The sequence below is a fragment of the Rhinolophus sinicus genome, linkage group LG03 (genome assembly GCF_036562045.2).
Source record: "Rhinolophus sinicus isolate RSC01 linkage group LG03, ASM3656204v1, whole genome shotgun sequence".
In the NCBI taxonomy this organism is placed as follows: Eukaryota; Metazoa; Chordata; class Mammalia; order Chiroptera; family Rhinolophidae; genus Rhinolophus; species Rhinolophus sinicus.
Window position 1 is genome coordinate 108,469,654 of NC_133753.1, and position 288,358 is coordinate 108,758,011.

At 40.3% G+C, this 288,358-nt stretch overlaps 1 protein-coding gene, 1 long non-coding RNA gene and 3 pseudogenes across 14 annotated transcripts; 2 read left to right on the top strand and 3 right to left on the bottom strand.

Annotated features, from left to right (window-relative positions):
• Positions 1–241: 241 nt before the first annotated feature.
• Positions 242–175,926, bottom strand: LOC109438044 (protein-tyrosine sulfotransferase 1). 5 transcript variants are annotated; one of them, XR_012494945.1, is made up of 6 exons: positions 175,709–175,926; positions 142,993–143,938; positions 72,451–72,649; positions 7,065–7,115; positions 2,822–2,868; positions 242–780 (listed from the first exon to the last, which is right to left on the bottom strand). It is a non-coding gene; the product is annotated as a protein-tyrosine sulfotransferase 1 (long non-coding RNA). The 5 variants fall into 5 exon arrangements; XR_012494944.1 differs by lacking the exon at positions 175,709–175,926 and adding an exon at positions 170,745–170,996; XR_012494946.1 differs by lacking the exon at positions 175,709–175,926 and adding an exon at positions 170,856–170,992.
• LOC109438566 (zinc finger CCCH domain-containing protein 15) lies at positions 125,661–127,085 on the top strand (annotated as a pseudogene).
• On the top strand, positions 160,747–161,657 carry LOC109438567 (RNA transcription, translation and transport factor protein; annotated as a pseudogene).
• A 67,605-nt stretch (positions 175,927–243,531) lies between the features above and the next one.
• On the bottom strand, positions 243,532–278,671 carry CRCP (CGRP receptor component). 9 transcript variants are annotated; one of them, XM_019718515.2, is made up of 6 exons: positions 278,398–278,637; positions 269,492–269,528; positions 266,948–267,046; positions 263,870–263,964; positions 250,984–251,041; positions 243,532–245,548 (listed from the first exon to the last, which is right to left on the bottom strand). In XM_019718515.2, the coding sequence occupies exons 1-6, from the start codon at positions 278,403–278,405 to the stop codon at positions 245,399–245,401; spliced, it is 447 nt and encodes a 148-aa protein (XP_019574074.1). In that variant the 5' UTR covers positions 278,406–278,637; the 3' UTR covers positions 243,532–245,398. The 9 variants fall into 9 exon arrangements, with proteins under 9 accessions (XP_019574074.1, XP_074184591.1, XP_074184589.1 ...); XM_074328490.1 differs by having other exon boundaries at positions 266,844–267,046; positions 278,398–278,625; XM_074328488.1 differs by lacking the exon at positions 250,984–251,041 and having other exon boundaries at positions 243,532–245,567; positions 278,398–278,671.
• Positions 251,050–255,996, bottom strand: LOC141570459 (DAZ-associated protein 2-like; annotated as a pseudogene).
• Positions 278,672–288,358: the final 9,687 nt, after the last annotated feature.

The following is a 288,358-nucleotide window of genomic DNA, read 5'->3' on the forward strand; positions in this document are numbered from 1 at the left end:
CAGCGGGAATCAGTAACTTCTCTGTTCTAAATATAGTATATGTAAGCATGCAGTAGAACAGGATTCTGAAACAAGTGGATGGTGGCATGTCTCTCTGAAATAAATTACAGCAAAAACTTCACCAAGAAATGATGACTCATAGAGGACGACAGCCAACTGAAGAAACTGTGGTTCATCAGGTCGCCCTCCGAGGTATTACTGCTTCTCTGAAATCACAGTAATGAAAATGTGTAAGCTACCAGATGTTTCACATTTAAAGCTTTTATTTTGAAAAATAAAATACAAAACTCATTGAGTTGTAAATGTATACGGTAATTCCTCAACTTCCCAGAAACGATACAATGAATTATTTAAATAATTAAGATATTTAGTATTATCCACATCAATACATTTAAACAGGTACAAGTGTTCTACAAAACATTAGAACATGTACAGACAATCTATCCCAAGATGAAACTGCCAAATTTCGCTTAGAATCCCGTTTTTAAACCCTCCCCTTGGAAGTTTGGAATCTGGTAAGAAAAGATAAGGACCAGAGCAGTTTTAACAGAAAGCACACATCCCTGCTGGGCTCCTTATCTGGCTGTGCATGCGATTCGACTGGAGAGTGCAGGCCTCAGGAAACAGACCACTCAGGAAGGCCCAGACGTGTGCTGATATGCCACCCTCAGGGGAACGGGAGACAGGGCCTGGCAGAGGAACGGGAGACGGGGCCAGGGCACACACACTCCATGGATCTCAGTGGGGACAGCCAGTCTTGGAAACTTCCCTTCTGTCTTCCTAGGGCAAACAAGAGGAACGTGGTTACAAGTGTGGAGTCACAGTTCCTTCTGCCCCTGCTCCACACCACCTCCTTCCCAGCTGCGGTCCTGGCATATGCCAACTGGATGGGCAGGAGAATCGACAGTTACAAGAACAGCTGCCTCAGATGGAGTGTCTGAGAGATACACTCTCCCTCAGTCTGGGATGCTTTGAGATACCTGCCAGTAGCTTCATTGTGCAAAACACACCGAGGGCAGCCAAAGCGAGGGCTGCTCTCCTGCCACTGAAGCTACTGCAGGGGCACTGGTAGGCACATCCAGTGTCCAGGGGTACAACATGCTGACTCTTCCTTTGAAAAAGTGGACACTAAGGTTTTAAAGGAAGCTTTGGATAATAATATAGTGACTGCCGTTCAAATGTCAAAGGGATCCAAAAGACAAGACACACTAGTATCTGTCCTGAGATGCTCTGTTGTCTTCCTGGCTTCTCCTGGGTCCTTCTCTCACCGCATGTGGCACCTTCAGACCTTGATACACAAACGAGAATGAAATGCTGCCATGGGGCCAACTTAAAGGCTGGGGTCAACCTGACCAGGCCTTCTGTCTCATAAAACAAAGATTGTGCTTTCGGGGATCATTTCTATAGTTTGTTACTAGAGATGTTTCTTTGAATGTGTCTTGTAAAATGGCTGATCAATCAATGAATCCTTGTGTGTATATTTCAGGGAGGGAATTTACAAATTTTGAAAGTATTTTGCATAAACAAATTAACCAAGACCTGACCAGTGCTGTAACATGTGCATGCTCGTGGAGTGTAAGTCTGACACAGCATTTGCTCCTTAGCAAACGGCAGAGCAGTGTCCGTGTGCCTTTGCTCTCTACCATCCATTAACACACAGCAAGGCATAAAAATCTCCTATTCAAATGATTCCATCTCAGTTTTCTCATTGGTACAACAGGGATAACACCAACTACTTGTCAGAATGGTTTGAAACTTGAACAAACTCATTTATATATGTATATTGATATAATATATATACATTTGTCATGGATGTTATATATCATGTATATATTATATATATATAATGCTTGGTATTTTATGCTTGGTATGGAGTATGCACTCAATACATGGTTATTATATACTATAAAAATAAAACAGCAAGCAAAACTATAAGAAAAAATTCAAATTTTTAAAAATGTTTTAAGTTCCAAATGACCTAAGGCATCACCATATCATTCAGAGCCAAACAGAATCTAACAATGGGGAGAGAGTATAACTGAGCAGCCACATCAGGAGATTTGGGCTCAGAAGCCAGCTTTGCCCCTGCACTTGACGGTCACTCAGTTATAAAGGGGGCTAATCAGGCATGGCAGCCCTGCCCATACTGTACTGTTTCCCCGAAAATAAGACCTAGCCAGACAATCAGTTTTAATGCGTCTTTTGGAGCAAAATTTAATATAAGACCTGGTATTATTATATCACATTACATTACATTATAAGACCCGGTCTTATATTAACTTTTGCTCCAAAAGACACATTAGAGCTGATTGTCCAGCTAGGTCTTAGCTAAGCTAGTGCTTAGCTACAAGAGGTAATGTAGGTTACAAACATAAGCCATCATAATACACTGAAATCAGCAAAAGGCAGACTTGAAAAACAAACCAACTAATCCCCCAAAATACAAGTACAAAATTATCTGCATGTCCGGCACACAAAAGAAAGCACAGGATGGCAGAGGAAGCACTTGTGTTCTTCAGCCCGGGTTCTCCTACCTGTCATATGACCTTGACAAATAACCTACTCTGCAGGTCAGCTTCCACATCTGCAAACAGAGGGTTGGGGTTGTTCTCCACGTTTCTTTCAGCTAACATGTTTTATCATTTTGAAAATAACAAGTAACACTGTTAGAGTGCTAAAGCAGTTTGCTGAGTGCCATACAGAGCTGACTCCAGCCCAGGCAGACTGACTCCAGAGCTCTGCTCACACCCTGGCCACACTGCCCTTCTCGAGAGCTTAAGCAGGGAAACCCAAAAACCGAGCAATGTCCCCCAACCCTCACCTCATGTCTGGAAGAGGTTCCTGGCTCTGCTACTCCACTTGCTCAGTCTGTCAAAGGAAGCAAAAGATGTTTTAAAGTCCTTTTGGTCAGCATGAGAGGTAACTGCTCCTATCAAAATAATCAGGGGTAGCTTGCAGGCTCTGATTGTAGACTTTCTAATGAACTCAGTCTGCTACTGCTGTATAATAAAGAATCTGACTGGCCTTTCTCCCTGACTCCTGGTAAGGAGACTACCTCCTTGGAATTTCCTAGTTTACAGGAGTGTCTGTTATTCATGAGCCCCTTGGATAACACCTGAGTTTACGCTAAGAGACAAAGTGACTGAGCACCGGGGCTGTTCACCAGAAACACCAACCCTGTGATTAGAGGGCTGGGGTGCAGCCAGCCCAACTGCCGGGTGAGGGGTATTGACTTGGGATTGAGATCAACCACATGGCCAAAGACTCAATCACTCACGCCTATGTAATTAGACCCCAGTAAAAACTCTGGATGCCAAAGTTCAATGGAGCCTCCTGGCTGGTGAACACAGTGGTGTGCCAGGAGGGAGAAGTACCTGATTCTATGGAAAACAGGCACAGAAACTCTATGTGTAAGATCCGCCCAGACCTTGTCCTATGGTGTCTCTTCATTTGGCTAGTCCTGATTTGTATCTTTTATAAATATAAAACTGTAATTGTACTTACAGTGCTTCCCTGAGCCATTCTAGCTAAGTATCAAACCTGAAGGTTCTGTAGGCTTCAGTTTTCTCATGTATTAGAAGTTAAGCCAGTCTTTTATAGGCTCCTTTTCTACGTATGTGTGTGGGATGCATTAAGTAAAACTACCCGAATAAGGGGTTTGGGGTGCCTCTTACACCTTTTGCCCAATTTTTAAAAATCTTTTTCTTATTGATTTGTAGAAAGCATCTATATTCCACAGATAAATCATTGTTTCAATATTTTCTCCCACTTATGGCATACTTTTTTACATTCTTTATGATGCTTTCTAATAAACATTCTCAATTTTAATGCAGTCCATCTTATCCATTTTAAAATTAATGGTTAATGTTTTTAATGACTTGTTTAAGAAATCCTTTCCTCTTAAGGTCCCAAAGATATTCTCTTTTATTGTCTCCTAAAAACTTTATTATTTTGCCTTTCACATTTAGGTCTATAATCCACCTGACAATGATTTTGTGTATGCTATGAAGCAGGGGTGTTCCTTTAGTTTTAGTCTTAAATGCGCCTTGACTCCTTCAGAGTTATTATACAAACAGCCTTTGGATTTGACATTCCTTCAAGACTCTGCCTCTTGGATTATTCTCTGGCTCCAATTGCCACAGCATGTAAGTTAGTGACAGCCTGTTCATGAATCCACCCAGGTTTCTGGAACATCACGCCCAGTATAGGCTCAGGGCCTTGCAACCCCGAATCTGCAAAAGTTGATTCGTCTTTTGGCTAGATCAGGAGTTCCTTGAGAAAATTTTTATTGTTGTTAATTTTTAAATTTTTTCAATTATAGTTGACATACAATATTATATTAGTTTCAGGTGTACAACATTTATATAACTTACAAAGTGATCACCCTGATAAATCTAGTCCCCATCTGACACCATACACAGTTATTACAATATTATTGACTATGTTCCCTATACTGTACTTTACATCCCTATGACTATTTTGTAACTACCAATTTGCCTTTCTTAATCCCTTCACCTTTTTTACCCTGAACCTCAACCCACTTCCCATCTGGCAACCATCAATTTGTTCTCTGTATCTATGAGTTTGCTCTGCTTTGTTTGTTCATTTATCTTGTTTATTAGATTCCACATATAAGTGAAATCATGTGATATTTGTCTTTCTCTGTGTGACTTATTTCACTTAGCATAATATACTCTAGGTCCATCCATACTGCCACAAATAGCAATATTTCCTTCTTTTTTGTGGCCAAGTAATATTCCACTGTATGTGTGAGATATGTGTGTGTGTGTGTGTGTGTGTGTGTATTCGCATCTTTATCCAATCGTCTATTGAAAGATACTTAGGTTGCTTCCATATCTTGGCTATTGTAACTAGTGCAGCAGTGAACACAGGGGTGCATATGTCTTTTTGAATTCGAGTTTTGGATTTCTTCAGATAGATACCCAGGAGTGGAACTGCTGGGTCATAAAGTAGTTCTCTTTTTAATTTGTTGAGGAACCTCCATACTGTTTTCCATAGTGGCTACAAAAATTTGCAATCCTACTGACAGCGTACAAGGGTTCCCTTTTTTCTACACCCTCGCCAACACTTGTTGTTTGTTGATATATTGATGATAGCCATTCTGACAAGTGTGAGGGGATATCTCTTTGTGGGCTTTATTTGCATTTTTCTGATGGTTAGTGAGGTTGAGCACCTTTTTATATGTCTGTTGGCCATGTGTATGTCCTCTTTGGAGAAATGTCTATTCAGGTCCTCTCCCCATTTCTTAATTGGATTGTTTGTTTTTTTGTTGTTGAGTTGTATGAGTTCCTTATATAGTTTGGATATTACCCCCTATCAGATGTATTGTTGGCAAGTACTTTCCCTGAGAAGATCTTTTTTTCTTGACTCCTGAGGACTTGCTCCTGTTTCTCACCCAGAGCAGAAATTCAGTAAACATTTATTGAAAAATTGAAATGAATGTATGGATGGATTAAAATTAATGTATGCTAATATGAATATGCCTTGAAAGTAGTTTGAAATTCTCCAGTAATATGTACGTATGGCTGACTGTTATCAGACAAAGGTCTACGAAGACAGCCTTCAACTCCGGTGAGACACAGCTTTGGTGTCTCCAGTGAGAGGCCCGCCACTCACTGCAGGCTTGCTTCCGGCAACACAACTTCACATGGTCTGTTAGGTGATATGTTTCCCTCACAACCCACACCTGAAATATTTCTGAATACTGAGTTCAGTGCTGAGTCTTCATTTCCTATTAACAAGCTAATCACTGACAGCAGCAGCCTGGAGGCAATATGTACTATTACTATGCTAGAAAGGGAAGTCTTCTGCTGGGCTCAAGCAGTAGTTATCAATTTCCCCCCACTGCTATAAAAGAATGGCAGGTGAGGCTCAGGTGCAGGACACTCTGGGCTACTCTAAGCATATCAGCCACAATACGATCTGTTTCTCTTCAGCTCAATAAACAGTATTGGAACCTGAGTGAGAGCGTGACATTTAAAAAATAACTGTGGATGTTTTAAAATTTTTTTTAAAAAGTAAAAGTTAGAGGGGAAGGGGGTTGGGGAGCTGGGTGAAGAGGGAAAGGGATTAAAAAATACAAATTGGTAGTTACAAAATCGTCCAGAAGCAATGTGTGACACGGAGCATTGTCATGACGGAGGATAATTTATGGCACACTTTAAAACACACATTCTCTCAACTGTAGCTCACACCCAACTGACTGCACCGAACAAGTTGAAACTTGTCACACACTGTCACACACTGTTACAAAGGTTCAACGCCCTCCTTCCTGTATTGGATGGCTCTCAGCAGCAACATTCACCGTATTTTGTGATCATAACAGAAAAGCTCCATGTCACACATCGCTTCTGGCATGGCAATTTCTGTCAAATAAAAACATTAGGATGTGTCCTCATCCACCTTATTCACCGATCTGGCACCGTGTGACTTCTGGCTCTTCCCCAAAGTCAAAATGATTCAGGACATTGAGGCAGCCATGACAGTGCAACTAAAGAAACTCATGAAAAGGACTTCCAGAACTGCTTCAGAAAGTGGCAAGAACAATTGGATAAGTGTGCTCGAAACGAGGGGGGTTATTGTGAGGGGGGATTAATGGCAATGTGTCTTTTACTGTAATAATTTTAAAAATTTAAACATTCACCGTAGTTTTTGATCACACTTTGTTGTATAATGTATTCACAAGCCCTCTAGACTCCAAATGAAATAAGTTAAAAGGCCATGAATTTATATGTAATATAAACAAGGGTGGCTGTACATTTTTATTTCCAGGTAGATACCAGAGCCTGGAGCAGGTACACATGGCAGGCTCCTTTTATGTGGAGTACTGTGTAGCTTGGAAGATCCCTAGCAATCAGATTTTAGTTACTATAAAGCATTTCCCTAGTTTTAGAAGACACGGAGCCCTCTGAAATTAAGACCATGTTAAATTATTAAAACCAACAGTTACCTGAGGCCAGTCTACCACCGGTATATATTATCTGTATCACTTTAACGCAAGAGCTCATCTATTACACAGCCAGAGAAGGAAACAGATACAGTACCTGAGGTTTTTCTTTAAGAAATTCAGGTAGCTGAAATTCTCCTTTATAGACCTGGAAAAATAAAGCCAAGTGTGAGTTTAAGGAAACAGTGCTGCGGTCATCACTTCAGAATGCCTGCAGTCCCTGATGCGCATGCGCATGCGCTAGCTGCATTCTTGGGCGTTTCAGGATGGTAGGGAAGCCGGTTAGTTCAAGAGCAGCCAGAGCTGAAGGACTGAGTGAAAGCCCCATTCACTCTGATTCCACCTGCTCCGCACCTGCCTGTGTGCTTCCAAATGTGGGGCGGCTGGGAGAGGGATTAGAGTATGTGAAGGAGAAAAAACAGCATCCCAGCATACCAAGTGCCAATCATTTCAGCTGAGAGAAAGCAAACTCTTTCAAGCGTCTCTTTCCAGCAACCAACACAGAATTGCCACAATGTAGGAAGAGGCTCCCGACTTCCTTTTGAAATCTCCAACCTTAAAACCCTGGATTGAAACCAACTTTTCTCAATGTACCCAATAGTCCCATAATAATTTGAATATTAGATGATTCTTAAAATGAAAAATACTTTTAATGTCATAAAATATCATAATTAAAATTTTATTCTTTTCTATATATAAAATTATGTTTCTAATACCAGCAATTAGGAAATCATTTTTAACATACAATTTATAATAACATAAAAAGAAACCACCAAATACCTAGGAAAAAGTCTAATAAAAGATTTATAATACAGAAAACTATAAAACATTATTGAGAGAAATTGAAGACCAAGGAGACAGAGAGACATACTACTTTCAGGGATTGGAAGATTCGATATAGCAAATATGTCCATTCTCCTCAAAGGATTTCCAATCAAAATTCTAGTATGCTTGTTTTGGGAGGGAAAGGGGTATCTCAAGCTGATTTTAAAAGTTATACGGAAATGCATAGGCCAAAAAGAATCAAAGTAATCTTAAAAAGAACAAAGAGGCAGAGTGCTTATTCTACCACATATTAAGATATTATTATACAGTTATAATTAAGCAATATTATAAAGCTACATATCTCTATATACATATATACGGTGTTTCCCTGAAAATAAGACCTACCTGGACAATCAGCTCTAATGAGTCTTTTGGAGCAAAAATGAAAATAAGACCTACCTGGACAATCAGTTCTAATGAGTCTTTACATTAATATTTTAATATAAGATATTAATTTTTGCTCCTATTAATTTTTGCTCCAAAAGACTCATTAGAGCTGATTGTCCAAGTAGGTCTTATGTTCAGGGAAACCCGGTACCAGCCATTAAGAGAGTAAGGTTTTGGCATATGGATAGACAAAGATATTAAGGAAACAGAATGAAGAGTCCAGAAACAGACCCTTCAAACCAAGTACGGATGTTTGGTTTAAGACAAAGGTGGTGATTAAGGCAGTGCAATTAGAATGAATGAATGAATAATAAATGTGTTTTATGTATATATGACATACTATACAGCAATAAAAAATGAACTACCACTCTACCAACCACATAGATGAATCCCAGGACGCAATGGTAAGGGGGAAAGCCAGACCCCACAAAATAATATAATACACATATCCATTTAAAACTTCTAAAGCTCATAAATAGGCAAAACAACCCTATGATGTTAGAGATCAGGATACTGTTTACTCTGGGGAAGAGGGAGGTGATGGTGATGGGGATGCAGGAGCTTTCCGGTGTGCTGGTGATTCTGTTTTGATATGGGTACAGATTATGAAGGTGTGTTCATTTTATGACCATTTATTGAACTATGATTTGTGTACTTTGCTGTATGTATGTTATGTACCTCAATGACAAAATTGAATAAATTAAGCCAGTAGGAGCTTAATGCTAAAAAACTACACACACACACACACACACACACACACACACACACACACACTTTAAGTACAAAAATAAGTGAAGAAGGTCTCCACTGGCACAATCTGGTAACTGCTGGACTCGAGAAACTACAGTAAGAAACTATGGATTGTTATTGGGAAGGAGTCACTGGGTAGTCCCTCAGAACACAGTGACATCTTCTAAAGGTGAATCCTAAAGCTTATGAGCCTAAAGAATTTTTACTTGGTTACAAGACAACTGATCCACTTCTAAAAGCAGCAGCATTCGTTCTGAGATTCAGAGAATGACTTTTTTTTTTCCTGTCTCCTTCTCTGCAATTTCTAAAACCTAGTCTATTCTTGGGGTCTCTGCTACAATCCTAGGAAGCTTAAATAAAGCAGAGATATCAGACTTGTGGGTAAGGCATTTCTTCAGAGATGCATCACACTGGAAGCTGAAGTGGATGTGGGATGACAACACTGCAGCGGTTGAGAGTGTCTCAGAAGCGACTACCATCTTTCATACCCTCAAGTGGTGCCAGGTCACTGGGGGACTGGCTTAGCTGCTCTGTAAAGAATCTGCATGTAAGAATATTGTTTGCTGTACCCTAACACCACAGTCCAGAGATTATTCCAGCTTCCTTCCCCCCACCCAGCTCACTGAGATATAATTGACACATAACACTGTCTTACTGTCCTAGCTCTGCAAACCCTGCCAGCTGTGCATCATGTAACCCTGACTTCCACTGCATCTGTCTACTGTCTGTGGGGCAAGCAGACACGACATCTGGTACAGAGACTCAGCCACTAAGATGGTCTCGTCAACTCCCACGATCTCTTGAGGAAGGTATTATTATCTTTTTAGAGATAAAGCAACTGAGGCACAGAGAAATTAAGCAATTTGTCTAATGTAGTGAAATAGGAAGTCACTAAGTACCAGCATCAGACTTCCATTTTAAAAGGATTATCCTTTTATATCCCCAATATATTAAGTAAATACATAGATATTTAAAAAATACATAGATATTTAAAAAATAAATATAAAAGAGAAAAAAATAAAAGGATTACCCAAATTGCTCTGTAGACTGTAGTATGGAGGCTACCTCAGTAATCCACATAAGAAAGAATGACAAGGGGGTGGTAGTGGAGGTAGGTTTGTAGATTTTTTTTTTCTAATTATATCTAGATTTCCTAATAGACTAGATATGGGATATGACAGAGCAGAGGAAAGTCAAGGATGACTCCTAGATTTTTGGCTTAAGCAACTACCAACTGGAAATATCAAGTTGCCATCAAGTCATTGGGAAAGTTCTGTGTACAGCATTTTTCAGAAGACCAGTCATTCAGTTTTGGGTATATTAAGCCTGAGCTATCTCTTAGACAATAAATGAAAATGTTAAGTAGCCAGTTGGATATACAATTCTGGAGTTCATGGAGGACCTCTGGGCTGGGATACATAAATTTGAGAATCACGAACTTACAACTAGTATGTAAGGTCTTTATACCTGAGGAGATAACCCAGGAGCTCAGGGTAGATAGAAAAAAACAGAGGATTTAAGACTGAGATATGGGGGGGCGGCCAGATGGCTCAGCTGGTTAGAGCACAAGCTCTCAACAACAAGGTTGCCAGTTCAATTCCCACATGGGATGGTGGGCTGCGCCCCCTGCAACTAAAGATTGAAAATGGCGACTGGACTTGGAGCTGAGCTGCGCCCTCCACAATTAGATTGAAGGACAACGACTTGGAGCTGATGGGCCCTGGAGAAACATACTGTTCCCCAATATTCCCCAATAAAATACATATATATATATATATATATATATATATATATATATATATATATATAATAGAAAAGACTGAGATATGGGGACATTCTAACATTAAGAGGTCAGGAAGAAAAATCAGCAAAGATAACTAAGAAGCTATGAATGACACAGAAGAAAAAATTTTAAAAGTGGTATCCTAGAAGCCAAGTGAAGGAAACATATCAAGGAGGGAGTAATTGATTGTACTGAAAGAGGTAGGAGATAAAATAATAATTGACTATTGGATATAGTAATGTGGAGGTCACTGTGGCCTTGAGAAAAGCAAATTATGGAGAATGGTAGTTGTGAAATTCTGAATGGAGTTGATGTAAGATAGAATAAAGGGGGAGGAATTGGAGACAGAGAGTACAGAAAACTTGAGTTTTGATGTAAAGGGAAGCAAAGAAATGAAATGGCAGCGGCAGGGCAACTGGGATCAAAACTGTGTGTGTGTGTGTGTGTGTGTGTGTGTGTGTGTGCATGTGGCTGTGTGTGTATTAAGATAGAAAAACTAAGGTCATATTTGTTGATGGGAAAGATCCTGCTGGAGAGCAAAATTTGATGATACACAAGACATGGAGAGATGGGTTGGGCACACATGGGGAGGAAATACCTTCAGATAGAAGCATAGATGTTTACATCTATTATACAGACTTTGTATTATGATAGATGAGGATATCAGGTCTGAAACACACCCTCCTTCTAGTCTCTCAAAAATTACGTATTTTCCCATGTATAATGCACACTTTTTTGCCCAAATTTGTGAAGGAAAAATAAGGATGCACATTATACATGGATGGTACTAATTCTCTATCTATATAAATGTTTTAAATTCTTTAATTTCTGCTTATGAGTTAAAAGTGTAACTCTAGAAATCAATAACTATACCCATATGCAAAATAATACCTTGAAATACGATAATCACTTTTGTTGAACTTACGACGAACTCAAAATAATACCTTGAAACACGATAATCGGTTTTGTTGAACTTACAATGATCTTGCAGCGACAAAGAGTTCTTGGCCTTCCGTGATGCATAAATATCCTAAATTTGTTACCGGTACATAAAACTTCTTGTACCTTGTATCTGTTCTTGTTTTGTAATTATTTGTTACATAAAATTTCTTGTACCACAAGATGTTAAAAAAATAAACGCTAAAACTCCTTTATAATTAAAAAACAAGTACCTAAATGTAAACAAGTAAAAATTTGAATTAAAAAATTAAACATAAAGATTTTTTTCCCCTGAACGTTTGGGCCAAAGAGGTGGGTGCGCATTGTACATGGGAGCACATTATATCTGGCAGAATACAGTACATTTTTTTTTTTAATTGGGGAAGGGGAACAGGACTTTATTGGGGAACAGTGTGTACTTCTGGGACTTTTCCAAGTCAAGTTGTTGTCCTTTCAATCTTAGTTGTGGAGGGCACAGCTCAGCTCCAGGTCCAGCTGCTGTTGTTAGTTGCAGGGGGCGGAGCCCACCATCCCTTGCAAACCGGCAACCTTGTGGTTGAGAGCTGGGGCTCCAACCAACTGAGACATCTGACCCCTCAGGAGCTGAGCAGCAGCTCATTGACTTTATCCTAGTTGTGGAGGGTGCAGCTCGCTGGGCCATGTGGGAATCGAACAGGCAGCCCCGTTGCCCAGAGCCTGTGCTCTAATCAACCGAGCCACCCATTTGTCCCTAAGTACATAATTTTTGGTCAAAGGCACATTCTGTAAGTTTTCATTATTATAACAATATAAATATCACATATTTACTTTTTTATTTTTAAAAGATTTTCATTAAAATATAGCTTACAATATTATATTAGTTTCAGGTGTACACCATAGTTATTCAACATTTATACACCTAAAGAAGTGATCACCATGGTAAGTCCATGAACCATCTGACACCGTATCATGTGTTCACAATATTATTGACTATATTCTCTGTGCTGTACGTTACACCCCCATGACTTATTTGTTTTACACCTGGAAATTTGAATCTCTTATTCTCCTTCACCTTTCCTCCTCTTTTTAAATTTTTCAATTACAGTTGACATTCAATATTATTTTATATTAATTTCAGTGTACAGCATAGTAGACATCTATACAATCTAAAAAATGATCCCCCTGACTAGTCTAGCACCCACCGGGCACTATACATAGTTATTACCATATTTTTGACTATATTCCCTGTGCTTTACTTTACAGCCTCATGACTATTTTATAACTACCAGTTTGTACTTCTCAATCCCTTCACCTTTTTCACCCTGCCCCTCAAACTCCATACCAACTGCCAAACATCAAAATGTTTTCTGTATCTATGAGTTTGTTTCTGTTTTATTTTATTCTTTAGATTCTATATATAAGTGAAATCACATTGCATCTGTCTTTCTCTGACACTCCACTTAGTGCACAACACCCTCCAGGTCCATCCATGCTGCTGCAGATGACAAGAGCCCATTCCCATCCCTGGCCAAGCAATATTCCATTATATATATGTACCACATACTCTATCCATTCTTCCATCGACAGACACCCAGGCCTCCACATCTTAGCTATTATAAATAATGCTGCAATGAACATATGGATGCACACATCCCCTCGAAGTAGCATTTTTGGTTTCTTCAGATACACACCCAGAAGTGGGATGACTGGATCCTTCTTTGTCTCATGTTATAGCCTTTGTTTTAAAGCCTATTTGGTCGGGTATAAGTATTGCTACACCAGTTTTTCCCCCCATTTCTATGAGCATTTTCATGAAATATCTTTTTCCATCCCTTTACTTTCAGTCTGTGTGTGTCTTTTGATCTGAAGTGAGTCTCCTGTAGGCAAGATATGTAAGGGTCTTGTTTTCTTATCCATTCAGCCACCTTATCTTCTGATTGGAACATTAATCCATTTACATTGAAAGTAGTTGTTAATAGATATGTAGTTATTGCCATTTTATTATTCAAACTTTTGATCTTTTTCTTTCTTTTTTTTCCCCTTTTTAATGAAGTCCTTCTAACATTTCTCGCAATACTGGTTTGGTGGTAATGAACTCCATCAGCTTTTTCTTGTATGGGAAGATCTTTACCTGTCCTTCAATTCTAAATTATAGCCTTGCTGGATAATTTTGGTTGTAGGTTATTGCTTTTCATCACTTTCAATATTCTGTGACAATGCCTTCTGGCCTGCAGTTTCTATTGAGAAATCAGCTGACATCTTATGGGACCTCCCTTGTAGGTAGCTAAATGCTTTTCTCTTGCTGCTTTTAAGATTCTCTCTTTGTCTTTAACCTCTAGCATTTTAATTATGATGTGTCTTGGTGTGGGCCTCTTTGGGTTCATCTTGTTTGGACTCACTGCACTTCCTGGGCTTGTACGTCTATTTCCTTCTCCAGAGTAGAGAGGTTTTCCATCATTATTTCTTCAATTAGGTTTTAATTTCCTGTTCTCTCTCTTCTCCTTCTAGTACCCCTATGATGCCAATGTTGGTATGCTTGATGTTGTCCCAAATACCCCTTAAACTTTCCCCATTTTTTTGGATTCTTTTTTCTTTTTGCTGTTCTGATTGGATGTTTTCTGCTGCTTCATCTTCTAAATTGCTGATTCGATCCTCTGCTTCATCTAATCTACTGTTGATTTCCTCTAATGTAGTCTTCATTCCAGTTATTGTATTCTTTATTTCTGATTGGTTCTTCATGTTTTCTACCTCCAATGTTATGTTTCCCACCTCTTTCTTGAAGTTCTCCCTAAAATCACTGAGCATCCTTATAACCAGTGCTTTGAACTCTGCATCTGGTAGATTGCTTGTCTCCATTTTGTTTAGTTTTTTTTTTTTCCTTTCCCTGGAGATTTGTTCTGTTCATTCACTGGGGACATGTCCCTCCACTTTGGCTGCCTCGCTTTGTTTTTATGTATTAAGTAGTGCTGCTATGTCCCCGGGTCTTAGTAGAGTGGCCTTACGTAGTAGCTGTGCTGTAGGGCCCAGTGACACAATCTCCCAAGTCACCTATGCTGGGTACATCAGGTGTGTCCCTTGTGTGGATTGTGTATACCCTCCTGTTGTAGTTCAGCCTTGGTTGCTGTCTGCACTTCAATAGGAGGAATTGACCTTGTCTGATCGATTGTGAAGACTGGCTGTGACTATAATGTAGGAGCTATGTGTAGGGGCTGACCCTATGGAGCAGGATTTGCTCTAGCAGGGCTCTGTTGCCTGCCCAGTCTGTCCTTTGGGTGTGTTGTCCTCGGAGGCGACCTGTGGTGCTCTGGTCAGTGGCCCCACTGCAGGCCAAGTTCAGCTGCAGCCTATGCCCTGCCTGGGGCCACCTGACACGAGCCACAAACCAATCCCCTAATGGATGCTACCAATACTGGGCTTGGAGGTGCCTCAGGAAGCCAAGCCATAAACCAAGGCCAGCTGCCAGTAGTACTGGGCTTGGGACCATCATGCAAAGGCTAGATGCTGCTTGTTTGGATTTTGTGATCCTTTGAGAGATTTTAGGAAAGTCCGCAGCATGAGCCAAGATAGGCTGTTTGTATGGAAAACCCACTGGAATTGGCTTGGGGGTGCCCAAAAATTGGGTGGGGAGGGGTCTCAGGGAATTACCAGGGCAAGGTGAACAGTTTTAGCCAGGTTGATGGAGACTCAGATATGGTGACTACCTGAATCTGCATACCTGGAGGGGGGAGGGCTCAACAAAGTAACAGTGGCTTCTACGAGCACTTCTGTCTGGGAGAAAGCTGCCCCTCCAGCCCTTGTCATGGAGCCAGACAATTAAGTTTCTCCCTGTATGTCCCTGGTGCGTTTTGAACTGCTGCCCTGGTGCTGGAGCTCAGAGCAATGAGTCCGTCAGTGAGTAAGTTTGTGCATGGTCCTTTTAAGAGGAGCACCTGGGAATCAAGCCACCCTCTGTCTCACTCAGCCACAATGTCTTCTGGTTTTCACGGCCAGAAGTTATGAAGACTTCTCTCCCTGGCACTGGAACACTGGACTGGGAGAGGCTAGGATCCTTCACTCCTCCAGAGGAACCTCTGCAGCCAAGATATTCCTCCTGATTTTTAACAGTCACATGCAGATGTGAAACCAACCTGTTCCACTTCTCTGCCCCTCCTATCAGACTCAAGATGGCTTCTTCTGTATGTCCTTAGTTGTAGGACTTCTGTTCAGCTGGACTTCAGGTGATTTTCAATGATGGTTGTTCTGTAGTTTAGTTGTAATTTTGATGTGGTCATGAGAGGAGGCAAGCACAGCATTTACCTACTCTGCCACCTTGACGGGAAACTTCATATTTACCTTTTTTTTACACAACTTGGTTTTAAGGAATTTTTATTAATTTTTCAATTACAGTTGACATTCATTATTATTTTGTTAGTTTCAGGTGTGCAGGATAGTGGTTAGACATTTATATAATTTCCGAAGTGACCCCCCCGCCCCCCGCCATAAGTCTAGTACTTACCCGGCACCATACATAGTTATTACAATATTATGCTGTACTTGACATCCTCATGATTATCTTGTAACTACCAATCTGTACGTATTAATCCCTTCACCTTTTTCATCCCTTAACCCCAACCCCTCTTCCATCTGGCAACCATCAGTTTGTTCTCTGTGTCTATAAATTTGTTTCTGTTTTGTTTGTTCATTTATTTTGTTATTTAGATTCCACGTAAAGGTGAAATCATATGGTATTTGTCTTTCTCTGATTTATTTCACTTAGCATAATACCCTCTAAGTCCATCCATGATGTCACAAATGGTAAGATTTCATTCTTCTTTATGGCTGAGTAATATTCCATTGTGTATATGTACCACCTCTTCTTTATCCAATTGTGTATTGATGGGCACTTAGGTTGCTTCTGTATCTTGGCTATTGAAAATAATGCTGCAATGAATAGAGCGATGCATGTCTTTCTGAATTTGTGTTTTGGATTTCTTTGACTAAATGCCCAGAAGTGGAATTGTTGGTTCTATTTTTAATTTTTTGAGGAACCTCTGTCCTGTTTTCCTTAGTGGCTGCACCGATTTACAATTCAAGCAAGTGTATGAGGATTCCTTTTCTACACATCCTCACCAAAGCTTGTTGTTTGATTTATTGATGATAGCCATTCTGGAAGGTATGAGGTGATACCTTATTGTGATTTTAATTTGCATTTCTCTGATGATTCATGACATTGAGCATCTTTTCATATATCTATTAGCCATCTGTATGTCCTCTCTGGAGAATGTCTATTCCAGTCCTTTGCCAATTTTTAAATTGTATTGTTAGTTTTTTTGGTGTTAAGTCGAATGAGTTCTTTATAAATTTTGGATATTAACCCCTTATCTGATATATCATTGGCAAACATCTTTTCCCATTTGGTAGGTTGTCTTTTCATTTTGTTGATGGTCTCCTTTTGTGTGTGAAAACTTTTTAGTTTGATGTAGTCCCAGTTTTAAATTTATCCATTCACCTACTGAAGGACATCTTGGTTGCTTTTAAGTTTTGGTAATTATGAATACAGTTGCTGTAAACATTGTATTAGGTTCTGTGTCAACATAAGCTTTCAACTCCTTTGGGTAAATACCAAGGAGTGTGACTGCTGAATTGTTTTCTAAGAAACTGCCAAACTGTCGTCTAAGTGGCGGTACCATTTTGCCTTTCCACCAGTAATGCATGAGAGTCTGTGTTGCTCCACATTCTTACAATCGTTAAGATATTACCAGTGTTCTGGATTTGGTCACTATAATAGGTGTGTAGTGGTAGCTCACTGCTATTTTAATGTGCATTTTCCTAAGGACATATGATATTGAGCACCTTTTCATATGCTTAGTTGTCATTGGTATATTTTCTTTGGTAAGGTGTCTGTTCAGATCTTTAGCCCATTTTAAAATTGGGTTGTTTCTTAGTTTTGAGTTTTAAGAATTCTTTGTACATTTTGGATGCCATTCCTTTATCAGATATGTGTTTTGCAAAGATTTTCTCCTAGTCTGTGGCTTTTCTTTTCATTCTCTTAATAGTGTCTTTCGCTATGTCTGAAAGCTTCTCCAGTTTTTTTTTATTAGTGTTATCATGGTATATCTTTATTCATCCCTTTACTTTTAATCTATCTGTGTTCTTTATGTTAAAGTTGGTTCCTTTCCAGCATTTACAGGATTGCTAAACAGAGCAACACACTACTACTGGAAAAGAAGTTGTATGTTGTGCAGAGGAAAAGATAAGTAGGAGAGACAATGTAGTAATTCCCACAATCTTTAGCTTTACTGTTAATTTATTTGCAAGAGACTGGACCTGGGGGGCGGGGGGAGGACTATGGGAATTTTAAAACACTCCCCTCCAGGCTCTAATATTTTGTGATTTTGAAGGAAGTTTCTCAAAGCCTGAGCATCATGGGAGTTGCTTTTTTATTTCCATCTTTGCCCCTTAGGTCTGTGTCTAACAAGTTATAAAGGCTACTGCACTGCTCTTGATCCTCTCACAGAGCAAAATACTAAATAAGATCTAAGAGAAATACATATTTAACACTGTTTTATAGCTTTCACTTGTGGTAGTGACAGTATATGTCCAAGTGAGAGGCTTTAGCTGGCAATGGATTCCATTTTAAAAAAAATAACTCAAATAGAAAAATAAATTGTATTTGATGCTTTGCTTTGGGTTTATAGACTGAAATCAAGGTTCTGTGTTTTGGAGTCAGGTAAAATGAACTCCATTATAAGTACAGCCTTCAACTGTGGAATTACCAAGAATACAGAGCTAGAGAAGAAAGGAGAATTTGCCTAAGTTGCCTGTGACGTTTCAAAAATCCAAAAAAGAAGAGGTTCTAAATATTGGCTGAAGTAAGCAAGGCATCATTCATGTTATTGGTCCTTGGGCCACTTTCAGGATTCTTGTAAGATTAATTAGAAACTGACCCACTAAGCCCAATATCACTTCACCTGTTACCACAGCCTCACCTATGGTCCTATACTAAGAATTTGCAATTAAAATTTAAACATAAGTCTCAGAGGAACTAAAATGGATGTCATTAACATGACTTGCAGACTGCAGATCTAACCCTGTATGGGTCCCTTTTCCTTTACACATAATGATACCAACAGCAACCTTTAGCAAGTAGATACAGCAGACAGGAAGACAATGGGCAAGTACTGAAAACTGAAAAGTGACAAATGAAACAACTGAAGACACAAATTATAAAAGGCAGGCAGGAAGCCTTACGTACCTTAAGAAAAAAACCAACAGTTCTATATCCTATATAAAGAAAGACAGGTATTTTCTCTTTATAACACATACAATAATTAATTTTCTTTTGATGAAATAATATTTCAAATTATGATCAGTAATTTATTTAAGAATGTAAAGATGTATGTGATCAAATGCAGAAGGGATTCTATATCAAATTATTAAGGTTTGGTCCTTTATGAGACAAATCTATCCAGAAACTGGCTCTAGAATGACTGATTCCCCACAGAGATTCAAGCTTTTCTAAGTTATATGGGAAATTGTCTGAAATGTTCTGAGGCCAAGTTCTTCTGGAGAATATTAAACGTTTTCTAAAGGTATTCATGCTCTAAGTGTCTGTGGCCACTTTCTGAGACACATGTGCCTCGCTGTTTGTGGCAGGCACCCTCTGAGATTGGGCCTCATGACCCCCGCCTCTGGTATTCACAACCTTGTGCAATCCCCTTCCTTTCAGTGTGAGCTGAATCTAGTGACTTGCTTCTAACAACTGGAATGTGGCAAAAATGATGAGCTGTTCCTTCTGAGTTAGGTCCCAGAAATTCTGTATATTCTGTCATAGGTGCTCTCTACTTAGCCACTCTGCTGTGAACTACATTACAGAGAAGCCCACATGGCAAAGGACTATCTCCAGCCCATGACCAGCAAGGACCCAAGGCCCGCCAACAGTCACAGGAGTGAGTCTGGAAAGGAGTGAGTCTCCCAGTCGAGGCTTCAGATGACTTCAACCCTGGCAACAATTTGGCTGCAACCTGGAAGGCCTGGATCAGAGACTTCTAGATAAACTGCTCCTGGATCCTAAACCACAGAAATTGTGGGATAATGTCTATTATTTTAAGCTGCTAACTACCCTAAATTTCAGGGTAATTTGTTATGTTTCAGTAGGTAACTAATACAGGTTTTGGATTCACAAATGGGGTTCTACTCTAACAAATACTGACAAAGTGGCAGAAGTTTTGGAACTGGGCAGTAGGAGGTAGTTAGAAAGAATTTAAGAAAAGCAGTGGTTAAAGCCTAAATTGCCATGAAGTGACAGAGTTTAGACTTAGAGGAGGCTGCCTGTGAGGGTTTCAAGGAACCTTGGGACATGTGATTAGAAAGGGGAGCCAGTGGGCTACAGTTATGTAGTTAACAGAAGTTTTGCAGCCCTGTCCCTTGCAGTTAGGTGGAGAATAGAAATTGAACCAAATGAACTGGATGGTCCAGCTAAGGAGATTTTCAAGTCAAGTGCTGAGGGTGCCACTGGGTTTCTTCTCGATAATTATAGTAAAATGCAGGAGGAGAAAGCAGTTGAGGGAAGAACTGTTATTTAAGGGGGAAAAAAGCCTGGAGTTGATGGTTTTGAAATTGGGTTTGAGAATTCTTAGCCTTGACATCTTGAAGGCTAGCATCGTAGATGTCACGTCTCTCACTGATGCTGCTTTCAGTGTCACACAGCCTTCTCTGCTTTTAACCCTCCTGCCTTCCTCTTCTAAGGACCCTTGGGATTTCATTGGGCTATCAGATAATACCGGATCATCTCCTCATTTTAAATTCCTTAATCACATCTGCAAAGTCTCTTTTGCCATGTAAGGTAACATATTTACAGATTCCAGAGCTGAAATCTTTAGGGGGCCATTATTCAGTCTATCACATGTAAGCAATAAATAATCAGTGTATTATACTTAGAATTTTTACAGTTTATAAATAGGAACACATGGGTGAACAAAGTGCTATAGGAATGACACTTGCATAACCCTTACACACAAACTAAAAGCTGAACAGGTCTTTAAATTTGAAAACAATGGGTTATATTAGGAGAATGTTATTATTCTTAGAGATGTGTGATGAAGAAGCATAATATTTTACAACTTTGAAGTAATTCAACAGCAGCAGCAGCAAAAAAATGCGTATCTGTGTACTTGTACACAGAGAGATAGAGAGATAAAGAGATGAAGCAAATATGGCAAAATTTTAACAACTAATGAATTGTGTTAAAGGTATTTCAGATGTTCTTCAATTTTTTTCTCTAAGTATTAAGAAATTGGAAACAAATCAGGGAGATCAAAAAAAATTTCAACACGACAAATATATTAACCTTACAAAGCTCATTGGAGTAGATTGTAAGAACTATTTAATTTGTGAATGGGCTAAAACTGAGGATTAAACTCAGGGGTTGGCAACCTACTCTATAAAAGGCCAGAGAGTAAATATCTTAGGCTTTATGGGCTATGCAGTCACTTTCCCAACTACTCAACTCTGCCATTGTAGCACGAAAGCAGACACTATGTAAATAAATAAGCGTAGTATGTTCTAATAAAATATTTACCAAAATCAGTGGCAGTCCAGATTTGGCCTGCAGACTGTAAGTGCCAATCCTTAATTTAACTTAAAACATTCTTTCAAAAGAAGAGAATTTTAAACAATCTCCAGAAATTTGTACTAATGATCATACTATGTGTTATGCATTATATTAGGAATACACACACAGACACACACACACACACAGGGTGTAAAAAAATGTATACATATTTTAAGAAAGGAAAAAATCTGTATGAAAATTGTAATAATATATACCGATGACAAAAGATGAATACAAGTCACATTTGACCTCTGCAATTACAAGAAGTGCTCAAAGTGGTTACCATCAGCATAATTTTAATGTTTTTTTCCTTTCTTAAAATGTGTACACATTTTTTTGGCCCTCTGTATATATTCCAAAGGTTAAAAGATTAGTCTGACAAACCCTGGTTGTGAATTCAAATTTCACTGTAAACTCAAACCTAATTTATTCCTCCTCCTCCTTTCTGTAAACTCTATAATATAACCTTTCCTTCCTTCCCCTGACCCCTCCCTCCCTCCCTTCCTTCTTTCCTTCCTTCATTCCTTCTTCCTTCCATCCTCTTTCCAATTGTACTCAAGTACACAGAAATGGATTAATCATAATCCTTAGTTCACAACAAACTTTCATCATTGGTCCATGCTTGGCCTGCTGTTATTTACTTTGTAATGTAATTCATTATTTGTAATAATGTATTAATCACTCCCCCTTAAGAAATTGTGACTTGGGGCTGCCCGGTGGCTCAGGCGGTTAGAGCTCCATGCTCCTAACTCCGAAGGCTGCCGGTTCGATTCCCACATGGGTCAGCGGGCTCTCAACCACAAGGTTGCCAGGACTCAACTCCTCGAGTCCCGCAAGGGATGGTGGGCTCCGCCCTCTGAAACTAAGATTGAACACGGCACCTTGAGCTGAGCTGCCGCTGAGCTCAGGATGGCTCAGTTGGTTGGAGTGCGTCCTCTCAACCACAAGGTTGCGGGTTGGACTCCTGCAAGGGATGGTGGGCTGCGCACCCTGCAACTAGCAACGGCAACTGGACCTAGAGCTGAGCTGCGCCCTTCACAACTAAGATTGAAAGAACAACAACTTGAAGCTGAACAGAACCCTCCACAACTAAGATTGAAAGGACAACAACTTGACTTGGAAAAAAAAAAAAAAAGGCCTGGAAGTACACATTGTTCCCCAATAAAGTCCTGTTCCCCTTCCCCAATAAAATCTTAAAGAAAAAAGAAATTGTGACTTGATATTTTCACATGCAGAAAAAACACAATTCCAGCCAGATATGATAATACAGGAGGATATCTAGATTCTGAATTATACATCTTTAATCCCACTATGTTCTTGTGGCCCACTGGAGATTCATTATCTCTAAAGAACAAACATGAAACAGCTGATAACATACATGTATGTTTACATATTCTAATTTGTCTAAAATATTTTTGCAGCTTTGCAAATCTCAGACTGGGTTCCTGGTGAGTTCAATAGTCTTGTGCTGCCTAGAAACAACTGGATAAATGTTGTATTTCCTATATTAAGAAGAAAAAAATATTATTTGGCTCAGAAACATGATATTCTACTCCAACGATTTTTAAGGAAAAGAAGTGTTTCAGTGTGCTGACTCTGGGGTGGAGTTGGACAAGCTGGATTGGAATGAATTGAAACTGGGAATGTGCAGAGGCTGTGAACCAGAAACCGCTTCCCATTATAAAGCAGTACAGCAGCCCCCCCCCATCCGCGGTTTTGCTTTCTGAGGTTTCAGTCACCTGTGGTCAAATGCAGTCTGAAAATATTAAAGGAAATAAACAATTCACGTTTTAAACTGTGTGGTGTTCTGATTAAATCTCGTGCTTTTCCACTCCGTTCTGTCTGGGACGTCAATCATCCCTGTGTCCAGCATCTCCACACTGTATCCGCTCCACCCCTTAGTCACTCAGTAGCTGTCTCAGTTATCAGATCGACTGTCACAGTATCGTAGTTGCTTGTGGTTAAGTGACCCTTATTTTACTTAACAATGGCCCCAAAATGCAAGAGCAGTGATGCTGGCAATTCAGGTATGCCAAAGAGAAGCCGTAAAGTGCTTCTTTTAAGTGAAAAGGTGGAAGTTCTCTACTTAATAAGGAAAGAAAAAATTCCTGTGCCGAGGTTGCTAAGATGTACAGTAAGAACGAATCTTCTACACATGTAGAATTGTGAAGAAGGAAAAAGAAATTCATGCTAGTTTTGCTGTTGTACCTCAAAACGCAAAAATTATGGCCATAGTAAGTGCTTAGTTAAGATGGAAAAGGCATTAAATTTGTGGTGGAAGACACGAACAGAAAACGTGTCCTGACTGATGGTAACGTATTACGCCAGAAAACATTGAGCCTGTGTGAAGACTTCAGCAAGGGACCCCCTGAAATGAATGACACCAAGCCATTTACCAACCAGCCATAAATAAGGGATGGTTACAATAAGATATTTTGAGAGAAAAAGAGAACATATTCACATAACTTTTATTACAGTATATTATTAAAATTGTTCTATTTTATTATAGTTATTGTTAATCACTTGCTTTGTATAATTTATAAATTAAACTTTATCTTAGCTAATGTTATGTATAGGCAAAAACTCAGTATATATAGGGTTCAGTACTACTATCAGGGGTTTCACGCACCCCGTGGGAGTCTGGGAATATATTCCCTGTGGATAAGGGGGACGACTGTATAAATATAGCAAATTCAGCATTAAGACCAATTTCCTGGGGATAAAAGGTTCAGCCTGCCCAATGATTAAGAAATCATATCACTTGACTACAGGACAGTTATCAGGCAAGAATACTAAGAATACTAAGTCATTTCCATTCAAAGGTAATGGCACCAAACCCAGTTTTAAGGGACACTGAAAGATGGTGAATACATACAAGTATAGTCAACAATAATTTTATCAATTTTCTTATACTGGGGTGTTTTTTCCTCCTTTTCTCAAACTGGGGAAATTTTACTTATCCTTTAAACATGAGAATGCAGTAGTGCCATTTCTGTACCCACACGGCATCCTGAATACCCTACATTAACAGCAGTTATCACATTGAATTAGTTAATTGCAAATCTATCTTCACCATACTACTTCAGGGGAGGGACAGGATTAATCATCCTTACATCCTGGATGCAGGAACAAATGCACGGTTGTCTGAAATAAGAAATAAGTGAATGAGATCCTTCCATAATGGTCTCTATTTTCACAGAGGACGGACTGAGAATGGCTTCAGGCCAACTTACAGGAAGCACTGAAAACAGAGGGGCTGAGAAGTGACTCTACCAGGACTCCCCTGATTTGAATCTGCGGAACTTCCAGGGCTACACATGACCTAACTTTATAGAACGCATTGCCCCTCATTCTAGCATTCCTTTTTTTTTTTGGTGTGTGTGTGTGGGGGGAATATTGGGGAACAGTGTGTTTTTCCAGGGCACATCAGCTCTAAGTCAAGTCATCCTTCAAACTAGTTGTGGAGGGCGCAGCTCAGCTCCAAGTCCAGTCGCTATTTTCAATCTTTAGTTGCAGGGGGCCCAGTCAACCATCCCATGTGGGAACTGAACCGGCAACCTTGTTGTTAAGAGCTCGTGCTCTAACCAACTGAACCATCCAGCCGCCCCATCATTCTTTTTGATCTTACTCTTAGAAATAAAAGAATTCAAGAATTTTAAGTTCTTTTTGATAAAACCCTTATATAGCTTTTGCTTAATTGCATTTTGAAATATTCATGAAGGAACCAAGGGTGCCGGGGCGGGGGGAAAAACCCAACAAAACAAAAATGTAGAAAATCTAAGAAATTCTCCCTGATCCAAACAGTTGTGAGGCTTTAAGGAGAGAAAAGTACTCCTTTGTACATTTTCTGTGACCTCTAATCATGATCTTTTTTTTTTCTTGCCAGGATGACCATTCTAGAAAAATCACATTGCAGATACAACTGCTTTGCGTCATCTCTCTTTTCTTTTTCTTTAAAATAAAGTGAACCTGATGAGTAAAGGAAAGCTGGGCTAGGACAATCACATTCCCTGTAGAGAAGGTTTACGAAGAGAAAGGAAAATTAAGAAAAAGGAAGAATGTCACACCTTCACTGTTAAGATGTTCAGTTAAACTAGATTTAAGAGTACTATACAGGCTAGAAATCAGTATTGGGGTAGAAAGATAATGTTCAAGGTTCCCTTAAAAGCAGAAAGTCAAGTAAGTCTGGTGTAAACAGAAACTGGTAACTGCTGGGTTCAGGGAAAAGGAGACACGTGTGCGTGTGCAGCCATGTTTTCCCTACAAATCTCCACATAGTGCTGTTTGTACTCTTGGCTGCCCAGAATTTGAATATCCTTCCTACACTTGGGAGATGCCTCACCTCATGAATCTTGTCTCATATATATGGCAAGTGTTGTTTCCTACAGAAAAGCTGAAAATAACAAAACACTTGCACCTGCTTCACAGGAGACTGTGTAGTAACAGTAGTAGCAGTAGTAGTAGTAGTACTGTGTTTCCCTGAAAATCAGACCTAACTGGAAAAGAAGTCCTAGCATGATTTTTCAGGATGACATCCCCTGAATATCAGCCCTAATGCATCTTTTGGAGCAAAACTTAATATAAGACCCGGTCTTGTTTTCGGGGAAATACGGTAATAATAATAATAATAATAATATTTAAAATATTATTGCTTGTTTTTTTAAATTTGGGGCTATATGTATGGTCACATTTTTATCTAGTGCTGATTGCTTTTTGAATAGTCATTTTTGCAAAAGAGGAATTGTTTATAAGCCAAATATTTACAAGAGGCTCCTCCTGAGGAAGGGCCAGGGCTTCCTTCCAGGTTAGTAGGAATCTCTTTATGACACAGGCTGTATATGAGACCAGGGGTTTTTTCCCTTGACTTGTCCACAACTAACCGAGACCCACAGCGCAGGACTGCTCCCACTGCTGACTCTCCGTCAGCCTGCTTCATCATACACAGCACTGCACAAACATGGCGTATGATCTGTGTCTAGTTCCCACCTTCCCTGCTTCTTGATATTTCACGCCAAACCCTGTCTACGGGAGCAACTGGCACTTACCTGTGTGCTGTTCTTGTTACAGACAAGAGACTGCTGGTTTTACCCTCAGGTCTTACCAATTCTGTGGAAACCTGTGTTTTTGCCTAAAAGTGTCCACATTGGGTTTCCCACTCACCTTTGACCTTCACTGCATTTGTTGATCATTCCTCAATGTCTTCTTTCAACAAGTCCCCCTCATTATTGTTTGATCTTCACTGCATTTGTCCACTCCTCCTCAGGGTCTTTTTTGGGGCCATAGATTTCTCCAAGTGTCAAACAGAATTTATGTCTTTATCCCTTGTAATGGTTATTGTTTTTAGATGATTTCCAAGATGAGGGAAAAAAAACCCAGCCACCTTTAATCCAGCATTTAAAAACTGAAAACCACATATCTCCCCCACCCCAATTTTAAACAGACTTTAAAGTATAACACATAAAGGAAAATGTCAAATTATGGCTGAACAGCTCAATGAAACTTACACAATGAATGTAGACTGAGAAATAGAAAATGACCCAGCAGGCTCTCCTGTGGTCCCTTCTAGTCATCATGTATCTCTCTCCCCCAATAAGAGTAACTTTGAACTTTATAAAAATGGAATTATAGCCCATCCTCTGATAATCTCTATTTTACTTCTTGTTTCTATGAATCTGCCTAGTCTATGCATCCATGAGTCGAATCATACACTATTTCTCCTTTTGTGTCTGGCTTATGTCACTTAGCATAGTGTTTTCAATTTTCATCCAAGTTGTAGCATGGATCATAATTCCATTCCTTTTTAAGATTGAATAATATTCCATTTATGTACATATCACCTGTTTATCTATTCATCCATCAGTGGACACTTGGGTTGTTGCCACATCTTGGCTATTGTGAATAATGTTGCTGTGAACATGGATGTACAAATATCTGTGTGAATCCTTGCTTTCAATTCTTTGGAGTGGAATTCCTAGAAGTGGCATTGCTGGATCACGTGGTAATTCCATGTTTAACTTTTTGAGGAACTGTAACAAAGTGGCTGCATTATTTTATATTTCTACCATCAACATGAGGGTTCCAATTTCTCCACACCCTCACCAAGACACTTGTAATTTTCTGTTCTTCCCCTTTTTAAATAATAGCCATCCTAATGGTGTGATGTGGTATCTCACTGTAGATTTCATTTGCACCTCCCTAACTGACTAGTGATATTGAGCACTGTATTATCAATATTTAAAGTATTCTGTATATTATGATGTTTTGACATCCTAAAGGAAAAAACCTTTCTCACGGGAGAAAGACTGCCCCTCCAGGACAAGCCAATTCCTAGAGGTAGCAAACGGCCCAGTCCCGAGGATGTCTTTGATATAAAAACTAATCAATCCAGAACCATACCTCTCTCTGGCCCCGACACTCCAGGAGACAATACTCTTCTGCCTTAATTATCCCAGGGCCAAGTAGGTAGGGACTATGCTACAGCCCAAATCCCACTAAAATCATTTAAATTAGCCAATCTTAAACTCCTCACCCTGCCCTGCCTTACCTTCCTCTCAGAAAACCCAGGAAAGATCCTGACCTAAACCTTCCCCTCTTTCCTGTTTTATGCATCCTGACCACCCTGGTGGCTTTCTCACTTAGTCCTGCATGGCGTGTTATGCCTCCTTTCACTAGGATCTGTGAGTGTTAAAAACTGTTTTTCTGAGCCTCTCTTCTGACTCCTCTTGTGGCCACACGTGTGACCATCTCATAAAATAAAAAACAAGCATCTTTTCTTTTTTTAAATTAAATTTATTGGGGGTGACAATGGTTAGTAAAATTATATAGGTTTCAAGTGTCCATTTCTATAATACATCATCTATATAATGCATTACATATGTTCACCATCCAGAGTCAGCTCTCCTTCCATCACCATACATTTGACCCCCTTTACCATTTTGTACCACCCTTTCCCCCCTTCCCCTCTGGTAACCACTAAACTATTACCTGTGTCTATGAGATTCTGCTTCTTTGTTTGTCTTATTCCCTTGTTGCTTTAAGTTTTATATCCCACATATGAGTGAAATCATATGGTTCTCGACTTTTTCTATCTGATTTATTTCGCTTAGAATGATAATCTCAAGATCTATCCATATTGTTGCAAATGGCACTATTTCATCTTTTCTTATGGCAGAGTAGTATTCCACTGTGTATATATACCACAACTTCTTTATCCAATCATCTATCGAAGGACACTTGGTTGTTTCCATGTCTTGGCCACTGTGAATAATGCTGCAATGAACATAGGGGTACATAAATCTTTACGGATAAATGTTTTCAGATTTTTTGGGTAGATACCCAGGAGAGGGATTGCTGGCTGGGTCACATGGTAATTCTAGTCTTAATTTTTTGAGGAACCTCCACACTGCCTTCCATAGTGGCAGTACCAATTTACATTCCCACCAACAGTGTATGAGGGTTCTTCCTTCCCCACAGCCTCTCCAACACTTATTATTATTTGTCTTGTTGGTGATAGTCATTCTTTTAGGTTGGTGCAAAACTAATTGCAATTATTTTTTACCTTTTAAACCACAATTACTTTTGCACCAACCTAATAACAGGCATGAGGTGATATCTCATTGTGGTTTTCATTTCCATTTCCCTAATAGCTAGTGAAGTTGAACATTTTTTTCAAATATATGTTGGCTGTTTGTATGTCTTCTGGGGAGAAGTGTCTGTTCAGGTCCTCTGCCCATTTTTAAATTGGATTGCTTTTTTTGTTCTTGTTGAGTTATAGAGTTTTTAAATATATTTTGGATATTAGCCTCTTATTGGAGGCATTGTTTGCAAATATCTTCTCCCATTTGGTTGGTTGCCTCTTTATTTTGTGGATGGATTCTTTTGCTGTGCAGCTTTTTATTTTGACAGAGTCTCATTTATTTATTTATTTATTTATTTATTTATTTATTTATTTATTTATTAGATTTCTTTTTTTTAAATTGGGGAAGGGGAACAGGACTTTATTGGGGAACAGCGTGTACTTCCAGGCCTTTTTTTTTTTTTTTCCAAGTCAAGTTGTCCTTTCAGTCTTAGTTGTGGAGGGCGCAGCTCAGCTCCAGGTCCAGTTGCCGTTTTCTAATTGCAGGGGGCACAGCCCACCATCCCTTGCGGGAGTCCAATCGGCAACCCTGTAGTTGAGAGGACGCACTCCAACCAACTGAGCCATCCGGGAGCTCAGCGGCAGCTCAGCTCAAGGTGCCATGTTCAATTTTAGTTGCAGGGGGCGCTGCCCACCATCTCTTGCGGGAGTCAAGGAATTGAACTGGCAACCTTGTGGTTGAGAGCCCGCGCTCCAACCAACTGAGCCATCCAGGAGGCAGCTCAGCTCAAGGTGCCGTGTTCAATCTTAGTTGCAGGGGGCAGAGCCCACCATCCCTGCGGGACTCGAGGAGTTGAACCAGCAACCTTGTGGTTGAGAGCCCACTGGCCCATGTGGGAATCGAACCGGCAGCCTTCGGAGTTAGGAGCATGGAGCTCTAACCGCCTGAGCCACCGGGTCGGCCCCTCATTCATTTATTTTTGTTTTACTTCCTTTGCCTTTAAGGTCAAGTTCATAAAATCCTCTTGGAACCCAAGGCCCATAGGTTTAATATCTATGCTTTCTTCTATGAAGTTTATTGTTTCAGGTTTTATGTTTAAGTCTTTGATCCATTTTGAGTTAATTTTGGTACGTGGTGACAATTAGCAGTCTAGTTTTATTCTTTTGCCCATGGCTTTCCAATATTCCCAGCACCACTTATTGAAGAGGCTTTCTTTTCTCCATTGCATATTTTTGGATCCTTTGTCAAAAATTATCTGCCCATATTAATGTGGGTTTATTCTAGTCCATTGGTCTGTGTGTCTGTTTTTCTGCCAATACCATGCTAAAACAAACATCTTTTCATGTTCTTATTGGCCACTTCTGTATCTTCTTTGGAGAAATATCTATTCAAGGCCTTGTCCATTTTATGTTTACTTTCTGAGGAGCAGCCAGACTCCATTTTATGGTAATTCTAGTCTTAATTTTTTGGGGAACCTCCACACTGCCTTCCATAGTGGCAGTACCAATTTACATTCCCACCCACAATGCATGAGAGTTCTAATTTCTCCACATCCTTATCAACACATTCTATGTTTTCTTTTGTTTTTATTGTGATAAAATATACAGAACATAAAATTTCTCACTTTAACTATTTTTTGCACACGTTATTTTATTTATTACAATCTCTGCTATTTAACAATTAGGTGCTATCTCCCAACCCCCACCTCCAGTGTTTTCTTATTTATGAATATTTTTAGAAGACCCTGGTTCTACTTAAGTTTTCTGTTTTAGACAGACATCACACTGACATAGCATTAAAACACCTGCCTGGGGTAGGAAGAAAGCTCATTGCCTCTCCTAGGGCCACTGGGAATTGATATAAAAGTCATTCTGTGGACACATAGCAGTATCTGGAGCTATTCCTGCAGCAGTTTCAACAACAGAGCTCAGCAGAATAAAAAATAATCATGAAAAAACTAAATGATTATATTATTGAAAAAAAGCTTGCGAATAATATTATCAGGATTGAAGAGGAATCCTTAGAAATAGGACCAAGCCTCAGAGAACCATAAGTTATACAGAAATATACTTAATGGAAGAAAGCAAATGGCTCATGTGATAAAAAATGTCCTATGTGTTGCCTGTTTTGGTAATATAAAACAGTATCTAAGCAAAGAAACAGGGTCAGTCCAGTTAGCATTTCTGCTCACAGAGAGAGAATACCAGCCCCAAGATGTTTGTTTTTATGTCCCTGCAAGTGATCAAAACCAGAATTTTCTAGTGACTGGTATTCACTGGGATCCCCCACATGGGTAGTTCAATTGAAATGATGGGCCCATTGACTGCATCCAGTCAGCTGGGCATACACATACTTGGCCTAAAGCTCAGATTCTGTTGTGGTTTGAAAAGGTTCATTGGAATCCAGACTTATAAAGATTGTCAATTTATGGCATGCAGTGACTTTGTGACCAGCACAGTCCTCGCTCAGAGGCTGAAGCAGCTGACATAAGATTAGAGCTTGATGACATTCCCTCGGTCCCTCTGGGTGTGGCCCATATGGATTCTGACTTATAACAGAGCTCTGCACTTTCTTTTGGAATTTGGCTGAGTAGATAATGTCTATACTTATATGGAAAATTCCAGCAGTGACTGCAAAATAACTGCCCTAAGCTATTATAAAAACTGAATGCCCATGGGTGGGGTAAACCCTCTCTGATCTACTATGATGACGGTTATAAGGGTCTGAAGCACCAGGGCAGTGAAGGTGCTGATGCCCAACACCAGGACATATCATCCCACACTCAAATTAACTGCAATCTGAAACACTGCTATGGTTATAAGAAGCATGTAGCCGGACTTGACTATCAAACAGCCAGCACAGCATGCCCAGGTGTTGGTCATGTAGTGTATGAGAAAACAGAGAGCCTGCACTGACCACTGAGAAGACCGTCAAAGCCATCTCTCCCAGAAGACCCCGGTTGACTTTCACATAAGCCTCTGACTGCAAAGGCAGTCATGGCCCTTCTGTGCTGGTTAGGTTTTTATCTGTTCCAGATAAATACAGGATTAAGGAAGGGGTCAGAGGGTCTCATCATGAAGAAAAATCCAAATAAGCAGAGGATGACAGTGGGATAAAGCCACTAATGGCTCGGCGAAGTTTGGAAACAATCCATGGCAATAAGAGGGGGTTTCTGTTCTCTAAACCGCTCATGTTCCAGGATAACAAGCCATGACCTTCGGCCATTCCATTACATCCATTTTAACCATTTTTAAGTGTACAGTTCAGTGGCATTAATTACATTAACAATGTTGCGCAACCATCACCACTATTTCCAGAACATTTTTTATCATCCTTTACTGAAACTCTGTATCCATTAAACAATACCTTTTAATTCCCTCCTCACTCAGCCCAATAACTTCTGATCTACTTTCTGTCTCTATATATTTGACTATCCTAGGTACCGCATATAAGTAGAATCATACAATATTTGTCCTTTTGTATTACCTGACTATTTCACTTAACATTATGTCTTCAAGCTTCATCTACGTAGTAGCATGAATCAGAATTTCATTCCTTTTTAAGGAATTTCTTTCCACTGTATATATGTACTACATTTTGTTTATCCAGTCATCTGCTGATGGGTTGTTGTTTCCACCTTTTGGCTACTATGAGTAAAGCTGCCATAACCATTGATGTACAAATATCTGAGTCCCTGCTTTCATTTTTTGTGTGTACCCAGAAGTGGAATTGCTGGATCACATAGTAATTCTATGTTTAGTATTCTGAGGAAATACTATTTTCCATATATTTTTATGAAATACCATACCATTTTCTGTATATTTTTATTATAGGCATCCTAGTGGGTGTAAAACCTGATTGTAGTTTTGATTTATATCTCCCTAATAACTAATAATGTTAAACATCCTTTCATGTGCTTATTGGCTAGTTTTACATCTTCTTTAGAGAAATGTCCAAATTCTTTGTCCATTTTCAAACTGGGTGATATAAATTCTTATTATTGACTCATAGAACTCTTGATATATTCTGGATACTAGTCTCTTGTTACCATTCTGTGTGTTGTATTTTTCACTTTCTTGATGATATCATTTATAGCACAAAAGTTTTCAATTTCAATGCAGTCAGTTTTTTTGTTTTTCCTTTTGTTGCTTGTTTTTGGTGTCATATCTATAAAACCAGTGTCAAATCTAAGGCCACAAATATTTAAAACTCCTATTTTCTTCTAAGAATTTTATAGCTTTAGTTCTACATTTAAGTCATTTTTGAGTTAACTTCTTTGTTTGATATTAAAGAAGGGATCCAAATTCAATGTTTGGCATGTCGATATCAAGTTTTCCCAACACAATTTGTTGAAACAACTATTCTTTTCCCAGTGAATTGTCTTGGCACTCCTGTTGCAAAACAATTAACCATAAAAGTTAAGGCATATTTATGGACTCTCATCTCACCTAATATCTATTTAATAAGTTATCCTTCTGCTTAAATATACAAGACATGGTTCCCATTACCTCAAACTAAGAATTTCGTATCAGAAATGGGGGATTGTAATATAAAGTTAAGTAGGAGGAGGACCATCAGCGAGTAGTAAGGACCCCACAATTCCAAACTGGGAATGTGGGGATTCTTGTAGTAGTTTCAGTCCTTTCAGGTTAAATATCAAATATTGTATCTTGGGACACTGATCATGTACCTGTCTATAATATTAGGGAAAATTATAAGTTAAAGTCCAGGTGTTGGTGTTTGTTGACTAAATATTTTAGCCTTTAGTAAATCCCATCATCAAGAGATATTTGAAAGTAAATGCAGCTCTGTTAAGACTAAATCAAAATTGACTGATTTTGGAAATTTTCAGGATTGAAAAAGCCAAATTCTGTATAGCAAGCTAAAGTTCGTGTAAGCAGAGGCAGTGAGGTGGAGCACTTGATAAGAGATAAAAATGAGGGGGGAGGCCTAATCTAGGCCTTTCTAGGTACCTTCTGTTAAGAATTTCCCACTAAACAAAGAGAGAAGCCTGGGGACAAAGACTAAATTATTGGTTATGTCTTTTCAACCTGAGGCTATTTTTAAAAAACAGCCTCAGAGCCAAGGGAACGGACAGTATAGAAAACTACTGCTAAGAGATAGGACTTTCCATGATCATAGAGACAAGACAAGCGCTATTCCTATGGAGCATGGTGATGACTAGAAGCAGAGACTGGAAGTCAGTGCATCTCAATCTCGTCTCACTGGCTCTACTCCAACCACACTAAGCAACCTCTTTGTAATGCCTCAAACTAACCAGGTACACTTCTGCCTTAAAGACTTTACACAAGCTACTCCCTCCACTTTGCACAAGCTCATCAATAACCTAGATATGTGGATAGAAAGTCCCTTAACAGCTGATGTCTTTGCTCAGGTGTATCTTCTTTTAATAATGGATGTCCGGACTACCTTCTATGTAACTGTAACCTGTTCCCTCACTCCTCAATCCCCCTAACCCTGTTCCATTTCTCCCACAGTTTATCTTCTAACATAACATAATTTACTTAGTTGCTATAATTATTACCTATTTTCTGACTTACCACTCTAGAGTATAAGCTCCATGAAAGCAGGGGTTTTGTCAGTTTTGTTTCCCAATGTCTTCAAAAATTTCTGTTGATTCAATGAATGAAATGTGCTTACTAAGTTAAATTTCATTTTTGAGAAGAAAAAAATAATGGGAGAATGAAATCATATGGTAAATAGTACCAAGGATATTACAGCATATATATCAACTTTCTATTTCTATAAATGACAGACTTCCAAAAAAAGCTATTCCATATTGTAACCTAATATATGTATATATGTATATATATGCTGTAAACTCACTTAAATCACCCTCAAATTACAAGCACACGCTGCAATTGGCTAAGAGTTTAACAGAGGGCTGAGAAGTAGTTAAACTTCTTTCCATACCTATGCCATCCCTGACTTTGACAACTGCCAGCCCTGCCTTTTCAAGGAGCTGCCCAGGATAATTCGCAGAACCAGGGGATTAATCTGGCTCAAAAAGCCCAGGGAAGGCTGAAGAGGCCTGGAGAACCCTCTGCTAACCTTCTCATGAACTTTTCTCATTATATCTTCATTATAATACTAAAATCTCCTCCCAGAGGTGAAGATTGTCTGCCATTTCCAACATGTAATTTATTTATAGGCATTTTTTCTAACTATACATGTGCAGGAGAGTCCCCACCTGTACATGTAATGAGGAAGCTCACGTTGATGCTTATGCATGATTTCCCTGAATAAAGACAAATCCAATCCTTTGTTCAGTGATACTTGGCTTTGAGGAATTGACATCCCCTACCCTCAACCCTTATTCCTGTGTGTCCCTGAAATAAAGCATGTTCCTTCTCATAAAATCTCAGAGTGATCTCTTGGCTGGCAACTACCGAGTAACTGGACCCGGTTTGGTCTGGTAACAATATTATTTGACTACCTATTGGAAGCTTGGTACATTGTGAAGGGAGAATTTGGCATGTTATTCTTAAAATGCCCATATTGGGAGGATGGGTGGCTCAGTTGGTTAGAGCGCGAGCTTTGGGCAACAGGGCTGCGGGTTAGTTTCCCACATGGGCTAGTGAGCTGTACCCTCAGCAACTAGCATGAAGTCAATGAGCTGCCACCGAGCTCCCGGATGGCTCAGTTGGTTGGAGCATGTCTTCTCAACTACAAAGTTGCTGGTTCGACTCCCACAAAGGATGGTGGGCTGCGACCCCTGCAACTAACAACGGCAACTCCACCTGGCGCTGAACTGTGCCCTCCACAACTAAGATTGAAAGGACAACAACTTGACTTGGATGGAGCTGATGAGTCCTGGGAAAAACACACTACTGTTCCACAATTAAAACCAAAAAAAAAAGTCCTAAAAAAATAAAACAAAATGCCCATATTGACCAAAGATTAAACATAATAAACTCCCAAATGGAGAAAAACAAATGGTTGCTCATTAGTGGCAAATTCAACTTGTATTCCATTATACATACAGCCAATAAGAAAATAGCACTGCTTTACCATGTTTGAGGAGTTTACTGCTTTCCTTTCACTTGTTTGTTCAACCAGTATTTCTTGGTCATAAGTGATATGCTGTCCTGGGAATATGGAGTAAACAAGACAGGCCAACAAAGTCCTATGCTCATGGTATTTACATTCAAGTTCCTTGAAAACATCTGAAAGACAGTAGTAGATATTTGTTCTTTCCTCTGGCACATGGGAGGACCATGCTTCTTTATACTTGAAGTTAGACATAGACAGGGCCACTTGACAGCAGACATTGCTCTTACTAGAGAAATATAAGGAGAAATGATGCATGACATCTGTAAGAGGAAGCATTTATGACTTTGTGCATGATTTCCCATGCTTTCTCTCTCTTTCTCTGCCACATGTTGATTCAAGAGGTGCCATAAGATCTTATTCCACCACATTGTTTGATCACACTTCATATGCCTAACAGCAGCGTCAAAGCACATCAAGCAAAAACTGCAAAAAGAAAGAATGAATCCACTTTCGTAGTAGGAGGCCTGCCATCAGGCAGAAAATCAGTAAGAACACAGTTGAACTCAACAACATCATCAATTAACTGGATATAATTGACATCTAAAGACTAGTTTATCCAGCAACAGCAGAAAACACTTCTCAAGCTCATGTGTAACATTCACCAAGATAGACCATACTGTGGGCCATAAGACACACTGTAATAGTGGAATGAAATGGAACTAACAGAAAAGCCCTAACAAATGCAGTTTCTAAGTAGATCTTTACTTTTAAAAGCATACCAACTCAAGTGGAGTGAGGAAGGCAGCGGTATCAGGGCAGAGTTAGGAAGGTGTCCGTGTAAGAGTGTGAGCTGTTGGGATGTTACAACCCCAGCAGAGGGAGGTCTTTCAAGCAGGGGCAGAGGGAAATCTGGCACAAAGTGATGGATTCTGAGTAAGAGTGCCCATGTGAGGAAAGGAGTCAGAGCCTGGATGGGGTGACAAGTCACAATGGAGTGGCCCCACAAAGTATGCTAGAGCCAGACAAGGGTGAATAGAGCATTTTCAAAAGGAAGGAGGCAGCAGAGATGACAGATATATCACATATGGGTAGATTGACCAAAACAGTAATACATTAAAGATAGGAGGAGACAGGTTTTTCATTATCAGAGAAAGGCATTATTATTAAGGACACAAATATTAAAAGAAAGCTAGAAAGAACTCTGCGATGTTAGATTGGAATTGGAAGTATTGGTATAAATTTAGAATTTTCAATAGATAGATAGATAGATACATAGATAGATAGATAGATAGATAGATAGATAGATAGATAGATAGATAGAGAAATAAATACAGGCGTAAAATATATGTATATATGTGTATTTTCTAGCTCAGTCCATTGAGATAGTCCAGAATTAGCAACACCCCAATTGGAATGAGCACATCTAATGCCCTGATCTTGGCTTCATAATACCTTTCTCCATTCAAAAGAACCAGGGCTAAGACAAACTACAAGATGAGCCCAGAACTTCTTGTGATTCCAGAAAGTATAACAGAGTTCAAACACAGGAAGTTGTGTAAAGGACACAGAGGCCAGCTTGAAAAGCACTCACCAACCAGATTTGGGATAACTTGAGCATCATTACCAAAAATGATGCTAACTCTTTAAGAAAAATAAGACATTACGAGTTCATACTGATGTAAATGAATAAATTAAAAGTTTGTTGAAGAATAGGATATTTACATACGAGGTCAGACAATTAAGTACGTGAACTTGTTGCAACAATGTTGCTAACCTTTTTTGATATCAAAGGGATTATTCATTATGAATTTGTACTAACTGGACAAACAGCTAACCAAATTGACTATTTGGAAGTGCTGAAAAGGCTGCGTGAAAAAGTTAGATGAAAACGACTTGAACCGTTCACCAACAATTCATGGCTCTTGCATCACAACAATGCACCAGCTCACATGGCACTGTCTGTGAGGGAGTTTTTAGCCAGTAAACAAATAACTGTATTGGAACACCCTCCCTACTCACCTGATCTGGCCCCCAATGACTTCTTTCTTTACCCGAAGATAAAGGAAATATTGAAAGGAAGACATTTTGATGACATTCAGGACATCAAGGGTAATTCGACGACAGCTCTGATGGCTATTCCAGAAAAAGAGTTCCAAAACTGCTTTGAAGGGTGGACTAGGTGCTGGAATCGGTGCAGAGCTTCCCAAGGGGAGTCCTTCGAAGGTGACCATAGTGATATTCAGCAATGAGGTATGTAGCTCTTTTTCTAGGATGAGTGAACTTAATTGTCAGACCTCATAGTCTCAAAAGTACCTACTCACAAAATACTAAATTGCAAATGGAAAAAGAATAGCCATAGTGAATAAGTCTGGCAATCAAATAACCTTAAATAAATTATTAAAGTGGTTATCATTAGTATTGGAACAAATTAAAACTATGTGCCACCTGAAAGATGGAATGAGAAGAACGTAGCATCATTCCTGAGATATTCCTGCCAAAAATGAATAACGCAGCCCTAAGGAAGAAACATCAGACAAACCCAAACTGAGGGAATTTCTACAAAATAACCAGCCTATACTCTTTAAAAGTGTCAATATCATGAAAGTCAAGAGAAGACTAAGGAACTCTTCCAAAGTTAAAGAGACATGATTGCATGCAACACATGACTCTAAACCGGATACTTTACTACGAAGGTGATTCTGACCTGGATTCTTTTTAAAAAGTAAATGATATTAGGACAAGTGGCAAAACTTAAATGGCATCTGAAGATTTGACAGGAGTAAAACAAGGTCAATGTTAATATATCAGTTTTGATTACTGTATTGTGGTCTTATAAGAGAATGCCCTTGTTTATAGGAAATACACACTAAAGTATACAGGAGTGATGAGGGCACTGAGTCGGCAACCTACTCTTAAGTGGTTCAGAAAAACTAAAAAGCTCTCTGTATTGTCCTTGGAACTTTCCTTTTAGTTTGATATTATTTCAACATAAAAAAGAAATTGAAATAATTAAATCAACCACCATCCCCCTGCCCCCAACTAAATGCTCCCAAACTATCAAGAATGTACTTCTCTTTCAAGCAGTTTTTAGTTTCCTTTCCACTGAGAACAACCAGAAATGCAGGACAAATATATAGAAACAAACCAACAAAGAGTAAGCTGTCTGAAGCTCCTGGCGGCATACTAAGGTAATAAGAAATTGCAAAACAAAGACTGGGACAGAAGGGAAACCTCAAAAGGTAGGCCTGGCATTTAGGACTCCTTTAACTCTCAAGAAGAATACTCAATTTGAAGTTGGAGGGCTGACAAGAAGAGAAGCTGAGCAAAACTTTTGACAGATTTATAACTTAGAGTGACATCAATACCATGGTGGCACGAGGGGACTTCAAGCTCCCTCCCCTTGAAGTTACAACAAGTTGGACAGCTACAATTCAACAAAGGATTCCCTGCTCAACACACAAACATGTGTGAGAGATTCAGGAATCGAGACAGCTGAAGGTGGGTGTACCTGAGAAAATAGCAATGCAAGGGAGAGAAGGACAGAGCCGGAAGCCAAGGGCAGTATGGTGCTCACGGGGCTCCAGCAGATGCGGTAACAGTGAAAGGTCAGGGAGCAACCCCCCTGGGCAAACTGGAGGAGCAGAGACGCTAACTGGCCCTGGGTGGCCGGCACACATTGAGGCTGGGTCCAAGGTCAGGGGCAGAGCAGCTTGTAAGGGGTCACTGTTTTCCACAGCCTGCCAGGATCAGACAAAGGATTCCGCAGGTGCCGGAACCTGCCCACCCCATACCCTGGGGCTGGCAGCCAGTAAAAATCTCACTTAGCATATTGCAAAAGGGATAAGCAACTTTTCAGCATAAGTGGTCTGTACTCACTGTGGCTAAACCCACTGGAGACAACAAAGCCGGACATTGGAAACTGTTTCCCCTGCCCACCCCTCTGCCTTGGTAGAGGCAGCTGGGTCAATTCAGAAAAAGTGGCTCTAATGGCGGGTTAGGGCTACAGGAAACTGGCGTGAAGAACACACAGGACACCCAAAGCCTGCCACATCCACCGGAGTGGTGCTCTGAGACGGAGATGACCAGGTCGAAAGGGGATGCCCACCTCCTCGGGAAATATGGGGCACTTTCCACTGCCGAGGTGACACTGTCAGGGAAGCCCTAGCAGTGCAGGTCAGAGAAAATAAAAATTTGTGCTTCAGCACCACCTACTGGAAAACAAAAGAAAGACCTCTAAATATCAACTTGCTAAACACTGAAGTGTCAAATACTTAAAAAAAAAAAAGTTTTCATTCCCACAATTGCCCAGGCAGAGAAATAATCCATCAAGCACAATGACTATCCCAGGTAACAAAGGAATTCAAAAAGAACATTTTAAGTTTCTAGAAAATGAACATAAAAACATGGAAGATTGATTTAAATGACAGAGAATTCAAGATTACAGTTCTGAAAAAACTCAATGAGATACAAGAAAACTGAGAAAAGCAATTCAACAAACTCAGAAATAAAATCAACAAACAAAAGGAATACTTTACTAAAGCGATTGAAACAATACAAAAGAACCAAATAAAAATTCTGGAGCAGAAGAACTCAATAAATGATATGACAAATGAACTAGCAAGCTTAGGAAATAGAAGAGAACAGACAGAGGAAAGAAATAATGACATAGAAGACACAAATCTAGAAATGACTCAGGTGGAAGAAGAGAGACAATCAAGAGAAAAAAAAACTCTATGAAAATTCTCTGACTCCATTAGGAAGAGCAATATAAGAATAATGGGTATACCAGAAGGAGAAGAGAGGGAGAAGGGAACAGAGAAATACTTGACGAGAAATCCCCAAATATGGAAAGAATTGGATCCTCAAATCCAAGAAGGTAATAGAACACCTAATGATCTCAATTCAAAACAGCATTCTCCAAGGCACATTTTATTAAAACTGTCAGAAAGTAACAACAAAGAATTCTCCAGGCAGAAACACAAAAGAAGACAGTAACCTATAAAGGAAACCCCATTAAATTATCATTGAATTTTTTTTCAGTAGAAACCCTATGAACTCGGAGAGAGTGGAACCAAACATTAAAAATTATTAGGGGAAAGTGAAAGATAGCAGAATAAGTAAATGCTATGCCTGTCACCTCCTATGATCACATTAAGATTATAACTAAATTATAGAACATTGAGAATCTTCTGAAGACTAGCTGAACAAAACTGTATAGCTAAGGATATAAAGAAGGGGCCACATTGAGACTGGTAGGAGGGCAGAGATGCGAAACGGGCTGGCCCCAAACCCACAGATAGTGGCTGAGCACCAGAAGAAACACCTTGGTGGCAGAGGTTCCCTTTGAAGAGGGAGGGGTCCCAGCCCCACACCAGGCTCCCCAGCCCAAGGGTCCTGTGCCAGGAAGAGGAGTCCCCACAACATCTGGCAGTGAAAATCAGCAAGGACATTGTCTGCCCATCCTGGTAAGATAGAAGGTGGCTGGAAACACCTATGTCCTCTTAAAGGGCCTACACACAGACTCACTTGCAAACACTCATCTGGCCTCTGGTGGAGAGGTGGCAACTCAAGAAGCACCAGAGACATACAGGGAAAGACTGAGTTGTGTGGCTTCAGGACAGGTTCTAGAGGGACAGCAACCATCATCCCTGTGTGGAGCTTGCCTCACGTGTAGCCTACAGGCAGGTGCCATCTTCCCTGTGTTGAGCCCTCCTCCACAGGGCAAAGCCTGAGACCAAATTGGTCTGGTAAAATCTGTGTGCAACCCATCTTGGTGATTCCCTGGGACCCTGCTCTGCCTAATTTGGGTGGCATCGCTGGGGACACTGTCAGCACTGGGTAAGCCAGCCCAGCCCATGCATCTAAGGAGACTCAGCAGCTCAGCTTTACCAGCAGCCAACAGGTGGCAACAAGCCTAGGGGGCTCTGGGCCATTTGCTAAGCTATCCCAGGCCTAATACTGATGGCAGCCAGCCTCAGTTCACAGTGAGGCCAACCCCACATGCCTCCAGGTACAGCACTGGCAGGAGCGAACCACCGAGGCACATACCAGTATTTCCCCAAAAATAAGACCTAGCTGGACCATCAGCTCTAATGTGTCTTTTGGAGCAAAAATTAAGACCTGGTATTATATTATATCATTATATCATATCATATCGTATCATATCATATCATATTATATCATATCATAAGACCCAGTCTTGAATTAAAATAAGACTGGGTCTTACATTAGTTTTTGCTCCAAAAGACGCATTAGAGCTGATGGTCCGTGGTACAGCTAGGTCTTGTTTTTGGGGAAACATGGCAGGTAGCCACGGGCCGATAATAGGTAGGGCTGAAATTGCCCTGCACTGGAGCCCCGCCCAAGAGACACCAGAAACAATACACCCAGAGGCCAGCTTCAGACCAAACCACAGCAGTACCTGATTTGACCGACAAGCGGCACACCCAAAGGGAATTCTCAACAGGCACAAGAGTATGCAAAGGTGAAGCCTCCGCTGAGGGGATCAGCCCTGACAAAGCAGGTCATAGACTTAGGGCATTACCAATCCTCATAGCTAGTCAGCCTGGGAGTCAATCCTACCTACTGATACGCCAAAAGCAATCAAGGCTCAACTACAACAGAACACACACAACACACACAATGGACACTCCCAGAACACATGCACAGGTGTCCAGGGATACTGCACCATTAGACCAAACAGAACATCTACTACATAAGGCCACCCCAGCAAAAACTGAGAGACACACAGGAGATCTACCTAATAAACAGAAGCAAACGCAGAGCGACAGCCAGAATGAGGAAACAAAGAAACATGTCCCAAATGAAAGAACAGGAGAAACCTCCAGAAATGGAACTACCAGATACAGAGTTTAAAAGTCTGATGATAAGAATGATGAAGGAACTTAGTGAGAATTTCAACAAAGAGATAGTAAGCATAAAGAAGGATATAGAAATCATGAAAAATAACCAGTCAGAAATAAAGAATACAATAACTGAAGTGAAGAATACACTAGAAGGAATCACCAGCAGGTTAGCTGAAGCAGAGGATGGAATCAGCAATTTAGAAGACAAAGTGGTAGAATTCACCCAATCAGAACAACAAAAAGAAAAAAGAATAAAGAACAATGAAAATAGTTTAAGAGACCTGTGGGACAACATCAGTGCAACAACATTCACATCATAGGAATAACAAAAGAAGAGAAGAAGCAAAGGATTGAGAACATATTTGGAAAAACAAAGACTGAAAAATTCCCTAAACTAGTGAAGGAAAATGACATACAAACCCAAAAAGTGCCGAGTTCCAAACAAGATGAACCCAAACAGGCCTACAGCAAGGCACATCATAGTTAAAATGGCAAAGGTTAAGGACAAAGAGAAAATCCTAAAAAAAGTAAGAGAAAGACAACTAATTACTTACAAGGGAACTCCCATACACTATCAGCTGACTTTTCTACAGGAACTTTGCAGGCCAGAAGGGAGTGGCAGGAAATATTCAAAGTGATGAGAAACAAAGGCCTACAACCTAGATTGCTCTACCCAGCAAGAATATCATTCAAAATTGAAGGAGTGATAAAGAGATTCCCAGAAAAGAATAAACTAAAGAAATTCATTACCACCAAGGAAGTATTGCAGGAAATGTTAAAAGGGCTTCTTTGAGCAGAAAAACGGTGAAAACTAACTAATGAAGACCAAAAATACAAATAATAAAATGGCAATAACTATGTACCTGTCAATAATCACTTTAAATATAAATGGATTAAATGCTCCCATCAAAAAACATAGGGTAGCTGTGTGGATAAGAAAACAAGACCCTTGCATATGTTGTTTTTACAAGAGACACACCTCAGATTGAAAGACACACACAGACTGAAAGTAAAGGAATAGAATAAGGTATTTCATGCAAATGGAAACGAGAAAAAATCTGATGTAACAATACTTATATTGGACAAAATAGACTTTAAAACGAACACTATACTAAAAGACAAAGAAGGGCACTACATAATAATAAAGGGATCAATCCAACAAGAAGACATAACCCTAGTAAACATCTATGCACCCAACACAGGAGTACCTAAATATATAAAACAGATACTGACTGACATAAAGACAGAGATCAACAGTAGAATTATCATACTAAGGGATTTCGACACACTACTGATAACAAGGGACAGATTCTCCAGACAGAAAATCCACATGGAAACAGTGGCCTTAAAGGACACATTAGACCTGTTGGATTTAATTGATATTTTTAGAGCATTTCACCCCAAAACAGCAGAATATACAGTCTTCTCATGTGCACATGGAACATTTTCCAAGCTAGGCCACATGCTAGGTCACAAAATAAGTCTCAATAAATTTAAGAAGATTGAAATCATATCAAGCATCTTCTCTGACCACAGTGCTATGAAACTAGAAATCAAGTACAAGAAGAAAACCAGAAAACACACAAACACATGGAGGTTGTATAACATGTTACTAAATAATGAATGGGTCAACAATGAAATCAAGTAAGAAATCAAAAGATACCATGAGACAAATGAAAATGAAAACACAATGACCCCATATCTATGGGATGCCGTGAAGGCAGTCCTAAGAGCAATGTAGGCCTACCTAAAGAAACAAGAAAAATCTCAACTCAACAGTTTATCTTTGCACTTAAGGGAACTAGAAAAAGAACAGTAAAATAAGCCAAAAGGAGTATAAGGAAGGAAATAATAAAGATCATAGCAGAAATAAATGAAATAAAGACCACCCCCAAAAATACAAAAGATCAATGAAACCAAGGGCTGGTTCTTTGAAGATAAACAAAATTGTCAAACCTTTAGCCAGACTCATCAAGAAAAAGAGAGAGAAGACCCAAAAAAATAAAATTCAGAAATGAAAGAGGAAAGGTGACAACAGAACCACAGAAATACAAAAAATTTAAGAAAATAATACTAGCAACTATAGGACAACAAATTAGACAACCTGGAAGAAATGGATAAATTTCTGGAAGCATAAAATCTTCCAAGGCCGAATCAAGAGGAAACAGAAAATCTGAAAAGACTGAATACTACCAACGAAATTGAATCAGTAATCAGCAACCTCCCAACTAACGAAACAGACCAATTTGTATCCACTGGGACCAGATGACTTCACAGGTGAATTTTACCAAATATTCAAAAAAGAACTATCACCTATTCTCCTCGAACTATTCCAAAAAATTCAGCAGGAGGGAAGGTTCCCGAGCTTATTTTATGAAGTCACTATCACCCTGATCCAAAACCAGACAAAGATATTACAAACAAAGAAAATTAAAGGCTGATATCCGAGTGAACATAGATGAAGAAAACCTTGACAAAATATTAGCAAATCAAATTCAGCAATACACTGAAAAGTTCATACACCACAATCAAGTAGGATTCATTCCTGGTATACAAGGTTGGTTCATTATCCACAAATCAATTAATGTGATACAACACATTAACAGGACAAAAAATAAAAATCATATGGTCATATCAATAGATGCAGAAAAAGCATCTGACAAAATCCAGCATCCATTTATAATAAAAACTCTGAGCAAAGTGGGAACAGAGGGATCATGTCTCAACATAATAAAGGCAATATATGATAAGCCCACAGCTAACATCATACTCAATGGAGAAAAGCTAAAACCATTCCCCTTAAGATCAGGAACAGGGCCGGCCCGGTGGCTCAGGTGGTGGGAGTGCTGTGCTCCTAACACTGAGGTAACCGGTTTGATTCCCACATGGGCCAGTGAGCTGAGCCCTCTACAGCTAAGACTGTGACCAATAGCTCTCCCTGGAGCTGGGCTGACGTGAGCAGCTGAAGGTTGGTATGAGCTGCCATGGGCTGCTGAGTGCTGCCGTGGGCTGCTGTGTGCTGCCAGGAGTGGCCAGTGGCCATCATGCGTGGCCGGCAGCCAGCCTGAGCTGCTGTATGCTGCCGTGGGTTGCTGTGTGCTGCCATGGGCTACTGTGTGCTGCCAGAAGTGGCTGGTGGCCAGTGTGAGTGGTCAGCAGCCAGCGTGAGTGGCCAGCAGCCATTGTGAGGGGCTAGCAACTGGCGAGAGCTGCTGTGAACTGCTGTGAGCAGCTGACTGACAACTGGAGACCGACTGCCTCAGCTGGGGGAAGCGCAAGGCTCATAACACCAGCATGGGCCAGGGAGCTGTGTCCTACACAACTAGACTGAGAAACAACGGCTTGAACTGGAATGTGGGCAGGAAGGTGGAAGAAAGGGGGGAGAACTTCGAAGAAAACTTCTAATGTGGACAGATAATTTGAGCAGATTAAAGGTGATTTAAAAAAAAAAAGATCACAAACAAGACAAGGTTGCCCACTTTCACCACTTTTATTCAACATAGTTCTGGAACGTCTAGTAATCAGACAAGAAGAAGAAAGAATGGGCATTCAAATTGGAAAGGAGGAAGTAAAATTGCCATTATATGCAGATGACATGATACTATATATAAAGAATCGCAAAGACTCCATCAACACACTATTGAAAACTGATCAATGAATTTAGTAAATAGCAGTATACAAAATTAATATTCAGAAATCTATTGCATTTGTATACACCAATAACAAACTACCAGAAGGAGAAAGTAAGAAAGCAATCCCAATTACAAATGCTTCAAAAACAATAAAATACTTAGGAATAAATTTAACCAAGGAAGTAAAAAACCTGTACTCAGAAAATTATAAGACATTGAAGAGAGAAATTAAAGAAGACACAAATAAATGGAAACACATACCATACTCATGGATAGGAAGAAGTAATATAGTTTAAAATGTCCATACTACCTAAGGTAATATATACAGTCAATGCAATCCCTATCAAATTACCAATGACATTTTTCACAGGACTAGAACATATAATCCTAAAATTTATATGGAACCATAAAAAAACCCCGAATAGATACAGCAATCTTCAGCAATCTTCAGAAATAAGAACAAAGTGGGAGGTATCATGTTACACAACATCATATCATACTACAAGGCTACAGTAATCAAAACAGAATGGTATTGGCATGTAAACAGAAACATAGACCAATGGAACAGAATAGAGAGCCCAGAAACAAATCTGTGCCAATATGGTCATTTAATCTATGATAACAGAAGCAAGAATTTACATTGGGTAAAGACAATCTGTTTAATAAATGGTGCTGGGAAAATTGGACAGACACATACAAAAAAATGAAACAAGGCCACCTTCTTACTCCATATACAAGAATAAATTCAAAATGGATTGAAGACTTAAATGTAAGACCGAAACAACAAAACTCCTAGAAGAAAATATAGGAAGTAAACTCACAGACATCACCCTGAGTAATATCTTTACTGATATATCCCCTCAGACAAGAGAAGCAAAAGAAAACTAAACATCAAACTAAAAAGATTTTCACAGAAAAGGAAACCATCAACAAAACAAAAAGAATGGTAGAAGATATTTGTAAATCATACATCTGATAAGATGTTCATATCCAAAATCTGTAAACCTCATGCAAGTCAACACCAAAAAACCAACAAACCAATTAAAAAATGGGAAAAGGACATGAAGAGATGTCATAAAGATGCCCAATAGACATATGAAAAGATGCTCATCACTAACCATTAGAGAAATGCAAATAAAACCACAATAAGATATCACCTCACACCTGTCAGAATGGCCATCATCAATAAATCAACAAACAAGTGTTGGCAAGGATGTGGAGAAAGGGGGACCCTCATGCACTGTTGGTGGAATTGTACATTGGTGCAGCCATTAGGGAAAACGGTATAGAAGTTCCCCGAAAAATTAAAAACAAAACTACTTTGTGACCAAGCAATTCCACTCCTGGGTATTTATCCAAAGAAATCCAAAACACTAACTTGAAAAAAATATATGTACCCCTTTGTATATTGCAGACATCTTCACAATAGCCAAGATATGGAAACAACTGAAATGCCCATCAGTAGACGATTGGATAAAGAAATCTGATACATTTATACAATGCAGTATTACTCAGCCATGAAAAGAATGAAATCTTACCATTTGCAACAACATGGATGGACCTAGAGAATATTATGCGAAGTGAAATAAATCAGACTGAGAAAGACAAATACCATATGACCTCACTTATATGTGGAATCTGCAGAACAGACTAAATGAACAAACAAAACAGAAATAGACTCAGAGATACAGAGAAAAAATTGATGGTTGGTAGATGTCAGGGGGCGATGGGGGTTGGGGGAGAAGGTGAAGGGGTTAAAAAGTACAAATTGCTGGTCACAAAACAGTCACAGGGATGTGAAATACAGTATGGGGAATATAATCAATAATGTAAAGATCATGTAGGGTGACAGATGGGTGCTGGACTTATCAGGGGGATCACTTCATAGACTGTGTAGAGATGCCTGACCTTGCACTGGACACCTGAAGCTCAAGTAGAATGATACTGAATGTAGACTATAAATATATACATTATATATAATGTATATATTATGTATAATATATAATGTATATATTATATATGTATATATTAATACATATAATATGTATGTGTGTATATATAATGTATATATAATATGTATATATAATGTATATATAATGTGTATATATATTATATATATACACACACACACACACACACACATAATATATACATATACACCATGTTTCCCCGAAAATAAGACCTAGCCGGACAATCAGCTCTAATGCGCCTTTTGGAGCAAAAATTAATGTAAGACCCAGTATTATATTATTTATACCCACTATTATATCACATTATATTATAGTATATTATTATATTATACCCTGTCTTATATTATATTATATAAGACCCAGTATTATATTATATTATATTATATTATATTATATTATATTATATTATATTATATATTATACCTGGTCTTATATTAAAATGAGACTGGGTCTTATATTAATTTTTGCCCCAAAATACGCATTAGAGCTGATGGTCTGGCTAGGTCTTATTTTCGGGGAAACACGGTATATATCACGGATGTAAAGTACAGCATAAGGAACATAGTCAATGGTATTGTAACAGCTATATACAATGTCAAAGGGGTAGCGGACATGGGGGTTATCACTAATGTCTAATCATTATGTTGTTTTGTACACCTGAAACTAATGTAATGTATAATAAAAATAAATGAAATATAAAGAATGAGAAAAAGAACAAATGAAACCCAAAGTTAGCAGAAGGAAGGAAATAATAAAAATTAGAGCAGAATTAAATGAAATAGAGAACAAAAAGACAATAGAAAAAAATTAATGCAACAAAGAGCTAGTTCTTTGCAAAGATTAATAAAATTGACAGAGCCCTGGCTAGACTCACTAAGGGAAAAAAAGAGAAAAAAAAATCAGAAATGAAAGAGAAGTTACGACAGGTACCACAGAAATACAAAGGATCATACAAGAATACTCTGAAAGACTACATGACATCAAATTCAATAATCTATAGTAATGGACACGTTCTTAGAAACATATAGCCTTCCTGGACTGAATCACAAAGAACTGGAAAATCTAAATTGACTGATCAACACTGAGGAAATTGAAACAATCATCTAAAACCTCACTAAAAGCAAAAGTCCCAGACGAGGCGGCTTCACTAGTGAATTCTACCAGACATTCAAAGATGATTTAATACCTGTCCTTCTCAAACTCTTGCCTAAATCATTTTGTGAGGCCAACTTTACTCTGGTATCAAAACTTGGTAAGGATTAACAAAGAAAAAGAAAATTACAGACCAATATCTCTGAACACAGACGCAAAAATTCTAAACAAAATTCTAGCAAATGGAATATAATACTACATTTAAAAGATTGTACAACATGATTAAGTGTCATTCCAGGGGTGATTCAACATATGCAAATCGACCAATGTGATACACCCTACACACAAAATAAAGGACAAAATCATATGATTTTATCAATAGATGCAGAAAAAGCATTTGACAAGATTCAACATCCACTTATCATTGAAACACTTAATAATTTGGATATAGAAGGAATGCACCTCAACATAGGAAAGGCCATATATGACAAACTCTCAGCTAATATCATAATGGTGAAAAAAATGAAAGCTTTTCCTCTAAGATCAGGAACAGGACAAGGATGCTTCCTCTAAACAGTGTTATTCAACACAGTATTGGACATCCTCGCCAGAGCAATCAGGCAAGAGAAAAAAATAAAAGGCATCCGAATTGGGAATGAAGAAGTCAAATTGTCACTTTTTGCATATGACATGATTCTTTATATAGAAAACCCTAGGGACTCCACCAAAAAACTATTAGAAACAATAAACAAATGCAGTAAAGTTTCAGGATACAAAAATCCATTGTGTTCCTATATGCTAACAGTGAAATTTCAGAAAAAGAAATAAAAAATAATTCCTTTTGCAATTGCAGCAAAAGGAATAAAGTACCTAGGAATAAACTTAACAAAAGATTTTCATGAAAGACCTATATACTGAAAAGTACAAGGCATTATTAAAAGAAATTGAAAAAGACACAAAGAAATGTAAAGATATTCCATGTCCATGGAATGGAATACTCAACATAGTTAAAATGATCATATAACCCAAAGCAATATAAAGATTTAATGCAATCCCTATCAAAATTCCAATGGCATCTTTTAAAGAAATAGAACAAAAATTCATCAGATTTGTATGGAATCACAAAAGACCCTGAATAGCCAAAGAAATCCTGAAAAAAAAAAAAAAAAGAGAACAAGGCTGGTGGTCTAACACTCTCTAACTTCAAATTATACTACAAAGCAACAATAATCAAAACAGCACGGTATTGGCAGAAAACAGACATATAGACCAATAAACCAGAACTAAGAATCCAGAAATAAACCCATATATATATGAGCAGATAATTTTTGACAAAGGAGCCAAAAACATACAATGGAGAAAAGAAAGCCTCTTCAATAAGTGGTACTGGGAATATTGGAAAATCACATGCCAAAGAATGAAATTAGACTGCTATCGCTCACCATATACCAAAATTAACTCACAATAGATTAAACACTTAAATATAAGACCTGAAATAATAAATTGCATGAAATAAAGAATAGGTACTAAACTTATGGACCTTGTGTTTAGAGAGGATTTTATGAACTTGAGGCAAGGGAAATAAAACCAAAACCAAATGAATGCAATATCAAACTAAAAAGCTTCTACACAGTAAAAGAATCCATCAATAAAATGAAGAGGGAACCAACTGAATTGGAGAAGATATTTGCAAACTACGCCTCTAAAATGGGGCAAATACTCAAAATATATAAAGAACTCATACAACTCAACAACAACAACAAAACAAACAAACAATTCACTTAAAAAATGGGTAGAGGACCAGAACAGACATTTCTCCCAAGAAGATATACAAACAGCCAACAGATAAATGAAACAATGCTCAACATCACTAGCTATTAAGGAAATGCAAATCACAACCACAACGAGACACCATCTCATACCAGTTAGAATGGCTATCATCAACAAGACGAGTAATAACAAGTGTTGGAGAGGCTGTAGAGAAAAAGGAACCCTCACACACTGTTGGTGGGAACATAAATTGGTACAGCCACTATGGAAAACAGTATGGGGGTTCCTCAAAAAATTAAGAATAGCATTACCATATGACCCAGCAATCCCTCTTTTGGGTATCTACAAAAAAATCTGAAAACATTTATCTGTAAAGATATCTGTACCCCTATGTTCATTGCAGCTTTATTCACCGTGGCCAAGACATGGAAACAACCAGTGTCCTTCGATAGATAATTTAATAAAGAAGATGTGGTATATATACACAATGGAATACTACTCTGCCATAAAAAAATGAAATAGTGCCATTTGTGACAACATGGATGGATTTTAAGATCATTCTAAGCGAAATAAGTCAGACAAAACAGTCAAGAACTACTTGAATTCACTCATATGTGGCATATAAAACTGAAACTGAAAGCAACAAACAAAAGAGACAAACAAAAACTGATAGAGACAACAGTTTAGTAGGTTATTAGAGGGTAAGGGGGGAGGGAGACGGTAGAAGAGGGTCAAGGGGGTCAACTACATGGTGATGGAAGGAGAACTGACACTGGGTGAACACACAATACCATATACAGATGATGTATTATAGAACTGTAACTTGAAATCCATATAATTTTACTAACCATTACCCCCCCAATGAATTTAATAAAGATGTAAAACTAAATAAATAAGATAAAAAACATAAATAAAATCTTATATAGCAGAGAGAGAGAAATAATTCATTACCAAAATACTTTCTAAAATAAAACTCCCAGCAGCTCTGCTGGTTTAGAGGTCTTAGTTCCTAAGGCTTCCTCTGGGAGATGTAGCATTGTTTCCACTAAACAGAAAGCTGAGACTATTAACACACCTGGCTCCTGGTGCCACTTAATCAAGAGACAAGAAAGGTACAAGCTGGGTTTATTAATCCTGATTATAAAGAGGAAACAGGATTTAAAATACACATTGGAGGAAGGGGAAAAAATGCTTGATTCCAGGAGATTCTTTATTTCACTTCTTTATTACAGAAAGTTAATGGGACAGTATAGCAAAGCAATAAGCATGACCATTATTGGCACCAACCCTTTAAGAATGAAAGTTTGGGTCACCTCTCTCAGCATAGCACTCAGACTATCTGAGGTGATCAGTGAGGGCAAAAGGAATGCGAAATGTGTAGAGGAAGAAAGAAATTACAAATACCATCCGTGATGACACGACAAGTGCAGAAACAAGGACTACAACGATGTTGAAGATAATCATCCTTGTTTTGTTATCAATGTATTAATTATTTTCTTTCTCCTTTTCCTATTCCCATATTCTCTAATATAAGGTGTGTTAACTATACCTGACTTTATCTCAGTATTCAAGTCTCAGGAAATCAAACAAGGAATGTGACTTAACTTGGAGTAAATAAATATCACCCGGAAATGGATAAAGTGCGATATGAAACAGTGTCTTTGCTTTTGGGAGATGGTGTCGTGCGGGACACCCTGCTCGCTGCGCCATTTGTCGTGCGGGGCGGCCTGAGGGGCCTCTAGTCCCGCTCCCCACATAAGAATGCAGGATATGGTGAGGCCAAAAAGGAATACCCATGGACCCATAGATAAGGGAGTCATACCACTATATTCTCTCTGACGGCCAGGCGAGACACACACAGTAGTAGCCACACGATCCGCAGTCAGCCATTCACTGCTCTGCCTGCCAACTAACCAACCAATCAACGCAGCCCCGCAGCTACATCAGTTGCCAATTGGCTAACCGGTTACAGCTGATGGCCAACCAATCAACCCAGCCCCGCAGCTACATCAGTTGCCAATTGGCTAACCGGTTACAGCTGATGGCCAACCAATCAACCCAGCCCCGCAGCTACATCAGTTGCCAATTGGCTAACCGGTTACACCTGATGGCCAACCAATCACAGTTGATGGTCATTCACTACCCGAGCCAGCACCTTCCTATGCGAGGCCAAGAGCCTGGAAACTGCTCTCTGGGACTCTGTCCCCACAGATGGTTAGCACACTTTTAGTTTTCATGGGATCACTGCATTAGGTTAAGAGGAAGCATAACGTCATTATCTTCATTTGGAAGTTAAATATGCTTAAAATGAGTATGTATGTATGTGACGTTGGCAAAGAAATGGACTATGCTGGACTGCCAGCTGGCATGAATGGTCAGCTTTCACCAACACCTCTCCTGTCTAGGGTAGAAAATTAAGTCTCCTATAATTCCCTTTTCTGTGTGGTTCTGAGTAAAAGGCTGCCAATAAGAGAAACTTACATGAGAGTTGGCAAGTGGAAATGAAGCCAAAGCCATTCTTCTCAGGAGATGCAGTGCTTCTGTGGACCTCTCCTAAAGCTCCCTCTTCATCCATCCCGCATGTCTCACAGGGCCTTCTGAAGCTCTCTTGCTGAGGACCCACTCCGATAGCTAGATGCAGTTTCTAAGACTTCTCTGCAAACTGGCTTTCCACCCACCTCAGGCTTAAGTCATTAATGCCTATTTTTCTGATCTATTAACAATAGCTAGCTGTATGTAGTTCATCCTCTACTCTTCTTTTAAACAAAATTTCCAGTATATGATAAAAAATTTCCAGAACTTCACTTCCCCAATTCTTCCACATTTGTTTAAACCTTAATTAACATATGAAACCTCTCACTCCTATAATACTTACAGTAACTCTCTTTCCCCAAATGAACACAGGCTGGTACGTCATAGTCCTGCCACAGTTCTTGGAGGCCCAGCTCTGTGTGGTGGAGCACTTCCCACATAAAGTAGAATCCCTGTGAACTGAGCCATCATTCCAACTAACATCTATAAGAGCCTCATATCAGAATAGAGCATTTTGGGTGGTAGAAATATTCTTTTTCCTATGTCTAATGTTTGTTTGCCAATAACAATCATTTCACTGAGCACCTACCAATTGTCAAGTAGTATTAAGTTTTGTGCTCCAGAAACAAAATGCATATGATGGGGTCTTTACTTTTAAAAAATCCTTAGTCTAAAAGAAGCAGCATATAATATAAACACTCATCATATAGTGTGATAACTACAAGAGTAAAGGTAGGTATAAAGTATAGTAGAAGGATCTTTGGCATAGAATAGGTGTCATTTGAGCTGAGTTTTAAAGGACAAAAGTATAAAATGAAGAGGAGTGTCATGCAGGGCGGCCTGCGGGGTCTCTGCTCCACTCCCCATACAAGAACGCAGGATACGGTGAGGCCAAAAAGGAACACCCACGGAGCCATAGGTAGGGGAGTCATACCACTATATTCTCTCTGGCGGCACTATACTCTCACTGGAGGCTGGATCCACACTGTCCGCAAACCACCATCCACGCTTGCCAGCCCAGCCGCCATCTCCTTGCTAGCCCCCATTCTTTCTCCTCTCTGCTAGCGTAGCCACAGCAGTTATATTAGTGGCCAATGGCTCACTGGTTACAGCTGACAGCCAAGTAGCCACAGCTGATGGCCATGCAATCACAGTTGATGGCCATTTACTACCTGAGCCAGGCACCTGTCTATGTGAGGCCGAGAGCCTGGAAACTGCTTTTTGGGGTTCTGTCCCCACAAGGAGAAATAGGACAATCAAGGCACAAGGAACAGCAAGTGCAAAGGTATGAAGGTATAAAATGTGCAGAGAGAATGGCAGGTAGTGTACTGTGTGTGGGGACAGAGCCCCAGAAAGTAGTTTACAGGCTCTCGGCCTCACGTGGAGGAGTGCTGGCTCGGGTGGTAGATGGCCGTCAGCTGTGGCTGATTGGCCGTCAGCTGTAGCCAGTTAGCCAATTAGCCGCTAATATAACTGCTGCGGCTACGGAGGAGAGTGGAGGAGAGTGAGAGAGTCGTCGGTGGGTTGCAGACAAAACGGACAGCAGGTCGCACGTCCAGTGAACCCAGCCTCCAGTGAGACCGTAGTGGTATGACTCCCCTACCTATGGCTCCGTGGGTGTTCCTTTTTGGCCTCACCATGTCCTGCGTTCTTATGTGGGGAGCGGGACCAGAGACCCCGCAGGCCGCCCTGCACGACAAATGGCGCAGCGAGCAGGGTCCCCCCCACGACAAATGGCGCAGCGAGCAGGGTACCCCGCACGACACTGTGTTTAGAAAAATAAAAAGAGATGAGGTTGAAAAGGAAAATTGAAAGAAGAAACAAAGAATCTTAGGGCTATCCTAAGGAATTCCATTATAATTAAAATGCAGAAGATCTCCAAATATCAATGCTCTGATCAAAACAACAAGAAAACACCTGATAAACTCAACTTCATTGTTTGCTTTAGAGCCATCAAAGAGCAGTGGATACAAAAATGTCTAAATTAACCAAATTCCAGAGAAGGAAGAGTTCTTCAAAGGTGAACAGAGTCTCTTTTTTTTTCTAGTCTGGGTATAGGTAGATGGAAAAGCAGTCTTACCATCAAGGAAAATGTTTTTCTGAGACAAAAAAAAGCTGACCTTTTAGTGACAGTGTGAACTGGTATGATGGACTAGAATCTGGAAGAGCCCCAAGTGTAAAAATAAATCTCTCGGTCTGATAATTGTACCCCAGGGGAATTTTGCTGAATGAGTGACACTGGGAGCAGGGCTAGAAAGGAGAGAGAAAACTCCCAATCTAATGTGATAATTAGGTTCCAGGGCACTGCTGCAGGTGTAATCCAGAAGCTTAAATTAGTTTACGCTTCAAGCCAACTCCCTGCCAGCTGAAATCTTGAAAAAAAAAGAAAAATCAAATCAATCCTTTATCTACAATATACAGGAAGCTGTGGGTTGAGCTAAAGGTAAGATCTCCATCATTTCATTTGAATCCAGGGATAAACTGTTATTAAAACTGCTGCTCAGCCCAGTTCAGCTTGACTGACTGAAATTTGAATGATTAGTCAGTTATCCTAGCTTCCTCACAGAGGAAAAAATATGCCCTCAGTGGGGGGAAAAAAAATTATCTAGTTCATTCTTTACTCTTCTTTTAAAGGTCCGCTATGAAATCAAACCTTCTAAGACATGAACAAGCAAATAAGTACCTATAACTCATAACTGAGGAAAAAAGTCAAAAGAGATACCCATGGACAAGACTTTAAAATAACATTATGAGTATGTTAGAAGAATTCAGAGGAAATGATGACCAGAATAGGATGAAGAGATGGAGGATTCCAGCAGAGAAATGGAAATTCTAGAACTGAAAAATAAATTATCTGAAATGAGTCATTGGATGGGCTTAACAACAGACTGAGAGAGGAGACAACCAAGATGGTGCAGTAGGTAAATGCTGTGCTTACCTTCTCTCACAACCACATCAAAACTACAACTAACCTACCATCATTGAGAATGGCCTAAAATCAAGCTGAACTGAAGCCTTTCAACTAAGGATGCGCAGAAGAAGCCACTTCCAGACTGGTAGGAAAGTCCAAGATGTGGAATGGGCTGGACCCTCACCCGTGTGTGACCATTAAAGATTGGGAGTGCTATTTCAGCTGCGGGGGTCTCCCCACCCTCTAAAGAAGCGAGATCCCAGCCCCACCCCAGCCCAGGGTCCCAGTGCTGGGGAGAGAACTCCCTATAATTTCTGGTTGTGAAAACCAGCAGAGACAGTGAGACTGTGTGTTGCTGCTCTCACAGGTGCTTTTCTTAAAGGGATCACATGTGGACGTACCCACCAACGCAATCACTCGCTCTGAGCTCCAGCGCTGGGACAGCAGCTGGAGAGGCAGCAGGGACATATGGTGGGGAACTGGGTTGTCTGGCTTGGGATGGGGGCTGGAGAGATGGTTTTCTGCTGATGGAGGCCACTGTTTCTTTGTTGAACTCTCTCCCTTGCCAGCAGAGGAGCAAAGGCGGTCGCCATATCTGAGTCTCCACTGTTCATTCGCCACGCACTGACGATTTGAGACCTGGCTTCACTCAACTTTTGGGCACACTCAGGCAGCTTTCAGTGCCTTTCTCATGCAGACCACCTGCCTTGGCTCAAGCTGCAGACTTTCCTAGGGTCTCTCAAACGTTCGCCAAAACCCAGACAAGCACCATCTGGCTTGAGCGCATCCTGTATCTCTGGCTGAGCAGCCCTAAGGCAGGACTAGTGGCAGCCGGCCTTGGTTCACAGCTTGGCCTCTCAAGGTGTTTCCAAGCACGGCATGGGCAGCAGACAGCTGTGGATTTCTTCCTGGCTCCTTCTGGGCGGGCCTGGGTGGGGCATGAGCTGTGGCTGAAACAGACCTACAGGAAATCCCCTCCAAGGTGGTCCTGGGGCTGACGCTTTCACTGGCCAGCTTCAAAATGACCTGGAGCATCACCTAGCCATCTCCAAGTACAACATACCCAAGGGGCGAATTGGGCTGGCACCAGAGTCCTGCTGAGGCAGATCCTGCTCAACAGCCCCTGCACAACAACTGTAGCCAGGGCCAGTACTTACAACCAGTGAGCCCAAGGGTCAGTCCCTCACATTGATGTGCAGTTATCAACCAAGGCTCAATTACAAAAGGAGGGCACACACAACCCACACAAGGAACACACCTGGAGCACGTGGCTCATGTGACCAGAAAGACTGTGCCACTGAACCCCACAGCACACCTACTATTGTGTTTCCCCAAAAATAAAAACATAGCCAGACAATCAGCTCTAATGCATCTTTTGGAGCAAAAATTAATGTAAGACCTGGTATTCTATTCTATTAATTATATATTGTATTGTATTATATTATAATTATTATTATATTACACCTAGTCTTATATTATAGTAAAATAAGACCGGGTCTTATATTAATTTTTGCTCCAAAAGATGCATTAGAGCTGATTGTCTGGCTAGGTCTTATTTTGGGGGAAACACAGTACATAAGGCCATTCTACTAAGAATGAGAGACATAGTAGCCCTACCTAATACATAGAAACAAACACAGGGAGGCAGCCAAAATGGGGAGACAAAGAAACATATTCCAAATGAAAGAACAGAACAAAGCTCCAGAAAAAGAACTAAGCGAAACGGAGATAAGCAATCTATCAGATGCAGAGTTCCAAACACTGGTTATAAGAATGCTCAATGATCTCATAAAAATGAAGATGGAAACCATGAAAAAGAACCACTCAGAAATAAAGTATATAATAATGGAAACAAAGAATATATTACAGGGAATCAACAGATTAGATGAAACAGAGGATCCAGCCAGTGATCCTCAGGGAATCAACAGATTAGATGAAGCAGGGGATCCAATCTGCTACCTTAGAATATAAGGTAGCAGAAAACACCCATCCAGACAGCAAAAAGAAAAAAGAATCCAAAAAATTGAAGACAGTCTAAGGAGCCTCCAGGACAATATCAAGCATACCAGCATTCTCAATATAGGGGTACCAGAAGGAGAAGAGAAAGAGCAAGGAATTGAAAAGCTAATTGAAGAAACAATGACAGAAAACTTCCCTAACTTGGGGAAGGAAATGGACATACAAGCCCAGGAAGCACAGAGAGTCCCAAACAAGATAAACCTAAAGAGGCCCATACCAAGACACATCATATTTAAAATGCCAAAGGTTAAATATCAAGAGAATCTTTTTATTTTATTTTATTTTAATTAAAGTTTATTGGGGTGACAATTGCTAGTAAAGTTACATAGATTTCAGGTGTACAATTCTGTATTACATCATCTATAAATCCTATTGTGTATTCACCACCCAGAGTCAGTTCTCCTTCCATCACCATATATTTGATCCCCTTTACCCTCATCTACCACCCCCCGCCCCCTTACCCTCTGGTAACCACTAAACTATTGTCTGTGTCTATGAGTTTTTGTTTCTCATTTGTTTGTTTTGTTCTTTTGTTGTTTTTGGTTTATATACCACATATCAGTGAAATCATATGGTTCTCTGCTTTTTCTGTCTGACTTATTTCGCTTAGCATTATATTCTCAAGATCCATCCATGTTGTCACAAATGGTCCTATTTCATCTACAAAGAGAATCTTAAACGCAGCAAGAGAAAAGCAGTTAGTAACCTCTAAGGGAGCCCCCATGAGACTGTTCAGTTGATTTCTCAACAGAAACTTTGTAGGCAAGAAGGGAGTGGCAGGAAATATTCCAAGTGATGAAAAGCAATGACATACAAACAAGATTGCTCTACCCAGCAAGGTTGTCATTTAGAATTGAAAGACAGATAAGGAGCTTCCCAGACAAGAAAAAGCTGAAGGATTTCATCACCACCAAACCAGCATTACAAGGACTCTTAGAGAAACTTCTCTAAGATGGGAGGGAGGTTAAGGACAGGTGAAAGGGGAAAGGATTAAGAACAAATTAGGTGTTATACAGTAGTCATGAGGATGTAGGTTACAGCATAAGGAATATAGTCAACAAAATTGTAATAACTAGGTATGGTGCCAGATAGATACTTTATGTATTATGGGGAATATAATCAACAATGTTGTAAAGATCATGTAAGGAGCTAGATGGGCACTGGACTTATCAATGGGATCACGTCATAGACTGTGTACATGCCTGACCAATGCGCTATACACTTGAAGAGCTAAAGTAGAATAATATTGAATGTCAACTATAACTAAATGTATAGGTATATATAGTCATGGGATGTGGAGTATAGCATAGGGAAGATAGTCGATGGTATTGTAACAGCTGTGTAAGATGTCAGAGGGGTAGTAGCTTGGGGGATGGGTTATCACTTTATGAGGGGTTTAAATGTCTAACTATTATGTTGCTTTGTACACCTGAAACTAATTTTAAAACAACTTTTTTAAAGAAAGTAATTGTTAGATTAAAAACAACAACAAAAAAAACAGACTGAACACACACACAGAAAGGAACAATGATTTCAGAGCTAGGTTAATCAAAAACTAATCAAAGCCGAGGCCCAGGCTGGAGACAGTAAAAGAAAGGATCAGTGAATCTGGCTCATTATAGTCCAAGTTCTGAAAACCACAGATAAGGAGAAAATATTAGAGCAGTCAAAAAGAGAAAGAAAGAAAAAAACAAACCTATTATATTCAGAAAAATTTTAGCTGATTTTCCATAAAAGACAATGAAATCCAATAAAATAATATCATTTAAGGGCCAAAAGTAAACAAACAACCCCCCATAAAAACACACAAAATAAGACCCCCAGATCTGTCAACCTAGAACTCTATACCCAGCAAACTATTCTCATATAATGAAGGTAAGATAAAGACATTTTCAGATAAACAAAAGCTGAGAGAATTAGTAGCCAGCGTACCCTTACTATAAGAAACGATAAAAGAGTTCATTAGGGTGAGGTGAAATGAGTCTGGATAAAAATCTGGAATCTTCAGAAAATATGAAAGAAACCATTTGTACAACACAAGGCATATAATGTTTACTATCTGGCTTTTTTCAGAAAAAGTTTGCAGCTCTTGTCAGAGAGCAACTACTATAAGCAAGCAAACAAAAACAAAAGGTACGGTATAGCTAACAAGGAGCGATAAAATGAAATACTAATACATATTAGTTTAATGCAAAAGGGAGGAAACGAGAAACAAAGAGACAAAGACAGACGGTCCAAACAGAAAACAAACAGCAAGATGGTAGATTTAAACTCAACTAGGTGAGGTTTTCAATCAAGACGGTGTTATAGATAAACCCTGTGCTAGTCTCCTCTCGTGACCACATCAAAATTACAACTAATCTACAGAACAGCCATCATTGAAAACTGCCTGAAGTCTAGCTGAACAGAGGTCCTATTGAGGCAGGATAGATAGCCTAGGAAATTGACAATTCCCTCCAGGGTACGACGTAAGGTGTCTCACTGATTACACAAGTAACAAATAACTGTACCCAGCACCTGCAGCTGGAGAAATACAAGAAACAGTTTCTTCCAACAAAGCTAATCCCTATGACCAGGACCTGACTTTCAGGTTATTTTCATGTCATTATAATGTCATTTCCATTGCAGTTACTTCAACTCCCATCATGCACCTGGTGCTATGACAGTTTCATAGAAACCAGTAAGGAAGAAAAAGCGGGAAATTGAGGATCCCGTCTATTCGGAGGAAACTGATGAGCCACATCAATGGGACACCATCAGTTTCAGCCCCCAGGAGGGATAAATACCCCTGATCAGGACATCCTCAGAATGATTCAATCTCTGAGTTTGCCCACACTTCCCTCTCAAGTGTGTACTTTCGTTTCAATAAACTTTCTGTGCTTTCCTGCATCTGTCTTGCTCTTGAATTCTTTCTTGCATGGAGACAAGAACCTGGCCACTGTTGCTTTGGGTTGAGTCCTTTCTTGGACATCCCCATGAGCCTCTGGCAACACTATAACTAAGGATATACAGAAGAAGCTACACTGAGACTGGGAGGAAGGGCCGAGACTCCAAACAGGCTGGTCCCACATCCACTTGTGGCAGTTAAAAACCAGGAGGTATATCAAGAGGGATATCTGGGCTGTGGAGGTGCCCCATGAAAAACGAGAGGCCCCAGCCCCACACCAGGCTCCCCAGCCCAGGGTTCCAGTGCCAGGGAGAGAAGTCCCCACAACTTCTGTCTGTGAAAACCAGTAGAGATTGCAACTGAGTGAGATGGAGTGCGGCAGCAGTCCCGGGCACGCCTCTTAAAGGGCCAAGGTATGGACTTACTCACTGACAGATTCACTTGCTCTGAGCTCCATCAATGTGGCAGCAGATCTAAAGGAGCCAGAAAGGCATCAGGACATAGGGGTAGGAATTGTCTGGCTCCAGTGCCATGCGTGGAGGGGCAGCCTTCTCCCAGACAGAAATGCTACCAGAATCCATTGTTCCCTTGTAGAGCCTTCCCCCCACCCAGTGTGCAGATGCAAGTGGGTGCCATATCTGTGTCTTCAGCAACCTGGCTGACACCATTCAACCTGAACTGGTGATTTCCCTGAGACTCCACCCCACCCAACTTGCGGGCCCACGCATGCCACTTCCAGTGGCTTTGCCATACAAATGGCCTATCTTGGCTTATGCTATGGACTTTCCTAAAATCTCCCAAAGGTTCACAAACCCAAACAAGCAGCATCTAGCCTCAGCATGTCCCATACCTATATTACGAAGCATCCCCAAGCCTGGCACTAGTGGCAGCCAGGCTCAGTTCTCAGCTTAGCCTCTCCCAAGCACCTCCAAGACGAGCACAAGTGTCAAACATCTACAGATCACTTTGTAGCTCATATCAAGGGGCCCCAGGCAGAGCACAGGCAGTGACTGACCTTGGACTGCAACAGAGCCCCTCCCAAGAAGCCCCAAACCAACATACCTGGTGGCCAGCTTCAGACCAGAGCACCATCCAACCAATGCCACAAACAACACATCCAAAGAGCAGACTGGGCAGGCACCAGAGCCATACTAAAGTGAATTGTGTTCTATATGGTCAGCTCCTGCGAAACAGCTCCTCCACTATAGTCACAGCCAGTCCTCATAACCAATCAACCGGAGGGTCAATCCCACTGATGTGCAAACAGCAACTAAGGCTCAACTACAACAGGAGGGCACACATGACACACACAAGGGACACACCTGGAGCACCCAGTTCTAGTGACCAGGGAGATTGTGCCACTGAGCCCCACAGGTCACCTACTACATAAGGCAACTCTACTAAGACTGGGAGACATAGCAGCTCTACCTAATACACAGAAACAAACATAGGCAGCCAGCAAAAAAATGAGAAGACAAAGAAAGATGTCCCATATGAAAGAAAAGAACAAAGCTCCAGAAAAAGAACTAAACAAAATGTAGACAAGCAATCTACCAGATGCAGAGTTCAAAAAACTGGTTAAAAGGATATTCAATGATCTCAGGAAGAACTTCAACAAAGATGCAGGAATCAAAAGATGGAGATAGATATCAGAAAAAAGAACTAGTCAGAAATAAAGAATACAATAACTGAAATAAAGATCACATTAGAGGAAATCAACAGTAGATTAAATAACACTGAGGACTGAGTCAACAATTAGGACAAGGTAGTAGAAAACACCCAATCAGAACAACAAAAGGAAAAAAGAATTTTTAAAAAATGAGGATAGTTTAAGGGGCCTCTGGGACAATATCAAGCATACCAACATTCACATCATAGAAGTAACAGAAGGAGACAGCAGAGAGAAAGGAATTGAAAACCTATTTGAAGAAATGACAGAAAACTTCCCTAACCTGGAGAAGGACATGGACATACAAGCCCAAGAAGTCCAGAAAGATGAACCCAAAAAGGCCCACAGCAAGACATATCATAATTAAAATGCTAAACGTTAAATACAAAGAGAGAGTCTTAAAAGCAGCAAGACAAAAGTAGTTAGTTGCCTACAAGGGAGCTCCCATAAGACTATCAGCTGAGTTCTCAACAGAAACTTTGCAGGCCAGAAGGAACTGGCATAAAATATTCAAGATCATGAAAATCAAGGACCTACAACCAAGATTATTCTACCCAGCAAAGCTATCATTTAGACTCGAAAGAGAAATAAAGAGCTTCCGAGACAAGAAAAAGCTATAGGAGTTCACCACCACCAAACCAGCATTACAAGAAATGTTAATGGGACTTGAAGAAGAAGAAAAAGGAGAAGGAGAAAGAGAACAAGAAGGAGGAGGAAGAGGACGAGAAGGAGGATGAGGAGGAGGAATAAAAGGAGAAAAGATACAAAATTTGAATAAAATGTTAATAACTAACATAAATCAATAACAATACATAGTCAATGTAAATCCACAATCACTTTAAATGTAAATGGATTAATTGCTCCAATCAAAAAACATAGGGTGGCTAAATGGATAAGAAAACAAGACATATGCTGCCTACAAGAGATTCACTTCAGATCCAAAGAGACACACAGACTGCAAGTAAAGGAATGGAAAAAGATATTTCATAAAAATGGAAACAATCAAAACAAAAAGCTGAGGGTAGACTTTATAACAAAGGCTATAACAAAAGACAAAGAAGGACCCAGTAATCCCACTTCTGGTTATTTATCCAAAGAAACCCAAAACACCATGTCAAAGGGGCATGTGCATCCACGTGTTTATTGCAGCATTGCTTAAAATAGCCCAGATATGGAAGCAAGCAAAGTGTCCATTGATGATGACTGAATAAAGAAGAGGTAGTACATACTTTAAATGGAATATTGGCCATAAAAAAGAATGAAATCTTGCCACTTGAAACAATATGGATGGACTTAGAGGGTATTGTGCTGAGTGGAATAAGTCAGACCGAGAAATACAGATGCTATATTGATTTCACTTATTTGTGGAATCTAAAGGACAAAATAAATGAACAAAACAGAAACAAACTCATAGATACTGAGAACATTTTCAGGGTGCCAGATGCGAGGGGGTTTGGAGGGATAGATGAAAAAGAGGACAGGATTAAGAAGTACAAATTATTTACAAAATATGCATGGGGATGTAAAGCACAGCATAAGGAACATAGTCAATAATATTATAATGACTATGTGTGGTGTCAGATGGGTACTGGATTTATCAGGGTGATCACTTTGTGGGTCATGTGGATATCTGGTCACTATCTTGTACACCTGAAACTAGTACAGTGTTGTAGGTCAACTTAACTGAAAATTTTTTTTAATCATTTTTAAAAATCTAGGTTTTAACATAAGTATAATGGAAATTAATGGTTTATATAATTTTATTTCCTCTGAACAAAAAATGAGAATTATGCTCATGTAATAAGGGATGAATGTACTAAGTTGCAAATTGAAAACAATCAGATTAAGTGTGATTACAAATAGCCAATTTTTTTCAATTTTTTAAAGTTTTTCAGATGATGTATTACAGAATTGTACACCTGAAATCTATGTAACTTTACTAACAACTGTCACCCCAATAAACTTGAATTTTAAAAAAAGAACCATAAAAAACAGTTTTTGTCTTTTCTCCATTTACTTCAATAAAACATTAATTACCAAAAAAAACAAACACAACAACAACAACAACAAAAAACCAACAAAAAAACCCAACCAGGTGACTAATTACATATAAGGAATAGAAAATATGAAGGTCTGCCTGGGAACATTTGGGGATGTAAACTCTCACAGTGGCTGGGGTACGTGCTTGGCCCTGGAAGGATTGGCTACCCTCCCAAGGACCAAGAATGTGTTTATAGGATGTGGAGCCTGGCCTGTGCCTTGGCGCAGGTGGGCCGAGCTCCGATACATCTAATCTCGTACCAAGGACTGGCCCCGGCTCCTAGACAGTTCCGAGTCCAGTTCCTTGTGTTGTTAACACATAGGCTTATTGGCTCCTTGCCGCTGTTGTTAGTGAAGTCCTCAAAACCCCAGAAAGCCGAGGTAGGCACAGCAGTAGTCGTTGTTGTTCCCCGGGCGCCTTGGGCTCCTGCAAGATACTCCAAGATATTCCGCCCCTGTTGATGACTTTACTTGACTGGGATTTTGCCCGTGCTGATGAAGGGCCGGGTGCTGTTTTCTGTGCATGATGTTTTGTCCGTGCTGTTGAACAACCGGTGCTGTTTCAGCGCATGATGTTTCACTCGTGCTGATGAAAGGCTGTTGCTGTTTCTACGACTCTAATTGACTGGGCCCTGGTGGTATGATGAATTGCCTCCTTGCTTGTTAGTGGTATGATGATATATTCCCCTAATCTCTGTCTTGTCTTACTTACTTTCACTTTGTAATAAAACTCTTTAACCCCTTCATTCCGGCTTGTGGTGGTGTGTCTTGCGTATCGGGCCTTGAAATTAAGTCTGTGCACAGCAATCGATAATACTTATCGATACATTACATTAAATGTAAGTAGTTTAATTACCCCATTTAAAGCCAGAGATTATAAAATGAGATTAACAAACAAAACCAGCTGCATTTTTATAAGCAATATACTTAAAATATAAAGACACAGATTAAAAGCAAATATATCATGTATATGGTATGCATAAAAACAATGTTGTGACTATATTTAAGTAGACTTCCATCAGAGATGATAAGTAGATTTCCATCAGAGATGAGAAGAAATATTTTATAATAAGAAGACTTCCATCAGAGATGATAAGAAATATTTTATAATAAGAAGAGTTAATTCCTTTAGATTCAAAACACATGAAGCAAATTTGATAGAAATAAAAGGAGAAATAGACAAATTCCATCTTTCCCAAAAATTCTTAAACTTACACCAAAAATTCAGTAAGACTGAGAAGATGCGAGCAACACCATGAAACGGATGATGGCTATTCTGTAGAACTCTGCAACAGCTGCAGAGTACACATTCCTTCAAGTAAAGATGTGAGGCATTATGCTGGCCAGAAAGCAATTTTCAATGTGTGTTCTCTGACCATATGGAATTAAAACTAGAAAATCTCCAAATATGTAAAAAGTTAATACGATTCTAAGAAGTCTGGGCTTTATCCTGGAGCACCAGTGGAACTATTCAAGTATTATATGCAAGGGAATGACACATTCAGACTTGAGCTTTTAAAAAATAACATTCATTGAGTATAAAAATGTAGTAGAAGAATGACTTAACACACTTACATACCAAAGAAGGAATAAGCCATAATTCATGTGAAAAATGAGGAGAAATTGATCTAAAGCAGCTGGAAGGAAACAGGATTGAATCAAGGTATTTTCAAATGTAGAATCAGGAGGACTTGGTAAGCAATCAGTTACAGGTGCTCTAACCAGGAATGCTCCATAGGAGACAAGAAAACAGGAAGAAGCAGGTTTTGCGGGGTGCCGGACCTAGAAGACTGGTGTACACGACAGGCTCTACCTTCAATGCAGGAGTGCAGTCAGTGCCAAGTGCTGCCGCTTCCTTCTGTCTTCTCAGGGATCAACCCAACTACCTCTCATTGCTCACTTATTAATCCTTCAAATTCCTCCTGTGGATTCTGAACCCAGATCCCCACCTTTTCCATTTGACCACTTGCTCTTGCTTAGTACTGTCTTCTCAGGTTTTCAGTCGGATATTCCACTGTAACTGAATCTGCTTTTCAGCTCACTCTGTAGGCTTAGTAAACAGGTCTCTGAACTTTTTGTTTGTTTGTTTTGTTTTGGATTTTTTTTTATTTTTATTTTTTGGCTTGATCCACGTGCCCTGAAGGGCTGCTCCTCCTATCCGCTCACTGGCTCAGAGCCACTGCAGATAAGTTGAGCATAGCCTTATCCCACCCCTACTCTAAGTTCTGCCTATCCAGCTTCTGCCCACCAGGGAACAAGTCTACACAAGTTCAATTTCACACCTTGTCTGAGGACCCCATGAGTATCCAAGTAGGGGTATAAAGAAGCCAGTTGGAAATTACGAGCCTGGCGCTCAGGAAAGAGACTGAGAGATACAGACTTATGACCACATTAGCAACTAGGTTGCAATTAAAGCCACATCAGTGAATCAGCCTGACCAAGGAGACTATAAAACACAAGTCCTTAATCTGATGTGGTTCAGGAGCATCTATGAATCCACTGAAATTGTGTGTAAAATTCTGTGTATGTATGTGTCTGTATTTCTGAGGTAGAAAATGCAAATTACATTGGATTCTAAATAGGTCTGGAAATGTAAAAAGATTAAAAACCTATGGGGAAAGAAAAGGCTAAGGATGCAATCTTAAAAGTACTATTTACTGAAATGTGCTACAAATTTTGAATTAGAGCCTATGGTGGGAAAGGGTATGGAACGTGTTAGCATTTCATTACCAATTTCCCATGTGAGTCACAGCAACCATGAAGCACATGATTTTCTACTCAAAACTGGGCAATGTGTCCCCAAAATATGCTAACTCAGACACCAGTGCTTCTAGACTACTCAGAATTGTATGAAAACCAGCACTTTTAGGCCTGGGGCTCTGGATTCTATATTCCCAGTCAGAAAGTGCATTTATTTCCCTCCCACCCTATAAATAAAGGAAACACTCTCCCCAGTCACCTTCTTTCTCATTTCATGTGACATGTGACAATAGAAGATCACTTTCTAAGCATTACTTTATGAACCTTCATGGTCATCAATGCTGTACATGTTAGCATCTGAGTTTTTACAGGCAAAAAAGCTCTGAAAATACATAGGATTTGGATTGCAATATGGGCTACGAAACCCAATCCCACGAAACAAGAATGTCAGCTGGTATGCAATATCACAAAGTGCTCCAAATGCCATTACACTTTATCTTTTTATCCTCAAAATTATTTGTCACTTCAGAGATAGACAGAGATGGGGGAGAGGCGGTTCTTTCCACTGTGCATTTTGAAACCCTTTCAAAAGCTACAAATCTTTATGAAACAAATTTTCTAGTCACATGGATCCAAGCCACAGCATTCTTCCCAACCTACTGCTCCAGCAAGTCAAGTGTCATGCAGGGTCTGGTCCCGCTCCCCCACACAAGAACGCAAGACATGGAGAGGCCAAAAAGGAACAACAACAGAGCCATAGATAGGGGAGTCATACCACCATATTCTCGATGGTGGCTAGTCGAGACACAAAAGCAAACATCTGCCAGTACCCCAACAGGGGTTCTTCCTGCACCCCAGTCTCGCTGGCGGCCAGGTGAGACACAGGAAGTAGGATCTACACGACCCACAATCCATGCTTGCTAACCCCACTTGCTAGCCGCAATCCACCATCCACTTCTCTGCCAACCAACCCCCTACCATAGCCACAGCAATTATATTAGTGGCTAATGGCTAACCGGTAACAGCTGATGGCCACCCAGCCACAGCAGATGGCCATCTGATTACAGCTGATGGCCATCTAATAACTGAACCAGCACCTTTCCACGTGAGGCTGAGAGCCTGGAAACTGCTCTCTGGGACTCTGTCCCCACACCAAGGACAATTTAGTCAGCCAACCTGCATGTAGAAAAAGTGTCTACTTCGTGGGAAACCTCTGAATATCATTTGTACGTGCCCCTGGGTTTATAAAAGCCCTTTCAATATTGTACAAAAGAAGAAGCTATGAATTACCAATTACCAAGAGCTTATCAAGCATTGTGATAACAAATGCTACACTGATGGGCACTTCATCTTTAGCACAATGTGGTTCACAAAACTTTAACACATTTAAAACTCTTAAAATTTAAGAGATGGCTCATAAAAGAATATATACATATAGGTAATAACTGGAAAATGTTCAATTACATTAGTCAATGAAACCTATTAAAACTAGCAAAAATCTAAAATAAAATTACCTATGTTACGCTGGTAAGTCAAAATATTTTATTTTAAAAATTATCAACATACCAGGGGTGCCAAAAAAAAAGGAATACACATGACTTGTATTTGTCTTTTTTTTCGGTATATATTGAGTATTATTATTTTAGTAAATACAGTTTTTTCCTTTTTTAAAAAGTGTATACATTTTTTAGCACCCTCTGTATATCACACACCTTAAAAAACATCAAATACTTTGACCTGGTATAATTCCACTTTCATTAGTCTAACCTAAAAAAATTAAAAAATAAAATGTAGTATGTACAGAGATGTTCACTGTAGCACAATTTGTCAAAGAGAAAATTATTAACAACAAAAGAAAAATGGTAAAATGAGCTGTAGAGTATATACTAGGAAAACATTTTATTTGTGCATTTATTCACTTACTACTATGTTTCAGAAAGGACTTATGGTGGCTCATGTCATGATATATTACACAACCATGAAAAAATATGTTTCAAAAGCTTGTGCACAATAAGAAAATGCTCATGAATATTAAGAAGAAAGGGTTGGACACAAAATCGTGTGTGTACAAAGATAAGACTGGAAGATGTGTAATCTTACCTTTGTTTAAAACCTGCAGAGACGGAAGGGAATCCATCAGAATATTAAGAAGAATGCTGTGTCTGGGTGGTAACATTATTGGCAAATTTTATTCCCTTATCTTTTAAATTTTATGTTTTATACACTGAGCTTATATTTTTATAGTAAAATGTATATATATGAAAAGTATAAAAAAACAAATATTATTTAAAAAAAAAAATTTGCCTCCATATATGATAGTTTATAAGAAGGTAGCTCTTCCTATATAGCCACTAGTGGATTGAAAAAGGAAAATGAAAGTAACACCTAAGAAAGAAAATCCACATTGGAAATTAACCTCATAAAATATAAATTTGTCAATTAAAGGTACTAAAAGAAAGAATAAAGAGATCATATAAGGTTGTGGAGAGGGAGGATCATTGATATAAACAAGAGAAAACAGAAAGGTAAGGGATTTTAATCTTGAAATCAAATAACCTATCAGTGAACTTAGGCTAACATGGTTGTCTTGTTTAAATTGTAGTTTCAAAAAAGAATATATCAAGAAACAGAAAGTAGAACTGTGGTTGCCAGGGGCTGGTGGGAGGGAGAATGGGTGATGAGTATGTAGTTTCTGTTTGGATAGATGAAAAAAGTTCTGGAGATGGAAGGTGGTGACAGTTGCACAACAATGTGAATGTACTTAATGCAAGTGAACTTATAAACTGTTAAATGGTAAATTTTACATTATGCGCAATATTGTGATTTATAAGAAATATACCGGGGGTGCCAAAAAAATGTATACAAGTGGACACTTTGGTCAACGTTGCTCAAGCAGTAGTTCTCTGTAATCAGAAGTTTCTAGACACTGATGGTAACCGCTTTGAGCACCTTTTGTAATTTCAGAAGTCAAACGTGACTTATATTCATCTTTTGTTATCGGTATATACTGAGTATTACAATTTTAATACAGTTTTCCTTTCTTAAAATGTGTATGCATTTTGGGGGGCATTTTTTGGCACCCTCTGTATATAAATGTATTTGGTCATCTGAATGACTAAATATATTTCTCAGATATATTTGGCCTTCATACACAGTTCCTGGCTCACAGCTCCCAAACCCCGTGGAATTTCCTAGGTGATGAGAGCAACAATAGAGTCTCTTGTTATGTTAATGAGGTGACTTGTATCCCCAACCCCAGGGTAGGGACTGGTTGCCAGTAGGAACCAAACAGGTAGCTGGAGGAGTGGAACTTTCCGACCCACTCCCTTGAGGTGGCACACCCAAGCCAGTGGCCAAAGACTGTCATGACTATGAAATGAAGCCTCCATCAAACCCAAAGGACAGTTCTTGGGCCCTTTTTGGAGAGCTTCCAACTTGGGGAAGCAGAATGTACCAGGTGCTGGGCCTCAGATCTCTGAGGATAGAAGCTCCTTTGTTCCGGGCCCCGCCCTATGTATCTCTTCCTCTGGCTGTTGACTCCTATTCTTTAATGTCCTTTGTAATAAATCAGTAATCTAAGACTTCTGTAAGCCATTCTAGCAAATTAATTGAACCCGAGGAAGGGGTCATGGGAACTGCTGATTTGTAGCCGGTAGGTCAGAAGCCCAGGTAACAACCTGGGCTTGAGACTGCTATCTGATGTGGGGGGGGTGGGCTTGTGGGAAGAAGCCCTTTACCTATGGAATCTGATTCTATCTCTGGGTAGATGGTGCATTCTAGATGGTGTCCAAGAGATGCATTCTTGGACACCCTGCTGGTGTCAGAGAATTGCTTATTGGTGTAGGGAAGCCTCCACACACTAGTTGGAACTGTGTCCAGGAACCCTTTTGTTATGTACATTTTACTACAATTTAAAAAAAAAAAAAATACATTAAGGACTGATTTGAAGTAGTTCAGCTGGTAAGGTATATATTCAGATTAGCTCTTTGAGTTTTCAGCTTTTCTGAAACAGTATTTCATAAAGATGTAAGCATCAATTATTAAAAGGAAAACCTGTAATACTTTAATAGCAAGTTTCTCTCAATCAGAGGATAGTTCACTGCATCTGTTTAATAATTCTAATGTAGCCAATGTTTAGTTTTCAATTATCAAGAAATCATGCCTCATCTAAACAAAGATTTAAAAGTAAATGAGTCATTGGATTCAAAGAAAGAAAGAAACTAGAAGTAAGTGAGGTTACTAATAATTCTGGTATTTATGCAAATTTGTTGTAATCAGCTATGAGAATACATCTCCCCAACAGTAAGCACCATTCCTAGAAATTGGGCAAAATATATTAAAGAATTGTCCCCATAGTTCCTGGGAAGAGCCACAGTTTTCCTTAAAATGCAGTGGAAGACATGATGATAAAGCATTCTACAAATAGAATTTTTCTAATTTAAAATAATTTCTGATCATAAAAAAGCAAGAAACAAAATTAAAATAAACAACTTTCAGGAACCAAATTCCATATCCAGGTTTCTCAATTCACTTCAAAAATCTCACTTACCCTCCTGGTGTTTTCAAGGATTTTGGGATCAGGTTTTCCATAGTTAGGTGGATTGGCATATGGGTCATATCCAAGTTTGGCAAGCATGGGTGCAATCGCCGCCATGTCTTGTAAAACATCTGGAGGTATCTTCCCAACCCATTTGGATAGAGCTCCCACATTGACTGGCTTGATGACTTGGTCTGTTGATCTCTCCACTCTGAAAACAATATGAATAAATACATATTTAGAATTCCAAAAAATAGTGTTAAAAGACATTATGGAAATTATGTTTGATAACTTTAAAAACTATAAGTATCTCAATTATAAAGGCTTAACACTATTTAAAAACATTTTTTAAAGTTCTAAATTTGATAGTGATTATTGGCAAGCTCAGATTTCTAGAAATAGAAAAAAGGGTCAGCAGAAAACACACACACAAAATGTGTTGACATTTTAATTACAATATTCAGAATAACAAAAATACTACTGCTCAGAAAAACAGCCAGTCAACTTACTTGAAATGCATCAAAAATAAATAAATAAACAAGACGAACTGATGAATGACTAGATGGACAGATTATGTGATAAAGCAAATATAACAAACCCTTAATTGTAGTTAGTGGGTATAATTCTTTTAATTCTTTGTACATTTGAAACTTTTCATAATAAAATATTACAGGAAAAACAGCCCAAATCCACTAAGAATGCAAAACATTCATTTGTTCTATTTTTCTGTTGACTCCCTGAAGAACCCTACTTTCTAAGGAAGACAAAGAAGTGCTGTTCATGATTTTCAGTATTACAGAATAAATGTGTTTTACCTCTTAACCTAAAAATTTAAGCTTGTACTGATTATATTCATTACATTTGACTAAATAACTCACAATATTAGGATAAAATAAAACATAAAATGACATCTAGATACAAAATGATTCTGAATTAACAGATTTTGGCCAAATTACTCTAAAACAAAAGGGCTTAAGAGAATTTTATATCATAATAAGGAAGTCATTCAGAGTATTCTACTAAACAGTAATAAACCTTTTCCTTTACATATATGACCTCTCACTGCAGATAATTACTATCTGATGAGGAACCCCTCAAAGGGGCTTCTGCCTAAAACCACAGAAAAGAGAAAATGAAATGATTCTTCCCTAGAATTCTGTAAGGCCATTAACTCCAGGTTTTCTTACTACCCTAGTAGCCACATTCTTTGGCCCTCTCTTAAAAATTTCAAAAAAAATTTCCCCAGGTGATGTAGGTAAACACTGTACTCACCTCTTCTCAGGACCACATCAATTACAACTAAACTACAGAATAACCATCACCGAGAATCATCTGAAGTTTAGCTGAACTGAAGGCCTACAATTACAGACATACAGAAGAAGCCACTGCGCGGCTGATAGGAGGGACACAGACACAGAACAGGCTGGTCCCACACTCACATGTGACCAAAAATCAGAATGGATATCTCAGCTGCAAAGTTTCTCCCTACCCCCAAGGAGCAGGGTTCCCAGCCTCATACCAGGCTCCACAGCCCAGAGTTCCACTGCCACGGGGAAGAAGTCCCCATAATTTCTGGTTGTGAATACCAGTGAAGATTGTGACTGAGTGAGACAGAAGATGGCTGGAGTCCCAGAAGCTCCTCTTAAAGGGCCCACACACGAACTTACTTGTGGATAAACTCTCTCACTCTGAGTTCCAGCACTGGAGCACCATCTCGAAAGGCGCCAGGGACATATGGTAAGTAACTGAATTATCTGGCTTCAAGGCGAAGGCTGGAAGGACCGCTTTATCCCAGAGAAAGGAGCTGGTGGAAGCCATTGTTTCTCTGTTGAGCCCTCCCCCTGCCTGTGTGTAGACACAGGCAGATGCTGTATCTGAGTCTCCATCAAACTGGTTATCATCTTTCATCTGCCTCACCATGACGATTCCCTGAGACCCCACGCCACCCAACTTTCGGTCACACCCAAGCCAATTACAGTGGCTTTTCCATACAAACAACCTGTCTTACCTCATGCTGTGTACTTTCCTAAAATCAAACAAAGGTTCACAAAACCCAAACATGCAGCATAGGGCTTCAGTATCCCACAACTCTGACTGAGCAGCCTTAAGCCTGGCATTAGGAACAACCAGCCTCAGCTTCTAGACTTGCCTCTTGAGGCACTTCCAAGCCCAGTGAGGGCAGCGGTCATCTGCAGATTGCTTTCTGGCTCACACCAGGTGGCCCTGAGCAGAGCACAGGACGCAGCTAAACTTGGCCTGAAGAGGGTTCCCTCCCAGTAGGTCCCAGGACTGGCATAACTTCAGGACAAGCCAGAGCATCACCCAGACACCTCCAAAGATGACACACCCAAAGGACAGATTGGGCAGCACCAGAACCCCACTAAAGCAAACCCTGTAGTGTCAACCCTTGCACCACAGCTCGTCCACTGTAGCCAAGGCCAGTCCTCACAACCAATCAGCCTGAGGGTCAATCTCTCCCAGTGATGTGCAAACAGCAACCAAGGCTCAACAACAACAGGATGGCACACAAACCCACACAAGGGACACACTTGTAGCACCCAGCTCAGGCGACAGGGAGACTATGCTACTGGGCCCCACAGGACACCTACTATGGAAGGCCATTCTACTAAGACCAGGAGGTATAGCAGCCCTATTTAATACACAGAAACAAACACAGAATGACAAAGAAACATGTCCCAAGTAAAAGACCAAAGGTCCAGAAAAAGAACTAAAAATGGAGACAAGCAATTTACCAGATGCAGAGTTCAAAACACTGGTTATAAGGATGATCAATGATCTCAGGGAGAACTTAAAGAGATAGGAAACATAAACATGGAGACAGAAAACAAAAAAAGAACCGGTCAGAGATAAAGAATACAGTAATTGAAATGAAGAATACATTAGAGGGAATCAAGAGTAGATTAGAGGAAGCAGAGTATTGAATCAACAATTTAGAAGACAAAGAAGCATAAAATACCCAATCAGAACAGCAAAAAGAAAATATATCCAAAAAAAGTGAGGATCGTTTAAGGGGCCCCTAGTCCAACATCAACATACCAACATGCACATCATAGGGGTACCAGAAGGAGGAGAGAGAGAGCAAAGAATTGAAAACCTATTTGAAGAAATAATGAAAGAAAACTTCCCTAAACTGGTAGAGAAAAGAGATATACAAGCCCAGCAAGAACAGAGTCCCTAACAAGATGAACCCTAAAAGGCCAACACGAAGATACATCATGATTAAAATGCCAAAGGTTAAAGACAACGAGAGAAAAAAAAAGAGATCCCCTAAAGTTGTCAGCTGATTTCACACAGAAACTTTGCAGGCCAGAGGGATTGGCACAAACTAGTCAATGTGTTGAAAAGCGAGGACCTACAACCAAGATTATTCTACCCAGCAAAACTATCATTTAGAATAGAAGGACAGATAAGAGCTTCCCAGTCAAGAAAAAGCTAAAGGAGTTCATCACCACCAAACCAGTATTACAAGAAATGTTAGAGGAACTTCTTTAAGAAGAAGAAAACAAGGATCAAAAATATGAATAATAAAATGATGGTAACCAAGTATCTATCAACAATCATTTTAAGTGTAAGTGGATTCAATGCTCCAATCAAAAGATAGAGTGCCTGAATGGACAAGAAAATAAAACACATACACGGTATGATCAAACTGTCTAAATTTAAAAAAAACAATTATTACAGTAAAAGACTGCCATTAATCCCCCTCAAAATACTCCCCATTGCTCCCAACACAATTGTCCCATCATTCTTGCCACTTTCTGAAGCAGTTCTGGAAGTCCTCTTTTGTGTCTTTAGCTGCACTGTCATGGCTTCCTCATTGCCCTGAATTGATTAAAAATGTTTACCTTTCATGGTCATTTTGACTTTGGGGAAGAGCTACAAGTCGTACGGTGCCAGATCAGTGAATTAGGTGGATGAGGACACACCGTAATGTTTTTATTTGACAGAAATTGTCATACCAGAAGCGATGTGTGACACAGAGTCTTTCCATTGTGATCAGAAAATATGGTGAATGCTGCTGCCGAGTGCCATCCAACGGAAAGGCAGGGATCTTCAAAACAGAAAGCAGCGCGTCAAACCTTAGTAACAGTGTGTGACAAGTTTCAATTTGTTTGGTGCAGTCAGTCGGGTGTGAGCTATGGCTGAAAGAAAGTGTGTTTTCAAGTGTGCCGTAAATCATCCTCCATCATGACAACGTTCCGTGTCACGCATTGCTTTTGGTACGGAAATTTCCGTCAAAGAAAAACATTATGGTGTGTCCTCATCCACCTTATTCACTGGATCAGCACCATGCAACTTCTGGCTCTTCCCCAAAGTCAAAATGATTTAGGACATTGATGCAGCCATGACAGCACAATTAAAGACACTCACGAAAAAGGACTTCCAGAACTGCTTCAGAAAGTGGCAAGAATGATGGGATAAGTGTGTTCGAAGTGAGGCAGAGTATTTTGAGGAGGATTAATGGTGACGTGTCTTTTACTTTAATAATTTTTTTTTATTTAAGCATTCACTGTATTGATCACACCATGTATGCTGCCTACAAGGGACTCACTCCAGATTGAAAGGCACACACAGACTGAAAATAAAGGGATGGGAAAAAAGTATTTCATGAAAATTGAAATTAAAATTACCCCCCCAAAACTGGAGTAGTAACACTTATACTGTACAAAATGGACTTTAAAACAAGGGCTGTAAGAAGACACTAAAACCCAGCAATCCCCCTTTTGGGTATTTATCTGAAGAAACCCAAAGCACTACTTCAAGGGGAAGTATGCATCCATCTGTTCACTGCAGCACTATTTACAATAGCCAGGATATGGAGACAGCCTGGGTGTTCATCGATGAAAGAATGGATAAAGAGGAGGTAGTGCATATACACAATAGAATATTGCTCAGCCATGGATGAAAATGGGATCTTGCCATCTGTGGCAGCATGGACGGGCCTGTAGGGTATTATGCTGAGTGGAGTATGTCAGAGAGACAGCCAGATGCAATGTGATTTCACTTATATAGGGAATCTAAAGAACAAAATAAACTAACAAATAAAACAGAAAAAAACTCATAGATACAGAGAACATTTTGATGATTGCCTTATGGGAGTGGGGTTCGGGGTGAGTGAGAAAGGGGAAGGGATTAAGAAATACAAATTGGTAGTTACACAGTAGTCATGGGATGTAGGCTATAGCAAAAGGAATATAGTCAACAATATTGTAATAACTACGTATGGTGTCAGATAGGTCCTGGATTTGTTGGGATGATAGATGGGAGCAGGGTTGGGGGACTGGGTGAAAAAGGTGAAGGGATTAAGAAATACAAACTAGTTATTACAAAATAATCATGGGGATGTAAAGTAAAGCATAGAGAATACAGTCAGTAATATTGTTATAACTATACATAGTGCCAGGTGGGCACTAGACTAGTCAGGGGGATCATTTCTGAAACTACATAAATGTCTAACCAGTATACTGTACACCTGAAATTAATATAAAATAAAATTGAATAAATAAATAAAATGTAAAAAAAAATTCTCCAGGTGAAAAGCTAAAAGCATTTTCCTTAAAATCAGGAACAAGACAAGGATGCCCACCTTCACCACTTTGATCCACTTATTGGAAGTCCTTCCCACAGCAATCAGAAAAGAAAAAGAAAAACAAAGGCATCCAAAGAGGAAAGGAAGAAGTAAAACTGTCACTATTTGCAGATGACATAATAGAGAGAACCCTAAAGATTCCACCAAAAAACTACTAAAATATATAAATGAATTCAGTGAAGTATCAGGATACAAATTGATACTCAGAAATTGGTAGCATTTTTATACACTAATAATGAATTATCAGAAAGAGAAATTAAGGAAACAATCCTATTTACAATCACATTAAAAAAACAAAACAAAAAAAAACACCCTAGGAATAAATTTAACCAAGGAAGTAAAAACTCGTACTTGGAAAATTATAGGACAATGAAGAAAGAAACTGAAGAAGATAACAAATAAATAGAAGCATATACCTTGCACATGGATAGGAAGAATTAACATAATTAAAATGTCCATACTACACAAAACAATCTATAGATTCAATGCAATCCCTATCAATATACCAATGGCATTTTTCACAGAGCTAGAATGAATAATCCTCAAATTTATATGGAACCACAAACAACCCAGAATAGCCAGAGTAAGCCTCAGAAAGAACAAAGTTGAAGGCATCACAATACCTGATATCAAACTATAGTAATCAAAACAGGATGGTAGTACCATAAAAACAGACACATAGATCAATGGAACAGAATAGACAGCCCAGAAATAAACCCACACCTATATGGTCAATTCATCTACAACAAAGGAGGCAAGAGTATACTCTGGGGTAAAGACAAGTCTATTCAATAAATGGTGTTGAAAAACTGGACAGATATACGCAAAAAAAAAAAAAAAGAAAAAAAAAGAAAGAAACTGGACCACCTTTTTTTCACCATGTACAAGAATAAACTCAAAATGGGTTAAAGTCTTAAATGTAAGACCCAAACCCATAAAACTCCTAGAAGAAAACAGGCCATAAACTCTAATGTTGCTTTTAGTGATTTTTTTTCTGCTGTGTCTCCTCAGGCAAGGGAAACAAAAGAAAAAATAAATACACTGAACTTCATCAAACTAGAAAGTTTTTGCACAGCAAAAGAAACCATCAATAAAAAGAAAAGACAACCTACTGATGGGAGAAGGCATTCACCAATGATACATCCAATAAGGGATTAATATCCAGAATATATAAAGAACTCATGAAACTTAATACCAGAAAAACTAACGATCCACTTAAAAAAATTGGGCAGAGGACCTGAATAGACATTTCTCCAAAAAAGACACAGACATGGCCAACAGACACATGGAAACATGCTCAATGTCACTAATCATTAGAGAAATGCAAATTAAAACCACAATGAGATATCACCTCATTCCTGTCAGAATGGCCATCATCAATAAATCAACAAACAACAAGTGCTGGTGAGGATGTGGACAAAGGGGAACTCTCGTGCATTGTTGGTAGGATTGTGAACTGGTGCAGCCACTGTGGAAAGCAGTATGAAGGTTCCTCAGATAATTAAAAATAAAACCAGTTAATTCCACTTCTGGGTATTTATCTGAAAAAACAGAAAACACTAATTTGAAAAGACTTATGCACCCCATGTTCAATGCAGCATTATTTACAATAGCCACGATATGAAAGTGACCTAAGTTCATAAACAGAAGATTAGATAAAGAAGATGTGGTACATATACTTGTATACCATGGAATCTTACTTGACCATAAAAAAAATGAAATCTCACCATTTGCAACAACATGGATGAAACTAAAGGGTACTATGCTAAGTAAAATAAGTCAGACAGAGAAAGACAAATACAATATGATCTCACTTATATGTGGAACCTAAAGAACAAAATAAATGAATAAACAAAATAAAAACAAACTCATAGATACAGAGAAAAAACTGATGATTGACAGATGGGAGGGGGTTGAAGGGCTAGGTGAAAAAGGGGAAAGGACTAAGAAGTGCAAATTGGTAGTTACAAAACAGTCATGGGGATTAAAGTAAAGCACAGGGAATATAATCAGTAATATTGTAATAACTATGCATCGTGCCAGGTGGCATTATACTAGACTACTCAGAGGGATCACTTCATAAATTATATAAATGTCCAACTATGCTGTATACCTAAAATTAATATAATACTAAATGCCAACTTTAATTGAAAATTTCCTTAAAAGGGGGGAACAAAACTGAACCCATCATCTTGTGCTCAACATCTACTCCTCTTCATGTACATCTTATCTGATGAATGGCACACGTCACCACCCATCCACAGGACCTGGGATGGAACAGTGAGAAAGCAAGGACAGTTCAACAGAATTTTGCTTTGAGTAGAACATTCTCTCCTCCATTCTTACTGCCATTACCTTCATTTATTTCACCATTATTTGTCACCCAGATGAGTACAACAGCCTTCTAATGCCCCTGCATTTACATAGTTGAATTCTATGCCCAACTATCTATCATTCCACCTGAATATAAAGAGGGTCTGTGTCTTATTAACCTCACTATCACCAGCACCTAGCACATTAAAATAAAATACTCAAAAAGTGTTTATTAAATGAATAACTAAAAGCTTCTCATGGAGAAGGAACCCTACAAATTTAGTTTATACAAACATGTTCAAGAGAAGTCAAGGATCATATCTTTATAAGCAGACCAACTGACACAAGATGAAATAACTAGAAAATTTGCAAATGTAAACTGCATGATATTTACTGTGGGTACATTAAGAATGTTAGAGAGTGAGGGCCATGACTACAGAGATAAACATCGCTACAAAAAGAAAAGGTTTATACTAAACAAGGAACAAAATTTTCCATTCATTCTGTTGGGCACTTTGCATATGATATCTTTAATCTTTAAAACAACCTTAAGAGGGACGTCATCAAAATTGCGGCGTGAGGTGAGCCTCTGTAAATGTCCCATAGAATTTACAACAAATCAAACAACTATAACTCCACAAAGGACTCCCTGCACAGCACACAGACAAGACGAAGAGGCCCATTACTGAATTCACCTACAGATGGGTGAATGGTGCGAGCGGGGGAGAAGGGAAGGGAAAAGTGCGGAGAGACGGAGCCCTGCGGGCGCAGGACGCAGACCTAGCTCAGTGCGCCGAGCTTGCTGCTTCCCGGAACTACCGCAGCTGCAGGAGACGGAGGAACTCGGACTATAGGGCTCCGCTTATGGCCCACAGGGCTGAGGGGGCAGCACATAACATGGCTGAACCCAACGCTCACGGCAGAGACCTTGTAGAAGAGACTGAGGGAAAAAGGCTGAAAATGGTGGTTTAAACCCTCACTGCCGAACAGAGAATGGAAGCCTTAGGCACTGAGACCAGCCGCCCCCTCCCTCCCCTCCCAGAGCTCGCCCCACCCCACCTGCCCGGTGCTAGAAGCGGAAGAGTAGCAGTGTCTGAGCAAAAGAACAGAATATTTACTGTTCTGAGAACTGTGGTCCTCAGACACAGATTCACAGCCCAACTAGTTCCAGCAAAGGGGAGGGAGCTGTGGAAGCAGGACCGACTGTGGTGGTGGTCGCCGCCATTGCTCTGGGCCACCTCTCACAACTCACCCCGCCCCTGGCCCCATCTATCTGGGCGGATCCCTGCAGGAGTAAACAGAACTGCTGAAACACATGGGCTCTGAATCTGGTGCAGGAAGAACTTTGGAAATTCAAAAGTTCTCCGCATACCCACACGGACACTGTGCCTGTGACCCAGGCGAACTATTAACAGAGGAAAAGCCTGTCTCCCAGGGAATCCCCCCGTTGTTTGAGAAGCTGGACTAATGCAGAGAAAACATAGCACTACACTGTGAGAGAGAAATAAATGCTGCAGTCAGGGAGAAAATAAAACATTCTACCAACAAAGACTGGAAAACAAAACACAGACCTCTTCCTAGGAGCCTGTTGCAGAACTCACTCCTGTACATGTCTCGGAAGAGAAGTAATAAATCAGTAATTCCCATGAACAACCAAGGCAACAAGACAGCTCAGAAAGAAAGTGAAAAGTCTCCAGAAAAGGAACTTAAAGATATGGAAATATGTGACTTAAATGACAGACAATTCAAGATTGCAGTTCTTAAAAAACTCAAAGAGATGCAAGAAAACACAGAAAGGCAGTTTAATGAACTCAGAAACACAAGGAACAGCATGAGCATTTTATGAAAGAGATTGAAATTTTAAGAAAGAACCAAATAGAATTTCTGGAGAGTAAGAACTCAGTAGAAGAAACTAAGAATGAAATAGCCAGGTTAGGTAGCAGAGTTGACCAGAAGGAGGAAAAAATCAGTAACATCGAAGATAGAAACCTGGAAATGATACGGACGGAAGAAGAAAGACACTTGAGACTTAAGAGACATGAAAGAATTCTACAAGACCTTTCTGACACCATCAGAAAGAGCAATATAAGAATAATGGGCACGCCAGAAGAAGAAAGAGAGAAGGGTACAGAGAATATATTCAAACAAATCATCGAAGAGAACCTCCCAAACTTGTGGAAAGAACTGGATCCTCCAATCCAACAAGAAAATAGAACACCTAATTACCTCAATCCCAACAGGCCTTCTCCAAGGCACATTGTATTGAAGCTGTCTAAAATCAACGACAAAGAAAGAATCCTCCAGGCAGCCAGGGAAAAGAAGACAGTAACCTACAAAAGAAAGCCCATTAGATTATCATCAGATTTTTTAGCAGAGACTCTACAAGCCAGGAGGGAGTGGAACCAAATATTCAAACTATTGAAAGAGAGAAACCATGAGCCAAGAATAATATATCCAGCAAAGATATCCTTTAGATATGAAGGAGGAATAAAGACCTTTCCAGACATACAGAAGCTGAGGGAATTTTCTAATACACGACCTGCACTATGAGAAATACTAAAGGAAGCTATTTGACCACCATCAACAGGGACAATTAATGGCAACCAAAATATAAAAAGGGAGAGACTAAAGGCCTGAACCGGAATATGGGAATGGAGAAAGTAAGCATATTGAAGAAAATGGAATACTCTAAATATCAAACTTTCTTTTACATAAACTTAAGGGTAACCACTCAAAAAAAATCCACAACTGAAATATATACTGACATAAAAGAAGAAACAGAGGGAAACATCATAGAATACCACCACACAGACATAATAGACAACAACAAAAAGGCAAAGAAACAATGGAGACACAGCCTTACCAGAAAACTAAAGACAGAATGACAGGAAATCCTCACATATCAATAATCACCCCAAATGTAAATGGACTGAACTCACCAATAAAAAGGCACAGAGTAGCAGATTGGAACAAAAAACTAAGCCCAACCATGTGCTGTCTCCAAGAGACACATCTCAGCTACAAGGACAAGCATAGACTCAAAGTGAAAGGGTGAAAATTGACACTCCAAGCAAATGGTATCCAGAGAAAATCAGGTGTAGCCATAAAGATATCAGATGAAACAGACTTCAGGGTGAAAAGGGTAACAAGAGACAAAGATGGACATTTCATAATGGTGAAGGGGACTGTACAACAAGAAGACATAACAGTCATCAATATTTATGCCCCCAATCAGGGAGCACCGATATATATAAAGGAACTACTAACAGAACTAAAGGGAGAAATTGACCAAAACACAATTATACCAGGGGACTTAAATACATCATTGATAGCTATGGATAGATCATCCAAACAGAAAATAAATAACGAAATAGCAGCCCTAAATGACACATTAGATGAAATTGACATAATTGAAATACATAGAGCACTTCATCTTAAAACATCACACTATACATTGTTTCTAGTGTACATGGAACATTCTCAAGGATAGACCATATATTTGGAAATAAAATCAGCCTAAGCAAATTTAAGAAGATTGAAATCATACCAAGCATATTCTCTGATCACAAGACTTGGAATTGGATATCAACTGCAAAAAGAAAGCAGGAAAAACACAAACAATTGGAGATTAAACAACATACATCAAAAGAACGACGTGTCAAAGAAGAAATTAGAGGAGAGATCAAAAGATACATAGAAACACATGACAATGGAAATACATCCTACCAAAATTTTTGGGATGCAGTGAAAGCAGTTTTAAGACAGAGATTTATATCATTACAGGCCTATCTCAAGAAACAAGAAAAATCCCAAATAAATAACCTCATGTTACACCTTAAAGAACTAGAAGAACAAATGAAACCCAAGGTCAGCAGAAGTAAGGAAACAACAAAAATCAGAGCAGAACTAAATGAAATAGAGAACAAAAAGACAATAGAAAAAATTAATGTGACAAAGTGCTGGTTCTTTGAAAAGATTAACAAAATTGACAAACCCTTGGCTAGATTCACTAAGATAAAAAGAGACAAGACACTAATTAACAAAATGAGAAATGAAAATGGGAAGTTATCACGGACACCACAGAAATACAAAGGACCATCCAAGAATACTATGATGGAATATATGCCACCAAATTCAATAACCTAGAAGAAATGGACAAGTTCTTAGAAATATATAGGCTTCCTAGGCTGAACCATGAAGAACTGGAAAATCTAAACAGACCGATCACCAGTAACGAAATTGAATCAGTCATCCAAAACCTTCTCAAAAGCAAAAGTCCGGAACCAGATGGCTTCTCTAGTGAATTCTACCAAACCTTGAAGGAGGATCTAATACTCACCCTGCTCAAACTCTTCCAAAAAATTGAAGAAGAGACAGTACTCCCTAACTCATTTTATGAGGCCAACATTACCCTGATATCAAAACCTTGTAAGGACAACACAAAAAAAGAAAACTACAGACCAATATCTCTGATGAATACAGCAAAAATCCTAAATAAAATTTTAGCAAATCGAATACAACAATGCATTAAAAAGATTATTCATCACGATCAAGTGGGGTTCATCCCTGAGGCACAAGGATGGTTCAACATCCGCAAATCCATCAATGTGATACACCACATAAACAAAATAAAGGACAAAAGTCCCGTGATTATTTCAATTGATGCAGAAAAAGCATTTGACAAGATATAACATCCATTTATGACTAAAACACGTAATAAAATAGGTATAGAGGAAAATACCTTAACATAATAAAGGCCATATATGACAAACCCTCAGCTAATCTCGTAATTAATGGTGAAAAACTGAAGCCCTTTGCTCTACGTTCAGGAACACCACAAGGCTGTCCCCTATTACCTTTGCTTTTCAACATAGTGTTGGAAGTCCTTGCCAGAACAATTAGGCAAGAGAAAGAAATAAAAGGCATCATTGGGAATGAAGAAGTTAAATTATCACTCTTTGCAGATGACATGATGCTATATATAGAAAACCCTAAAGAGTCCACCAAAAAGCTATTAGAAACAATCAACGAATACAGTAAAGTTGCTGGCTACAAAATCAACATACAAAAGTCCATTGCATTCCTATATACTAACAACGAAATCTCAGAAAAAGAAATAAAAAAAACCCACAATTCCTTTTGCAATTGCAGCAAAAAGAATAAAATACCTAGGAATAAACTTAACCAAGGATGTGAAAGACCTGTATGCTGAAAACTGTAAGACATTTTTAAAAGAAACTGAAGAAGACACAAAGAAATGGAAAGACATTCGGTGCTCATGGATTGGAAGAATCAACATAGTTAAAATGGCCGTATTACCCAAAGCAATATACAGATTTAATGCAATCCCCATCAAAATCCCAATGGCATTTTTTAAAGAAATAGAACAAAAAATAATCAGATTTGTTTGGAACCAAAAAAGACCCCGCATAGCCAAAGCAAGAACAATACTGGAGTTACCACACTCCCTGACTTTAGCTTGTACTACAGGGCTACAATAATCAAAACAGCATGGTATTGGCAGAAAAACAGACACAAAGACCAATGGAATAGAATTGAGAACCCAGAAATAAAACCACATAAATATGGACAGATAATTTTTGACAAAGAAGCAGAAAACATACAATGGAGCAAAGACAGCCTCTTCAATAAATGGTGCTGGGAGAATTGGATAGCCATGGGCAAAAGAATGAAACTGGACTGCTATCTGTCACCATATAGCAAAATTAATTCAAAATGGATCAAAGAGTTAAGCAAAAGACCTGACACAATAAACTGCATAGAAGAAAACATAGGTACTAAATTTATGGACCTTGGGTTCAAAGAGCATTTTATGAATTTGACTTCAAAGGCAAGGAAAGTCAAAGCTAAAATAAACGAATGGGACTATATGAAACCTAAAAGCTTCTGCACAGCAAAAGAAACCATCAACAAAATAAAGAGGCAACCAGATGAATAGGAGAAGATTTTTGTAAACAGTGCCTCTGATAAGGGGCTAATATCCAAAATATACAAGGAACTCATGCAACTCAACAACAAAAAAACAACCCAATTGAAAAATGGGCAGAGGACCTGAAGAGACATTTCTCCAAAGAGGACACACAAATGGCAAATAGACATATGAAAAAATGCTCAACATCACTAATCATCAGAGAAATGCAAATCAAAACCACAATGAGATATCACCTCACCCCAGTCAGAATGGCTATCATCAACAAGACAAATAGTAACAAGTGTTAGAGAGGCTGTGGAGAAAAAGGAACCCTCATACACTGTTGGTGGGAATGCAGACTGGTGCAGCCGTTATGGAAGGCAGTGTGGAGGTTCCTCAAAAAATTACGAATAGAATTACCATATGACCCAGCAATCCCTCTCCTGGGTATCTACCCCAAAAATCTGAAAACATTTATACATAAAGACACGTGTGCTTCAATGTTCATTGCAGCTTTGTTTACAGTGGCCAAGACATGGAAACAACCAAAATGTCCTTCGATAGATGAATGGATAAAGAAGCTGTGGTATATATACACAATGGAATACTACTCGGCGGTAAGAAAAGATGATATAGGAACATTTGTGACAACATGGATGGATCTTGAGACTATAATGCTAAGCGAAATAAGTCAGATAGAAAAAGTAGAGAACCATATGATTTCACTGACATGTGGTATATAAACCAAAACAACAAAAGAACAACACAAACAAATGAGAAACAAAAACTCATAGACACAGACAATAGTTTAGGGGTTACCAGAGGGTACGGGGGGACGGGGGAGGAAGATGCAGGTAAGTGGGATCAAATATATGGTGATGGAAGGAGAACTGACTCTGGGTGGTGAGTGAACACACAATGGGATTTATAGATAATGTAATACAGAATTGTACACCTGAAATCTATGTAATTTTACTAACAATTGTCACCCAAATAAATTTAAAAAGGAAAAAAAAAAAAACAACCTTAAGAGAATGACATTATCAGTCCCCAGTTTTCAAATGTGTAAACTCAGACCCAGGGACAGTAAGTGATTTACCCAAGGTCACACAGACTGGAAATAATGGAGTTAGCCTTTGAACCCACATTTGTTGGACTGCAAAGTTCCTGTTTTCCTCAGTTTCTCTACTACTGTCTCATTATCTTAATTTTTACATTCTATGCCTTCCTGTGAACCTTGGCCTTTTGCCCTACGTAGAGTGAGCAAATTGGTTTGCCATATAGTGAAAACATGCAGATGTACTACACACATAACACGTATTAATAGTGCTGTGTTCATAATCTTGAACAACCTGCGCTCTCCAGGGAAGGAAAGGCCACTATTTGTTGCATTTACTGATGTCCATGTTGTAAATACTCCCACCAAGACTGACTTCAAGCTACCAACATTAAGTAACCAATTGCAGAGTTGGGAAGAGATGTGCAAAACGGGCTCTCTGCAGTTGGGGCAAGCCAGCCCGCAGACCACTGGGTACCTGCAGGGCCACAATCTCTTATCTCAAATTCGGAAATCTAAAAAGCTCCAAAAACTAAGCATTTTTCTGTAACTCGTTAGCAGCAAAACATGACCTGAACTGATAGGAATCTATATACAGTCTTTACTTGACATAAACAATCAAACTCTTCGATGAAGAAATATTAATGTGTTTTATCCAGAGACAGCAGAAGATGTTATATAATGTGTTATGTGCATCATGTGACCTTTCTAAAACCCAAAATTTCTGAATTTTGAAACACATCTGTGTTAAGCACTGGAGTCACACATAATATATTGGTCATGATTGGAAAGTTGGCCTTATTTTGAAAATGTGGGAAATAATAGAAGGGTTTTAATCACAAGAGTGACATGATCAGATTATCATTATCAGCATTCAACGCTGATAACTACAGAGAGAATCTATTGAAGCATGGGACTGCCAGGGTCAGAAAAACCAGTAAAGATGTTCAACTATATATTGAAAGAGTTGAGAAATGATTAAAGTTTTAACTAGAGCAAATGAGATAGAGATAGAAGGAAGAAAAACTCCAAGATTAAAAAAAAATTATAAGACTTACTGGCCAACTAGATATGAGGGGAAGGAAGGAAAGGAGTGTAGATGAATTCATATTTGACGTGAATCATTGAATGGATGGGTGTTATTCATTACAATAAATAGTATGGAGAAAAAGCATACAATGTTGTTGGTTTTGTTTGCTTCAGGGGTAAGGAACTAAGAAAAAGAGGTAAATTGATAGTAGTCAGAAAGTTACCAGTGGTCTAAAGAAAAATTAGAGTCGACTGAGAGACTGGAATGTAGTTTGTGCTCAATAAGCAATAGATATTATTTTCTCATCCATATTCTAGCACTGGCTCATAAGAAAAGTGAAAGCCACTAACTATCATTATGATTGGATAAATGACTTAAAGATAAAATCCAAATATCTCATCTGAAAGTGCTAGAAATCTAAAATAAAAGAATTTTGGAAGGCTTTTGTAATACAACTACTGAGTTACAAGATCCACTGGCAGCAAATGCAGTTACAACGCACTCTTTAGAGGAAGAACTTGGGGAGCCTACTGCATGCACATCAACAGGTGTTTCTCTTTAAAGGAATAATAATGGCATTTTACAATTACTAAGCACAAAATTCAAATTTAACATTTTCTAAATACTCACTCTGTATCAGATGAAGTGTTAGGTACTAAAGATGCAAAAATGACTGACTATGCCATGGCCTTCCTCTGAAGAAGCTCCAGAGTTTAGTTAGAGTGGTAACGTATACACATTGTTGCGGAAAGCGGCGAGGACCGAGAAACTCAAGGCACACAGCGATCAGAGAACACAGCTTTATTATGCCGGCGGGCTCAGCCGGATTATTACCAAAGACTGAGCACTTACTGGGGTCAGGCGCTTTGTTTTATAGGGTTAGGCTTCCAGGTTTGGGAGAATTCGCGCCATTGCTATTGCGGCACTGAGGGATTGTTTAAAGCTGGCCGGGGTGCCCGTGAGGTCCGTCCCTAACAGCTGTGATCGCTCGATACTGCTCTGACAGGAAAGCCTCTAACGGCTGTGCTCGCAGGAAAACTGCTCCGACAAGATATCAGAGGAGGGAGGGGGATGGGAAAGCTCCTAACGGCCGTGCTCACAGGAAAAAACTGCTCCAACAACATGATTAATATACAGTACGATAATGGTAATAACAAGGTTAGAAACCATATTATGGGAATGCAGGTGACAGAACTAGGCTAATTCTTCTGGGCTGGGACATGAGTTGTGGCCATGCAGCAGCTTAACTGTGTTTCCTCAAACCTGCCCCCAAAGAAAGGAGAGTCCGTAAGACAGATCCTTTCAGGGACTTTGCTAAACCTTTGTGTTTACACCTTATGCCTCCCTGTTTGGTCCCAGAAAGATGACTGGACAGTCAATGATGAGTAAGATTCCTCACGGAAGGAACAACTGAAGCCAGACGCAGTAGCGTGGGGACCAACAGGAGAACCTGCGGGGTTCACGGAGGTGGGCACAGCCCCCACCTTCCTCAGGCTAAGGAAAGCCTCAGCCTCTGTGGCTGCATTCCTTCCCAAAACCTTCAAGGGAAGTGATTCAATGAAGTGTTCTCCATCTATTCATATGCATATAGGTTTTGTCCCTTGGGGAAGTTGAAACTTAAGGTCCCGCTGCCTGCAGGCAAGGCTGATTGACTTAAATCTGTTTCCTATTATGGCGTATAGGATTCACAGATCTTGAGATTGACAAGCTTTACCTCCTTTACTTTCCCACAGAACTAATAAAAGCTGATGCAAGGCCCAATTTGGGGCTTCCAGTCCTTGAGATTGGGGGGTCCCTTGGTCTGCTTAAACTCTATTCATGACTACTGTCTTTTCTTAACCCTGCGCCGCCCTCCTCGCTCCCCACAACTCTCGACTCACGGGACGCAACAATGAGTTAAGGCAAATTGCCAAGCAGCTAAGGCAAGGGTTAGCAATCTATGGGTCACAGGCCAAATCTAGTCCCACTGCCTGATTTTGTCTGGTCTTCAAACTAAGAACAGCTTTTACATTTTTAAATATTTTTTAAAAATCAAAATAATATTTCACAACACATGAAAGTTATATGAAGTCAAATTTCAAGATCATCAAGGTTTACTGGAACACAGCCACACAGTGACATTCGTTTACACACCGTTGATGGCTGTTCCTGGGCTGCAATGGTAGGGCTGAGTAGTTGAGGTAAAGACCATCTGGTTCCCAAAACCGAAAGGATGTACAATTTAGCCCTGTAATTTACAGAACAAATCTGTCATCCATGATCTAAGACTGCATCTTAAGGGCATGTAAGGTCTGGAGGAGCGGGAGAGTCTCAGGTGAGGTCCTTCCACACAGAAGGCCCCGATCACTTTTCATACACGTGAGAGAACCAGGTGAGTTTAAAGAAGGACACATGAGGACAGCTAAGGAAGCTGCTGGGTGGGAGGAGAAGGGAAAAGAAACAAACAATAGTGTTTACTTTGCACTTACAGGTTCAAGAAAGACATCTGTTGATCTACAAGGATGGGTAAGTAAAATAAAATAAAGTAGAAACTGAAAACAAGAGAGGGTATGATGCCAATCCTCCAGGAGCTCACTGTTGGTGAGCCACACAAACTTTCCACTCTCAAACTCCTAGGAGTTGCTCCTTAGTTCCAAATTAGCTCTTCGGGCTCACCATCCTCTCTTCCCATGGGTTCCAGTTATTTAGTTCACCTTTTTCGAAGAGGCAGCAGGGTAGAGCAGGGAGAATGCAGACCTGAATGTTGGGCCCATGTGATGTGGCTTTGTGACCTGAGAACACTGGCCCTCAGAGCCTGGGGATGATGACCACTAACAGACAGAGACACGGTTTCAAAAAGATTGTTCCAAAGCAGAGATTGGTAAACTATGGCCCAAATCTGGCCTGCAGCCTGATTCCTAAATTAAGTTTTACTGGAACACAGCCACACCCACTTGTTTCTGTATTGTCCATGGCTGCTTTTGTTCTGTAACATCAGAGTTGAACAGTTACAACGGAAATCACGTGGCCTGTAAAGCCAAAAACTTTACAGAAAAAGTTTGCATTCTCTGTTCAAAAGGACCAGTTATTAGAGAGAAATGAGCCTGGTTCAGAGGGTCCAACTGTCTTTTCTATACAACAAACTGCAGGCTGGATGGAGCTCATCAAATCTCTCTTGCTCCTGCAGTCCTTCCAGAGTTTAAGTAATACCTAGGCCTGAAGTGTCATAGGGTATGAACTAGTCACCATTCCAGTCCCTCTAGTCTCACTGGGCCCGTAAAACATGACAGGCTGGCATATTTCAACACCCACAAGCCAGGCACAGCACTGCAAGGCAAGGCGTCTGTCAATCTGCAGGTTCTCCCCCATTTGTTGGGGTCCAGACTCCCTTCCCCTGGTAGTATTCAGAGAAGAAGGCCCTTCTCCAGGAATAGGGACAACGCCAAAGTTTTGAATGATTGAGGTGAATGTACCCTCCGAAACACTCATTTTAAAAGTGTGGATCTTCCATGAGTCTTAGTTAAACACGACAGCCAGGCAGGCTGCCAAATACACAGTAACTACTACAGGAAACCAAATCCTCTGGAAGTAAAGCATCAGGCTGGAACGGACATACAAAAAGGAATGGGTAAGAACATGCAATTTATACGGTTAGACTTAGCATTACAGTAAAACAAAAGATTTAAAGAAATAACATTAAAAGTCATGTTTTCAAAGACCGTTTCACTCTTAGAAAGTGCTCCGGTTATGTCTTGTGAAAGAGGATTTAAAAATGTGCACACACGTGATGTCAGAGGGGTAGTGGCTGGGGGCAGGGGGGTTGTCACTGTGTGAGGGATATAAATGATAAATGTCTAACTATTACATTGTTTTGTGCACCTGAAACTAATTTTAAAATGTTAAAATAAATAAATAAATAATAAATAAATAAAAATATGCACACAACAGAAATTCAAGTCTGTAAAAATGTGTTATATATACATGTTATATATCTATATATGCATTAGAATCATACCAAAATGCTAACAAGGAGAGTGATATGACTAAGTGTGACTTTTATTTTCTTATAGTCACTCAGAAGTCTAATAACTATCTCAACCTCAACACAGTCCACATGAACTCCTGATCTTACCCCTAAAATCTACTATTTCAACAGCCCCTCCCATCTCAGTGGAAAACAACTCCATTCTTCCCGCTGCACAGGATAAAACAAAACTGGAGTTGTCTTTTGCCTACTCTCTTTCTCTCATACTTCACAACCAAGCCATCAAAAATATTATTAACTACGCCTCAAAATATATCCAAATATTATCATTTCTCACTAACACTACTGCCCAAGCCAGCATTATGTCTCGCCTGGATTTCTGCAATATTCTTCTAATAGTCTCCCCGCTTCTTCCTTTGCATCCTTGTGGTCTACTCTCAGTATATGAGCCAGTCAGAGCGTTTAAAAACACAAGTCAGATCATGTGACTCCTCTGCTCAAAATCCTGAAATGCTTCCCAGGTATTCTAAGTCCACATCCTGAAAATGAGAGAGGATGTGAGAAACCACAGAATCGTTTTTTAATCTCACCAAATCACCCCCTAAAACCAATGAAACCGGATGGCAAAACCAAAAAACACATAAACAACATTTAAAACAAAAGTAGGGGACAAAGTAGCCCCCAAAACCCCAAAATACAAGTGGGTAGAGACAACCAGCAGAGCCATGAGACTTGCATGGAGACTTGTTTGTGTGGGAAGAAGGAAAAGGAAGTAACAGGGCATCTGAAAGACAGTTATATTCTGAAATTCACAGCAGACCTATTTGAGAACACCAGTTGAAATGGGAGGGAGCAGTTCACCCAAACCAAAAGATGAGTGCAAGGGCCCTTGGTAAATAAAGCCTGAAAGGGGTCATAGAAGGCTAGGAAACAACAACTCCTGAAACCAACCAGTCTAAGCTCCTTCCAAGACAGCACCACATTGAACAGAAACTTGCAGTAGTGGAATCAGACTAGGGACAGAGACAAAGAAGTGAGAAGGTTCAGATACAATTGAGGGAGGTATACCGAGCCAGGAAATTTCAGAAAGCAAGCTACCATATTAATACTTCACCAAACAAAACAGAAGAGGGAGATCTACGACATAAATAAAGATATCCTGAACCACCCTCTTTCTAAAAGTTAAAAAAAAATTTCATGTACAAATAAGCAACAAAAAAGTAGAAGGTCAAATCTCATACAAAGTTATAAGAAAAAAGAGACTAAGGAGAATAATATCCCTGTGGATGAGGAAAGCAACCAGAAAGACATGCCCACAAAACATTAAAATTGTAACTTACTACTTTAAAACAAACTAAAAGACATTAAGAAAATGATACAAGACATGAAAGAACATAAATCATAATTACAAACACTCAGGAAAAAAATTAGAAATAACAGAAAAAAATTATTTCAGAAGTGAAAAATAAACTTGAAGACAACAGTTAATAAATACAACAGATACCCTTAAAAGAAATTAAAAATGAAATCGAATAATGCCTTCAAAGACTTAAATGTTTTCTAATTTAAAATAATTGGAAATAGAAAAAATATCTTAAAAATAAAAAGTAAATGAAGAGATAAAATGAATTCAAGTCAAAGTTACCAAATATTGAAGAAAGGACAACAAAACAAAACAAACATAAAAATACACAGCATATGAATAAAACGAGTCTCTGAAGAAGTTAAAAATCAAAGTTGGGTAACAGAGGGAATACTAAAACCTTAAATTCAAAGAAAACATTATTTTAAAAAAAATTTTAGGTATATGTTGACAGAGTACCTGGTCTACCTGAGAATATCTGCTTTATAATGACCAACATCAAGACATATTCCAGTAAAATTATGGGGCTTTAAAGGGAAAAAAAAAAAGAATCCTTCAAGGGTAAACGGGATCAAATACATGGTGATAGAAAAAGAACTGACTCCGGGTGGTGAACACATAATATGATATATAGATGATGCATTACAGAATTATACACCTGAAACCTATGTAATTTTATTAACCATTTTCAACCCAATAAACTTTAATTAAAAAAAGAAAATTAGAATCTTTTGAGCATCTAGGCAAAATGAGCAAGTGACTTAAAGGAGACAAATAAAAGAGCAAATAAAAAAACAAGAATCACAATCAGATTATCAGAACTTTCAACATCAATACTTTTTGCCGTAAGAAAATGGAGTAATCTATTTAACAAATATATGGTAGAAAATTGAGCCAAGAAATGTATATCCAGTAAAACTGACTTTCAGGGATAAAGGACACAGCAGCTATTATCAAAATTAAGAAATCAGGAACTACTGTTTCCACAGGCACCTCCTGAAGAATCTACTAGCATACAAGTCAACAAACTTCCTCTATAAAAGACTAGACAGCAACTATATCAGGATTTCATGCTACGTGTCTGCTGCATGTTCTCCTTTGCTCTTACAACCCTTTAAAAATCTGTAAAAACTGTTCTCAGCTCTCAGGCCATACAAAAACAGTGGCAAACAATAGTTTGCCAACCACTTTGCTAGAAAATGAGCTTTAGACAACCAAAATAATCAGGGGGCTGAAAAAGGACTGGGATATCCTGACAGATAGTGAAATACCGTATTTCACTAAGAGAAACTAAGGCATATTGAAGAAAATGACTGACTCCCGATCTGAGCTGAGCTTGTAATATCTTGTCATACCAGATAGCAAGGAATTTCTCAGGCACTACTATGGTCAGGGCAAAAGTACGCAGCTGCCAACGTGAAGAATCATCTAGGTCAGAAATGGGACAATTTGAACTTCAATAAAAATAATAATTGCAATAGACTGAAATCATCCAATCGGTCTCTTGGGAAGATATGATAAAGAACCAACTAATTATCTTGAAAACTAGCAAATGAAGAATAAGAGTCAAGTATTTATCATTCCTTTTCCCTATGTGAACTGAACTGTAGCCGTGAGTTACCAAATAGTAGATGCAGAGATGTATCACTTTATAAAAATTTTCCAACTAATACACAGAAAATAAATCAGATTAGAACATCAAAATTTTGTAAGATCCAACAAATTGATTAATGTAGGCACTGAGGATCACGGCTGCTAAAATCACAAAAAGAAAGACAACTACACATAATATAGTCTTGCCAAATCAGCTCTAGAGTCTGATTAAACCTCTTGATTCAGCTGCCAATTTGCATTAAGTACAGAATTCAGAAGACTATGTTGGTCAGCAGTTTGACTGCAAAACTCAGATTGTAAATAACTTTACAGGTTGAATGACCCAAAATTCAGATTATAAAGAACTTTACAAGTTAAATGTTCCAGGCTCTTCAAAAACTTAAAGTATATGTTAAAGAAAAAAATGTAGTGTTTGGAAACCTGTAAATTAAAAGAAACTTAAAAGAAATGTCAAGTTATTTTTAATGGGTAAGACTACAGTATCTAGGGATGCACAACTGGATGATAAAACTATAAAGAAACATAAGAAAGCCGTTTCTAAAAGTGCCAGAATAGTTAGTTTTGGGGGAAAGGAGATTTAATTTGAAAGAGGGTACATGGAAAGGCTTCTGGATTGCCTGGCAGGTTTCAATTTCTTGACATGCGTGCTAGTTAAAAAGTGTTTTGACTTATTAAAAACCATTCGACTGTTTTTAACTAGTCCTTACAGTGGTCTGCCAGCCTTCTACCCTAATCTGACTCCCACACCCACCTGGTTGCTGCCCACTGACCTCTTTTTTCCACAACATTTATAACCTCCTAACATACTATATGCTTATTTTGCATGATATTTGTTTTTTGTCTCCTCCCACTAAGACTGTAGGCTCCATGAGGCAGGAATTTTTGTGTTTTGTTCACCTGCACATTGTCTCAAAGGTCCCTGCTAGAAACAGCATCTTATCAATGAGAACTTCCCGACTATCCCTTCACCCAGCTCTTGGCAACTCCGTTCTCTGCTTTATTTCTCTCTACAGTACTTATTCCCATCTGACAAATGAGACATTTAACTTATTTACTTTTTTATGGATGGCTCCCAAATGCTAATGTCAGCTCAGTGAAGAAAGGGTTTATTTTGTTGTTTTGTTAACTGCTCTAACTCCAGCATGCAGGACATTACCCGGCACATATGGGTGCTCAGTAAAACCACATTCGGTGGCCAGTCTTTATCATATTTATAAAAACGTGTTCAGTGAACAAATAGTCTTTATAATATTTATAAAAACACGTTCACTGAACACTCTTTACCATGTTTAAGTACCTTTTTTTTCTTCTTAAAAGTTTTTATTATGAATGACAACAGAATTTTACCAAGAGCCTTTTCAGCATTGAATAGATATAATTATATGGTTCTCTTTAATTTACTGATTTAGTGAATTATATTAATAGATTTTTCTGGTATGAACCATTTTTTTCATTTTTGAAATGAAAACTATTTGGTCATAATAGCTCATCAATCTCTGATATACTGCCGAATTGTGTTTACTAACATCTCACTTACGATTTTATTGTCTATACACATAAGAAAATTGATCTGAGGTTTTCTTTTCTGTAATTTCTCTTGGGTTCTGTCATTAAATCATGGTTTCACAAGATGAACTAGGGAGTTTTCCATCTTTTTCTGTGACTAAAATAGTTTAAACATCATTGGACTCATCTGTTCTCTAAGAGTTAGAAACAATTCAATTGTTAATCATCTACGCCTTTTTAAATGGTTATCTCTTAGACACCTTTTCAAACTCTTTGATGTTAATCAACCTATTTAAATTTTCCATTTATCTTGAAAAATTACATACAGTGTCTAGGTTTTCAAGTTATTACAAATGTACTCTCATGTACTATCCTTACATAATTCTTTTAATTTCTTTCATTTATCTGTGATTACTTCTCCCTTCTCATCCTTTATGTGATATATATTTGCTTTTATCTTCATAGATATTGCAAAGGGTTTACCTTTTTATTGATCATCGTAAATCACCAATTTTGGTTTTTATTTATGTTTACTATTTTTTCTGTTTTATTAATTTCAGCTTTTATCTGCATTGACTTTAGGGTCCTACTATTCCTTTGGATAAGATATACCATTGACCTAAATTCCTATATGATTTTGGTCTATTTCTTTACCATTTGTCAAGACAGATCATTCTTGATTCATATGCAAGGAGATTTTATTAAAGTACTGAGGAGAGTCTCATTAAGAAAGAGTAAGGGGCTTCACTAGCAGCATGAAGCTGCAGGTTCCAAAAGGCATGTGTAGTTGGAGGCTAAACTATGGCTATGTCATGTAACCCACTGCAACATGTATGTAATGTGTGTACACTCCTGCCCTCTCCCCATCTTCAGTGTGCTCCATAAAGGCAGGTATGTTGGTCTCTTTGGTTCACTGCTTCACTGTAAGTGCCTACAATGGTGCTAGGCACATAACAGGTGCTCAATAAATACTTACGGGATAAATAAACTGGAGAAATCTGTTTCTGACTCTTCAGATAAAACCAGCATTTCTCGCTGTAGATGAATAGTTAGCAAAAGGTCAAGAAGAAAACCTATCCTCCCCTGACTAACCTCCCTCTCCTCTGTGCCCTGGACATGCCTCAGCCCTTCTTCAGTTCCTTGAACATTCAGGGATGAAAGCAGCCCTATTGCGCTTCTATCTCTGCTTCTTTTATTTTCTCCTGGTAGCAACATCTTGGTGTTTGGCCAGCCTTGCATTCTTTGCAAGGAACAGATTTCATTTATTTTTTATATCCTACAAGTAGTCGTAAAAACACTGGCACTTCATTTCTAAAAAGTTCCCTCACTTACTCATTCTGCTTTGATCCTCCAGAATGAAAATATAGAATCAAGTTGGTTAAATGTTGCTAATAATTGCTCTTATCCCATTCTGGACTTCAAAAATAAGGTATGTGACCAAAATATTTAATATTACCTAAAATCAAAAAGGGTAATCAGCAGATTCGTCAGAGACCTAGGTTTATGTTTTTTTTCTCAAAGGTATTTTTAACATATTATATCTTAAGACTTTTTCTTTTTTTTAATTAAAGCTTATTGGGGTGACAATTGTTAGTAAAGTTACATAGATTTCAGGTGTACAATTCTGTATTACACCATCTATAAATCCCATTGTGTGTTCCCCACCCAGACACAGTTCCCCTTCCATCATCATATATTTGATCCCCTTTACCCTCATCTACCACCACTCTCCCCCCTTACCCTCTGGTAACCACTAAACCATTGTCTGTGTCTATAAGTTATTGTTTCTCTTTTGTTTGTCCTGTTCTTTTGTTGTTTCTGTTTTATATACCACACATCAGTGAAAATATATGGTTCTCTTCTTTTACTGTCTGACTTATTTCGCTTAGCATTATAATCTCAAGTTGCATCCATGTTGTCACAAATGCTCCTATTTCATCTTCTCTTGCCGCAGAACAGTATTTCATTGTGTACATATACCACAACTTCTTTATCCATTCATCTATCGAAGGACACTTCGGTTGTTTCAATGTCTTGGCCACCGTACATAAAGCTACAATGAACATTGGAGCACACGTGCCTTTATGTGTAAATGTTTTCAGATGATTTGGGTAGATACCCAGAAGAGGGATTGCTGGATCATATGACAATTCTATTCCTAATTTTTAAAGGAACCTCAACACTGCCTTCCATAATGGCTGCACCAATCTGCATTCCCACCAACAGTGTATGAGGGTTCCTTTTTCTCCACAGCCTCTCCAACACTTGTTACTATTTGTCTTGTTGATGATAGCCATTCTAACTGGAGTGAGGTGATATCTCATTGTGGTTTTGATTTGCATTTCTCTGATGATTAGTGATGTTGAGCATTTTTTCATATATCTATTTGCCATTTGTATGTCCTCTTTGGAGAAATGTCTCTTCAGGTCCTCTGCCCATTTTTCAATTGGGTTGTTTATTGGTTGTTGCGTTGCATGAGTTCCTTGTATATTTTGAACATTAGCCCATTATCGGAGGCACTGTTTGCAAAAATCTTCTCCCATTCAGTAGGTTGCCTTTTTATTTTGTCGATGGTTTCCTTTCCTGTGCAGCAGTTTTTAAGTTTTATATACTCCCATTAATTTATTTTAGCTTTTACTTCCCTTGCCTTTGGAGTCAAATTCATAAAATGCTCTTTGAACCCAAGGTCTGTAAGTTTAGTACCTATGTTTTCTTCTATGCAGTTTATTGTTTCAAGTCTTATGCTTAAGTCTTTGATCCATTTTGAATTAATTTTGGTACATGGTGACAAAAAGCAGTCCAGCTTCATTCTTTTGCATGTGGCTTTCCAATTCTCCTAGCACCGTTTATTGAAGAGGCTGTCTTTTCTCCATTGGATGTTTTTGGCTTTTTTGTCAAAAATTATCGGTCCATATTTATGTGGTTTTATTTCTGGGTTCTCAATTCTATTCCATTGGTCTACATGTCTGTTTTTCTGCCAATACCATGCTGTTTTGATTATTGTAGCCCTGTAGTACAAGCTAAAGTCAGGGAGTGTGATACCTCCAGCATTGCTCTTTTTTCTTAAGATTGCTTAGGCTATTCGGGGGTCTTTTGTGGTTCCAAACAAATCTGATGATTTTTTGTTCTGTTTCTTTAAAATATGCCATTGGGATTTGATGGGGATTGCTTTAAATCTGTATATCGCTTTGGGTAATATGGTAATTTTAACTATGTTGATTCTTACAATCCATGAGCACGGAATGCCCTTCCATTTCTTTCTATCTTCTTCAATTTCTTTTAAAAATGTCTTATACTTTTCAGCATACAGGTCTTTCACATCATTGGTTAAGTTTATTCCTAGGTACTTCATTCTTTTTGCAGCAATTGTAATATAATTTGTTTTAAATTTCTTTTTCTGAGACTTCATTGTTAGTATATAGGAATGCAATGGACTTTTGGATGTTGATTTTATAGCCGGCAAGTTTACTATATTCGTTGATTGTTTCTAATAGCTTTTTGGTGGAGTCCTCAGGGTTTTCCATATATAGCATCATGTCATCCGCAAAGAGTGACAATTTAACTCCTTCATTCCCAATTTGGAAGACTTTTATTTCTTTGTCTTGCCTGATTTCTCTAGCGAGGACTTCCAACACTATGTTGAAAAGCAGAGGTGATAGGGGACAGCCCTGTCGTGTTCCTGAACGCAGAGCAAAGGGCTTCAGTTTTTCACCGTTAATTATGAGATTTAGCTGAGGGTTTGTCATATATAGCCTTTATTATGTTAAGGTATTTTCCTTCTATGGCTATTTTATTAAGTGTTTTAATCAAAAATGGATGTTATATCATGTCAAATGCTTTTTCTGCATCAATTGATATAATCATATGATTTTTGTCCTTTATTTTGTTTATGGGATGTATGACATTGACGGATTTGCGTATCCTGAACCATTCTTGTGACCCTGGGATGAACCACACTTGGTCGTGATGAATAATCTTTTCAATGCATTGTTGCATTTGATTTGCTAGAATTTTGCCTACGATTTCTGCATCTGTATTCATCAGATACATTGGTCTACAGTTTTCTTTTTTTATGTTGTCCTTACCAGGTTTTGGTTTCAGGGTAACATTGGCCTCATAAAATGAATAAGGCAGTACTGTCTCTTCTTCAATATTTTGGTGGTGTTTGAGCAGGACTGGCATTAGATCCTCTTTGAAGGTTTGGTAGAATTCTCTACAGAATTCACTACAAAAGTCTGGTCCCGGACTTTTACTTTTGGGAAGGTTTTGGATGACTGATTCAATTTCGTTACTGGTGATCGGTCTGTTTACATTTCCCAATTCTTCATGGTTCAGCCTAGGAAGGCTAAATGTTTCTAAGAACTTGTCCATTTCTTCTAGGTTATTGAATTTGGTGGCATATAGTCCTTCATAGTATTCTTGGATGATCCTTTCCATTTCTGTGGCATCTGTGATAACTTCCATACATTCATTTCTGATTTTGTACATTAGGGTCTTCTTTCTTTTTATCTTAGTGAGTGTAGCCAACGATTTGTCAATTTTATTAATCTTTTCAAAGAGCCAGCTCTTTGTCACATTAATTTTTTCTATTGTCTTTTTGTTCTCTATCTCATTTTGTTCTGCTGCTTTTAATTATTTCCTTTCTTCTGCTAACCTTGGGTTTCTTTTATTGTTCTTTTTCTAGTTCTTTAAGGTGTAACATGAGGTTATTTATTTGAGATTTTTCTTGTTTCTTGAAATAGGGCTGTAATGATATATATTTCCCTCTTAAAACTGCTTTTACTGCATCCAAAAAATTATGCTAGGAAGTATTTTCATTGTCATTTGTTTCTATGTATCTTTTGATCTTTCCTCTAATTTCTTCGTTGACCCGGTCATTCTTTAAAAATATGTTGTTTAATCTCCACGTATTTGTGGTTTTTCCTGCTTTCTTTTTGCAGTTGATATCAAATTTCAAAGCCTTGTGATCAGAGAATATGTTTGGTATGATTTCAATCTTCTTAAATTTGCTGAGGCTAGATTAGTTCCTGGGAGAAGAGGTAGACACATGACGTTTACCAAGAATCTAATAACTTGAGAGCTATGCAAATTTGAATGGATTTGTTTAGGCTTTCAACTTTAAAATATCATGTTTGTTTTTTAAAAGAAAAAATAGATCCACACGAAGTAATAACTAAATATGAGAGGCCGGTAAATAGTGGAAGCTGAGCACAGAAGACTTTATAAAGACTACAGGCCTTTCCGGAAAAATGGCGGCGGGAGGTGAGCCTCTGTAAAGCTCCCCTGGAATCTACAAAGAATCGAACAACAAAAACTCCACCAAGGACTCCCTGCACAGCAGACAGGCAAGACGAAGAGGCCCACTACCGACTGAAATCACCTACAGGTGGGAGATTCCCGCGAGTGGAGGGAGGAGGAAAGGGAGAAGCGCGCAGAGACGGAACTGCGCGGGCGCAGGATGCAGACCTAGCTCAGTGCGCCGAGCTCGCTGCTTCCCGGAGCTACCGCAGCTGCGGGAGATCGGACTGCTAGGGCTCCGCCAGGGCTCCACAGGGCTGAGGGGACAGCATATAACACGGCTGAACCCAACGCTCACGGCAGAGACCTCGGAGAAAAGACTGAGGGAAAAAGGCTGAAAACGGTGCTTTAAGCCCGCACTGCCGAGCAGAGAACGGAGCCTTAGGCACTGAGACTAGCCGCCCCCTCCCTCCCCTCCCAGAGCTCGCCCCGCCCCCACCTGCCCGGTGCTAGAAGCGAAACAGTAGCAGTGTCAGATCAAAACAACAGAAAATTTGCTATATTTGAGAACTGTGGCCCACAAACACAAATTCACAGCCCAACTAGTTCCGGCAACGGGGCGAGAGCTGTGGAAGCAGGACCGGCTGTGGTGGTGGTCGCCGCCATTGCTCTGGGCCACCTCTCACAACTCACCCCGCCCCTGACCCCACCTAGCTGGGTGGATCCCTGCAGGAGTAAACAGAACTGCTGAAATATACGGGCTCTGAATCAGCAGCTGGAAGAGCTTTTGAACATCAAAAGCTCTCCGCATACCCACCGGGACACTGCGCCCTGTGACCTAGACGAACTATTAACAAAGGAGAAGCCCGTCTCCTAGGGAATCCCCCCATTGCGTGAGAAGTTGGAATAGTGCAGAGAAAACATAGCACTACTGTGTGGGAGAAGAAAAAAAAGTTGCAGTTGGAGAAATAATAAAACATTCTACCAACAAGTACTGGCAAACAAAAGAAAAACTGCTTTCTATCAACCTGTTGCAGAAGTCACTCCTGTAGATGTCTAGGAAGAGAAATAGTAAACCAGTAATCGCCATGAATAACCAAGGCAACAAGATAGCTCAGAAAGAAAGTGAAAAATCTCCAGAGAAGGCACTTAAAGATACAGAGATATGTGACTTAAATGACAGAGAATTCAAGACTGCAGTTCTGAAAAAACTAAACGAGATACAAGAAAACACAGATAGGCAGTTAAAGGAACTCAGAAACTCAATCAAAGAACAGCATGAGCATTTTACGAAAGAGACTGAAATCTTAAAAAAGAACCAAATAGAATTTCTGGAGATTAAGAACTCAATAGAAGAAATTAAGAATGAAATAACCAGCTTAGGTAGTAGAGTTGACCAGATGGAGCAAAGAATCAGTGACATCGAAGATAGAAACCTGGAAATGACACAAATTGAAGAAGAAAGAGACTTGAGACTTAAAAGAAATGAAAGAACTTACAAGAACTTTCTGACTCCATCAGAAAGAGCAATATAAGAATAATGGGCATACCAGAAGGAGAAGAAAGAGAGAAGGAACAGAGAATATATTCAAACAAATTGTCGATGAGAACTTCCCAAATTTGTGGACAGAACTGGACCCTCGAATCCAAGAAGCAAATAGAACACCTAGTTACCTCAATCCCAACAGGCCTTCTCCAAGGCACATTGTATTGAAGCTGTCTAAAATCAACGACAAAGAAAGAATCCTCAAGGCAGCCAGGGAAAAGAAGACGGTAACTTACAAAGGAAAGCCCATTAGATTATCATCAGATTTTTCAGCAGAAACTCTACAAGCCAGGAGGAGTGGAACCAAATATTCAAACTATTGAAAGAGAGAAACCATGAGCCAAGAATAATATATCCAGCAAAGATATCCTTTAGATATGAAGGAGGAATAAAGACCTTTCCAGACATACAGAAGCTGAGGGAATTTTCTAATACACGACCTGCACTACAAGAAATACTAAAGGAGGCTATTCGACCACCATCAACAGGGACAATTTGTGGCAACCAAAACTCAAAAAGGGGAGAGTAAAGGCCTGAACCGAATATGGGAATGGAGAAAGTAAGCGTGCTGAAGAAAAGGGAATGCTGTTAATATGAAACTTTCTTTTACGTAAACTTAATGGTAACCACTAAAAATAAATCCAGAATTGAAATACATACCGCAATAAAAGAAGAAACAGAGGGAAACATCATAGAATACCACCACACAGAAATAATAGACAACAACAAAAAAAAGGCAAAGAAACAATGGAGACACAGCCTTACCAGAAAACTAAAGATAGAATGACAGGAAATCCTCACATATCAATAATCACCCTAAATGTAAATGGACTGAACTCACCAATAAAAAGGCACAGAGTAGCAAACTGGATCAAAAACCTAAACCCAACCATATGCTGTCTCCAAGAGACACATCTCAGCTACGAGGACAAGCATAGACTCAAAGTGAAAGGGTGGAAATTGACACTCCAAGCAAATGGTACCCAGAGAAAATCAGGTGTAGCCATAATGATATCAGATGAAACAGACTTCAAGGTGAAAAAGATAACAAGAGACAAAGATGGACATTTCATAATGGTGAAGGGGGCTGTACAACAAGAAGACATAACAGTCATCAATATTTATGCCCCCAATCAGGGAGCACCGAAATACACCAAGCAACTACTAACAGAACTAAAGGGAGAAATTGACCAAAACACAATTATACTAGGGGACTTAAATACATCATTGACAGCTATGGATAGATCATCCAAACAGAAAATAAATAACGAAATAGTAGCCCTAAATGACACATTAGATGAAATGGACATAATTGACATTTATAGAGCACTTCATCCTAAAACATCAGACTATACATTCTTTTCTAGTGTACATGGAACATTCTCAAGGATAGACCATATATTGGGACATAAAATCAGTCTCAACAAATTTAAGAAGATTGAAATCATACCATGCATATTCTCTGATCACAAGGCTTTGAAATTGGATATCAACTGTAAAAAGAAAGCGGAAAAACACAAATACATGGAGATTAAACAACATACTTTTAAAGAAGGACTGGGTCAAAGAAGAAATTAGAGGAGAGATCAAAAGATACATAGAAACAAATGACAATGAAAATACATCCTACCAAAATTTTTGGGATGCAGCGAAAGCAGTTTTAAGAGGGAAATTTATCTCATTACAGGCCTATCTCAAGAAACAAGAAAACTCCCAAATAAATAACCTCATGTTACACCTTAAAGAACTAGAAAAAGAAGAACAAGTAAAACCCAAGGTCAGCAGAAGAAAGGAAATAACAAAAATTAGAGCAGAACTAAATGAAATAGAGAACAAAAAGACAATAGAAAAAATTAATGTGACAAAGAGCTGGTTCTTTGAAAAGATTAACAAAATTGACAAACCCTTGGCTAGACTTACTAAGATAAAAGAGAGAAGACACTGATTAACAAAATCAGAAACGTAAAAGGGGAAGTTATCACGGACACCACAGAAATACAAAGGATCATCCAAGAATACTATGAAGGACTATATGCCACCAAATTCAACAACCTAGAAGAAATGGACAAGTTCTTAGAAACATATAGCCTTCCAAGGCTGAACCATGAAGAACTGGAAAATCTAAACAGACCGATCACCAGTAACGAAATTGAATCAGTCATCCAAAACCTTCCCAAAAGCAAAAGTCCGGGACCAGATGGCTTCACTAGTGAATTCTACCAAACCTTCAAAGAGGATCTAATACCAATTCTGCACAAACTCTTCCAAAAAATTGAAGAAGAGACAGTACTCTCTAACTCATTTTATGAGGCCAACATTACCCTGATACCAAAACCTGGTAAGAACAGCACAAAAAAAGAAAACTACAGACCAATATCTCTAATGAATACCGATGCAAAAATCCTAAATAAAATTCTAGCAAATCGAATACAACAATGCATTAAAAAGATTATTCATCACGACCAAGTGGGGTTCATCCCGGGGGCACAAGGATGGTTCAACATACGCAAATCCATCAATGTGATACATCACATAAACAAAATAAAGGACAAAAATCATATGATTATATCAATTGATGCAGAAAAAGCATTTGACAAGATACAACATCCATTTATGATTAAAACACTTAATAAAATGGGTATAGAAGGAAAATATCTTAACATAATAAAGGCCATATATGACAAGCCCTCTGCTAATCTCATAATTAATGGAGAAAACATGAACCCCTTTGCTCTACGTTCAGGAACACGACAGGGATGTCCCCTATCACCTCTGCTTTTCAACATAGTGTTAAAGTCCTTGCCAGAGCAATCAGGCAAGAGAAAGAAATAAAAGGCATCCAAATTGGGAATGAAGAAGTTAAATTATCACTCTTTGCAGATGACATGATGCTATATATAGAAAACCCTAAAGACTCCACCAAAAAGCTATTAGAAACAATCAACGAATACAGTAAAGTTGCTGGCTACAAAATCAACGCACAAAAGTCCATTGCCTTCCTATATACTAACAATGAAATCTCAGAAAAGAAATAAAAACAATTCCTTTTGCAATTGCAGCAAAAAGAATAAAATACCTAGGAATAAACTTAACCAAGGATGTGAAAGACCTATATGCTGAAAACTATAAGACATTTTTGAAAGAAATTGAAGAAGACACAAAGAAATGGAAAGACATTCCGTGCTCATGGATTGGAAGAATCAACATAGTTAAAATGGCCATATTACCCAAAGCAATATACAGATTCAATGCAATCCCCATCAAAATCCCAATGGCATATTTTAAAGAAATAGAACAGAAAATCATCAGATTTGTTTGGAACCACAAAAGACCCCGAATAGCCAAAGCAATCTTAAGGAAAAAGAACAATAATGGAGGTATCACACTTCCTGACTTTGGCTTGTACTACAGGGCTACAATAATCAAAACAGCATGGTATTGGCAGAAAAACAGACACATAGACCAATGGAATAGAATTGAGAACCCAGAAATAAAACCACATAAATATGGACAGATAATTTTTGACAAAGAAGCTAAAACATACAATGGAGCAAAGACAGCCTCTTCAATAAATGGTGCTGGGAGAATTGGATAGCCACGTGCAAAAGAATGAAACTGGACTGCTATTTGTCACCATGTACCAAAGTTAATTCAAAATGGATCAAAGACTTAAGCATAAGACCTGACACAATAAACTGCATAGAAGAAAACATAGGTACTAAACTTATGGACCTTGGGTTCAAAGAGCATTTTATGAACTTGACTCCAAAGGCAATGGAAGTAAAAGCTAAAATAAACGAATGGGACTATATGAAACTTAAAAGCTTCTGCACAGCAAAAGAAACCATTGACAAAATAAAGAGGCCACCAACTGAATGGGAGAAGATTTTTGCAAACAGTGCCTCCGATAAGGGGCTAGTATCCAGAATATACAAGGAACTCATGCAACTCAACAACAAAAAACAAACAACCCAATTGAAAAATGGGCAGAGGACTTGAAGAGACATTTCTCCAAAGAGGACATACAAATGGCAAATAGACATATGAAAAATGCTCAACATCACTAATCATCAGAGAAATGCAAATCAAAACCACAATGAGATATCACCTCACCCCAGTCAGAATGGCTATCATCAACAAGACAAATAGTAACAAATGTTGGAGAGGCTGTGGAGAAAAGGAACCCTCATACACTGTTGGTGGGAATGCAGACTGGTGCAGCCGTTATGGAAGGCAGTGTGGAGGTTCCTCAAAGAATTACGAATAGAATTGCCATATGACCCAGCAATCCTCTCCTGGGTATCTACCCAAAAATCTGAAAACATTTAGAGATAAAGACACGTGTGCTCCAATGTTCATTGCAGCTTTGTTTACGTGGCCAAGACATGGAAACAACCAAAATGTCCTTCGATAGATGAATGGATAAAGAAGTTGTGGTATATATACACAATGGAATACTATTCGCAGTAAGAAAAGATGATATAGGAACATTTGTGACAACATGGATGGATCTTGAGAGAGTAATGCTGAGCGAAACAAGTCAGGCAGAAAAAGCAGAGAACCATGTGATTTCACTGATATGTGGTATATAAACCAAAAACAACAAAAGAACAAGACAAACCAATGAGAAACAGAAACTCATAGACACAGACAATAGTTTAGTGGTTGCCAGAGGGTAAGGGGGCAGGGGTGGGGGTGGGAGATGAGGGTAAGGGGGATCGAATATATGGTGATGGAAGGAGAACTGACTCTGGGTGATGAACATACAATGGGATTTATAGATGATGTAATACAGAATTGTACACCTGAAATCTATGTAATTTTACTAACAATTGTCACCCCAATAAATTTAAAAAAAAAAAAAATTTGCTGAGGCTAGTTTTATGTCGCAATATATGGTCTATCCTTGAGAATGTTCCATGTACACTGAAAAAAAAATGTATAGTCTGATGTTTTAGGATGAAGTGCTCTATATATGTCAATTATGCCCATTTCATCTAATGTGTCATTTAGGGCTGCTATTTCGTTATTTATTTTCTGTTTGGACGATAACTCCATAGCTGTCAATGATGTATTTAAGTCCCCTAGTATAATTGAGTTTTGGTCAATTTCTCCCTTTAGTTCTGTTGGTAGTTGCTTGGTGTATTTCGGTGCTCCCTGATTGGGGGCATAAATATTGATGACTGTTATGTCTTCTTGTTGTACAGTCCCCTTCACCATTATGAAATGTCCATCTTTGTCTCTTGTTATCTTTTTCACCTTGAAGTCTGTTTCATCTGATATCATTATGGCTACACCTGATTTTCTCTGGGTACCATTTGCTTGGAGTGTCAATTTCCACCCTTTCACTTTGAGTCTATGCTTGTCCTTGTAGCTGAGATGTGTCTCTTGGAGACAGCATATGGGTGGGTTTAGTTTTTTTATCCAATCGCTACTCTGTGCCTTTTTATTGGTGAGTTCAGTCCATTTACATTTAGAGTGCTAATTGATATGTGTGGATTTCCTATCATTCTATCTTTAGTTTTCTGGTAAGACTGTGTCTCTATTGTTTCTTTGACTTTTTGTTGTTGTCTATTATTTCTGTGTGGCGGTATTCTATAATGTTTCCCCATTTCTTCTTTTATTACTGTATATATTTCAGTTCTGGATTTTTTTTTGAGTGGTTACCAGTAAGTTTATGTAAAAGAAAGTTTGATATTTAGAGTATTCCATTTTCTTCAATATGCTTACTTTCTCCATTCCCATATTCCGGTTCAGGCCTTTACTCGCCCCCTTTTCATGTTTTGGTTGCCACAAATTGTCCCTGTTGATGGTGGTCAAATAGTCTCCTTTAGTATTTCTTGTAGTGCTAGTCATGTATTAGAAAATTTCCTCAGATTCTGTATGTCTGGAAAGGTCTTTATTCCTCCTTCGTATCTTTAGGACATCTTTGCTGGGTATATTATTCTTGGCTCATAATTTCTCTCTTTCAATAGTTTGAATATTTGGTTCCACTCCTTCCTGGCTTGTAGAGTTTCTGCTGATAAATCTGATGATAATCTAATGGCTTTCCTTTGTAGGGTACCATCCTCTTTTCTCTGGCTGCTTTGAGGATTCTTTCTTCATCTTTGATTTTTGACACCTTCAATACAGTGTGCCTTGTAGAAGGCCTGTTGGGGTTGAGATAATTAGGTTTTCTATTTGCTTCTTTTTTTTTTCTTTTCTATTTGCTTCTTGGATTCGAGGATCCAGTTCTTTCGACAAGTTTGGGAAGTTCTCATCAACTATTTGTTTGAATATACTCTCTGTTCCCTTCTCTCTTTCCACTCCTGTTATGCTCATTATTCTTATATTGCTCTTTCTGATGAAGTCAGAAAGGTATTGTAGAGTTCTTTCATTTCTTTTAAGTCTCAAGTCTCTTTCTTCTCCATCCGTGTCATTTCCAGGTTTCCATCTTTGATGTCACTGACTCTTTTCTCCATCTGGTCAACTCTATTAACTAAGCTGGCTATTTCATTCTTCATTTCTTCTATTGACATCTTAATCTCCAGAAATTCCATTTGGTTCTTTTAAAATTTCAATCTCTGTGGTAAAATGTTCATGTTGTTCTTTGGTTGTGTTTCTGAGTTCATTAAACTGCCTTTCTGTATTTTCTTGCATCTCTTTGAGTTTTTTCAGAACTGCAATCTTGAATTCTCTGCCATTTAAGTCACATATTTCCGTATCTTTAAGTTCCTTTTCTGGAGACTTTTCACTTTCTTTCTGAGCTGTCTTTTTGCCTTGGTTATTCATGGCAATCAATGATTTATTATTTCTCTTCCTAGACATCTACAGGAGTGGCTCTTCAACAGGTTGATAGGAAGAGGTCTTTCCTTTGTTTTCCAGTACATGTTAGTAGAATGTTTTATTTTCTCTCCGACTGCAGCCTTTTTTTTTCTCTCTCACACTGTAGTGCTATGTTTTCTCGGCACTATTTCAGCTTCTCACACAATGGGGGTATTCCCTGGGAGACGGGCTTCTCCTCCGTTAACAGTTCGCCTGGGTCGCAGGTGCATTGTCCTTGTGGGTATGCAGAGAGCTTTTGAAGTTTCAAAGCTCTTCCTTCACCAGATTTAGAGCCCGTGTGTTTCAGCAGTTCTGTTTACTCCTGCAGGGATCCGCCCAGATAGGTGGAGACACGGGCGGGGTGAGTTGTGAGAGGTGGCCCAGAGCAATGTAGGCAACCACTGCCAGAGCCAGTCCTGCTTCCACAGCTCCCTCCCCTTGGCCAGAACTAGTTGGGCTGTGAATCTGTGTCTGAGGACCACAGTTCTCAGAATAGCAAATTTTCTGTTCTTTTAATCTGACACCACTACTGTTCTGCTTCTAGCACTGGGCAGGTGGGGACGGGGCGAGCTCTGGGAGGGTAGGGATGGTGTGGCAAGTCTCAGTGCCTACGGCTTCCATTCTCTGCTCAGCAGTGAAGGCTTAAACCACCATTTTCAGCCTTCTTCCTTCAGTCTTTGCTCTGAGGTCTCTGCTGTGAGCGTTGGCTTCAGCCATGTTATGTGCTGTCCCCTCAGCCCTGTGGGCCATAAACGGAGCCCTAGCAGTCCGAGTTCTTCCCTCTCCCGCAGCTGCGGTACTTCCGGAATGCAGCGAGCTCGGAGCACTGAGCTAGATCTGTGTCCTGCGCCCACGCTGCTCCGTCTCCGCACTTCTCCCTTCCCTCCTCTCCCGCTCACGCAACTCACCCACCTTTAGGTGAATTCAGTAGTGGGCCTCTTCATCTTGCCTGTCTGCTGTGCAGAGAGTCCTTTGTGGAGTTATAGTTGCTCGATTTGTTGTAAATTCCAGGAGAAATTTCCAGAGGCTCACCTCACGTCGCCATTTTGATGATGTCTCTATCTTAAGATTTTTAATAGTTACAAATAATGAAACTGTGGTTGAATTTCCTTCCACAACAATTTAATTGCATAGTATTATTTATCTCTGATTTGAATAATACTGACAGAGCAATAAAAATACACATTTCTTCAAGATCTTAATCTATCTTTTATAATATGGCATACAAACAGAACTTCAAGAACAGCAACATTTTTTAAGTGTTTAACTCCTATTTTTATGTACCCGCCCATGTAAGCACCACCTAGAATGAGAGAACATTCCCAGCCTCCAAAATGGCTTCTTTGTGTTGCACCCCATCAGTATCCCAAATATAACCACTCTTCTGACTACTACACAGATCACTTTTACCTATTTTCGAACTTCATATAAATGGAAACTTGCATTATATACTCACTCATTTGTCTGGCATTTTATGCAAAGGATAATATTGAGTCAGCCATGTTGCGTGTATCACACTTTGTTCCTTTTTTATTGCTTAGTATCTCATTTTATGAACATACCATGATATCTGTCCAGCTTTTGGCTATAATTCTGAGTAATGCCACTATAAATACTTTTGTATAAGTCTTTTGATATAATTTCCTTAAGTGTATATAACTTCTTTCTGTTGCAGCACATACCCAGTAGTGTATCTGATGGGTCATAAGGTAGGCATATGTTTGCTAAGTAGCCATAACAAATATTTTTCCTAAGGGGCTATACTAGTTTACTCTCCTAGCAACATAGAGTTCAACTGGCTTACATCCCTGTCAACACTCTGTACTGTCCATCCATTTAATATTAACCATTCTGGTAGAATGTAGGGGTATCTCACTATGATTTTAATTTGCATTTAATAATACTAAGTCATAATATTAAGCCTACTCATTTATTTACTTACTTAGAACAATGAAAAGATTAATCTATTCAAAAATTATATACTAAATGAAGGAAAGGGTCAGGACTCCTAAAAAGTGGAAAGAAATGTGGCTCTACTTTTAAACTTTTCTAAAGCAGGTGATCTTTGGAAGCAAGCCCTCTTTCTTCTAGGGACCAGCTAGGCCAGTGCTGAGTCAACCTATATAGTTGACTTAACTTATTTAAAAAAATTTTTTTATATGGGTTAGAGTCTAGTATTCATTCATTTCAGCGTGAAGAGTCCTTTAGCATCTGTTGGAGGCAAGTTGGAGGCCGCTGACAAATTCTCTGCATTTTCGTTTATGGGGATTGTCTCAGTTCTCCTTCATATTTGAAGGACAGTTTTGGCAGATAAATAAGTCTTACTATTTTTCCTTTTAGCACTATATCATCCTGCTGCTTTCTGGAATCCATGGTTTCCAATAAAAAGACAGTTGTTACTCTTACTAAGGGTGCATTGTATGTCACGTGTCCTTTTGCTGCTTTAAAGATTCTCTTTGTTTTTCTACAGTTTGATTATGATGTGTTTAGTGCAGATCTCTTTGGTTTTATCCTACTTGAAGTTCATTGAACATCTGGTGTATGTACATACATGTTTTTCATTAAAATTGGGGTTTTCAACCATTATTTCTTCAAATATTCTTTCTGCCCCATTCAGTATTTCCTCTTGTTGTAGAATTCCCATTGTGTCAGTGTTGGTACACTGATGATGTTCCACAGGTCTCACAGGTTCTGTACACTTTGTATTTTTTTTTGTTCCTCAGATTGGTTAATAACAATTGACTTATCTATAAGTTTGTTTTCTTTCTTTCTTCTTCTAGCTTAGATCTCCTCTTGGGCCCAATGAGTTAATTTTTCATTTCAGTTATTGTACTTTTTAACTCCAGAATTTCTATCTAATTTGTCATTACAATTCTATCTCTTTATTGATATTCTCTATTTGGTGAGACATTGCTCTCATACTTCACATTTGCTTTATTTTTTTAATGTATATATTTAAAGTATACAACGTTATGTTTAAATATATAGAACATTGTGAAATGATAACTACAGAAAAGCTGATAAACATATACATCACCTTTTTGTATGTGTGGTGAGAACACTTAAGATCTACTCTCAGCAAATTTGAAGTATACAATACAGTATTGTATTGTACACTGTAGTATTATCAACTACAGTCACCATGTTGTATATTAGATTTCAAGAACTTACTCATCCTACATAACTGAAGCTTTCATCTAATGGGAAAATGTTGGTCAAAGGATAGTTTCATTTATTATCCAATCTAAAGATTAGGGAAAAAAGCATACATAACCTATGAGACCAGTGGGACATCATTTCCTCTAACTCTTTGCCCCTGATAACCACCATTCTACTTTCTGCTTCTATGTATTTGACTTTTTCAGATTCTACATGCAAGTGAAATCATGCAGTATTTGTCTGTCTCTGTCTGGCTTACTTCACTTAACAATGTATTCCAAGTTCATCTATGTTTTCACAAATGACAAAATTTCCTTCTTTTTTAAGGCTGAATCCCACTGTGCATGTATATACCACATCTTTATCCATTCATCTGTCAATGGCACTTGGTTGTTTTCACATTTTGGCTGTTGTGAATAAAGCTTCAGCGAACATGGGAGGGCAGATATCTGACATACTGGCTTCATCTCCTTTAAATATATACCCAGAAGTGGGAAATGCTGAATTATATGGGACTTCTCTTTTAAATTTTTTGAGGCACCTCCTTACTGTTTTAGATAATGGCTATACCAATTTACATTCTCACCAACAATGTACAAAGGTTCCCTTTTCTCTACATTCTCACCAACATTTTTTATCTTCGGTCTTTTTGATAACAGCTGTCTTAACAGCAGGTGTGAGATAATCTCTCATTGTATTTTGATTTGCATTTCCCTGATGATTAGTGATGTTGAGCACCTTTTCATATACCTGTTGGGCATTTGTATGCCTTCTTTGGAAAAATGTCTATTCAAATCTTTTGCCATTTTTTAATTGGGTTACTTGGTTTTTTATTTATAGAGTTGTATTTCTTACATAGTTTGGATATAAACCATTTATCACATATATGGTTTGCAAATATTTTCTCCCATTCTGTAGTTTGCCTTTTCATTTTGTTGATTATTTCCTATGCTATGCAGAAGCTTTTAGTTTGATGTAGTTCAACTTGTTTATTTTTGCTGTTACTTCCTGTGTTTGTGGTGTCATGTATAAAAACCTTTACCAAGACTAACGTCAAGAAGTTTTTCCCTATGTATTTGTCTATAAGTTTTATGGATTCAGGTATTATGGTTAAGTTTAATCCACTTCAAGTTGATTTTTGTGTATAGTGTAAGATTAGGGTTCATTTTCATTCTTTTGCATGTGGATATCCAGGTTTCCCCACACCATTTGTTGAAGAGACAATCCTTTCCTCATTGTACATTCTTATTGTCAAAGATTAGACAACTGTTTTGCATGGAGATATTTCTGGGGTCTCCATTCTGTCCCATTGGTCTATGTGTCTGTTTTATGTGAGTAACACACAATAAGTAGAATAATAATCAATCAAAACTGACAGATGTTAGAGGAATAACAGATAAACATATTATTTAACATGCTTATAGAATACAGTCATATAAGTGCAGACATGTGCGATATTGTGATTTATCTTAAATATATATTTGGTCTTCGTCTACCATTTCTGGCACATAGATCCTAAAACCTTTGAAATTGCTTAAGTGATTAGAGGGATAACGGAATCTTTCCTTATGTTAATGAGGTGACTTTTGGAAACCCCAGGTAACCTAAGGATGGTGGCTGGTTGACAGGGGAACCAACCACGTAATGTGAGGGTCAGAAGTTTCAATCCCACCATTCAACCTCCTAGAAGGCGAGAGGGGCTAGAGATTGAATTTAATCACTGATGGCCAATGGTTTAATTAATCACACCTACATAATGAAGCCACCATGAAAATTCAAAAGGATGGGGTCTGGAAAGCACCCAAGTTTGTGAACATATCCACATGCCTGGAGAATGGTGCACCCCACACTCCACAGGATAGAAGCTCCAGTGTTCAAGATACTTCCAGACCTCACCCTATATATCTTTTCACCTGGGTGTTCACTTATACCCTTTAATAATTAAAGGATAAGTAAACTGGTTTCCTGAGTTCTGTGAGCAGCTGTAAAAAATTAATGGAACCTGTGGTTAATTAATACACAATGGAATATTATTCGGCAGTAAGAAAAGATGATATAAGAACATTTGTGACAACATGGATGGATCTTGACAGTATAATGCTAAGCAAAATAAGTCAGGCAGAAAAAGCAGAGAACCATATGATTTCACTGATATGTGGTATATAAACCAAAAGCAACAAAAGAACAAGACAAACAAATGAGAAACAAAAACTCATAGACACAGACAATAGTTTAGTGGTTACCAGAGGGTAAAGGGGGTGGGGGCTGGGAGAGGAGGGTAAGGGGGATCAAATATATGGTGATGGAAAGAGAACTGACTCGGGGTGGTGAACACACAATGGGATTTATAGATTATATAATACAGAATTGTACATCTGAAATCTATGTAATTTTACTAACAATTATCATCCCAATAAAGAAAAATAAAAAATAAAAAAGTAATGGAACCAAGAAAGGGATTGTGGGAACCTCCAATTTATAGTCAGTTGGTCAGAAGTGCAGGTGACTACCTAGACTTGTTACTGGCATTTGAATTAAGGGCAGTCATGTGGTTCCAGTGAGACTGAGCCCTTAACCTGTAGGATATGATACCCTTCAGGTAGATAATATCAAAACTGGGCTGGCCCGGTGGCTCAGGCGGTTAAAGCTCCATGTTCCTAACTCCGAAGGCTGCCGGTTCGATTCCCACATGGGCCAGTGGGCTCTCAACCACAAGGCTGCTGGTTCAACTCCTCGAGTCCCGCAGGGATAGTGGGCTCCGCCCCTTGCAACTAAGATTGAACACGGCACCTTGTGCTGAGCTGCCGCTGAGCTCCTGGATGGCTCAGTTGGTTGGAGAGCATCCTCTCAATCACAAGGTTGCCAGTTGGATTCCTCAACTCCCGCAAGGGATGGTGGGCTGCGCCCCCTGCAACTAGAAAAATGGCAACTGGACCTGGAGCTGAGCTGTGCCTTCCACAACTGAGGGCTGAAGGGACAACTAAGACTGAAAGGACTGTCCTAAGACTGAAAGGACAACAACTTGAAGCTGAAAGGCACCTTCCACAACTAAGATCGAAAGGACAACAACTTGACTTGGAAAAAAGTCCTGGACATACACACTGTTCCGCAATAAAGTCCTGTTCCCCTTCCCCAATAAAATCTTAAAAAAAAAAAAAAAAAGAAAGAAAGAATAAACTGAGTTAAATCTGTGGGACACTTGGTCAGCGTTCTCTGAGAATTTGAGAATTGCTTGGTAGTATGACCAAAAAAACATAGAACAGAAGACATAAAAGACCCAATCAAACTTTGAAAGATAAAAATTCTGAATTGAGAAATACAGCACAAGGGATTAATGGCAGATTAGATATATTTCAAAAGATAAAATTAATGAACTTAAAGACAAAGCAATAAAACCATCCAGAATGAAAACAAGAAAAAAAATTTAATAAAAAGAGGACTTCCAGTTTCCAGTCCAACAAAAAGAAGGTTGGAAGTCACTGCTCCATCCTGACAACAAGGAAAAGGCTGAACAAACTGAAAAATCAAGAACTCGTCTTAGATCCACCAAGCAAGTGTGGTCACAAGGCAAACTGCCCCCAAAACTGGAGAGACAGAAAGGCTATCATAGTGAGATTCACAACTTACCAGAGCAGAAAGCCACAAGCAGAACCTCCAGGGAGAGCAGTACCAGGGCAAAAAAACCTGACCTGCAATTGACAAATTGCTGGAGGCTCAGAGGGACAACTCTATGAGTTAAAAATTCCAGGGGCAGCTCCACAATTCTCTGAATTTTATGATCTGGAGTGCTACCAGGTTCTTACTGTGATCATTGGAGAAAATCCTCTCCTGCTTCTGTCAGGGATACGGGAAAACTAACCATTTTGAAATATGCCAGAGAATTTTGTTCTTAGCAAGGTTTGCCCTCAAAAGAAACTAATTTACAAGAGCCTAACCTATTAGGGTTTTATCAGAGTCTAACTGACCTGGAGCTGCAGGGAAATACTCAACTCCAGTCCCTTCTGGCCATCCCGTCCAACCTAAGATGAGGGGAAGAAACTGAGAGGTACTTGTTCTTAGCTGAGGGTCACAGGCTCATGAAAAGACTGAGACCTACTCATCAGACAGTAGAATGCGTCCCCTCCCCCTACACCTCAGCACCACGTTACTAATGGTGTGTTTACCAGAATTCCTTTACCCAGTACATCGCACATGTCTTTCAACAAAAAAATTCTAAGGCATACTAAAAGGCAAATAACAGTTTGAAGAGACAGAGCAAGCTCAGAACTACTCAGATGTGGCCGGGATGTTGAAATTATCTGGCCAGGAATTCAAAACAATTATAATTAATATGTTAAGGGTTCTGACGGAAAAAGACATCATGTAAGAACAGATGAATACAGTAAGCAGACAGATGAAAATCTACGAAAGACTCAGAAAGAAATACTAGAGATCAAAACCACTGTAACAGAAATGAAGAATGCCTTTGATGGGTTATTTAATACACTGGACACAGCTGAGGAAAGAATCTCTGAGCTTGAGGATATGTCGACAGAAACTACTAAAACTGAAAAACAAGAAGAAACAAGATGGAAAAAAATAAATGGAACAGAATATACAAGAAATGTGGGATAACTATAAAAGGTGTAACATACGTGTAATGGGAATGAAGGTGAAGAAAGAGACAAAAAAAAGGAACAAAAGAAATATTTGAAGGATTAATGATTGAGAATTTCCTCACATTAATGTCAGATGGTATGATAGTTAATTTTACGTGTCAACTTGACAGGGCTATGGGATGCCCAGACATCTGGTCAAACATTATTCTGGGTGTGTCTGTGAGGGCATTTTGGGGTAGGATTAACATTTGAATCAGTAGACAAAGTAAAGCATTAGGAAGGGATGCCCTTCCTAACATAAGTGGCTATCATCCAACCAATTGAAGACCTGAACAGAACAAAAAGGCCAAGTAAGGGAATTTCTTCTGCCTTAGGGTGGAACTTACACCATCTACTCTTCTGGTTCACAAGCCTGCAGTCTCCGAATGGAAATATATCGGCACTCTCCTGGATCTCTAGATTGCCAACTGCAGATTTTGGGATTTGGGGACTTCTCGGCCTCCATAATCGCATGAGTCAATTCCTCAGAAATATTATTTCTCAATAAACTGCCATATATAGAAATATATACTATATATATGTAACGTATATATAGTATATATGTATGTATATATACATATATACATTACATATACGTTATATATATACAACATATATACACACACACACACACACACATTTCTGGTTCTGTTTCCATCCTACTGGTTCTGTTTCTCTGGAGAACCCTGATTAATACAGACATCAAACCATGGATCCAGGAAGCTCAGAGATGATCTGGCAAGATAAACAGGAAGGAGGGAAGGAAGGAGGGAAGGAAGGAAGGAAGGAAGGAAGGAAGGAAGGAAGGAAGGAAGGAAGGAAGGAAGGAAGGAAGGAAATATAAAAACTATACCTAGGCATATCATATTCAGAGTGCAGAAACTTAAAGATAAGTGAAAAATCTTGAATGAAGCCAGAAGAAAAAAAACCTTACCTATAGAGGAGCAAATATAAGAGTTACATCTGACTTCACTTCAGAAGACATGCAATCAAGTAGAGTGGAGTGAAATATTTAAAGTGCTGAGAAAAAAAATCACCAACCTATAATTCTATATCCTGTGAAATTATTTTTCAAAAGTGACAGGAAAACACTTTTGCAGATGAACAAACATTAAGGAAATTTGTTGCCAGTAGACCTGCCTTGTAAGAAACGTTAAAAGAAATTCTTTAGAGAGAAAGATACTGGTATAGGTCAGAAACTTAGATCTACATGAAAAAAGGAAGAGTATTAGAGAAGGAGTAAATGAAGGTAAATAAAAACTTTAATTTTTCTTATTCATAATTGATCTAACAGATAAGAGTTTGTTCAAAATAATAATAGCAATAATGTATTTAATTATATACAAGGTCAGACAATTAAGTTGGCGAACTCATCCTAGAAAAAGTGCCACATACCTCATTGCTGAATATCACTACGGTCACCCTCGAAGTACTCCCCTTGGGAAGCTATGCAGTGACGCGAGCGCCTGGTCCACCCTTCAAAGCAATTTTGGAACTCTTTTTCTGGAATGGCCATCAGAGCTGTTGTCATATTACTCTTGATGTCCTGAATGTCATCAAAATGTCTTCCTTTCAATATTTCCTTGATCTTCGGATAAAGACAGAAGTCATTGGGGGCCAGATCAGGTGAGTAGGGAGGGTGTTCCAATACAGGTTTCTGTTTACTGTCTAAAAACTCCCTCACAGACAGTGCCATGAGAGCTGGTACATTGTCATGATGCAAGAGGTATGAATTGTTGGCAAAATTCAGATCGTCTAATTTTTTCATGCAGCCTTTTCAGCACTTCCATATAGTCAACTTGGTTAACTGTTTGTCCAGTTGGTACAAATTCATAATGAATAATCCCTCTGATATCAAAAAAAGGTTAGCAACATCGGTTCAACAAGTTCATGAACTTAATTGTCAAACCTCGTATGCTTATTTATAAATGAAATGAATTACAGCAATGATACAAAGGACAGAGGAAGGAATTAGAAATATTTTGTTATTATAAGGTATTTGTACTACCCATCAAGTAGTATAGTGTTATTTGAAAGTGGATTTGAATTAGTTGTGTGTATTGCAGACTCTACAAAAACAACAAAAAGACATTTTTAGAAAAAGTATAACTGATATGCTAAATAAGAAAAAATCTAATCATATGAAATGCTGTATTAAAACCACAAATGGCAGGAAAAGAGTGGAAAACAAAAATAGCAGCAAAGAACAAAGGCAATACAAACAGTAACAAATCAAAAAATCACTTTGAACATCAATGATGTAAATACACCAATTAAAAGAAAATGATTGTGAGAGTGGATCAAAAAACAAGACCCAACTGTATGTTGTCTACAAGAAACCAGCTTTAAATATAAAGACACATATAGCTTAAAAGTAAACAGATGGCAAAAGATATATCATGTTAACCCTAATAAAAACAAACCTAGAGTAGCTATATTAATGATTAAGGAGTCTCTGCAGGAAGACATTATAGTCCTTAATGTGTACACACCAAACAACAAAGAGTCAAAGTCATAAGGCAAAAACGACAGAACTGCAAGGAGAAACAGATGAATCCACTTATAGTTGGAGACCTCAACACCCCTCTATCAGAAATGCACAGATCCAAAGGCAGAAAACGAGCAAGCACACAGCTGAAACCAACAGCATCATCAGTCGACTAGATATAATTCCCATTTATAAACCATTACACTCAGCAACAGCAGAATACACATACATCTTAAGCTCACATGGAACATATACCAAGATAGATCACATTTGGGCCATAAAAAAACAACAGATTTAAAAGAACAGAAATCATACGATGTATGTCCACAAACCACAATGGAATTAAACTAGAAATCAACAGAAAGATAGCTGGGAAAATGTCAAAATACTTGGAGATTAAACAACACATTTCTAAATAGTACAGAAAGAAGAAATCTCTGTAAATGAAAAAATCTAAAAAGAAGAACTATCAAAAAAATTAAATATTTTAAACTAAATGAAAATGAAATTATAAAACACATGGAATCAGCAAAAGTGCTTAGAGGGAAATTTATAGCACTGAATGCACATATAAGAAAAGAAGTAGGAAAAAAAGAAATAATAATTAGAGCAGAATTCAATGAAATTGAAAAAAAGAAAATCAATAGAGAAAAAAATTCAAAAGCTAGTTTTTCAAAAAGATCAGTAAAATTGACACTATTCAGTGCTAAAAAGAAATGAACTATCAAGCCATGAAAAGACATGGGGAAACTTTAAATGCATATTACTAAGTTAAAGAATCCAATATTAAAAGGCTACAAACTGTGTGATTCCCACTACGACATTCTGGAAAAGGCAAAACTATCAAGACAGTAAAAACATCAGTGATTTCCAGGCATTAGGGAGAAGGGAAGAACAAACAGGTGAAGCACAGAGGGTTTTTAGGACAGTGAAACTATTCTCCATGACACTGTAATGGTGGACATATGACAGTGTACATTTATCAAAACTTACAGAATAAACAATATCAAGAAGAAACCCTAATGTAAACTATGGACTTTGGATGATAATGATGTGTCAATGGTTCATCACCTGTAACAAATGTACCAGTTTGGTTTTGCATTGGAACAGGCTGTGTGTGTGTGTGTGTGTGTGTGTGTGTGTGTGTGTCTGTGTGTGTGTGTGTGTGTGTGTTGGGGGCGGGGGTAGTATAGTCACACAACAGCCTAGCCACCTGTCCCCCCATGTCTTTCCTTAAGGAAAGAAGAGTCTGTGAGACTGTGCCTTTCTGGGTCTTTGTTCCATCCTTATGTTTATACCTTATGTCTCTGTCTGGTCCCCAAAAGATGGTTTACAGCCAAAGATGGGTAAGATATCTCACGGGAGATACAATCTAAGCCAGGCAGAACCGAGTGGGGACCCCAAAAGGCTGCCTTAGAAAAATATGGGAAGGGGCCTTGCCTCCCCTTACCCCTGCCTGGGAAAAGCTGTTGCCGGCTCTGCCTTTTCCCTGGCACCTGTTTGTGAGAGAAGTTACAAAAACAATAAAGATCAGTTCTCTCCACTTAGCTCAATGGAACTTACAAAATAAGAGACTTGACCCTTCTGACCCTGAGAAGGTACATACCTTCATTAGGACATTGTGGGACCTTGTGCTTCAGCTGTTGACTGACAAAGGGTGATTGAGCTAAATATTTTTCTGTTCTGATGTGTGAGCTTCAGAGACGGTATACGAAACAATGTTGCTTTCTCTTGTTTTTGCATACCTATTCAATAAAAACCCCCAGTCGGCCATATTCTGGGCTCCAGTCCTCTGAGACTGAGAGACCCCTGGCCTTCTGAGAGATTTAACTGCATTAAGTCTCTGTTTGTTTCTTTCTAAAAAACTTAACCCAAACCGCCCCTTCTCGCACCCTCACTGCCCGTGTTGCGCTGGACGCGACAGGGTAGTACGGAAACTGCCGTCAGCTAAATTTTTTACCGTCAGCTAAATTTTACTGTGAACCAAAGTCTATTTTTTTCACTAAAAAGAGTATCATTGAGATCTGGAACAATTTCAAACAGCTTCATGTTATTTGTAATTGGAGTCTCCAAAGGAGAGAAGAGATCAAATATATTTGAAGAAATCTGTACATGTTTTTCTACATTTTATAGAACTATAAAACCCACAGATCCAAAAAGTTCAACAAAATCCAAATAGAAATTACCAATTCCAGAAATAAGAACCTACAGATCACTACACATTCTACAGATATTAAAATGTTGATAGGGGAATATTATGAACAATGTTATAGACTCAACAACTAAGAAGAAATGAACAAATTCCTTAAAAGACACAAAGTTCACTGAAGAAGAAACAATTTAAATAGCCTTTTATCTTTTAAAGAAATTAAGTTATAGTTTAAAGCGTCCCATATCTGCGAAAAGAACATTTACCAAGCTAGATAAATCAAAACAGAAATCCACACCTATTCAATACAAAATATAGTAAATATGTAGCAAAAACACAGAAAACAAAAGATGAAGAGATCTTAACATGGAAAATGGCTTATAAAAAAGGGCTGACGATTAAACTGACAGATTTCTCAAGAGCAACAGCTCTAACTAGGGGACAGTGGAATATCTTCAAAGCACTACAAAAACATTACTGCCAACCCAGACTGAATAGAACAAAAATATTTCAAAAAGTAAACATTTTTCAAATGAAATTAGAAACATGAAAATGCTTACAAAATAAGAATCCTTAAGTGCATAATATACACAAATGTGAGCAGCAAAAACTGAGCAAAATCCCATCTTTCAGGCAAAAAGAATCGGGAAAAGGGACCACTAGGGCCTAAAGACTATAGGAAACATCCTCATTATTTTTCAGTTTGCTCTCACCTCTTCGCCCTAATGGTGGCACCAGTTATGCCAAAATGCATGATGACAGTACTCAGGGTTTCTCTAAAACTCTGAGAGAAACCCATCCTCTGGCCAGAATAACAAGAAAAGCAGCCTCTGGGAGCCAAGGAATGTTTAGGAAATCCAGGCAGAGAGAGAAAATATCCCATAATTTTGCATATGCATCAGCACAACTTCTAGCTCACACCTGGGGTAGACTGAAGGAAGCACAGCAAAGGCTTTGAGAATTAAACTATAAAATAAATTCCCACCAAAGCTCCATGTTTATAGATGGATGGTGTGTGGACGAGAAAAAAACCAAAGCAGCATAGCAAAGTCTGAAAACTGAACTGATCCTGGAAACACTGTTCACAGAAGGTGCGACAAACTTGTGGTTTAAAACCTAATCAGCTTAATTGCCTACCAAAACAAACAAACAAAATCATCATTCTCCAGAGGATTCCAGGACTTAGAGACTCAAAACAGAATTCCCAAAACCAAGAAAATGTGAACCAAGCTTGAGAAAAAGACAATCAAAAGATGCACAGAATGGGAGGAGACACTTTCCAAGTAATTTGTAAGGCTAGCATAACTATGTAACAAAATCAGACATAGATTGCAACAAAAATGAAAATAACAGGTCAGCATCACTAATGAAATAGATAAAAAAATCATAAACCAAAAGTTAGCATATCAAATCCAGCACAAATCAGTTGGAGCTTTTCCCAGATATTCGAGACTAAATCAACATTTGAAAATCTATTAATGTAACTATATTAGTGTTGGGACGGTTTTTTCCTACAGCCCCCTCTAAGAGCTTCATCCCTTATCGGAGCTGCCTCCCTCCATCCCCTTATCAGAGATGTCTCCCGAGGGCACTATGGTTAGAGGCCTCCCTGTCAAAACAATGTTGAGTGATCACATCTACTAGGGACGGACCTCCCCAGCACCCTGGCCAGATTTCCCCCTAACCCGGAGGCCTAACCCTATAAAACAAAGCGCCTGACCCCAGTTAGTGCTCAGTTCTTTGGGAACAATCCCCCTGATCTTTGCGTGCTGCTTGAGTCTCTCGGTCCTCGTCATTCTTCCGCAACATTAGTAGCTTAAAGGAGAAAAAACATCATACAACTACTTCAGTTAGATAAAAATTTAACCTGTGTGGTGGGCTGTTTCTAAAATGGCTCCCAACAGTTCAGTCATACAGTCCTCTGAACAAATTATGGGTGTGCCTCACTGGTCCTCAGTTGTACAGCAAGGCCTCTAGGAAGCTTAAGCACGTTGTCCTTTAGCCATCACAGCATGAGTACAAAGCAAAGAAGTGTTTACCTCAAAGAGAATTACAGGTATAACTATTATCCAATGGAATGAAACCCAATGACATTTAGAGAAAATTTTTGAGAAAAGTTTATCAGCAGCAACTGGACTTGGACTTAAAAGAGACAGAAATAGTGCACAATGAAAAGACCATTGGATTCCCAAAATTCTCCTGGCACGATAAAACCGCATAGCTGCAAAATATGTGTTATATTTCATGAAAAAAGGAGGATCATTCAAAAGCCCAGAGGGCACAGCTAAAATTCCTGGACAACAATTCCTAGAATTATTCTTATTTGATTGAGACCTGATCAAATGTCCAACATTTTCCCAGATGGATTTCAGAACTGACATGGGCCAGTGAAGCCTCTGTGCTTCCTTTTCCCATTTTAAACAGGAATGTCTATTACCCTATGCCTGTCTCATTGTATATTGAGCTATGGGGGTGGTAGAAACCACCTGTATCTTTAAGTGTCACAGATACTCAGGTTGAGAGCAATTATATTCAAGGACCTATATATAAGGAACTATACCCAGAAGGCTCATCCACAATTAATCCTGATTTAGATAGTGAGATACTGGACTTTAATCTTGTAAAGGGATGACAGGGGGCCTGGGGAGGGAAGAAATGTATTTTGCATATGCAAGGGAAATGAGTCGTTGGCAGCCTGGACAGACCATGCAGCCCGCAGCGGGTCCTTGTCCTCCTCCTGCCTCCTGCCTCCGGGCCACAGGCCCTGCGGGTGTCCTGCTACGCTTCAGGCCGGTGCCACCTGTTTCCACAATGCCCCCCAAGAAACAGGCTCAGGCTGGGGGAAGCAAAAAGGTGGACCAAGAAAAGGAGATGTATTGAAGACAAGACTTTTGGTCTAGAGACTAAGAAAGAAGCAAAGCAACATAAGTTTATCAAGGCTGTCCCTCATCAAGTTAAATCTGGTCAACAACATCCAGGTCAGGTAGCACAAAGTGAAGCTGAAAAGAAATTTAAGAAAGATGACAAGAAGAAAGTCTCCCAAGAGCTAAATGAGGTGTCAAACCTGTAGTTGACACTCAAAAAGTAAATAAAGGTGCAGATCCCAAATCTGGTACATGCGTTCTTCAAGCAAGGACAGTGCACAGAGGGGGTAAGTGTAGGTTCTCTCATGACCTGACTACAGAGAAAATGTGAAAAGCGAAGTGTTCACATTGATGCAAAAGACGAAGAACTTGAAAAAGATACTATGGATAACAGAGAGGAGAAAAAACTGGAAGAAGTAGTGAACAGACTTTGTAAGCACTTCTGTGAAGCTACTGAAAACAACAAACATGGCTGGTTTGGGGTGTGTCCCAGAGGGGTGATACTTGCATGTATCATTATGCACTTCTTCCTGGAATTGTGTTGAAAAAAGATAAAAAGAGGAAGAAGATGAAATCTCATTAGAAAATCTAAGAGAGCATTCTGTCCTAGGTCCAAATGTTACCAAAATTACTCTAGACTCTTCTTGCATGGAAGAAAAGGGTAAGACAAGAAAAGATTGATAAACTCAAGCAAGATATGGAAAGAAGGAAAGCAGACTTCAAAGCAGGGAAAGCAGTAGTGACCGGTGGTCCTGAAGTGTTTGAGTTTTGTCCTGACTGGCTCATGATGAGGAGGAAGCAGACAACACCTGTCACACCCAGGAAATGGGGGTGATGATTCAGTGAATGTAAATGACATTGATTTAAGCTGCACATCCCAAGAGATGTAGAAGAGACAGGTATTACTGTGGCCAATCTTGAAAGACTCAGCACATATACTTCAGAAAAGGATGAAAACAAATTACCATGTTGCCCTGAAAATAAGACCTAGCCAGACAATCAGCTCTAATGCGTCTTTTGGAGCAAAAATTAATATAAGATCTGGTCTTATTTTACTATAAGACCGGGTCTTATATCATCCAATATAAGACCGAGTATTGTATTGATTTTTGCTCCAAAAGATGCATTAGAGCTGATTGTCTGGCTAGGTCTTATTCACAGGGAAACAGAGTAAGTGAGGCTTCTACAGGTGGGGCTGAAAATGGTGACAGAAGTGATTTAGAAGAGGACAATGAACAAAGGGGAGGGACAGGAAAACTGAGCCATCAATGCTGTTCCCGGTGATGAAAACCTTTTTACTGGGGAAGATTTGGATGAACTAGGAGAATGCAACACATCTGATTTAGAAAAACACCACCAAACAAGTCAATGAAAAAATTAAGCTGGCTCAGCATAAGTTGAAACTGACAACATTTTTTTTTTCCTCCTAGAATTCTTCAACAGGATGTTTATTTCCCATGCTGATATTCTGGAGGGCTCACTCTCCTTCAAAAAAGGAATATTCCCCTATGTTTTGTCTTCTGACTTTGGCTGTATCTCATAGTAAGTTCAGAGCAGTTCATGATAAATTGAAAATACCATGGTCATTGCAGAAAATGGCTGATTGGTGTAACTGTCCACTCAAGTAGGAAGTGTGACTGCTTTCCCAGCTTTTGATTTTCATTGGGCATATATTATTATAAGGACAACATAAATTTAAATGTAAAATACCCTTTATTTAATTCAGTTTTTAATAAGTAATTTTATTTCTTTTGTATTTATATGTTTAAATGACAGCCTAAAATACGAGCGCTGTACTTCATAAAGGAAACGGCATATGCAGATTCAATATGTACAGACGGACATTTAAAATGAAACTTCTTTAATCCAACAGGATCAGCTACAATGCCATTAAACTTTTTCCTCTTCTTTTTTTTCTTTTGCCAATAAAGTTGTAAATAAAGACCTTCATACATGTCGTGCGCGGAGGCCTGCTCGCCACACCATTTTTCAGGCGGGGCGGCCTGCAGGGTCTCTGCTCCCGCTCCCCACACAAGAACGCAGGATATGGTGAGGCCAAAAAGGAACACCCACGGAGCCATAGGTAGGGGAGTCATACCACTATGGTTTCACTGGAGGCTGGGCCCACCCGACGCGCAACCTGCCGTCCGCCTTTTCGCCAAACTACCGACCGACGACTCTCCTCCACTCTCTCGACTCTGTTCCTCTCTCTCAGCTCTCCTCTTCCGCTCTCCTCTTCCGCTCTCCTCTTCCGCTCTCTTCGGCTCTGCTCGGCTCTGCTCGGCTCCTCGGCAATCCTCGGCAATCCTTCGTAGCCACAGCAGTTATACCAGCGGCCAATCGGCCAACCGGCCACAGCCGATGGCCAATCAGCCACAGCCAACGGCCAATCAGCCACAGCCGACGGCCATCCACCACCCGAGCCAGCACCCTTCCACGTGAGGCCAAGAGCCTGTAAACTACTCTCTGGGGCTCTGTCCCCACAATACATTAAAATCCAAAAAAAAAAAAAAATACATAAAATGGTACCTGATGATTCCCAACTCCTGGTAGTCCTTTGTGTAAGGTCCTCCCTGTGATTGTAGCTGAACCTAGGAACTTGCTTCTAATGAATATGGCTAAAGTGATAGGATGTGACTTTCAAGATTAGGTTACAAAAGATGTGACGTCATCTTGCTCACTTTCTCTGGCTCTTCTCAAAGAGCTCGTTTGCTCTGATGAAGTCAGCTGCCATATTGTGAGTAGCCACACAGAGAAAACTTCATGGCAAGGAAGTGAGGTCCTCCACCTGAAACCCATAGAAACTAAATACTGCTCCAAACTACATGAACTGGGAAACTATCCCTTACCATGAAGCCTTGATTGCAGCCTTGTGAGGTTCTAAGCCAAAAGACTCAGCTAAGCCATGCCCTTCCTGACCCACAGAAACTATGACGGATAAATGTATGCTGTGTTAATTCACTTCATTTTGAGGAGATTCTGGGTTGGACATATCTACATGCTGGAAGGATGGAACACCCCAGTTCACGGGGCCAGAAGCTCCTGCCCTTGGGCCCCTTCCGGACCCCGCCCTGTGTACTTCTCCATCTGGCTCTTCATCTGTACCCTTTATAAAAATGGCTCCAGATTTTCTTTCTTAAACACAACCTTTTAAATGACAAATAAACCAAGACTCAAATCAATGAAGTGACTTGTCTAGGTTCGCACTTCTTGTAAGTGGCACAGCTGGGATTCTATCTCAGAAACCAAAATCTTAACCATTACTGAATATGTCTTCACAGGAACGAATAACATAAAATAAAGTACTTTATTAGGGAAAAGAAGCTTTAAGCAGATTTCAATCACAAGTTTTTTGTAAACGCCTGATGTCTAGTTTAATGAAATAAATGATTCATTTATTTAAAAAAAAAAAAGATGGATGATATATTTTGGATTTGCTTTAAAATAATTCAGAAGTAGGAGGAAGGAGAGAGTTAAATGAAAAAAATGTTTGCCTACATTGATAATTGTACGTGGTCATACATGGGGGTTTTATATATCATTATACATTTATATCTGAAATTTTTCATAATAAAAACAAACTTATTTTAAGGTTTTTCAACCTTGACACTACTGACATTTTGGGCTAGATAAATTCTTTGTTGTGGGGTTGTCCTGTGCATTGTAGAATGTTTAGCAGCATCCCTGGCTTCTATCCATTAGACATTAGTAGTGCCACCACCCCACCATTGTGACAACCAAAAATATTTCCAGACATTGCCAAATGTCCTCCAGGGAGCAACACGGCCCCCACTGAGAACCACTGCTTTAAAACAAGATTGCTTGTTATTATTAGAAGTCCTAGCCTAGGCAATAAACACAATACATCAGGAAAACTTCAAGATATAAATATACAAAAGTCATTTGCATTTCTATACAAGAGCAATTAAACAAAATTTAACACACACACATTGCTTATATTAACAAAAAAGAAGGTACTTAATAAATTAATCAAAAGAAATACAAGTCTTTTATGAAGAACATTATAAAATATCATAAAAACATGCTGAACGCCAAAATAAATGGAGAAGCATACTGTGTTATGAATAGGAAGGCTAAGACCATAATGTGAGCTATCCTCAAAATTATCTACAGAATCAGTGTAAACTTAAGCATGATTTATATGGAGGAACAAAGAGCTAAAAATCGCCAAGACATTCCTAGAGAACACCAAAGGACGGAGCATGCCCCATTAGATATTAAGACTTTTGTAAAACTATAGTAATTAAAATAGAGTGGAAATGAAGACAGAGATCTCACTAGCAGAATAATGCAATATGAAAATTTAATATTTAACTAACTGGTTAAATAACTGGCCATACGACAAAGTCATTTTACTAGGGAAAAAACAACTATTCCATAAATAGTTCTGAGAAACTGGTCTTCCATATGGAAAAAATTGAAAATGGATCTGCACCTCACCTAAAAAAATAAATTCCATACTGATTAATAAATTCCTGATTGATTAATGTAAAAGGAAAAATGATTAAATTTTAGAAAAAATATGGGAGACTATTTTTAAGATAAGAATTTCTTTACAAAACACAAAAAGTTCAAACCATACACTGTAATAGACAGTTATCATTTATATCCCTCACACAGTGACAACCCCCTCCCCCCATCCACTACCCCTCTGACATCGCACACAGCCATTACATTTCCACTGTCTCTACTCCTAATGCTGTATTCCACTTCTTGCAACTACATATACATATATTTTATGTGTGTGTGTATGTGTGTGTGTGTGTGTGTGTGTGTGTATGTATATATATATATAATTGTAGTTGACATTCATTATTGTTCAGCTTCAGGTCAGGTGTACAGTGCAGTGATCAGGCATCTAATCATCCCTGAGGTGGTCTCCCTAATGAGACAAGTGTCCATCGGATACCCTACAAAATCTTTACAACATTATTGATTACATTCCCCAAATTGACTTTCGTATTGTTTTGTGCACCTGAAACTAAAAAAAAAAGATTTTCTCCATAAATATGAAAAAAAATACAATAGCATATATAATTGCTTCAAAGAAAATGAAATACTTAAGCATAAGTCTAACAAAATGTGTACAGAATCTGTACACTAAAAATCATAAAATGCTAACTACAAAAATGAAAGAAACCCTAAATATTTGGAAAGATATGCCATGTTCGTGGCTTGGAAGTCTCAAAATTGTAAAGATGTGTCTCCCCAAATTGATCTATAGGTTTAATGCAATTCCTATCAAAATATCAGCAAGGTGTTTTACAGACATAGACAAACTTATTCAAAAGTTTATGAGGACAGGGAAAGGCCTTACAATAGCCAAAACAATTTTTAAAATGAAGAATAAAGTGGAATGAATCACTAAAAAAAAAAAAGTTCATAAAATAAAAGAAGATTGATAAATGCAACAAGTTTAAAATTTACATTCGTCAAAAGATAGTATAAAGTAAGTTAAAAGACGAGCTAAGGAGAGAAACAATTATAACATATGTATCAGATAAAGGTTATCAAAAAGAAAAAGACAAACCTTACTGTCATGCAGGGTGTCATGCGGGGTCTCTGGTCCCGCTCCCCACATAAGAAGGCAGGATATGGTGAGGACAAAAAGGAACACCCACGGAGCCATACATAGGGGAGTTATACCACTATAGTCTCACTGGCAGCCGGGTGAGACACAATGCAGTAGGATCCACGAGATCCGCAGTCCGCCATTCACTTCTCTGTCTGCCAACCAACCAACCAATCAACGCACTCCCGGCAATTACATCAGTAGCCAATTGGCTAACCGGCTGACGGCCAACCAATCACAGTCAATGGTCATTCACCATCCGTAGCCAGCACCTCCCCACGCGAGGCCGAGAGCCTGGAAACTGCTCTCTGGGACTCTGTCCCCACACTTACCAATCAGAAAAATGGGCAAAAGTCATGACCAAGCATTTCACAGAAGAGAACCACAAATGGCCAATGAAAATAGAAGGTGCTCAAACTCATTAATCAGAAAACTACAAATTAAAATCATGAGTTACCATTTACTCTTACCCGATTGGAACTATTTTAAAGCCAGGCTGAACTATATAGTCAAGTAAGAAGGTTATAAAATGCAGAATTGTTAATTCTGTACACTAAGTGATCCCAATTTTATTATTTAAGTATTTGATGTGGATGTACATTTAAGTTTAAAAATACATGCATATGTGTAACTGGAAAATAAACACAAAATATTAACAGTGGGGGGGAAAAAGCCAGACTGATGAGGATATGAATCCTTGGGAATGTTTATACTAATGGTGGCAGTGTAAACTACTGCAAACTCTTTGGAAAACAATTTGGCATTACCTAGTGAAGCTGAATATGCATATCCCCCATGAAGACAGAGAGGACCATGAAATCTGGATAGGCACCAGCTATAATACCTAGGATGTGCTTGCTTTTTCTTTCAAAGCAGTTAACCAATTTTATACGTTTTTCTACTTACAGATCAAATTTGCTCTATGCTTTACCTTAGAAAAACACTTCCCAACAGGCTTACATTTTTAAATCTTTTAAACAAAAATTTTTTTCACACTAAAAGGATCTTCTAAGTTTTTGTGAAGTTGACATAAGTGAAGACATTTTAAAATGGGGCCAGACCAGTCATTCCTGGGGAACTGCCTGGAACATCTAACTCCCTGAACCTCTGTAATGTTTGAACAGGTCAAGATAACCCTAGGACAGGGCCCAAACAATACTGTCTTCCCAACAACTGTTTGTAAAGCTGGCGGGAAAGCAGACCTCCTGACCACACGGACTGGTGATTCTGGACATTCTTTAGCATCAGCAACCAGTCGTGTATAGCTAGAGTAACTTAGCTTGCGAGCACCAACAGAAATTTCTTTATTTGTGTAATTCTCATCCTTTTTCTCATAAAACCCCTTGCCTTCAACCTGAAATCAGGACAGTTTGGGTCTGCCTCAATCTGTGCCTCTGGATTGCAATCCTCCAGTCTCAAATAAATGCTTGTTGCCTTTCACTTTGGCTTTTTAGGTTAACATTTTATACCTTAAAAGGCCAAACTTTTTTGTGTTTTTAAAAATCATTATAATCCCAACCTCTTAAATTTTTTATCATTTCTGTAAATGTTAGAGGATGTTATAACCAATTTTTTTCTTTTGAAAACAAAACAGAAGTTTTGCAGTTCTGTGAGTTTCAGTTTTGTTAAATCCAAGCAAAATTGAAAAATGTTGCCTCAATCAGAGCCACTTCTAAGTACTTTGGGTACCAAGGTTCCTTATGAGAATCTATTTGAAAGGAGTGTCCCACTAATTAGATAGGTTTGAAGCTAATGGTGTACAGGATAAAATTCAAGGTCTTTAGTGTAAAATATAAGACCTCCCAAATCCTGGCCTGCCATCACCTCTCTTGTCTTATTTCCGACGGCTTCCCGGCTGACTGGAAATGAACTCTAGCAACACCAAACTGCCTATATAGTTCCTCATTAATGCCACAATGCTTCTCATCTTTATAAATCTATCCATACTGTAACTTCAAAATGATTGCAGCCTGGTTTTGTTTTATTTTACTTTATGTTTAAGAACTATATTAGGCTATGAGAAACAAATGTCACATTCTGGGCCCAAATGGCACTGAGCTTGGGTGACTTCAACGACACAGTGGGAGGGGAGTGTCCACAGTCAGGCAGAACAGGGCACAGTGGTTCCCAAGGACCCTTTGTGCCGCTATGTTGTGACAGGAGTCATGCCACATGAAGTCCTCCATTCCTCCTCTTCTCTTTGGACACTTGTAGGCCTAGAGTTAGACACAGACTGCTCCCAGGAGGACTACCTTGATGGTTCATTTGGCTAAAGAAGGGAAAAACATTCTGGACAGTCAAGGAAGAACTACAGCACTCCAACCATGGGTCACCCAAGGAGTACAATATCCTACAAGTCCCAACTCAATGCTCTTCCCTTTATCTGTTGATTTTCTCATCTTTTAGGGAAAAAGCTCTCAGCAGGAGTGGGAGAAGGAGCATTTCCCACGGGCGGTGGGGAGGATTTGGCAAAGTCTGGAAACATTTTCGGTTGTCACAATGTGGACTGGGGTTATTACTAGCATCTACTGAGTTACGCCAGGGATGTGCTAACCATCCCACAATGTACAAGACGACCCCCACATGGATTATCTGGCCTCCAATGAAAACAGTGCCAAGGTTGACAGGTGCAGCTTTAGTTCTCAGTTTGGTACCACAGCGTGCAGGAAGGCCTTCCTGAGCACCCCAGAGAGAGTTCGGTAACTCTTCTTGGTTTCCCGTAGTTCTTAGCATTGTATTATACAGTCATACTTCACTCAACGACGAGGGTAAGTTATTAGGTGATTTCGTCATTGTGGGAACATGATGGAGTACATATCCACAAACCTAGATGGTACAGCCTACTACACACCTAGGCTGTATGGTATAGCCTATTGCTTGTGGGCTACAGGGCTGTACAACATGGTACTGTACTTACTACTGAAGGCAACTGTATAACAATAGTACGTATTTGTGTACCTAAACATGTCTAAACAGAAAAGGTACAATAAAAATACAGTATAAAAGATAAAAAATGGTACAGCTGTACAGGGCATGACCATGAATGGAGCTTGCAGGACTGAGTCAGTGAGTAAGTGGTGAGTGAGTGTGAAGGCCAAGGACATAACTGTACACGACTGTAGACGTTATAAACACTGCACACTTAGGTTGCACTAAATTTACAAAACAATATATTTTTAAATTAAAGTTTATTGGGGTGACACTTGTTAGTAAAGTTACATAGATTTCACATGTACAATTCTGTATTACATCATCTATATATCACATTGTGTGTTTACTGCCCAGTTAGTTCTCTTTGCATCACCATAATTTGATCCCCTTTACACTCATATACTACCCCGCACCCCCTTACCCTCTGGTAACCACTAAACTATTGTCTGTGTCTATCAGTTTTTGTTTCTTCATTTGTCTGCCTTTTTCTTTTGTTGTTTTCAGTTTTATATACCACATATCAGTGAAATAATATAATTCTCGACTTTTTCTGACTTATTTCACTCAGCATAATAATCTCAAGATCCATCCATGTTGTCGCAAATGGTAGTATTTCAACTTTTCTTATGGCAGGATACTATCAAATAGAACAGTATACCACGTCTTCATCCAATCATCAATCAAACGACACTTTGGTTCTTTCTATGTCTTGGCCACCGTAAATAATGCTGCAATGAACATTGGAACACATGTATCTTTACAGATAAATGTTTTCAGATTTTGGTGTAGATACTCAGGAGACGGATTACTGGGACATATGGTAATTCTATTCTTAATTTTTGGAGGAACCTCCACACTGCCTTCCATAGCGGCTGCACTAATCTGCATTCCCACCAACAGTGTATGAGGGTTCCTTTTTCTCCACAGCCTCTCCAACACTTGTTAATATTTGTGTTGTTGATGACAGCCATTCTAACTGGTGCGAGGTAATATCTCATTGTGGTTTTTATTTGCACTTCTCTGATGATTAGTGATGTTGAACATTTTTTCACATGTCTATTGGCCATTTGTATGTCTTCTTTGAAGAAATGTCTATTCAGGTCCTCTGCCTGTTTTTTAATTGGATTGCTTTTTTCTTGCTGTTGAGTTGTATGAGTTCTTTATGTATTTTGGATATTACCCCCCTTATCAGAGGTGTTGTTTACAAAAATCTTCTCCCATTCAGTTGGTAGCCTCTTTGTTTTGTGGATGGTTTCTTTTGCTGTGCAGAAGCTTTTAAGTTTCATATAGTCCCATTCATTTATTTTAGCTTTTACATCCTTTGCCTTTGGGGTCAAATTCATAAAATGCTCTTTGAACCCAAGGTCCATAAGTTTAGCACCTATGTTTTCTTCTATGCATTTTTTTGTTTCAGGACTTATGTTTAGGTCTTTAATCCATTTTGAGTTAATTTTGGTACGCGATGACGGATAGCAGTCTAGTTTCATTCTTTTGCATGAGGCTTTCCAATTCTCCCAGCACCATTTATTGAAGAGGCTGTCTTTTCTGCATTGTATGGTTTTGGCTTCTTTGTCAAAAATTATCTGTCCATATTTATGTGGTTTCATTTCTGGGTTCTCAATTCTATTCCATTGGTCTCCGTGTCTGTTTTCTGCCAATACCATGCTGTTTTGATTATTGTTGCCCTGTAGTACAAGCTAAAGTCAGGAGTGTGATACATTCAGCATCACACTTTTTTCTTAGGATTGCATTGGCTATTTGGGGTCTTTTGTGGTTCCATACAAATCTGGTGATTTTTTTGTTCTATTTCTTTAAAAAATGTCATTGGTATTTTGATGGGGATTACACTAAATCTGTATATTGCTTTGGGTAATATGGCCATTTTAACTATGTTGATTCTTCCAATCCATGAACACAGAAAGTCTTTCCATTTCTTTGTGTCTTCTTCAATTTCTTCTAAAAATGTCTTATAGTTTTCAGCATATGGTCTTTCACATCTTTGGTTAAGTTTATTCCTAGGTATTTTATTCTTTTTGTTGCAATTGCAAAAGGAATTGTTTTTTTGTTTTTTCTGAGATTTCATTGTTAGTATATAGTAATGCAATGAACTTTTCACGTTGATTTTGTAGTTGGCAAATTTACAGTATTCATTCATTGTTTCTAATAGCTTTTTGGTGGAGCCTTTAGGGTTTTCTATATATAGCAACATGTCATCTACAAATAGTGACAATTTAACTTCTTCATTTCCAATTTGGATGCCTTTGATTTCTTTCTCTTGCCTGATTGCTCTGGCTAGGACGTCCAACACTATGTTGAAAATTAGAGGTGATAGGTGACAGCCCTGTAGTTTTCCTGATCATAGAGCAAAGGGCTTCAGTTTTTCACCGTTAATTCTAACAGTAGCTTAGGGTTTGTCATATATGACTTTTATTACGTTCAGGTATTTTCCTTCTATACCTATGTTATTAAGTGTTTTAATCACAAATAGATATTGTATCTTGTCAAACACTTTTTCTGCATCAATTGGTATAATCATGTGATTTTTTTTCCTTTATTTTATTTATGTGATGTATTACATTGACAGATTTGCATATGTTGGACCATCCTTGTGCCCCTGAGATGAACCCCACTTGGCCGTGATGAATAATCTTTTTAATGCATTGTTGCATTCGATTTGTTAGAATTTTGTTTAGGATTTTTGCATCTGTATTCATCAGAGATATTGGTCTGTAGTTTTCTTTTTTTGTGTTATCCTTACCAGGTTTTGTTATCAGAGTAATGTTGGCCTCATAAAATGAGTTAGGAAGTATTGCTTCTTCATCAATTTTTTGGAAGAGCTTGAGTAAGACAGGTAATTAGATCTTCTTTGAATGTTTGGTAGAATTCACTAGTGAAGCCATCTGGTCCTGGATTTTTGCTTGGGAAGGTATCGGATGATTCAATTTCCTTACTAGTGATTATCGATTTAGATTTTCCAATTTTTCATGATTCAGCCTAGGAAGGCTATATGTTTCTAAGAACTTGTCCATTTCTTCTAGGTTATTGAATTTGGTGGCATATAATCCTTCATACTATTCTTGGATGATCCTTTGTATTTCTGTGGCATCCATGGTCACTTCCCCCCTCTTTCATTTCTGATTTTGTTTGTATCTTTTTTCTCTTTTTACCTTAGTGAGTCTACCCAAGGATTTGTAAATTTTATTAACCCTTTCAAAGAACCAGCTCTTTGTTGCGTTAATTTTTTTCTACTGTCTTTTTGTTCTCTATTTCATTTAGTTCTGCTCTCATTTTTATTATTTCCTTCCTTCTGCTGACTTTGGGTTTCATTTGTTCTTCTTTTTCTAGTTCTTTAAGGTGTGATGTGAAGTTATTTATGTGGGAGTTTTCTTGTTTCTTGAGATAGGCCTGTAATGATATAAATTTCCCTCTTAAAACTGCCTTCGCTGCATCCCAAAAATTTTGGTAGGATATATTTTCGTTGTCATTTGTTTCTATGTATCTTTTGATCTCTCTTCTTATTTCTTCTTTGACCCGGTCATTCTTTAAAAGTATGTTGTTTAATCTCCATGTATTTGTGTTTTTTCCTGCTTTCTTTTAGCAGTTGATATCCAATTTCAAAGGCTTGTGATCAGAGAATATGCTTGGTATGATTTCAATCTTCTTAAATTTGCTGAGGCTAGTTTTATGTCCCAACATATAGTCTATCCTTGAGAATGTTCCATGTACACTAGAAAAGAATGTATAGTCTGATGTTCTAGGATAAAATGCTCTATAAATGTAAATTATGTCCATTTCATCTAATGTATCATGTAGGGCTGCTATTTCATTATATACTTTGTTTGGATGATCTATCCATAGCTGTCAATGATGTATTTAGGTAAAAATGTAATATTTATAAAATTCTTCTGGGATATAAGAGCTCAGGTAATCCTAATTTGCATACTAATTTTACATGCTGTAGAAGTGATCATAATTTGCCTGAATATAGCCTGTGTTTGTCATAATTTGCTCATAATATTCTTATTCTTAAATTTCAGAAAATTTTCAAGTGGATATCTGTTATCTTTCTCTGCTAATCCTGTAAGATATTATAAAAATTTTTAATTGCCAAACTAAATTTCCTTTTGAAAACTAAAAAGAAATTTAATCTTCTAATTGTAATAAATAACTATTCTTTGTACCTCCTCAAAAGTATCTCCATTTCCAAAAGCTCTTTTGCATGACTTTCACCTATTTATTTAATCTTTCTTTGCTATGGATCTGATTTCTAGTTTTTTCTTTGCTTTACTTATTAGAAGCTTTAGAGTGCCAGTTATCATGCTCTTATTCTCTTGTACTTACCACTGCTATATTTTTCATTCTAACCATTTGTGCTTAATAGTTGTATATTAAGTTGTATACCCTTTCTGCTCTAAGGGTAGATAACTCTTTTCTGAATTATAGTTATGATTCTTGTACTTGTTCTGTTTAAGCGTTACCATTATATTGTTTTTCCTGGCTTTGTTCTTTTGACTAGTAAACTTGTTTACTGATCCTAGGTCTCATTTTTATTTCACTCATTCTTGAGTGTACCTTGGTGGCTTTTTTTTTGTTATTATTATTGATGATTTTTATTTGTTCCACGTAATTTTATAGTATCTTAATGTGTTTAATAGCAGAAACAACTATGTACACGCTAGTAACTTTGGGAATGTTCCCAGATGCAGATAACAAAAATTGCACAATCCGTGAGAAGAGGTCGATGTCCACAGCTTCAAACTTCACTTCTATTTCCTACTCAAAATATCCGGGGAAAAGCCTCAGCAGTAGGTACCACTCACTGACCAAGATCCTCTTCCACATTCAGTCACCTGGAGAATTCTACTGGGACACATCTACCGTGTTTCCCCGAAAATAAGACCTAGCTGGACAGTCAGCTCTAGTGCATCTTTTGGAGCAAAACTTAATATAAGACCCGGTCTTATTTTACTCTAACATAAGACCGGGTCTTATATAAGATAATATTAATATAAAACCTGGTCTTATATTAATTTTTATTCCAAAAGATGCATTAGAGATGATTGTCCAGCTAGGTCTTATTTTCAGGGAAACATGGTATTCGCATAAAGTGTTTTCCTTAAAACTTACTCTCCCCACCTTTCTATACAAACATTTCTTGAAAGAAAATGCAAAACACATTTTTAAAATGCCTTGATTTTTTTTTCTACTCTCTATTAGCTTGGAAGAATTCGATCAATGAGTTCTATATTATTTTTTGGAGCCATCATATTCAAAACTATGGCTCGGTTTAATACGAAGTTGAACAGAACGGTTAATTTATCACAACAGAACATGGTATTCAAAACATCAAAGGTATAAGGTCAGTCACTGGGGAAACTAACGCTACGTAGTGACTGGACTTGAAATGACTACCTAAAAACATTAAGGATAAATAGTATGTCTAAAATTCAACAGTTGTACCTAAATGTAGAACTAAAGCTAAATTATCAGCCAGCCAAAGCATCTGTTTTCATTCCTTTTCCTACTCACTAAATACTGCTTTTATTTTCAGTTTTAAAAAACCTGGCTTATATACACTAGTGTCTCAGGAAGACTCCATGACCACCCCATAATGAAAGTTATGTTTTCTTATACAGAATTCTCTCATAGAAGAATCTATATGCTCACAGTGATAACCCGACACCTCCTACTTTTCTGTAACTGGAACTGACCAGGGAGCTAAGAGGTGGCAAGTGGGCTGAAAACAACTGGAAATTCCTAAGCACAGCAAAAGAAAGCTTAACTTTCAAAGTTAACAAGTTAAGGCAGGTAAAACTGTGAAAGCCTTTCCTACCACTGTCTTCAGCAAATTCTGCATATATTCCTGAGTCATCTGGTGACATCTTCAAGCCACCAAGGGTGCCTAAATGTTTTTGGTATTTCAGTACTACATAATACCAAAATAAGTACTAAGGAATTATTTTAAACAATTTTGCTAGAATAACAATGTTTATAGGAAGGCAAAAGCACATTGTATGATCAGCTGTGGGTTATGAATTCCTTATGGTCATGACTCTCAACTAACATGGAACATTTACCACTTGGTACTCACTAATGGAATCACTTTATATGTTTCTGCCTTATCCCCCAGTTAGCTCTTTTAGAGAGCTAGCTCTGCCCTCACCTATTTTATATTGGAATTCTGGATAAGACTATTTCAAAAAGGAGTTCAAATGTTATTGTTTTATTTTGTTTCTAAGTTTGAAAAAATACTCATACCCCATTAAAGTTAAAAGGATTGACAATACCAAGTGTTGGCAAAATTGTGAAGTAATTAGAACACAGTCATGTATAGTACAGCTATCCATGAATGAATGAATGATACAGACACTCTGGGAAGCAAGAAGTATCTATTACAGATAGATATAGATGATATACAGATAGAGATAGAATTATATAGATACATCTAATGATCCAACGATTCCACTCATTGGTGTGTACACACACACACACACACACACACAGCAAAAGTCAGACAATTAAGTTTGTGAACTTTCCACTATGTAAGTGCATGGTGGAAAGTTCGTGAATTTAATTGTCAGCACGAGCGTGCGTTCGTGCATGTGCGTGTGTGTATGTGTGTGTACCCAAGAGAAATCAATGCTTATGTCCACCAAAAGTAATGTACAAAAATGTTCTTAGCAACTCTGCCCACAGTATCCCAAAACTAGAAACACCAAATGTCCATAAGTGGAACAATGGATAATTTGTGTTAAGTTTTAAAAACTACAGTAATGAAAAAGAAAGCTACTACAATTTATAATATTATGGGTGAACCTCATGTTAAATGAAAGAAGCCAGGAATGAAATAATAAATAGAAATGATTGCATATATATGAAGTTCAAAACCAAGCAAGACTGATTGTTTTTGAACTTCATATACAACCTCACATCACTTCTGGTGATTAAGGTTGGAATAGTAGTTCCTTTTGGGTTGAGGAGGATATCGACTAGGAAGCATAAAAGAGCCTCTTGGCTGCTGGTAATTTTCTATATCTTTATATGGATGGGGATTACACAAATATATACAGATGTAAACATTCATCAAATTGTACACTTGGAATAAGCATTTGAAGTTCTAGTCATGGTTCTGCCATGTGAGATTCTTGACAAAGCACAGAATGTCATTGGGTGCCCATTCTGTATACTAAATGCTAAGGACTCTTTCCTTTCCAAAATCCATTAATTCTAAATATCTATGAATTTCCTCAGATGTTTACCTTAAACATAGTAAGTATATAGACAAAATGAACTTTTTCTGATTTCCACCAAAATTTCACTTGAGCATATCTCTTTAATCCATTTGGAAAGATTATGGCGGGGGTAGGGGGGGGTGCGGGGAGTAGGATATTTGGTAGACTTACAAGCACAGAAAGGAAACGCTTACCTAAGAATACATAAATTAGTTATGGCCTATTATCTAGAAAAAACACACAACAAAGTGTGATGACAGTAGCTAGAGCTGTAATTCTCTGATCCAAGAAAAATAACCTAGAGCCACTGGAGTGATGATACCTAATAATTTGTAATCGATAACTGAAAGTTAGGTGCAGAAAGATAGCTGTTCCTTTCAAATTATCTACATGAGGAATCAATATTTACTGTACAAGTTGTATACGTTGGAAAAAAATCAAGAAGACATTCCTTGGTAGGGGCAAGCAAGGTACAAAAGGGAAGTCACTGCATTTCCTTTTACTTTTTCACAGGGGGCACATATTACTTTTATAAGTGGAAAAAAAAATTAAATTGTTATAACCAATTTTTCTTCATGAGATAATACCTGAATTTAACAGTAGTTTCCATTTTAATATCCTCACTCTAAGATATAAGTCATCAGGTCAGGTTGTCAGATCAAGTCAAAATGCCCTAGTCATCACTTCATGATAAAGGGGAAAAGATGCAATGGTTTTAGAAGTATTTGAATCTAAGGAACCTGTACGGATTATGGATTAAGCTTCCAAATTTTTCTAGCCTGTTGTAAAACTCAAAAGAAAATGCATCCATCAGATGACAAAAGATATACTACATATAATAAAATGCCATGAAAAAAAGCACTAACCCATTGAGACCAAGGCATGGATTCTAATTCTGGCCATGCCATCTAAATTTGAGTAAATCATTCTTATCTTTCTCACTCAGTCTTCCTACCTGTAAAATGAAGAGATAGAGTTAGATATTTTTAGCTTTATTTTTCTATATAACTAAAAATTCCTAAATGCTTGGAATTCACTACTTCTCACCAACAGGGTAGATGCTTTTCCTCATATTAACCTTAATCTATACAAAAGCAAACTATCCTTATCAATGAAAATATCTAGAAATTAGAAATCAGAAGCCACTAAAATTCAATGATGGGCACTAAAGCCTGAAGTCCATGAAAAAAGCCTTTCATTGCTACGAACTGAGTTTGCCTCCACCAAATAAATAAAAAGGACTATAATTCATAAATAAATAAAAGAATTAAATAAATGAAAGGGTTTATAATGAACTGGATAGGAAATTTTTTAAAAACTCATTTATGAAGCTATATCTATTCCAGAAAAGGTCTCTAGGGTGCGCATGCATGCATGCATACACACACACACACACACACACACACACATACATATATATACACACATATACACATACACATACATATATACACACTCATACACACCCACAATATCTATTAGCTGAATATAGGATCAAAATAAAAAACGTAACATGTACTCACTTTGACAGAGATACTCCCCCAGCTTTCCCAATCATCTCTTCATGGTGTAACACTGAGTGGTTCCACGGAATATGGAGGAACTTTAAGAGTGTTCTCATCCACCGTTCAGGATGTAAGACAAGTTGTTCATAGTGAACTAACATGCACTTTTTATAGCCAACCTCCATACACTGGTTATACATGGTCTCTATGGCACGATTCCACTTGGTCAAGCAGTCCCTGTAGCTATTCAGGTCAAACCCAGCTATAGTAACTTTTCGAGAAATCATTGAGTGCACTGATGCCCGGCCGTCTCGGACCATTAGTAGAAATTTGGCATTGGGAAATAACCTAGCAAGGTACGTTAAGGATTTCAAGGCAAAGGGGTCTTTATTACATAAGTAAGGGGCTGGCTCCCCATGCTTGACGATGATCTCTAGTAAGAAGGCCTGCATGGCGGAATTCAGCACCTCATCGGTGACACCAGCCTCATCCAGGCGTATTTTCTCTTTACTCGACCGCGACCACATCTGCTTCAGGGCCAGGATTCGGGGAATGACCCTGGTTTCCTCCCCACAACGGACATCAGGATGCGCATCTAACATGGCCCTCATGAGCGTGGTTCCACTCCGTGGTACACCGCCAATAAAAATTAAAGGCATATCCTTGTGATAGGCAAAGGTTTTGTTGGCTTTGATGTCCAGGCCAGTTCGCACGGGGCTCCTTGTGCTCTCCAACCTGAGGGGCTGGCTGCGTTCCTCTATCCGGTGATGGCATTCCATGGCGTGTTGGCCCAGGTAAAACACAGTCACAGAACTAATCACCAGACATGCCAATAGTAAGTTCTGCTTCAGTTTTCCAACCATCTTGATGTGGTTATCTTTTTAGTAAATAGATATTTTGCTCCAAATGATTTCCAGAATATGTTCAGGCCATGGAGATTCTACTTCAGAAAGATAATGCTCATCTAATAAAAAAAGGAAAAAGTTATTTTACCATCACATTAAGATTGTTTACAAATTAGTCATCACTTATCACTAACATTTTAGCTAGAAAATGAAGCACTTAGATGTTCTGATATTCTTAGAACACAAATATACACAAATGCAAGCAAATATAAATCAACATTTCCAATCAGATAAACAGCTTTTCTTAATATAACAAGTCTGAAGCTATGCACAAAATGGAAAAGTAAATAAAACTATTTCTGTCGGGCAGTCAAGCAAATATTTAGTATGCCCAGGTATATTTAGAGTCCAACTCAAGGCTCATCTTGGGTATTCAGATTTTCTTCATCCCCAAGGAGTCGTTACCTCCACATTCTACTATAAAGAGGAATTACAGACGAAATACACAACTTCTAAATCTTTAAACATGCTGAGTTTATTCACCCCACAAATTATTTATTTAGGTACCACATGCCCGGTGGACAGTAGTGTTGCTCTCAGAAAACAAAGTCTCATGGACAGACAGGTATTCAAACAATGACAATAAAATGTGATCAGGGCCTTAGCAGAAATAAGCACAGGGGACAATGTAAGTATAATGAAAAGGAACAAATCTTAAGTAGATTTCTACCTAAGAAAGCTATAAAAGCCTTATAGAAAACAAGAGGGACAGGTAACATAACCAATAGGAACATGTGTGCAGAAACATGATGGCATGACAGAGTCCAGCATGATTAGGTAACAAGAAGTAGTTCAGGACATATGGTACATGGGGTGCAAAAGAAATTGTGTGTATCTGTGACCTGGCCTTCAGAAGGACAGATAACATGTGGACACACAGAGCATTCTAAGCTGAAGATACACTATGACTAAAAGATGTGGACGTGTAAAAGCAGAACACACATGTAAAACACACATACTATGTAAAATACATATATTGTATATATGTGAAACACGTACTGTGTATATATGAAATGTGCATACTATGGATTAGCTGGAACAAGGACACATGCGATGAAGTAGGTAGCAATCAGACTACACCTAGACTAAACAAATTTACCCTGAATCCTCAGAGGGCATGTTTGATGGTTAATTTTGTGTGTCAAGGTGGCTAAGCTATAGCACCCAGTGTTTGGTACAACACCTATCCAGATGTTGCTGTGGAAGTATTTTTCAGATGTGATTAACAATTCAATCAACAGACAAATAAAGCAGATTACCCTCCATAATACAGGTGGGCCTTACCCAACCATTAAGAAACAGTAAAGACAGGTTTCCTGAAAGAAAAGGAATTCTCCTCAAGACTGCAACACAGAAATCCTACCTGAGTGAGTTTCCAGCCTGCTGCCCTGAGGAATTAGGACTCAAGATTAACATCAATTCTTACCTGCCAGAATGTTCTATGGATTTTAGAAATGCCAGCATCATAATCACATGAACCAATTCCTTCAAAACTCTCTATCTCCTATATATCATATATTAATATATATGTACACACACACACACACACACACACACAGCCTAACAGTAAGTATACCTAGGGAAATGACCAAAAGAGTACATTCTGAGAGGCAGGATGTCTAGCTATGGACTAGTAAGAAGGTAGGTAATTCCTCGCCCCAAAAAGCAATTATAAAGTGGGATGAACTCGACAAAACCACCTCTTCAGACCCCTAGAAACCAGCAAAGTAATATAACAACCCAAGAAGCATTTACATTTGAAAGATTGCTAAGTGTTGAGTAAGAACAGTGAGAGTCTCTGGCAATCTTGCCTGAGATGACTCCCACTCCTGTACCCACCCACTGAGCAGTACAGAGGTTCGGCAGGGCAGGGCCGGGCAGGGCAAACCAGGAGGACCGGCTGTTTTTGATCAAAGGAGTATTACTCCGTTTGGAGTGACGAATAACACGCATGGCTGGCTGTACTGTCCATGTGATGTTCCAAGTGCAGGTCAGCGAGGGCGAACACTCTAGGAAGATGAGGTTGTGGTCATGGTCGGCTAACATGTGGCCAGCCCTGAGGCCGCACTCAAGGAGGCATGAAAGGATGGAGTGGAAAGTCAGTGTCGGGGCAGATCTGAAACAGCCTGAGCTTGGAAGGTGCTCCTCTGCCCACATGCAGATCCACTAGCAGAGGACCAGTCCTACCCGCAGCTCAAGGCATTTGGGCATAACCACTGTCCTCTAAGCTGCAACAGTGGAGCAAACCCCTGGAAAGCCATGCTTGGAAACAAACAATTGTGAGAGTGTGCATGTGTGTGTGCATGTATGTGTGTGTGTACGTGCATGCACACGTGTGCACATTTGCGTGTGTGTACGTGTGCATGTGTGTGTGCATCTGAGCAGCTACATCAGCATATACCCTAACAACGGGTAAGTTTTATGGTATGTAAGCTACACCTCAATACAGCTGTTTTGTTTTTTTAATACATTCCTAGAAAAATATTTTGATAGTCTCAGTAGTATACTCCAATCAAGATCTGATTTTTGTTTATGTATTCATTCCTTTAATTACATATTTGAACATATATCATTGTGCCAGGTGCTGTACTGTATTATAAAGCTGCAACAAAGAACCACAAAGTGAGAATAGGTTAAAAGATCAGCTTAGTAAAAAAAGACTACAAAGAAAAAAGCATTAATTAAGATAATTGGTAGCAATGTAGCATTGAAATATCTATGCAGAAAACTGTATCCATGATATAAAAGACACACATAAGATGTTATACCAATATTCAGCTTAAAAGGGGATAGGAGGGAAGAAATGATGAAGAGGAAAGAGAGTAATACAGAAATGGACTTAAGAGTCAACCCTACATTTTGTTTGAAGAAACTAAAACTATATCACAAACTAAAACTACATCACAAAAGAAAAAAACATTCCTGAACTTGAAAAAAAGACACTAGTCTATAGTCTAATATAGTTCTTGGCCTACGTCTCAAGCAAAACAAGTGACAAACCCAATCTAGACTCATTCTGGCAATTTCAAATTTCAAAAGCCTTTCAATTTCCAATGTGAAGGAAATAGTTCTGCAGGCTTCCAAATAGAAAATGAGGACCAAAGGACCAAATAACAAGCTGGCACTAGATGCTTATTCTCTGGTTTCCTTGTAAATACCGTACTTTTCTTTATTTTTCAAATTTGTTATTAATATAATGAACATGTGCTACTTTTCTAAGTGGGAAAAGAAAAAACCATTACTTTAAGAATAATAGGAATAGCCTCTCTTTAAAAATGACATTTAGTAAAGACGTGAAGAATGAGCGGGGATTAGGTCAAGAGTGAAGAAAAGAGCATTCTAAGCAAATGCAGATGCAAAATCAAAAGCCCTGCATTGGGAAGGCATTTTAAAGCTTTCAGGGAGTACGCAAGGCATTGAGCAAGAGGGAACGAGGGTGAGATGAAACCTGAAAGATGGGCAGCGGTCAGATCATAAGTCTTGTGGATCGGGTTAGAGATAAGAAATTTTATGAAAGATGCAATCAGATGTGCCTGATTTAAAGATTTTAAGAAGGAAGTTACTATTTAGGTTTACACAATGTCACTCTGGCCAAAACATCTTAAAAAAGAACAATGTTGGAGGACTCACAATTCCCAATTTCAGAACTTACTACAAAGCTACAATAATGAGGACAATGTAGTACTGGCATAAAAACAGGAATATCGGTGGATAGAACACAATTGCAAGTCCAGAAATAAACCCTTACATGTATAGACAAATAATTTTCAACGAGGGTGCCAAGAGCATTCAATAGGGAAAAGGTCTTCTCATCAAAGGGAGCTGGGACAACTGGATATCCAGATGCAAAATAATGAAGTTGCATACCTAGTCACAAAATTAACTGAAAATGAAATAGACACCTAAGTGTAAAAGCTAAAAGTATAAAAGCCTTAGAAGAAAACAGAAGTGTAAATCTTTATAGCCTTGTGTTAGGCCATAGTTTCTTAGATACAACATCAAAAGTAAAAAAGACAAACACAGATAAACGGAACTTCATCAAAATTAAAAACACGTGTGCTTCAAAGGAACCATTCTAAAAGTGAAAGACAAACCAAAAAATGCGAAGAAATATTTGCAAGTCATATATCTAACAAGGTATATATCCAGAACATATAAAGAACAGTGACAATTCAATAATAAAGACAGATAACCCAATAAAAATGGGCAAAGGATCTGAACAGGCATTTGTCCAAAGAAGACATACAAAAGATCAACAAACACAAGAAACGATGACTCTTTAGAAAAATGCAAATCAAAACCACAATGTGACACCACCTTAAACCTACTTGATTGCTACCATCAAAAATACTGACAATAGGGGCCGGCCCGGTGGCTCAGGCGGTTAGAGCTCCGTGCTCCTAACTCCGAAGGCTGCCGGTTCGATTCCCACATGGGCCAGTGGGCTCTCAACCACAAGGTTGCCAGTTCAATTCCTCGACTCCCGCAAGGGATGGTGGGCAGCGCCCCCTGCAACTAAAATTGAACACGGCACCTGGAGCTGAGCTGCCTCCCGGATGGCTCAGTTGGTTGGAGCCTGTCCTCTCAACCACACGGTTGCCGGTTCGACTCCTGCAAGGGATGGTGGGCTGTGCCCCCTGCAACTAGCAACGGCAACTGGACCTGGAGCTGAGCTGCACCCTCCACAACTAAGACTGAAAGAACAACAACTTGAAGCTGAACAGAACCCCCCACAACTAAGATTGAAAGGACAACAATTTGACCATTGTTCCCCAATAAAGTCCTGTTCCCCTTCCCCAATAAAATCTTTAAAAAAAAAAAAAAAAAAAAAAAAATACTGACAATAGGTGCCAGCCCGGTGGCTCAGGCGGTTAGAGCTCCGTGCTCCTAACTCCGAAGGCTGCCGGTTCGATTCCCACATGGGCCAGTGGGCTCTCAACCACAAGGTTGCCAGTTCAATTCCTCGAGTCCCGCAAGGGATGGTGGGCTCTGCCCATGCAACTAAGCTTGAACATGGCACCTTGAGCTGAGCTGCCTCCCGGATGGCTCAGTTGTTGGATGGAACCCGGGCTCTCAACCACAAGGTTGCCAGTTCAATTCCTCGAGTCGCGCAAGGGATGGTGGGCAGTGCCCCCTGCAACTAGCAACGGCAACTGGACCTGGAGCTGAGCTGAGGTAAGGTCCAGTTGTCCTCCACAACTAAGACTGAAAGGACAACTTGAAGCTGAAAGGCACCCTCCACAACTAAGATTGAAAGGACAACAACCTGACTTGGAAAAAAGTCCTGGAAGTACACACTGTTCCACAATAAAGTCCTGTTCCCCTTCCGCAATAAAATCTTAAAAAAAAAAAAAATACTGACAATAATAAGCATAGGTAAAGATGTGGAGAAATTGGAACTCTCATATATTAGGGTTGAGTGCGATGAAAATGGTGCAGGCACTTAAGAAAAGTTTGGTAGCTCCTCATAAAATTAAACACTTACCACATGATCCAGCAATTCCACCCAAGAGAACTGAAAACATGTGCCCACACAAAAACTTGTACACAAATGTTCACAGAATCATTATTCATAGCTAAAAATTATCAATAACCAAATATTCACCAAATGATAAATGGATAAGCAAAATATGGCCCATCCACATGACAGAGGACTATTCAGCCATAAAAACGAGTGAAGCACTGACATGCTACAATATGGATGAACCATAACAACGTTATGCTAACTGAAGCAACTCACAAAAGAACACATATTGTATGATTCCATTTATATGAAATGACCCGAATAGGCAAATCTGCAGAGACGGAAAAATCAGTAGTGGCCTAAGATTAAGAGGAGGTGAAGATGGAAGTGACTACTATGTGGTTTCTTTTTGGGGTGATGAAAATATTCTAAACCTAGACTGTGGGGAATTTTATGGTTTGTGGGTTACATCTCAATAACACTGTTTTAAATCATTACACACCTATTACAATGGTGAAATTAAAAAAAAATTCTGACAATATCAAGTGCTGCCACGGATGAAGAGCGCCTAAACTCTCATACATCGCAGGAATGCACAATGAAACCTCCACTCTAAAAGAGTTCGGCATACAGATCGATCAAAATGGCGGTGTGAGGTGAGCCTCTGGAAATCTCCCCTTGAATTTACAACAAGCTGAACAACTATAACTCCACAAAGGAGTCACTGTGCAGCAGACAGGCAAGACGAAGAGTCTCACTACTGAATTCACCTAAAGGTGGGAAAATTGCGAGAGCAGGTGAGGAGGGAAGGGAGAAGTGGGGATACGAGACCGAGTGGGCGCAGGATGCAGACGTAGCTCATTGCTCCAAGCTAGCTGCATCCTAGAACTGCCACAGCTGTGGGAGAGGGAAAAACTCGGATTCTTAAGGCTCTGTTTATGGCCCACAGGGCTGAGGGGGCAGCATATAACACAGATGATCACGGCAAAGATCTTGGAGCAAAGACTGAGGGAAGAAGGACGAAAATGGAGGTTTAAGCCCTCCCTACCAGAGAGAATGGAAGCGTTAGGCACTGAGACTAGCCCGACCCCGCCCTAACCTCCCAGAGCTCGCCCCGCCCACACCTGCCCAGTGCTAGAATCGGACAATTAGCAGTGTCAGGTCAAAAGACAAGAATATTCGCAGTTCTGAGAACTGTGGTCCACAGACACAGATTTGTAGCCCTAATGGTTCCGGCAAAGGGGTGGGAGCTGTGGAAGCAGGACCGGCTGTGGTGGTGGTCGCTGCCATTGCTCTGGGCCAATTCTCACAATTCACCCCGCCCCTGTCCCCACCTATCTGGGCGGATCCCTGCCGGAGTAAACAGAACTGCTAAAACACACAGGCTCTGATTCTGGTGCAGGAAGACCTTTCGAACTCCAAAAGCTCTCCGCATACCCACAAGGATGTGGTGCCCTAGCACCCAGGCGAACTGTTAACAGAGGAGAAGTCCGCCTCCCAGGGAATATCCCAATTGTGGGAGAAGCTGGAATAGTGCAGAGAAAATATAACACTACAGTGTGAGACAGAAAAAAGGGCTGCAGTCAGACAGAAAATAAAACATTCTACCAACATGTACTGGAAAACAAAAGACAGACCTCTTCCTATCAACCTGTTGCAGAACCCACTCCAGTACATGTCTCGGAAGAGAAATAATAACTAATTAATTGCCATGAATAACCAAGGAAACAAGACAGCTCAGAAAGAAAGTGAAAAGTCTCCAGAAAAAGAACTTAAAGATATGGAAATATGTGACTTAAGTGACAGAGAATTCAGGACTGCAGTTCAGAAAAAACTCAATGAAATACAAGAAAACACAGAAAGGCAGTTTAATGAACTCAGAAACGCAATCAAAGAACAACATGAACATTTTACCAAAAAGATTGAAATTTTAAAAGAAACAAATTGAATTTCTGGAGATTAAGAACTCCATAGAAGAAATGAAGAATGGCACACTTGAAATCTATGTAATTTTACTAACAATTGTCACCCCAATAAATTAAAATAAAAAAAAAGAAATGAAGAATGAAATAGCAAGCTTAGGTAGTAGAGTTGACCAGATGGAGGAAAGAATCAGTGACATCGAAGATGGAAACCTGGAAATGACACAGATGGAAGAAGAAAGCGACTTGAGACTTAAAAGAAATGAAAGAACTCTACAAGAACTTTTTGACTCCATCAGAAAGAGCAATATAAGGGAGAATATGAGGATACAAGAAGAGAATAATGAGGATACAAGAAGGAGAAGAAACAGAGAAGGACAGAAAGTATATTCAAACAAATAGTCAACGGGAACTTCCCAAAGTTGTGGAAAAACTGGATCCTCGAATCCAAGAAGCAAATAGAACACCTAATTACCTCAATCCTAACAGGCCTTCTCCAAGGTGCATTGTATTGAAGCTGTCTAAAATCAATGACAAAGAAAGAATCCTCAAGGCAGCCAGGGAAAAGAAGATGGAAAACTTCAAAGGAAAGCCCATTAGATTATCATCAGATTTTTCAGCAGAAACTCTACAAGCCTGGAGGGAGTGGAACCAAATATTCAAACTATTGGAAGAGAGAAATTATGAGCCAAGAATAATATAACCAGCAAAGATATCCTTTAGATATGAAGGGGGAATAAAGACCTTTACAGACATACAGAAGCTGATGGAATTTTCTAATACGTGACCTGCATTACAAGAAATACTAAACGAGGCTATTCGACCACGATCAACAGGGACAATTTGTGGCAACTAAAACATAAAAAGGGGGAGAGTAAAGGCCTGAACTGGAATATGGGAATGGAGAAAGTAAGCATGCTGAAGAAATACTCTAAATATCAAACTTTCTTTTACATAAACTTAAGGGTAACCACTCAAAAAAAATCTAGAACTGAAGTATATACTGAAATAAAAGAAGAAACAGAAGGAAACATAGAATACCACCACCCAGAAATAACAGACAGCAACAAAAAGGCAAAGAAACAGTGGAGACATGGCTTTACCAGAAAACTAAAGATAGAATGATAGGAAATCCACACATATCAATAATCACCCTAAATGTAAATGGCCTGAACTCATTAATAAAAAGGCACAGAGTAGCAGAATGGATCAAAAAACTAAACCCAACCATAAGCTGTCTCCAAGAGACAAATCTCGGCTACAATGACAAGCATAGACTCAAAGTGAAAGGGTGGAAATTGACACTCCAAGCAAATGGTATCCAGAGAAAATCAGCTGTAGCCATACAGATATCACATGAAACAGACTTCAGGGTGAAAAAGGTAAAAAGAAACAAAGATGGACATTTCATAATGGTAAAGGGGACTATACAACAAAAAGACATAACAGTCATCAATATTTATGCATCCAGTCAGGAGCACCGAAATATATCAAGCAACTACTAACAGAACTAAAGGGAGAAATTGACCAAAACACAATTATACTAGGGGACTTAAATACATCATTGACAGCTATGGATAGATCATCCAAACAGAAAATAAATAATGAAATAGCAGCCCTAAATGACACATTAGATGAAATGGACATAATTGACATTTATAGAGCACTTCATCCTAAAACATCAGACTATACATTCTTTTCTAGTGTACATGGAACATTCTCAAGGATAGACCATATATTGGGACATAAAATCAGCCTCAGCAAATTTAAGAAGATTGAAATCATACCAAGCATATTCTCTGATCACAAGGCTTTCAAATTGGATATCAACTGCAAAAAGAAAGCAGGAAAAACCACAAATACGTAGAGATTAAACAACATACTTTTGAAGAACAACGGGGTCACAGAAGAAATAAGAGGAGAGATCAAAAGATACGTAGAAACAAATGAGAATGAAATTACATCCTACTAAAATTTATGGGATGCAGCCAAAGAGGTTTTAAGAGGGAAATTTATATCATTACAGGCCTATCTCAAGAAACAAGAAAAATCCCAAATAAAAAACCTCACGTTACACTTAAAGACCTAGAAAAAGACTAACAAATGAAACCCAAGATCAGCAGAAGAATGGAAATAATAAAAATGAGAGCAGACATAATGAAATACAGAACAAAAGACAATTAAAAAATTAATGTGAAAAAGAGCTGGTTCTTTGAAAAGATTAATAAAATTGACAAACCTTTGGCTAGACTCACAAAGATAAAAAGAGAAATGACACTAATAAACAAAATCAGAAATGAAAAAGGGGAAGTTATCACAGATGCCACAGAAATACAAAGGATCATCCAAGAATACTATGAAGGACTATATGCCACCTAGAAGAAATGGACAAGTTCTTAGAAACATATAGCCTTCCAAGGCTGAACCATGAAGAACTGGAAAATCTAAATAGACCGATTACCAGTGAGAAAATTGATTCAGTCATCCAAAACCTTTCCAAAAGCAAAAGTCTGGGATCAGATGGCTTTGTAGTGAATTCTACCAAATTTTCAAAGAGGATCTAATACCTGTCTTACTCAAACTCTTCCAAAAAGCAGAAGAAGAGACAATACTCCCTAACTCATTTTATGAGGCCAACATTACCCAGATACCAAAACCAGCTAAGGACAACACAAAAAAAATACAGACCAATATCTCTGAGGAATACAGATGCAAAAATCCTATACAAAATTCTAGCAAATCGAATGCAGCAATACATTAAAAACTGATTTATCACAATCAACTGGGATTCATCCCAGGGGCACAAGGATGATTCATCATATGCAAATCCATCAATGTGATACATAAACAAAATAAAGGACAAAAATCATATAATTATATCAATTGATGCAGAAAAAGCATTTGACAAGATACAGCATCCATTTATGATTTAAAAACTTAATAAGTATACAAGGAAAACACCTTAACATAGTAAAGGCCATATATGACAAAACTTCAGCTAATCTCATAATTAATGGTTAAAAACTGAAGCCCTTTGCTCTATGTTCAGAAACATGGCAGGGCTGTCCCCTATCACCTCTGCTTTTCAACATAGTGTTGGAAGTCCTCGCCAGAGCAATAAGGCAAGACAAAGAAATAAAAGGCATCCAAATTGGGAATGAAGAAGGTAAACTATCACTCTTTTCAGATGACATGATGCTATATATAGAAAACCTATAGACTCCACCAAAAAGCTATTAGAAACAATCAACGAATACAGTAAAGTTGCCAGCTACAAAATCAATGTACAAAAGTCATTGCATTCCTATATACTAACAATCAAATCTCAGAAAAAGAAATTTTAAAAAAATTCCTTTTGTATTTGTAGCAAAAATAATAAAATACCTAGGAATAAACTTAACCAAAGATGTGAAAGACCTATATGCTGAAAACTGTAAGACATTTTTAAAAGAAATTGAAGAAGACACAAAGAAATGGAAAGACATTCCGTGCTCATGGATTGGAACAATCAACATAGTTAAAATGGCCATATTACCCAAAGCAATATACAGATTTAATGCAATCCCCATCAAAATCCCAATGGCATTTTTTTAAAGAAATAGAACAAAAATTCATCAAATTTGTATGGAACCACAAAAGACCTCAAAGAGCCAAAGCAATCCTAAGAAAAAAGAACAATGCTGGAGGTATCACACTCCCTGACTTTAGCTTGTACTACAGGGTTACAATAATCAAAAAAGCATGGTATTGGCAGAAAAACAGACACATAGACCAATGGAATAGAATTAAGAACCCAGAAATAAAACCACATAAATATGGACAGATAATTTTTGACAAAGAAGCAGAAAACATACAATGGAGAAAAGACAGCCTCTTCAATAAATGGTGCTGGGAGAATTGTATAGCCATGTGCAAAAGAGTGAAACTGGACTGCTATCTGTCACCAGGTACCAAAATTAATTCCAAATGGATCAAAGACTTAAGCATAAGACCTGAAACCATAAACTACATAGAAGAAAACATAGGTCCTAAACTTATGGACCTTGGGTTCAAAGAGCATTTTATGAATTTGACTCCAAAGGCAATGGAAGTAAAAGCTAAAATAAACTAATGGGAGTATATAAAACTTAAAAGCTTCTGCACAGCAAAAGAAACCATCGACAAAATAAAGAGGCAACCAACTGAATGGGAGAAGATTTTTGCAAACAGTGGCTCTGATAAGGGGCTAATATCCAAAATATACAAGGAACTCATGAAACTCAACAACAAAAAACAAACAACCCAACTGAAAAATGGGCAGAGGACCTGAAGAGACATTTCTCCAAAGAGGACATATAAATGGCAAATACACATATGAAAAAATGCTCAACATCACTAATCATCAGAGAAATGCAAATAAATACCACAATGAGATATCACCTCACCCCATTCAGAATGGCTATCATCAACAAGGCAAAGAGTAACAGGTGTTGGAGAGGCTGTGGAGAAAAAGGAACCCTCATACACTGTTGGTGGGAATGCAGACTGGTGCAGCCGTTATGGAAGGCAGTGTGGAGGTTCCTCAAAAAATTATGAATAGAATTACCATATGACCCAGCAATCCCTCTCCTGGGTATCTAACTAAAAAATCTGAAAACATTTCTACATAAAGACACAAGTGCTCCAATGTTCATCGCAGCTTCGTTTACAGTGGCCAAGACATGGAAACAACCAAAATGTCCTTCGATAGATGAATGGATAAAGAAGTTGTGGTATATACACACAATGGAATACTATTCGGCGGTAAGAAAAGATGATATAGGAACATTTGTGACAACATGGATGGATCTTGAGAGTATGATGCTAAGCGAAATAAGTCAGATAGAAAAAGCAGAGAACCATATTATTTCACTGGTATGTGATATATAAACCAAAAACAACAAAAGAACAAGACAAACAAATGAGAAACAAAAATTCATAGACATAGACAATAGTTTAGTGGTTACCAGAGGGTAAAGGGGGTGGGGGGTGGGAGATGAGGGTAAGGGGATGAAATATATGGTGATGGAAGGAGAACTGACTCTGGCTGGTGAACACACAATGGGATTTATAGATGATGTAATATAGAATTGTACACCTGAAATCTATGTAATTTTACTAACAATTGTCATCCCAATAAATTATACATATATATATTTATGTATATATATATATATATATATATATATATATATATATATATATATATATATATATAAAGGATAGAAATTAGCATTGATAGCCTCAAAGTGGAAGAAGATAGCACACATTCAGAAGATATTAAGTAATGGACATAGCCAGAGTGTAGGGGAATATTAGCTAATAAAACTGTAAAAATAGAACTGTATAAAGTCAGAATTGTCAGTAATCTAAACAATCGGATAAAATGTAATGCATGAACCCCTTCTACTACATAAATACAAAAAGACTGGAGGAAGCATATCCAGCAGCATGGCAGAGTAAGGAATTCCAAAAGTCTGATCCTCCATAAAAGTAATGAGAACACTGGCAAAAATACAAAATCAACGTTTTCAGAAATCTGAAAATTATCCAAAAGCTTGCAACAATCCAAGAAGCATGTATTCAAGAAAACCAGCTGACTTTCAGTAAGCAGAATAAGATTTATGGCATTTTAATTTGCCCTATTCCCTCTCCCCAGCCCTGTGGAAGCCTTGGAAACTAACAACCCGCAAACATGGTAACTGTGAACAACAGCAACCCAGTAGCCACTTCAGGGGGAATAAGAAGTTAGGAACTCCTGAAAACCACATCTCCAAAGAACTGTCACTATTTAACCTATCTAGCAGCTCACTGGAAAAGCCTAATTCTAAGAGCTTATCTTTATTGGACCTGAATCAGAGCACCCTCAATGTAACCAATCCTATCACCACGGTGCTTGTTAAAAGTAATCAGAGACAACTGTTTAATTAGCTGTCTGCTACAGCAATAACAGTTGGGGCAAACAAGACATTAATTAAAAACCTAACTAGGAAAAATTGAGGAATGAGTTGTACATAGAGGACTTTGAAAAGCTCCAATGTATTCTTGAGAACCTAGAAGTCATGCACATTGCACATGCCCAGGAACTACCTGGGAAGGCCCTAATCTCTCACCTCTGGTTGACCTTGTTGTTCTATATAAGCAGGAAGTGAAGGCTAAGGCAATGTGAACCTCTGGTGCATGAAGGGAGTCAACACACACACACACATACACACACACCTCAACAAAGAGTGGGAGACTTATGATTTCAAGACATTTAAGGAAATCTGTCCAATAATTAGATGACCAACCACTAGGCTAACCAAGCAGAGGCTTCGGTGGTTACATAGGACAAAGAATACAAACTTCACAGAATTAGACCCAAAAAATAACAGAACAAACAGCAACAATAAACAAACTCTGGGGAAGAAGGGTCTGATTTCCAGAGTGGCCATTTTTCGATGGAAAACTATGAGACACACAAAGAAACAAAGAAGTATGACCCATACACAGGGAGGAAGGCAGTCAATAGAAACCATCCCTGAGATGTTGGACTACCCCAACTACCCCAGATGTTGGACTTACTAGAAAAAAACGTTAAATTAGCTATTGTAAATATATTCAAAGAACACTTTAAAGGCCATGTATAAATAATTGAAGGAAGTTGTGAAAATTATTTCTTACCAAATAGGAAATATCAATAGAAATGAAAATTATTTTTTTTTAAAAGAATGAACCAAATAGAAACCCTAGAGTTGAAAAGTACAATCATTGATACAAAAAATTCAGTAAGGGAAAAAAAAAAAAAATTCACTAAGGGGCTCAACAGCCAACTTAAACTAGGAGAAGAATCAGCAAACTTAAAAATAGATCAACTTTCCAATCTGAAGAATAGAAATAAAAAAGAATGAAGAAAAATGAACTCAGCCTCAGACCTGTGAGATATCATCAAGCATGCCAAAACATGTGTAATAGAAGTCCCAGAAAAAGACAGAAAGGGATAAAATCAAATTTATATAAATAAATGGCTGAAAACATCCTAAATTCAATAAAAAATATTAAACATCCAATGAACTAGATAAACACCAAGTAGGATAAACTCAGAGAAACGTGCACCTAGACACATTATAATCAAATTGTCAAAAGCCAAAGACAGAGGATCTTGAAGGTACCAAGAGAAAAGTGACTCATCACATATAAAATCCTCAATAAGATAACGAGCTCATCTCTCATCAAAAACCAAGAGGCCAGAGGCAATGGGATGACATAGTCACAGTGCTAAAAGAAAAGGATTATCAATCAAAAATTCTATATCCAGCAAAACTACCCTTAAAAAAATGATGGACACATTCCTATAACTAAGGATATAAAGAAGAGGCCATGTCAAGACCAGTAGGAGGGGTAGAGATGCCAAACGGGCTGATCCCACACCCATGTGTGGCAGTTGAGAATCGGGAGGGATATCTTAGCTACACATGTCTCCACTGAAGAGTGAGGGCACCCAGCCCCATATCAGGCTACTCAGCCCAGGGATCCAGTACTGGAAAGTGTAATACCCACAACAGCTGGCTATAAAGATCGGCAGTGATTCCATCCTAAACCAGAGAGACCAAGGGCTGCTGCCCACACAGAGACTCACTTGCTCATGGGCATTCACCTTGAGCTCCACGGAAGGGAACGCAGCTGGAAAAGTACCACAGACATAAAGGGAGAAACTGAATTGTATGGTTTCAAGGTGAGGGCCACCATTCTCTCTGTGTTGAGCCCTCCCCTCATATGCAGGGGCAAGCAAGCACCAAAACTGAATCTGCATTAAACCAGGTGAACACCACTCACTCCACCCTGGTGACTCCCTGAGACCCCATATCACCCAACTCACACACTGCCCTTAGCTCTTTCATTGGCTGTGCCTAAAAGGAAACTTGGCCAACACTGCAGCCTTCCTTCAAAACGCCCCAAGGTCTGTAGGCCCCAGGCAGGTGGTAGCTGGTCTCAGTGTGCCCTGTGCCTTTTGCTGAGTGGTCCCAGACTCAGCACAGGTAGCAACTAGACTCAGATAACAGCATAGCCTCTCCCACATAATTCTGGGCCTTGTACAGGCAGCTGCCAACCATGGATTACTTTGTAGTTCCTAGAAGGTGGCCCCGGACCAGGTACAGGCAGTGGTTGACTTCAGCCTGCACCACGCCCCTCCCAAGAGGCCCCAGAACCACCAAACCCAGTGGCCAGCCTCCTCACACCACAACAGAGAACCACCCAATAACCTCCAAATGGCACACCCAAAAGGTGTTCTCAGTAGGCACCAGAGCCACACTGGGGCAAATCCTGCCTCATGGGGTCAGCACCCGCTGTCTTCATGGACAGTCCTCTCAGCCAGTCAGCCTGAGGGTCACCCCACCCACTGAGGTGCAAACAGTAATCAAGGCTGAACTACAACAGGAGGGCACACACAAGCCACACAAGGGACACTCCTGCAGCCCCCAGCTCAGGTGAACAGTGAGACTGTGCCACTGGGCCCCACAAAACACCTACTACATAAGGCCACCCTCCCAAGACTGGGAGATGGAACAGACCTACCCAATACATAAAAACAAACACAGGGAAGAGGCCAAAATAAGGAGAAAAGGAAACAATCCCAAATGAAAGGATTAAATGAAATGGAGGCAAGCAATCTACCAGGCACAGAGTTCAATGCACTGGTTGTAAGCATGTTCAACAAACTTAAGGGAAGAATAGATCAACTCAGTGAGAACTTCATCAAAGACATAATAAACGTTTAAAAAAAGACATAAAAACCATTTTTAAAAAGTCAGTAATAAAGACGATAACTGAAATGAAAAATACACTAGAAGGAATCAACAGATCAGATGAAGCAGACAATCAAATCAGCCATTTGGAAGACATGGTAGCAGAAAACACCCAATCAGAACAGCAAAAAGAAAAAAGAATTTTAAAAACTGAGGATCGTTTAAGGGGCCTCTGGGACAACATCAACCTGGCAAAGAAAATAGACATACAAGTCCAGGAGGCACAGAGTCCCAAACAAGATGAATACAAACTGGCCCACACCAAGAGACATCATAATTAAAATGGCAAATGTTAAAGACAAACAGAGAATCTTAAAAGCAGCAAGAGAAAAGCAGTTAGTTACCTACAAGGGAGTTCCCCTAAGATTGTCAGCTGACTTCTCAACATAAACTTTGCAGGCCAGAAAGGATTGGCAGAAAATATTCAAAGTGATGAAAAGCAAGGACCTACAATCAAGATTACTCTACCCAGTAAGGCCATAATTTCAAATCAAAGAAGAAATAAAGAGCTTCCGAGACAAGAAAAAGCTAAAGTAGTTCATCATCACCAAACCAGTACAACAAGAAATGTTAGCCAGCCCTCTCACCACATTGCCTGTGCTTGCACTGCCTGCACCTCCTCACCTCTCCTCTCCCATCCGAAGCCCAAGGGACCAGACCGAGAAGTGGGAACTAGTATGTTTCTCCGCAAGCTGACGGCCCTCGACTACCACAACCCTACTGGCTTCAATTACAAAGATGAAACAAAATTTGGAAACTTTATTGTTTGGCTTGAAGACCAAAAAATCAGACATTACAAGACTGAAGACAGAGGTAATTTAAGAAACATCCACAGCAGTGACTGGGCTAAATTCTTTGAAAAGTATCTCAGAAACGTTGTCTTTTCAAGATTCAAGATCAGTAAGAAGCAATTGACTGGCTTCTTGGTTTAGCTGTTAGGCTTGAATATGGAGATAATACAAAAAATGCTGACAATGCAGCTCAAAATGCAGAGCCATTGATCAATTTGGATGGAAATAATCCTGATTTTAAGGCCAGTGTAATGGCTTTAGCTAACCTTCAGATTCAGCGTCATGATGATTACCTGGTAAAGCTTAAGGCAATTCACAATTTGGTCCAGGAGCGCCTGACACAGAATGCAGTTGCTAAAGCAAATCAAACAAAAGAGGGCTTGCCCGTTTGTTGTTTTAGACAAGCATATTCTTGGTTTGGATACAGGAGAGTTTCTTATAAAACAGATGCAGTTCTTAATGAAACTGCTCAAATTCTGTGATTGCTACATATCAAATAGCTCAGAGAGCTACAGACAAAAATTAACAAAGCCATAGTAGCTATTCAGGCAATTATTGCCAACCCAATGATAGACCACAGACGGGAAATTTGGAAGATGAACGTTTTAGGATTTCAGCCTCTCACCTACTTAGTACAATTGGGAACCATGTATGTTCTGGCATGTGTTTGGAAATCAAATGTCACATTTTCGAAAGAATTCCAGAAAGTTGACTATGTTCCAGAGCTTTATCATTGTTTTTTCTTTAATGAAGTTTGGGAAAATGGGGGGGGAGGGGGGGAAGAAAAGAAACGTTAAAGGGGCCTCTTTAAGAAGGGAGAAAAACAACATAAGTATGAAAAATAAAATGACAATAACTACATTCCTATCACTATTCACTTTCAATATAAGTAGCTTAAATGCTCCAATCAAAAGACACAGGGTAGATGAATGAATAAGAAAAAAAGATCCATACATATGCTGTCTATAAGAGACCCACTTCAGATTGAAAATTATACACAGACTGAAAGAAAAGGGATGAAAAATAGGCATTTCATGCAAATGAAAACAAAACAAAACAAAAAGGTGGGGTAGCAATACATATATCAGACAAAATAGACTTCAAAACAAAGGCTATAACAAGAGACAAAGAAAGACATTTACCTGATGATTAAGGGATCAATCCAGCAAGAGGATATAACCCTTGTAAATATGTACGCACATAATATAGGTGCACCTAAATTCATAAAGCAAATATTGACTGACATAAAGGGAAGGACTGACAGTAATACAGTCATAGTAGGGGACTTTAATATCCCATTAACATCAATGGATAAATCATACAGACAGAAAATTAACAAAGAAACAGTGGCCTTAAATGACATTATTAGACCAGATGGATTTAGTTAATATTTTTAGAGCATTTTATCCCAAAGCAAAACATACATTCTTTTCAAGAGCACCTGGAACATTTTACAAGACAGACCATATGTTAGGCCATAAAACAAGTCTCCATAAATTTAATGAGACTGAAATTATATCAAGCATCATCTCCAACCACAATGGCATGAAACTAGATATGAATTACAGGAAGAAAACTGAAAAACACAAACACATGGAGGCTAAATAACATGCTATTAAACAATGAATGGGTTAACAATGAGATCAAGGAAGAAATCAAAAGATACCTTGAGGCAAATGAAAATGAAAACAACAACCCAAAAACTATAGAAATACAGGCCTACCTCAAGAAATAAGAAAATTCTTAAATAAACAATCAAACCTTACACCTAAAGGAAATGGCAAAAGAACAATACACAAAGCCCAAATTGAGTAGAAGGAAGGAAATAATTAAGATCAGAGCAGAAATAAATGAAGTCTAAAGAAACAAAAGATCAATGAAACCAAGAGCTGGTTCTTGAAAAGATAAACAAAACTGATAACTTTTCACCAGATGCATCAATAAAAAAAGAGAGAAGACCCAAATAAACAAACTCAGAAATGAAAGAGAAGTGACAATTGAAACTACAGAAATACAAAGGATTATAAGAAATTACTATGAACAATTACATGCCAACAAATTGGACAATATGGAAGAAATGGATAAATTTCAAGAAGCATACAATCTTCCAAAAGTGAATCAAGGAAAAACAGAAAATCTGAACAGACCTATAACAAAACTAGTTACTAATTGTCGCGTCCCGCGCGACGAGAGTTGTGGGGAGTGAGGAGGGCGGCGCAGGGTTAAGAAAAGACAGTAGTCATGAATAGAGTTTAAGCAGACCAAGGGACCCCCAATCTCAAGGACTGGAAGCCCAGAATCGGGCCTTGCATCAGCTTTTATTAGTTCGGTGGGGAAGTAAAGGAGATAAAGCTTGTCAATCTCAAGATCTGTGAATCCTATACGCCATAATAGGAAACCGATTTAAGTCAATCACCCTTGCCTGCAGGCAGCTGGACCATTAAGTCTCAAATTCCCCAAGGGACAAGACCTACATGTATATGAATAGATGGAGAGCACCTCATCGAATCACTTCCCTTGCAGGTTTGGGGAAGGAATGCAGCCACAGAGGCGGAGGCTTTCCTTAGCCTGAGGAATGTGGGGAGCTGTGCCCACCTCTGTGAACCCCGTGGGTTCTCCTGTTGGTCCCCACGTGACTGCGTCTGGCTTCAGTTGTTCCTTCTGTGAGGAATCTTACTCGTTATTGACTGTCCAGTCATCTTTCTGGGACCAAACAGGGAGGCATAAGGTGCAAACACAAAGGTTTAGCAAAGTCCCTGAAAGGATCCATCTTACAGACTCTCCTTTCTTTGGGGGCAGGTAGAAGTAAACAAACGGTTAAGCTGCTGTGTCGTGACAACTAATGCAATCGAATCAGGAATGAAAAAACTCCCAAAACACAAAAGTCCTGGACCAGATGGCTTAATAGACAAATTTTACCAAATATTCAAAGAATTAGAACCTATCAGACTCAAACGATTCCAAAAATTAAAGGAAAATGCTCCCAAGCTCATTTTACACATTATTCTGTTTCGAGAACTGAAGACACTACAATAAAAGAAAACTATAAGCCAATTATCCTGAGGAACACAGGTATAAAGTCCTCAACAAAATATTAGCAAACCGAATTCTGCAATACATTAAAAAGAGCATACACCATGAACAAGTGGGATTTATTCCTGGGATACAAGGTTGGTTCAATATCCACAAATCAATTAACATGATACACCACATAAATAAAACAAACATTGAAATCATATGATCATATCAATAGATGCAGAAAAAGCATTTGACAACATCCAGTGCCCATTTATAATAAAAACTCTCAGCAAAGTGGGAATAGAGGGAACATCTCTCAACATAATAAAGGCCATACATACGATAAACCCACAGCTAACATCATACTCCATGGTCAAAAGTTAAAAGCATTTTCCTTAAGATCAGGAACAAGACAAGGATGCCCACTTTTACCACTTTTATTCAAGATAGTATTGGAAGTCCTAACCACAGCAATCAAACAAGAAAAAGAAATTGAAGGCATCCAAATTGGAAATGAAGAAGTAAAACTGTCATTACCAGATGACAAGAGACTACATAGAGAGAAGCCTAAAAATTCCACACAAAAAAGCACTAGAACTGGTAAATGAATTCAGTAAAGTAGTAGGATACAAAATATTCAGAAATTGGTTAGATTTTAATACACCAATAACAAACTATCATAAAGAGAAATTAAGAAAATATTCCCATTTGTAATTGCATCAAAAAGAATAAAATACCTAGGGATAAATTTAACCAAGGAGGTAAAAGACCTGTACTCAAAAAAATTGTAAGACATTGAAGGAAGAAATCGAAAAAGATACATATAAATGGAAGCATATACCATGCTCCTGGATAGGAAGAATTAACATCATGAAAATGTCCACACTACTCAAAGCAAACTATTGATTCAATGCAATCCCTATCAAAATACCAATGACATTTTTCACAGAACTAGAACAAATGATCCTAAAATTATATGGAACTACAAAATATCCCAAATAGCCAAAGCAATCTTGAGAGATAAGAACAAAGTTGGAGGTGTCACGCTAGGTGATATCAAACCTTAAGTCTACAGTCATCAAAATGGCATGGTACTGGCATAAAAACAGACATTAGCATAAAAATAGATCAATGGAATAGAGAACCCAGAAATAAACCCACATCTATATGGTCAATTAATCTATGATAAGGAGGCAAGAATATACAACAGGGTAAAGACAGTGTATTCAACAAATGGTGCTGGGGAAATTGGACAGATACATGCAAAAAAATGAAATTAGAACACCTTACACCATATACAAGAATAAACTCAAAATGAATTAAAGATTTAAATGTAAGACCCAAAACCATAAAACTCCTAGAAAAAAATATAGGCAGAAAACTCTCTGACATTACTCTTAGTAATATTTTTGCTGATATATCTCCTCGGGAAAGGAAAACAAAAGAAAAAGTAAACAAATGGGACTACATCAAACTAGAAAGTCTTTGCACAATGAAGAAAACCATCAAAATGAAAAGACAACCTACTGAATGGGAGAAGATATTTGCCAATGATACATCAGATAAGAAGTTAATATTCAAAACTTAAAAAGAACTCATACAATTTAACACCAAAATGCAAATAATCTGATTTTAAAATGAGCAGAGGACCTGAATAGACATTTCTCCAAAGAGGACATACAAATGGCCAACAGACATACAAAAAGATGCTCAATGTCACGAGTCATCAGAGAAATGCCAATTAAAACCACAATGAGGTATCACCTCACACACATCAGAATGGCCATCATCAATAAATCAACAAACAACAAGTGTTGGCGAGGTTGCAGAGAAAAGGGAACACTCATGTATTATTGGTAGGATTGCAAATTGGTATATCCACTTTGGAAAACAGTATAGAGGTTCCTCAAAAAACTGAAAACAGATCTACCTTATGACCCAGCAATTCCACTACTGGGATTTACCCAAAGAAATCCAAAACACTAATTGAAAAAGATATATGCATCCCTGTGTTCACTGCAGCACTATTTACAATAGCCATGATACAGAAGCAACCAAAAGTCCATCAATAGATAACTGGATAAAGAATATGTACATATATAAAATGGAATATTGCTCGGCCATAAAAAAGAATGAAATCTTAACATTGCAACAACATGGATGGACCTAGCGGATATTTGCTAAGTAAAATAAGTCAGACAAAGATAGACAGATACCACATGATTTCACTTACATGTGGAATCTAAAGAACAATTTAACGAACAAACAAAACAGAAACAGAATCACAAATACAGAGAACAAACTATGGTTGCAAAAGGGGAGTAGGGGTGGAGATCTGGGTGAAAAAGATTAAGGGATTAAGTATAATAGGTATTACAAAACAGTCATGGGGATGTAAAGTACAGCATAGGGAAGACAGTCAATAATGTAGTAATAATTATTATGGTGCCAAGAGGGTACTAGACTTATCAGGGATCGCTTAGCAAATTACATAAATGTCTAAGCACTATGCTGTACACCTGAAATATAAAATAATATTGAATGTTAACTGTAATTGAAAAAAATGAAAGAAAATTTTTTTAAATGAAGGAGAAACTAAGACATCCCCACTAAACAAAATAGAAGATTCATCACTGGAGGAGCTATTGTACAAGAAATAAAGGGAGTTTTTAAGGCTGAAATGAAAAGACTCCAGTCAGTAACTGAAATCCACATGAAGAAATAAACAGCACCAATAAAGATAATCACATAAATAAAAATGACATAGTTTTGTTTGTAACTCTTTTCTGTTCCTAATGAATTAAAAGACAATTGCACAAAGCAACAATTTTAAATCATTGGGTTTTTTATGTAAAATATGGAATCTGAATGACAAAGAGCACAAAGGAAGGGGAAATGAATAGAACTCTATTAAAGCAAAGTTTTTGCATGCTATTGAAATTAAGTTGGTATTAATCTGAAGTAAATTGTTTTAAGATATTAATTGTAATCACCAGGAAAATAAAGAAAAATTATAAAATAAGTAATAAGCTAATTAAAATATGTATTAGAAAACATTTAATACAAAAGAAGACAGTGATGGAGCAATAGAGAAACTAAAAACATAAGACACATAGAAAACAAATAGCAAAATGTCAAAAGTGAACCCTAATATAATGGTAATTACATTTAATGTAAATGGATTAAACACTCAAGAGGCAAGAATGACTGAAAATGTGAGTGACCTGTTAAACAGCCAGCCAAGAAACAGCTGGTCAGTTTGCAAAACTGTGAATTCAAGCTGTTTTACATTACTTACCAAACCGATTCATTCAACCAATTTTTATCAAGTTTCTAATATATACTAAGTACTGTACAAGTCAGTGACAAAATGATAAATAAGGCATTGTGATATAATTATTATAGATAATATATTAGGTCTTCGTCCCAGGTTCCTAGCCCAGAGCTCTATAAGAGCTTAGAATTTGATAGGAGAGGAGTGTCTTTTGTTATACATAATGAGCCCCTTTCCATCATTATTTTGGAGGTTGGTGGCTGGTTACCAAAGGAACCAACCCCTGACCTCTGAGAAGGAGAAAGGGACTGTAGATTAAGTTAATTCCAGTGGTCAAGGATTTAATCAATTAGGCCTGTGTAATAAAGCCTCCATAAAAACCCTAACTAAAGGGTTTGGGAGAGCTTCCAGGATGGTAAGCACATAGACATTCTGGGAGGATGGCATACCCAGAGAATGCAGGGAAGCTCCATGCCCCTCCTCACATACCTTGCCCTATGCATCTCTTCCATTTGGCTATTACAGAGTTACAGGCTTTATAATAAATGGGTAATGATAAGAGCTTTCCCGAATTCCGCGAGCCTGAATTCCTTGATCTGTGAGGTCCTGTACTAACTCCAGGTAGTTAGTGTCATAACTGAGTTAATTTGTAGGACACCCAGTTGTTCTCTGGAGAGTTGCAGAATTGCTTAATGCGGGAGAAAACTCACATATTTGGTGTCAGAACTGTTGTGTGGTGTAGAAGAAACAATTTCCTTTAGGCATGATCCCAGACCTCAAGAAACTCCTGGTCTTGGAGAAAAATGGACCCATGAGAAATAATTTAAATGTGATTAAGTACTTTAATCAGTACATGTACTTTAATAAGGTACATGTACAAAATACCAGGAAAGTAAGCGACTCACCATGTCAACAAAAGTGACATTTACCCTGATTTTTAAAGGATGAGTTCAATAGTATAACTCCTGAGGGTTCTATCACTCCCTCTTCAAGCTCTCAGCCCAGTTCTCAGCCCTAGCTGCATATTATCAGCACGTGGGAAGCATTTTTTAAATGACAAGGTCTGGCACCACACCAGACTGACTGAAGCAGAATCTCTGTGGATGTCTTGACCCCTTCAGCCTTACCCTTTAAAAGCTCCAAGGTGATTTTATAGTGCCTGGGTTGAAAATGACTGACTGACTCTGTTCAGGAGAAATATAGCCCAGGCATCAACCAACCTTCTGGCAATGAGGAGAGAAAGAAAACGATTTCAGGTAGGAACAATAGGATCTGCGATAGACTTAATGTGAGAAGAAGCAGATTCTAAGGTTTCTAGGGTGAAGACCTTAAAATAGGAGTATTTATGATGTGCTTGAGGGGGCTATGAGTAAGGGGAAAGGGAAGGAAAAGATAACAGAGTTTGAAGTACCAAATATCCAAGTATATTTATCCAATAGACAGATGACAAAAAGGAACACCTGAAGTTCAAGAAAAATGGGGACTGGATATACATCTTTGAAAACCATAAATATACAGGTGCTATTTGAAGCCACGAAAGGAAGTGTAATTAGACAAAGAAATTAGAAATAACAGAGAAAAGAACCAAAAGTGAAACCCTAAGAAATACCACATTAATCTAAGGGTGGAAAAAAAAAGAGGGAAGCATCAAGGGAAGGTTTATCTTTTTGTTTGTTTTGGATGGTAGAAATCTGAGCATGTATGCAGGCTGAGAAAAATTGAGAATATAGAGGGAGATCAGAGATGTCAGCCTTAGAAAGGAGGACCCCTCTTCCTCTGATAAAACAAAAGAAAACCAGAAATCAGAGAGGTACAGGAGGAACACTGAAACATGACAGACCCTTAAGAGTTCATGGCTGATGCCCACCTATTTCTTCTGTGAAGTAGGAGGAAAAATAAGCAATGAAGAGAAGTCAAGAGTAGGCCAAAGCCTTAAGAGAAGCATGGTAAAAACCTATAAACAGCCACTTAGGTTTTCGTACATAAGAGGAACCTGGGGAATAAGTCAAAGCATGTCCAGAGAGTGAGAGTGAAGTTGGAAGCCAGAACTTTAGAACAGCCACCTTCAGTTACGTGATTTTCTTCAGCCTGCTCTGGAGATCCCAGGAGCAGAAAAAAGCCAACTGTTTGATTCATCCAGGTTTGGAGACCATCACGACAAATGTGGCAACAATGGCTTGAGCCCAGTAACATTGCTTTCATAATTTTAAAAAGTCAAATTTATATTACTCTTTGGGGAAATGGGCTATACCTATTTCCTCTGATAGCCAGAAAGATTGGGAGTGGGGGTATAATTACTCTTTCACTCTTAGAGAACCTGTCAGAACTGTCGCTCCTAAGCATTTTCGACCTCTTTAGCAGTTGATTCCAAAAAATCTAAACCTGATTCCTCCACTCTTAAAGGATGAAAATTCACTGCAAAACTAGACTATCCAGCTGAGAGATAAACACATTAAACATTTCTTACATACAATGCTATTTCAGATAGGAGGCAGAGGCTTTCTTCCCGAAAAAGAAAGGTTCAGTAAACACTGGATGGCGTGGAGTGGAATAGGGGGTAATTATATTGCAAACCTCACTCAGAATCCTCTACAAAACCAATTAATATAAAACAATATATATAAACATAATAAAACATAAAACACATAACACAAAAATTATTCAGTTCTAAATACATGGAGTGAGTAAATAACTGACAATTTCATCTCTATCACACTTGGAGTTCACTAATTCGTCCTGCCATTGCCTATACCACTCTCCAGGTAGTGGGTAATCCCTTTGGAACACTGGATCTCTTGCTACCACCATCTGGAGAGTACAAAGGCCTGGCAGGTCTAAAACACCAACATGCGTGAGCGTCCACCACGTGCCAGACCTACTGTGTGCCAGACTCCTGGCGAGGGACTTCACATGTTATGGCTGCTTCTCACTTAAAGACGAATTAAGTTATCAGAACTATGGATCTGGCATACAAGAGAGTATTAAAGTGTCTTTAGATTTAAGTGTAAAAGACAGGAAAACGTGTTACCGATGGTGGTTGATGAAACGGGAGAGGAGGTGAGTTAAGAAAGGCAGGCATCTGGGAGCAAGAGCACATGGGGGAACGGTTAGGGGGTGAAATGTAGAGAGGACTCGGCATAGGGCAGGGATGGGGGTGAGGCCGCAGAAGCGAAGCCTGGGCAGAGGTGAGGGCAAAAGTCCGACCCCGGAGGGATGGAGTCTCATCCCCGGAAAGCGCCCAGGACTGCAGGGCTGGGAAGGGGTGTCAGCACAGCGAAATGAGAGGGAAGAGGCGGGGAGGGGGCGGGAGGCCGACCCTGGCGGGGGCGACCCGGAAACGCTGACGCCGGGGGAAGCCGGGCGCGTGCAGGAGCCTGGCGGGCCACAACATGGGGCGCCACGCTTGGGGGGGGCGGGGCTGGACAACTGCCCGGGACAGACCCAGAGATGAGCCGGCGAAAAGCGACGTGGGGCTAAGGGATGCCAGGACAGAGTTGGCCGGGGCTCGGAGCCAGGTGGGCGGCGGCGGGCAGGCAGCGGAGCCGGGGTGGCGCTCCGAGCGGAGCCGCAGAGAGCGCGGCGTCCCCCTTACCTGGGATGAGTGAGGAGCCGCCGCACCGCCTCCCCAGCATCCTGGGCTCAGCCGCTTCTCCCACCGCCCTAGGTGGGGGCTATTCCGCCCGCCCCGGGAGCCCGCCCTCACCGCCAGGCGCCAGCAGCCGCTAGCCCAGCCCGGCCCAGCACAGCAGCGCAGACGCGACCTGCGCCCGCGGTCGCCTCAGCAGCGACTCCCGCTGTCGTCGACTCAGCGCCAGCCACCGGCCTCCCGGGAGACCGCGGAATCACACGCGTGCGGCGATTGGCTGCCTGGCGCCCGGCCCGGATGATGAGTCGATCTCTCTGATTCGTGGATTCCGCAGGCTACCCACCGAGGGAGGCGGGGCTCCGAATTGCGCCGCGTCCTGCAGGCTCTGAGGGCCGGGGGTGGGTCCGACTTTGAGGCGCGGAGGGCAACTCCGCTCCTCTGCGTCTGTGCGCTTCTCGCAGGGACTCGGAGGGCGCCTACTGCCTGGGTAGGTTGTTGCCGGGGCAACGTTGTGCCTGGCCCGGCTTGGCTGGAGGGGGCTGCGGGCAGGTGGCGGCCCAAGCGCAGCCCCAACCCTTCACGTGTGTGGCCTTTATCCGTGAAACCCTGGGACAGAGCAAGCAAACGAGCTTTTCCAGGGAGACCCCCACACACAAGTCCACTGCCTCACATACCACTTCTTTGCCCGCTACTGGCGGCAGAGCTTTCACTGAAATGGAGATAACGCGCAAATGCAAATATCAAATTCGAACAACATGCCATTCCACCAAAAGAGTAAATGAGTCAGTAACTTCTGCCCCTACTACAGGGAATGGGAACCGATACCTGAAAGAAATAAGTGAAAACTAGGAAAGAAGGAAAGGGCAAACAACGAAGGGAGACAATGGGGAGAGGGCTGAAATTTCACAATGGGAAATTAAGAGTTCACATTTACAATTCTTTCTGTGAAAATAAATAAAGGCAATCTCAATTAAAATGAAGCCGGGAAGCCCTGAAGGGGGAGCGCTCAGGCACTAAACACTCACCGCACCTTGCAGATTCCCAGAGGAAGAAGCTAAGGGGTTCTCACAAAGAGAAGCTTACTACTCCAGCAGGAGGAAGATTTTCTTCTTACCCAGCAACAACCCAGCCAATGAGTAGCCGTCACCACCCTGAACTCTCGCCATCCTCCAATGGACTTCCCTTCAGCTTCCCCTCTCAGTTTCCTCCTTTTTCTCTATAAAGTAATGCTCTTCTCCTTTGTTCTCTTGCCCCTGGTTTGCCATAACTTGCACGTCTCGATCTGTAATTCCACTACTATTCCTGAATAAACCTGTTTTGCTGGTAAAATAATAATTTTATTTCTAAGGTTGATACTTCCTACAGACATATCCATACCAGGTTCTGTAAAAGCAATTATTTCAATTCTATGAACATAGATTGGGGAAAGCATGCATTCGGGAATCTAACAGCTATGTTCAAAATTGCTGTCTACCATCCTGGAAGGAATTTTGTTATCTATAGAATGAGGTCTATAGAATATGTACCTTAGACAGCTGCTGTCTAATGAGAAGAAAATGTACACAAATGTTCATAGCAGCATTATTCATAGTAGCCAATAAAATGGAAACAAAACAGATGTCCATCAACTGATTAATGGATATGCAAAATGAGGCATATCCACACAATGAAATATTACTTATCCATAAAAAGGAATAAAGTTCTGATACATGCTACAACGTGGATGAATCTTGAAAATATTATGCTAAATGAAAGAAGTTAGTCACAAAAGACCACATATTGTATGAGTCCATTTATGTGAAATGTCCAGAATAGGCAAATCTGTACAGACAGAAAGTAAGATTAGTGGATGCCTTAGGCTGAGGAGGTTGAGGGGAAATGGAAAGTGACTGTTAATGGTATGGGGTTTCTTTTGAGGTGATTGATGAAAATGTTCTAAAATTGATTATGGTGATGATTGCACAATTGCATGAATACACTAAAAAAACAAACCCCACTGAACTGTGTACTTAAGTAGGTGAATTTTATAGTATGTGAATTACATCTTAATAAAACTGGTATTTAAAAAAAGATCAAATGAGATAACCTCTGAACGCCCCTGGCTGTAGTGCGTAAGAACAAAGGTTCAGTATATCTAACTTTGTTTTTTTCTTTATTCAATTGGCAAAATCTTGTAAGCAATTTCATCTGAGGAAACATAAAGCAATACCCACCATGATATTATTCTTTGGAACATTTAATTCAAATGAAGATGATTTGACCCGAGCTGCTTTGGGACAGCATAAATGGACCACTAGGATTACAAAGCTTATCAAAAGAAAGCTTTGAGCAAGGTCAGTAGGCAGAGAGCAAGGGGAAAGCAAAGAAAGGAGATAACACTCTACGAGGTCATTATGGATAGACCCAAAGTCATTCAACCAGCTTTTCATGTTAAGGGCTATGTCCCATTCCACATCTGCATTCCAGACCCTTTCAAGAAAAGAGCTCCATGACCTGAGTGACCTGAAGCCACTGCCAGCACCACTGGTCATTAATCCTATAAAAACAGCCCCTGCCAGCCTCTCTCCACAAACCAGAAATGCAGATTCTCTGAAATGACCTCCATCTACACTGCCCAGAACATACTACACCAACCCATAAGACCTCAAAAAAGAACTGAGTATCCAAGTGGGCGGGGGGTGGGGAGTGGCTGACAGCTGTATCTCATGTATTAAATTCTGAGAACAAATTCCAGATGAGGGTAAGACCAGGGGACACAATTCCCTTCCATGAAAGCTGGCAGGGAGATTGGCTCCCTGCCTGTCACATGGCAGGATATCTCCCTGAGCAAGACAGCTTCAGGTGGCCCTGGGGCCACACTGTGGCAAGCAGGCAGAAGCTTGATCTGAAACAGAGCTCAGGGTCATTTGGGGACAAGATTTTTCTGCTTTCTAAATCTAGCCCTGACCCATATGATATATGTACTGAGGGGCTGCAGAGTTTTGCCACTCCAAATTTGCCTTTTTTAGGATATTGATTATTTTAAGCCAGTGATTTTTGAGAACCAAAGACTCAGGAAGAATCTTTGACCTTCCGCCTAACTGCCTAAAAGAATTTAGATAGAGGACCTGTTCTAGGAAAAGAGCTATCATCATAAGTAACTATATAGTTTAATATGAACCACGTGTGAGACAAGGAGCGATCTCTGATTAAAGTCCTCTCTGTGTTCCATTGTAAAAGATGGTACAGCAAACATTCATTCACCAAACATGTGAGTTGCCTTCCTCCCGTTTGAAGCCCCAAACCACAATCGGCACCCCATCCCCTCTTCTTTAACTCAAGTTGGCAAATAAGCTTCAACTGCCCAATTTGTCCTCAGGCCCCATGTCCCTATGGAACCCTTGTATGTACATACATAATTAAATTTGTTTATTTTCTCCTGTTAACCTGTCTCATGTCAATATGATTATTAGACCAGCCAAAAGAACTAAGAGGGAAAAGAGGGAAAATTTCCCCTCCTTCACAGTACTAATAAGAAGAAAGTCTCCAAAGTATACTCTTAAGTGAAAAGAACAAAGTTAAAAACAGTGTATGTAATATGCCCATTTTATTTTAAGTACACACATGCACTTGTGACTTTCGGAGACAGTCTCCAGAAGGATGCACAATAAACTGGCAACAGTGATTATGTCTGGGAGGGAAACTGAGGGACTTGGGCACAGGAGTGGAAAAGAGAATTATTTTTCACTATATACTCTGAAATTCTGTGCCATGTGCTTGGATTACCTATTCAAAATTAATAAATCCATAATTTTTTAAGAACAGAACTCTGTCCTGGAGCACTCACAGTTTAAGCCTATGTGAACATCTGGTTCACATGACATTTGTATCTCTGTGTAATTTAATAAGCCTCATATTGAGGACACATAGTCTTAATACTCTGTGTATTATTCCCTCCCAGCCTTATCTCTTCCAGGTGATAGCTCAGACTCAGGTAACCACACCCGAGGGCAGAGACAGCTCTGCCCCTGACCAATAAGCAATTCTACCAGTTCAGAGCATGTTTCTTCCAAACAGCGTAGGCAGCCCCAACAGGCCTGAGAAGAGAGGAAGTGCCCAGTGCTGACAACCCAACAGGAGTCTGGAAGCTGCTGCCCTCCTGCTAGCCTTTACACAGCTTCTGCCTGGGGATTCACTCCTAGGAATGCCTGCCCAAGGGTAAATGAGTACCCCTTACTACAGTAATCGCATCTCCTGGAGAGAAAGTCTGTGCAACACACCTAGCAATGCTTAGGCTTTAAGGAGAACTAGAGAGGCAGCACAGCCCTGCAGAACTTTTATTTTGGGGGGTTGTTGGCTTTGACTTGATTTTTGGAAGGACAAAAGTGCAGTGGGTCTCTCTTCATGGCATTTCCATCCCGAGATCTGGAATAGAGAGAGGATGGTGTAGAGGTGGGGGGATGGAAGAGATGGGGAGGCCCTCAGAAACAGAAAACTGGAGAAGAGAACCATGCCAGGTCCTACTTTATGTTCTCTGTCCCAGCCCAAAGGAGTTGGAAATGAGGGTCAGGAGCAAGGGGTTTGGACAGAGCAAAAGTAGAGGACAGACTCCCTTAACAATGCAAGTGCAGGAGCAGAGCTCTTTCAGAGAGCACAGACATGGCTGTGGGAAGAAGTGGAGAAAGAGGGACAAAGGCAGTTCTCATGGGTAAGGGCAGAAATGATGATGACAGGAGATGGTTTGTCTGCTCGCCCCTCCATCTTTCCCAAGCACAGGACCTCGCAGTAATGAATGGTTGGGTGAATGAATGACTAGATCATTAGCAAAAGCTGCGGCTATCAAGGAAGGTCACCAGGACAAAGCAGAGCGGGACACAGAGAAGAGAACAGGAGGGAACTCCAGAGCCTTGATGGGAATTGAGGGTCAACTTTTGATCAACCTAAAGTGACCTGAAAGCCCTGGCAAATTTGGAACAAGGTAAAACACTTACCTGCAAATAGCACAAGAGCCAAATGAGCTGCAGGAATAACCTCACAATTCTCTTGAAGCTTTTGGGATCGAGGAGTGTAAGAAAAAAAAAAAGTGATACAATTTAAAGAAATGGAGAAAAATTGAGCATGCCTCCTTACTTTCTCCACCCCTAGATCCAGGAAAACTGACTAGGTCAGGCTGCTCGGCCACATCATCATTTTAAAACAAGAATCCAGCCCAGCCTACGAGCAGGCATTTTCCAAATGGCTGTGGAATTCCTGCACCTTCCAAAAATACCTCTTCATGCAACTCCTGCCAGGGAGGGAGGGCCTCATGCCCAGGCTGTAACCAACCAGTTGGGCTTCCTGAGCCCAGCAGTGGCCACCCTCACGCACTGCAGACCCGAGATACAGGAAATGCCCACTGCTCACTGGGTAAACCAGCCAGACAGCTCCTTGCGCTGAGCTGAAGACTGGAAGCAGAGCATCCTCTAGTTCCCGTTATGACAAAACAGATTACATGACATCCAGGCATGGTTTCTGTCATGGCATGGAATTAACCCCTGGTCATTCACAAAAGGTGAAACCATCCACACAAGACTCAATAAAGTGGGAGAGTAAAGGAGGGTTTCATTAAAGTTAGGAAGAGAAAAAATGCCTGTGGCAATGTCCAAAGATGACAGCTGTCCCAGGTAGTAAGGAGAGAAAGACTGGTAGGGCTGTGGGGGGCCACAGGGGCACAGTTTGATAGGCAGCTGCACCTAACGTCAGGTAAGCTTTTTCTTATATAGGAAAGGGGGAGTTGGTCAGGCAGCTTTGAGGGCTGACATCACTTTCTGGGGTCTGGTCTGTTTGAAGATGATGTTATCTCCGGACTCTGGACTCAGACTCAGCCATTGAAGCCTGGGACTATGCGTCACCAGTAAAAACTGCAACAAGTTGGGTTCCACTGTCTGGGCGCCTGAGGATTAAGAAATTGCTTTGTCCCAGGTTAGGATGTTGTTAATTAACAAGGTATGGGTTTACTTGAGAAAGAGAACAGACAGAGGTCTTCAATTAATCCATGAGGGGAGAAACAGAGAGGAAAAAGCTGAATATCAGGGTGAATTAAACTGCAAACAAGCTAAGTCTGTGTTATTGATTCCCTGAATTTCACCCTTACAGATTCCACCTGTGCGTCTGTCTAAACTAGACACCAGGACTCTTGTTAAGTTTTGTGAAGCAGAAGCTCTGGGGAACAAGGATGGGGTAGTGACTTGGAAGTGACACAAGAGGGACAAAGAGGCTAGTTGGTGATACTCTCTTTCCTGACCTGGAATCACCCAGTTTGTTGACTTTGTGAAAATTCATCATGCTATTCACACACGTGTGCTTTCTATGTGTTTGTTATATTTAATTTAAAGGGAAAAGATCCCAGATAAATTCTGCTTCCCTGCTGGGTCTGAGAACCACTGAGTCAGAGATCCAGGATGAGAGCCCTGGGTTACACGGCAGACGCTGGGTGCTTTTGAGTATGGGCTGACGTTGCTGCAGGTGTCTTCCTCCCTTCTTGGGCAAGCGTCTGACCTACAGAGAAGGGAAGGACCAGGCTGGGAGGTACTCTAGGTACACAGAAGAGCAGCCAGCTTTTCTGTGCCCACAGATGCTGACTAGTGATCCTAGTGCAGACCAGGAGGAGATGCCAAGCCTAGAGACTTGTCCTGTACCCCACCTCTTGGACAGGGTTTGCTCAGGCTCCTTGTGATCCTGGTCAAAAGGGCCATTTTCTCTTGTGGCTTGGTTTTCTTCCCTGGTTAAAGAGACTGCAGAGGCTACCAACTTCTTGCAACCCTTCCAGGTCCGTTTCCCAGGGCAAGCAGCTGCTGAGAAGGGTATGCTACTCCCAGCAGGATGTGGGGGACTCCAGCACAGGGTCCGGAACCAGCTCTGTTCTAAGCTCTGAGGATGCAGGAGTGAAAAAGTCATTCCTGCCTGTACTAATGGGTTTATATTATATTTTAATGTAGAGCCTGGCATTGAATTACATATGGAGGGGATCAGAACACGCCACCCCAAAATGTGCCACAGTGGCATAAGGATTATTTTGAGCTGAAGGCAATTAAGAAACAGAAAACACAGGAGGAGTTCTTTGTCCTCTTCTTTTCTGCCTGAAGCAAGGCATAAATTTTCCATTTGTAAAAGAAATTTCCATTTGTAAGGAGTTAGACTTTGGGGAAGGAGGCGTAAAATTTGGTGGAAGAATTATCGATAATTTAAGATATGCAGATGACAACATCTTACTGGCAGAAAGTAGCAATGATTTGAAACTTCTGATTAAAATAAAAGTACCAAAATGGGACGTCTGAACATCAAGAGGACAAAAATCGTAACTACGGAAAAAATATACAACTTTAACATACAATGAAGAGATTGAAATTGTTAGACTTTGCTTATCTTGGTTCAGTCATTGATTCAAATGGAGGCTGCAGCCTAGAAGTCAAGAGAAGGCTGAGACTCAGCAGGGCAGCAATGGAAGAATCAGGAAAGATCACCAAGGGCAAAGATGTGTCATTAGAGACCAAGGCTAAGGTCATCTACACCCTTGTATTCACAATTACTGTGTATGGATGGGAAAGCTGGACAGTGAAGAAGGCCGACAGGAGAAAAACATGATTCATTTGAAATATGGTATTGGAGGAGAGCTCTGCAGATACCCTGGGCCACCAGAAAGACGAACAAGTGGGTCCCAAAGCAAATTAAGCCTGAAACGTCACAGGAGGCAAAAATGCAAAACTGAAGCTTCCTACTTCAGGCCCATCATGAGAAGGCAGGGCTCTTTGGAAAAGACCATAATGCTGGGAAAATAGAAGGCAGCAGGATAAGAGGAAGACCAAATGTGAGATGGATGGACTTCATAAAAGAAGCCACAGGCTGAATCTGCAAGTGCTGAGCAGGGCTGTGAGGACAGGACTCTGTGGACGTCACTCATTCATAGAGTTGCCAGGCATCAACTCAAAGGTGACCCCCTTACCAGGAGGAGGAAAACAACTTGGAGATAACTCTTATCACCACTTGAATGTGCACAACAAACCTTACCAGAAACACTTGTCTCCCATTAGTTTCCCATATATATTTAACTTACCACACTTTACTGCCCCCAGAAGCCCCAAACCTCCTCCTCCTTTTCCCCTGTTAAGTTAGGAATATAAACCTTTAAATCCAGTCACTTAAGGAGCCCCCTACTTCCTTTGTTGGTTCCTGTGTGCCTGGGCAATAAACCTTCTCTCCTGTAAATCTGTTGTTTGTCAGTGTAATTCTCAGGCCCCAGCCACTGAACCTAAGGGTAGAAGACCAGTACTTAACAAAAGCACTCAAGGTCGTGACAACTTGCTCACCACTCAGCATGCCCGTTTCCACTTCTGTTCCTTTGCTCATGCACGACCTTCCACCTGCTTGAACTCAACCCAGCTCTGCCAGTGAAAATTCAGCCAACTTTCACATCACTGCAAATGCCAACTCCACTAGGAAGGGTCTCATCTCTGTGACTCATGACCTGTGCCCCATTCACACCTTTCTTAAGGCACTTCTCCTATTTCACTTTGCATTCTTGTTCTTTGTGTGTTCATCTGTTTTTCCTCCCTCACCCCCAGCAGGCAGTATGCTGCTTAGATGGGGACCAGAATTTTACTCGCTGCATGTTCCTTACAGCACCCAGCACTATTCTGGGCCCATAAAAGGCTTTGGAATGTTTATTCAAATGGATTAATCTGAATGATGGGACAGCATTTCCCTCAAGAATCATCAATTTACTTTGTTCTTCATCATGGTGATCAACAGAAAAAATTCCCTATTTGTATGCATTCTGGGTAAGAGCATGCACAGAAAGAAAACTAGTTATATAACCAGCATGTCAATCACATGACCTCAGTCTATTCATCAAATGCCCTAAGTTTGGACGTCACATCTCCTGCTGTAAGAAAATTACCTACACTTTCCTATATAAAAAAAGCAAACCTGAAGAAGAGCAGCTGTCTTCTCTAGACACTGCCATGGGCTGGCATCCTCGTTGCGTCACTTTCAATACTTTTCTGAGTCTCGTGAATTCTTTTACTTTCTGTGAATGACCAGGGGTATCCAAAAACAATACATATAATTATTATTGTTATTGAACCTTTTGAGAATAAATTACAGGCATTGTATCTTCAGAATAAATTACAGACATTACTTCATTGGTATCTCCTAAAAATAAGAACACTCTCTTATATAATAATCCAATGAAGGAAATTTAATATTGATATACTATTATCTAATTTACAGTCCATATTCAAATTTCCCCGATTGTACCAATTATGTCCTTTCCAGTTATTTTCACCTTCGAATCTATATGCTGCATTTAGTTGTCATATCATGTCACTTGAGTCTCTTCTAATCTGGAACAGTTCCTCAATCTTCCTGTCTTTCATTCTTAAGGCATATTAGTTATTTGTAAAATAACCTTCAACTCGAGTTTGTCTGCTGTCTCAGGTTATGCATGTGGTGGACAGTAATACCCAGGAAGTGATGTGCCTTTCTCAGTACATAGCAGCAGGAGGCACACAGGTCAGTTTGTCCCGTTGATGATGTTAACGTTGATCATCTGGTTAAGGTGATGTCCACCAGTTTTCTCCACTGTGAAGTGACCCTTTTTCCCTTTGTAACTTTGACTTAGTATCTCAGAGACTGTGGAAATATCCTGTTCCCTGTCTGATGATGATTCCTGCCTGGCCCTGGAGCTGGCCTTCGGCTGGGGCTGGGCTGAGGCATGGGAAGTCACAGAGCAGGTTGGGTAGAGAACGAAAAGCAACTGGGACAAAAAATGCCGAGAGCAGGAAAGGCAGTCTGCGTGCCTCGCTGGGAGCTGAGCTTAGCTCACTGAGTGAGTGGCAGGCACTCCACACCCCTTCAGTGCCACCAACCACCTGAGGGCTTACACAGGGGGGTCTGACCCCTCACCAGGATAATGCTCTGGAGAGGGACCCATTTGCAGGAAAAAGGAGGACAGTCCTTTTCTCCCTATTCCCAGGTGGCCTCTATGATCCAGGGGGTGGGGGTGCCCCAGAGGTGTTATTTCCAGAATATTTCCAGGGGCCTAGCAAATCTGAAGGGTTCTAGACCTCTGGACCTGGCCTGGCCTCCGCGCCAGGCTCTTCCACGCACCACCTGCCTGTTTGCTCTGCTCCTTGCAAATACTTGCTGTGCTATTGGACATAACCCTGGGCTGGCAGTCAAGGTGGAATTAGAAGGTGCACACACAGGACACACATAGCCCTGGACAAATTGGTCACAGGTTTTTGAATGCCTGACAGAAGGTGTATTAGTTTCCTGTGGCTGCCATAATAAAGTACCACAAACAAGGTGGCTTAACCCAACAGGAATTCATTCTCGTACAGCTCTGGAGGTCAGAAATCTGAAATCAAGAGGTCAGCAGGGTCATTTTCCTTTGGCAGGCTCTAGGGAGAATACTTTCTTGCCTCTTCCAGATTCTTTCAGCATTTCTTGCCTTCTTTGGCTACCACTGTGGTCACATTGCCTCCTCCTCTCTTTTATAAGAAAACTTGTCATTGAATTTCCAGGCACCCAGATAGTCCTGAACGATCTCATAGTGAGATCCGTAACATCTGCAAAGACCCTTTTTCCAAAGAAGGTTATATTAACAGATTCTGGGGGTTAGTAGTTATATTTTGGGAGACCACCATTCAACCCACTGAAGAAGGTATCCATGTGCTCTCTTCCATTCTGCACAAATGTTAATTTTCCACATATTTCTCTGAACAAATTCTATGTTGATGGTTAGAAGTCATTAAATAGTCCCTGATGGCTGTTTTGGCCCTACCCAAATATTTTTGTCTTACACACACACATACACACACACACACACACACACACACAACACATAACACTACACACAAAGATTTACACACTGCACACAGGCATTGGTACAGAGTATGTGTGTGTGCTGTACTCACTCATTCGACACATTTACTGAGTGCCCACCATGTGTACACCCTGGGCAGGCACTGGAAACACAGCAGTGAGCAAGGCAGCGAGCCTAGGCCTTGCTTACGTTCTGGTGAAATATTTACACGCACACAGCAAGATAACACGGACACAGAACTTGCAAAGCTTTTATTCCCTGAGGGCTGAATTCAATGATTCTAGGCTACAGGCAGCAAGGGAACACGGTGGCCCTACATGCAAATAAACAAAGTCACCAGCAAAGTAGTTTAAAAACAGCAAATCATTGATTGAATGAAACATTTGTGAGCAGGGATGAATCCCATTGCTGAAAGAGCAAATCTCTAAACTGTGGTAGAAGAGTTGGAGTTCTGGGGTGTGAGGGATCTGAACAAAGGGTCTTAAATGGCCAGAGTAGTTTGTGGCTGCAGGAGAGTACTGGATTTGGGGTGGTCCCAAGGACAAGGGGTGCCTGGCAGCATGGAAGGGAGAGAGAGACTGACCACAGAAGACAAGCTGGCATCTGGGGGTCGGAAGTTGGTGATCATGTGCAGGATAAGGTAAGACTAATGAGTATACTGTCATGGCATCAGCTGCCGAAATGGCACTCCCACAGTGTGATGGCTGTTGTGGTGTGGTAACTCGACCAGGCTGAACTGCAGACTCCAGAATTCCCTTTCCAGTATAATTCCAGTTAGGATGTGCTACACGCCATATTCCCTCACGGAAGTCAAACCATGGAAGGAGGGCAGCAGCGTTTTGCAGCATATTCATTCAAGTGTTCTCTCATCCCTCTGATCTTCCTTCCTGAGTACCTGTGAACAAGCTTCTGCCTGTGCCTGTGGGGTTCCAGCCTGCTGGTGACCTTCCCGTCCAGACTCCCTGCCTTTCTGTGCACTGTTTAGTCAGCACCCCCACACACAATTGTATAAGATAATCCCTTATAAATACACAATTATCCCTTATAAATTATATATACACACATACACACACACACACACACACACACACACACAGTGCGCCAAAAAAATGTATACACATTTTAAGAAAAGAAAAAACTGTATTAAAATAGTAATACTCAATATATACGGATAACAAAAGATGAATACAAGTCATGTTTGACCTCTGCAATTATAAGTGTTGCTCAAAGTGATTACCATCAGCATAATTTTAAAACAATTTTTTCCTTTCTTAAAATGTGTATACAGTTTTTTTGGCACTCTCCATTTATATATATGTGTGTGTGTGTGTGTGTGTGTGTGTGTATTTTATATATATATATATATATATATATATATATAGAGAGAGAGAGAGAGAGAGAGAAGCTGAACTATGACTAACATAACTAGTATTTAATAAGCTGTTAGAATTGAGATCGTTTTAAAAAATCAAAAACTACATATTTGGGTGGGGGTTGGGAGATGAGGGTAAGGGGGATCAAATATACGGTGATGGAAGGAGAACTGACTCTGGGTGGTGAATACACAATGGGATTTATAGATGATGTAATACAGAATTGTACACCTGAAATCTATGTAATTTTACTAACAATTGTCACCCCAATAAATTTTTTAAAAACTACATATTTAAATACATTTGAAATACTGAAGTTTGTAATCATATAAACTATCAAATAAAGTATCAACATTAATTATACATTATATTTCTAGTGTAAATTATTAGCAAATTAATTTAATGAAAATTAAGTATTGTTTTAAAATAATCAACTTGGTATAGTAGATAAGAAAGAAGTTTAATCATGAAGCACTGATCATGAAATAACATTATTTCATTTTTTAAAGTAATTTTAAAATATAATGAGGACCTGGACTTTTGAGATAATTTCCAGCTGCTGAAAAAACTCTTTTTGACCCTTCATTAGTTTAAAGAAGGTGAGGAAAGAACTTCAAATATTTTTCTGTACAGCCTTCAACATATTTAAACATCCTGGGATGCTGGAACACCAGGTTGCTGAAAATCATTGCTGCATTCACCAATGTGCTACTGTGATATAAAAAGTATCGACATAAGAAGCATCCAAACTACTGAGAGTTTTTTTGAGCCAAACTGATGACAACTGCTGGGAAGCAAAATCTCATTGAATTAAGAAAAGACTCTGGAGAATGGCAGGTTTGCAGCTTATTTTGTACATTAGACCAGAGGAGATGTAAGAAGGGTTGCATGAAATCCATCGGTGGTAGATTAAGGGGATGGGAGAAAGCAAAGTGGGGAAATCTCTGTGATTGAATAAAAAGTGAAATGGAGAGACAAGCTGATGGGTACAGAATAGTTAATAATTAACATTTACAGCACAGAGATAGTATTTCGGGAACAAGACAATAATGAGGGGTTCTGTGTCTAGTGCTCTGGTGCCCTGGGATGTGCCCTGAGGAGTTTGGAAAAAGGGACTACTCTGATATTCCAAGAGTATGTTATCTTAGGTGCAAAAAGACAATAGACAGGCTCACTTAAAGACTGACCTTTGTCAAGGAAGCTACATGCCAAGGATGTGACTACCGGCCATGACCAGCTTTTAGTTAGGAAATTTTATGTTCAGACCATCCTATGTGGTTAATTTTGGTCTCTGAGTCTCTAGGGCAGGGGTGTCCAAACTGCGGCCCGGGGGCCAACTGCGGCTCACAATCCATTGTTAATTGGCCCGCAGCAAATTCCAAAAATATATTTAGTTTACTTAAATAAACCAGGTGAGGCAATGCGTACTTCACCTCGAGTGAGTGGCCCGGCTGTTTGTGTATTTTACCTTTACCGCATATGGCCCTTGGTGAAAACCGTTGAAAAAAGTTTGGACACCCCTGCTCTAGGGCCTGCCTTGCAGGCCTCTCCTTAGCTTGTCAGGTTTAGTATGTGGCCCCCTTTTTCATCCACAAAGAAATATGTATTTGGTCTTTGTCCCAGGCTTCTGGCACAGAACTCCTAAAACCCTTGTCATTTCCTGAATGATAAGGGTGAGAGGAGCATATTTTGTTATTCATACTAAGCCCCTTTTAACCACACTTAAGTTTATGTTAATGAGCACCTAGATAGCTTCACGTGATCAGTGAGTTGAAACTTTTAGTCTCATCGCCCAAACTCTGGGGAGGTGAGATGGGCTGGGGATTGATCGATAACCAAAGGCTAACGATTTAATCAATTATGTCTGCATAATAGAATCATCATAAAACCTTAAACAAAAGGATTTGGAGAGCTTCTGGCTTGGTGAACACATCCCCCTGCCAGATGGGTGACACACCCCAAACTCCATAGAGACAGAAGCTTGGGACCCTTCAAGGTCTCACACTATGTATCTCTTCATCTGGCTGCTTATTTTGTATGCTTTGTTATATCCTTTATAAGTAAAGTGTTTCCCTGAGTTCTGTGGACCCCAAGAAAAAAGAGTCATTTGATGTAAACCCCTAGAAGGAATTTATCTACTGAGATGGACACTCCATGGTCAACAGAGGGCCCAAGTTTTATAAATAATGAGAGCCTAGTGGCCATTTGCTGACAGGAGCGTCTCACGTACTCAGCATTAAACTTTAAAGAATAGCTGAGGTTAGAAAAAGGGCATCTGGTTGCTCACTGCTCTGATAGCTTCAGGGCTAGCAGACCAGATGGGAAAACAGGGTAATAAGCTGGAGACCTTAATGGGCCACTTTGCAAGGTGGGAGGGGAATGGGATGTCTCAGATTGGGATGTGGACATTCATGGCAAGGCTTAGTTAGGATGCTGGGGGGTGGAGTCTCTTGAAAGATGATGGGAATGAAGAGGAGGATATTATGGTGATTGAGGGAGGTGTATATGGAAAGATGCATGTTGTATTGTTTTTTGATACCCCTAGTTGTTTGCAGACTGTGAAAGCATTCACGAGACTCAGAAAAGTAGGAAAGCAAGAAAAGGTTTATTGAAAGTTCAGCAGCAAGGATGCCCATGGCAGTGTCTAGAGAAGACAGCCGCGAGGATAAGAAGGAAAAACACTGGCAGGGAGTTGCGGGGGGGCGGTGGGGGGCAGAGTCTAGAGTAGACAATTGCAATTCTGTTTAGCTGGGGTTTTACATTTTTCTGTGCAGGATGTAGGGTAATTGTCAGCTTGCAGGGGGTTGCTGTTACAATTGACATCTTCTGAGAACTGTTCAGTTCCCATCTACGATGGATGTACGGTGCCTGTCAGCTTGCAGGTGCAGTGCTAGCTGAGGGATACAGAGCCAAGAAGTTAATTTTTCAGCTCATTCCTGCTAACTCACAACTTCACCCCTTTTAACTCTTTGCCTGCCTCATCATATGTGTTTTTGGTAAATGAAGGTATGAGGAATGGAAATGCATATTTGTTGAAGGGAAAGAAAGTAATTTTATCCTAAAATAAAATGACCATACCATAATGAGACAGAAAAAAGATAGGATAAAAGTTGAAAGGGTTGTCAAAGTTGTGGGTTTATGGGAAAGGAGTCTTGAAAAAGAAAGTTACTGTATGGTCAAATTGACTAAGATTGGAGCAGGTTTATTTAAGTTAATTTTCCTTTAATGTCAAAAGTACATTGATACAAAATTCAAATTTGGTTTTCTCTCTCTGTTTAAAGGACAAGTTTTCCTACACTATTGGTTTGCTTTTAATAAGAAACTATAAAGGGAAATTAAAGACTTTATGGTTTTATTAGAATTATTTCCTGTGCTTTGCATCATCAAGTCTTTCATTGCTTAGGTAAACCAAATCTTCTTAATATTAAAAGAGCTAAATTTTATTTCCAATCATTTAACTTTGTAATTGCTTGTGAAGTCTTTGTCACCATGATTAAATGGATAACTAAAGTAGGGTATCTCTCTTTCCAAAAAGGGGAAATTAAACTAATTCCGCCTATTTGCATGCTACAATTTTGAGGTTTAGAAAATGGATTTTATCCAACTGCCACCTTCTCGAGGATAAAATATGTATTACTGATGATTTGTATGTATTTCCATGTTGAAGGGCTACAGCCGCAGCAGTTACCAATATACTTCTGGAAAAGATTTTTTCCTGCCTGTAATGACTGGGGAACCCACTTTACAGGACATACTCTACAACAGATATGCAAAATTTGGCTGATATTGCAGCGTCTCATCACTAGTCCTCTGGCACTGTAGAACAAACCAATGAGACAGTCTAAACTCATAGGCAAAACCTGTTAAATCTTTTAACTGGCATTGACCTAAAGCCCTTCTTTGCTTGATATTGTTTAACCTAAGATCTACTCCCTTTGGTAAACATTGATTACCTCCTTTTAAAATTCTTGTCAGAAAACCTATGAGACTAGAGCAGGGAATGTACAAATCTGCTTTATTAAGGAGACGCTCTGACTTATTGTAAAGAATTTATCCTCACATTTCCCTTGTACAAGGAGCTGTTTTGGACCTGTATGCATTTTCCTTTGTTTCCAAAGTCAATGAAGGCAAATTTTATGTCCTGGTAAAATTAAGTGTTACTAGTTGTGAAAAGCACATTATTTTAAGTGTGAATTATTATTTTCATCTTACATCTTATGCTAGAAGAATTTTAACTTCTATAATGATATCTGATGAGTTATTCAAGTGGAAAGGACCTGTATTGCAATTGAGGTGATTTAGAGCAACCTGGTAAGGCAAAAATTAATTGCTAAGAAAAGCCATTACACACGATCTTTTCTTTAAATTTTTTTTTTAATTTTTCAGTTACAGTTGATATTCAATATTATATTAGTTTCAGGTGTACAGCATAGTGGTTAGACATCCACACAACTCAATAAGTGATTCCCCCTTATAAGTCTAGTACCCTCCTGACACTATTGTCGTGCGGGGGACCCTGCTCGCTGCGCCATTTGTCCTGCGGGGTGGCCTGTGGGGTCTCTGCTCCCGCTCCCCACAGAAGAACGCAGGACATGGTGAGGCCAAAAAGGAACACCCACGGAGCCATAGGTAGGGGAGTCATACCACTATATTCTCTCTGGCGGCACTATACTCTCACTGGAGGCTCGATCCACACTGTCCGCAAACCGCCATCCACGCTTGCCAGCCCAGCCGCATCTTCTTGCTAGCCCCCATTCTCTCTCTCTCTTTTTCCTTCTCTCTGCTAGCGTAGCCACAGCAGCTACATTAGTGGCCAATGGCTCACTGGTCACAGCTGACGGCCAACTAGCCACAGCTGATGGCCATCCCATCACAGTTGATGGCCATTTACTACCTGAGCCAGCACCTGTCTATGTGAGGCCGAGAGCCTGGAAACTACTTTCTGGGGCTCTGCCCCCACACTCTACCCCTACAGGCTCTCGCCTCACAATCTACGCGACAAGCGTCTTCCGCGAGGGGACCTGTGCGAGGAGCCTGGAGGTGAACGCAACATCCTGGACACAGCCAGGCTCTCTGGGCACAGCCAGGGTTTCTCAGGGCACCACCAGTGCTTCTGGGCATGGCCAGACTTCCTGGACTTCTTAGGGTACCACCTGTCTTCCCAGACACAGCCAGGGTTTCTCAGGGCACCACCAGTACCTCTGGGCACGGCCAGACTTCCTGGACTTCTTAGGGTACCACCTGTCTTCCCAGACACAGCCAGGGTTTCTCAGGGCACCACCAGTACCTCTGGGCACGGCCAGACTTCCTGGACTTCTTAGGGTACCACCTGTCTTCCCGGACACAGCCAGGGTTTCTCAGGGCACTGCCACTCTCTCTGGGATACAGCCCGACTTCCTGGGCACAGCCAGGGCATCTTCAGGGCACAGCCAGACTTCCTGGACTCAGCCAGGGCTCTCAGGGCACTGCTACTCTCTCTCTGGGAACAGCCTGACTTCCTGGGCACAGCCAGGGCATCTTCAGGGCACAGCCACACTTCCTGGACACAGCCAGAGCTCTCAGGGCACTGCCACTCTCTCTGGGCCTCTCAGGGTACCCTGCTGGAACAACAGCGACTCAAAATCAAGGTGCTTACATATTCTCAATGGCAGCCAGTCAAGACACAAAAGCAAATATCCCCCAGTTCCACTACATGGTGGTATGTTCCCAAACAAACAGTCAAGCTGTCCATCAAATTAGGGATGGAAGGCAATTCCCCATAGTCCATAGTCATTCGCCAGGGCTGTCCTGGGGGTGAGGGATGACCTTGATCTCACCCTTATCTCCCACGGAGGACTCAGCAAGCGTTTCCTCCTGGGACTACAAGTCCCGCATCCCGGTTGCCTGAGCAGCCACTTCCCGGCCCACAGGGCCGCATCGACCTTTGCTTTCTCCGGCCTGTGCTGGTTGGGGAACCGTCCACATCTTTCCACCTCTCCACGGGGCTCCATCTCTCCAGCAGCTGCATGGCTTTTCCTGTGCTGGTGGGAGAACCGTCCACGTCCTCCCACCCCTCCACAGGGGTCCAACTCTCTGGCAGCTGCTCCTCCTGGTCTTCCTGAGACTGAGTGTTCATACACACAAACTGCTCCACTGCCTTTCGGAGAGCCTTGGCCGGCACCATACCCTGCTCACTGCGCCATTTGTCGTGTGGGGCGGCCTGCGGGGTCTCTGCTCCCGTTCCCCATACAAGAACGCAGGACATGGTGAGGCCCAAAAGGAACACCCACGAAGCCATAGGCAGGGGAGTCATACCACTATATTCTCTCTGGCGGCACTATACTCTCACTGGAGGCTCGATCCACACTGTCCGCAAACCGCCATCCACGCTTGCCAGCCCAGCCACCATCTTCTTGCTAGCCCCCATTCTTTTTCTCTCTCTTGTCTGCTAGCGTAGCCACAGCAGTTATATTAGTGGCCAATGGCTCACTGGTCACAGCTGACGGCCAACTAGCCACAGCTGATGGCCACGCAATCACAGTTGATGGCCATTTACTACCTGAGCCAGCACCTGTCTATGTGAGGCCGAGAGCCTGGAAACTACTTTCTGGGGCTCTGCCCCCACACTATACTTAGTTATTACAATATTATTTACTATATTCCCTATGCTGTTGTCGTTCAGGGCAGCCTGCGGGGTCTCAGCTCCCGCTCCCCACATAGGAACGCAGGATATGGTGAGGCCAAAAAGGAACACCCACGGAGCCATAGAGATGGGAGTCATACCATTATATTCTCACTGACGGCATCCGCCTCTCTGCAATCCGCTCTTGCTAGCTCAGCCACCATCTTCTTGCTAGCCCCCATTTTCCGCTAGCGTAGCCACAGCAGTTACATTAGTGACCAATGGCTCACTGGTTACAGCTGATGGCCAACTAGCCACAGCTGATGGCCATGCAATCACAGTTGATGGCCATTTACTACCTGAGCCAGCACCTTTCCATGTGAGGCTGAGAGCCTGGAAACTACACTCCTGGTTCTGTCCCCACAGCTGTACTTAACATCCCCTTGACTACTTTGTAACTGCCAATTTGTACTTCTTAATCCCTTCATCTTTTTCACCTAGCCCCCCACCGCCAAGCCTCCTCCCACCTGGCAACCATCAGTTTGTTCTCTGTATCTGTAAGTTTGTTTCTGTTTTGTTTATTTATTTTGTTTTTTAGATTCCACATAAAAATGAAATCATGAGATATTTGTCTTTCTCTGTCTGATTTATTTCACTTAGCATAATACCCTCATGGTCCATCCATATTGCCACAAATGGTAAGGTTTCATTCTTTTATATGGCTATGTAATATTTCATTGTGTTATATACAATCCTTATGAAAATTTCTGAAGGTGTATTGTTCTTTTTGTAATACCTTAAACTGAAAAGTAAACAAATGGGGGCAATTTCAAACATAAGAAAATTTCTTTCATGTAGGAGTAATATCTCAACAGTAGACAGTCTGCCAGGTGAAGGCCGTAACTTTTCTAATTTCTCTCTTGGGGCTAATTGTACTGAATAGAGTTCATTATTTTGAAGATTATTTTCACTTATGAATTCCTTATATTCTACCTCATGCCAATGTTTTGAAATTGAAATGCATTTTAAGTGATGTCAGAAAGAATAAACCTATGATGTTTTAAAAGAAAAAATAAATTAGTATGGAAAACATTTAACATAATTTTAAAAGTTAAGGATTCTATAAATTGTATTATTAGAGTAAAAGTGTACCATGTGATGGATTGGTGCTTTCTTTGAGGCAGAAAAAACCTTTTTCCAGATATTAGCCACTAAATGGTACTCATGCCCATGTATAATCTGTTACAGTGATTAAGAGAAAGGAAGAAAAAGACCCAAGTGGTTTGTTCTCTTTCTAGACAGCAGTAGGGACAAGCACCTGCTCTTCAGTGACAGCATCAGAGATTCACTCTGGTGACTGCCTTTTGAGTGGTGGGTGAAGCACAGCTTCACAATGACCACATTCACCCTTGATTCAGTACCTACCCCCATTGTTAATTATTTCCTTGAGCATATATCTTTGTCCAACACTTTAGTAGGTTCTAAGGTCCTATCCACTAAGAAATTTTAACTTAATAGAGAAAATCAAATTGTTATCTGACAATTAGGGAACCATCTGACTTCATTGGCAGCTGGTCTTGACTTCTCAGTCATTGATCCAGAGATGTGGCTTTCTGGCAGAGAGGCTTATTATACAATACCAGCAATATTCTATAACCTATAAATTCAATTCATTGGATTCTATACAGCACCTATCTCAGCCTAGACACTGTAGTAACGCTCTTTCAGATGCTTGAGAGTGGGCAAGAATGGTAAGGAAATTGAATTGTTCCCTTTTCACCTCTGGAAAGTATGATGATGTATTGGAAAGGGAAGAACATTTAAAATCTCTTTTCTAATGGGGTAATATTTAGGTAAAACCATGCTAACACTGCTTTAGAAATTCAGGGATGTTGGGTCTTCATCCTTATGAATTTGGCTCCTTACTTAATTGATGTAATTTGCTGTACATTAGTAGTGTGGGGGCAGAGCCCCAGAAAGTAGTTTCCAGGCTCTCAGCCTCACATAGACAGGTGCTGGCTCAGGTAGTAAATGGCCATCAACTGTAATGGGATGGCCATCAGCTGTGGCTAGTTGGCCGTCAGCTGTGACCAGTGAGCCATTGGCCACTAATATAACTGCTGTGGCTAAGCTAGCAAAAAGAGGAGAGAAAAGAATGGGGGCTAGCAAATGGCGGCTGGGCTGGCAAGCGTGGATGGTGGTTTGCGGACAGTGTGGATCGAGCCTCCAGTGAGAGTATAGTGCCGCCAGAGAGAATATAGTGGTATGACTCCCCTACCTATGGCTCCGTGGGTGTTCCTTTTTGGCCTCACCATATCCTGCGTTCTTGTATGGGGAGCGGGAGCAGAGACCCCGCAGGCCGCCCTCCACGACAAATGGCGCAGCGAGCAGGGTACGGTGCCGGCCAAAGCTCTCCGAAAGGCAGTGGAGCAGTTTGTGCGTATGATCACTCAGTCTCAGGAAGACCAGGAGGAGCAGCTGCCGGAGAGCTGGACCCCCGTGGAGGGGTGGGAGGATGTGGACGGTTCTCCCACCAGCACAGGAAAAGCCATGCAGCTGCTGGAGAGATGGAGCCCCGTGGAGAGGTGGAAAGATGTGGACGGTTCCCCAACCAGCACAGGCCGGAGAAAGCAAAGGTCGATGCGGCCCTGTGGGCCGGGAAGTGTCTGCTCAGGCAGCCCGGATGCAGGACTTATAGTCCCAGGAGGAAACGCTTGCTGAGTCCTCCGTGGGAGATGAGGGTGAGGTCCAGGTCGTCCCTCACCCCCAGGACAGCCCTGGTGAATGACTATGGACTATGGGGAATTGCCTTCTATCCCTAATTTAATGGACAGCGTGACTGTTTGTTTAGGAACATACCACCATGTAGTGGAACTGGGGGATATTTGCTTTTGTGTCTTGACTGGCTGCCATTGAGAATATGTAAGCACCTTGATTTTGAGTTGCTGTTGTTCCAGCAGGGTACCCTGAGAGGCCCAGAGAGAGTGGCAGTGCCCTGAGAGCCCTGGCTGTGTCCAGGAAGTGTGGCTGTGCCCTGAGATACGCTGGCTGTGCCCAGGAAGTCAGGCTGTTCCCAGAGAGAGTGGCAGTGCCCTGAGAGCCCTGGCTGTGTCCAGGAAGTGTGGCTGTGCCCACAGAGAGTGGTAGTGCCCTGAGAGCCCTGGCTGAGCCCAGGAAGTCGGGCTGAGCCCTGAGATACCCTGGCTGTGCCCAGGAAGTCGGGCTGTTCCCAGAGAGAGTGGCAGTGCCCTGAGAAACCCTGGCTGTGTCCGGGAAGACAGGTGGTACCCTAAGAAGTCCAGGAAGTCTGGCCGTGCCCAGAAGCACTGGTGGTGCACTGAGAAACTCTGGCTGTGCCCGGGAAAACTAGTGGTACCCTAAGAAGTCCAGGAAGTCTGGCTGTGCCCAGAAGCACTGGTGGTGCCCTGAGAAACCCTGGCTGTGCCCAGAGAGCCTAGCTATGTCCAGGATATTGCATTTACCTCCAGGCTCCTCGCACGGGGCCCCTCGTGGAAGACGCTTGTCGCGTAGATTGTGAGGCGAGAGCCTGTAGGGGTGGAGTGTGGGGGCAGAGCCCCAGAAAGTAGTTTCCAGGCTCTCAGCCTCACATAGACAGGTGCTGGCTCAGGTAGTAAATGGCCATCAACTGTGATGGGATGGCCATCAGCTGTGGCTAGTTGGCCGTCAGCTGTAACCAGTGAGCCATTGGCCACTAATATAACTGCTGTGGCTAAGCTAGCAAAAAGAGGAGAGAAAAGAATGGGGGCTAGCAAATGGCAGCTGGGCTGGCAAGCGTGGATGGTGGTTTGCGGACAGTGTGGATCGAGCCTCCAGTGAGAGTATAGTGCCGCCAGAGAGAATATAGTGGTATAACTCCCCTACCTATGGCTCCGTGGGTGTTCCTTTTTGGCCTCACCATATCCTGCGTTCTTGTATGGGGAGCGGGAGCAGAGACCCCGTAGGCCGCCCCGCACGACAGTACTATATTCACAAGGATTTCATTCTATTAACCATTACAATTTCACAAACAACTCATTGCATTGTAAACAGATTATTATGTCTCTGTAAATCTGAGCGATTCTAGTGCTTCTGTGTATATAAGTGGTACTTTTTAATTCCAACGCTAGTTTACATATACAGCAAATAAATCCCATTGTATAATTTTAAATGACATCAATAGAAAGCATGTAAGACTATGAATTTTTTATCTCCTGATTTCCTTGTGTTCCATTCCTTTTAACTCTTCTAAGATGTAGCTGAATCTTGATGATATCAAGATGATGGCAAGTAAAATTTTGAGTTTAATATGGGAGCAATTACTTCCTTAGAACTGTAGGCTCATGGACTGGAACTGCTAAGTTAGACATAATGATGAGTGTGGGGACAGAGTCAGGAGAGCAGTTTCCAGGCTCTCGGCCTCATGTGGAAAGGTGTTGGCTTGGGTAGTAGATGGCCATCAGCTGTGACTAGTTGGCCATCAGCTGTTACCGGTTAGCCATTAGCCACTAATATAACTGCCGTGTCTATGCTGGCAAGGTGGTTAGTTGGTTGATTGGCAGAGAAGCAGACAGAGGATTGCAGCTAGCAAGGGAGTTGGTTGGTTGACAGAGAAGCGGCTGGCAGATTGCAGATCATGTGGCTCCTGCTTCCTGTATCTCCAACCCAACCACCAGCGAGAATATAATGGTATGTCTCCCCTATCTATGGCTCCATTGGTGTTCCTTTTTGGCCTCACCATATCCTGCGTTCTTGTGCAGGGAGCAGGACTAGAGACCCCGCATGACACCCTCCATGACAATGTGTGGGGGCAGAGCCCCAGAAAGCAGTTTCCAGGCTCTCGGCCTCACGTGGAGGAGTGCTGGCTCGGGTAGTAGATGGCCGTCAGCTGTGGCTGATTGGCCATCAGCTGTAGCCAGTGAGCCAATTAGCCGCCAATATAACTGCTGCGGCTACGGAGGAGAGAGAGAGGAGAGAGAATGGGGGCTAGCAAGAAGATGGCGGCTGGGCTGGCAAGCGTGGATGGCGGTTTGCGGACAGTGTGGATCCAGCCTCCAGTGAGAGTATAGTGCCGCCAGAGAGAATATAGTGGTATGACTCCCCTACCTATGGCTCCGTGGGTGTTCCTTTTTGGCCTCACCATATCCTGCATTCTTGTATGGGGAGCGGGAGCAGAGACCCCCAAGGCCGCCCCGCACGACAAATGGCGCAGCGAGCAGGGTCTCCCGCATGACACAATGAGAAACCTAAACAGAACAGTTAACAGAAAAGCCCGCTCAGCTGCTAGAGCCACCCCTGGCTCGAGTTGTCCTCGACAACAGCGTACCTTAGATTATCTGCTTGCAGCCCAAGGAGTTTGTGTCATAGCTGTACCTAGCTAAGTACCTCTTTCCAGGTAGAATTAGGAACAACCAAGCTTCCAAAACTTGCAAAATCTTTTTTTTTAAATTAAACTTTATTGGGGTGACAATTGTTAGTAAAGTTACATAGATTTCAGGTGTATGCAAAATCTCGTTAGGGACATTCCACTTTTGTATTCAGTACCACCAGCTGGTTGGAGTTTAAATTTTCTGATATTTTTCAGCTGGCTCCAAACTGGACTCAGGGTTATTTTGAGGTCTGGATTGTAGACTGTTCTACTCCTCTTTGTTCTAATTTGTTTAATGTACCTCATTGTCAAGCTGTTGATGTTCTGTATAACCAGGTGCCTAAAATCCCCTATAAATACTCAAGTGATGGTTGCATGAAGAATAGGACTAATCCACCAAGTCACTACCTCCTTTTAATTTATAATGATTTAAACTCTTTTCCTATTATATATAAATTGCTTGAATATCCATCTGGATCAAGAAAATATAGTCTAACTAGGCTCATAAGTCTGATTGTCTTTTGCCAATTGCTCTTGACTTACTCAATGTTTATAGAACAAATGCTTATTATACCTGTTTTTCAACTCCTTTTATACTGTTTATTCCAGCCATTTATGGGACATTGTTAAGAGGTCTTGCTAAAGCCTCGTTAATTCAACATCTCATGGCAAAATCCGCTTCAGAAACCTTCCAGGTTTGATACGGGAGAAAACCCTTAAAGAGAGATGGCCCTCATTGCTCAATTGGCTGTAGCCCACCAGCAGAAGTCCCACCAAGGGACTAGATGGATCCGGAGCAGGTAGCCAAACCATCAACGTGGGATAAAACGCACCTAAAACAACAACAACAACAAAAAAACACTCTAATCATCAGTGCCGTCTACTGACAGATTTCAATCAAGAGGGGGAAATATGGACCCTGAGAAGAAAGATTCATTTGATGTGAACCCCAAGAAGGAATTTATCGGTTGAGATGGACTCCCGATGATCAACCAAAGGCCTAAATTTTATAAATTATAAGAGCCTAATGACCGTTTGCTACAGGTGCTTCTCATGTACTCTGTACACGAGGTATGACAATTAAGTTCACGAACTTGCCACCATGCACTTACATTGGCAGCACAGTACAGGCAGCTCAGTAAGGTTTCATAAGCTTGGTATATCAGTGTCTCACAGCTGTGTTTGAGTTGACATGTGGCGGTGTCTTGCTCAGTGGCGTTCATTATTGTTGTGTGTTTTTGTATGCCGTCGCGAGAATGTCAGAGCTTGAATTAGAGCAACGAACAGACATTAAATTTCTTGTTAAACTTGGCGAGAGTGGAAATGAAATCAGGGACAGTTAGTCCAAGTTTATGGGGATAATGCCATGAAGAAAACGGCAGTGTGCAAATGGGTTAAACGTTTTTCTGAGGGGATAGAACAAGTCAGTCACTGATGAAGAGAGGTCAGGGCAGCCAGTAACAAGCAAAACTGACGAAAACACTGCAAAAAATTCATCAAATTGTGCATTAAAATCATGGGCATACTGTGAGAAGCATAGCAGACCAAGTAAACATTGACAGAGAAAATCTTCACTGAAAATCTTGGCATGAGAAAGGTGTGTGCAAAAATGGTCCTGAAGGAGCTCACTGATGAACAAAAGCAAAGGAGAGTCGACATTTGCCAAGACCTTTTGGAGAGGCAAGACGATGTTTTGAGATGTGTCACCACTGGTGATGAAACATGGGTGTACCAATATGACCCTGAAACAATTGTCAAAGTGCACAATGCAAGTCAGCCAATTCTCCATGACCAAAAAATTCTGTCAGTCCAAATCAAGAATCAAAATGATGTGCTAACCTTTTTTGATGTCAGAGGGATTATTCACTATGAATTCGTACGAACTGCACAGACACTTAACCAAGTTTATTACTTGAAAGTACTGAAAAGACTGTGAAAAAGTTAATTGAAAATGACCTGAACTTTTCGCCAGCAATTCATGGCTCTTGCATCACAACAATGTACCAGCTCACATGGCACTGTCTGTCAGGGAGTTTTTAGCCAGTAAACAAATAACTACATCGGAACACCCTCCCTACTCACCTGATCTGGCCCCCAGTGACTTCTCTTTATCTGAAAATAAAGGGAATATTGAAAGGAAGACATTTTGATGACATTCAGGCCATCAAGTGTAATATGATGACAGCTCTGATGGCTATTCCAGAAAAAGAGTTCCAAAATTGTTTTGAAGAGCGTACACCTCTGGCGTCAGTGCATAGTTTCCCAAGGGGAGTACTTCAAAGGTGACTGTAATGATATTGTGCAATGAGGTATGCAGCACTTTTTCTAGGATGAGTTCATAAACTTAATTGTATGACTTCGTACTGGTAAGAACTTCAGACTGAACTCTCAGCCTCATACACTATGTCCTACTCATTTATGCCATCTGAGTCAACTATTATAGGGGAGTTCCCAGCTTCCTCTTCTGATCAATGGGCGGAGACCTGCCCTGTCCAATCAGAACTGCCCCATAATGACAAGTCAGGACACATAATGCCAACCAATCAGGACTGTGTGATTCAGACCAACCACAACTGTACTAATTTGGATATCTCTTTATATAAAACAGACCTAATTGGAAACCTGGGCAGGAACTTTCCCTGTAAAAGGTGGCTTCCCCTTTGTCTTGGCAGAGCACAATTTAGATTACTAACCAAATATATGTCTTCTGGGGTGCAGCTCTTTTTGCTCAAATAAGTGCTTTTTTCACCCTTTATTACAGTCTAAAAATAATTTATTTTTTTTTACAGTCTGTGAGCCATTCTAGCAAATTATCTAATCTGAGCAGGTGGTTGTGGAAACCCATGATCTATAGCCAGTCAATCAGAAGTACAGAAGACCCAGACTCGCAAGTGGTGTCTGAAATTGGGGGTCAGTCTTGTGTGACTGAGCCCCTAATCTGTGGAGTTTGTACTACTCCAGGGAGTTAGTATCAGAACAGGATTAAATTGTAGGACACTCAATTGGTGTCTGCAGAGAATTGGGGAATTGCTTGGTGTGGAAACCCCACACATTTGGTGTCAGAAGTGTGGTGAGTAGAGAAATTATTTTCCTTTAAATAGGGTAACACATAATATGTTCTCAACAAATGTTTCTTTAATAAATCCTTGATATTTTAGGCAATTACCCCATCTCTCCTAAAAGAGAATTAAAGCTGATGAATGAGTTTCCTTGCTCTGGCAGTGAATTGAAAGCTGCTATATGGCCAAATAGGTATTTCTTGAGTGAAAACTGTGTAGTTTTCTGCTAGCTTTTCTTTCTTTTTATCTTTAAAAAAATTACATCTTGAGTGAGTCAAAAGCGGGTCATCTCATATGTATAGGCCACTATACTCTTGGCTATTATTGGCCCTTTGCATTTTCACATAAATTTAGAATCAGCTTGTCAAGATCTATTAAGAAACATGTTGAGATTTTGATAAGGATTATGTATAATCTATAAATCAGATTGGGGAGAATTAATCTTTACAATATTGAGTTTTCCAATCCATGAACATGGTATTTCTCCAGATTCATAGATAGATTAATGAATGAAAAAAGAAGGAATTATAATGGTGGGATTGTTGGTTCAGTGCACAACCATGGGAATGACTGGCTAGCACTACTCACCTTCTAGTTGGTGCACATGTTCCTTGCTTCCTGCCTCCAAGCTGCCAGTTATCATGTGACTTTGTCCCCTGCCCGCAGCTGATTGGTTCAAAGGAAGACCCCAAGCTGATACAATGCAATGACAGCCTTCTCATGGATTTTTGGACAGAGGCTGAAAGAGAGTTGAAACAGGCTTTTTTGTTGGTGGCTTAAGTTGTTAAAATACAAAACTTAGGAGCTGTCTGCAACCATTTTTCAGACTATATAGACTGGAGCATTAGAAGCAGATGCTCTTCTGGAAAAAAAAAAAAAAAAAGGATGGGTGAAACTCAGAGAGACACAGAAACAAGACAGAGAGTCTGGTGGTATTTGAGTCTCTGACTCCATATCCTTTGTGAGGCCCAACTGTGTTCTTGTTCATGGGACCCAAGAGACCCATGGGATCAAGAGACCCATGATCCAAGAGATCCATAGGTTCCAAGAGTCCACTGTTCCTTATAATAAATCCATCTTTAGGCTTAAACTAGTTTGAGTTGGTTTCTATTACTTGCAACCAAGAATCCTAACTAATGCAGTTGAGTACTTAAAACCATTATTCTCAAATAGATTTTGCTTTATATATTTAGGTGCTACATTGGGTGTGTAAATATTCACAAGGGTTCTATCATCTTGTTGGATTGATCCTTTTATCATTATGTAGTATCATTATGTAGTATCTCTTGTTATAGTCTTTTTATAAATCCATTTTATCTGAAATAAGCATTGTTACCCCAGATCTTTTTTGTTTCCATTTGCATGAAATATCTTTTTTCCATCTCTTCACTTTCCCAATGTACTTTTCAAAGGCCGAATTTAAACTTTTAACTCTCAGCCAACTGAGGATGATGATTTCAGGCTAACTCATGAGGGTGCTGGGTAGCTGCCAACAATCTCACTTCAGTCATCATCAATTGTCATCATTATCAGTATAGCAATTAATGACACTATTTAAATATTTAATTGAATAGAGAAATATACAAATTAAAGTGCTGATCAGTGATAAGAAACAAAATTTTCATAAACAACATAGTTGAGACAAAAGTGGGAATGGGCTCAAATTGGTGAATCTTTAGCTTTAAGTTAGATATTCTGAAATTAGTTAATTGTGTATTTCTTACTGAAGTAAAAAGATCAAATTATGTATGACAATAGAGGACCCTGTAGGCTCTAGGAAAGTGCATTCCTTTGGACAGGGCCTGAAAAGTCATATAGCTGCTTCCATGGCCCTGAAAACCTAATAAAGCCCAGCAAGTTTCCGGAGATTCTACAGGCAGCGTGTTCTTGGCCATTTCTGTGTTACCGTGGCAACTCCAAGAATGTCCTAGCCACTAAACTTTAACAGGTTTGTTAAAAGTTTTGTGTTCCAAACTTTCTAAATCAAAGTTATGTTACTTTGTAACATAAATATCTCTACAACTATCTATATCTAGATGATGTTGATAGATTCGGTGATAGATGATAGACAGATAGACAGACAGACAGACAGACAGATAGATATTCTATAGGACTTACAGAACCCTCTAGTCAGTGGTTTCTGGATCAGATTCTCTAGGGGAAAAAGGATCCAAACCTCAATAACTGAGGGTAGGAACTCAAGAATTTCTGAACTGATGAATTAGAATAACTTAGGAATGCTGTCTGTTGGACAATAGCCACATGAGGACACATTTTAATCATTAATGCTGATGCAGGCCAAATTGCTTTCCAAGAAACCCTGCCCTGTCACTTTTTCCAGCCATTCTTGTTTGAGGACACAGATGAAATTAAGCAAGCTTGAGTTTTCTTGAAAGGAAAGCTATCTGAGCTGGTGGTCAGAATTTCAGCAGGGATGTGTGCAATGCAGGGTATGGTGACAGAAAGCAGCTCCAGGTAAAAGACGGGGATTTGACAACTGGCCACTTCCAGTAACCACACTCTTCCAGGTTTGGAGGCCACAAAATAGAAACCACCTCCAGAATCCAAATACGACCCCATTTCCCTGAGCTTCTGAAATATGGCCAGGGCTCACTTCTTATCCAATTACGCTATCTCAAGAGATTTTGCAGTTCGAATAGTTGACCTGGTATGAGGCAGCTAAGTACCCAGTATATTAGATCAAGGGTTCTTAACTGGGAGCACATCACTTGGACAGACGTTTCAAAATTCATAAACCCTGGACCCCCATTTGGAACCCACTGAATCAGAAAGTCTGGGCCTAGACCCATGTAGGTTGAGGAAGGTCATGGAGATTCTAATTCAAGTCCTGAGTTAAAGAGCCAGTGCAAAAGAACACGGTGCCAATAAGGCCAGGCTATGGCCTTGATATTTTTTCTTTGTATGTTAAAAATGTCAGTTTCAACAGCTTGAGCTTCGTTGGCTCAATGGTTGTTAGAGCACGGTGCTCATAACACCAAGGTCACTGGTTCGATTCCCACAAGGGCCAGTGAGCTGTGTCCTCCACAACCAGATTGAAACAACGACTTGACCTGGAGCTGAGCTATGCCCCCCGCGACTAGATTGAAAACAATGGCTTGACATGGAGCTGATGGGTCTTGGAAAAACACCCTGTTCCCCAATAAAAAATTGAAAAAAAAGAAAAAGTCAGTTTCACCTGAGTCATCAAAACGTATTAGAGGCTACCTTCTACAGGGTGTGCTAGACCAGGCCTCTCATTTGAATGAGGACACAAATCATATATTGTTAAAATGCAGATTCTGACTCAGCAGGTCTGTGGCGGACGCTGACAATTTACAGTTCTAACAAGATCCCAGATGACACCTATGCTGCTGGTCCATGATCCATACTTTGAGTGGCAAGAGGGCTAGGTCAGTGGTTCTTAACCTGGGCAATTTTGTCACCACCACCACCACAAGGGGACATTTGGCAATGGGAAATGTCTAGAGACACAGTTGGTTGTCAACTGCAGAAGGGGAAGGTTTTACCATGTAGCCAATAGAGGCCAGGGATGCTGCTAAACATCCTACAATGCACAGGACAGCTACCACAACAAAGAATTATCCAGCCAAAATGTGTGGCTCTGAGGTTAAGAGGCCCTGGACTAGACAAAATGCAGAATTTATAAGGTTTCTGCAAAGTAGTCACTTGAGTCGTAAGTCCTTGCCCCAACAACGGTATAAAAAGGTTGGCACTGGATTTAAGGAGATAAGTTTGGAAAGAGAATTTTATAGAAGTAGATGTGCATTTGCTGCATATCCAGTGACTGAGGACAGGATCTTCTCAGAGAACACTCCAAAGTACCCAAACATCAAAGAGCTGGCTTTAATAGCTAACAAATCTGAAACAAGCTCAACAGTATTGTTCAAACAAGAACTTGCTCGTTCCCTCTTTCTCTCTTGCCTTACTCTATTCCAACCCCAAGAATTCAAAATTAGCTACCGACAAACCATTCCCCAATTTCAGGCTTCCCAACCTTGTCCCAGCTCACAGTCTTCACCCTGTCTGAGAATCCTTCACCTCTTTTTCCTTCCCCTCAGGTTTTCAAGGCCTTATTGAAACACTCCCCCCATGACCGTGGCCCACTTCTGGTTTTCCAGGCCCTTTTCTGATTTCCCTTGATTTGCTGTCACAACATGCTATGTATATATGCCCCTATATATCATAGCTGTCTTTACATTGTATTTTTAACAGCTTTATTGAAATATATTTCACATACCATACAATTCAACCATTTCAAGTGTACAACTCAACGTTTTTTGGTATATTCATAGATATGTACATCTATCACCAGTCAGTTTGAGAACATTTTCAGCACCTAAAACCCTGTACCCTTTAATTATCATCCTTTAGTTATCATCCCCAATTTCCCCCTAGTCCTCTGCAACCACTAATCTACTTCTGTCTCTACAGATTTCCCAATTATAGACATTTCATATGAATGGAATAATATAATATGTGGTCTTTTTGTGACTGGCTTCTTTCACTTAGCATCACGTCTTCAAGGTTCATCCATGTTGTAGCATGTGTCAGTACTTCATTCCTTTTATGGCCAAATCATATTTTGTTGTATGGATGTACCACATTTTGTTTATTCATCAGTTGACAGACATTTGGGTTGGTTCCAGCTTTGGTTATTATGAATAATGTTGCTATCAACATTTGTGTACAAGTTTTTTTGTGGACATATGTTTTTGTTTCTTTTGGGTATGTACCTAGGATTGGAATTGCTGGGTCATATAGTGATTCTAAAACTCGACATTTAGTCTTTTCAGGACCTGCCAGACTATTTTTCAAGTGGCTGCACCATTTTACATTGTCACCAGGAATATACGACGGTTCTTATTTCTCCACATCCTCATCAACACTCATCTGACTTTCTGAATAGAACCATCTTAGTGCTACCTCATTGTGGTTTTGATTTGTATTTCCCTGATGACTAATGATATTGAGCCTCTTTTCACTGGCTTTTTCTTTTTTTGTGTGTGTGGCATTTGTATATCTTCCTTGGAGAAATATTTATGCAGATCCTCTACCTTTTAAAAATTGCGTTATTTGTCTTTTTGTTATTGAGTTGTAAGGGTTCTTCATACATTGTGCATAAAAGTCACTTATCAGACATAAGATTCACAGATATTTTCTCCCATTCTGTGGGTTGTCTTTTCACTTTCCTGATAACCAGTAGAGAAAACTTATGTTTGGCAAAAATATCCAGGCCCTAGTATCCCTGTCATACGTAGTCACAGGCAAGGACTGCACAATAAGACCATGGTTCAGCTTGAAAGCTGAGACAGATGGTGAGGTGCTAACAGCAGAAGTTATCAGCTACCTATATGCCTGGCAGACAAAGGAGTTCTTTCTGGAGGCAGATCCAAGTGTCACATGTGCATGGCTGCCACAGTGTCCTCTGTTTCTCATGAAATATTTTCTTTCCTGATTTTTTTTTCTTTTTTTGAACAGTTTTCTCCAAATGAAAACAGAGTCCTCAGGCTGCGTCCTGTGAGCCGAGGATGTCTATAACATTCCATGGTGCTGTTTCTGAGATGAGACAGTGCACCTAAGGATACCAAGGAGGCCAGATACCACACAGGCCGGGAGTCCCAAATGTACCAAAGACCCCTCAGCATGGATGCCTCTGAGCAGCATGACTGAAAAAACTGCAGGCCTGCACTGTGGGTGCCTAGGACAGAACTAGTGTCAGGGGTAAAGCCAGGTTCTTTCTTAGGTGAATGAGCCTGGTCTGGGCCTGTGCTGTTTGTGGGTAAAGGAGCTCAAGTATGAACAAGACACTATGTCCTGCCTCCCTTCTCTATGGATTTTACAAGACCTGCTACCTCACTGCTTCCACTGTTTTCTCATCCTATTCTTACCAAGTATCATGTCAATACACTATCCTTCAAATTTGTGGTGGATTCTGTGATGTACTTCCCAGATTCCCCTTCAGAAATGAAGTACTTAACTTATTACCCCAGAATTACCCCAATAGATAAGCCTCAGCCACCTTCAAGAATAACCTCAGCTGCTCTTGACTTCCAGAACAGCTGGGACTTCAGTCAAGATGGCAGAATACATAAATGCTGTGCTTACCTCCTTCCACAACCACATCAAACTTACAAATAAATTATAGAACCATCACCCTGGAAAACCATCTGAAGTCTAGCTGAACAGAACTCTGGTAACTAAGGATACAAAGAAGAAGCCAGGTTGAGACTGTACAATCCATACCATGGATACTACTCAGAAATAAAAAAGAACAAACTATTGACACATTCAAAAATTAATTAATTAATTAATTAAAATGAGAAAGGGAAAAAACAAAGAATAGCCTCAGCTGAAGAGAGCCACCTCACCCAAAGTCATGCCCTCCTTCCGAGCAGCCCACACTAATGACGATTGACATAGGAGTACATATGACAGCCAGGCCCGCTCATGCCATCTCTCATACCAAACCAGCTCTGAAGTTGTGTCCCCACTTCATAATTTCCCACAGGGTCAACCGAAACTTCCTCTGAGTCATCATTGTTCTACGTCTCCCTCTGCCTATTCCTGCTCCCTTTTCTTCCTGTCCCTTTCTTCCCACAGGTGTTGATCTCAGAAGTTCTCCTTAATAAACCTCTTGCACGCTAATCTCTAACACAAGTTCCACTTCCTAGGAAACTCAAACTGTGGTAAAACAATTCTTGGGGCTATTTTGGAGAATGTCCCCAGGGTGAGCAAGGACATACTCTTCTAATCCCACCCACCCCCACTCAAGCTAACTTCTGACCATTAGGGACAGACAATCACAGACACACCATGCCATGGCCATGGTCAAGGCCAGTTTGCCAAGTTTCCAACTAGCATAGCAGCTTGGGTGCTCAGAATCTAAATTAAATTGATTTAAGCTCAATAAACAAATATAATCTTTCTTCTCAGACAAATGAGTGAACTGAGATTCTTAGCCATTGCACTAGGATGGTAAAGTTGGCAACTTGCTTGCTTGAAAGGAAAAGAAATGGATGGGAGTGCTATACCTTGCTTTCCCTCCCAGTTTCGGTTAACACAGAGGTAGGAATATCGCCTATCTCTGATGTAACAAAACTGTTCAGAGGCGGAACTCTCTTGCAGCAGAGATCTTTCCACAGAACTATCTTACCCAAGAGCACAATACTCCATGGTGGAGATGAAGGTCTTCCAGCCTCCATCGTTAGAAGTTGGTCAGGAAGACAGAATGACTGTAGGTATTTAAAGCGAATATACAGGAAATGAAGGGCTCACAAAACCACTTGTCAGGAGTGCCTTCTCCAGGTCTGAGGGGTGCTACTAACCTTCAGAGATTCAGGAAATGCTAGAACCACAGAAAATCATTACCAATGATCCCAAATGCTTGCAGCAGACGTCTAACTCACAGGGAAACACACGGAGATCTCTGCAAAGCTTCACATCTGCTGAAGCCTCTACTACTGGGGAAGACATTACATAGCCTTTGTCCCTCTTGTGTCTACAGAGCACTGGAGTCGAAACTGGAACTGCTTTGGAGTTTCCAGTCTTCTGGACCCTGAGACACAGAGAAGAGCCATGGTGCTAAGGTGTCAACAGAAATTCTGCACAGTGTTTGGTCTTCTTTTACCCTGGCCCAGACGTTCTCTCTCACTGCTTTACCCTGTTTGATCCCCACTCCAACTCACTCAGATGAATCCCTGACCCCAACAGGGTTCAGACCAGGATTACTTTCCCATTTAAATTACTCCTCACACCTCTCTGTATCCACATAGTTAATTTTACTTCATACCCCTTAGAGTTCTACAAACGATAATAGAAATGGAGCCACTTTAAAATGGCGCCAGAGCTGCCAACCCCGAGGAACTGCCTTGAGTATTTTATACCTCAAAACTTAGAATGTTAAAATGGGGCAAAACAACCTTCGAACTGGGCCTAAACAACATTGTGTCCAAAAAACAAACAAACAAAAAACTGTGAAGATAACGAGAAAGCAATTATTATGACTACTGGACTGTAAACCTAAGACATTGTCAGTATATTATGTTATCTGCAGCAATAAAAATGCCTTTCTTCCACTGATGTCTACTTTCCCTTTCTCACAAATACCCCTTGCCTTTGTCTCCTAATCAAAACATTATTTGGGCTTCTGCCTGACTCAGTGTGTCCTGAATAGCTATTCTTATTGATCTCAAATCAATAAGAGGTCGTTTGCCTCTCACTTTGAAAGGCCTTTTATTCTTAGGTGATGGGTTCTAAGCATCCTTCCTTTACTGTCCACCACTCCCATCCCACTGTCCATAAAGTTTTTAACAGTCCAGGCTTTGGCGTCAGACCTGGATTCAAATTAGGTGTCTCCTACTACCCGCCGTGTGAATTTGCACTTGAGAAAATCACTTCAGCTGTCTAAGCTTCCGTTTCCTCATCCATAAAATAATACGATAATAGCAACATTTACCAGTAGGATTTAATAAATTATGCCTGTAAAGTGCTTAGCACAGTATCTGGCTCATGAAAAGCACTTCATACATGGTAATTATTCTTCACATATAAATTCAACATGTTATTGTGCCAAGAACTGGGGAATCCAATAGTAAACAAGATTTCTGTCCTCATGGAGTTTACATTCTAGTGCAAGACATAGAAAAATACACATCTAATTATATAATTAGTTATTTAAATGCAATTCTCTTGAGTGTGACAAGGAGAAGGGCAGGGCGCTATAACAGCATCTAAAGGGCGGGGCTGGTCTGGGGAACCAGCATCACAGCTGGTCAGAATTATCTAGCTTCATGTTCAAGTGAGGAAGGAGCTCAGGGCTCCAAAAGCAGGAGATCCTGCTCCGACCCTAGGGTTCCCCTATCAGCACAGTCCTCCGGCCTTGGAGCTTAGATTGGAATAGCCCATTCCAAGCTCTGGGGGAAGCCAAAGACCCAACACAGAAAAGTCATAGCAGAAGGCTCTTCAAGTGGACGCTCAGACAAGAGCTCAACTGGAGGCTATGTGTGGCCCTCTGCAGATCCAACAGCCCGGAGGGGTGAGGAGGAAGAGAGAAAGAGCGCAGATTTTACTGCACTTCCCAGCTTCTCTCTTCTGGAAAATTCAGCCCCTGGAAAGCAACCAGCCTTCCAGCTATAAATCAGTTTTAGGAGTTCTTTCCTCCTCCCCTCCCTTCCTCCTCCCTCCTCTCTCTTTCTCTCTCTTCCTTTTTCCTTTCTTTCTAACTTTATTTTTTCCAATGATAAAAAATAAATTCTTATCACAAACAATTTAGAATACACAGCAAAGTATTAAAATGAAAATACCTCAGAGACAATCTCTTAACATTTTGATAGTTTCTTTTGGCCTTATTGATGTAGTTTTTAAAAATCATAAATAAGAACACATTTGAGATAGATGCTCGCAGTAAAGAGCGCTCTCTATCCCAGCTGTCTAATGCCCTCCCACACTGACCCTGGGCCTGGTCACCTGACCGGCTTTGGCCAATGAGACATCAGCAAACGTGAGGCAAGCAGAGGCTTGAAAAGTGCTTGTGCCTTGGTGCTTTTATTTGCTGGTGTTTGGAAACTACTGTGAGAATAAGCCTGGACTAGCCTTTCGGAGGATGAGAGATCACACGGAACAGAGATGAACTGTGTCAGATGAGGCCCCCTTAAACACCAGTCAGCCCGGCAACCGCCAGACAGGTGAGTGAGGCCACCCCAGACTACCCAGACTCAGCCACGAAACCTCCAGACACACAAAACAAGGAAAATAATAACTGCTTATCGCTTACCTGACCAAATTTGGAGCGCTGAGTTACACGGCAAAAGCTGACTTATATACTCATTTATATAAACCTTGTGACCTACTTTTTTTTAACTTGATATTTTAACATAAGCACTTTGCATACAATTACAACTCCTCATGAACATCTGTTTTTAACAGCCACATGCTAACCTCATGAGGAATATATCCATTTTACAGAATTGTTCCCCTATTGTTTGACATTTAAGTTGTTTTTAATTTGGGCACTCATAATATTGGTGGGATGATATCTTTATGCTTGAAGATTTTCCCTACATTTTAGATTATATTCTAAGACTGCATCCTCTGGAGTAGAATTAGCGTCAAAATGAAAGGTCTTTTATTTTATTTAGCTTCTTACTATGAAAATTTAAACAAACAAAACATCAAAGAGAAGAGTAGAATGTATCCGATGTACCAGCACCGGGCTTGTATCATATTGTGCCATTTGATACATGGAACAAATTGAATGCCCAAATTGTGCCCTCTTTTGCCCCCAATAGGGTTATTTTATATAAGCAATGTGTGAAAATATCCATTTATTTATACTCTCATTAACACTGGATATTCTTGTTAAAATTTTGTATCAGTCCATCAATAGATTTTGTTTTGAATCTTTTTTAAAATTTATTTTTAATTACAGCTGGCATACAATATTATACGTATTAGTTTCAGGTATACAACATAGTGATTCAACATTTATATACCTTAGAGAGTGATCACCCTGATAAGTCTAGTACCCATCTGACACCATACATAGTTATTATATTATTGACAATATTCCGTATGCTGTACTTTACATCCCCATGACTTATTTTCTAACTGGAAATTTGTATTTCTTAATCCCCTTGGTCCTTGGTCCTTTACAACCACCCTTCACCACCCTCCCTCCTGGTAACCATTGGTTTGTTCTCTGTATTTGTGAGTCTGTTTGTTTCTATCAATACGTTTGTAAAACATGATGTCTGTGTACTCATTTGCTTTTTCCCCCCATTCATTTCCGGTGAGATTGAAAGTTTCTATATTTCATTGGTGATTTGTATTTACCTGTAGGAGAATTGTCTGGTTATATCCTTTACTCATTTACATACTGGTTTTTAGCAGTTTTTCAAACCAACTTAGGTGAATTTTTTATATATTAAAGTATTACCTCTGCACCTGTTGTATTTATTGCACATTTTCCTCCACTGATTGTTTGCCTTTGATTTTAAGCATGTAAGTTCTATGTTTTATAAAGGAAAGTTGTTGTTTTTTATTTGTGAGTTATTCCAATGTTATTAAATTTAAAACGTTCCTTTCCATTATAAAATTTGGTGTTTTTCTCTATTTTATTCTAGTATTTTAATGGGTTAAAAAATCAACTTAACTCTTTAATCTATCTATTATTAATTTGATGTAAACTGTGAGGCCTGGATCCTTTTTGCCCAAAGTTATATGTATATTTTCAATATAAGAGGGAAAGTCTCTATTATTACTCCTATTCTTCATAGATTTCTCAGCAGTTATGTATTACATTTATTCTTGCAAAGAACTGTGTACTGGATATTTGTCGTGTTTTGGAGCTACCTTTTTTGGAGCTTTTTCTGTTTTATGAGTTCTGCTCCTTCCCCGTCCCCCAAGAAAGAAGCCAGAAAATGTGATTTCCCAGCCTCCCTTACAGCCAAGGAACAGGCACATGACTTAGGGTCCAGCAATCCAGCACACTGGTGTGAAATTTTAGTTTAGAAATAAACAATGAGAGAAAGTGTGCTCTGTGTGGAATCCATTTGCTGGTGAGGGTGACGACAGATATCTAGCTTCAGGGGCTGGCAGTAGCTGTGAGGTTGAGTTCCAGGCACACATGTGGCATTGGGGCTGGTGACAGTTGTGCACAGTTGGTTTGGATCCCTGGCGTCAGTGCAGATGGGCTCAGCGCCTAGAAGTGGGAAGACTGGTTTCCTCATCAGGTCGGCTCTGCAATGTGGTGTGGGCACTGTTCCTGGGAACTCACTGCAAGAGGTTCTGAGTGTCCCCCAGTGCCTAGTGGTAAATGCCTGTCCTGTATAGACAAGCTACAGTATGTTCTGATGTTTGTAACTGGGTCTTCTCTGATATAATAGGTGAAATAAATTAGGGAAGAACGGTATTGTATCTAGAATGAACTGTAGGTGTTGTCTGGAATCTGGACTGACACTTAATGCTTCATGAAGTGCAGCGCCTGCAAACCAGCAGCACAAGCTGCGCCTGGGAACCTGTTAGAAATACTTGATCTCAGCCTCACCCCAGTCCTGCAGAATCCAAATCTGCATTTTAACAAGATCCCCAGGGAATTTGTAAACAGAGGTTGAGGAGCACTGGTCTAGTGATTCCTAACCCTGGCTGTAGTGTAAAATCACTTGGGGACCATTTAAAAACTATTAATGTCCATTTACATCCTTCATAACAATTGATTCATGAAAGAATCATCAATGGAGCCAAAACCTCAGGGCAAAAGTTGTTGGGGAACAAGTTATTCCTACAGCTCAAAGAATTTCCCCACAGATCACTTATTAATTATGAAAGGGAAAAAAATGACCTTTACAGCAGAGAAATTTGGAGGACACCACATAAACAAGTGACAAAACACAAATAATTGAGCAAAGTGACATCACACAACATCACTTATGTAGAATTTTTGCCAAAAAATGATTAACCCGAATCTAATACTGAGGGGCGAAACAGACAAATCCAAATTGAGAGGAGGTCTGCCCAACAGCTGCTCTGGACTCCTCAAAAATGTCTGTTTTATGAGAGTCTAAAAAGAGGAAGAACTGTTTTAGATTAAGGTAACTGAAGAGACATAATAACTAAATGCATTGTAACATCTTTAGTTACATACTGAATCGAGATGGAAAAGGCTGTGACGGACATTTTCACAACAACTTGGGGAAATCTAACTATTGGTTAATAGAAGTGTATTAATGTGAAATGTTCGGGGTGTGACAATTATAGTGTGGTTTGTGGAGAAGAGTACACTTATTCTTAGGAGATACATGCTGAAATATATAGTGTCATGATATTTATATTTTATTTTAAGTAGTTTAGAAAAATCCATATATAAAAGGGAAATAAAACAAAAGTGGCAAAATGCCAAATGTTAACATTTAGTAGACCTAGATCAAGAGTCAGCAAACTTTTTCTGTGAAACCCCGGAAGTAAATACATTAGGCATTGCAGACTTCTGTCACAAAACTCAACTCTGCTGTATTAGTGTGACAGCAGCCATAAACAATATGTAAACAGTAGGCCTGGCTGTATTTCAATAATACTTTATTTATGGAAAATCATGTACTACTTTTATCACATTAAAATTAGACAACAGCGATTTCAAACATTTCCTTCCCTGAAAGGATATGCACCAAAATGCTATCCACGCCGACTCCTGACGAGCAGGGAGCTGGTAAAGGAGATTGTTATGTTTTGCTGTATATACGTCTGTACTGTTTAAATATTCAGAATAGTGCTTTGTTTGTTTGTTTGTTTCCCACTAAGTTGCTTCTTAGTCAGCTTCTACTGCAGTAACAAACAACCCTAAATCTCAGTGGCTTTAATAACAAATACTTGTTTCTCATGTTACATGAGGGCTGAGAGTAGGCTGCCATTGGGCTCTGTGTATTTTCTCTCTCTGTCATTTAGGCCAAAGGAACAGACCGATCTGCACATAATGTTCCCATAGCAGAGGGCAGAATTATGAGAGATCAAACCAAACCATGCAACTGCATTTAAAGTTACTGCTCAGAATGACGTGAGCCAGGCTTGCTCACATGCCGACAACCAAAGCAGTCACATGGCCAAGCTCACAGAAGGCTGAGCAGAGGTGGAGTGCATTACAATAACCACGCAGAGGGAAGGGAACCAGTACTTGTGAAAGGATGTACTTCACTACACTTTTGCTGAATTAAGTAAATTTACTTTGAGAAAACATTTTCTTTTTTTGTATTTATATAATTGTTTTCTTATTGACTCACTTTTGTTTCTTTTCAGTTTTTGATTCCCTATTTAAATGTACAGACACAAGTCTTCAGCAGTACTTTTCAAACTATGGGTGGTAACTCATTAGTGAGTCATGAAATTAATTTAGTGGAGACACAACCAGCATTTTTGTTTAAAAGAAATAGAATATAATAGAATATAATAGAAGAGAAAATTGTAAGAGAACTTGCGCAGGGTAAAGATAAGGATCGTTTCATGTAACTTTTGTTTCACTTACATATGCATGTCCATATACTGATATAAGCTGTGAGTTTTAGTCAAAAAAACATTGAAGCCTTGCCCTAGAGGACATGCTAGACCAAGGGACTGACTGTTTCCAATTCGCGTTTGGACTCAAGGACGCTGACGCCAAGGACAAAGGGAGCTGGTTATAGAATCATGTCACTAAGACATGACAATGCTGAGAGCCGTGATGGACACAGAAGACACCTCCCCGCTTCCAGTGCCCCATCCTCCTTTTTGCTGCGTAAATCCTAGGACTACATTTCCCAGACTTCATTGCAGCAGGGTTCCAGGTGGGACTTAGCTTCCACTCATCAGATGCTGTGGTTTATTGAAGGTGGCACACATTCTTTGCTACTCCTCCCACTGAATGGTGGAATCTAATTCCACTCGCCTAGAACCTGATCTGCCTTTGTAGACTTGTTTGTCCAAAAGAACGCAGCAGAAAGGATGTTCTCGAACTTTGAGCGTAGTTCAAAAGAGGCCTGGAAGCTTCCACTTGGGCCTCCTGGAAAGTTTGCTCTGGGGTAAGCCAGTTGCCATGTGAGAAGTGTGACAACCATGCCCTGAGAAGCCCATGCATCCTGAAGGCCGTGGAGGATGAGACAGGATGAGACAGCATGTGCTCTATCTGGGAGCGAAGACACTGTCTCAAAGGAGTTCTCACACGGGGTCCTGGAGCCCCAGCTACCCCAGCATGGACTGGACATGGACAACCCCCCTACCCCCACCCCATCACCCCAACCAAGCCCTCTCCTGACTCACAAAATCATGATCAAAATAAAATGGTTATTTTAAGTCACCAAGGTTTAAAGTCCTTCGTTACGTAAGAATAAATAAATGGAAGAGATGCCTTTTCTTGAGATTTGCATTTGGAACTGAGTTAAGCAGAAAGACAGTGTCATGCAAGGCTCCTGAGGGATAGAAGGTTGCTTCTCCTTTGGCTGTCTTGAAGCAGATGTCTGATATGCAGAATATTTTCTCTTTAGGCTTCCACCCTTAGCAGGTGTGAGTGGGGCAAACTCCAGGACAGGACACTTGGGGACCAAGAGCCATTGTGCTGAAAGGATCCAACGACTAACACTAAGGACCACAGGAAAGCCAAGAAGACCTTCAGGTACAGAGCCAGAAATGAGCAAGACAGAGTGGTACACTGAGACAGCTAATATTTGTTGGGCACCTACTATGTGCCAGATATGCATTAGCACTCTGTGACCATGGTTTCATTGGATCCTCCCGGCTCTACCAGGTAGCTACTACTACTATTTATTCACATTTTGTAGATGAAGAAATACACAAAGGCACAAAGAAGTTAAGTAATTTCAAGGTCCCACAGCTACCAAAAGGCAGAGCCTGGATTCATCTCACCTCGAGTTTGTGCTCCTACCAGCCAGTCACTGCCATGGCTTCCAAAAACAAGGGCCAAGTCACTCAAAGGAGGTTGAAACCAAAGTAAATGTGACAAGGGCATGTGAGGTGGGCATATGTTCTTGCACACAGGTACAGACAGGATTCGGCTCCACAGAACAGTCCTACCGTAGTTGTCCTTTACTCAAGATAGGTCATGGTGTACCCCAGCCCCTAATTCTGTAAGACACTATGTGTAGCCTCCATTTCTCTTCCCACACCAAGAGGCAAGCAAGGTCCTGCTGGGAGACTAAGGCTCTTCCCATTCATGATAACCAGAGGCTGAGTTAGCCTTGGCAGTGCTCAGAGCCCCAAACAGCTCAGACCTCTTCTCCTGTGCTGGCCAGGACAATTGCTGAGAGGGCTGGGAATGTTAAAGTGGTCCCTATAACCTTAGCCTCCTGGTGTTACTTCCATGATTACATCACGTTACATGGCAAAAGGGACATTACCCAGGTGGGCCTAATCTAATGACACGAGCCCTTTAAAAGCAGAGTTTCTCTATTCAGGAGAAGAGGAAATGACAGAGTCCCTCCTTGTCCAAACTCTAACCATGCTTCTCTGAGCCTCTTCTCAACTAGGATTCATCTGACCTCGAGACTTAAACAAACACTAACATAGCTTCTAAAGCTCAAGACTCCCTAGGATGACCTTAGCCCTGCTTAAAGTACCTGCCTAAGAAAGCTCAAGGCTGCCAAAGGAATTTACTGTTTGTTCCCCAAGAGTACCGTGTTTCCCTGAAAATAAGACCTAGCCAGACAATCAGCTCTAATGCGTCTTTTGGAGCAAAAATTAATATAAGCCCCAGTATTATATTATATTATATTATATTATATTATATTATATTATATTATATTATATTATATTATATTATATTATATTCCCAATCTTACAGTAAAATAAGATTGGGTCTTATATTAATTTTTTCTCCAAAAGACTCAGTAGAGCTAACTGTCTGGCTGGGTTTTATTTTCGGGGAAACATGGTAAGGCCTCTGTCTCCCAGTGTCTCTGAGGGTAGAATCCTAACTTCAGCAATTGCCAGCTGGCCTAAGGGCCTTCACACTAACTGACCCTTTGCAATTTTTCACTTCTCTCACTACTTGAACCCCACTCACCCCCTCCCTTCCCATCACTCCACCTCACTCTCCCTTTAAAATACCCAGTCATCTCTGAACAACTGAAGTTGAGTTCACTTCACTTTGGACTCTTTTCCCTATTGCAATAGTTATTACTGATTAAAATATGTCCTTTCCACTTCAACTAGTGTCCACCTTTGTTAATCTTTCACAGAAGTTGGAGAGATGCCAAGCGAGAATGATTTGACACACTGTGGCAGTAGAGGGGGTCATGTAGCAAGGAAGGGGGGCAGCCAATAGAAGCTGAGAGCCCACAACAAAATGGGGACCTCAGTACTAGGAACAGAATTCTGACATTGAATTTTCTTGGAAGTGGATTCTTTCTAGAGCTTCCACATCAGAGGCCAGCCAACATCTGGATTTGGGTCTTGTACTTTGAGCAGAGAACCTAGTCAAGCCCACCCAGACTTCTGACCTATAAGACTGAGCTAGTAAATGGGTGTTATTTTAAACTGCTAAGTTTGTGGTAACTTGTTACACAGCAATAGAAAAGGAATATACTCTTTGTTTGATCCAGCAGTTTCACTTCTAAGAAATTGTCCTGAAGATATATCATCGATAATGCAAAAATACATGTGTACAGTAAAAAAGTCAATTTGTATATCAGGGCCCACACATGGAGGCTACTCCAATGGCTGAGTTTACATAAGAAATCTAAACCTAAGTCAGCGTGCACTTACAGGAAACACTTGTGAAGGAAACCTAACGTACACCAATCACCATGCTCCAACTCAGCCTTAGCCGGTGTACCTCACCTAGAAAGCAGGATCTGCGGGCTTCATAGGCAGATCCCCAACCTCCTAACCAATCAATCCTGCCCTGTTTCTAACGCTCTATGCAACTCACTCTTGCCCCAAAGCCCTCGGGGAATGATGCTCCACTGCTGCTGAGGCTCTGTGCTCCCCCAGTTCATGGATTGTTTTCCCTTGTATAAAGGACATCCAACTCATTACTAAACTGTTTTAGTGTGGTCATTTGACAGCACGTTATTCATTGCAATCTTTTTTATTGCAATATTATCTTTAACTGAAATACACTGGAAACAACCTAAACATCCAAGCAGAGGAGACTGGGTGAATAAACTATGGCATATATGATGGAGCTAATGCAGTAAAAAAATGAGGACAATTTCTATGCACTGATATGGAATGGTTTCCAAAAGGTAAGTGAAAAAGTTAAATTGCAGAAAAGTGTTTTGTAAAGGAAAAACTCTATTGCTTTATTGCTTTCCTTTACCCTACACACACAATACTCCAAATACTTCTGTACTCCAAATACGTAGTAGTTTTTCTGACATTAAACAATTCTGTGACACCAGCTGGATGTCCTACAATTTAATTCAATTCTGACGGTAACTACCTGAAGAGAGCATTGGACACCATAGGTTTTAAAGCCTTAGTCCACAGACTACCCCCACTTCAGACGCCAATCACAAATCCAGGTTGTTACCTGCGCTTCTGACCCACTGGCTATAGATTGAAGGTTCTCATGACCCCCTCCTCAGGTTTGGTTCATTTGCTAGAGTAGTTCACAGAACTCAAAAAAACATGTTTACCAGTTTATTATAAAGGATACAGATGAAGAGCCAGATGAGAGGTATGTAGGGTGAGGTCCAGAAGGGTCCCAAATACAGAAACTTCTGTGCCCTGGACTGGGATGCACCACCCTCCTGGCACGTGGATACATTCACCAACTAGCAGGCTCATCACATCTCATTGTTCAAGAGGTCGGTGGATGGAACTGAAAGTTCCAAACCTCTAATCACTTGCTTTTTCTGCTGACTAATCCTGAGGCTGTCTGAGGGCCCACGCTAAGTCACCTCATTAGCATAAACTCAGGTGTGCTCAAAAAAAGGCTCCTTATGAGTAACTTAAGACATTCCCATCACTCAGGAAATTCCAAGGGTTTCAAGGGGCTTGGTGCCAGGAATCGGGGATAAAGACCAAATATATTTTTTATTACACCATACATAGCATGTTATCTTTTGCATGAGAAAGAATGAAAAATAAGAAAATATACATATTATAACTGCTAAACATTACAAAATAAAACACAAGAAGGATAAGTCAGAAAATAATGCAATTGGTTACCTACTAGGGTTGGAGGAGAACAGGTGGAAGTGATATTTCTCTGAGCACACCTTTTTTATAGTTTTGATTTTCGAAAGCATGTCAATATTCCACATATTCAAAAATAAAATTAAATCAATAAGAATGGAAATTTAAACTAAAAGCAAACTGAAACAACGAAACCAAGTGTATTTCAAATAAGTACCATAACCACATGAAAAAATAAAAAAGAAAGAACTACTTCAAATAAATTTAACACAGTTTTTGACTACATACCCTCAGTTGGGGGCAGAGCTTGTGGTGAGGGACAGAATTAAAAATAAATCCTGAACTCTTTGTAGTAGGTCTGCAGTCTGTAATAGTGTGGGCAAAGCAATTCAGAAACCATTTTAGATATAATAAATTATTTTAAATGTAACATAGAATTGAGCAAATGTGTTGGTATGGTTGGGAGCCAGGATTCTCAATGAGGAAGAAGGGGCATACAAATATGGAGTGGGCAAGGCAAAAAATAATGCTGTGAACAGGTATCAGTGTAAATTCATGATTTCTAAAATACGTATATGCCTATGTATATACATGTTTGTCACACATATGTATTTATGAATATGTAAATATATGCACATATGTGTGTATATTCATGAATATACGTTGGGACAGAGTCCCAGAGAGCAGTTTCCAGGCTCTGGGCCTCACGTGGAAAGGTGCTGGCTCAGTTGTGTAGCCCGTGCATGCACAGGACGCACCCCTATGTAAGCACTTATGTAACCAGTTGGCCATCAGCTGTAACCAGTCGCCGTCAGCCACTATTGTTCTGTATGCTATACAACTGCCATGGCTCCGTTAGGAAGCGCAGATCTTGCAGATGTTGCAGATCCTACTTCCTGTGTCTCGTGCGGCTGCCATCGAGACTGATGCAGGGACACCCCTTATTGGGGTACTGGTGGATAGTTGCTTCTTGTGTCTCGACCAGCCGCCATCAAGAATACAGTGGTATGGGGCCGGCCCGGTGGCTCAGGCGGTTAGCGCTCCATGCTCCTAACTCCGAAGGCTGCCGGTTCGATTCCCACATGGGCCAGTGGGCTCTCAACCACAAGGTTGCCAGTTCAATTCCTTGAATCCCGCAAGGGATGGTGGGCTCTGCCCCCTGCAACTAAGATTGAACACAGCACCTTGAGCTGAGCTGCCTCCCGAATGGCTCAGTTGGTTGGAGCATGGGTTCTCAACCACAAGGTTGCCAGTTCAATTCCTCGACTCCCGCAAGTGATGGTGGGCTGTGCCCCCTGCAACTAGAAAACGGCAACTGGACCTGGAGCTGAGCTGCACCCTCCACAACTAAGATTGAAAGGACAACAACTTGACTTGGAAAAAGAAGGCCTGGAAGTACACACTGTTCCCCAATAAAGTCCTGTTCCCCTTCCCCAATAAAAAAATCTTTAAAAAAAAAATATATATATAGTGGTATAAACCCCCATCCATGGCTCTGTTGTGGTTCCTTTTGGGCCTCACCATCTCCTGTGTTCATCTGCCAGGAGCTGAGCCCTTGAATTACAATATATTGCCTAGTTTTGTCCATTGAAAGAGCCAAGAACCAAAGACACTTCAGTAGCAATGAAAACACCCAATACTCCAAATCTGATCTCTAATATCTTCACCATTAACAGGAATCAAGCTCCTTAGAGGAATGACTGAGTCCAGGACTGGTATAAGATATGTTTGGAGTCCCCTGTTGTATCAGAAAATAAGGAATTGCTAAAAAAAAAACATAAATGAAAAAAATGGAATATGTCACAAGGACATAGCAGACAAAGGAGTTCCCACTAGCAAATTTGGGATAATTTGAACACCAAAATAATTAAGTATTAAATTATAAACCATGGGATAAAATAGGAATTCATGAGTCCACACCATGAGTCCATAAATGCATAATGGGGAGAAGGAAGGTCTCTCGTACCCAGGAGAATGCTGAGGGCAGAATAGAAAATATGGAAGAAGTGTTGGAGTTAACAAATCACTGTTTTGCAACCATGGTAAAAATTGGCTTAGGCAAGAATCATCAGTGGAGGCTAAATCTAAGGTGCAATTTTGATAAAGAATATAGTATTTGCATGGTCTCCCCACATTGCTTATTAGTTGCAAGGAAGAAAAAAGCAGCAATAATTACACAGTGCAGTATTTGGGGGTAAAGGGCCATGATGTACTTAACTCACTTTAAGATGGTTCAGAAAGAAAAAAAAGTGTATTTTTATATAGTGCTGTTTTTATTTTTGCAACTTTTTGTAAGTTTGAAATTATTTCCAGATAGTTAAAAGGGGGGAAAAGCCACTATATGGTAAGTCTCTGAGAGTAAGTTCTTTAAAAATGCAGCTTTCATCCAAAGAAAGGGTCAGGGCCCGACTGAGTAATTACAACAGATGAGGAGCTGGGCTAGGTGATCTCAGCTGTGAGGATGCAAAACAAAAGCTGAACCCCCTGGTAGCTGAGGTGGATATAGGCCTGAGAGGCCTGTTAGAGATGTCCAGTCATAGCTGAATGTCCACCAGGAAGCGTGATCCAGAGGGGCACCCACAAGTAATACACACTGCCGGCCTTGTACATCCCAGCCTGGGTCAGTCCACCAGGCTTAGGCCACTTATCAGCCCTAGAGAACAAGCCTCCAGCACTGCAGATCTCCAGACACAAGCTCGGGATTTCCTAGAGCAGCTCATGTGACCCTGACGCACTGGAGCTTGTTCTTGGCTCCAGTCCTGACTGCAATCCCCTCCTATGACCTCGCCTGCATCTGGTGACTTCTCCCTCCTCCCATCATCCAGATGGTGGCTTTCCTCCAGGTTTGCTGGCTCAGTGTGCCTCTCTTTCCCCGGGCTCTGGTATTCCTATGACTCAGGGCCCTGGCTCACTGCCCCAGGACCCCACCCTGCCTGTGCTGTGGTCCCCTCAACTAAGGCCTCACCAGAGAGAAGAACAGGATGTTTAAACCCAGAACTTGCCAGGTTACCAAGACATCTTCCCACCAGCACTGTGAAAAGACAGTTTGGGGCTTCTGGCTCTGTGAACCCAGCTACTGACCCAGCCATACCTGCCGGTCACGGCAGATACATAGTGATACATGAAGCTGCTAATGAGATCAGCCTGAGTAGCTGGTACTCTGTTTGGGGACTTGTCTCCTGACTGCAGAACACACCTAGCATGTCATAGCCCACAGCCCTGAAGTCTGTCTACCCTACCCCCTCTCTAGGTCAGGGGGTGTTTGGGAAACACAAGGAAGGAACATGAAACAGAATTGCTCTATAGACCTGACACCTGGAGTCCCAAGTCTCCAGCTCACACTTGCTTCCCAAGCTCTGGCACGTGATCTTGGAGCAGATGGTGCTGGAGTCCATTCCCACTGCTTGTTAGATGTGAGTCTTCGTGCCATTGTTTCACCTCTTCCGCTTCAGTTTCTTCACCTGTGACACAAGGATAAGACATGTTAGGCACCTGGTGCAGTAGCTGGAATTTCATTTGTGTTCAAAAATAGTAGCCATTGATTTGAGAAAGAATCATCAATAAATGCTTAAATTAGTAAGTGAAACTTTAAGGAGGAAGACGATGCTTATATAATCTTAAACCATCTCCCTCCAAATTACTAATTAATTGGAAAAGGAAAATAATCAAAGGACACTCTCAAGAGAGTGAAAAGACAATGCATAAATGGGAGTAAATATCTGCAAATCATATATGTGATAAGGGATCAACATCTAGAATATAGAAAGAAATGAATTCCTACAACTCAACAACAAAAATGCAATTCAAAGGCATTGAATAGACATTTCTCCAAAGATATACAAATGCTCAATAAGCACATAAAAAGATGCTCATCATTAATGTTAGGGAAATGCAAATCAAAATCACAACGAGGTACCACCTCATACCCATTAGGATAGCTATTACTTAAACAAAAAAACAAAAATGTTGGCAAAAATGTCTAGAAATTGTAACCCACCTGCATTGCTGGTGGGAATACCAAAGGTGTAGCCACTGTGGAAAAATGGAAAAGCCACTGTGGCAGTTCCTCAAAAGGTTAAAAAATAGAATTACCATTTTCTATTCCATTCCCAGATATATACTCAAAAGAACTGAAAGCAGGGACTCAAACAGATATTTATACACCAATGTTCATAGCATTATTCACAGTAGCCAAAACATGGAAACAACACAAGTGTCCATTAAGAGATGAATGAATCAACAAAATGTGGTATGTACACACATCGGAATGTTACTCATCGATAAAAAAGGAATGAAATTCTGATAATGTTACAATACAGGTGATCTTGAAAACATTATATTTAGTGGAATAAGACAGACACTGAAGGACAAATACTGAATGATTCCACTTATAAGAGGTACCTAGATAAGCAAATTCATAGAAACAAAGAGTAGAGGTTACTGGGGGTTAGAAGGTGGGGGGAAATGAGGAGTAATTGTTTAATAGATAAGAGTTCCAGTTTGAGATAATAAAAAAGTTCTAGTAATATATAGTAATGATGATTGTACAACACTGTGAATATACTTAATGCCACTAAATTGTTAAAATGACAAATTTGGAGACGTCATCAAAATGGCGGCGTGAGGTGAGCCTCTGTAAAGCTCCCCTGGAATTTACAACTAATCGAACAACAATAACTACACAAAGGACTCCCTGCACAGCAGACAGGCAAGAAGAAGATGCCCACTACTGAAGTCGTGCGAGTAGGGGAGGAGAGAGGAAGAAGTGTGGAGATGGAGCTGTGCGGATGCAGGACGCAAACCTAGCTCAGTGCTCCGAGCTCGCTACATCCCACAACTACCGCAGCTGTGGGAGAGGGAAGAACTCGGACTCCTAGGGCTCCGCTTATGGCCCACAGGGCTGAGGGGGCAGCATATAACACAGATGAACCCAGCACTCACGGCAGAGACTTCAGAGAAAAGACTGAGGGAAGAAGGCTGAAAATGGTGGTTTAAGCCCTCACTGCCGAGCAGAGAACGGAAGCCTTAGGCACTGACACTAGCCGCCCCCTCCCTACCCTCCCAGAGCTCACCGCGCCCCCACCTGCCCGTTGCTAGAAGTGGAAGACTAGCAGTGTCACATCAAAAGAACAGAATATTTGCTGTTCTGAGAACTGTGGACCGCAGACACAGATTCGCAGCCCAACTAGTTCCGGCAAAGGGGTGGGAGCTGTGGAACCAGGACTGACTGTGGTGGTGGTCGCTGCCATTGCTCTGGGCCACCTCTCACAACTCACCCCGCCCCTGGCCCCACCAATCTGGGCAGATCCCTGCAGGAGTAAACAGAACTGCTGAAACACAAGGACTCTGAATATGGTGAAGGAAGAGCTTTAGAACTTCAAAAGCTCTCGGCCTACCCACATGGACACTGCGCCCTGTGACCCAGGCGAATTATTAACAGAGGAGAAGCCTGTCTCCCAGGGAATACCCCATTGTGGGAGAAGCTGGAATAGTGCAGAGAAAACATAGCACTACCATGTGAGGGAGAATAAAAGGCTAAAGTTGGAGAGAAAATAAAACATTCTACCAACAAGTACTGGAAAACAAAAGAAAGACCTCTTCCTATCAACCTGTTGCAGAAGCCACTCCTGTAGATGACTAGGAAGAGAAATAATAAATCAGTAATTGCCATGAATAACCAAAGCAACAAGATAGCTCAGAAAGAAAGTGAAGTCTCAAGAAAAGGAACTTAAAGATATGGAAATATGTGATTTAAATGACAGAGAATTCAAGATTGCAGTTCTGAAAAAACTCAACGATATGCAAGAAAGCAAACAAAGGCAGTTTAATGAACTGAGAAACACAATCAAAGAACAACATGAGCATTTTACGAAAGAGAATAAAATTTTAAAGAAGAACCAAATAGAATTTCTGGAGATAAAGAACTCAATAGAAGAAATCAAGAGTGAAATAACCAGCTTAGGTAGTAGAGTTGACCAGATGGAGGAAAGAATCAGTGACATCGAAGATAGAAACCTGGAAATTACACAGATCGAAGAAGAAAGAGACTTGAGACTTAAAAGAAATGAAAGAACTCTACAAGAACTTTCTGACTCCATCAGAAACAGCAATATGAAAATAATGGGCATACCAGCAGGAGAAGAAAGAGAGAAGGGAACAGAGAATATATTCAAACAAATTGTCGATTAGAAATTCCCAAACTTGTGGACAGAACTGGATCCTCGAATCCAAGAAGCAAATAGAACACCTAATTACCTCAATCCCAACAGGCCTTCTCAAAGACACATTGTACTGAAGCTGTATAAAATCACGACAAAGAAAGAATCCTCAAGGCAGCCAGGGAAAAGAAGATGCTAACCTTCAAAGAAAGCCCATTAGATTATCATCAGAATTTTCAGCAGAACCTCTACGAGCCAGGAGGGAGTGGAACCAAATATTCAAACTATTGAAAGAGAGAAATCATGAGCCAAGAATAATATATCCAGCAAAGATATCCTTTAGATATGAAGGAGGAATAAAGACCTTTCCAGGCACAGAAGCTGAGGCAATTTTTTAATACACGACCTGCACTACAAGAAATACTAAAGGAGGCTATTCGACCACCATCAACAGGGACAATTTGTGGTAACCGAAACATAAAATGGTGGAGAGTAAAGGCCTGAACCGGAATATGTGAATGGAGAAAGTAAGTGTGCTGAAGAAAATGGAATACTCGAAATATCAAACTTTCTTTTACATAAACTTAAGGGTAACCACTCAAAAAAAATCCAGAATGGAAATATATACTGTAATAAAAGAAGAAACAGAGGGAAACATCATAGAATACCACCACACAGTTATAATAGACAACAACAAGAAGGCAAAGAAACAATGGAGACACAGTCTTACCAGAAAACTAAAGATAGAATGACATGAAATCCGCACATATCAATAATCACCCTAACTGTAAATGGACTGAACTCAACCATAAACAGACACAGAGTAGCAGATTGGATCAAAAAACTAAACCCAACCATATGCTGTCTCCAAGAGACACATCTCAGCTACAAGGACAAGCATAGACTCAAAGTGAAAGGGTGGAAATTGACACTCCAAGCAAATGGTACCCAGAGAAAATCAGGTGTAGCCATAATGATATCAGATGAAACAGACTTCAGGGTGAAAAAGATAACAAGAGACAAAGATGGACATTTCATAATGGTAAAGGGGACTATACAACAAGAAGACATAACAGTCATCAATATTTATGCCCCCAATCAGGGAGCACCGAAATATTCCAAGCAACTACTAACAGAACTAAAGGGAGAAATTGACCAAAACACAATTATACTAGGGGACTTAAATACATCATTGACAGCTATGGATAGATCATCCAAACAGAAAATAAATAATGAAATAGCAGCCCTAAATGACACATTAGATGAAATGGACATAATTGACATATATAGAGCACTTCATCCTAAAACATCAGACTATACATTCTTTTCTAGTGTACATGGAACATTCTCAAGGATAGACCATATATTGGGACATAAAATCAGCCTCAGCAAATTTAAGAAGATTGAAATCATACCAAGCATATTCTCTGAAAACAAGGCTTTGAAATTGGATATCAACTGCAAAAAGAAACCAGAAAAAAAAAAAAAAAAAAAAACATGGAGATTAAAAAACATACTTTTAAAAAATGACTGGGTCAAAGAAGAAATTAGAGGAGAGATCAAAGCTACATAGAAACAAGTGACAATGAAAATACATCCTACCAAAATTTTTGGGATGCAGCAAAAGCAGTTTTAAGAGGGGAATTTATATCATTACAGGTCTATCTCAAGAAACAAGAAAAATCCCAAATAAATAACCCTATGTTACACCTTAAAGAACTAGAAAAAGAAGAACAAATGAAACCCAAGGTCAGCAAAGAAAGGAAATGACAAAAATCAGAGCAGAACTAAATGAAATAGAGAACAAAAAGACAATAGAAAAATTAATGTGACAAAGAGCTGGTTCTTTGAAAAGATTAACAAAATTGACAAACCCTTGGCTAGACTCACTAAGATAAAAAGAGAGAAGACACTAATTAACAAAATCAGAAACTAAAAAGGTTATCACAGACACCACAGAAATACAAAGGATCATCCAAGAATACTATGAAGGACTATATGCCACCAAATTCAACAACCTAGAAGAAATGGACAAGTTCTTAGAAACATATAGCCTTCCAAGGCTGAACCATGAAGAACTGGAAAATCTAAACAGACCGATCACCAGTAACGAAATTGAATCAGTCATCCAAAACCTTCCCAAAAGCAAAAGTCCGGGACCAGATGGCTTCACTAGTGAATTCTACCAAACCTTCAAAGAGGATCTAATACCAATTCTGCTCAAACTCTTCCAAAAAATTGAAGAAGAGACAGTACTCCCTAACTCATTTTATGAGGCCAACATTACCCTGATACCAAAACCTGGTAAGGACAGCACAAAAAAAGAAAACTACAGACCAATATCTCTGATGAATACAGATGCAAAAATCCTAAATAAAATTCTAGCAAATCGAATACAACAATGCATTAAAAAGATTATTCATCACGACCAAGTGGGGTTCATCCCCGGGGCACAAGGATGGTTAGACATGCGCAAATCCATCAGTGTGATACATCACATAAACAAAATAAAGGACAAAAATCATATGATTATATCAATTGATGCAGAAAAAGCATTTGACAAGATACAACATCCATTTATGATTAAAACACTTAATAAAATGGGTATAGAAGGAAAATACCTTAACATAATAAAGGCCATATATGACAAGCCCTCTGCTAATCTCATAATTAATGGTGAAAAACTGAAGCCCTTTGCTCTACGTTCAGGAACACGACAGGGCTGTCCCCTATCACCTCTGCTTTTCAACATAGTGTTGGAAGTCCTTGCCAGAGCAATCAGGCAAGAGAAAGAAATAAAAGGCATCCAAATTGGGAATGAAGAAGTTAAATTATCACTCTTTGCAGATGACATGATGCTATATATAGAAAACCCTAAAGACTCCACCAAAAAGCTATTAGAAATAATCAACGAATACAGTAAAGTTGCTGGCTACAAAATCAACATAAAAAGTCCATTGCCTTCCTATATACTAACAATGAAATCTCAGAAAAAGAAATAAAAATAAAATTCCTTTTGCAATTGCAGCAAAAAGAATAAAATACCTAGGAATAAACTTAACCAAGGATGTGAAAGACCTATATGCTGAAAACTATAAGACATTTTTGAAAGAAATTGAAGAAGACACAAAGAAATGGAAAGACATTCCGTGCTCATGGATTGGAAGAATCAACATAGTTAAAATGGCCATATTACCCAAAGCAATATACAGATTCAATGCAATCCCCATCAAAATCCCAATGGCATATTTTAAAGAAATAGAACAAAAATCATCAGATTTGTTTGGAACCACAAAAGACCCGAATAGCCAAAGCAATCTTAAGAAAAAGAACAATAATGGAGGTATCACACTTCCTGACTTTGGCTTGTACTACAGGGCTACAATAATCAAAACAGCATGGTATTGGCAGAAAAACAGACACATAGACCAATGGAATAGAATTGAGAACCCAGAAATAAAACCACATAAATATGGACAGATAATTTTTGACAAAGAAGCTAAAAACATACAATGGAGCAAAGACAGCCTCTTCAATAAATGGTGCTGGGAGAATTGGATAGCCACGTGCAAAAGAATGAAACTGGACTGCTATTTGTCACCATGTACCAAAGTTAATTCAAAATGGATCAAAGACTTAAGCATAAGACCTGACACAATAAACTGCATAGAAGAAAACATAGGTACTAAACTTATGGACCTTGGGTTCAAAGAGCATTTTATGAACTTGACTCCAAAGGCAATGGAAGTAAAAGCTAAAATAAACGAATGGGACTATATGAAACTTAAAAGCTTCTGCACAGCAAAAGAAACCATTGACAAAATAAAGAGGCCACCAACTGAATGGGAGAAGATTTTTGCAAACAGTGCCTCCGATAAGGGGCTAGTATCCAGAATATACAAGGAACTCATGCAACTCAACAACAAAAAACAAACAACCCAATTGAAAAATGGGCAGAGGACTTGAAGAGACATTTCTCCAAAGAGGACATACAAATGGCAAATAGACATATGAAAAAATGCTCAACATCACTAATCATCAGAGAAATGCAAATCAAAACCACAATGAGATATCACCTCACCCCAGTCAGAATGGCTATCATCAACAAGACAAATAGTAACAAATGTTGGAGAGGCTGTGGAGAAAAAGGAACCCTCATACACTGTTGGTGGGAATGCAGACTGGTGCAGCCGTTATGGAAGGCAGTGTGGAGGTTCCTCAAAGAATTACGAATAGAATTGCCATATGACCCAGCAATCCCTCTCCTGGGTATCTACCAAAAACTCTGAAAACATTTAGAGATAAAGACACGTGTGCCCCAATGTTCATTGCAGCTTTGTTTACGGTGGCCAAGACATGGAAACAACCAAAATGTCCTTCTATAGATGAATGGATAAAGAAGTTGTGGTATATATACACAATGGAATACTATTCGGGGGTAAGAAAAGATGATATAGGAACATTTGTGACAACATGGATGGATCTTGAGAGAGTAATGCTGAGCGAAATAAGTCAGACAGAAAAAGCAGAGAACCATGTGATTTCACTGATATGTGGTATATAAACCAAAAACAACAAAAGAACAAGACAAACAAATGAGAAACAGAAACTCATAGACACAGACAATAGTTTAGTGGTTGCCAGAGTGTAAGGGGGGTGGGGGGTGGGGGGTGGGAGATGAGGGTAAGGGAGATCGAATATATGGTGATGGAAGGAGAACTGACTCTGGGTGATGAACACACAATGGGATTTATAGATGATGTAATACAGAATTGTACACCTGAAATCTATGTAATTTTACTAACAATTGTCACCCCAGTAAATTTAATAAAATAAAATTAAAAAAAAAAAAAGAAAAGAAAATGAAGAAAACACAAATAAATGGAAGAACATACATGCTCATTGCTTGGAAGGATTAATGTCACAAAATGACCATACTTAACAAAGCAGTCTACAGATTCAATGCAATCCCTATCAAAATACAATTGTCATTCTTCTCAGAACTAGAACAAATAATCCTAAAATATATATAGAACCACAAAAGACCCTGAATAGCCAAACAATTTTTGAGAGGTATCACACTCCCTAGCATCAAACTATACTATAAAGCTACAATAATTAAAACAGTATGTTACTAGCATAAAAAGTTATGTATCAATGGAATAGAATAGAACCCAAAAATAAATCCTCACTTATATGGTCAATTAATCTAAGACAAAGGAGGTCAGAATATAAATTGGGGCAAAGATAGTCTATTCAATAAATAATGCTGAAAAAACTGGACAGATACATGCAAAAAAGAAAAAGAAAAAGAAAGAAAGAAAGAAGAAAAACTAGAACACTTTCTTGTACCATGTACGAAAATAAACTCAAAATGGATTAAAGACTTATTTAAGTAAAGATTTATGTAAGACCTGAAATCATAAAATTCCTAGACGAAAACAGGCAGTAAAGTCTGACATTGCTGTTAACAATGTTTTTGGATAAGTCTTGTCGAGCAAGGGAAACAAAAGAAAAAGTAAATGGAACTTCATCAAACTAAAGAGCTTTTACACAGCAAAGGAAACCATGAACAAAATAAAAAGACAAGCTACTGAATGAGAGAAGATATTCACCAATAATACATCTGATAAGGGATTAATATCCAATATATCTAAGGAACTCATACAACTTAACACCAAAAAACCCCAAAAAACAAACAAACAAAAAAAACCACTCCAGTTAAAAAATGGGCAGAGGATCTGAATAGACCTTTCTCCAAAGAGGACATACAGATGACCAACAGATATGTGCAAATATGCTCAATGTCATTAATCATCAAATAAATGCAAATTAAAACCACAATGAGATATCACTTCACACCTGTCAGAATGGCTATCATTAATAAATCAACAAATGACAAGTGTGGAGAAAAGGCAACCCTTGTGCACTGTTGGTGGGAATGTAAATTTATGCAGCCACTGTGGAAAACAGTATGGAGGTTCCTCAAAAAATTAAAAACAGAGCTGTCATACATTCCAGCAATTCCACTTCTGGGTATTTATCTGAAGAAAACAAAAACACTAATTTGAAAAGATGTATGCACCCCTAGGTTCACTGCAGCATTATTTACAATGGCCAAGATATGGAAGCAAACTAGGTGTCCGTCAATACATGACTGGATAAAGAAGAGGTGGTACATATGCGTATACACAACAGGATATTACATAGCAATGAGAATGAAACCTTGCAATTTGTGGCAACATGGATGGACCTAGAGGGTATTATGCTAAGTGAAATAAGTCAGAGAAAAACAAATACCATACGATTTCACTTAGATGTGGAATCTAAAAGAAAAAAGAAATAAAATACAAGCAAACACATAGATATAGAGAAGAAACTGATGGTTGCCAAAGGCAGAGTGTTATGGGAATACAAAAATGGTAGCAGGACAAAAAATAATGCAGTACAATTAGAAAAACAAAGTGAATTGCAAAGACACAAACAAAACTGCAGATTCCCGAAAGGCTGAACACAGAATCATGGAAAAATAAATTTTAAAAGATAAGTTCCTTTTAAAAAAATAAAAATTTCTATTAAAGTATAAGTATCACTGAATCCTAAGAATGCTAAAAGAAAAAAATGGAAGAAGGACAAGAACAAAGCTGAAGGACTGACATTATATGACTTCAAGACAATAATAAGCTACAATAATCAAGAATGTGATATTGGTGAAAGAATAGACAAATAGATCAATGAAACAGAATAGAGCCCAGAAATAGACCCACCCAAAGATGGTCAACTCATCTTTGACAAAGGCAAAAGCAATTAAATGGAGAAAGGATAGTTTTTCCAATAAATGGTGCTAGAGGAACTGGATATTCACATGCCAAAAAAAAAAAGCAGACACAGACCTTACAACTTTTGCAAAAATTAAATTAAGATGATCACAGATCTAAACGTAAAATGCAAAACTATAAATTTCCAAAAGATAACAGTGGAGAATATCTAGATGACCTTGGGCTTCGTGATGACTTTTTAGATAAAACATCAAAAGCATGATCCATGAAAAAATATATAGGTTAGACTCCATTACAATTCAAAATTTCTGCTTTGTGAAAGACAGTTAAGAGAATGAAAAAACAAGCCACAGACTGGGAGATAATATTTGCAAAACACATATCTGATAAAGGACTTGTATTCAAAATATATTTTTAAAATCTCTTAAAATATCAATTGAAAAATAATTTTAAAGTGGGCAAAAGATCTGGACACCTCATCAAAAAAGATACAGAGATGGCAAACAAGCATACAAAAAAATGCTGAACATCTCATCTTTAGGGAACTACAAAATAAAACAACAATGTGATACCATTACACACCTATCAGAATGGCCAAAACCCAAAATACTTAAACCACCAATGTTGGTGAGGATATGGAACAAAGGAACTCCCACTCATTATTAGTGGGGATGCAAAATGGTACAGCCACTTTGGAAGACAGTTTGGCAGTTTCTTACGAAAACAAACATACTCTTTCCATATGATCCAACTATCACATTACTTGGTATTGACCCGAGAGTTGAAAACTTCCGTCCACACAAAAATCTGCACACAAATGTTTGTAGCAGCTATATTTTGATAACTCCCAAAATTTGGAAGCAACCAAGATGTCCTTCCATAGGTGAATATATAAACAGACTGGTCTATCCAGACAATGGTATATTATTCAGCACTAAAAAGAAATGAGTTATCATGCCATATCACGGAGTAACCTTAAATGCACACTGCTAAGTGAAAAATCCAAACATATTGTATGATTCCAACAATATATTCTGAAAATGGCAAACCTATAGGTACAGTAAAAAGATCAGTGGTTCCCAAGGATTTGGAAGGAGAGAGGCAGGAGTGAATAGGTGAAGCACAGGGTATTTAGGGCAGTGAAAATATTCTGATATTGCAGTGGAGGATACATATATTTGTGAAAACCCATTCTATGCATGCATTTCTGCACTTTCTAATGTACAGCACAAAGAATGAATCCTAATGTAAACTACAGACTTTAAGTAGTAATGATGTATCAATATTGGCTCATCAATTATAACAAATGCACCACACTACATGTTAATAAGAGGAAACTGTGGGGGGGAGGGCGGCGAGGACAAAGGGCTATATAGGAAATCTACTTTCTGATCAATTTCTCTGTAAACCTAAAACTCCTTGAGGAAAATAAAGTGTATTAATTTTTTTAATGCACAATGGGTTTCAACAGGCATTTCTCCAAAGAAGATATGCAAATGGCCAGTAAGCACATGAAAGGTGCTCAACATCAATAGCCATCAGGGAAATGCAAATCAAAACCACAATGATGGCATTTCACAACCACTAGGATGGCTGTAATCAATAAGAGGGACAATTACGAGAGAGAGAGAGAGAGAGAGAGAGAGAGAGAGATTGGATTTCATCATGCGATGATGATTTCATCATGGTGGAGACATGAAATGGTACAGGTGGTATGAAAAAGCCTGGTGCTTAATCAGAAAGTTAAACACTTACCATGTGACCCAACAATTCAACTCCTAAGGATAAGAAAATAACAAAGGCTGGTAGGCCTAGAAATCCATCTAGCTGCAGTCATTAGTTCTGATGCTGGCCTTAGTTCTCACAACGCTGATTTTCTTATCTGTTTGTTAAACAACCACCTTTGGGGCCACAAGTTTTTTCTGAAAGGGATTATCCATCCTTGCCTGGAAAAGCACCAGGTCCTGGGGTATGTGGTCTGAACCACCCACAGTGGGGCTGGATGGAGACCCCATGTCCACCGTCCTGGGGCTGACGGAGTTCTTCTATATAACAATTTTGGGGAAGGAAGACTTAAGCTGTTGTGAAAGAATTGACATCAGCCATAGACAAGGGGAGAGGGGATGAAGTGGAGAAAGTTCAGGGATGGGTGCGTAGCCTATGAGAAGTACTTGCTGCTTTTGGACTGGTTGTGGGCCAGTCCCAAAATCATTGGTAAACGAGATGTGGCGTCTGGCGGTCAGCTGTTTTCTCTGGATAAGAGCTGAAAGAGCAGCCTGAAGTTGTGTCATTTTCAACACACATTCAGGAATACGAACAGTCTTGTGTTAGTTTCAGCTCTTAACCAATTAACATCCTTTCTTTCCCATTTTCTAGCCTGCTGTAAGGTAATTAGGACATCTCAGAATTCTTCTCTTTCATGCTGCAGAGCCTGTCCCAGCTCCCCTACAGGTGACTGAACTGGGCGTCAGTCCCCATGTTTGAGACATAATTTAACCTTCAACTGACGGGAGAACTGACCTAAAATGGTGGTCCGAGCAGAGAGAAGTCCCCAGCTTAAGCCCCAGCCCACTTACACATAACCCCCTCCAAGCCACACCCAGAGCCAATCACCAGACGACACCTACCCGTTCCCCAACTCCAGGAAATCCCCAACCCATAAAAACCTGCTCAAAACCTTGCTAGGGTCTCAGTATTTTGGGAAAGATCCCGCTGAGCCTGCTGGCATAATAAAGCTGACCTTCCTCTCTGAGTGCCGCTTGGGTTCTTTGCGGTACTGGTATTCATAACACAACTACACCTTCAAAAACTTTCACAGAGGCCAAGAACAACATGGAAACAGACAGACTTCTTTTTCAAAGACAGTCACATGGTCAAAAACAAACTGTACAGAAGGATGTAAAATGAAAAGCAAGTCTGCTGGACTCCCCAGTTCCCTTCCCAGATGTGCTCCTGGTTAAGTTTCTGTCAGGCCATATTTAGGCCAGGAACTGGAACCTTATCTTAAAAGCCATCTTCTCTTGCTTTGTACCTTGTATCTGCAGGCTTGTGTTTGCCTCAGGCCTGGAGAAGCCGCCTGGAATGTAGAAACCATCTTATCCTGTCTTGCTTTGTACTTTGTTTGTCTCCTAGGGGCTTGTGATCAGCAGGCCTGGGTGGGCCTGGGCAGTCCAGACGGAGGCCTGGGGGCCAGGGTGTGGAGCCGGAGGGCTTGGTCATGCCCAGAAACCCTTGGTTGCTAGAGACAACGCAACAAAAACCCCCTGAAGCATGGAAGGGGGAACAACCTCTTACCCCCTCCTGTAAAACTCCATACACCTTTTTGCTCGGGGAGGTTATGGTCTTTTCTAGCCTGACCTCCCGCAGCTCAAACACGCCAAATAAATTCTAATAGACTAATTTCGGTCTCATGCGCCTCATTCCTCCAGCCTCATTCCTCCAGCCATGCTTAACAATTTGGTGGCCCGTACAGGGAGCCGCCTTCGTCTACCCTTCAGCAGACAACTTAGGTAAGTCTTCCCTCTTTCACCCTCTGACTCAGTCAGATTTGCCATCCATACAAATCCTAAGGCTAGACCTGACCGTGTCCTGGGGCCAGGCCCCTAGGTCAGCCAGCGGCGGGTACGCCTGCCCCGTCTGTCTGCACCCTTCCCTTCTGCCAGACCTGAGGAAACCGACAGCGGGACGCCCTGCCATTTTCCCTTGTCCTCCGGGTGATTAAGAGGGTGTAGATTTTACGTCCTTTTGCCCCCTATTCCTTTCCTTCATTACTATGGGCTCCGGCTCCTCCTCTTACCCCAGGGACTCCCCTTTGGAGATGCTTTTGGATGCATTAAGAGAGGACTTTACCCCGTTTTAGAGGCTAAACACCTTATTACATTTTCAACTGTTACCTGGCCACAATATAAGCTTGATAATGGCAAATTCTGGCCGCCTACTGGAACTCTTGACCTTGATGTTCTCCAAGATTTGGACAACCTCCTCTGCTGGCAGGGTAAATGGAGCGAGGTCCCTTACCTCCTGGCTTTCTTGGAGCTGTGACGGGACTTGTCCCATTTCCCACCTACGGGCGAATCACGTCTCTTAGGTTTGGCTTCAGCCTCTTCTCCCTCTGCTCCAGAGCCCTCACCCCCCAATCCTGATCTGGATCCTTTTGACCCTCCTGATTTTTCCTCTCCTCCCCAACCTCTGCTAGTTCGAATCCCTCCACTGGATCAGCCTGCTGCCTCTGCGTCACCACTCGATACTTCCTCCACTACTGCCCCGCCTGCTCCCTACCTTTCTTTCCCGCATATCCAATCCGGGCAACCTTATGCACCCCCAGCCACCCAGATGCCTCTCAGGGAAATGGCAGGCGTTGAGGACCCTGTTTGGGTCCATGTCCCTTTATCGATGACGGACCTGAGTCAGATTGAATCTAAGCTGGGTTCCTTTTCTTCTGGTCCCCCCACCCCCAGCTTTACTAAAGAGTGTGAATACCTCACCCTTAGTTATGACCTTACTTGGCGGGACATCTATATTATTCTCTCCACATGTACTAACTCTGATGAAAAGGATCGTATCATTCGAAAAGCTAGGGAAATAGCAGACTCCATGCATCACCAAAATAATACCTGGTCCCCCTGGGGAGACCGCCGTTCCTACACAGGATCCTAACTAGAATTACCAGACTCACCCCCAACCCAATCCCAACCACCTAAAGAGGACCATATGGTTAATTATCTCCTTCAGGACATGAAGGCAGCCATTAAGAAAGCTGTCAATTATGAAAAAGTTAGGGAAATCTATCAAGACCACCAGGAGAACCCAGCTGTTTTTCTCTCCCGCCTTTCAGAGGCCCTATAAACGTACACTAACATTAATCCTGATTCTCTGCATGGCAGAGCTGTCTTAGCCATGCATTCATCTCCCAGACGGCCCCTGATATTCACAGGAAGCTTCAGAAACTAGAGAAGGTCCTCACACCCCCCTAAACAGATCTTTTAGAACTGGTCTTTAAGGTCTTGTGGGGACAGAGCCCCAGAAAGTAGTTTACAGGCTCTTGGCCTCACGTGGAAGGGTGCTGGCTCGGGTGGTGGATGGCCATCGGCTGTGGCTGATTGGCCGTCGGCTGTGGCCAGTTAGCCGATTGGCTGCTGGTATAACTGCTGCGGCTACGGAGGAGAGCCAAGGACTGCCAAGGATTGCCGAGGAGAGCCGAGGAGAGCGGAAGAGGAGAGCCGAGAGAGAGGAACAGAGGAGAGAGTGGAGAAGAGTCATCGGTCAGTCGGTTGGCGGAAAGGCGGACGGCAGGTCGCACGTCCGGTGGGCCCAGCCTCCAGTGAGACCATAGTGGTATGACTCCCCTACCTATGGCTCCGTGGGTGTTCCTTTTCGGCCTCACCATATCCTGCATGCTTGTGTGGGGAGCGGGAGCAGAGACCCTGTAGGCCGCCCCGCCTGACAAATGGCGCCGCGAGCAGGGTCTCCCGCATGACAGTCTTCAACAATCAAGATGAGGAGAGTAGACAGGCCCATACTCAGGCCTTACAGATGGCAGCCGCAGCAGTTTCCTAGGCCGCTAGGCTGGGCAGGCCCCAAAGGAAAGAACAGGGACCCCAATTCTCTGCGCAGCCTAACTAACCAGGTGCCTGCTTTAAATGTGGCCTGCTAGGACACTGGAGCCGCTCTTGCCCTAACCCAAGGCCTCCTACTAAGCCTCTCCCATTATGCGGCCATGGTGGCCACTGGAAGTCGGATTGCACTCAAGCCTCAGGAACATCCACTTCGTGGCCATGGCCAAACAAAAAGCGTGCCACGGTACCAGCAGATGGAACTAATCTTTCCCTCCTGGGGATCCTCGGCACCGATGAAGACTGAAGAGGCCCGGTCCCCTCACAGGCTTCCACCTCCACCATACGCATGACGGAACCTCGGGTAACTCTCCTAGTTGCCGGTAAGGCCATTTCTTTCCTTCTAGACACGGGGGACCACTTACTTGGCACTCCCTGAATTTTCAGGTGTCGTGCGGGGAGGCCTGCGGGGTCTCTGCTCCCGCTCCCCATACAAGAACGCAGGATATGGTGAGGCCAAAAAGGAACACCCACGGAGCCATAGGTAGGGGAGTCATACCACTACGGTCTCACTGGAGGCTGGGTTCACTGGACGTGCGACCTGCTGTTCGTTTTGTCTGCAACCCACCGACGACTCTCTTTCACTCTGCTCCACTCTCCTCCGCTCTCCTTCGTAGCCGCAGCAGTTATATTAGTGGCCAACGGCTCAATGGCTACAGCTGACGGCCAATCAGCCACAGCTGATGGCCATCTACTACCCGAGCCAGCACCCCTCCACGTGAGGCCGAGAGCCTGTAAACTTCTTTCTGGGGCTCTGCCCCCACACTCCACCCCTACAGGTTCTCGCCTCACAAGCGTCTTCCGCGAGAGTCCCTGTGTCATATTAGCCTACTGACACCTATGGGCAGAAAGAAACAGTAGTCTTAGGAACCAACAATGGCAAATCCCTTCCATCTGGGAGGATACATGCCAGCTTCTTGTCCTGGGAAAGGAGGGTTGCTGCCACTGGCACCTTTCCCGGTTTGTGGTACCAAACCTTTATGGCAGTGCTCGGGGTCCCTTGCATAGTTTCAACATGTAACAGAACAGGGGACCCCATAATAGGCCATAGTGAGAGCACATAGTTTCCTCGCAAAATCATCCCGGTATCGGGACCTCTGTATACTACAGTCACTTGAGGTGGCCACTCAGCCACCACCCCTGGCGTCACTTGCAAATCATGAGTCAAACCGGCCCCCATGGGGCTATCAGACCCAACCACCGACAGTGGGGCTTTTGACCTGCCAGGGCCAAGTCCATTGCTGCCGTTCCCCTGCTTTCAAGCATGTGGGTGCTGGCAGCAAAATGTTCCATTTCTGCCGTAGCCTGGCTTTAACAGAGTCTCACTGGTGGTAACTTGTAATTGAATGGGAGCGGCAGTTCGATGTAGCAGAGCTTCTACTGGCGCAGGCCCTCCTTCCGTGGTCTCTCATTCAGGACTCTCAGGGCGTCCCATAGACGCGAGGCCCAGTCACGCATCGTGGGAGGGTGTTTTGACACCGGAGACCTTGCTTCAAAAGACCATTATAACGTTCAATCATGCCAGCTGCTTGTGGATTGTACGGGTGTGAAACAACCATTGCACGTCCATCCTGGCAGCCCAGCGCTGCACTTCTTGCCCGTGAAATGGGTACCCTGTCACTTTCAATGACTTGGGGCGCCCATAGAGGCGCACAGCCGTGTAACGGCGACCACTGTATGCCGCTGATCCGCAGCCGGACAGGGCCAAGCAAACATCAACCCCGTAGCAGTGTCCACTGCTGTAAATGCATATATCGCATTGCGGGCCTTAGGCAGGGGTCCAATGTAATCCACTTGCCAGCGGGTGAGGGGCACCCTCCCTCGTGTAATTTGCTGTGTCTCCCAGGGGAGCCTCCGCCTTTGGGGGCTATCCTGGGCACAGACGGCACAGTCATAGCAGGCATCTGCTATCTCCTGCCATTTCAAAGGCAGGCCCCAGCGTCTGCTCACCTGCCACATGGTTCGGCTTCCAGCGTGCTGTAATTTCCTATGCAGCCAATGGGCCACATCAGTGGCCGGAGCCCGCTCTAACCATCGTACACGTGCTAGGGCGTCTGCTTCATCATTACCTGGGTACACTAAGGGGGAGTGACCTGTGACATGCATTAAGGTCACCTCCTTTCTCTGCCCTAGGTCCCAGAGGTCCTGCCACATGGCTTGACCCCACAGTGGACGGTGTCCCACCAACCAGTTTTGGTGTTTCCATGTAGGGAGCCACAACGTTAGGCCCCGAAACACCGCCCAGCTGTCAGTGCAAATAACTAGGGGCCCAGGCTCGTGGCTGATCACCATCCACACAGCCCGTAATTCAGCCCACTGGCTACTCTGGCCCGTCCCAGTGTCAAACCAAATGGTGTCTGTTTTGGGCTGCACACCAATAGCCGTCCAAACAGCTGCAGCCCCTCGGCTAGAACCATCGGTAAACCAGGCATCCTCAGGTACGGGGGACTGTCCTTCTTTGTAGGGCGAGGGCTCCAAGTCCTCCCCTCTAGGCAGAGCACTTGGCTCAGCCTGGGCTACAAGCTCCACAGGCCCCAGGACCTGTTGTAGCTCTGTGCTCAAAGGGCTTGAACTAAGGGTGCTACGTTGCTCCAAGTAGGCACCCCACTTGGCGAGGGTGGTGGTCTGTGCCACCCCCGTTTTGGGTCCCTGGGTCCACGTACGGACCCACCCCTGGACAGGATACGTTGTTCTAACCAACACGCGTGCTGTTCCTGTGATGGCTTCTGTGGCCACTAGGGCTGCATACACAGCAGCCAGCTGTTTCTCTATTAGAGAGTAGCGGACCTCCGCTCCTTTCCATAATTGGGACCAAAATCCCACTGGCAACCGGAGACGCTCCTGCCGTTGCCAGAGGCCCCATCCATACCCCTCTTGGGTTACATGAACATCAAGTTCAAATGGGCGGCCTGGGTCCACTACTTGCAGAGCCTGTGCCTGCTGCACTGCCCGTTTCGTGGCAATGAAGGCTTGCTCTATAGTCTCTGTCCAATCCCATGAGGCCCCCTTTTTTATCATATTGTACAAGGGCCTTGCCATTTGTGCTAAATGGGGTACAAACGCCCGCCAATATCCTAGCAAACCCAAATACGTCTGCAGTTGGGAGACCTTGGTCGGCCGGGGAAAGGCTTGTATTTTGTCAATAATTGCCTCAGGTATAACCTTTGTCTTACCCGACCACACAACACCCAAAAACTTGACGGATAAGCCAGGGCCTTGGACCTTTTCCTCATTCACCGCCCAGCCGCGTGACTTCAGGTGGCGGAGAAGAGAGGGAGCTGCTTGCTCTAAATCAGAAAGAGAATCTGAGGTTAACAGAATGTCATCAACATAATGAAACAAGGCCACAGAGGATGGGTGATCCCACTGTGCCAAATCCTGGGCCACAAGCCCGTGGCAGATAGTGGGGCTGTGCAAGTATCCTTGCGGAAGGACTTGAAAAGTCCACTGACGCCCATCCCACGTAAAAGCAAACTGCTCTTGACACTCGGGTGCAATGTCAATGGAGAAAAAAGCATTGGCCAAGTCCACTACATAGTGATATGTCCCCAGGCGGACAGTCAGACGATCCATTAAATCATGAATTGAGGGCACTGCAGAGTGCAAGGGTGGCGTCACCTTATTTAACTCCCTATAGTCCACAGTCATTCGCCAGGTCCCATCTGGCTTCTTGACAGGCCATACTGGGGAGTTAAAGGGACTGTGCGTTGGCCTCACAATATGTGCCTTCTCCAATTCCAATATTGTACGACCGATCTCCTCCTGTCCTCCTGGCAGGCGGTACTGTCGCACTGTAACCACGCGCCAGGGCTGTGGCAACGCTTGAGGAGGGTGGTGAGCATGCCCGCGTGTCACCGCTTTCACCACCCTGATCCGGAGACGGAACTCTCCTACCGACGTCTGTAAGCTGAGGCCATGTAGCACGTCCACCCCTAGAATATATTCCGGAACGGGGGAGACATAAACCTTGTAGGTACGAGGAGGGAGCCTTCCTATACCCAGTGGTAAGGAAACGGCTTTCACAGTCACAGTTTTTCCCCCGTAGCCATCAATGCAGATTGCTGGTCCAGGGAACAGTTCTGGGTTCCCATAAACGAGACTGCAGTCAGCACCAGTGTCAACTAGAGCCAAAACCCTCTGTACATTCGAAGGGGACCAATGTATGGACAGTTCCACGTGGGGCCTCCGGTCCCTGCTCGTCCCCTCTGCCCTGCTTTGGTAGGTTTTGGCCTGCACCGCACTCTGCTTACGAAGCTGAGCTTTTATACGTGTAAACTGCTCCAGTACATTCCGGAGTGTTTCAGCCGACACCATACCCTGCTCGCTGCGCCATTTGTCGTGCGGGGAGGCCTGCGGGGTCTCTGCTCCCGCTCCCCATACAAGAACGCAGGATATGGTGAGGCCAAAAAGGAACACCCACGGAGCCATAGGTAGGGGAGTCATACCACTACGGTCTCACTGGAGGCTGGGTTCACTGGACGTGCGACCTGCTGTTCGTTTTGTCTGCAACCCACCGACGACTCTCTTTCACTCTGCTCCACTCTCCTCCGCTCTCCTTCGTAGCCGCAGCAGTTATATTAGTGGCCAACGGCTCAATGGCTACAGCTGACGGCCAATCAGCCACAGCTGATGGCCATCTACTACCCGAGCCAGCACCCCTCCACGTGAGGCCGAGAGCCTGTAAACTTCTTTCTGGGGCTCTGCCCCCACATCAGGCAAGCTCTCTCCCTCTCTCGTCTAGATTGTGGGGGTCGACGGGATACTTTCTCACCCCATGGCTACCCCACCCCTTTTATGTTCCATAGAGGGACACCTTTTACTTATTCCTTCCTAGTCTTGCCTCGTCTTGCCCACTCTTATTTTAGGGAGGGACACTCTCTCCAAGTTTCATTTCACCGTTACTCTATATACCCCTCTTCCGCTACCACTTTTCTCAGTTTGCTAGCAGAATCACCCCCAGAAACCACCCCTTCTTCCCTTTCTAACCCACCTGACATTAACCTCTCCATATGGGATACCTCCCAACCCGTTATCACCACTCACCACCCACCTCTTACTATCTCACTCAGAGATCCCACGCACTTCCCCACTAAAGCTCAATATCCTATTCCTTGACAAGGCCTCCTTGGACTGAAACCTGTAATATCTAAGTTCCTCCAGGCGAAGATTCTCTGCCCAGCTTCTTCCCTTTAGAACACTCCCATTCTCCCAGTCAAGAAGCCGGATGGGACATAACACTGTGTTTAGGGCCTTTGAATTATAAATGAGGCAGTTATTCCCCTCTACCCTGTAGTTCCCAATCCGTGTAACCTTTTATCCCTCATACCTCCTGACACTCAATATTTTACTGTCCTTGACCTTAAGGATGCTTTCTTTTCTATTCCTCTACAACCCGATTCCCAGGACCTGTCTGCCTTTACCTGGACTGATCCTGATCAAATTAACCCGGACAGTCCTCCCCAAGGCTTTAGGGGTAGCCCCCATCTTTTTAGCCAGGCCTTAATTATTTGGCTTCCCTAGATTCTCAACAGACCACATGAGTGACAAGACCTCACAGGTATGTGCTGGATAAGTTTCTGGGAACTGGCCTTTCCCCCCTCCCTTCTGTACCCCCCCACCCCCCGACTCCCGTTCAAGCTGTGGTTTCTCAGTCTAGTTGTGTAGGACACATCTCCCTGGCCCATGCCGGTATTATGAGTTTTACGCTCCTCCCAGCTGAGGCACTCGGTCATCGGTCAGCTGCTCACAGCAGCTCATGGAAGCTCTCACTGGCTGCTGGCTGCTCACGATGGCTGCCGGCCATTCATGCTGGCCACTGGCCGCTCATGGCAGCACACACTGACCTCCAGCTGCTCACAGCAGCCCATCTCCAGGGAGAGCCATTGTTCACAATCTTAGCTGTAGAGGGTGCAGCTCACTGGCCCATGTGGGAATCGAACCAGTGACCTTAGTGTTACAAGCACAGCACTCCAACTACCTCGGCCACTGTGCCGGCCTGGGAACTGGCCTTTGACAGGGGGACTTCATGGACTATACACCAACTGAGCTCACCATGCTCTTACAACAACACCGTTACAGCCCCCTCACCCAAAACTCTAATTAGGGACCCTGATCCACGCCCCTGCTCAGCAGGAAACAGTTACAGGAAAAGGAGTCCCACCGCTCCTTTTCCTAAGAATAGTTACCAAACCCAGAGGGGGGAATTTGTTAGACCATATTTAGGCCAGGAACAGGAACCTTATCTTAAAAGCCATCTTGTCTTGCTTTGTACATTGTACCTGCCGGCTTGTGTTTGCCTTAGGCCTGGAGAACCCACCTAGAATGTAGACTTTGTCTCCTAGGGGCTTGTGATCAGCGGGTCTGGGTGGTCCAGATGGAGGCCTGGAGGCCAGGGTGTGGAGCTGGAGGGCTTGGTCATGCCCCGAAACCCTTGGTTGCTAGAGACAATGCAACGAAACCCCCTGACGCGCTGAAGGGGAAACAACCTTGATTACCCCTCCTATAAAACTCCATACACCTTTTTGCTCAGGGAGGTGATGGTCTTTTCTAGCCTGACCTCCCGCACCTCAAACACACCAAATAAATTCTAATAGACTAATTTTGGTCTCCTGCGACTCATTCCTCTGGCCGTGCCTAACAATTCTTGTGTAAATTGTTTACTTTTTATTTCTGTGGATGGAAAAGGGGCCGCAGGTTAAGCCTGACATGCTCAGGAGACTGAAAATAACCACATAGGATGGCGTGAACATAAAAATGTCTAACTAAGGTGGCTATGGCGGGAAGTCACATCTTTGGCCTGTAGCTTCCTTGACAAAGGTCAATCTCTACCTTAAGTGAGTCTGTCTATTGTCTTTTTGCATCTAGGATAGCATGCCCTTGTGAGACAGCATGATAAATGGGTTATTTTGTAAATTCCATTAGGCTGGACAAACAGAGCAAATCTGATAGACTCCATTAGAAGGCACCAGCTCCCTTCCACAAGCATACAAGAAAAAGTATAAAAATAAGAGCCTTTTGCCTTAGCCAGTGGGCATCCCAGTTTCCGGTACCGTGAGACCACGTCTTGGGGGCACCATAATCCTGTAATACTTGGAATGTCAGTAATCCCTCCCTTGCCCCCAGTGACCAGAACAGGAAACTACAGAATCCCTCAGTTATTCTTGTCCCCGGATTACTGACTATGTGCTGTAAAAAGTGACCTATTAACTATCCTGTACCCACCTACTGGTATGTGCTTATGTGAAAGAAGTACCTATCTCTCCAATTTACTTTTATCCAATCCCAGAGATTTCCCGGTTTTGCTTTCTCCCACCCCTTTAATTTACCACCAATGGATTTCATCCACCTTTGATTCTACATATAAAATAAGCTGCAAACCACCATTTTCCAGAGCATTTTCTCAATCCACTGAGACTGCTTCCCGGCAATTGTCGTCAGTTTGGTTCAAATAAACTCATAAACTTTCTCTTAGGCTGAATCTTTTTTCGCCGACATTTCTAAAATGTTTATTATTGTGACAAAAATATTACACAGAATGTTTCTAATAAAGGTGAAGTATTCCGGAGCCTGCCTGATTTACAGAAACTGAGTCTGCCTTCATATCCCAAACACAGAAACTGAAAATCTTTCTGAAATCCAACACAGAATTCCGCTCTAAGTAGATTCACTTTTTTTTTTAAATCACACATTTTAAACTGTGGACAGTAAAGGGGCCACATATTAAATCTGACAAGCTCAGGAGACTGAAAATAACCACATAAGGTGGCGTGAACATAAAAAATTTCATAACTAAATGGGCCATGGCAGGAAGTCACATCTTTAGCTTCCTTCATAAAGTTAATCTGTGCCTGTAAGTGGGCCTCTCTGTTGTCTTTTTGCACCGAAAATAACATCTTTGGAATGTCAGCAATCCTTTTTCCGGACCAGGGCTGGAAACTGCAAAATCCCTCATTATTATGCTAGTCTCATGATTACCATCTCTATGTGGTGTAAAAAGTCAACTGTTAACTGTCCTGCACCCTCCTGTGTAAAAGAAGTACCTGTCTCTCCAATTTACTTTAATCCAATCCCAGGGATTGCCCCACTTTGCTTTCTCCCACCCCCTTAATCTATCACCAATGGATTTCATGTAACCCTCCCTCCTTTGATTTTATGTATAAAATAAGCTGCAAACAGCCATTTCGTGGAGTATTTTTAATCTGTTGAGATTTTGTTTCCCGGCAATTGTCGGTTTGGCTCAAATACTCTCTTACAAGTTTTCTCTTAGGTTGGGTGTTTTTCGTCGCCAAAACTTTGTCACATTTCACTTTATTTCTATCCATGGCAAAACAAACTCTTCAAAGATTTATAAAAATATCACAAGTGGGCAGTCACCTGGAAATAATTTATTATTGATGGATTTACATCAAGCAAAAGAATCTAATACACTCAAGGTTAAGATGAAACAACAATACACAGGTACATGTGTGCCTTTATTAAAATCAACGGCCCCTGGGAAAACTCCCAGTACTCAAGAGACATGTAAAAATAAATGTCCTGTTAATCTCAATGTTGCCAGCAGCGGATCTCCCTTGATCCTTAGACGATGAGGTTAAAACTGACATAATTACAATTTAGGGGAGGGGAGGAGGAAGAGAGTATGAAAACCCAGGAATCACAAGTGGGAAGTAATGGGCCAGCTGGTGGCTCAGGCGGTTAGAGTTCCATGTTCAATTCAATTTCTTGAGTCCCGCAAAGGGATGGTGGGCTCCGCCCCCTGCAACTAAGATTGAAGACGGCACCTTGAACTGACCTGCCGCTGAGCTCCCGGATGGCTCAGTGGGTTGGAGCCTGTCCTCTCAACCACAAGGTTGCCGGTTTCGACTCCCGCAAGGGATGGTGGGCTGTGCCCCCTGCAACTAGCAACAGCAACTGGACCTGGAGCTGAGCTGCGCCCTCCATAACTAAGACTGAAGGACAACTTGGCTTGGAAAAAAGGCCTGGAAGTACACACTGTTCCCCAATAAAATCCTGTTCCCCTTCCCAAATAAAATCTTTAAAAAAAAAAAAAAAAGTGGGAAGTAATCCAATTAACAGCAGCACTAAAACAGGTAATCATATGACAAAAAGAATAACAATTTGGAAAATCAATGTCTTTGGGCATTTTCTTCCCCAAATAGGGAGCAGAGTGAATGTGAGAAATTAGATTTTTTAGCAATATTCCTAGGACCAAAGGCAACCAGGTATCTGGAGCTACTAAACTCTCCAATGTTTGAGTATTAACAAACTCTTCATGGAGTTAATTATCCTAATAGTTTAAACTTAAAAAACTGAACCAACCTCGCAACAGCCAACGATTCAAATTTTTATTAATCAACTTCTAGTTCTCACATATTCTATGAAAAGAGGTACATAACTGTGCCCTTTTTAAAGACTCAAATGATTTGCCCGTTATGCAAATGAAGCTCAGCAGGTCTCCACAGGCGGTGCCTGCCCTGGATTTCTGTGGGGCAGGAAACTGAGGGCACTTAGAAAGGCATCCAGTACCGTGTGACTTGCGGGTGCCAGGCACTCAGCTGGAAGCGCCTCCTGCAGCTGGAATGAGCTGCATCCTACATGAGACTGAGGAGTGAGCAGTAAGCAAAGCCTGTGCGGGGCGGCTTCAGGCCTGACCGCGGGTGGGCCAGGCCTGTTCTTTTCTGACCTCTGCTGGTCTCCAGGAAGATTCCTGAAGGCAAGCCAAGTTGAGTGGCTCATTTTAACCAGGCACTGCTCTGCGAGTTTTAACCACCTGATGGGATTCTCACACCTTGGCTCTCACCCCAACAGCACTCTGTGCCCTTGCTTGGGAAGGTCCTAGGGAAGCAGATGAAACTAATGAGGACACAGCTCATCCAAAGCAATGCAAGTATTTTATCAGCTGTGTACAGGAACGTCCCCACAGCTGTGCCAAAGGCCAGGGAAGAAACGTTTTTACCAGAGGATTCCACAGTCACTGTCCTCTGACTGTCCTCTCTTCTTTAGCTCTCTGTCCCAAAAGCCTCAGCCTGTCTTCACCAGGTTTCTTCTCCCAGAGGCAAAGTATTTCTTTTCAGCTTATTTTTGAGAAAGGCTTATTTTTGGGATTTACCCAACTAACCGTGAAATGGTTTGTTGGCGTAGGGGGTAAAACTAAACAAAACAATCTTCGATGTCTGCAAAATGGCTGCTGGGCCTTTCAACGTCCTGAGATGCATGGGCCAGCCGTGCTCTTCTATGCAGGGTCCTCTTCGTCCATTGTCCCATCATAGTTGGTATTTGTCTTGTGCTCAGCGTCAGGGCCTGCAGGCAGAACGCTTGTGACAGTATGGAGGAGTGCTTCAATCTGCTCCTCTGTGAGCCGTTCCTCACTCTCTTCCACCATCTGCAGAAGGAAAGAAACCCTCCAGGGGGTTACCAATGAGCCTCAGAGACTGGGTCACCCATGTGGGTCCCAGTCCCAGCCCAGCCTCTTAGGCACAGAGCTGGGGGCCAACTGAGCCACCTCAGGTCTCTAGCTCCTTTCTACCGTGGCTTCACAGGAAGGAGAAGCCAGCTCAAATCCAGGGTAAGCCAGTGTGACAGCTCAAAATGGGGCAGTGAAAACAAAAGAGATGCAGGTTAGCAAATTTCTATAAAGAAAAAGAAAACCCTAATAGTTCTATACTTGTGTGCATGTGAATATGTTGTATATGCAAAGAAAACTCACCTCTGGGGAGTGAAATGTGCTTTAAACACGCTTGTATTTCAGCCAGCATACCTGTAACTCAGGAACTGCATCAACAGCTCACCTAATGACTGCCGCTGTGCGCCAGGTGACTTCTGTAGCTCCCTAACCCTCACTCATCCCGGTGCTCACGACAGCCCTGTGGGAGTTCATAGGCCTGGCGCTGCACCCTGCACTTTATACTAGTCTTTGCCCGCCCCCAGCAGCCCCGCGAGGGGCAAAGCCAGAATTCCAGGCCAGGCCTGCCTAACTCCCATGCCTCCAATCTAGCATGTCACTGGGCCTTGGTCCCCTCTGGGGAAGGCAGAGCAGGAGTGAGACGAGTGACAGCTGGGAAACAATCCCACACTGCCTCACCAGTCTGGTTTCTGACATGGCTCTGGAAATATGAACACAAAGGTCACAGCCACAGTGATAGGCCAGTTTTCTCCACCTCGCCTCCAGTTCTCAAGGTGTTAATGAATACAAAGGTAACGCAGAGCCAGCCACCTTTTAAAGCAGTGTGCGGACAGTCAGCTGCCTGCACATTCCCTTGGTGGCATCGGCGTCTCTCACAAACAGCTTTCTCAGCTAAAGGTATCCAGGGTCCTCTCTGGCATTTCTCACAGCAATCCCTGACATCTGGCAATTAAGACCGAAAGGAATTTTAGAAAGAAATCCTGGCAGATTTAAGTACAGAAGGACGAAAGGCTAAGCTTATAATACTGAAATCAGCCTGTCTCACTCTACAAATAGTACAGAAGCTAAAGAAGTCAAGTGACACATCCAAGATCATATGTAAACGCTGGTCTCTTCATTCATCTCAGTCCTAAGATGTTTCCAGAACTACCGTGTTTCCCCCAAAATAAGACTTAGCCAGACCATCAGCTCTAATGCATCTTTTGGATCAAAAATTAATATAAGACCCGGTCTTATTTTAATATAAGCCCGAGTATAATATAATACCGGGTCTTATGTTAATTTCTGCTCAAAAAGACGCATTAGAGCTGATGGTCCAGCAGGTCTTACTTTCAGGGAAACACGGTAGAGAACAGCCCTGGGTAGCCCTGGGTGTTCTAGGGTGAGGAGAAGACCTGAGTGAGCTAATGGTGGGAGTTATATCCCACCGTGCTGTGAAATAAATGACCACTTTCTAAAGATTCAAAGGCTCAGCAAAACTTCTCTACTGAACAAGAAATAATCCTCAAAGCCCCATTTTAAAAACCAGACATGCAAAACTGGGGTTTGTAAAAGGCAGTAATCTCACACAGACTGCTTCCAAAGAACGAAGGAGTTGGAAGGAGGGACATGTCCAGTTTGGTTTAATCCTGAGAAAGGATCATCTGCACCTGAGAAGAATGTCTCCACGTGTCTGAATAACTGGCGCATGCAGTCACTGGTGAAACTGCTTCCCGTGGCAGAGAAGAGAGTAAAGAAGAGCTGAGCCATTGTTAGAACGGGGCCAAACTCCCACCAGGATGTACTGTGCCCACAGTTCACCAGGGGCTTTACCGGAACCACAGCGACCAGGTTCTCGAGAATGCTGCACACCAAGGACAATTTACAGGTAGGTGGAGGCTCCCCGTCCCAGGAACACTGGGCCTCACAGCAAGCAGGGAAAGGCCTCCTGCCTCTGCATCCCAGCTCCTTCTAGGACACCACGCACTCCAGCAGGAGGTTTCTGTCACTTCCTCTCACCAAACAGTCTAGATGCAGACTAGAGCCCACTGGTTGAAAGGAGTTGGTTTTTTGACGACTGAGGGGCCTTCTTTTTCAGAACACCAAACAGTCCACCTTCCTACATCCTCATCTCTGGATGTGGCAGATGCAACACTAAGATTAGGTGTCAGCTAGGTGTGCTCTTGGTAACAGGGCTTATGTGCTTTTTATTTTGCCAAATTCTCCAAGAGCAGAAGCTGTGATTAGTACAGAAACCTCAGGGATAATCAGGGATAATTTGTTTTCAAGCCAAGATTTCCAGTCACAGGAAGAAAACCTAACCTGCATTAAGCAAAATGAAATATATGCTAAAAGAAACTTTCAGAAACCAAAAACTTACTAACCCACTTAGATCACTAGGGTAATTCTTCACCTTTTCTTCACAATACATAAGAAACAGAGCCCAAATAAAGAAGTGCAAAACACCATCTCAACATTCTCAGATACCAAAGGTTTCAAGCTGTTCAGAATAGAAAGGCAAATGAAATTTAAAAATCCAAAGTATTTGCACGAGGTCAACATAAATGATAAGTGTTTTTAATCATATACAAAGATTATATCAATTCCCAGGGGCTGCCAAACTGAGCTGGTGTATTCCCAAAATGGTTGTTTCTCATTCTATGCTGCCAAGCCTAACCTCCTGCTTTCCTCAAAACATCTCAAAATCTAATAGCTACCAACACTTTCAGCTCTTAGACCCAGAACAGTTCACTTAACCTCTGTAAATTTCAATTTCCTTTAATATACCGTGTTTCCCTTAAAATAAGACCTAGCCAGACAATCAGCTCTAATGCGTCTCTTGGAGCAAAAATTAATATAAGACCCAGTATTATATTATATTGTATCATATTATACCCGGTCTTATGTCATATAAGACCCGGTGTTATATATTATATTATATTATACCCAGTCTTATATAGTAAAATAAGACCGAGTCTTATATTAATTTTTGCTCCAAAAGACACATTAGAGTTGATTGTCCGGCTAGGTCTTATTTTCAGGGGAACATGGTAAAATTAAGTAATGCCCATAGTAAGGACCAAATGAAAATACACATTATAGTGTTTTGTAAGCCATAAAATTCTGTAATTCAAGACCTGTTATAATCACTAAATTTTCATAAGCACAGATGGGTAGTGCTGTTCACAACAGTGGCCTGTGAGATGATGGGGTTCACTGTCCTGTCTAATAACCAGAGGGCTCCCAAACTGTCCCAAATGAAAACACAACAGGGGATGGCAGAAGTCACAGAGGCTGGATGGCTTCCTCATTTCTTCACAGACAGCAGTCACATATGCGTCTGAGAATCACAACAAATCATAGCTGAGGTATAACTAGAAAAGAGAGGCTTCAGCCTCAAAAACTAAATACTAACAAATGTTAGATGCTGGGATTACTTCTGGACCCAGGAAGAATAAATGGTTGTTAAGTTCCTAAGGGAAAATTATCAGGTCCTTTGCACTTTCTGCTCTATGTGAAAACCTAACTTCTTATCTCGTTCTGGTGGGAAGAGATACTGCTACAAGCCTTGGTAAATGACTTGCTATCTTTCACAGTCAAATCCCAGGCTGGGAAAAATCTGGCTATGAATGGTCCAACTACTGGGAAACAACATACACCATTATTACCAAGGAAAGAAGACGGGAATGAACAGTCTGATGGCACGCCACACGCACCTTTCTCCTCACCATGGAAAAGCACGTTGCTTGGAGGGACACAGTTAGACTTTTGAATCAGACTCTCACTGGCCAAGACTATGGTGATGGCATTAGGGACAACATATACAAAACCCACACTACATCTGGCATACAGCAGGCACTCTTCATAGCAGCTAATCTCACCAGGCAATGACAGAGCTTTCTACAGGCTCTGGGATGAGATCACGCTAATCCTTCTGCATCTCTTCTCTCCAACTGTCATTAAGTCATGAATAACATATGTTGCTGATTCAAGTTGGAAGAGGAGACACGACATGTGATCTTTAACCCAGAGGGACATGGATTAGTTTCTTGCTGTTTTGTTTTTTCCTCTTTTCTAAGTGGAATCTCCACAACAGTCGAAAGCATCAGAAGAATGAGGGTACAAAAAGGAATCTCTATGTAGTCTAAAGGCCAGTTCTCCCAGAAAGGCACGCTTTGTGGAAGGAATTCTTCAAATTTAATTTTGAATGCATTTTGCAGGGTAGAAACCCCACCACAAAGATAGTAAGTTCTGGTCAAAAATTACATACTCCATCACCCTTTACTTACCTGGCAGGGGAGATACCATGACCTCTCAAGGGTATTTTGTTTGTTTGTTTATAAGCAACTCTAAAGATCAAGGTGTTTTGGGCCACTTTCTTCCATACTTTTCTGAAGGAAATTTGACAAAGAGCTGTATTTAGGTGCACTTCTAAAACTGACTTTGGAAACAGTTTTATTCTCATTTTAATTCTCCAGCCACAGTTTCTTACTGGTAGTTAAATGGCCTGCCTAGTACATGCAGCTTAGTGATGCTCTCTGCTCTGTACAACAGAAGGAAACTGCCAAGTGTGCCAATGCGGTCACCCATTCAGTCTGTTACTGGGACTCATTTTCACATGCCACTTACACCACCCCAGCTGCCTCCCATAATTCTGAAGCTTTGTGCCATGGCTGCAATTTAGACTTCCAAAGCAATGAGGCTCCACTGAGTGGTTTTATGCAGGGAGATAAGATAATCAAATGTGTGGTTTTAGAAACTGAACTATGGGAGTGGCGTAGAAGATAGACTGGAGGAGCCAGACAGGCGCAGGGAAAGGGTGAGAGGGTAACTCTGAGACCTGAGTTGAGAAATGATGACAGAAAATAACAGTGCAGCAGGGAGAGAAGAAAGACTAAGAGGAGACAGAAGCATAACTTGGGGACTAACTGAATATGAGATAATGGGAAGACAATGGCTTCTGGCTTGGGAGACGGGGCCAGGAGGGTGAGCGAGAAAGAGAGCACGTGGGAAAGTGCACAGATGCTCCACTGACCAAGAAAAGAACTCAGGAAGAGTAGGTCAAAGGGTGGGAGTGGGGGGTGATTTACACCAGAGTCATGTTGAATCTAATGTTTTTATGCAACATCTGGGTTGGCAATAACCCTACAGGGAAGCACTGGCCAGAATGGGGAGGACATCAGGGGAGATAAATCGCTACCAAGTGACAGGCCCAAATCCTATAGAAGGAATCACATTTCCTCCAGTCTTCCACCTTCCCTAGGTCTATACTAACTCGGATCAAATTGGTGAGGTTTCCTTTCACTTATAAAATGGGGTGGTCTGGCAGTCTTTTCAAGAAATGTCAGTTCCTGGCTGTCTGTTCTCAGCCTTCCGCATGCGTCCTACGTCTCATACCCAGAAACCGCCCTCAAGTTCAGGCCTCCTTCACTCACCAGCTGGATCTCAACAGCAGTCATAGGCCTGTGATTCAGCAGCTGAAGTTTTTCAGCTCTGTCAAAAGAAAAGCACAAAGCACTTAAAAGTTTTATACCCTGAGGATCTTGAGTCTTGACCACGCTGTTCAGCGAACACTTTGTCAGGGGAGGACGACTTGGAACGTGGCCCTCAGTTCCTCCAAGTATAAGATGGCAGGATGGGAACAGGAACAGGGACTTCCTCAAGGGCCCAAATGTGTATTAGAACTATGAGAATCCTGTAGGATACAGAGGCTTGGAGTGTAAGAAATGGAGCAAACAGAAATGCAGCTGTAATACATTTCATTTGGAAAGTGTGAAGAAAATAATGTTTTTTAATTCAAATTACAGCAGGTGCTCGTAAAGTAGGACAATGTGCAGTCTTCTGCCTTCAAAGAGCTTACAACCCAGCTGGGAAAAGACAAATACACGCAAACTGTACAAAAGACTTAAGTAATAGTTGAAGATAATAATTGCCATCTGTCATATACAACTCATTGCTGAAGGGTGGTTGAAATGTTGGGACTCTCAAAGATGACAGGACTTAAAAGAGAATGGCTTCAACTGCCACCCCTGTGCAAGGAATAACTTCTAAATTTTTCTCTCGATCTGACACTGGAGCTCCAGATTCATCTTTCAATTCAATTAAATAGTTTATTGAGTTGAAAGGTATTCTGGAATAAAAAGATGAGTCAGCCAGAATTCCCAGAGTTGTCTGTGTATTTGGAGAAGCAGCACAAGTTACCCAGCCTCCCTGAGCCTCAGTTTCATCATCTGTAAAACAGGCAGGATAATGTGTTTACTATCTCACGAGAGTGAGGAAGGATGAAAATCTTATCACGGATAGTGGCAGCAGCTACCATGTGTCACTTACATTCCATCAGGCAAACACATTTAACCCACAGACTTAAATGACACTGAGATGGTAAATCACTTATCCAAGGTTACAGAGCTAGTAAATGACAGAGATGGCACTCGAACCCCAAAGCACATGCTCTTAAACATCTGCTTCTAGTATTCACAGTGTACATAAGGCGGGCTGTCATACTGTAATTTCTCCATAAATGGCAGTCATTATTAAGGAAGTTATAGTCAAGTTCTACTCCTTGTAAACCCATAAACATCTAGACTCAAATACAAAGACCTCACAGAGAAGAAGACTTTACACTGGCCTCTGAAGGATTTTCTAGGTGGAAAGATAAAAAAGAACGGGCAGTCAGAGCAGGAACAGGACAAGTACAGAACTTCACAGAGCTTTAGGAAATGGCTCCTAGAGAAGCTGTGACACAAGGTTGAAAAAGTTATCTGGGAGAAGACTCCAAAGGGCCCTGACCACCAACAGGCAGGATGCTACTTTGGAGACACTGGAGGACAACCAAGGAAAGGACTACCATGCTTGGTCCGACACTTGTAGCAATTCTGGAAGACTTAAGAAAATGGAGCCAGACACTGGAATGCTCAGGGGAGAGAACAAAGCCGTGAATTTGGGCGGCAGCAGCGGGATGGCAACGAGAGTCTGGACATATGAAATGCCGCTGGTCACCCTCAGGGTCAGTCAGTCAACCTGACAGCTGCCCAGATTCGGTGGGGCAGGGGTGAAGGAAAGGGAAGAGTCAAGGTTTACTGTCAGGGTTGTAGCCTGTTTGGGGAAAATATATTAACTGAAATTTTTGAGTTTGTGGTATTTTTGGACTATACTGAAAAGGTTTCTGTCAAGCACATTGTCTAGTTTTAGTTCTAGTTTGGTCTAAAACTGAAGAAAAAAACCAGAGCTGGATTTATTAGCAAGGATTTATGTGAAACCTTGACAGTGGATATCAGAGCCCAGACACCAACAGCAGAGTAAGTAAAGACCCAGGATAACACCATAAAGCACCTTCCTTTAATGGGCCAAAGGGGAATGAGAAGGAGCAGAGAGGGAAAAAGAAGACCAGGGAGAGTAGTGTTAGGGAAGCCATGGGAGGAGCTCAGAACAGGGAATTAGCAACAATGTCAGATGCTGCAGAGAGGACAGCAGGCTGACAGTAGGGAATCACTGGATTTGCCAAAGAAGAGGGCACTGGTAACCTGCAAGCACTTCAGGGGGACGACATCGTGGTGACAGCTGGACTGTGGACACTGAGGGATAACTGCAGAGGAAATAACCTCTTTTTTCTGTAACGCAATGTCTTCATTTTATTCAAATCTTCACAATAGTTTTTATTCTACATTTTTAGTACAAAAAAATTCACAAAGGTGCACCACAATGCCCAGAGAAACCTACAACGCTGAACTTCCCTAACAGTCAACAATACAGTCAAACATCGCATAGACAGAACACAAAATTTAGATGAACTGAAATTATAAACTCAAATTTCACAAAACAAAAATCAAAATATTAAGGGTCCCAAAATATCCTTAACCCCAATGAGATTTCACTGGCCTCAAGTCACTTTTCAGTGAGGCAGTCATAATATGACCTATTCACTCAGCTTAGGAATTCTCAGAGCCATGAGTGGTTGCATCAGGCTCTCTAAATAATAAATGGTAATTTCTGACCTAAAAACTCCCTTTAATTTGGCTCTAATGTCATCAGGCTTTTGAAATTCAGCCTCCTCATTGCCCCTCATATTTTAAACAAACTGCTGTGCAAATAGTATTGCAAAGTACTGTCTGTACTGATATCCTTCGTTCAAACAAAGTTCAGTTTTTCTGGCACCCAAACAAATCTGGGTTTGGTTGGTGTATGAAGAGACAACCTATGAGGAAGTCCAAAAAGCACCCTCCACTTCTGCCTGACGAGACGCAATAGCAGAGGTAAAGGAGTCTGTGCTTGGGGCACAAGGGGTTTCAGAAGATCCTTGTGAAAGACTACGGAAAAGCTGACAAGTGGGGAGAGGGCAAAGAGAGGAGGCATTAGTGTGCTTGGGTCTCTGTCCTGGACCACTGATCCAGTGGAGACTGGCGGGAAGACTAGGTTTGAGAGGGGCACGTGGGGCAAAGGATGGAAAGGAAAAGGCAGACAACGAATGTTTCATTTATAATAAATGACAGAAATTAAATACTTAAAGGAGATTAATAAAGACCCATCAAAATAATTTGGCAACTTTAATTCTTAGGAAGATCAAAGTTCCTTCCAAACCTAATTTGATGTCTTACCATGTTTCCCCAAAAATAAGACCTAGCTGGACAATCAGCTCTAATGTGTCTTTTTGAGCAAAAATTAATATAAGACCTGGTCTTATTTTATTATAAGACTGGGTATAATCTAATATAATACCGGGTATAATATAAAACAAAATAAAATATAATATAACATAATGTAATACTGGGTCTTATATTAATTTTTGCTCCAAAAGACACATTAGAGCTGATTATCCAGCTAGGTCTTATTTTAGGGGAAACACAGTATTAAAAGCAAAGACCAGTATGGTGCAGTATTATTACTCCTGAGGAATTAAAGGACGATAAGATCCTTAGGGCTGCCTCCTCCCCATTCATTTCATAAATCGATACTCCCCTACTTCAAAATGCTTTAGGGAGGTACTTCTACCCTTTACATGAAAAGTGCCTAATGGTCTGGGCATCAGGAAGACACCCAATATGTGTGTGAATTACAACTTCAGGTTAATGTGGTTAAAGCATTTACATTGTGAGAAGCACTTAAGTTACATGATGTCTTTCCTGGCACAGAGGTGGCCTTGGTTCCTCACCAGATGGCACGGCCACCATCTGAGCCACCCATGAAGGAGTTTTCCTCCCGCTGAGTCACGGGGACACTGGCTCCTGCATGACTGCAAGCTGAGCAGCACTGGAGGACATTCTGGGGTGGAGAGGAATGCGGCGAGTGCAGCCCCCACTCCAAACCTGGCACTCCACCATACCCTCCTTCCACCAGCACAGGTGAACAGATGGGCCAACTGGACAATAAACCATGGTGACTGTGGAACCTACAGGGCCAACAACCACAGACTGGGCCATGGGAACATACAGTGAGGCGCCAGGAAAAGCAGCTGACACGGTGGGGCCTGGGGCAGCCCCTGGGTGCACAAAGCCAGGGGACAGAGCTCTGAGGAGGCAGGTGGCAAGGTCTGAGGGCACACTGCATTCCCAGGAGGCTGTGCAGGAAAGGCTGGCTGTGTCGGACACTGACCTTTGCTGTTCCTGGTGGCTGTGGGTCAGCTTGCAGCCCAAAATAACCTCTTGACAGGATAGAAGTAAAAAAGCAATTATAGCCTGAGAAGCGTAGGTTCTGGAAGGAGACTGGAGCATGTCTGCCAGCTAAGGAGACAAGCATGTGGAAAGGCTGAAATTACAAGTGAGAGAGGGAAAGACCCTTAGAAAAACGGTCCAAGGTTGCAGTGAAGGGGTCATACTCCAATGAGACCACAGCAATGCGGAAAAAGAGAGCAGATCTGAGGAGAGGTGAGAGAATTGGGTTCTTTTTGGATAGTTTTCTTAGGGAAGCAGAAGGGAAGTAACCGTCTGAGAGGTCTGGGTACGAAAAGGGACGACAGGACTAAAAGCTGCAGAGAATCAACAGAGGGGACAAGAGGTGATACCAGCAAGCAGTTCTGAAGGCCCAAATGAGCTGGAAAATATGAACCCTCCCAAAACCAAAATTTATTTTAACCATCATCCAACAATATAAATAAAGACTAGAGAGAGCAGGAACAGAAAAAAGATACAGTGAGTAAACAAACACCTCAGCTACAAATCAATTAAAGGAACGGAACTCAGCTCACAGAGCAGTCATTATCCTGCCAGGCTCGGTCCTGCTGCACTGTTCCTACAGCTACAGAACAGATCTTGCAAGTCTTCTAGCAACAAAACATTCACAGCTGCTCCCTAAAAATCACCACCTCGTGGTCCAGCCAACAAACCAGCCTCTGCTCCTACACCCAAGGGGCTGAGCACTGGAGTAAGACCAACACCAAGTACACTGGAGGCTCCAGTTTTGGGAGGAGGGTTACAGACATGCCCCGACTTCATAACCAAGCCTACTTTTATCATCCCTACCTTCTTCCGTCCACCTCTTAACCCGCCGCACTTCAGCTCCTGTCCCAGGTGATCACCAAACCTGTTTTCACCACATTGACAACTCCAGTGGATATTCCTGTCCTGCTCTGCCCTGTCTGATACCTAACACTGCTGATCACTCCCTCCTTAACACTATCTATTCTCATGGCTTCCACACTGCCCTTCTTTCCTGATTCTCTTATCTTTCTGATCTTTCCTTTTTCACCTCTTTCGAGGTTCTCTTCTTCTGCTGCCTCTGTAGCAGTCCCCTAGTGCCATCTTCTGCCTGTTCTGTGCTCCTCATCCAAACCTCACAATTTTATCTGCTATTATAGGATTTAACCAAGAAATCCATGTTTTCATGCTATGTGAGTTGAGCTCCAGACCTTTGTAACCACTGCCACCTAAACATCTCAGACACACTTCAAACTCAACTCATCCCAAAGCAATCTGACTATCCCTCCCAACAAACCAGCTCCTCTCTCTGTACTTCTCATCTTGGTGAGGAGCCAAACGCTTGTGCCAGAAACCCGAGGGTTATCTTTGACTCTTCCCTCTCACCCACTGCCCATATTAAATCACATAAATTACTGATTATATTTTTTTCAAGATATCTGCCCCTCTCCCCATTTCTACAGCCACTTGAATTCTTCCTGGTTAGAAGTCTATCCTCAGAGGTCTGCCACTTTTTCAATCTATCTTCACTCTTACAAATAAAGTTTATTTTAAAAGATGAAAATCTGCTCATTTCATTATCCTGCTTATAATCCTCCTGCTGTCCCCACAGGTTTTGGTGTGAGCTTGAATTCCTTTAGTTCAGCCTCCAGAAGCCACTGAAATCCAGTCTTTGTCAGTCTCCCCAGGTTCATATGCCTTCATTTTCCCTAAGCACTCACACCTGAATTACAGTAGCCTCCTTATCTGCGGTTTCACTTCCAATGGTCCAGTTACCCTCAATCAACCACAGTCCAAAAATGTTAAATGGAAAATTCCAGAAATAAATAATGTATAAGTTTAAACCTGCACACCATTCTGAGTATGTGATGAAATATCCTGCCATCCCACTGCATCCTGCCCAGGCCATGAAACTTCCCCTTGTGCAGTGTACCCATGCTGTCTACACCATACAGTAAGGTAATTGAGAGTGAGAGACCACATTCACAGGACTTTTATTACACTATGTTGTTACAACTGCTCTCTTATTAGTTACTGCTGTTAATCTCTTAACTTAAACTTCATCACAGATATGTAGGTACAGGAGGAAACAGGATATATAGGATTCAGTACTATCACCAGTTTCAGGTATCCACTAGGGTCTTGGAATGTATCCCCCTCAGATAAGGGAGGACTAAATGAAACTGCAAACTCTACACAGGAAAGCATCGGGCTAGTTCCTGATTCCACGCCTTAGCACATCATGATCTTTCTACTTAGAAAGCACTAATTCACCTGCATTTGGCCAACTCCTATAGACAAAATGATATACTCAAATTCTGACCCTACAGTGTCTCTCTAGTATGTCCCCACATAGCACTTACAATGTATTCATATCTTTGTATCCCCAACAACTGAGGCAAAGCTGGCATGAGATAAATGTAATCTGAAGGATAAATTAAAGAAAGAGCTAGGGTAGCACTGACTTCCAGCAGAAGTTCAAGGGAGAGACAACTGTTAACACTAGAGAGACATGGGGCAGGATTCCATGTTCTGAAAGCAGACAGGGTAACCACACTCCAGACACCAGGGAAACCTGACAAGCCACCCATCTACTTTGAGTTTTGCTGGCCTCACAGGTAAATGCCCCAAATATGGTGCCAAATCCCAAGAGTAATCTGTGTACAGAAGAGCCGCTTTCAGGGACTGAAGTTATTCAGAGGCATACATAAACTGGGTCTCGAAAGCAAGTCCTTCCTCCATTCCTGGCAGTCCCAGTCATAGCTGTATACCTTAGGGAGATCTCAGGATGAAGTCTGGGGCTGCAGTTCTAAGAAATGCCTTAAGCAAAAACTTAAAATGATTAAACCACCAAATGCTTTAGAAAATTAACATGCTGCGCTCTAACCAACTGAGCCATCCAGCCACCCACTTTAACAATGGTTTTGTTTTCAACCTAATTTAAGATAACTTAAAATAATTATGAGTACCATATTTTGCCGTGTATAATGTGCACTTCATTGCCCAAATTTATGAGGGACAAATAAGGATGCACATTATATTGGGTAGTACTAATTCCGTATCTATATAAATGATTTTAATTCTTTTATTTATGCTTATGCATTAAAAGTGTAACTCCAGAAATCAATAACGATATCCGTATGCAAAATAATACCCTAGAATCCGATAATCCATTTTGTTAAACCTGTAATGAATTTGTAATGATAAAGAGTTCTTGGCCTTCTATGATGCGTAAATATCGTAATTTTGTCATCGGTACATAAAATTTCTTGTGTTTTGTATTTGTTACATATAATTTCTTGTACCATAATATGTTAAAAAACAAATGCTAAAATTCCTTTATAATACAAGAACAAGTACCGAAATGTAAACAAATAAAAAATTGAATTAAACAATTAAATCGAAAGATTTTTTTCTTGGAAAGTTTGGGCCAAAAAGTGGGTGTACATTATACACAGCAAAATACGGTACGTTCTGGGATACACAATGTATAAATAAATAATTTTGTTTTCTCAACAAATGAAAGGGATGGGAAAGAATCTGTAAGGGAGCAGAATTTTTGTATGTTATTGAAGCTAAAAAAGTATAAATTCAAATTAACAGTGTTATAACTTTAGGATGTAAACCAGGAGGTGGGGGGAGGACAGAATGGGGAGTATTGCTTCATGGGTATAGCATTTCAGTTTTGCAAGATGAAAAGAGTTATGAACACAGTTATGATGGTTGCATAATATTATGAATGTATTTAGTACCACTGAATGGTACACTTATAGTTAAGATGGTCAATTTTACGTTACATATGAGGTGTGACAATTAAGTTCATGAACTTGTTGCAACGATGTTGCTAACCTTTTGTGATATCAGAGGGATTATTCATTATGAATTTGTACCAACTGGACAGTTAACCAAGTTTTTACTATTTGGAAGCGCTGAATAAGCTGCGTGAAAAAGTTACACGACCTGAACTTTTCGCCAACAATTCATGGTTCTTGCATCACAAAAATGCACCAGCTCACACGGCACTGTCTGTGAGGTAGTTTTTAGCCAGTAAACAAATAGCTATATTGGCACACCCTGCCTACTCACTTGATCTGGCCCCCAATGACTTCTTTCTTTACCTGAAGCTAAAGGAAATATTGAAAGGAAGACATTTTGATGCCATTCAGGACATCAAGGGTAATACGATGACAGCTCTGATGGCCATTCCAGAAAAAGAGTTCCAAAATTGCTTTGAAGAGTGGACTAGGCCCTGGCGTCGGTGCATAGCTTCCCAAGGGGAGTATTTTGAAAGTGAACATAGTGATATTCAGCAATGAGGGATGTAGCACTTTTTCTAGGATGAGTTCACAAACTTAACTGTCTGACCTTGTCGTGTGTGTGTGTGTGTGTGTGTGTGTGTGTGTATTCAGCCATAAAAAGAATGAAATCTTACCATTTGTGAAAACATGGATGGACCAAAGGGCATTATGTTAAGTGAAATAAATATGACAGAAAGACAAATACCATATAATTTCTATGAAGAATCTTAAAAAAACAAAAACAAACAAACAAACAAAAACCCCCAAGCTCACAGATACAGAGAACAGATTAGTGGTTGCCAAAGGAGGGTGGGAAAAACGGGTGAAGGGGGTTAAAAAAAAAAAAGCAACTGTAGTTGAATATTTTTAAAGAATTTATATAAAAAGGCAAAGGAACTAGAAAAGTCAAAACAAGCTGAAAAAGAACAAAGCTTAAAAACTCATATTATTTGATCTCAAGACTTACTATAAAGTGCAGTGATCAAGACAGTGCAGTACTGGCAAAAGAACAGGCACATTAGATCAATAGAACAGAATATAGAATGAAGAAATAGACTCAACAGATCTCTTACAAAACTACAAAGGCCACTCAATGGGAAAAGGATAGTCTTTGGTACTAAAATGGTACTAAAACAGTATGAAATCTGCATACACAGAAAATGAATCTCAACCCCGTCTCACACAATACCCTCAAAATTAACTTCAAGTGGATCATTTTTTAGAAGAAAATATAAGAGAAAATCTTTGTGACTTTGGGCACAGCAGAGTTTTTACATGATGTTTTACAACATCAAAAGCAGGATGCATAAGAGAAAACAGAAAGGATAAATTTGCCTTCATCATTATTAAAATTAAAACATGCTCTGAGAAAGACAGTGTTAAGAGAATGAAAAGACAACAACAAATTGGAGAAAATATTTGCAAATTACATACTGAAAAAAGAACTTATATCCAGAATATACAAAGAACTCTTAAACCCTATAATAAAAAAATAAAGGGCAAAATACTTGAATAGATACTTTATCAAAGAATATAAGCAAAATAAGACTAATGCTCAGCATTATTCATTATTAAGGAAATGCAAATTAAAACCACAATGAGATACCATTTCAAGCCAATTCGAACAGCTAAAAGTAAAAATACTAAAAATACTAGGGAGGATATGGATAAGTGGAACTCTTACATTCTAGGGCAAATGCAAAATGGTACAGACATTTTAAGAAAGAGTTTGGCAGTTTCTTATAGTTAAACTTACTCTTACAGTATGACTCAGCAATGACTCTCCTGGGTATTTACCCAGGAGAATGAAAACTTACGTTCATACAAAAACCTGCACGCAATGTTTATAATAGCTTTACTCACAATTGCCAAAAACTAGAGACATCTCAAATAACTTTCAACTGGCGAGTGAATGAACAAACTATAGTACATTCATATAATGGAATACTACTCGGCAATAAAAATAAACTGATACATTCAACAACATGGATAAATCTTAAATGCATTAGGCAAAGCAAAAGAAGCCAAACTCAAAAGGTTACATACTGAACGACTCCATTTACATGACTTTCTGGAAAGGACAAAACTATAGGAAAAGAAAACAGATCGGTTGCCAGGCACTGGGCACAGGGGAAGGGATTACAAAAGAATAGGTAATTTCTGGTGGTGGCAGAACTGTAGTATACTTGAATTGCTTGTGTATACTAAAGCCATGATAAATCATTTTAAAAGAAATATTTGTACGAGTCCAGCATTGACTCAAAATTTCTAGGGTGAAAAATTCCCTTGCCTGACTGCTGGAAGGGAGTATCTGTTCTTTTCCCTAGAAGAAAAAGCTCCTTCTCAATGCCCAGGCAAGGACACAAATAAATGGAAAGACATCCCATGTTCATGGACTGAAAGACCTCATCTTGTTAAGATGTCGATAGTACCTAGTGATGAGCTACAGATTCAATGCAATCCCTATCCAAATCCCAACGGCATTTTTAGCAAAAATAGAAAAATCCATCCTAAAATTCATACGGAATCCCAAGGAACCCTAAACAGCCAAAACAATCTTGAAAAAGAAGAACAAAGTTGGCTATCTCGCACTTTCTGATTTTAAAATTTACTACAAAGCTACAGTAATCAAAAGAGTGTAGTACTGGCATAAAGACAGACATATGTATATACCAATGGCATAAAGAGCCCAGAAATAAACACTCACATATATACCGTCAATAATTTTCGACAAGGGTACCAAGACCATTCAGTGTGTAAGGACAATTTTTCAACAAATGGAGCTGGGAAAACTGGATATAAACATGCAAAGAATAAAGGTGGAGACTTCCTTTACACCACACACAAAAACTAATTCAAAATTGATCTAACACCTAAACACAAGAGATAAAAGTATAAAACTCTCAGAAGAAAGCAGGGGAAAAGGTTCATGACATTGGATTTGACAATGATTTCTTGGATATGACACTAAAGGCATACATAACAAAAGAAAAACAAACTGGATTTCAAAATTAAAAACATTTGTGCATCAAAAGACACTAGCAACAGAGTAAAAAGGCAACCCACAGAATGGGAGAAAACATTTGCAATCCCTGATAAGGGATTAAGATCCAGAATATACAGATGACTCCTAAAATTCAACAAGAAAAAAGAAACCCAATTCAAACATGGGCAAAGGACTCTGAAAGGACATTTCTCCAAGTAAGATTAGGAATGGCCAATAAGCACATGAAAGATGCTCAACATTATGCAAAACAAAACCACAATGAGACACCACTTCATACCCATTAAGATGGCTATTATCAAAAAACCAGAAGATAAGTATTAATGAGGATGTGGAGAAATTGGAACCCGCGCACAATGCTGGTAGCAAGGTAAAATGGAACAGCCACCAGGAAAAACAGTACAGCAGTTCATCAGAAAATTTATAATAGGATTATTGTATGACCCCACAATGACTTCTGGGTATATACTCAGAGCTGAACGCTGGATCTCAGAAATAGTTGTGAATTCATGTTCAGAGCAGCATCAGTATTCACACCAAAAAAAAGGCGGAAGCAACCCAAGTGTACAGCAATCAACAAATAAACAAAATATGGTAGATACATAAAATGGAATACTGTGCAGTATTCAAAAGGAAGGGAAATCTGACACATATTCATGGATGAATCCTGAAGACATTATGTTAAATGTCTTCAGTCACAAAAGGACAAATACTATACAATTCCCTCACAGGAGGTGATCAGTCAAATTCATAAGACAGAAAGATCGGTGGTTACCAGGGGCTAACGGGCAAAGAGTATGGGGAGACACTGTTTAATCCGTTCTGTGGATGCATGGCAGTAATGGTTGTAAAACGGGAATGTACCTAATGCCCCTGAATTGCACACTTAAAAATGGTTCAAACGGGGCGACCGATTGGCTCAGTCGGTTAGAGCACAGTGCTTATAACACCAAGGTTGCCCGTTCGATTTCCATGCGGGCCAATGAGCTATGCCCTCCACAAGTAGATTGGAGCTGAGGGGCACCATCCACAACTAGATTGAAAACGACTTGACTTGGATCTGATGGGTCCTGGAAAAACATACTGTTCCCCAATATTCCCCAATAAAAATTTATTTAAAAAAAAAAAAGGTTATAACGGTAAAAAAATAATAATATATAAAACAATATTTTGATTTTTATGAAGATAAATACTGTATGATTCCACTCATAGGAGGTATCTAGAGTAGTCAAATTCATAGAAACAGAAAGCAGAATGGTGGCTGCTGGGGGCTGAGGTGAGGGAGAAATGGCAAGTTGTTCAATTGGTACAGAGTTTTAGTTTTGCAAGATTATAAAGTTCTGGATATTGGTTGCACAACAATGTGAATATATTTAACACTAATAAACTGTATACTTAAAAATATTAAATTGATAAATTTTATGTTGTGCATTTTACCACGCTTAAAAATATAACAAACTTGACACACACACAGACACATAGGTACACACATTTGAAAGATGTCTGTCTTTAGAGTTGATCTGGAGAGATGCAAGGGGAGAAGTGCACTTAGTTTACTGATTGTGTACCAACTGTGTGCCTGAAAAATAATACCAATGGTTCCTCCAAGATAAAATTATTGATTATCCTGAATGGAATGACAAAAGCTTTTGGGATTTATCAACTCTGGTATTAATTCTAAAAGCCTAGAGTTAGTTTTCTTCTAGAAGGATCCCTATGTCTAAGTTTCAGTTGATTCATCTACAATACTATAACACTACTTTAAAAGAGCACACTGAGTGTTAATTACAATTCAAAACCCAACTAAATATAAATACACAGTTGCTGAAGTTAGCTTTTATAAGTTACTTTCATTATGTGTCACTCTTCCTACAAGATAATTTTTACTTACTTGGTCAACTTGTGGCTTTTCATTGCTGTGAGAAATTCTCTGACAATCTCAGGAGTCTGGTGCCTGCATGGTGTTTTTGATATGTATTTTAATGTCTTAAAAAAATAAAAAAAGGAAAAAGCAAGCATAAGACCAAGAACCCTGAATGAGAAAAAGGGAAGGCAATGGCTATAATTTAGTATTCTAAAATTTTGTTGCAAAAACCTTCTATAAAACAAATGCCTTTAGGAGAGTCAATCTTCATATAATAGGAATTCCTTAAAAAAACAAAACAAAACAGTAGCTGGAACAGGAAAAATAATTAATGAAATTTTAGAAGAAAACTTTGATCTTAAAAAAACAAAATAAGAAAAAACAATCTGACAACTGCATTATAGTTTAATTTTTTTTTAAAATACGAGGAACCCAAAGAATAAAATACATAGCCCTAAAACCATATGGATATAAATGACTGAAAAATAAATAAGTGGATGAGAAGTAACAACTCTTTCTTACAGAAGAATTCTAGGTATTAAACATAGAAAAAAAAATGAGGAAAATAAATCACCACTAGGCTGTCCTACCATAGTAATAATTACTGCATGAAAGACACACCAACGAATGCTAAAATTAATGGGTAAAAGCTGAAGGAGAAATGGGATATTTGCATAACCTCAAAGCATCTTGTTATTTACACTTTTTAATAAACATTTATTAAATTACTGTGATGGTTTTAACACATGTCCTCAAATTCTTTGATATCCCTCCCTTCAAGAGGTGCAACCTAATTCTCTTCTCCTTGAATGTGGGCTGCACTTGGTGACTCCTTTCTAACAGAACATGGAAATGGAAAAACAGCAACTTTACAGTGGAGTAACCAGGCAGATAACACCTTAACCAAGTGATCCAAATTAACAGGATCAGTAATAAGACACTGACATCATGTAGCATGCATGGTATCATGTAACATGCATGTAATATGCAATTAGAAGAGCACACGGCCTCAGTGGTATTCTTCCCCAAAACCATAACTTCAATCTAGTCATGAGAAAATATCAGACATACCAAAATCGAGGCACATTCTACAAAATACCTGACCAGTACTCTTCAGAAGTGTCATGGTCATGAAAGATAAGGAAAGACTAAGGATCTGCTACATATTGGAAGATATTAAGGAGACATGTTAACTAAATGCAAAATGGTGTCCTGGATTGGATCCTTGAACAGAAAAAAGTGGGGATGGGTGGAAAAACTGGGAAATTCCAAATAAAACCTTTAGTTTAATAATATGTACCAATGTTAATTTCTTAGTTTTAATAATTGTACCATGGTTATATAAGGTTTACATAGGGAAAACCAGGGGAAAGGTACTTGGGAAATCTCAGCACTATCTTTATAAATCTTCTGTAGGAGTAAAATTATTTCAAAACAAAAGGTTTTCATTTGTTTTTTAAAGAGGGAACCTACTTAGACATATTTTGAAAGGAATTTTAAACCTGAAAAAATAAACAGTAACCTCAGCATCTAAGAAAAGACTCTCTCAAAAGTGCACACATCAGGGTGGTCTCACACTTCTCCATAACAACAAATACTAATAAACCCAGTAATGTGTATAGAACCCTGCAGAGTAAAAGTGGAAGCCAGGAACTCCATATTCAGATAAGTAGTCATTCACATTACGAACACTAGAAATATATTCTCAGGTATAGAAAGTCTCAAAACATTTAGTACCACAACTTTCCGTAAGGCACCATAAATTAAAAGCAAGAATTTAAAGAGGTCAATGAGCTGAAACAATTAAGTGTGTAATTAAAAATTACTTGATGGTTTAAAAATTTGTTTATAAAACTAATTACCAACAAATATTTTTTTCTTCTTTGAAAGAAATGAACTACATAATGTAAAAGAACATGAATGAATGAATGATAGGGTTTTAAATACATGATTAAATGAACAAAACTGGATGAGGAAGGATGGTGACAAAAGTGCTAACCCCCTTATTTCCCTTAAAATGGATTATGATAACTTAATTCAAATTTAATAATTCTTTGAAAATATAAAGAAATTAAAACCAAATTCTCTATAGAGACAAAAATCAGAATTGGAAGGAAATAGCAAGAAAACAAATTAATATGACAGATACAAAATCAAACATCACTTATAATAAACATAATGGCTTAAACTTTTTTAAGGACAAAGCATAACGTTGGGAGAGAATGAGGTTGGGAGAGAAGGCAGCAAAATGTCCACTAGATATTAAGATTATTAACTACTTTTGCTTTCTTCTTCATGCTTTTTGGTATGTTTTGGGTTTTCTACAATAAAAAGTATCGCTTTTTGTGTAATAAAGAGTTTGACTTTGCCCAACAAGAAGGTCTAGCCTTTAACCTCAGCTTCTGGATGAAATCTCCAGACTCCTGGAATGTTATACGTAACAGGAATATCTCTGTCTGGGGCCTGAGATCATCCTGGATTTTCTTAACAATGTAACTTAAGGTAGAGGCTTTGGTTCATGCAGTATGGCTGGGCCTGGAAGCTGAGATTAACTACATGGGTAATTAATCATTAATCATGCCTGTGTAACAGAACTGAGCTTCCCTGGTTGGCAATACTCTGTGCATACTGTGACACACAAACTTCAAGACAAACGTGTGCTGAGTCCACATTAAGAGGACAAGGGAAGTCCTGCATTTGATATTTCTCCTAGAATCTGCCCTATTTGCTTCTTCCATTGGCCAATTTTAATCTGTAACCTTTCCCCGTGATAAACAGTAACTGTGAATATGATAGCTCTCAGTGAGTTCTGTGAGTACGTCTAGTGGATTGCTGAATCTGAGGGTGGTCCTGGGATCCCCGACTTGAAATTGATGTTAAGAGTGAGGGCAGTCTTATAGACTAGTCCCTTTAATTTTGTAGTTGGCTAATCTTCCAATCGGCCAAATTCTTTCCACTTTTATAAACAGAATAAAAATTGGGTTATAGTAAAACTATTCACATCAGGTGACAGGAAGTCATGATTGCTTTGGTGGCAGTCAGCAGCAGAACAAAGCAACCCCCTCAATGGTAGTTCAGGCAGATCCTCCAGAAGCCTAGGCTTACTTCATAGGTGATAGTATTCAAGTTCTGTTGCCCAGAACTGTGTTTATTTTTTCCACTTTCTTTACGCTGCTCTTTCAGATCAGTTAGTAACTGGTACACCTAGGAAGAGATATATGAAAGATTTTTATAAAAACACTTGAGAAATGTATCTATTCCAAGGTCAACGACTTCAAAGGATAAATAAGATAGTACCTCTTTTCTTCCCACAAACCCTCCCTCCAACTCTAGCATTAGAGCAAATATGAATCCAACAAGTATGTGACTTTTTTTTTTGAGATTTTTTTTTTAATTAAAGTTTATTGGGGTGACAACTGTTAGTAAAGTTACGTAGATTTCAGGTGTACAATTCTGTATTACATCATCTATAAATCACATTGTGTGTTCACCACCCAGTCAGTTCTCCTTCCACCACCATATATTTGATCCCCTTTACCCTCATCTACCATCCCCCTCCCCCTTACCCTCTGGTAACCACTAAACTATTGTCTGTGTCTACCAGTTTTTGTTTTCTCATTTGTTTGTCTTGTTCTTTTGTTGTTTTGGTTTATATACCACATATCAGTGAAATCATATGGTTTTCTGCTTTTTCTGTCTTTTTTGCTCAGCATAATAATCTCAAGATCCATCCATGTTGTCATAAATGGTTCTATTTCATCTTTTCTTACTGCCAAATACTATTCCACTGTGTATATATACCACAACTTCTTTATCCACTCATCTATCAAAGGACATTTTGGTTGTTTCCATGTCTTGGCCACCGTAAATAGAGCTGCAATGAACATTGGAGCACACTTGTCTTTATGGATAAATGTCTTTAGATTTTTTTGGGTAGATACCCAGGAGAGGGATTGCTGGGTCATACAGTAATTCTATTCGTAATTTTTTTGAAGAACCTCCACACTGCCTTCGATAGCGGCTGCACCAGTCTGCATTCCCACCAACAGTGTATGAGGGTTCCTTTTTCTCCATAGCCTCTCCAACACTTGTTATTATTTGCCTTGTTGATGATAGCCATTCTAACTGGGGTGAGGTGATACCTCATTGTGGTTTTTATTTGCATTTCTCTGATGATTAATGATGTTGAGCATTTTTTCATATGTTTATTTCCCATTTGTATGTATGTGACATTTTAAAAATGCTCTTTTATCTAAGTCAATAATTCAAATTCATTAGTTTACTTCAAATATTTCAAATATTTCCTACTAATATACACCGCATCTCTGATCTCAAAAATATTTTGTTTAAAAGTAAATTTTCCTAAAATAAATAATAAATTTTCCTAAAATAAATAAATCTTTTTTTTTTTTATTTAAAAAAGGTTCTACTCCTCTAATATAAAAGTCTAGTATAATGTATTTCTGGAAAAGAGAAATTATGAGGCAAGTGCTAAAATATAGTTTCCAAAAAAAAAAAAAGGAAAGGAAATAATGCTATAGAACTTTTGAAGTAAACTTTCCCCAAGAGGGAGAAACGTGTGCATTAACTCTAAGTAGGGTGTGGGGAGTAGATCTCTTTCTGCTTTAGAGATTATTCCAGAGAACTGAGGGAAGTATATACTCACAGACCATTACTAGATACAATGCAACCCTCCCCTGCCTATCCTTTTCAGAAACAGTGGATGAGACCCCATTAATGCAATCAATGTTTTCCGAATGGATAAAACACCTAGCAGAATCCAAACTGAACAAGGAGGTTCCCTGGCTTGACCAACAACCATTTCTTTCCTGTTACAAGCAGCAACCATTTAAGGTAAAGTTTAAGAAAGAGAAGAATATGGCCAACTGTGTTAATTCTACTACTTTCTAGACATATCACACAGTGGAGAACCAAATCTTCTGCAAGACTTCATGAGTTTAGTCTCTGGAATATGAAAAATCAACAATGACTGTATAAATGGTTCTTTCTACACCTGGCATTAACCTATCAAATGATTTTGCTAGCATCAAACAAGATCCAGGCAAAACAGAAGGTAGGCAAAATTAATGTTTATTTCCCCTCTCTCCAACCCCTTTCCTTCTTTGCTCCCTTTCCCCAGCAGCCCTAAATTCCAAATGTTAGTTCCTACTAAATTATTCATAATGGTAGGTCAACTAAGCTCTCACTTTCAAAATGAAGGTTTTGATGCTTAGACTATTATGAGCATCACAGTAATGATGTATAAAAGCATTTTATAGGTAAAGATAAAGAGTGGTAGTTAGGAAAATACACACATATTTTAATAGAAACTTTTGCAGACAGGAACAGTTGCAAAATGGATGCTTTCATCCCATGAAGACATCCCAAATGAAGATCTAAAATTCTTGGATCTGAGGAAAGTTGCCTACTGTACACTAAAGTCGTCCCATCTTCCCTGAATTACTATGTAATTTACTAAGCTTAGAATATTCCAAGGTCCACCAGATGGTGCCACCTATCCTATTTTAAAGTGGAAAATCCAAATGAATTTAGTCATTTCTAACCACAACTGATTCAATAATCTTCAGAGGCAAAGAGCAAACGGTCGGTCAGCAAGGAAAATACAAAGTCCACTTCAAAGGTATTTACCTCATAGTTACTGAGCAGCGCAGAATTGGCGTCCTTCCTGAAAAAGAAAAGAAAATTATCATAGTCTGGGCTCACAACCATTTGTGTGAATTAAACATCTGTAAAATAATTCCTCTGTCAAAATTTAGTCATCCAGTTCAGGATTTAGTGACTACAACCCTTAAAAGAAATGTCCGAGGCCCTACTGGCTTAGCTGGTAATGGACAATTCCAGAACATACTTTCCTTTTCACAGCCAGAGTATATCATACATCTATTACCACACACGTGATTAAAATACTCTACTTATCCGTAGTCTATGGAGCCAGAAGTTCAGAGAAGTCAGATATCCAGGAGGATTTAGTTACAGGAAGAACACCAGGGGCGGTGGGGGGGTCTATAAACAGTATGACGGCGCTGGAATTAGCTGAAGAAACAGAATGCTGGCTCATCCCACAGCCATGACCTCTCCCCAGTACCGGCTGCCTTTCACCAGCCATTGACATCTCGGGCAGAAACACGAACATCACCACTGGGAACTCCAGCAATGTCAAAACTCCTGCCAGACACCCACAAAACTACTAAGATGTTTGTCTTCTGTATCAATTCAGCAGGTACAGTTCATGTGTCAAGCAGAGGTCAAAAGCCTGGCAGCCCTGTGTAACAATCAAGGCAAAACATCATCGTTCACTGATGAATGAAAAGAGCAGTGCGACTTGCATTAAATTATAATCGATCCGTTCTACAATATCATATCAGAATTTATTGTTTTTAATAGTCTGAAGGCAGTATAGTATGATAATTATGAACAATTTTGAAATCAGACAAATCTGGGTTCATATTCCAGCTCTGCTACTTAAGAGGTATATGAGTTTTAGTAAGTTAATTAGCCCCTCTAAGCTTCTCCATCTAAAAAGAAATGGAGACAAACTAGTACCTAGAAGTATAGCCTGGATTCTAAACCCAGCTCTGCTGTACATTAGCTATGTGAATTTGGACAGGTAGTTTAACCTCTCTATGCTTAAATTTCCTCATCTATAAAGTAGCAATTATAGTACCAACTTCATAAGCTTGTTTACAGTATTACATTGAAATATGTCAGGTACCTGAACACAGAAAGTGGCACGTAAATGCCATCTATTGTCATTACTTCCTGTGCTGCCACCACCACCACTTGTTCTTGCCTCGTGAATCCATTATAAGGATGAAAAGAGAGCACAAATTTTTAAAGTGTAGCATAGTTCTTGGTACTTATTAAGATCTCCCTAAATGAAGGATACTATTTTTAAAAGATATCACTTAATCCTCATTAAAAATCCTGTGATGTAGAAACTATTATGATCTCTTCTTTATTGATGATGAAACTGAAGCTCAGAGTTAAACACCTGCTCAAGGTCACACAGCAAGAAGCCTAACTGAAGTGGAAGGTAACTATGGAATTGTGAAAAATTAGACGGGACTGGACAAATGGAAACCGGAGGTAATGCAGAAACCTGAAAATTCAGGAAGGAGTTTGGACTTGACATAATGTGCAACAAAGACTACTGTATGTTCTGAAACCAAGAGTGAGGCTATATAATGAAAATGATGATACCAAATTTCAAAAATATGGATAAAATAGATGGGTGATTTCCCCCATCAATAAATAAAGCGAAACTACTAGGTGGCTCACGTAAGGATAGGACGTGACCGAGGCCTTATCAGCACGAGAAGCTTACCAGTCATTCAACAAATAGCTGGGGTTTCACAGAAGTGCTGCTTTGCCCAAATGACCACAAGTGCACTCAGGTCACAAAGAATGTCATATTTAAAAGGAATCTACCATAGGAAGGACAATGCATAATCAGTGTATTGATATGGTTCATTTAAAATTGAAAATGACAAATCAAACCACATGTCATCTTTGCCTGCATAATCAGGAAGTCAGCCCACAAGGCTTCCTCCCATCTTTGGCAGAAATTGAGTTATAAGTCCCTGGGTGCCCTACAATACACAGCAACTAAGACATCCCTGACTGGAACAAACTGGGGGAAAAATTCAAATGTTATTTTTCTTCAAGGCTAATGGATCTATCCCAAGTGCCATTGTTACAACTTCATTTCCAAATCATGGTTCCTACGGTCATGCAGAATATTCCATGCCTTGGGAAATCTGTCCCTGGCTCTTTCAAGTTATTACCTCACTGCTCAAGTCAATATTGTCAATGCAAGAATCCAAAGAGCATCACCTGCCTTTTCTAGAACCAATATCTGAAGAAGGGAAATTCTCTCTGTTTATTTTAATGAACCTCTGTTTTGGTGCCAGGAGCACAATGGATGTTTAAATAGCACCGTATCCTGCAGAATCTGGCTGGCAGAAGCTGATTAAGTCATTGATCCTTTTATTAGGAAGAGAATTATTTTTTTAATCCAGCTAAATACTAATGTAGTAAATGCCAATATATGCTAGGCCTTCCTTTATTTAGTAAAATGTCAATAACTGTACAGTATCTACCTTTTATGAAGTCCTAAATGAACTGTGTGTACAGGGAAATTTTTTAAGGCAGTTTTTATCCTAAAGAAGTTACTGTAAGCACCACTAAGTGGCAGGTTGTTGGGAACAGGATATGGTAAGATTTGACAATCAAGTTTAACAGCACCAACAATGATGACGTGATGGACTGAGAGAAACACTCCTTATAGCAATCCTGTCAAAATATGTTTAATTTGAATCTAGCCATGAAGATATAATCAGACAAATTCAAATTCAGGAATATACTTCAAAACAGCTGGCCTAGATTTTTCAAATATCAATGTCGTTTGTCAAAATGCCAATGTCACACAAAAAAGGCTAGGAAACTATTCTTAGAATAAAGATTAAAGAAACATGACAACTAAACGCAATGTGTGATTCTTGACTGGATCCTAAATCGGTTTAAAAAAAAAAAAAAAAAACCAACTAAAACAACATTATTGGGACAACTGGAGAAATAACACAGGTTGTTATTTTAGCAATGGTGGTTGTATCAGTGCTAAATTCCCTGGGTACGATCATGGTATTGTAGTTACACAGGAGAATGCCTTTATAAGATTAGGTAAAATGACCTATCTACAATATCTACATAGTTCAGTGACGTGTGTGCAGGAGCCAGAAAGCAAATGCGCACGTGTAAGAGAGGTAAGGTAAATATATCAAAATGTTAACAAATGCTGACTCTAGGCAAAGGGTATAAAGGTCAGTGTGGTACTCTTTTTGCAACTGTTGCATGGATTTGAAATTTTTCAAGGTAACATGTTGAGAAAAGTAAAAATGTACAACAAAAGCATTCCACCAGGTTAAACACACAACATTTGTATAACTTATAATTGAGGACATAAAATGATTTTCCTTCAGTGTTTTTTAGGGTAACTAGAATCCGTCAGTTACCACCTCTGTCAATTATATTTACAAGCTGTTGATCCCTACCTAGCAGGAATTGTCTGCTCTATAGCTAACATTTCAATATCACGTAATACAGGGGTGTCCAAACTGTGGCCCGCGAGCCAACTGCAGCCCGCAATCCATTTTTAATTGGCCCGCAGCAAATTCCAAAAATATATTTAGTTTACTTAATAAACCAGGGGAGGCAACACGTACTTTACCTCGAGTGAGTGGCCCGACTGTTCGTGTATTTTACTGCATATGGCCCTTGGTGAAAAACATTGAAAAAGTTTGGACACCCCTGATGTAATATATTTACAAACATTCAGACTTTTAGTAACTGCCCACCTACCCAAAACTCCATATTCTCTTGTAGGACTTGGATTATTACTGATTTTTTTTACAGGTGTTTAAAGCAAATACACCAAGTGAATTTTAAAGATTGTCTAAATCTATACTTATAGGCAGGCAGTCACTTAATTTCCTTAAGTAATGAATTAATTGACTGAAGTTTACTTGCTGTTTGAAATTTAACCTGCAAATTTTGCTTAACTGGCTGAATCAATTTAACAGATGTAAACAACTACTTTCTAAAACCGAATTCTGAAAAACAGAACAGAATGATCTATTGGCAGACTTTCCTTAGAAACACACACATACACAAAAAGCCCATGCAAACAGTACCTACTAATTGCCACATAGCTAACTCTTACGAAAGCCATGACGACTGGAATTGCTCAAATTCTCCTATGTTCAACCTATGTTATCTATTCAAATCATGTTCGGAAAAACTAAACTCTGGTACAAGAAAACTGGGTGGCCGTCCAAGTCAATGAACAATTTAACCTGTAGCTTCTCTTGGGAGCTAACAAATAAGTATTCTCTTTCCAGTACTGTTACTGAATTGTTATAGGACTCATTAGTTAATTTCTTTAAACCTCAGTATTTTCAGCTATAAAATGAAGGAAATTCTGACAGTCTCTCAAAGAGATGGTACAGAAGATAAGTAGAGCCCATTTTCCTATGCATATTAAGTTCAAGAATAAAAGAGTGAACATAAGCTTTCCAGGTATATAAATAATCCTAAGGCCTTAGATAAAGTTAGACAAAAAGCAAATACCTTATATACAGTACATAAATACTTAATTTTGCTATGAAAATTCTGTATCCTTTTACCTGAGGAAGATAAGTTTCCAAATGATAGTCAAAAAGATTTTATTTTTAAATTCTGTCATTCAACCAAATAAAGCATAAATATTCCTATGAAAAAATTATAGTGTATGTCTAGTATGTATTATTTATCCAATAGTTATTTACTCAGTGACTGAAGGAAAAAAGTAGTAATAACTCAGGGGAGTTTTCCATTCATGCCTTCTTGCTCCAGGTCCTAGGAGTGACGGAAGTACAGTAAGTCTGCCCTCTCAGAGACTCAGGGCTCTACCGAAGATCCTAGGGACCACAAGCCAGAGGTTGCGCCTCAGGTTGGAGGCCAGGCATGAACTGGAAGTTAGGCCTCCAGATCTTTCCATTTAAGGGGCGCTTCTACTCCCAAATCACATGTCCACCTCAGAAAAACTCATTTTCCCATAAACTGCTAGCTTCAAAATTTTTGATTAGCTTCAATAAGAACTCCTTGGGAGAAGTGGAGAGATTGCTACAGAAGAAAAAACTCTTGATTCAAACCATTTCACTTAGGAAAATCAGAAAAATCTGTATACCTAGCAATTAGGAAGCTAGCTAATTAACTTACATTTATTGAATTAATGAAGTATTATTACTTCATTCAAGAAATATTTGCTGAATGCCTACTGTGTGCCAGATGCCGTGCTAAGCACTAGATGAACAGACATTGTTCCCTGCCTTCATAGTACTTACACTCTCGTGACAGAGACAAGGCATGAAACATACATGTAGTATAACTGGTAACTATTTAAGGGAAAAGTGAACCAGGGTGCTATAAAGAGACAAAAAGCAGCATTATTTTGCATTGAACAAAAAGGAAAGGCAATATTGAAAAGGGAGACTCAACTAGAGCTATCAAAAGGATAAGAAGAGGGCCGGACAAGAGAAAAAGTATACCAATGCAAAGGTCCTGAGGTAGGAAAGAGCTTGGAAGATTACAAAAACTACCCAACTGCCAGTGGAAAGTGTATTTCTGGGGGGGTGAGGACAGTGGCAAGAGCTTCGGTTGGTTGAGAAGGTGAGGTTATAAAGGATCTTAAATGTCCTAATAAGGAATGTAGTACAACAGAAAGCCAATGAAGGGTTTGGTGGGGGAGGTGGGGGTGACTTCATCCAATTAACATTTTAAGATCACTCTGGCTGCTGTGTGGAGAATAGAACAGGGGAGGAGGAGGCAAGATGGGGAGGAGGGGACAAGAATGAAAGCCAAAGGCTACTGCCTGCACTATACACAATAGCCAAGACATGGAAACAAACGAAATGCCCATCAGTAGATGACTGGATTAAGAAACTGTGGTACATTTATACAACGGAGTATTACACAGCCATAAAGATGAATGAAATCTTACCATTTGCAATGATATGGATGGACCTAGAGAACATTATGCTAAGTGAAATAAGTCAGACGGAGAAAGACAAATACCATATGATCTCATTTATATGTGGAATCTAAAGAAAAGAATAAATGAACAAACTAATCAGAAACAGTCTCAGAGACATAGAGGAAAACCTGAGGGCTGCTAGATGGGGGGGGGGGATAAAGGAGAAGGATGAGAGGATTAGAAAGCACAATCGGTAACCACAAGATTGCCACGGGGATAGGAAAGTCAGTTTAGGGAATATAATCAATAATGTTATAAAGATTTTATGGAGTATCCGATGGACACTTGTCTTATTAGGGAGACCACTTTACGAATGGTGTAGATGCCTGATCACTGCACTGTACACCTGAAGCTGAAGCTAAATAATAATGAACGTCAACTATAATTTTATATATATATATATATATATATATATATATATATATATATATATATATATATATACAAGAAGTGGAGTACAGCATTAGGAATAGAGATGGTGGAAATGTAATGGTTGTGTGCGATGCCAGAGGGATAGTGGATGGGGGGAGGGGGGTTATCACTTTGTGAGGGATATAAGTGATAAATGTCTAACTATTACATTGTTTTGTACACCTGAAACTAATTTAAAAAAAAGGCTACTGCTTAATCCAGATCAGAGTTGGAGTAGAAAATTAGTATTGCACATAGTGAAAAGCAACTACATTAAAATATACTCTGAAGGTGATGACAGGACTAGCTGATGGACTGGATTTAGGGGTGAGGAAAAAAGGCTAGATTCTTGGGGTGGCCAGTGAGCTCAGTTGGTTAGAGCATGGTGCTAATAATACCAAGGTTGCTGGTTCGATCCCCACATGGGCCACTGTGAACTGCGACCTCCTTAAAAAAACAAGCTAGATTTTTGGTCTAAGCAACTGGATGAATGATGGGGGGAAAGGGCTAGAAATGTACTTTTGGGAATCATCAGCATATAGATGGGTACAATGACCATGGGAGAGAGTGTAGAGAAAAAGTGTCCCAGTATGAGCCCTAAGATACCTCAGCATTTAGAAGCCAAGAAAGGGAGGAAGGGGGAGCCAGGAAAGGAGACTGAGAAACAGTCTTCAGGAGGAAATCCAAGAAAGCACGTCAGAAAGCCAAGAGAGTTTCTAGTTTCTGTACCAACTGTTGCTAAGAGATCAAGAGAGTTAAGGCCAGAAAATCAGCCTTTGGAAGTGACAACACGGAGGGCTCAGGTGATCTTCACAGACCCATTTCTGTAGACTGGTGAGGATGAAAGCCTAACAGAATGATTGAGTGAATGAGGGGATACACAACACTTCTAAGTTTTGTTGTGATGGGAATGATGGGAAGCAGAAATGGAGCAGTAAGTGGACATGAATGTGGAAACAAGGAAGTTTTTAATATAGATAAATTAAAGCAGGTTTGTATGCTGACAGGAAATGCTCTAGTAAACAGGGGAAAATTAATTAATAATGATGGTTTGAGGTAGAGTAATATGAACATTTTTCCAGTTGCAGATTAAACCCCATTAGTGAATAGCGAAATCAATTTAGTGGGTCAACATTCATTTTTAATAAATGAGAAGAAACTGAGAAAAGAATGAAGATGGGGAAAATATAAAATGGAGTCACTTTAACCAAGCTGCTAATTAACATTATGAAGGTTGAAGTATGAGAAAACGATTCTTTGTCTTTTCTTAACTAGTCCTGGACCTGAAACTTTGGAAATTTCTAGTCCTGCATCAATACCTGGATATATACCAGTCTGTTGAGTGTCAATGCCCAGACATACATCAAACCTGCAGATAACCCTCTGACTACCCCAAAGGACTCAGAGCAGACCTCTTGGCACTCATCCTCCAGACCATGGGCATCCATCATCCAGACCACCTGACATCTGACTGATAACTGTCCTGAACCAACCAGAGGGCCTAAAATGCAGGACTGTTTATTCTCAAGGATATGACTTTTACTATAAGAACTCAACTTTTCTTTCTTCTTCGGAACACTTCTCGGCAGTTTTGCCTAGCTGTGCTTCCAGTTAGGAAACTCTTAAGACCCTTTAATAAATCTTTTTATTTAAATATTTTTATTCATTTATTTCTAGCCAGAGCTTCCTGACTCTTTTTCAGTAGCTTTGACAATACCAAAGTGTACTGCATATGGTGAGTGTTGTTTCATGAAGTTTTCACTTAAGGTACATACACGTATTGTGTGTGTTTTTTAAGTTTGAACAATAGTAGTACATATAACCATTAAACATGAGGCAAAGAACTTAAAGAAAAATGTATTAAACAATCAGTGCCAAAGATGACACAATATAGGTATGCGTACGAATTAATGTCAACCATGTGAAAACCCACATGCAGAGTAGCTGCAAAAGCTCCATTTTTGCATGTAGTACAATGAGCAAACATGGAAAAGACCAGGTGGAGTTAAACTGTCAGAATGGCTGTTTCTCTCTCTCTCTCTCCTCTGGTGTTTCCGTGGTCACAATCCAGGCTCAAGCACTTTCTTCTTCCCAGAAAACTCGCCTCTTCCCTCCCAGGGTTAACTGCTCCTCACCAAACTCGGGTGGCACTTCTCCTGAGTCAGGGCCGCCCAGGGGCCCACTGCCCCGGACAGTTTATCCGTCTCTCCCATAGGTATTGCCAGGGCGGACTCCAGGCTTTCTACCTTCTGAGTCCCCGCTCGGACACCCGGCCGGGCTCCCTATTGTGACTTAGAAGACGCTAGTAAATGAATGACGGAGGAGGCAGGCACCACGAAAGGCACTTGGCCCCAGTCCTACGCACCGGGTGCGAGTGCGGGCGGAGGTTCAGAAGGGCAAAGCGAGTCTCTTTCTTCCCCGCCTCCGCCGCGTCACTCTTCCCACAAGCCCGGGCTAGGGGTCGCCAGTGTCCCCGCCTCTCGGCCCCCAGCATGCAGCCGTCCCTCGCCATGAGCCTCGGCCCACAGCCGGAAACGCGCCCCGGGCAGCTTACACTTCCATGCCGACCCCGCCTCGTGGACTCCGGCCGCCAGCACACACACAGCCGCAAACCTCACCGCCAACGGCGCCGAACGCCAGGTCGCCACTCCGCGCGCCGCGGTGCACGTCGGGAGCGCCGCGCTGCACGCCGGGAGACCTGCGGCCCAGGCCGCACAGCCTTACGGCGGCTGCGCTCTCTTTCAGGTGTAGGTGCTTTTCACCCAGCCTGACGTCAGCCTGCGAAGCGTTCGCCTACAGAACTTAGCTCAAGTTAAGACTTCAAAGACGTCACCGCATTAGTAAACCTTTGCGACGTTAAGATCGCACCCCTCGGACAGTTATGGCTGGGGGTGAGGCGGCTCTGGGCTGCTGGAAATGAGCCTTTCACGAGCTGAGTGCTGGGTACGCGGTGTGTTCAGTTTTTGAAAATTCAGTGAGATGTACACTTATGTCCACGTTTCTGTATATATGTTTTAATTGAACAAGACATTTTAAAAGGGAAAAAAACCTCATCCTTCCTTCTCCCTGTTTCCATTCTTCCTTGAGAACGACTTGGCAAAAAAAAAAAAAAAAGTACGCATAAAGAGCCTAACCGTCAAGCACAGTCTGATCTTCCCGCCTTTCTAGGAACTTATCCAAAGGCAATTATCAGATGCTTTAAGAAAGATGAATGTGGGCCCACCCCCCTCAGGTGGTTAGAGCTCCGTGCGCCTAACTCCAAAGGCTGCTGGTTCGATTCCCACATGGGCCAGTGGGCTCTCAACCACAAGGTTGCCAGCTCGATTCCTCTAGTCCTGCAAGGGATGGTGGGCTCTGCCCCCTGCAACTAGCAAGGGCAACTGGACATGGAGCCAAGCTGTACCCTCCACAACCAAGACTGAAAGGACAACAACTTGACTTGGGGGAAAAAAAAAAAGTCCTGGAAGTACACACTGTTCCCCAATAAAGTCTTTTAAAAAATAATAATTAATTAAAAAAAAAAAGAAAGATGAATGTGTAGTGATGTTTTGGCTTGGAGATGGTCTAAATGCCCAACACTGGGGAATTAATGAATCATGTTTCAGTCATACAGTATAATATGCAGCCATGACAGGTGATGTAGCATATTAGGTACACTGGGGAAATGCTCAAGATAGGGTTTTTTAAAGATAGAAAATGATGTGGTGTGACCCTAACCTAAGGAAAAATAATGCACACATAGAAAAAATAAGGGTTTGGGAGGCAGAGCAACCTAATCTACCACATTTCAAGTCTTTTAGAAAAAAAAAAAAAGGGTTGGAGGTTGTGCTCGCTTCCGCAGCACATATACAAAACGGGTTGGAGGTTGATGTCTATTATTTTCTGGAATATATATATATATATCTGAAATATTTCCTAAAGACTGGATGGAAATGTGCCAAAATATTAACAGTGGCAGGTGTCCTTAGATGATGAGTCAATTGCTATTTTTTTCTTTTTTATAGTTCTATGAGTTATCATTTACTAAACTCATTCTCTTCGTAAGGCCCTTGCTAAGCACTTTGCTATTCCATGATATTAACAGTTAATTGTGCAGGCTTTGAAGTCAGACAGCCTGTGATTCTGTTTACCTCCATCATTTTCTTAGGGACTGTTTGACCTTGAGAGATGACATAACCTCTCCTAACCTCAATTCCCTAATCTGAAAATCATAGATCTGTTAGGTAATCCTTATAATGTACCTGGCATGTAGTAAGGACTCAACAAATATTAATTACTGTGACAATACAACCATAACACTATATGAGGTCAGTCCCATCATTATTCAAATTTTACTATTGAGGAAATAGAGGCAGGCTTAGAGAGATTGCAATTCACCCAAGATCACTCATCTAAGAACTTGCCCAGCAGGGATTCAAACCCAGGGAATCTGAACAAATACAGGAGTTGTATTGAATTGTTAATAGTGACTGATGATTGGATAGTAAAATGTGCTATATTAATTCAATGCAATGCTATATTTAGCAATAAACGGAATGGAGTTACTGCTACATGCTACTACATGGATGACCCTCAAAAACATACTAAGTGGAAGAAGCCAGACACAAAAGACCAGATGTTTTATGATCCCATTTATATGAAATGTCCAACAATAGGCAAATCTATAAAGACAGAAAGTTAATCATTGGTGGCTTAGGGTTGGGAGAGGGGAGGCAATGGTAAATGACAGTTAATAGATACAGAGTTTCTTTGGGGGAAACAGTGATGTCCTAAAATTAGGTTGTAGTAATGGTTTCATACCCCTATAAATATGCTTAAGAAAAACACTGACTTGTAGACTTTAAGTGGGCGAATTGCATGGTATCTGAATTGAATATCCATAAAGCTGTTAAAAAATGTTTTACTGGTGTTTGCCTATGGGTATTGGATTAGAAGAGAACTGAGGGGAATTTTTAACATTTAACTTTACACATTCAGAATTTTAAAAATATTTTTCAATGTACATGTTATTTTTAAATTATAAAAATATTATTTTAAAAGCCACTAATTTACTTAATTTTTTTTTTTAATAAAACGCCATCCCAGGCCCCAGCAGTGCTAAAGACGCAAGTGTGTTCTGTACTCAGCAAACAGTGGCGGTGGTGAAACAAATGTGAACAATGTATACTTCTTGCCTGGCTGACAGCCTAGTTGGGGAACCAGCTCTGGATATCGATAACTACAATATGTTGTGTTTAGACACAAGGAGCAGAAGAGGAAATGACTAATGAGGTGTAGAGGCATCATAACCCAGGGAGTTTGAGCTGGGTGAGGGGAGGAGCACACAAGCACCAAAGCTGCAGGAATGAGCTTCCATACGAGAGAGGCTAGTGCCTCTGTGGGCCCCACAATAAAATGGCTGAGCTCCAACTACTCCAAGGGTGGCCACCCTAAGACATTGGGAATCACATGCAGTCACCCGACTTATTCCCTAGGGGCAGCTTTGTAGTCAGAAGTGAGACCCTCTCCCAGGGGAAGGCTGCCCAAAAGGATCCTGCAGGATGAGCTAACCCAGCCAACAAGCTGGGCCAGTCAAAGGCTGAAACTCCCACCTGGACTGGCTCCAGGCAGGGCCTCCCTGCAGCTTTCCTAACTTGAGGATACCTAATGAGTCCCTGTTCTTTGCCACCCAAAGCACACAAACCTAGTAAGTGTCTTTTTATTTTTATTTTTCAACAACTGGACTTTAGGCAGAGGTAGCAAATATATAAACAAAAGCCCAGAATTTGAGCAAAGTCTGCATGTCTTCCAAGTGGAAAGTTCTGTCGAACACTGAAACTATTAGGTCTAGAGCTCAGAAGAAAATTAGGAAATAAAGCTTTTGAAGCAGAAATGAAGCCTTAAAGTTAAGTCACCCAGGGAAGGTCTAGAAGAGTAAGACTCATTGCTTACCAGGTGCCAGAGATTTGATCTACCATATTTACGAAAATAAGACCGGTCTTATATTAATTTTTGCTCCAAAAGACGCATCAGGGCTTATTTTCAGGGGATGTCTTATCTTTTCATGTACAACAATCTACATTTATTAATGTACAAAAATCCACATTTATTCAAATACAGTCATGTCATCATCTTCTTCTGGAACATCGTCATAACTCTCCAAACCCCGAATTGCGGCTTGAATTTCTTACGACTCCATTTCCTGTAGAACCATTGGCCCCAATCTCTCATGTCCAGCAATAGAGTTCTCCTTAAATGAGCCCTTCTTGTCCATGTAGCCCGCTTGTAGTGCACTGGCAACATAGCTGTCAGTGATTTTATCCCATGAAGTCTTCACCCAAGTCACCACCTCTTGCAGGCTAGGCTTCACAAAGTTTCCACGCTGATTTCTCTCCATTCTATTTTCAATGTAGTCATTGATTACCATGCACAAATGGTCCTTGAATGGCTTGTTTATTGCCATATCAAGAGTCTGGAGACAGGCAGTCATTCCTGCAAGAATAATTATTTGATCTATTCTTCTCTCTGCAAGGAAGTTCTCCATGTCTTTAGCGCAGTGCGTGCTGGCTGAATCCCAGACTAGCAGACCTCTTTGGCCACCTGGCAAAACAAGTGGCAGCGTTAAATCGACCTACTTCCTTATAACTGCTTGTGTGCACCAGGTTTTTTCGGTTTCAAGAACATAAATGCCTGAAACATGTTCCAACTTATCTTTCTTGCCCTTAGTGATGATTAGAGGTGGGGCTTTCTTTCCATCCAGAAGAATTGCCAAAGTACAGGTAACACATGCACTTTTGTAACCAGTGGAGGGAATGTAGATTGACGAGGCACCCCTCTGATCAACTGTCATTTGAGATCCTTGGCCCATAAACACTGCAGTTTCATCCATAACAATCATGTTGGCGAGCTGGTATTTAGAAAGTCATTGCCATCGACAAAGGACTTGAATGCAAGTGCACGTTTAATAACTTCAGTATCTTCCAGCTTGAACAGTGTTGTCAATCTTAGAGACAGTTCCTATTGCTGAAGGAAGACATCCAGCCAGTGTTGTGAGGCTTTGAATTCTTCTGGGGATATTTCTAACTGTGGTGCCACTACAAGGGCAAATGCTTCAATATCAGCCCTGTGCACAACCAAAGCCTTTGCTCTCCTGTCAGCAATCCATTCACAGATGATGTCTTCCAGCTCAGGAAATTATGATTATCGAACTGATCCACACTTGCACTTCTTAGCGTTTCCCTCGTCCACCTGTTGACTTAGGTTATTGTACTCTGCTCGCCATTTTTGGACCATTCAGAGATCCACCTTATTCTCTTTGCAGAAAGCCTTAAGATTCTTGCCCCGGGAGTCCCCCATGATTCCTTTCTTGTACTCGACTGAATAGCTCTTTCGTTTTGCACTCAATTTGCTTGGGGGTCAAAATATTATTCCCTTTAAATCTACCATTAAATCAAGTGTTACTTGAAGACTTACGAGACAGGAGTGGCAACAAAAATGATGACCGTTAAGATGATGGTCCACACAAAAGCGACGAAAAATTGCAGCCACCAAAATTCAGAAAATGTTTCTTTATTTCACATGAGTGCAGTAAGTACATCCGTTACAACACACGATGTGTTGAATTCTGAAGATTCATATTAGACCCAACCACGTCCGTTCGTTATCAAGTGCGCACGTTATTCGTGCGTTGTGCCTGTACTCCGATTGGCCATTTGGCAATAAGTCTCAAGTTTATCTGTTTACATAGGCATTTGCCTCTCATCCAAAGGCACTCGCTTGGGTATTTATAGATACTTAATTATAATTTATATTATCATTTATTTTAAGTATTAATGTCAATAGTATTATTTATTTATATTTAATTATATATTAATATTATTTTATAATTCAATACATCCGTTGTGTGTTGCAACAGGCATACTAAATGTGTCCATCTTGCTAAAGAGCTTTATTGGGGCTTATTTTTGGGGTACAGCTTATGTTACAAGCATCCTGAAAAATCATACTGGGGCTTATTTTCTGGTTAGGTCTTATTTTCAGGGGAATATGTTAACTTCTTCGCATGTGTGTACTTTTTAATCTTAAGAAAGTTCCATGAAGGTATGTGCCAGGCATAGTCTCATTTACTTCTCTCTGGAGGTCTAGGAGTTAAGCACTATGATGTAGGAAGGATGTTAGGCTAGGAAGATGTTAGGTTAAGAAAATTCACCTTCATTGGCTGATGTTAACTTTTGTCTGTTAGCTTTTTGTTCCCTCACATGAGATGCTGTTGTTTTTCCGTCATGTGAGGTGATGGTTAGGGTTTGTGTGTTAGCTTTTTGTTCCCTCACATGAGGTGATGGTTAGCTCAGGGTTAAGAAAATTCTCCCTCTTAACTCTGGCAGAGGGCAGGAGAGATATGGGATGATGTTGCTTTCTGTCTGTTTTGCCCACATCAGCAGATGAGGTGAAGAAGTAACTAAGTTATATCAGAGTGATGTGACAGTCACGTTGCCAGGCTTTGGAAGGCCTTGGACCAATGGTCCCAGGCGAGAACAGTAGGTATTGTTTGTCCGCATGAACTGGCTCTTCAGCCGGATAAGCAATATTTTTTTTTTATCACAGTAACTGCTGAACCCTCCCAGAACTGACCATTCCCTGAGGGTGGAGGGGGGTGGGGGGAGGCAGAAACAAGAAACTTGACTCAAAAATACATCTAAAGAGATATATAAGAAAGACCTCAGTTGGCAGTACCTTCGTCATTCGTCATCATTCAGCATTGGCATTGGGAACTTGTATGCAGCCTGCAGTATCAAGAGACACCCTGACTTCGAGTTGCAGACCTTGTGAAATCTGATCAGTTCCCAACCTCTCCAGTGTTGCTTCCCCATGGTTTGATGAGTTTTTGACATCTACTGTAATAGTTGCTATCCTATAGAATTTATTATTGCTTTTGGATGCGCCCTATGTATTCACTTTCTTTGTATATTTAGCCAAGTGATTTTTGATCAATGGTAAATATATATACACTAAAACCTTTTTTAACTTGTGTGGGTACTCCTTTGTTTTCCCTGCTCGTCATTTAATATGCCCAGCCCATTTCCTAGAGAGGATAGTGAAGCTCAGAGAGGAGTTAGGAAGTGGCAGAACTAGGGTTGTCCTCTTCTCTGGCCAACTCCAGAGCCTATGTGCAGCAGCACCACCCCAACTTTACCTCTCAGTCTCAGAGCCTGCCAACGTTAGGGGTACCTCCCCGTTCTGCACTATACTAGACACTTCCTCAGTTATTTTGATGCACCAAAGTAGAAATTTCAGGGGAGAGGCCAAGCAAAGTTTTCACTCCTCTGAGGCAGATAAATCCTGTACAGCATCAGCCCTCAACTAAAAATGGGCATTGTCCATTGTCTGAACAGTTCTGGACTCTCAAGGTGACATGAGGATGGACACAGAAAGTTTGTTTATGGCCAAGACCCTGAAAGAAATACCAGCAAAGTATAATGGGGTTGAGGTCCCTTTTTTACCATCCCAGGAGCAGGAAGTATAGACCCTTGGTGACATCCACTCATGGGTTATATTCCTGGGGATACGCAGAAATGAGGCAGTCAGGTGTGGTGATTATAGATATGGGCTCTGTAGCCAGACAGTCTGAGTTCAATGTGGGTTCTATCACTCACTAACTGTGTGGCTTAGGCAGGTTTCTTAACCTTTCTGTGTCTTGGTTAATTCATTTGTGAAACAATAATAGCAGTACCTCCCTTACAGACTTATTGTGCCTGGAATAGCACTTGGCAAGTGGGAAGCATAGAAAGAAAGAAAAAGTTAACTATTATCCTCCTATATCCACAGCAAAGAAATAAGATTTTGAATAAAGGAAGCTTTAAGCATAAGGTGATACTTGCATATCATCTAGTTCTCATTGCAGATATACAGTCCATCTTTCTGGGAAAATCATGGAGTCCTTCCTTACCCACCTTACCTCAGAAGAGTTGACATGAGTTGATTAGAGGTCTCCAGTGGGTAAGAAAATGTGTCACCTGACAGTACAGGCCTGGGAGGTGAGAGTGGGAACGAGTGGTCAGCCCTGTTTAGGGATGTTTTCCCGGTGTCTCTCCATATGGCAGAATAATAGTTCCCCAAAGATGTCCACACCCTAATCCCCCCAAACCTTTGAGTGTTACCATGCATGGCCAAACGGACTTTGAGATTATCCTAGATCATTTGGACAGGCCCAATCTAATCACATGGGTCCTTAAAAGAAAGTCTTTTCCAGCTGATGTCAGAGTCAGGTGTGAAGAATGATCAGAGACATGCAATGTTGCAGGCTCTGAAAATAGTGGAAGGAGCCAAGGGATATAGGTGGCCTCTTGAAACCAGAAAAGGCAAGGAAATAGATTCTCCACTGAGCCTCCAGAAAGGACTACAGCCCTGCTGACACCTTGATTTTAGCCCAGGGCGGCCCATGTGCGACTTCTAACTTCTGGAATTGTGAGATAGTAAATTTGTTCCACGGAATCTAAGATTTTGTTCCACAAAAATGTTTCTTTATTTCACATGAGTGCAATAAGTACATCTGTTAAAATTCATATTCGATCCAACCATGTCCGTTCGTTATCAAGTGTGCGCGTTATTATTCGCACCATCTCAAGGTGTCCTGTGCACATGTAGGCGTGAACACACCCAGAGCTGCGGGCTTCCCTGTGGTGACTGCCACTGGCCTCTTTGCAGTGATGGCTGCTGTCTTGATGTGGCAGGGCAAGCTGCCACTGTTCCTGGGTCCCCGAGGCATGCCTCCTGCCTGATACCATTGTTGCAGCGCCTTGGGCTTCTTTAGTTTATTTTCTTTTTTTTTAAGATTTTTTTTATTGGGGAAGGGGAACAGGACTTTATTGGGGAACAGTGTGTACTTCCAGGACTTTTTTTCCAAGTCAAGTTGTTGTCCTTTCCAGTCTTAGCTGTGGAGGGCGCAGCTCAGCTCCAGGTCCAGTTGCCGTTGCTAGTTGCAGGGGGCGCTGCCCACCATTCCTTGCGGGACTCGAGGAATTGAACTGGCAAGCTTGTGGTTGAGAGCCCGCTCTCCAACCAACAACTGAGCCATCCGGGAGGCAGCTCAGCTCAAGGTGCTGTGTTCAATCTTAGTTGCAGGGGGCAGAGCCCACCATCCCTTGCAGGACTCGATGAATTGAACTGGCAACCTTGTGATTGAGAGCCCACTGGCCCATGTGGGAATCGAACCAGCAGCCTTTGGTGTTAGGAGCACGGAGCTCTAACCGCCTGAGCCACCGGGCCGGCCCCCTTTAGTTTATTTTCATTCTCTGGCTGCTGAAGTCCGTGCAGAATGACAGGCATAATCCTCCTGCCTTCCAACCAAGCAGAGCCTTCACTCTGCACTCTTGGGACAGAGCTTTTCCTAGCGGCTTCTTGGTCCTGGGTGGGCCTGCTCTCCACTCTTGGCCCTGTCAGCCCGACCCTGGCTCCTGGGGTCTCTCTGTGCTTCTTTCACTTACCTTACTTAGTTTCTTATTAGGTACTTAGAACGGTGCCTGACATGCAGTAAGCACTACACAAGAGAGCTTATAAACAAATATTCCATGTATTTTATGTTCTTTGTCTAGCCTCATTTTTAGAGCATAGGTATTAAGAACACAAAATTCTCAGGTCAGACTGCTGGCCTTAGTTTGGATTCAGGCTCCACTACCTACTAACTTTATAACTTTGGGCAAGTCACTTAATCTTCTAACCATTTAATCTTCTAAATTTCCTTATCTGTAAAAGAGTGATAATTGTGCCTGCCTCTTAAGATGATGAAATGTGCTAATAAACAGGCAGTGGTTTTAAAACATGTCTGTGAATTCTTTGACACTCCTCCCTCATGGGGGCAGGTAACCCATCACCCTTGAATCCCTTGAATCCAGGCTGCCCTTAGTGACTCACTTCTACTGAACAGAAGGCAGTGGAAGTGACACTGCATGACTACTAAGACTGGGGCAGAAAAGACATCCAGCTCCCACCTAGAGCTCTCTCTCTCTCCCCCCCCCCCCCCATGAGTCTTTGGAGCCCTGAATCACCCTGTAAGAAGCTAAGCTACCTTCAAACCACCATGCTGGAAGGACCACATAGAGAGACCACACAGTTATGCCAACTATTGCAGCCCCAGCCATTTGAGTCTCCCAGCCTAGGCCTCAGATATGTAACTGAGGAAGCCTTTGAAATGAACCCAACCTCAGCCAGTGTCTGAGCACAACAGCCTGAGAAACCCTAAGCCAGAACCTCCTGGCTGAATGTATTCCACCTCCATAATGACCAAAGGTAACAATAATTATGACAGTTTTATAATTTTGGATGTTTTGTTCCACAGCAATAGAAAACTGATATACACCTAAAACACTTTGCACATAAAAGCACTGAATAAATAGTAGTCTTAATTATAATTATTTCCAACCAGCATCGTCCTGGTCCACAAGGGCTTCCTTTATGAATAATAGCACTACCATTTATTGACTACTTAGTATAAGTCAGACATAGTACATATACAATTTCTTCCCCACTCAATGCCTGGG

Bases quoted from the DNA above. Each gene is read 5' to 3' on its own strand.
- CRCP (XM_074328487.1), bottom strand. The intron at 263,965-266,947 runs GTAAGCCTAGGC...TATTTTTTTAAG, and splicing joins TGAATACTATCACCTATGAA to ACATTAAAATACATATCAAA. The intron at 245,549-263,869 runs GTAAGTAAAAAT...TTCCTTCTGCAG, and splicing joins AAAAGCCACAAGTTGACCAA to ATGGTGGAAGAGAGTGAGGA.